At 37.5% G+C, this 223,011-nt stretch overlaps 19 protein-coding genes, 1 long non-coding RNA gene and 2 pseudogenes across 28 annotated transcripts; 10 read left to right on the top strand and 12 right to left on the bottom strand.

Annotated features, from left to right (window-relative positions):
- Nucleotides 1-3,786: 3,786 nt before the first annotated feature.
- LOC149017521 (heavy metal-associated isoprenylated plant protein 27-like) lies at nt 3,787-4,748 on the top strand (annotated as a pseudogene). Its single transcript, XR_016173161.1, has 2 exons — nt 3,787-3,951; nt 4,054-4,748. The product of XR_016173161.1 is annotated as a heavy metal-associated isoprenylated plant protein 27-like (transcript).
- Nucleotides 4,749-7,394: 2,646 nt separating this feature from the next.
- Nucleotides 7,395-7,958, top strand: LOC149017522 (heavy metal-associated isoprenylated plant protein 27-like). The gene is made up of 2 exons (XM_089154183.1): nt 7,395-7,484; nt 7,569-7,958. Exons 1-2 carry the CDS (start codon nt 7,395-7,397, stop codon nt 7,956-7,958), a joined length of 480 nt encoding a protein of 159 aa, XP_089010309.1.
- Nucleotides 7,959-13,307: 5,349 nt separating this feature from the next.
- Nucleotides 13,308-14,168, top strand: LOC149017523 (F-box protein CPR1-like). Its single transcript, XM_089153001.1, has one exon. It carries the CDS (start codon nt 13,308-13,310, stop codon nt 14,166-14,168), a length of 861 nt encoding a protein of 286 aa, XP_089009127.1.
- A 12,336-nt stretch (nt 14,169-26,504) lies between these two features.
- LOC149017524 (metal transporter Nramp7.2-like) lies at nt 26,505-30,185 on the bottom strand (annotated as a pseudogene). The gene is made up of 12 exons (XR_016173162.1): nt 30,056-30,185; nt 29,460-29,500; nt 29,285-29,363; nt 29,006-29,110; nt 28,506-28,615; nt 28,219-28,400; nt 27,969-28,039; nt 27,696-27,869; nt 27,497-27,601; nt 27,273-27,404; nt 27,074-27,169; nt 26,505-26,986 (listed from the first exon to the last, which is right to left on the bottom strand). The product of XR_016173162.1 is annotated as a metal transporter Nramp7.2-like (transcript).
- An 8,690-nt stretch (nt 30,186-38,875) lies between these two features.
- LOC149017525 (metal transporter Nramp7.2-like) lies at nt 38,876-42,520 on the bottom strand. The gene is made up of 12 exons (XM_089153004.1): nt 42,415-42,520; nt 41,745-41,785; nt 41,576-41,654; nt 41,308-41,412; nt 40,723-40,832; nt 40,436-40,617; nt 40,190-40,259; nt 39,917-40,090; nt 39,716-39,820; nt 39,492-39,623; nt 39,293-39,388; nt 38,876-39,205 (listed from the first exon to the last, which is right to left on the bottom strand). The coding sequence occupies exons 1-12, from the start codon at nt 42,518-42,520 to the stop codon at nt 38,876-38,878; spliced, it is 1,530 nt and encodes a 509-aa protein (XP_089009130.1).
- Nucleotides 42,521-46,549: 4,029 nt separating this feature from the next.
- LOC149017526 (Glutathione S-transferase family protein) lies at nt 46,550-64,550 on the bottom strand. Its single transcript, XM_089151850.1, has 6 exons — nt 64,053-64,550; nt 59,471-59,605; nt 59,250-59,337; nt 58,906-59,000; nt 48,342-48,509; nt 46,550-48,232 (listed from the first exon to the last, which is right to left on the bottom strand). The coding sequence occupies exons 1-6, from the start codon at nt 64,423-64,425 to the stop codon at nt 48,072-48,074; spliced, it is 1,020 nt and encodes a 339-aa protein (XP_089007976.1). The 5' UTR covers nt 64,426-64,550; the 3' UTR covers nt 46,550-48,071.
- Nucleotides 64,551-65,735: 1,185 nt separating this feature from the next.
- Nucleotides 65,736-71,286, bottom strand: LOC149017527 (uncharacterized). Of its 2 annotated transcripts, none has more exons than XM_089151852.1 (3): nt 71,107-71,286; nt 69,081-70,630; nt 65,736-67,102 (listed from the first exon to the last, which is right to left on the bottom strand). In XM_089151852.1, the coding sequence occupies exon 2, from the start codon at nt 70,507-70,509 to the stop codon at nt 69,088-69,090; it is 1,422 nt and encodes a 473-aa protein (XP_089007978.1). In that variant the 5' UTR covers nt 70,510-70,630; nt 71,107-71,286; the 3' UTR covers nt 65,736-67,102; nt 69,081-69,087. The 2 variants fall into 2 exon arrangements, with proteins under 2 accessions (XP_089007978.1, XP_089007977.1); XM_089151851.1 differs by having other exon boundaries at nt 69,069-70,630; nt 71,107-71,285.
- Nucleotides 71,287-77,521: 6,235 nt separating this feature from the next.
- LOC149017528 (uncharacterized) lies at nt 77,522-82,306 on the top strand. 3 transcript variants are annotated; one of them, XM_089151854.1, is made up of 4 exons: nt 77,522-77,573; nt 77,668-77,830; nt 80,798-81,104; nt 81,197-82,306. In XM_089151854.1, the coding sequence occupies exons 2-4, from the start codon at nt 77,747-77,749 to the stop codon at nt 81,949-81,951; spliced, it is 1,146 nt and encodes a 381-aa protein (XP_089007980.1). In that variant the 5' UTR covers nt 77,522-77,573; nt 77,668-77,746; the 3' UTR covers nt 81,952-82,306. The 3 variants fall into 3 exon arrangements, with proteins under 3 accessions (XP_089007980.1, XP_089007979.1, XP_089007981.1); XM_089151853.1 differs by having other exon boundaries at nt 77,524-77,830; XM_089151855.1 differs by having other exon boundaries at nt 77,524-77,830; nt 81,209-82,306.
- Nucleotides 82,307-83,460: 1,154 nt separating this feature from the next.
- On the top strand, nt 83,461-102,847 carry LOC149017529 (vacuolar protein sorting-associated protein 35B-like). Its single transcript, XM_089151856.1, has 22 exons — nt 83,461-83,812; nt 83,892-83,988; nt 84,136-84,259; nt 87,020-87,205; nt 88,559-88,646; nt 88,805-88,861; nt 88,962-89,051; nt 89,192-89,314; nt 89,905-89,979; nt 90,096-90,155; nt 92,544-92,660; nt 92,843-93,082; nt 93,183-93,248; nt 93,480-93,569; nt 93,711-93,800; nt 95,778-95,867; nt 96,207-96,275; nt 96,430-96,510; nt 96,668-96,775; nt 96,862-96,965; nt 101,638-101,751; nt 101,846-102,847. Exons 1-22 carry the CDS (start codon nt 83,720-83,722, stop codon nt 102,054-102,056), a joined length of 2,373 nt encoding a protein of 790 aa, XP_089007982.1. The 5' UTR covers nt 83,461-83,719; the 3' UTR covers nt 102,057-102,847.
- An 859-nt stretch (nt 102,848-103,706) lies between these two features.
- On the bottom strand, nt 103,707-105,763 carry LOC149017530 (ubiquitin-conjugating enzyme E2 28-like). The gene is made up of 4 exons (XM_089151864.1): nt 105,236-105,763; nt 105,021-105,148; nt 104,714-104,818; nt 103,707-104,601 (listed from the first exon to the last, which is right to left on the bottom strand). The coding sequence occupies exons 1-4, from the start codon at nt 105,303-105,305 to the stop codon at nt 104,458-104,460; spliced, it is 447 nt and encodes a 148-aa protein (XP_089007990.1). The 5' UTR covers nt 105,306-105,763; the 3' UTR covers nt 103,707-104,457.
- Nucleotides 105,764-107,076: 1,313 nt separating this feature from the next.
- Nucleotides 107,077-112,197, bottom strand: LOC149017531 (rac-like GTP-binding protein 5). The gene is made up of 8 exons (XM_089151863.1): nt 112,044-112,197; nt 111,563-111,766; nt 110,951-111,038; nt 110,745-110,854; nt 110,521-110,584; nt 107,895-107,959; nt 107,738-107,803; nt 107,077-107,639 (listed from the first exon to the last, which is right to left on the bottom strand). Exons 2-8 carry the CDS (start codon nt 111,659-111,661, stop codon nt 107,538-107,540), a joined length of 594 nt encoding a protein of 197 aa, XP_089007989.1. The 5' UTR covers nt 111,662-111,766; nt 112,044-112,197; the 3' UTR covers nt 107,077-107,537.
- Nucleotides 112,198-114,416: 2,219 nt separating this feature from the next.
- MCM10 (minichromosome maintenance 10) lies at nt 114,417-120,651 on the bottom strand. Its single transcript, XM_089154185.1, has 11 exons — nt 120,417-120,651; nt 120,142-120,322; nt 119,972-120,046; nt 119,647-119,884; nt 119,445-119,569; nt 117,990-118,023; nt 117,859-117,905; nt 117,562-117,702; nt 115,461-115,525; nt 115,297-115,369; nt 114,417-115,141 (listed from the first exon to the last, which is right to left on the bottom strand). Exons 1-11 carry the CDS (start codon nt 120,517-120,519, stop codon nt 115,015-115,017), a joined length of 1,209 nt encoding a protein of 402 aa, XP_089010311.1. The 5' UTR covers nt 120,520-120,651; the 3' UTR covers nt 114,417-115,014.
- Nucleotides 120,652-122,359: 1,708 nt separating this feature from the next.
- On the top strand, nt 122,360-126,805 carry LOC149017533 (beta-galactosidase 11-like). The gene is made up of 19 exons (XM_089151862.1): nt 122,360-122,452; nt 122,557-122,652; nt 122,759-122,871; nt 122,961-123,027; nt 123,107-123,199; nt 123,282-123,425; nt 123,542-123,636; nt 123,825-123,930; nt 124,038-124,122; nt 124,214-124,332; nt 124,511-124,678; nt 124,853-125,031; nt 125,192-125,301; nt 125,420-125,529; nt 125,640-125,747; nt 125,829-125,933; nt 126,027-126,172; nt 126,247-126,580; nt 126,671-126,805. The coding sequence occupies exons 2-19, from the start codon at nt 122,557-122,559 to the stop codon at nt 126,803-126,805; spliced, it is 2,313 nt and encodes a 770-aa protein (XP_089007988.1). The 5' UTR covers nt 122,360-122,452.
- Nucleotides 126,806-130,731: 3,926 nt separating this feature from the next.
- Nucleotides 130,732-146,344, bottom strand: LOC149017534 (E3 ubiquitin-protein ligase UPL3-like). Its single transcript, XM_089151857.1, has 17 exons — nt 144,912-146,344; nt 144,488-144,598; nt 144,262-144,378; nt 144,009-144,179; nt 143,763-143,924; nt 139,842-140,090; nt 139,627-139,748; nt 138,083-139,514; nt 136,741-136,836; nt 132,996-134,591; nt 132,629-132,859; nt 132,383-132,487; nt 132,058-132,138; nt 131,838-131,906; nt 131,612-131,740; nt 131,413-131,532; nt 130,732-131,285 (listed from the first exon to the last, which is right to left on the bottom strand). Exons 1-17 carry the CDS (start codon nt 145,803-145,805, stop codon nt 131,220-131,222), a joined length of 5,751 nt encoding a protein of 1,916 aa, XP_089007983.1. The 5' UTR covers nt 145,806-146,344; the 3' UTR covers nt 130,732-131,219.
- A 3,409-nt stretch (nt 146,345-149,753) lies between these two features.
- On the bottom strand, nt 149,754-154,198 carry LOC149017535 (uncharacterized). 3 transcript variants are annotated; one of them, XR_016172822.1, is made up of 4 exons: nt 153,659-154,198; nt 153,332-153,425; nt 151,694-151,799; nt 149,754-150,716 (listed from the first exon to the last, which is right to left on the bottom strand). It is a non-coding gene; the product is annotated as an uncharacterized LOC149017535 (long non-coding RNA). The 3 variants fall into 3 exon arrangements; XR_016172821.1 differs by lacking the exon at nt 153,332-153,425 and having other exon boundaries at nt 149,759-150,050; nt 150,298-150,716; XR_016172820.1 differs by lacking the exon at nt 153,332-153,425 and having other exon boundaries at nt 149,758-150,716.
- An 11,230-nt stretch (nt 154,199-165,428) lies between these two features.
- LOC149017536 (uncharacterized) lies at nt 165,429-167,058 on the top strand. The gene is made up of 2 exons (XM_089153005.1): nt 165,429-165,452; nt 165,613-167,058. The coding sequence occupies exons 1-2, from the start codon at nt 165,429-165,431 to the stop codon at nt 167,056-167,058; spliced, it is 1,470 nt and encodes a 489-aa protein (XP_089009131.1).
- A 3,393-nt stretch (nt 167,059-170,451) lies between these two features.
- On the top strand, nt 170,452-180,017 carry LOC149017537 (synaptotagmin-1-like). Its single transcript, XM_089151858.1, has 12 exons — nt 170,452-171,215; nt 173,268-173,366; nt 173,482-173,532; nt 173,625-173,748; nt 174,580-174,698; nt 174,863-174,964; nt 175,652-175,726; nt 177,501-177,577; nt 177,668-177,914; nt 177,993-178,343; nt 178,842-178,973; nt 179,265-180,017. The coding sequence occupies exons 1-12, from the start codon at nt 171,105-171,107 to the stop codon at nt 179,391-179,393; spliced, it is 1,617 nt and encodes a 538-aa protein (XP_089007984.1). The 5' UTR covers nt 170,452-171,104; the 3' UTR covers nt 179,394-180,017.
- Nucleotides 180,018-180,856: 839 nt separating this feature from the next.
- Nucleotides 180,857-184,918, bottom strand: LOC149017538 (pyridoxal-phosphate-dependent serine hydroxymethyltransferase, putative (DUF632)). 2 transcript variants are annotated; one of them, XM_089151861.1, is made up of 4 exons: nt 183,736-184,918; nt 183,437-183,633; nt 183,030-183,253; nt 180,857-182,047 (listed from the first exon to the last, which is right to left on the bottom strand). In XM_089151861.1, the coding sequence occupies exons 1-4, from the start codon at nt 184,418-184,420 to the stop codon at nt 181,255-181,257; spliced, it is 1,899 nt and encodes a 632-aa protein (XP_089007987.1). In that variant the 5' UTR covers nt 184,421-184,918; the 3' UTR covers nt 180,857-181,254. The 2 variants fall into 2 exon arrangements, with proteins under 2 accessions (XP_089007987.1, XP_089007986.1); XM_089151860.1 differs by having other exon boundaries at nt 183,437-184,918.
- A 6,422-nt stretch (nt 184,919-191,340) lies between these two features.
- Nucleotides 191,341-198,241, top strand: LOC149017539 (L-ascorbate peroxidase 3-like). The gene is made up of 10 exons (XM_089151866.1): nt 191,341-191,532; nt 191,630-191,773; nt 192,550-192,674; nt 193,531-193,580; nt 195,232-195,297; nt 195,378-195,426; nt 197,371-197,453; nt 197,555-197,634; nt 197,719-197,821; nt 198,042-198,241. The coding sequence occupies exons 2-10, from the start codon at nt 191,661-191,663 to the stop codon at nt 198,237-198,239; spliced, it is 867 nt and encodes a 288-aa protein (XP_089007992.1). The 5' UTR covers nt 191,341-191,532; nt 191,630-191,660; the 3' UTR covers nt 198,240-198,241.
- Nucleotides 198,242-198,352: 111 nt separating this feature from the next.
- On the bottom strand, nt 198,353-200,548 carry LOC149017540 (protein POLLENLESS 3-LIKE 2-like). Its single transcript, XM_089151865.1, has 4 exons — nt 200,213-200,548; nt 199,889-200,101; nt 199,639-199,794; nt 198,353-199,556 (listed from the first exon to the last, which is right to left on the bottom strand). Exons 1-4 carry the CDS (start codon nt 200,378-200,380, stop codon nt 198,666-198,668), a joined length of 1,428 nt encoding a protein of 475 aa, XP_089007991.1. The 5' UTR covers nt 200,381-200,548; the 3' UTR covers nt 198,353-198,665.
- A 4,699-nt stretch (nt 200,549-205,247) lies between these two features.
- Nucleotides 205,248-206,788, top strand: LOC149017541 (myb-related protein 308-like). The gene is made up of 2 exons (XM_089151868.1): nt 205,248-205,665; nt 205,754-206,788. Exons 1-2 carry the CDS (start codon nt 205,403-205,405, stop codon nt 206,223-206,225), a joined length of 735 nt encoding a protein of 244 aa, XP_089007994.1. The 5' UTR covers nt 205,248-205,402; the 3' UTR covers nt 206,226-206,788.
- Nucleotides 206,789-212,146: 5,358 nt separating this feature from the next.
- LOC149017542 (proteasome subunit alpha type-7) lies at nt 212,147-219,477 on the bottom strand. Its single transcript, XM_089151867.1, has 3 exons — nt 219,145-219,477; nt 217,563-217,977; nt 212,147-212,610 (listed from the first exon to the last, which is right to left on the bottom strand). Exons 1-3 carry the CDS (start codon nt 219,315-219,317, stop codon nt 212,449-212,451), a joined length of 750 nt encoding a protein of 249 aa, XP_089007993.1. The 5' UTR covers nt 219,318-219,477; the 3' UTR covers nt 212,147-212,448.
- Nucleotides 219,478-223,011: the final 3,534 nt, after the last annotated feature.

Raw genomic sequence — 223,011 nt, forward strand, 5'->3', positions numbered from 1 at the left:
AGAAACAAAGAGAGTGAGAGTGGGCCGCTTTTGAGGATAAGAAGTCACCTCTAATGATTAAGTCAAATTCAAGAAAACACAATCCTCGTATGGATGAGTAAATGCTCCAAGAAGGAATGTCTCATTTGGAACTTGCACGAGAATAAACTAGGCTTACCCTAATTTGTGCTAAGTATTGGGCTTATAAACCAGATTCATATCTCTGAGGTAACAAAAATGCATCACAACCCTTTGATCTTCCAACTCAGAATGAAGGGTTGTGATTACCCACGATGGATTAATTAATCACCGAGTTAAGATCTCAATCTTCCTGGAGAAGTTTCAGGACAGTTGAACCTTATCCTAGCTTAATCAAACGTTCGGAGTCATGTGGATGTGGAAGTGACATCAGTCCCTTACTGTGGCAGACAAAACATAAGGCACGACACTCGAAAAGGGGTGAGCGAATGAGAAGCGGTCTTTTAGGCACTAGACATTTAATGAGCCACAGAGCATTAAATGCTGGATTTATTAATGGTTTGATTGACATTTGGATAAAGACACGCCGAATCCCCTTATAACGTTACTTTTGCAGAGATATAGCTTCTCAGGTGCAAGACAAGGGTTATTCGAGAAACCTTTCACGCCACGTGTCACTCACAGAAAAATGTCTTCCAAAACCATCAATCCTTTGAAAAGCGCTACTCCCCGGGAGGGCTATCCTGAAAAGTGATAGATGAACCCCACGAACCGAACTTTAACCATGTGATGCTCTAACTTACATGGTTCGTTCGGATTTAACGGTTTGAACCATAACGTATATAATAAACAGTATTCATCATATAATCAAAAGTGATTTTTAATGAAATCCCACCACGGCAACATGTTTCTTAGAAAAGGAATTCGTATCTAATCTTAAACGAGATGCTTTCAAACCTGTTAAGCATGATAACATTTAAACAGAATATATATGAGTAAGAGATTCAAATGGATTTTTACATAGATAGCACATCAGATAAAAAGTACCCCCTTTATCAAATAGATTTTGTCCAGTTGGCAACATCATTATAACCTGCTTTCCAAAGGATAGAATTTATCTTTGGCAGAGAATTGACTTTTCTTATTTTCCTCTAAAACAATAATTGTTGAGATGGTGATGCTCTCTTTTCCTGCAAATCCATATTATTTAGTTCCATGAAGTAATTGGCAACAACATTCTTTATTAGATAAATTTGATTGCAAACACGTGTTTCCTCTCCATGTGTATTCTGATTGCATTTAGGATTGTTGAGATTTAGTGTTTTGTATTTTGTGGATGTATATAATTAGAATTGTGATTGTATGTGTAATTGTTGTAAATATGTTAGGGGCATATCAGTCATTTTTCTTCTATTTGGGACATGAATGTCTTAGTGATTTGTATGAGAGGTCATTTAGGTCCATTCAATGTTTTATATATATTCACAATATTTGGGGCTTAGGGTTAGAAGACGATTCATTCTCATTCTGTCATTCCTATTTCCTCGTGAGTGTGGTTGGAGTTCTACAGCTCTGGTTCTGGTATGTCCTAGTTTGCTATTGTTTCTTCTTGGCTTGATCTTGCATGGAGGTTTAGAAGCTTTGGTTTCTGATGCGTTGAAGGCACTGCTACTGCTGTTGGTGTTCTTGGTTTATGCTTGAAGAGAGGAGCTGATACACTTGGTTATAGGTGTTGTTGTTCTATACTGTTGTTTCTCTCTTGGTCCATGTATAGAATTCATGTATTAAAAAGCATTAGGGCTGTAACATTATCTCTGTTATTCGATAGTGCATGACTTGATGAGTTCCCTAACTCATCCTTGGATGTAGGTCCTAGTGATCGAACCAAGTAAAATCTTTGTGTCTTGTTTCTTATATTTCCTTTCTACTGTTATTCCGCTGCATTTTTAGGTATATTTTTTTAACAGTAATCAACATGTACTATATTAAAATTAAGATTTAGATTTTCTAATAAATAATCTCTGTAAAGTAACTTAGATGAAAAAACAAGCAAAGAGGAGGATTGTTTGCTTGAGTTGATCGATTGATTCAGTGGAGGAAAAGACTAATGGGAAATTTTTTTTATTATGTCCCATACAAGGTGTTTCAGGTTTTCACAAAATAAAAAAACTTATTTTCTTCTTGTGGATGTAGACAAAGTTTTGTCGAATCACGTTAAATTATTAATGTGTATTTTGATTAAGTTTCGTTTCTTCTTCATGCATCCATGTTATACATGCAACTACATTGATTATCTATGCAAGCATGTTTGACTCTTCTTAAACGTTCCCTACATTCCAAGACAGTTCTCACTAATGTCTTCCTTGGAAGAAATACGTTAAAGTCCCAAGCTACTAGAATCATGAAAGCTCCGAATGTCATAGGTTCTTGTGTTTTTTGTTTTTTGTTTTTTGTTTTTTTATACAAATACAGTATGTCATAGGTTCTTGGTTATCAAACTGGAATTTGCTGTTGTTGTTTCTTTTAATATTTTGGCAGAAAAACTGGAAGTTGTTAAGTTACTACGTTTGTCATTGATCCTTCCAAAAATCCTTTTGTGGATGGATATGTTAGCTACTTTTCATTTTCTGCCATAGTTGTCTTTGGATTCACGAATTAACCATTACAAATATAAGGTTCATAATCCTTTTTTATTCTTATGTAGCTCAATAGGTTGATCTCACACCATCAGACCCTAAACGCTTAGTACAGATCATCTCCTCCGATAGATGTTTACTATAAATTATAGGGGGCCACAAGATTAGAATAATTGAATTTATTTTTTTCTTGTCAGCTCCACATAATTTATGATTGTAAGGCTCAGAGGAGCACAGAGCACTCCACGTCAGGGAAAGTGATCTACAATCCTAAACTCTCACTGTCTGTGATGAATTATACAGACAACAAGCTTTATGCCTGTGCATTGTGCCTGTGTCTTAGCCCATCGAAGTGAATTTCAATATTGTGCTTGGGTGATTAAAAGCGTGCTATCATCTAGGCAATCAAACTATCAAAGTGAACTCCAGTATTGGGTTTTGGTTAAAGCCACAGGATCCAAATTCTGGAATGAAAGTCTAACAGTAATCTCACCGTTTACATTGAATGTAACCTTATTTCATAAAAATCCTGTGCATGCTAAGACGTTCGAAAGAGCTACCAATGAGATCAAGTGGTCCACCCTTTCTTGGAAAACTCTAGACACTTTCCGTCGCATTTGTCATTTGTGGTTGGTCCAGCCTCCACCCTATCACCAACCGCCATCGCCCTCCCGAAGGTTCCTTCCTCCCCAAGTTTACTTTACCCCGGGACCCACGGTGATTCTCGCTAGAATATTCTGATTTTTTTTCTTTACCCAGCGCAGAGTACCAGACCAGATCATGTTGGACCCGGTTCAGCCTTTCTTCCAAGCCGTATAGGACAAAACCGAAAGCCGCCCCCTCAGATATGGGCACCGACAACTCTGAGTTAACATTTTGACTCTTGACTCTACGGCAAATCGGCAATGCTGAACCAATCTCTTCTCTCCACCATTACTTAGTAAAGCAGATAAGCCGTTCCGTCAAGAGGTTATAACGAACCCACCTTCCAAGAAACATCCAACCTCGAAAATCAGCCCTAACGTGTCGCCACAGAAGGGTGACTCGTGTCCAGAGTAACACGCGTCAACTTGTGGTTAAACAGGAGACTCTACCAGTCTACCGTTACTTCGTATGGAATTACGCATTTGACCTCCGCCACCGTTCATAAATATGGGAGTGTGAGTTCCACCCTTAACACACAACACTATCTGCAGCCTTTTCAGCAACTCTTCGACTCTCAGATTTCCATCTTTCAGTTCAGTAAGCGAAGAAGTATCTCCCGATTAAAATGGGCGCTCTGGATCATATCTCTGAAATCTTTGCTTTCTCTCACAGGAGTAGTAGTAGGAAGCTCAGGAAGATCAAGCAATTGCAGGTAACTGAACTATTTTCTTGTGCTGGCTCTTCTTTCTTCCTTTTATTAACATTAACATTAACCTGATAGTTCTGAAAACTAACAACTCTGTTCTTGTGACAGACGGTAGAGATCAAAGTGAGGATAGACTGTGAAGGTTGTGAAAATAAGGTGAGAAAATCGGTGGAAGGGATGAAGGGAGTGACGCAAGTGGATGTGGAACGGAAGAAGAACAAGCTCACGGTGACTGGCTACGTCGATCCAAAGAAGGTATTGCGGCGGGTGCAACACCGGACAGGGGAAGAAAGCTGAGTTCTGGCCTTACATCCCATACGAGATGGTGGCTCACCCATACGCTCCCGGTGCGTACGATAAGAAAGCCCCATCTGGGTACGTGCGCAACGTTCTGTTGAACCCAGAAACTTCTAATCTCGCACGTGCCAGCTCTCTGGAGCAGAAATATGCCTCTGCTTTCAGCGACGACAACCCTAACGCCTGCTCCGTCATGTAGTCCATAGACACGCTTCTCTCTCTCTCTCTCTCTGTCTGTAATTGTTGCAGCTACAACTTGTTTTTATTGTGTTGTAGCTGTTCTTCTATTCTGTTCAGATTAGTTCTCCGTTAGATACTGATTGTTTTACTAGGTTAGAGAATTGTCTGATGTAAAGCTGCTCTTAGAAAAGTTAGAAGGATCGGAGGATTGTTTTTTGATTTCCTCTGTAAATCCAATCTGGGTTTATTTTATTGATTACAATACAATGTATGTAACTCAGTTCCTCTTCATCCGTGGATGTCAGGTTTGAGTCTTTGGATCTGAATTTTATTAAGAACTATAGCTCCCGGAGATTCATCCGGGATTACAAATGTTTACTTCTACCAAGAGAAAAAATATTTAGGGTAACGTGCAAAGTTGACATTTCCAAGAAAAAAAAAAAATGGGGGTGACGTCCTAGGTTTCCTATTTGCCGTATTTGCAAATGGCTAAGAATCTTGAGGTTTCCGCATTTTCCGGATCATAAAGGGAAAAGGAGTGGCAGTTTCTTTTTTTTGGGTTGTAAAATACTAAAAAAATATTAAATGATTGACCATGAAGGTGAAGATCTTTTCACCCAACCAATGGGGTTGGTCCAAGTTGGAAGCAGCTTGGTCCGCTTACACAAGGTTCCGGTATCAAATCATTGTGGATGCAAAAAATTTCGTTGGGAGACTCACCCACCAAAGCCAGGTGTGCAACGCGGGTCGAACACTGGTTTATAAACCGAAGTTGGCAAACCAAAAAAAAAAAAAACTTTTCACCCAATTTTGCTCACGTACCCATCCATTACACATAAATGTGCTCACCTACCATAGCCAGGTGTTCAACCCGCGTCGAACACTGGTTTATAAACTGAAGTTGGCAAACCAAAATAAATAAATAAATAAATAAATAAATAAAGCTTTTCACCCAATTTGCTCCCGTATCCATCCATCACACATAAATGTGCGACTTACATACACTGATCGAAAAATGTAAGGCCCATACTCATGTAAATGTAGGTAGATGGGCATAGGGGCAGATTGGGTTAAGAAGATCTGTATTGGTATATACTAAAACAACAAACTCTTGAGGGGAGGTACAAGTATAAATCCACTAAGAGGATTCTAGATCTACCAAAACCTACTTACTTGAAATCTATTAACACTTTTAATTCTTTCCTAATGAAAAAATATAACAGCCACAAATTCTTTTAGAGCTAAATAAGATGCAAAATCTAATCCTGATACAAATAAAATCCTTAGCTCACGATGGCACCCACATAATATATGTGCCAGCTCATAGTGACGTTCACCAAAACAGTAGGTTTCGAAGAAAAATCTCACTAGTTGGTACTTTTAGTTGAGACATCTTCATTTATTTTTGGATTCTTCATCTTCGACCCAGAAAAGAAAATTCTTGATTCTTCATCATCTGACTTTGGGAAGAACCCAAAATAGATCCTAGCGGTAAAGTTTCTGATTAATAGAATCTATCATAAACAAATGTTTATGTATGATTCATCAGAATGTAAAACTTTAGTGACACTCTAATAAATGTGAAAAAATCTTAAATTTAAGACTGAATTTTTATAATTAAAATATATTGGGTGAGTATGTCTCATCAAGAGAGTATAGATTGTGCTAGACTAGTCGTATGGTTCATAATTTTTCTTTTTTATGCATCATCAGTCCAATTCAAGGAGTGAACCAGAAAAGAGAGAAGAAAAGGAGGGAGGGGATGTTGAATGTTATAGAGGGATTGAGATTCAAATCTGATATATCTAAAAATTGATCAACTCCTAGATTTTTATAAAACAATGTCAAACGTGAGCAAACTTGGCAGTGGGAAGCCAACTCTGAAGGCTAAGTCAATAGGAACAACACCACAAAGCTCTAACGAGTTGTAAAACTTAATTAAAAGGTGAGATGAAGGGAAACGATTCAGTTACTCGTCTTTGTGTTTGCGCTTTGGTTTTTATAGGGTTTACCTTTTGCTGTTCATTGGATTGATTCACGAGTCTCATTTGTGATCGTCCGATCGTAGGATTTTTCTCCTTTAGTCTGATTTAGTTACAGTTTTCATATAGAATATAATCGCTTATCCCCAAGTTTAACAGTATCAAGTCTCTTTCTATAACTGTGAGTTCTTTAATGCTTACGATACCTCAATGTTTAATTCTCGAATAGATCTTAACCGGGTCAAACCGACCTGGTTCGACCTAGTCTGAGAATTATTTTCTACTTATCAAAATCTGAGACCTAAGTTTTATTGTCTTCACACAAAATGTGCTCACCCCGAAACATTCTTTATGATTCATAAATCAAGATACTATTATTGGAATATTCTGGTATCAGATCGAAAAATCATAATAAATTGGATAACTGAGGAAAACAGTAAAAAGTCGAGATATTTCCCCGTTCTTCCAGTAGCTTCTTCTTGGCAACGACATGCCCTATTAGATAAATTTCATTACAAACACTTGTTTCCTGTCCTTATTTGCGTACCAATAAAAAACCGTTAACTGTTCGGCAAATCATCATGGCGTTTCAGACCTACAGTTCAGACTTATCTGAATCCGTCACCCCCAATAACTCAGCTCCTCATGTCGGAATCAACAATACACATTCTAGCTAAAATATCCCATTCTCTTGTTTCTGATTGGTTTTACTGTCGTTAGCTATTTATCCAGTCTAGCTCCAATTAACACAGCCACACGTGTCCATATAAAAGAAAGACACATGTCACGAGTACACGCGTCAGCACAAGCAGTAGACAGATGAACGCTCCGTTGCTTTGGGAGATAAGTACGCGCTTTGGCGATTCAAAGAGATATAAATTAACACCGGAGTGCAAGGTTTTAGAGGCAAACAAGACACCAGGCCTTACCAAATTTCGTCATCAAATCTTAAACTTCCATTTTTTAGTGAAGCAAGCAAAGAAAGAATTAATGGGTGCTCTTGATCGAATCTCTGGCATTCTGGATTTTTCTAATTACAGGAGGAGTAGCAAGAAGCTGAAGAAGAAGAAGCAACTCCAGGTATACTAGTTAATTACTTAGCTGTTCTCCTCCTTCGTCTTTGGTTAATGTAAGTAGATTGCTTACATTTGGATTTTGTAACAGACGGTGGAGATAAAAGTAAAGATGGACTGCGAAGGATGTGAGAGGAGAGTTAAGAAATCAGTGAAAGGAATGAAGGGAGTGACCCAAGTGGAGGTGGATCCGAAGCACCACAAGTTGACGGTAGTCGGGTACGTGGATCCGAACAAGGTGTTGCACCGAGTTCGTTACCGGACGGGTAAGGTGGCGGAGTTCTGGCCTTACGTCCCTTACGAATTGGTGCCCCATCCATACGCTCCAGGTGCGTACGATAAGAAGGCTCCGAGTGGTTACGTCCGCAACGTTCTAGTGCAGCCGGATCCGGCTGCGAATCTAGCACGTGCCAGTTCTGTCGAAGAGAAATACGTCTCCGCCTTCAGCGACGACAACCCCAACGCCTGCGCCGTCATGTGAAGGACACGCGAAACCTCTTCTCTCCGTTCGCAGTGGCTGCTGTTTCTTCTTCGCTACATATACAGAAAACCTGAAAATTATTCTTTCTTTCTTTTTTCCCCATAATGTTTAGCTCTATACATATAGGCTCCAAGTGGTGATTAGTGAAAAGTGAACTGCGATAATTTTGCGTCTCTGTAAACACTGTCGCAGCAGTAGTGTAGTGTTACGTAGATCATCCGAAGAGAAGAAACAGTTTGTTTGTTTTTTTTTTTCGTTGTAACATAAGAGAAGATAATATCAAAGTTTTCATTTTTGTACAAGACGTAGGTTTTTCACTTTTACTTTTCTGCAGCTTGCAAATGGAAGGATTTTACGTGCGACGTGCGTATCTATCCTTAAATTTTCTGGGGAGTTATGATTCGCAAGAGCAGCTGGCCTGGTCTCATCTGGCTATGGTCATTGGAAGCTTCCACTTTCTCCTGGAAAGAACAGTGCAATGATTCTAGGTTTTCTTTGCCATTGTCCGCTTTAGTGATAGTGACCTTGGGGACCCACATTCCGTTTTAGCGCTGTTGTGGTCCTTGTGGCGTATGTTTTCTGTGTCCTTGGGGCCTGTGTTTTGTTTGCCTTGTGGCCGATAGAATGTAAGTCTTTGGGGCGTTTGGTTTGTCAGCCCTTGTGGCGTGTTCAGTTTTCGCCTTTAAGGCGTGTAGTATGTAAGTCCTTGGGGCGCGGTTATGTTTGCGTCTTCGCCTTTGTGGTGTGCCCCGCAGGAGGTGGTGGTTATGTTTATCATATCTATTTTGTTTTTTCTGGCTATGTAGTTGTCACAACCAGATTTCTGAGAGTTTTTTAGGCTCGGCCTATCCCTTAGTTCTTGTTCTTTTCTTTTTGTTCGGTGTTTGTGTATGTGTTTGTGTTTTATTTCAATTATAAATAAAATGTTTGATCTTTAGACAAAAAAATATCTTCTTATCCTTCATGCCTCTACGAGAGTGCTATCTGCTGTCCTAGTGCTCACTATAATTCACGGTTTTTGTGTTTAACATGAAATATAAATTGTGTGAAAACGTAGAAACAAATAATTTTACTGAAAGTTATTATTTAAAAATGAGAATTTATTACAATATAAAGAGTGATGCCTAATCAAGAAACTTAAAAAATATTTGAAAAAATAAAATAATTTAAAACATTATAAAATTAAAACTCTAAATTTAACCAAAAAAACAAATTAAATGTGGCCCAAAAGCCAATTAAAGGATGGAATCTGGCGATCAAAGCAACGCTGATAAATAAACCTAAAATATAGACATTGTAGTGCTTGAAAATTGTTTATCTTGATATGTCTTGGGTTCTATAGTTTTTCTCAGATCAAAAGTTAACACTCGTTTCAGGTATTATCGTTGTTATCAAATCAGTTTTGAGACTTTCAAATTGGTGTAGACTGTGTGCACTAGAGTCAATTGGATTCGGCTTAGTCCTCTGTCCAACCGCTTGACTCTTCTCAGAAATCAATCTTCGGACATGCCCTTTAGCTCTCTTCAAAATTTAAATTTCGGGTTGGCCTCTTGGCTCCAAACTAATCCATTGCCTTATGACCTTATGTGATGACTTATTACCAACCCATCTGGAATTTTTGAAATATTGTTTGTTTCTATTCAGGATAGTAGTGTAGAAGACCTGAGATCTTTTATGGACTCGATTACGGCGGATTAGCTAGGTCAATCCCCGTCTGGAAACCAAGGTTAAGGCATTTAAGATCAATTACTCAGGATATGACTTCTCTAATGACATTAACCACCAATGATTGTAGCTATAGGCTTTTGGTACATTGGGTAAGCGAGAACTCTCTTTATCTCAGGATTTAAAGATCCCTGCAAACAAACCAATTGCCTATCCTCAATTATTACTGTTAAATTCAGACCATTATTAATGGCATCTTGGAGCTGAGAAAGATAGAAGGAATCAGACTCATTCAGAGTTTGCTGCTGCTCTAAATGAAGAAAGAGAAATCTTAAACATCTAAGGTTGTGCTATATGATCACTTGGGCAAACTGAAATTATTTTTGAAGAAATATTGATCAACCTTTACGGAGACAGGAAAAAAAAATGTGGGATGAACAATGACTTTAATTATTGATTTATAAATACTTGCATCCATGCTGATTAGCTTTCAAGGGTGATTTTATTCAAATCTCTGACAAGTTATACTAGATCAAACCTGGAATTGGGAGTCTTATTGCTGCGTGAATTAATTTTGTCCTTCAGGCTTGGCCTTTCGCAGAATTCTTTTCAAATCCCCCCTCCCCCAATGAGATCCACAGCATGCCTTCGGAACTCCGTATATGATTTTCAATGCTGAAGGGCCACTATTACTTTGTCTATGCTGACCTCACCACCAATAATGAAGAAGAACCAGTGTCTTCGTCGCTTATCCAATTATCGTGACCAGCCCTTGTTTGCCATTGATGGCACCTTGTGAATGAATGCAACTGTTAGCTGCTTTACTTCAGAGATATCACATGTCTTACTATGTATCTTTTATTCTTCACATTATCAATTATTAGTGGCCAGGAATCTTTTCTAGTTATCAGTGGATAATTTGTCCAGCCCGTGAATCTGAACCGATTGAATGATCAATTTCAATTTATGTGAATTTGTGAATCTTTAGATTCCAGTGAAAAGAACACTTTCAAATCATTTTGGTTAACCAGGCCGATACACAAGAGTACTGTTATGGGTACTTCATTATTTTATCTGTAAATGAAGGAAAAAAATTAGAACCAACCCCCATATGACATTCCCAGTCATGAGACTTGTATTTATTTTCATCAATTCACATATGCTGTCACAGATGTGCTTCATGGAAGCCAGATTAAAGTGGAAAGGAAATCTCTAAAAGGGATGAAAAGGAATGAAATGAACACAGATACCTTACAACCCAACAGATATCTTATAACCCAGAAGAAGAACAGGTTCCTCTAATATTTTGGATGAATGATAAACAAATGGATTATGGATTTTATGCAGACACAATATCGTCCACCTCCACTGCTTCTTCTATCATTTTGGGGCTCATAGGACAGCTTTCTCTCCGTAATTCAGTTCCATTAGTCCTATCACTAAATGTTGCCCACCGTGGAGACTCCGCCGGAGCAGTCTAGGCCAACGTTGCCATATAAGCCATCATCATGGGGAACACCACAACCCCTTATAAGAAGGAACTCACTTATGCTCGTCTGGTTGCTCGCCAATCAGCTCATCAAACTTGAACCTAAGAAGTATAGATTGATCCCAATCAAAGACACCCCTAAGAGCCATGAAGCTAGGGTTGTCTGAAACCAAAATGCGTTTACGTTTCAATGTTCAAATTTTTTATAAGAAAAAACAAAAAATGGATAAGGTAAGGCTATTATAAGGGGAACCATTAGAGAGCTGTTCTGGTGACCCCTCTTAGTTTTGTTGCTAGTGAACCGAAGAAATGAAATCAACACGAATGGCAGTTCAAATGCAGCAGCAATGTTGGGCAATATATCAATAATGGCCTATGGGTTATAGATTATCTCAGATGAGCAAAGTTATCTTTATTTTCAAGGGCTTGTTTGTATAAGGAAGCAAAGATGACTAGACTTCCTCCTCCAGATGAGCCACCAATCATAAGGAAATATTCTAATCCTACAAACTACTTTTACCCTATCACTTTGGGGGGAAATTGGGAAAAATAAAGAGGAAGAAGAAAGAGAAGAACCAGAGGTAGAGGGAGACGAACTGCAAGAAGCAGACCTACTAGAGATAGGAAGCGTGAGCAGTGTGGAAGCATCTCTTAGTTTTTTAATTTTGGTTTTATAAATCTTAAAGCTTCATACTTTAGCTGAACTATGTTAATGACTATATATATTTCTCTGCTTATGAATTTTGATATGAGCTAAGCTCTTATTATGTTGGGATGATAAGAGTACCTGAACATGTGTTTTGAGCTGTAATTATCCTATTTTATTTATCTTTGCTTTAGGATCTATTATCAATGAATTCAACATATTAGTTTACGAGTAATTTCATTTATTGATTGAATATACATGAATGAATGATGTGATTATAGTTAACTGAAAAGTTAATTAAGTTTAGATAAATGTTGAATGACGTGAATTAGCTTAATCCCTATTTGGGTTTAGCTATTTAGTGGATAGAGTAGGAATACTCGTTACTTCACGTAACCATGATTGGAACTTGACATAATTTGCATTATCAGTTCACTTCCCCATAGGAATATGAAGATTTTGAATTAGGATGTTAGTGAATATATGGATTGGAAGATATCCGTATGTAATTTGTTCTAGGAAATTTGTTCTAGGTTCTTTGATATACTTCATGCTACAGTGTTGCTGTATCATCCACAGTATAACTCAAGGGAGGGGAAATTGATTCCCAACACTAATAGCACTTATTATAATTCATTCTATTGCATATTTTTTATTTAATATAGTTGCATAATTCACCTTTCTTTCATTCATTTAGTTTGTTAATCACAAAGTCATTTTGTCATTCTTGTTTAAATTAGTCTTCCTTTTACATTGATATTTGAAGATAAAATTCTCTGTGTGATCGATACTCTACTTACTAATTACTACTTGATTGCGACACGTGCACTTGTGTAGCATTTTTAAACACAAGCATTAGAGACTTGAACCCATGACCACGTGCTTTGATACCACTTGTAGGATCCCAAAATAACATTGCTGGGGAGATTCAAACCCATGACCATGTGCTCTGATACCCCTTGAAATCCCAAAATAATGTGGTTGGGGAGACTTGAACCCATGACCACGTGCTCTGATACCACTTGTAAAATTCCAAAATAATGTGGTTAGGGAGACTCAAACTCATGACCACGTGCTCTGTTACCACTTGTAAAATCCCAAAATAATGTGGTTGGAAAGACTTGAACCTCTGATCATGTGCTTTGATACCACTTGTAGAATCCCATGACCACGTGCTCTGCTCTGATACCACTTGTAGGCCCCCTTCTCCAGAATAACGTAGTTATAGAGATTTAAACTCTTGACCACATGCTCTACTTTGCTTCTATTCCTGCGGGATTTTTGCAGCAGTTGTCGACTTTGGCAACAAGTTGGGAAGATAAAAATTAAATATTAAACATCATTTTATTATTTACTGTACAAGATATTTCTATATCCTACCATGACCTTTAATAAAGTTATGGATTTCCCTGTTGTAGATGAAAAGAAATCCGATTAATCCTAGTGACAATAACAAGAGACTATAATGTAGTAAGTAATAATACAGATGAACGCAAAAGTTACAAATATTTCTGATTGGTTTAAATAAATAATTAGACATTTTGAAGTTATGCATCTTTGCTGTAGCCAATCGCTTAAACATCTTTGCATGGTTTATACCAATAGGTTATTCTACTCTCTTGATTTACAGGCTCCTCCACCGTTAGGGTTAATTGAGTTCGAAAATCAACCTGATTTTCTACCTGAATCTGCAAAAGTTAATTACTATTCCTGCAACGACGTTTTCTGTATTCGATATGAGTCTGAAATATTCATTTGGAACCCTTCCATGAGAAGCCATTACAGGATACCATTTGTTACTGGTAAAGTTCATTATGGATTCGGTTATGATAGTAGTAGTAGCAGTTTCAAGGTCATATGCATTTACAAACCTGAGGAAGAGGTTGAAGAGGATGCAGACATTGAAGAGGATGAAGAGGTTGAAGTGGATGTAGACATTGAAGAGGAAGAGGTAGAGGAAGTATGTCTTGAAATTGTGAATGTGGAAGTATCCTCATTTGACACTCGTGGATGGATAAACGTACAACAGATGAGATTTCCTCATTTTCCTATAAATATAGTAGTGGTCATTGCAGATTGTAGACTTCATTGGATTGGAGGCACAAATTTAGGAGAAACTGTTATGGTTTACTATGGCCTTGAGGATGAGGAGCATGGTGAGGTTCCTCTCTCTGACTCTCTAAACTGTGAATATGGCATATGGATTAGAGCTTTTGAAGGAAAATTGTGCATGGGCTGCGAGTTCTTTAGAGGGAGTTGTGATTTCTGGGTGATGGACAACTATGGAGTAAAGGATTCTTGTATAAGACAGTTTTCCATCCAACTTTCCTCTCTGAATTCTGAATGGTCATGGTGCCTTAGGCCTCTATGCTCTGCAAATGGAGAAATGGTATTTGAATATGACTGTTAATCCCTGATACTCTACAACCCTGAAACTTCAAGCATTAAGAATATGACTGTAGACTTCATTGGATTTGAGGCACAAATTTAGGAGAAACTGTTATGGTTTATTATGGCCTTGAGGATGAGGAGCATGGTGAGGTTCCTCTCTCTGACTCTGTAAACTGTGAATATGGCATCTGTATTAGAGCTTTTGAAGGAAAATTGTGCCTGGGCTGCGAGTTCCTTAGAGGGAGGTGTGATTTCTGGGTGATGGACAACTATGGAGTAAAGGATTCTTGAATAAGACAGTTTTCCATCCAACGTTCCTCTCTGAATTCTGAACGGTCATGGTGCCTCAGGCCTCTATGCTCTGCAAATGGGGAAATGATATTTGAATATGACTGTTAATCCCTGATACTCTACAACACTGAAACTTCAAGCATTAAGAATATGACTGTAGACTTCATTGGATTGGAGGCACAAATTTAGGAGAAACTGTTATGGTTTATTATGGCCTTGAGGATGAGGAGCATGGTGAGGTTCCTCTCTCTGACTTTATAAACTGTGAATATGGCATATGGATTAGTGCTTTTGAAGGAAAATTGTGCCTGAGCTGCGAGTTCCTTAGAGGGAGGTGTGATTTCTGGGTGATGGACAACTATGGAGTAAAGGATTATTGAATAAGACAGTTTTCCATCCAACGTTCCTCTCTGAATTCTGAATGGTCATGGTGCCTTAGGCCTCTATGCTCTGCAAATGGGGAAATGGTATTTGAATATGACTGTTAATCCCTGATACTCTACAACCCTGAAACTTCAAGCATTAAGAATATGACTGTAGACTTCATTGGATTGGAGGCACAAATTTAGGAGAAACTGTTATGGTTTATTATGGCCTTGATGGTGAGGAGCATGGTGAGGTTCCCCTCTCTGACTCTGTAAACTGTGAATATGACATATGGATTAGTGCTTTTGAAGGAAAATTGTGCCTGGGCTGCGAGTTCCTTAGAGGGAGGTGTGATTTCTGGGTGATGGACAACTATGGAGTAAAGGATTTTTGAATAAGACAGTTTTCCATCCAACGTTCCTCTCTGAATTCTGAACGGTCATGGTGCCTTATGCCTCTATGCTCTGCAAATGGGGAAATGGTGTTTGAATATGACTGTTAATCCCTGATACTCTACAACCCTGAAACTTCAAGCATTAAGAATATGACTCAGAGACTTCATTGGCCATTTGAGACACAAATTTAGGATTGAAAGCCTCATGGTCCACCATGGCGTTGAGGATGAGGAGCATGGTCAGGTTCCCTTCCTCTATGACTCTGCAAATGGGAATATGGCATTTGGATTAGTGCTTTTGAAGGAAAATTGTGCAACCCCGGGGCTTCGAGTTCCTTAGAGGGAGGTGTGATTTCAGCGTGATGGACAACTATGGAGTAAATGATTCTTGTATAAGAAGCCTTTTCCATCCAACGTTCCTCCCTCGAATTCCGAACGGTCATGGTGCCTTAGGCCTCTATGCTCTGCAAATGGGGAAATGGTGTTTGAATATGACTGTTAATCCCTGATACTCTACAACCCTGAAACTTCAAGCATTAAGAATATGACTGTTAATCAGTCTTCTGCCATTTAAACACTGATTTACATTGAAAGCCTCATTCCACCCTTGAATTCTGAACGGTCCTGTTGCCTTAGGCCTCTATGCTCTGCAAATGGGAAAATGGTATTTGAATATGACAGTTAATCCCTGATACTCTACAACCCTGAAACTTCAAGCATTAAGAATATGACTGTTAATCAGTCTTCTGCCATTTAAACACTAATTTACATTGAAAGCCTCCTTCCACCCCTGAATTCTGAACGGTCATTGTGCCTTAGGCCTCTATGCTCTGCAAATGGGGAAATGATATTTGAATATGACTGTTAATCCCTGATACTCTACAACTTTGAAACTTCAAGCATTAAGAATATGACTGTTAATCAGTCTTCTGCCATTTAAACACTGACTTACATTGAAAGCCTCCTTCCACCCCTGAATTCTGAACGGTCATTGTGCCTTAGGCCTCTATGCTCTGCAAATGGGGAAATGATATTTGAATATGACTGTTAATCCCTGATACTCTACAACTTTGAAACTTTAAGCATTAAGAATATGACTGTTAATCACTTCTCTGCCATTTAAACACTGACTTACATTGAAAGCCTCCTTCCACCCCTGAATTTTGAACGGTCATTGTGCCTTAGGCCTTTATGCTCTGCAAATGGAGAAATGATATTTGAATATGACTGTTAATCCCTGATACTCTACAACCTTGAAACTTCAAGCATTAAGAATATGACTGTTAATCAGTCTTCTGCCATTTAAACACTGATTTACATTGAAAGCCTCCTTCCACCCCATTCAAAGAATGTAATTGAGTCGTAGAAGAAGAATAAAAGATAAAGTGCAAAGGTAATATAATCATTCATTTTGTTTTATGCATAGAAGACTTCAAGTAATACATTTGTCTGTTATCAGCAGTTTGATCTAGTAAACTCAATAAATACATTGAATTTTGTAATATGCAGCAGAATCTCCTAGTGTTTTTCAATTAATATCCATATATGTTGACTTGATATTTTGTGTCAATTACTAGTTTAGTATGTTGATCATACAAAGTGGTGGAACATGCTTAGATTTCCCTTGTGTGTTTTGCTTGTGTTCTTCTCTTCTCTGTTCGTAGTTGTGCATCTATTATCCCTAACAAATGGTATCAAAAGTTGAACCTTCTCTTTGCCCAAACTCTTCCATGGTACTGAATTATTGGGCTGCTTCGCTCCACTCAAGGCCTTCATCCCCTGTAAATTCGGTCCCGAAATGCAGATTTTTCCACTCCATCTCTCCAAGCCCACTAGCAAGGAAATTAACAGTTCTCGGTTTCTTGTTAGGCAGCTGCACAATCAGATGGAACAGAGGGAGGAATAACCGAGGACCCTCATAGTTTCTCAGGTGATACATTATGTATCGGGTTTTGAAATTTTGTCTGTTATCTCTACGCTCCCTCTTGCATTTGCATTCACAATTACATTAATTGATGGATTGCCAAAATATGGAAACCCTTGTATATTTTGGCAGAAATAATGAATGCCAATTCAATCTTGCCAGACCAAATTAAATAGAATTGTTACGTCCTTGTTCTCTTCTCATGGCGTCAGATAGATTCGGTGAACATGGGGTTAGCCTAAATTCGTTCAGATGCATCTCTTCTTTCAACATGAATCAAAGGGCCTTTTTCACAACCCATGCATGATGATAAGAGAACATGGATGCTCATCACTGAAGACCTGCAAGTCCACAAGTGCCTCAACAAGGCAGATGGACAAACTTGAAGAAGAACTTCATTTCAATATTCTAGAGTTCTGACCACTTATTCAGGGTTTAGTTTGATAAACACTGACTAGCTAGTTATAAGTGTTAACAGAGAAGTCTACACTTATAAGTGTTGACAGAGAAGTCTAATCAATATTAAATAGGATCGGTTACCCAAATAAAAAACAAAATCAATATTGAAGAGAATGACATCAGAAATTTTTCGAGTTCTCTGAGAGTATTTCAGGGTGCTTCCAGCCACATAACCCCTTTAACTACATAAAAGTATTCAAAAATTAATATGTATCATAGAGAATCATTTTAGATGAATTTGGAATACATAACATTACAAACACCGCGTAGCAGAGGCAAATTTCCCTCATGCATCCAAAAGATTGTGCATGGAGTTTCAAAAATCTGCTGTCAAAATCCACCCGTATCACTCTGAAGCATCCTAATTTGATCATCTGGTCTAACAAAATGCATTTGTTTTTTAATTTGTTGCGTATGTATCTATACTATATGAACTCTTCGAAGCAGTAGCTTTCTTTCTTCCTAACACTTTTAAACAATCATATGCTAATAAAACATTACCTTGACAGGGAAACAGAGCATGCACTGGTCCAGCTTCAATTGCATGGAGAGTTAACAAGCTAGTGGAGGCCCAATTATATTCAACATTATTTTTAAGTGAGCCCACTGGAGTGTACCCACTACAGAAGCAACAGTTGATTGTCCAAATTTGAATCAGATTTTGTTGATGTGTTTGGCAAACCTATAGGCTTACGACCTTCCCAAGAGCATGATCATCCGATTCATCTCCAAATGGGAAGTCAACCAGTGAATGTTAGGCCTTACAGGTGTAAAGAATGAGTTAGAAAAACAAATGGCAGAGATGTTGAAAAGTTGAATAATTCGGTCAAGTTACAGTCCTTTTTCTTCTCCAGTCTTGTTAATTAAAAGAAAAAAATGGAACCTAGAGATTCTGTGAGGATCATAGAGTTCTTGTTGCCATCACAATTCGGGACCAATTTCCCATTCCAACCATTGATGCAGTGTTTGATAAGTTCCACGAGGCAAAAAAATTCCGGGCTTTTACGCACCTATAAACGCCTCTTTGCAAATCTGTTTTGGAAGGGTATGATAGAGGAGGTAAAACAATTTGTGGCCTGCTGTGAAGTCTTCCAGCAAACAAAGTACCTTGCTTCTACACCTGCGGGATTGTTGTCGCAGTTGCCGACTTCGGCAACAAGTTGGGAGGCGATATCAATGGATTTTGTGACTAGCCTTCTTTCCTTTCCAGGGCAAGTAATCTTTTCGGGTCAAACACAGCCCATTAGAAAAAGAACATTTTTTGACCAATTTCGGGTCTGTGTAGTTTGGGTTTGGACGGACTAAAGGTTTAAAATTGGATTTACAAATGGTTTGGGTTCAAGACTCAATGTATCATTTTGCATCCAGGACATATTTCTCATTCATTTTCCATTAACTAACAGCCAAAAAGAACATGTATGGTCCAATAATTATATACATGCATGTTATTGAAGCTAAAGGTTTATATTTTTCCTTCACTAACGATGAAATGAAATATAAAACATCATTTTCTTTCTTACTGTACAAAATCTTTCTGTATCCTTCCATGACCTCCATTAAAGTTATAGATTCCCTATTGGTTGTTGTGGATGAAAAGAAATCTGATTAATCCTAGTGATAATGACCAGAGACTGTAATGTAGTAAGTAATAATACAGATGTATGCAAAATTTACAAATATTTCTGATTGGTTTAAATAAATGTTAAATTAAATATTAAAGTTGCATATGTTTGATATTGTGTTTCAAATAGCAGGAAAAGTATTACTCTCTCAGGGCTCTAACCTTTGTACATTGTAACCTAAATGCACCTGTATGACTTTTTCGGTAAAAACCAAAGGCTGGTTCGGTTCAGGTCTATCAATTATTCCAAAAAATATTCAATAATGAGAGCATGTTTAGTCCAAAGCAGAATTGAACTTGTTCCAAGCTCAAAACTAGGATTTTTTTGGTTTTAAGAGAAACCAATTCAACCTTTCTGTTTTTTTGGGATAAAAGGAACTCTCTGTACATAATCTGTTCGATCTCAGATGTAGATCAAGTACAATGGGCACCTTTTGAACAGCCTACTTTGATTCTTTGTTGGGTCTATTATTTTACTTTGAGATCAAGTGTTTGAGGTTCCACGTATGCAGAAGATCCAAGAAATATCACTCTATGGTATCACAGTAGTCCTGGAAATTTATGAACACTTTGGCATTCATGTTGTTTAGCTTTTAAAGGTGAGTTTTATTCAAATCTCTGATGAGTATTACCAAATCAAACTTGGGATTGCGAGTCTTATCCATGTGTTAAGTTTTGTCTCTCAAGCTTGGCCCTTCTCATTCTTGACCTTTCGAGCGTCTCAGAGTCCTTCTCAATTCTTTTTTCTCCATCAGGTCCATGAATTACTTCGAACCTCTCTGGACGTACTTGTCAATGCTGAAGGGCCAACATTAGCTTTTGTCTTTTGATGACCTCACCACCAATAATGTAGAAGAACAAGAACCAGCGTCTTTGTTGCTTTTCCAATTATCATGAGTAGACCTTGTTTGCCATTGATGGCTCCTTGTAAATGAATGCGAGTCGCGACTGTTAATGTCTTACTACTATCTTTAGATCTTTTTCTTCTTCATATTATCCAGAAGTTTCATGGGAAATTAACTAATCTTTTTTCTAGCTATCAGTGGATAATATTTTCAACACGTCAGCAACCTGAATCGATTGAATGATTACAATCTAATGTGACAGTTTTGGTATGTAAATCTGGCAGCGAAGCATCTAGTAGAACTTCAGTAATGATTTGATCGAACAGCTCTGGTGGTCCGAGAAATGAAAAGAGATTGGATTAGATAATCGACGTTTTGCTTTCATCAAATTTCTTATTCGTGAAGGCTTTGTAATATGTGAGCAGGAGTTGGAGCCAAGATTGAACATGGGCCTGAATATACCTTGGTCAATGCGGGACCCACCATATGTCCCATCTCATAATATTTTATTACATTTTGACATGTGAGACTTACATTAAAAATTTAAGTAAATTAATCTGAAATTCTAAGCGAGATTTGAATTTTCATTAATAGAAATGAAATTTTAGGAAAAAGTTTAAGGATTAAGAAGAAGAAAAAATCAATGATTATGATTAGATAATTGATAAAATCAATGGTTTAATTTTAATGAAATTTAAATTGCTATTAGTATAATCAAATTTTAGGAGAAAGAAATAACAACTAAATAAAAAATTAAAATTACACTTTATGAAATGAATACTAGAAAAATTGTGGGTGTGAAAGAGAGAGAGGAATAAATTGAGAATTACCTGAGAGAGTAAACTTAACCTCGATAACTACTGTTAAAGAATATTTCACAAAATCTCAATGTCTGCACTCACTAATGGGGGGGGGGGGTAAAAGAGGGGAGGGGGGGAGGGGGGGGGAGGAGGGGGAGGGGGGGGGGGGGAAGGAGGGAAGGCGCCCCGCGCGCGCCGGGGGCGGGGGCGGCCCCCCGCCGCCCCCCCGGGGGGGGGGCCGGGGGGGGGGGGGGGGGAGGAAAAAGAAGGGGGGGGGGGGAGGCGAAACAATGAGGAGGATTTTGAAAACCCCAATGTCGCTTTATTCAAAATTTTGTGAGACGTGTGAGAAAGAAAAAAAAAAAAATAAAAGAGAAGATTCATGAGAGAATAAATAGGAATGAAAATATGAGAGAGAATATAGGGAGAAATTCATGGATTGTGAGTTAGTTCTTAAAACTAGGGGTTTAATGATAACTATTAGATTATGATTAATAATGATATTTATACCCATCATCTACATCTTAAATTTTTATTTTTAATTTTTGGAGGGGGCCAAATAGTGGTAGTTCACCGGTAAAGTGAGAAAAATTAGAAAAATATGGAAGCATTTTTTAAATTTCAAAAATCCGGGGGCCAGGCCATGGCCCCCGGTCCCTACGTCGCTCCACCATTGTTAATGTGAATATGTTTTTTTTCCCTCATTCGTATTAATATAAATCGAAACTTTTTAAATTGATAAGGAAGGGAGAGAAATTTAAACTGATCAGGTCAGATTAATGTTCTATCACCCGTTCAGGTTAGGTTGGATCAGATGATGTCTCGTTACCAACCCATCTGAAATTTTTGAAATATTTTTTTGGCATATCTATGGTAGTAATGTAGAAGAGTTGTAATCTCTAACTCATCGAGACTTGATTATGGTAAATTCAGCTTATTCAGCTTATGGATTTTTTTTTAGATCGATTTCACATAATCTGACTTCTCTAATGACATTTTAATCACTAGATTTTCCCTGGAATCTGATTCCATCTTTTTAAATCCTAATGGAGGAATGCATGAAATGCAAGGGAGACAACATGAACTGGATGGGTAAGCAGGTTTCTCTACCAGAGCTTTCTTTTATCTTTGGATCTAAAAATTTCCTACAAAGGAACCAACTGCCTCTTCTCAATTATTACTGTAAAATTCAGACCATTATTAATGGCATCTTAGAAAACCATTTCCATCCATACGTTGCCTACAATCAATAAAACAACAGAGGGCCCAAGAAAGAGCAGGAGAACATGGTTGCACTGCAGGGTGAAAGGATGGGCTAAATGGGGTGGGCAGTGGTGGTGGAAGAAGACGAAAATGAATAATCAAGACACCTTATGAGGAAGGGAAACAATGTTGGGCTTCGGTGTCTTGTATTCTGGGCAGTCATATAATTACATTTTGTCAGTTTTTATAATTGAAACTAAACTCTTAAGTCAATTACTTGTACATGAATAAAATTGTAATTGTACAGAGATTAAGGTTTTAGATTTTTCAATAAATAGTGTATGTGGGATACTTAATTAAGGAAAAATAACTCTTTGTTTGTAAGAGTAATGAGACTTTCAGAAAAAAATGGTAGGATCTCTTTTTTCTCTAGTGGATACAGACAGATGTGCATCCAGCCCCAACAAACAAAGACCACAAGAATGAATGGGTGGTGGATTTCGGTCCTTCAGATTAAGGTTGTCCCAGAAAACAACCCGCTCTTGGTGTCTTGATGAAGGTTAGCTCATATGCTGCTTCTAGACATGGCTGGTCCCTCAGGCTCAGTCCTTTATAATTGTGAGCAGCTAGCTCAACTTGTAATTGAAGGCTACTTTGAAATTTCTGAGAAACTTCCCTTTTCTTGTGGGACAACCATGCTGTATTCGTGTTAGAGAGACTACATTACAGGAGTTACACAAATCATAATCTGTTCTCAGATGTAGAAAAAGTACAATGAGTACCTTTTGAACTGTATACTTTCAAAAAAAATTTCCTCCATGAGATCCTAAGAATACCTTTGAACCGTACATATTTGTCAATAATGCTGAAAGGCCACCATTGCTTTCTCTTTCGATGACTTCACCACCAACAATGTAGAAGAGTCAGTGTCTTTGTCGCTTATCCAACTATCATGACCATACTTCGTTTGCAATCTGGCTTCTTGTGAATGAATGTGACTGTTACCTGCTTCACTTCTTAGAGGTCACTTGTCTTAGTTTCTTTTCTTCTTCATTTCATCAATTATCAGAAGTTTCTCCTCTTCTTCTTAGTGGCCAGGATTCTTTGTATAGCTATCAGTGGGTAAGAATCTGAATCGATTGATTGATTGACTGACTACAATTTATATAATTAATTTTGTGAATCTTTAGAGTGAAAAGAACATTTTCAAATCATTTTGGTTGACTAGTAGGTTGATACACAACAGCACTGTTACGTGTATTTATTACATTGTCTGAAAGTGATGGCAAAAGAAATCCAACAAAACCTAATCACATTCCTAGGAATGAAATGAAATGAACACACAGATATCTCACAACTCAGAAGATGACGGGTTCCTCTTCCATTTTGGATGAAAGATGACCGCATGGATTATGAATTTCATGCAGAGACAATATTGTAATGGATTTCATGAATCAGAGTAATACAGTTCCAATCAAACTTCACGATACTCTTAAAGAACATCACAACAATAATATAAAATTAATTTAAATTAGGAATAGTTAGGAAAAGGATGAAAAATCATCATTGTCACGCTTAAAAAACAAAGACTACAAGAATGAATGGATGGTGGATTATGGTTCTTCAAGTTCAAATTGTCCCAGAAAACAATCTGTTCTGGTGTACCTTGACGAAGGTTTCCTCATATGCCGCTTCTAGACATGGCTGGGTCCTTCAGCGTCGTTTGTTATTAGCCTCAAAATCCATTTCGGCATTTATACGTATTGGAGAACAGTTGAATATCCAATTATTATGTGTGAATCTCCTTGTAATTATTATGAGTAGTCTTTTTAGTATATCCAATTATTATGAGCAGATCACCTTGTAATGAAGGCTACTCTGAAACTTCTGAGAAACTTCCCTTCCCTTGCTGGACAACGGTGAGAGACTACATTACAGAAATTGACAAATCAGAATCTGTTCTCAGATGTTTTGGGTTCCACGCCAGCAAAATATCAAAATAATGTCATTGTACCGGGTTGGAAATATAGTTTTTTTTTTTTTTTTTTGTAAAAGGATCTATAATTAGAACGCCGGCAAAAAAAATGTCAAGACATCTGAATACAAACTTCAAGAAGCCAAGGACAGGGCCTTCTCACAATATATTTACTAAGCTTCTGCTAATCACATTCAAAAGATACTTTTTTGAAGCCTTCTCTCTCACACCTCAGAAGTGCCTCTCTTAAAGCCAATGCCTCGCCAATGAAGATGCTCACGCCCTCACACTGAATGGAAACAGCAGCAAGACAGATTCCACCTGAATCCAGGAATACGAACCCCACCCCAGCAAGATTTTCATTTTCAGGCAACGAGAAATCGAAGTTCATTTTAAAAGATCCTTTAGCCGGCGAACTCCAGACCCTGTTCCAACGTATTTCTGGCTCACTGATCTGCGTATAGCTAGTTGGAAATATGTTTAAAAGTTTATGTTTATTATTTTGTTGTTTTAATTTAAATATATGTTTTAATCATAATTTTTATCTTACGAAAACTTTAGTCTTACATCATGCAGAAAGGAACTAATTATCTTGTTTATATATAGTAAGGACCTATGTAATATATTTGTGAGATTAAAGATTGAACCCTGTGCGACGTGAATCAAGCCTGAACCCTGGTATGACCCATCCATGATTATATGGCTTTATATTAATTAATATCAATAATTCTATATGACGTGGGTTGTGGGTCATAGGCCTTGATCCCGAAGGCCCATTTTGTCATGGGCCCTAATCCAGAAAGCCCAATACTAGGTGGAAGTGTGGAGATGTCCATAGAGAAGCATTTTCCCGTCAAAATCAGCTAAATATGTATTTTTTTATAGGGAGTTGACTTGAATAGATACCCTCACAAAGGGAGGTTACCATACTCTTTCATCCACAACATGTAGGGCTCTATATAAATTCATTTTCAAGTTCATTTTTCAAATTGAATTTCCTAATCTCTCTCTCTAGCGTTGTTATTATTCTGTTAAACATTGAACATAACCTAATTACACCTTAAATAACATTTCTAGAGTTCAACCTTAAGGATTTGAGCTGATTGATCTTGGGGGTGAAGACATAACTGGTACCTATATTGCACAAATCGGGGTATCTATGTACTTAAAAGAAAATACATCTGGTACGTTTCAGCTCTGACGAAGTATTGTGATTACAATAACTTTTCAAATGTTCGTACAGATTCCTCAACAAATTCTATATCGTATCTCAACAGTCTTAGGAGATTTACAAATTCTTGCAATCCATGTTGATTAGCTTTTAACGGTGAGTTTTATTCAAATCTCTGACGAGTATTATCAGATCATACTTGGGATTGAGGGTCTTATCTGTCTCAATTCTGTCCCTCTGAGCCTTTCAGAGTCATCCTTTTCAAAGATATTTCTCCGTGAGATCCATAGAATACCTTCGATTCGTACTTGTCAATGCTGAAGGGCCACCATTGCTTTGTCTTTTGATGACCTCACCACCAATAATGTTGAAGAATCAGTGTCAAATTGTCGCTTATTCATTAATTATCATGACCAGACCTTGTTTTCCATTTGGCTCCTTGTGAATGATTGTGAATGTCACCAGCTGCTTCACTTCAGAGAGATCACTTGGTCTATCTTTCCTCGTTTCACCTCTTCCTCTTATTAGCCAGGGCTCTTTTTCCCCTCCAAACAGGTTAGGGTAAATCTTTCTTCTTCTTCTTTCTTTTATAAATTATTTCCTAAGATTGTTCTGCAAACAATTTCTCTACATTTCTAGTCTTTGATCTCTTGGTGTCTTGGGTTGCGATTCATTTGTTTCACATTACAAATGGTAAAGTTACAACTTTTATGTGATTCTTCCATTATTCCTTATACAAAAGATTTTTGCATGTTACTAGGCTCTGATCTCTTGGTGACTTGAACTTCGATTCATTTTGTTTGACATTACAAATGGTAAAGCTCTAGCCTTTATTTGATTCTTTCATTCTTCCTTCTACAAAAGATTTGATTCACATTACAAATGATAAAGCTCAAACCTTATGTGATTCTTCCGTTCTTCCTTCTACAAAAGATTTTTACACATTCCTCAGTAAGTCTTTCTTTGCCAATGAATTGAGATTTTCTAACGGTAAATGAAGCTAAGAGGCTAAGTTCTCTGTTCCTTCGCTACTTTTTAAACCTATAAAGTCCAAAACTCTTTTTGTGTGTTAATTTTTATATACAACTTTGCTCGACTTAAACATCCGAATTTTTTGTCCAAATTTTCCTTTTAGCAAATGAATAATTTTAAAATCCCAGTCAGAATTTAATTTCCTCACTCATTTGACCGTACTAATAAATTAATATTTCGAATTATTCCAAATAATTCTCCATGTGAAAATTTTTGAAATCCAAAAATAACTATGGTTATGAGACTTATATTTTCATCAATTCCCAGAGGCTGTGATAAATATGCTCCATGAAAACCAGATTACAGTGGAAAGGAAATCCCTGGAGGGAATGAAATGAACACACAGGTGTCTCACAACTCAGAAGAAGACAAGTATTCCTCTTCCACTTTGGATGAAAAAGGACCAAATATAATGGATTATGAATTTTATGCAGAGACAATATCTTCCACCTCCATTGCTTCTTCAATCATTTTGGGGCTCATAGGGCAGCTTCCTCTCCGTAATTCACTTCCATTAGTCTCATCACTATATGTCGCCCACCGTGGAGACTCCGCCGGAGTAGTCTCCTTTTTTAATATCAGGTAGGCCAACATTGCCATATAAGCCATCGTCATGGGGAAGACCAGAACGCCTGCTACGAAGGAACCCACTTTGCTTGTGTGCTTGCTCGCCAACCAACTCATCAAACTTGAACCTAAGAAGTATAGGTTGATCCCAATCAAAGACACCCCTAAGAGCCATGAAACTAGGGTTGCCTGAAACCAGCATCATTTACATTTCAATGTTAAGTTTTTTATAAGAATAACAACAACAAATGGATAAGGAAAGGCTATTGAGGGAACCATTAGAGAGCTCTTGTGGTGACCCATCTTTGTTTCACTGCTAGTGAACCGAAGAAGTGGAATCAACGCGAACGGCAGTTCAAATGATAAGATCAACTGCAGCAGCAATGAACAATATATCAATAATGGTGTATGGGTTGTAGAATATCACAAATCAGCTAAGTTATCTCTTTTTTCAAGGGCTTGTTTGTACAATTACCGAAGCAAAGATGATTAGATCTCCAGCTCCAGATGAGCCACCAACAATTGAAGCTACTAGGCTTGGCACAATTGCAATACATCGAGTAACCAGGTTTCTTAACCAGAGCTTCATCTTTAAATCCAAAAATCCCTGCATAAAGAACAAGAGGCTCTCCTTATAGTTGCAGCTATTTTAAGCCTATTGCTCTGAATTGATTAATTAAATTACCCATGAGAGCCCACCTCCATAACGTACTGTCCTGCATAAGTTCCTGTCACAGAGGAACTCTGTCCTGAAGCAAGCAAGGACAATGCATATAGTATTGAACTCCAATTTCCAAGTGCATCCTATATGATTTGCAGTAGTTAAAAAGGTTACTTTGCGAGAGATGAAAAATTAAAAATTAATGAAGCTTCAATGGTGGAGAAGATGATGTGAGACCTTGAGCAAGAAAGCTGCTGAATCGAGGGTGATGTTTTTGCAGTTGGCTTTGTTTTGAACAGAGAGATCCGGCTTTGAGCAAACCCTACCACTAACCGATACGATGGCGACATTGATCAGAAATGCTACGAACAAGGCTAACCCACTTTCTATCAAGAAGAACTTGCATGCACTCTGTGAGGTGGGACACAAACCAGCATCAACCATAATGAAATTGGTGTAATTCAACTGATCGAATCTAGATGGGAATGTGTGTGTTGATTTATTACTCACATTGATGCCATGAAAGGAGTGAGGGACTTTCCTTGAGATAACTAAGGCCGAATGAAGGAAAGAGGTTATGCCTGCAATTTGGTAATACAAATGGAAAATCTTATCAATGATCAAACTGTCTCTGTGTTCCATTTCTTGTGAATCACTTACTTCATTCATATATAGGCCTTCAAAACAATATGGATTTTGAGTATGGTCCACCATTAGAAAGAAAAATTTTGAAGTAAATTAAGCTGGGTTTGAGAATTACGGCATGATGAGAGCTCCCAACATTGCAACTGCATCTCGGGCTGCTTTGTCACCCATCAATTTGGGGACAAACATCCCAATGGCCATCTCTTTTGCAGAGGGTTTGGAGAGTACCATCACTGCTAGGAAGCAAGTGCCCACCACCAGCAGGAGAACTCCTATTGCCATCTCCAGCTTCCTTATCTACAAAATTTAGTTCAGAACCCATTAGATCTTAACAACCATGAAAACTGAAAGAACGACTAAATCGACAATCAGAGAGAGCCTGAGTAGCTTGAAATTACTCACACCATATTTTTGCAGACCCAGGAGAAGAAGAGTGTTTGATCCGGCAAGGAGAACTCCGGCCCAGATGGGTACTTTGAGAAGTATGTTGAGAGCAAAGGCTGTGCCAAGCACTGCAAATCAATCAAGTATTGTTTTAATTAAGTGAAACAAAAACATAGCTGGGTTGGTAGAGTGATAAAATTCATATTTTTCAATGGAGAGGTTGTGGATTCAAGTCTCTCCCCTTGGGGTTGTTAGGTATTTTGTCCCCCACGTGTTTTACACGGTGTTGGATATAAGGGCACTTAGGTCATCATACATTATACTAAGTCTTGTGTTATGTACAGTGTCTGTAAATATCGTAATCATTCATTACATTAATACATATGATTCAATACTATGTGAAATGACTCTAACATCCTCATTAAAAAAAAAAACTATAAGTATCATCGTGGAAAGAAGGTAAAAAAAATTTTGGATAGAAAATTAAGAGGTTTATAGGTTGATAATAAGAAAATAACCTTCAGGGATGTCAGCAGAGATGATAGCAATCTCAGCAAGGATCCAGAGGCAGTAATTGACATTCTTTGGGTATTCAGCCTTACAGTGCTCAGATAGATGCTTCCCTATTCATGAAAACAGTAGGTTCAATCATTTATGATTCATAGCCAAGTAAAATGGTATATGAGATAAATATGTGTATCTTGAATGCATGAAACATACATACGGTGATATATTGCACTGCGAAAATAAGTGATTGATAGAGTGATTTATAGAGAATTGAAAATTTTCACCATTACCTGTGACGACTCCTAAGTTTGCAGAATGAGATTGAATGATCAAGGCGAAGGTCAATCCAACAATAACGATCCACAACAACTGCACCACCAGTGACCCCTACTGGTTAGCACTCAAATATAGAGAGCTGCGACCAGATTAGCACTTTATTTGAGAGAAAGTGAGAGAGAGTATAACCTCGAATTTGTGGTCAGCTCCGGCTTGTAAGTCTGTCTGCACTGTTCACACCACATACCCACGCAAGCAAAATCAAGAAACTAATATATAGGTTATTTGCATATTTCAAAGCAATATATGTATAATGGTTGCACATAAGTATTAATATAGGTTTTGCTCTGATACTATGTGAGAATATAAGGCTGGAAAAAAAAATAGAACTATATATCTTACACTAAGTGAGATCAGTCCCCATATTTATAAACTCACTAAGGTACAACTAACTATACACAATATAATCACATATTTCTAAGAATCTCTTAACATTCTTTAACACTTTATGCATATATAAATATTTCTGTGCAATAAATATGTATAATGCCAAGAATTGAAACTATTCCACTCTTGTTTAAAATTATTTTCTGCTTGACTTTTGAACATTCCGGTGAGAATTAATTTCCACCTTCTACTTCTAAGAGTTTGGTTCCTGACCTTGATATAGTAATGGGTAGTGCTTAGAAATAGAAACAAATACAGAAATAAAAGATCTGCAAGACAAGGGACGCAAAAGAGAAAGAACAAGTAGAAGAAATAAGAGTGAGTATCTGTTTGATTACAGTTTCCAGGGTCGAGGTAAGCTACGGAAACTAGAAAACCAGGGCCTACATAACCTAAGAGCTTCTTCCATGTTGGAGTCTCTTGTATTTGAACTAGAGACGCCATTTCTTTCTCCTTCTCTTACTCTCTCTCTCTGGCTTCCACCTCTAATAGATGAAAGAGCCTAAGTTGTTAATAAACTAGTTGGTTGTAAGATGAATATATATAGAGAAAGGAGACTTGATGAGTTGATGATGTTGCAACCAAAAAGGTTAGGGGAACTGGGTCCATGCATGCATGGTATGTGGTTCAAGTTGTATCCAATTTGGGTTTGGTTCAGACAATAAATCGGGTGGTTGGCACTTAACAATCGTACTAGTGTTTCATATCTTTCAGGGGTGATCTGTAAGGGACCCTCTCCATTTGGCTTGTATAAAAAAATGATTCTCTTCTATTCCAAGCACTGTTGATTGATTGAATTGCTGTCACTAGATCAAATTGCCTCCCATGCATGATGAGAATTTGAGAATGAACCAAATCAACTTTCAATGCTTAAATGCTTATCTTTTCATGGTGGTAAATGACCCTTAATTTGTGTCTTTAAGTATTTTTTCTTTAAAGCAAGCTTTGTGGCAAAGCATCAAAGGCCTCTTATGGAAAATATGCAAGGACATTTTGTCATTAGAAAACAATATATTTGAAACTTCATATCCTATTGTTATCAACCATATAGATAGGTGAAGAGAGAATCTCCCCATCTTCTTATCTCATCTTGTCCAAAAAAACAAGACATGAGAGAGATGTGTGAAGGAATTTCTCCATCACCTGTCCATATGATTGATAACAATGAGGTACATGAATATTTTAATTATAACATAATTATTGAACAAATTAAGAGTGTTTTAATCCTTTTAAATTTAAATTTTGAATGAAATTACGGTCGAAGGGTGTTAATTAAGAATAGTTAACACATTTTTTTTCTTCTTTCCATGAAACCAACATCTCAATGATTCTTCCACAAAAAAAAAATCCTCAATGATTCCATTTTGCTACCCAAAAAAAAGATTCCATCTTAATGGTTTTTGACTCTACGAAATAAATGGCATTAATGAAGGCTGTTTCGTTCTGGAGTCCAGTTAGCTCCACTTTACTTATAAGGGTTCTGGGGGACCAAATCATCCAGAGACGATGGACTTGACTGTGGGCCCGATAGTACAAAGAAGTAACAAAAAACTGCTGAATGATGTAATAGCCCACGAATCAAGACAATATGGGCCCCAGCGGCCCAACCCAAATCCACCATCCAATTTAGTGAATCTTTTCTTGGTTTTGGACTGGTCCAATATGAGGTAAGGGAGCTAATCGCTACGGTTTCAATAATTCAGTACCAACTTTAAATACTGAAAACTATAACCATAATGTACCGAATTTACACGGTACAATACGGTTTTAGTATTTGCAAAAACAGTTCGTACAGTTTCGATATTAAATCGATGCAGGAAAACAGTTTAAACACGATGTCTAGTGCAGTACAATTTGGTACAATTAAACCCATGCCACTTTTTTTATTAGTTCATTAAGATTCTAATGAAATTACAATAAAAAATCGATAGAATCTGATATTAACAGAGACAAAGCAAGTAAATCTAAGAAGAGGAGTGAAGGACAAAACAAAAGACTAAAACAGGGAATTAGAGATAGGGTAAGGATAAAGTGTTTTAATTGTAAAATACTATTTATATCCCTTAATTAGGTACTGTACCAATTTAGTATTGTTTCAGTACATACGAACGATATGAGTACCTAAAACTTGTATTGTACTTTATCAAATTTTGAACAATGCAGTTCAGTACTGTTAAACGATTGCGGTACACAATTGACACCCTTAATCTGATGGACCCAATTCCGAATACAGATAATGATAGATTACACAAGTTGTGTAGGGAGATCACTACAACCTTTTTGTAGATTTTGTATCTGTATGATCTATATCTCTCAGCAAAACACTGATTTTCGTTTTCCACCATGGAATTTCTTCCTTTATGGTCTTCAAGCCCAAGCCCATGAGAGGTGGGACTCTACAAAGTCTGGTGTCCTTTAGTAAATGGGCCAGGGCCAATTTAAAAAGAAGCCACCAAGAGAAAATGCCATATTTTAATATTTTATACAAAAATAGAAAAAAGAGAAAATGCCAAATAAGAGATGACTTGTGACTTAAAGCCTTGTTATACGCCATGCAGTCCCCATCTACCTTGGATTGGGTAAAGACATAAAGTAGCAAGTTGAACATTGAATATATAGGCTATTATCATTTCTACCAGATATTTGAAGTTGACACGACTCAAGGATTTTGATGCTTCACTTAGGGATAGCCATAAAGATTTCCCCAAAGATCTCCCCCCAAATCTTTACCTAGTATATGAAACCTGCTCGGTGGGGGGAGGGATTGGGAGTCTAGATCGTCTTCTTTGATGGGAGCATTTTCTGTGCTTTCCTGACGATTGTTGACCACAAATTACAACAGACTCATTGGGTGAGGATAATGGACCTTTTTTTTTTAATATTCTATTATTTTTTACTTGTAAGTTTTATATAATTTGTGTTTGTAACACCTTCAGAGGAGCATAGACACCAAGGGCACATGATTCAAAGTCAGGGATTAGGGCTTGTTTGAAGTTGTATGAGAGAGAGAGAGCATCTACTTTCAGAGTCCGAATCATCACTCTGTCAGGGAAGCACACAACGACTTTACCACCACAAAATCATGTGGGGTCCACAGGTAAAAATAATAAAACATAAAAATAAAAAATAAAAAATAAAAATCATTACCAACCCCTGTGGACCCCACATAATTTGTGACCAAAACTGAGAGCATTATATTAGAGATTTTTCTTTTATTTTATGGGTTAATTTCCAGCTTAGGATGGGTGATTTGAGGACTGAAGTGTAGGTATATCTTTTTTTTTTTTTTTTTTTTTTTTTGAACTAAGGTTCATCCGAGCCAACTTGGGCGCACCAAAATTTTACTTCCTCAGGGGAGCTGAAGTGTAGATATATCTTATTTTCTTTAATATTGTTGATTGATCCTATATACAACTGGTACCAAAACTTAAACTTGAAATACTATTCCTACTTTGGCTTGTGTTTTGTATTTTCTGTAGGGTTCTATATACAGATTGAGTAGACCACAATAGAGAAATTGAATCTATCGTGGTTCAGATTCTCCTTCCTCCATCGTTTTCTTCCAGATCTTGTGCTTGCTGATTACTATCTTCTTTTCTACATTGTATCAGTGATGTGTACATGGATTGACCCCGTGGCCAAAACCTAATGGCCAACCGAAGTATGCTGGCCAAACTCTGTTAAAGGGGGTATTTAGGGTACTTCAAACCTTTTTTTTGGGAGTTGGGTTTTTTTTTTATTGAAATTTGTCTTCTTCGTTTTCTTCAAGATGGAAATTTGTGTTATGGAGAAATTTCTAGTTCATCGCAGCAGGACATTGATGGTCTGGATTCAACCTGTAATTTATGTTGTCGATTCTTGGTTTCCTTTGAAACTTGATCTTCTTCTCTTTTTTTTTGGCGAGTTATCTCCATTTATGCAGAGTTTTTAAAATATTAGAATATATATCTTTGTGCTTAAAAGTTTGATTTCGAGACTATTTTCAGCAGTTCATAACTCTTGACTTCAATCATTCGAAGTTTCTGAAAAGGTATTCTAGAGCTAGAGAGATTTCATCTAAAACATGTCTGGCAGATTTTTCAAGGGTATCATTCTTTTCTTTTTGTTCATTATACTTGTAATTTTGTTGTTTCTCTTTATGACTTTTGCTTGCTAAAATGGACTCTTCAGATTTTACTTTTGGTTACAGCTGAAAAATCTTATCTAGTTCAGATTCCATTAGAAGGCATGAACTTGAGTGTCTTGCAGGTAGAAATGAGACCTTCTCAACAGCAAAATTGAAAATTTCAGCTTAGCAACAGAGTTTTTACAACGAAAAAATAGTGGTTGCAGGGGTGAGGGAAAATTGTCAAGAGTTGTTAGAGAATAATTTTGATAGAGAAAGGTTAGTCAATTATATACAAGGGTATATATAATGGTGTTTACAATTGTAATACTAAATATTCTAATGGAAGTAGAGTCTTATGCTTTTTAAAAATAGAATAGAATGTCAATACTTAAATGCTTCTGTTTTAGGGTGCTGAAGCAATTTGCTCTTCATAATCGGATAAGGATTAAATTTTCTTTACCATAGAATGTTAAAAAAAGAAAATTTACAGATGGATAATACAAAAAAATAATGTATACCGATTTTTGAATTGAAGTATACCCCCAATATTGTAGGACTTGTAGAACAACTTAATAGTATTATCCTCGTAAATATTGTGAAGAATTGGAGACCACTAGGCTACCTACGCCTAAAAGCTGATCTCGATCCTCATACCATCTCAAGTTATTGGGCCTAGACATTGTAAAGGATAAGACTCTGATACCAAACTAAAATTTCGTTTAAGAGATAATTCTTCCACACTCAAATTAGTGAATGGGAGATGGGCCTAGACATTGTAAAGGATAAGACTCTGATACCAAACTAGAATTTCGTTTAAGAGATAATTCTTCCACACTCAAATTAGTGAGTGGGAGGTGGGCCTAGACGTTGTAAAAGATAAGACTCTGATACCAAATTAGAATTTCGTTTAAGAGAGAATTCTTCCACACTTAAATTAGTGAGTGGGAGGTGGGCCTAGACGTTGTAAAGAATAAGACTCTGATACCAAATTAGAATTTTGTTTAAGAAAGAATTCTTCCACACTCAAATTAGTGAGTGGGAAGTGTATATTAATATTATTTGAATTTGAATTATTCTTGATCGATTGGAGATAGATCAATCGAGGATAAAGTTAGTTACAGAAGACATTGGAGAAGAGTGGGTGGAAAGGAGAAATAAAACTGATGGAGACTGAAATAGAGGGTCATGTGTGTTTCATCTCCTCAATCCCACCTCTGAGAAGGCTGTGGCAACTGTTGTCTCGCTTAATTTCCTTCCTCAACTTGGATGGAACTCCCTAGCTGAAACTCAATAATCAGTGTCTGACACTAAAAATATTGTTAACAATAAGCATTATTTATGAATTAAGCATGGTATTCTGGTTTGGTGTTTTTCACCTTTTCTTGAAAAGTTATGCAAGAAATTCAAGAAGAAAAGAGAAGGAAACATGAAGAAATCAATAAGGGCCATAACCTAGAAACCCAGCAAAGATTTCAAAGAAAATTCAATCAAAGTTCATCTGAATAACTGGAAATTATTCAGCTTTAAGGCTAGATCTTAAACCCCCAGCTTTTAGAGAATTAGGGATGGCAAGATCAACCAAGAAAGAAGAAAAGCAAAAATAAATTGCAACAATCCCCTCTCGGCACTTTTGATTTCCATTAGCAGTGAGCTTACTTTGATTCAACTCAGAAATTGAACAACAAAATCTGCATATCACAGTCTGAATGGCTAAAAATCTAACATAAAAGAAGAGATTTTTATTGAACAACAATAATGCAAGATATTGTTTATAGGGTGCTTATTATACAATAGTATAAAGATGTTGAAACCAAAATTTTAGAGTTCGCCGGATCTTGGGTGTTCCAATTTCTCAAATCTCTCATGAGCTTTCTCATGCATTGATTCTAATATCTAGGAATTGCTTTAAAATCTGAACTTCTTTTGTTGATTTATTCTTTCTTGTCTTTTCTTTTCTTCTTGAATTTCTTGTACAACTTTACAATTTTTGAGAAGAGAAGGAGAAAGAGTGAGAGTCGGGTAAATTGAGAGATTTTATTTTATAAATTATTAAACCCTTATAATGTAAAAATAAAAAATTATATTTAAAAATACACTCGCTACTTGATTCTGCACCGTTCGATTTGAATTGATTACATGCAAAATTTCAACCTTCAGCTACTAGCAGCTGCAAGTAAAAATCTTTTTTAATGGTGAATTTTATTCAAATCTCTGAGCTCAAACCTGGGATTCCGATTTTTAGTATTAGTTTTGTCTCTCATGCTTGGCCCTTCTCATTCTTGGCCTTTCACGGAGTCCTTATCAATTCTTTTTCTCCATATCAGATCCACAGAATACCTTCGAACCTCTTCGTACATACGTATCAATGCTGAAGAGCCGCCATTACTTTTGTCTTTTGATGAGCTCACCACCAATAATGTAGAAGAACTAGTGTCTTTGTCGGTTATCCAATTATCATGACTAGTCCTTGTTTGCCATTGATCAATGCATGGCTCCTTGTAAATGAATGCAACCGTTACCTGTTTAAGTCACTTTAGAGGTATCACTTGTCTTACTATCTTTTCTTCTTCATGTCATCATCAATGATCAGAGGCTTCACGGGAAATTAACTAATCTTTTTCTAGCTATTGGTGGATAATTTGTTCAACCCGTCAACCTGAATCGATTGAATGATTTCAATTTATGTAATTTTATGATTTTTATAGACATGCTCCACGGCATATTAGTTTGTACCTATCTGGAATTGTAACACTTGATAGTTAGGGTTAGATTTAGAACTCAAGTAAGAATTGAATCTAATATATCTCTAAATTTTCTCTCAATTTCGTCAATTCTTTTTTCTTGAGGCTTCATTTTAGGGATTTATTAGGTTAAGTTCTTAAGTGGGTTCTAAACTTCTAATCTTGACCCTTGAATAATTAATTAATTGTCACGTGTTGCAATCCTAGATAAGAATTACTAGAAATTGCACAGGGTGAGAATTGAGATTCTAGATGCATATTTCATAAATTTTGTGAAAATTTATGATTAAAAGATAAAGAAATCATGGACGGTAGAGAGATGAAAAAATAAGTCTAGTTTTTGTTTGAGGTTATTCTTGTCTTTTAGAAAAAATTTAATTTATTTACATTAACATTTAAAAGGTGTTCTTAAGGTATACAACTCTAATGAGGGATTGATTTCGATAACACAAAGAGTGGCATTTTAAGGGATCCACATCCTCTATAATTCATTTACTTACAATTCCCTATAATCTGGTGTGCCCGTGGCATTTAAGTAACCAAAAGTCCTAACGAGCGATTTTGATGGGTTTAAATAAAATCAAATAGTTTATTGAACTTTGGATATGCCATGGACAAGGTAGGGGACAGTGGATCCCATTTTAGGGGGTTACATAGGGGTGGTGTCATCGAAAATGGCATTGAAAAATAATATAAACAGAATATTAAACTAAATAGTACAATATATTTTAGGGGGTTATAACTTAGGGGTGGTGTATAGAAATGGTATGAATATACACTGATTTAGTTTTGGTATGTAAATTCGGCAACAAAGCATCTAGTGTGAACTTCAGTAGTGATTTGACTGAAATTGTTTTTGTCCTGTGCATCTAATGCTCAGGGCAATCCAACACACCGTTGGATTAGAATTTTGGTGGCCCAAATTTTATCTCAGCCATTCGTTGCATGTATTGGTTTAAATCAACGAGTGATTGAGATGAAATCTGGAACAACAAAATTCCGATCCAAAGGATGCAGTGTCCTGTGTATTAATTGCACAAGACAAAAGGCAAGGTACTTGATTTGATCAGGTCAAATTATTGCAAAAAACGTCATTCTTTGAAAACACACCATTACCAGTAGGCTGATCGTTATTGACTCAGAATCCATTTCGGCTATCTAACTATTAAGAGCAGGTCACCTTGAAATTATCATGAGCTGTGCCTGTCATCGTAGTTTATCCAATTATTATGAGCTATGAGCAGGTCACGTCGTACTTGAAGGCTAGTCCGAAATTTCTGAAAAACTTGCCTTTCCTTGTGGGACAAGTGGACAACTGTGCTGAATTATGTCCAGACTACATTGTAGAAGTTGACAAATCATAATCTGTTCTCAGATATAGATCTGCAGGCACAATTGGTACCTTTTGAACCGGCTACTTTGCTTATTGGGGTCTCTTACTCTGATTTGAGATCAAGGTATTTTGCGTTCCACCAGTGCAAAGATCCAAGTAATATCTCAGAAGTCTTGAAAATTTGTAAGTACTTCCATCCATGCTTATTAGTTTTAAGGGTGAGTTTTATTCAAATCTCTGATGAGTATTATCAGATAAAACATGGGATCGCGAGTCGTATACCTTGGATCCGTACATATTTGTCAAAGGGCCACCATTGCTTCGTCTTTTGATGACCTCACCAATTAACAATAATGTAGAAGAATCAGTGTCTTTGTGCTTATCCAATTATCACGACCAGACCTTGTTTGCCATTTGGCTCCTTGTGAATGAAGGTGATTGTCGCCTGCTTCACTGGTGAGAGATCACTTGTCTTAAGATCTTTTCTTCTTCATATTTCATCAACTTCGGAAGTTTCACGGGAAACTTCTCTTCCTCCTCTTAGTGGCCAGGATTCCTTTTCTACCTGCTTTCAGTGGATAATTTGTCCAACCCGTGAATCAGAATTTGATTGAATGATCGACCTCAACTTATATAATTTTGTGAATCTTTAGATTCCAGTGAAATTAAAGAACATTTTCAAATCATTTTGGTTAACTAGGCTGATACACAACAGTACTGTTACGGGTATTTATTACATTGTCTGGAAGTGATCATGCAAGACAATTACAATAAAAACTATATGGCATTCCCAGTAATGAGACTATAATTTATTTTCATCAATTCCCAGATGCTGTTATGGATATGCTCCATGAAAATTAGACTACAGTGGAAAGGAAATTTCTAGAAGGAATGAAATAAACACATAGATATCTCACAACTCAGAAGAAGACAGGTTCGGAGGTTCCTCTTCCATTTTGGATGAAAGGTAACAATTTCATGCAGAGACAATATCGTCCATCTCCACTGCTTCTTCAATCATTTTGGGGTTCATAGGGCGACTTTCTCTCCGAAATTCATTTCCATTAGTCCCATCAGTATATGTCGCCCACCATGGAGATTCCACCGGAGCAGTCTCCTTTTTTAATGTCAGGTAGGCCAACATCGCCATATAAGCCATCATCATGGGGAAGACCAGAACCCCTGTTACCAAGGAACGCACTTTGCTTGTCCGCTTGCTCTCCAACCAACCCATAACACTTGAACCTAAGAAGTATAGGTTGATCCCAATCAAAGACACCCCTAAGAGCCATGAAACTACGGTTGCCTGAAACCAGCATGCATTTACATTTCAATGTTCAAGTTTTATAAGAATAACAACATCAAATGGAGAAGGTAAGGTTATTGAGGGAACCATTAGAGAGCTCTTGTGGTGACCCATCTTTGTTTCACTGCTAGTGAACCGAAGAAGTGGAATCAACGCGAACGGCAGTTCAAATGATAAGATCAACTGCAGCAGCAATGAACAATATATCAATAATGGTGTATGGGTTGTAGAATATCACAAATCAGCAAAGTTATCTATTTTTTCAGGGGCTTGTTTGTACAAGTACCGAAGCAAAGATGATTAGATCTCCAGCTCCAGAAGAGCCACCAACAATTGAAGCTACTAGGCTTGGCACAATTGCAATACATCGAGTAACCAGGTTTCTTAACCAGAGCTTCATCTTTAAATCCAAAAATCCCTGCATAAAGAACAAGAGGCTCTCCTTATAGTTTCAGCTATTTTAAGCCTATTGATCTGAACTAAATAATTAAACTACCCATGAGAGCTCACCTCCATAACATACTGTCCTGCATAAGTTCCTGTAACAGTGGAACTCTGTCCTGAAGCAAGCAAGGACACGGCATATAGTTTTGAACTCCAATTTCCAAGTGCATCCTATATGATTTGCAGTAGTTAAAAGGGTTACTTGCGAAAGATGAAAAATTCAAAATTTATGAAGCCTCCTCAATGGTGGATGAGATGATGTGAGACCTTGAGCAAGAAAGCTGCTGAATCTAAGGTGATGCTCTTGCAGTGGGCTTTGTTCTGGAAAGAGAGATCCGGCTTTGAGCAAACCGTACCACTAACCGATACAACTGCGACATTTATCAGAAATGCTAGGAACAAGGCCACCCCACTTTCTATCAAGAAGATCTTGCATGCACTCTGGGAGGTGGGTAACAATCCAGCGTCAACCATAATGAAATTCGAGCAATTAAACTGATCTAATTGATATGGGAATGTGTTTGTTTATTTATTACTCACATTGATGCCATGAAAGGAGTTAGGTACTTTCCTTGAGATAACTAAGGCCGAATGAAGAAAGAGGTTATGCCTGCAATTTGGTGACACAAATGGAAAGTCTTATCAATGATCAAACTGTCTCTGTGTTACGTTTCCTGTGAATCACTTACTTCATGTATAGCCCTTCAAAAGAATATGGATTTCGAGTATGGCCCTCCGTTAGAAAAAAAAAGTTTTGTAGTAAATTAAGCTGGGTTTGAGAATTACGGCATGATGAGAGCTCCCAACATTGCAACTGCATCTCGGGCTGCTTTGTCACCCATCAATTTGGGGACAAACATCCCAATAGCCATCTCTTTTACAGAGGGTTTGGAACGTACCATCACTGCTAGGAAGCAAGCTCCCATCCCCATCAGGAGAACTCCTATTGCCATCTCCAGCTTCCTTATCTACAACATTCAGCTCAGAAACCATTAGATCTTAACAACCATGAAAACTGAAAGAACGACCAAATTGACAATCACAGAAAGGATGAGGAAGTTGAAACTACTTACACCATATTTTTGCAGACCCAGGAGAAGAAGAGTGTTTAATCCGGCAACGAGAACTCCAGCCCATATGGGTACCTTGAGAAGTATGTTGAGAGCAAAGGCTATGCCAAGCACTGCAAATCAATCAAGCATTGTTTTAATTAAGTGAATCAGAAAACATAGCATGGCACTCTATACCATGGTTCTAATTATCGATATTGTATATGACTGTTTGGCCACATTTCGCTACCCGGTTGTTAGGTTTTTTGTTCCCCATGTGTTTTACAGTGTTAGAGATAAGGGCACTTAGGTCACTGTACACTATAGTAAGTATTGTGTTGTGTATAGTGTCTACAAATACTGTAATCATGCATTACATTAGTATATACGATTCATAATTCAACATGTTGACCCAAAGAAAATTACTTTTAATATGGTAGTATTCTATCAATATTGTATAGTTTGGTATAGGTATCTTCAAATCCAATACTGTGTGTGAAATGACTCTAACATCGTCAACAGAAAAATTATGTATCACAATGGAAAGAAGGTAAAACAAATTTTGGATTGAAAATTAAAGGGTTTATGGGGGTGTGAATAACAAAATACCTTCAGGGATATCGGCAGAGATGATAGCAATCTCAGCAAGGATCCAGAGGCAGTAATTGACCTTCTTTGGGTATTCAGCCTTACAGTGCTCAGATAGATGTTTCCCTGTTCATGAAAGCAATAGGTTCAATCATTTATCGCCAACTATAATGAGGGGATAAGTATCTATCTTGAATGCATGAGACAAAAACATGGGTAGTGATATATTATGCAATGAATATAAGTAGTCGACAGAGTGATATATAGAGAACAACAATTTCACTATTACCTGTGACAACTCCTAAGTTTGCAGACCGGGATTGAATTATCAAGGCGAAGGTCAATCCAACAATAACAATCCACAACAACTGCACCATCAGTGACCTCAACTAGTCAGTACTCACATAGAGAGAGATGTGACTAGATTAGCACTTTATTTGAGAGAGAGAGAGTATAACCTCGAATTTGTGGCAAGCTCCAGCTTGTAAATCCGTCTGCACTGTTCACACCATGTACCCACCCAAGTGGAATCAAAAAACAATTATATATAGATAAGTTTGTGTACTTCAAAGTGATGCATGTATGATGATTGTATATAAGTCTTTATATATTTCTTGCTCTAATACCATATGAGAATATAGAGTTGAAAAAATATGGACCATCTTCCATTATGTGAAATCAGTCCTCATATTTATAAACTCGCTAAGTTAGTTGAGGTACAGCTATACACAATATCACATGTTTTTAAGTATCTCTAACATTCCTAAGCTCTTTATAAATTTGAAAACACATAAATATTTGCATGCAATTGCCAAAAATGAAACTTTTATTTAAAATTATTTTCTGCTTGAGTTTTGAACACAGATGATGACTATAGTCACTACTTTCTTGTTGTACTGGCAAATGATATCACCAGTCAAGTACAAAATGTTGTGGTGAGAGTTAATTTCTTCTTTCTACTTCTAATTCACCGGGTTTGATTCGCAACAGTTTGGTTCCTGTCCTCGATATAGTAAGGGTAATGCTTCGAAACAGAAACAAATACAGAAAGAAAAGATCTGCAGGACAAGGAAACGGAAAAGAGAAAGAACAAGTAGAAGAAAGAAGAGTGAGTATCTGTTTGATTACAGTTTCCAGGATCGAGGTAAGCTGTGGAAACTAGAAAACCAGGGCCTACATAACCTAAGAGCTTCTTCCATGTTGGAGTCTCTTGTATTTGAACTAGAGAAGCCATTTCTCTCTTCTTCTCTTACTCTCTCTGTGGCTTCCACCTTAATAAATGAAAGAGCCTATATTGTAATAACTAGTTCATTGTAAGATGAATATATATAGAGTAATTCCAGAGAGAGAGGAGAGTTGAAGAGTCGATGATGTAGCAGACAAAGAGGTTAGGGGAACTGGGTCCATGCATGCATGGTATGTGGTTCAAGTTGGATGACATTTGGGTTTGTTTCAAACCATAACTGGAGTGGTTGGCACTTAACAATCGTACCCATACTTCGTACCTTTCAGGGATTTATCAGGACCCTCTCCATTTGGCTTGTGTAAATAAAAAGATTCTCTTCCATCACAAAGAAATTTTCTTACCGTTGATTGATTGAATTGCTGTCACTGGAGCTGGATCAAAGTACCTCTCATGCACGATGAGAATGGACCAAATCATCTTTCACTGCTTAAATGCCCATCGTTTCATGGTGATAAATGACCCTTAATTTGTTTTAAGTACTTTTTCAAGCAAGCTTAGCGGTAGAGCATCAAAGGCCTCTTATGAAAAATATAAGAGGACATTTTGTCCTAAGACAGTATTTTTGAATTGATAAAATATGGGTTGTTGATCTAGACTTGATGGATCATTTTGTGTCACAAACATATGTCCCATTCGTTTCCATTAAAGAGTCAACAAGAACATATAAATGCTTGTAATTGAAGTGAAGGGTTTAAAGTTTTCCTTCATTGACTTTAAGAATTGTTAAGAGATTTGAACTTCAAAATTCCTATTCGATTCCAAAACGAACTTTTCTGGTTGTGTTTGTAACAAACTCCAACTTACTTCTCCGTATAGGTGAGATCATTTGTAACAAACTCCAACTCTTCAAAATAATATATAGGGCATTCTATTCAATAGGTGAAAGCATTCAAATACATGAGCTTTACTGAACTATAGGGGTTCTGATTCTTCCGAAGAGGATATGTAAGCACTTCGGCTTCTAGCCGGATGCGACCCCGCCCACAAAAAAGAAGAGAGACTTTGGCTCTTAAGAAAAATCAATCTTTTTTTCTGTTATGTCTGAGGCTGCTAAATCCCCCCTCGGGGGAAGCAGGGGGGGAAAGGGACCGATCAAACTAATCGAGCTAATAGGGGGCACGGACGACCGGAACTACGGGGGTTCGGGGGTGTCCCCCCTGAAACCGTCAAGCCCTAATCGAAAGACAGCAAACGAAGAGGTGATAAGGCTGTCTGCTAGGAGGATGGAATCAAGGTACCCAACCGAGTGTCACAGGCCTGACGGATTGATTTTCGTAGTCCTATTGGCCATGGGGGTCACAGACACCCCCGCCGGACTGCTCTAAGGCCTAATCAGGGATCAAGTCCATTCTCTCTGTACCGATAATAGCGTAAGCTCTTAGCTGGGAATTAGGCAGAAGTTCGGTTAGCTGGACCGAAATCACTTAACAAACTTTATTTTGTTATTAGAAATTTTACTTCTGAATTTTTTGTGAGACCTAAACTATTGAAGTCCCCTTAGTACAAAAATTGACACCTAAATCCCAAATCAACTAACATTTCTCCTATAAGTAATCTCATTCAAATCTGGAAGACCAAAATACTAATAATTTATTAATAAATATGGTATGATTAAAAAATCCCGTAATTTGTATATGAGTGAAAGAGGCATATCCCTTCAACCATAATCTTCCTTCACCTTACTAGAAGAGATTATGAGTTAAAGAAAATGGGTCAAGGAACTTTCATTCACTACCTATATGTTCGATAATAATAGCACGTGGACGAATTTTAGTGATATTTTGATCATATTATATTTATTAAGCAAATTTGTGGTACTTTGATCTTTTCATATTTAAAATTTGAATAAGGTTAGTGTTGAAGACGGTATTAGTTAGTTATTGACCTAAACATAAGTTTTTGGAAAAATTACGTGATTAGCTGCTTTTAGGTTTCCCTTACAAAAATAACCACTTAATGTTTTACTTTACAAAATTAGTCAAAACTCAGCTTGTATTTATAAAACTAGCCAAAGTATTGATTTTTCACCTTTTTGGACATTTTTTACCCCTAAAACTGATCACTATTTTGTCCACAAGGGAAAAATCACTATGCCGGTATGGTCAATTTTAGGGTAAAAATGTCCAAACAAGAAGAAAAAAAACACTATTTTGACTAGTTTTGTAAATACAAGCTCAATTTTAACTAATTTTGTAAAATAAAATATTGAGTGGTTATTTTTGTAAGGAAAAACCTAAAAGCAGCTAATCACCTAATTTTCCCTGCTGCGTTTGTTTGCAAAGGTGGGGTGGGAAAAAAAGAGTGGAAAAAAAAAAACACGTGAGTCCCATGTGTAGCAGGGTGAGGGAAAAGAAAGAGTTTTGTGAAAAAGTGATAGTGGTGGGTCCCACTTTTTACTTTCTCCAACTTTTTCACAAAATTCCACCCAACCTTTATTCCAGCAAACAAACGCAACCAAAGTTTTTTGCCCATATATTTTTATTGGTTTCTGACCCTATAAATAAATGGCATCAATGAAAACGTAATTTTTTTTTTTTTTGGCCACGTCAAAAACGTGATTGACTTTGTTGGCTGCTAAGGCCTGATAGTAACAGCACAGAAGAAACGATGTCACAGCCCAAGAATCAAGAGAACGTGGACCCAGCGGCCCAATCCATATCGCGAGTCCAGATCAGCCCCCATGGCTTTCTGACCACAAACATCAGTGGGGCCCACGGTGAAAAACACCTTTTAAAAAAAAATTAATTTTTTTTACCAGTGAGACCTACTGGTTTTTGTAGTCAGGAAACCATGTGGGAACACACGATGGGGAGAAGATCCCGATTCCCATATCCCATCCACCATCCAATCTACTAGTGAATAGTTTCTTGGACTTGGATTGTCCCAATCTGAGGGAGCAAGTGACTCGTACTTTCTGACAGTCTAGCCCAATTCCCGATACGAGAAAGGATAGAATACACAAGCTGTGTAGGGAGATCCGTACAACCTCTTTGTAGATTTTGTATCTGTATGTTATATATCTCTCAAGTCTCAGCAAAACACAAATTTTCGTTCGATCAGAAAACGTGGCTCAAATCATGACGACTACCAACAACGGAATGCCTTCCTTTACGGTCTTCAAGCCCAAGCCCATGAGTGGTGGGAATCTACCAAGTCAGGGATCCTTTAGTTTATGGGCCAGGGCAAATAAAAGAAGAAGACACAGAAACACAAATAGGTAGGCCCGGTCACCATTATTGGTGTCAAAATTTTCTAGTACCAACCAACTACCAAGAGAAAATGCGAAATTTATACCAAAAGGGATAAGAGAGAAAATGCCAAATAAGAGATCACTCGTGAGTCGTGACCCACAGCTTTGCTTTGTCGCATACCATGCAGTCCCCACCTCCCTTAGACTGGGTGAGGTGCCACATGACCTGGCAAATTTCGTCTTATCAATGCCCAGCCTCTTAAACTAATAGAAAACTATTGCCTAATCTATTTGCCTAATAGATGCTCTGGTCAATAATAAAACAGTTTCTTTTTTGGTAATTAAAAGAGGATGCAATAGCAGCAATACGCCTCCCGCTACGCAATGTTTGGACTTTTTATCGAGTGCAACATATGCAAGCATTAGCCCTGTGCACTACCAACGCAAGCACTGGCCTGTTAGCGGAGCCCCACCAGAAGCCTAGTATAGTTCACAGAAGTCGGTAGCACTCATGCTCAAACCCAAGAGCACACAACTATCCAATGCAAGAAACAGAGGAGCAAAGGGGATTCGAACCTGAACATGAGATTTACCAAACCACTTGGGAGTGAGCTTAGGACCACTAGACCACCACCACCGGTCAATTGATCCAATATTCATCTTCTGCCAAAATAAATTTTGATTTTGATTAATACCTAATTAAGATGTTTAGCCATTACCAATTCGGGATTGATAGTTAAGGTGTGGGTCAATGGATTACAAATGTAACTTGAAGTCAAGGTATCAAAACAGTCTCATAGTTTTAAAAAAAAAAGTCACTGAGATAAAATAAAAAATTATCCCTCCAAACTAGTGCAGAAACAAGTTTCATTACCAGATTACTAAAAGCTTCACTTGATGAAAATAATGAATGCAAATTCTAAAGGAAAACCCAAGACTCCTTGGCTCCCTGCTTTTCAGGAATGTTACCTCCATCATCCCAAACAATTATAATCAACACCAAATCAACAAACATAGAACGTCAGACCACCAGCCAATTCCAGGCATCCTTAGTCGGTACAAATGGGTACTGGGCCCAATGATAATTTCCTGGAATGAACCGTCTGAGTCAATTCAAAAGGAGCACTCATCCCCTTCCCGTCAAGGATTCAAAATTCTTCTCCGAAATATTCACCATACAAATGTGCATAAAGGCATGGTTTTAGCATCGATATCATATCAATTTTACATCTTATTGATATCCACATTCACCAATGATGTGCATAAAGTTTCTTATTTGTAAAATCTTTAAATCCATCTTTTCATTAAGATACAAAAAGGAAAAACATATCCAACATCGGTAACACCCCCACTAATATCAAATTCAATATGATGACAGTGTGTCAATAGTACCCATCTGATACCATAAATGACATAAAGCAGCAAGTTGAACATTGAATAGGCATGGTATCATTTCTACCAGCTATTTGAAGTTGATAGGACTCAAGGATTTTGATGCTTCAGCTAAGGATAGCCATAAAGATTTTTCCCTAAAGAAACATATACGATGGGGAAGGGATTGGGGTTTGTTTGGGGTTGTAAGAGAGAGGAAGCATCTACTACCATGTAAGCACACACCTAAGTCAAATCAGTCTACTCCCCCCACCCCCTACTATTCCCATTCTGAAAGGTATTCAAGTCTCCATCCCCTACACTCCAGCAAGCCAGTAAATATCTAATTGTGAAGAACGGAGGAAGAAAACCATAAAAGAGAGAGCGGGGGAGAGTAAAGACTCAGGAAAACAAAAGTAGGCAAAAAGGGGAGAGAAAAACAACATTGAACTTCACCAATTGAACCCTAGGCAACAAAATTGCAGCAAAGACAGATGACATATCATCCTACACCTTTGCCTATCGTCAAAATTTGCTACCAAACAAAACATGATTGAACCCATGTGATTGACTGACCATACCAGTAGCAAAGTTTCAGCTATGAACAAATAAGGACCATGCAATCAAAATTTCAGGTCAAGCAGTTCAACAAGAAGCCTATGATATCTACTCCAAATCTCTTCTCAACTACATTGTTATCTCTAGGAACCACCATGTGACTTGAGTTCAATGGAACTCCACAACAATATCATAGTCATATTTTATTAGCATCCAAACCTCAAATTCACCAAGTACCAAATAATTTTGGTAGGAAAAACTTTATGTATAAACACCACCAGTTCTGCGACCAAAACTGAGACCATATATGCCCATAAACTTTTGCGCTTTTGTTTTTGGCGTACAATGCAAAGAGCAAACTGTTACCTCAACATTGAAGCATAAAGCACAACCATGGAATCAACCAGGAAAAGCTTCACCTTAGGCTTTGATCCTTGAAGATTGACCAACAACTCTTTCCATTCTTGCATACCAATCACCTATACGTGTGTTCTCCACCATGTCCCTACCAGATCTCAAATTTCTTATGGGTCTTAAGACACCAAATACAGCAAGATCAGCTAAATTGGGCTTGGAGCCCCCTACCAACACAAGCAATGCACAAGAAAAGCAAGTCAGTAGTTGAACCAGAAGAGACAGGTGTCTTGATCTCAACATTAACCATTTAACTAAAAGCTGACATGTATGCACCTAGAAAATCCCGGCCGTTTAGAGCATCCACCCAAGTCTCTGCAGACTTGTACAGTGCTGCACGTTCATCGGTGATATTGTATTTCTTCTTTAGATTCTTAGACACAAAATACATAGCTGCGGCTCCTGCATATTTTGCTGTTATTCTCTCCGTAAAGCTGAAGTTGCCTGCAGTTATGGAACAGCGATGAGAATATAAAAGAAATTAAGTTTCATATTAGGGATTTCTCTCTTATTTTATGGGTTCATTTCCAGCCTAGGAGTGGTAATTGAGGACTGGAATGTTGGTAATGACTTCAATGCAATGCAAGGGTTGTAATGCAAGGAAGACATTATTTGCCAATGTGCTATATAACCCATTCCTCTTAAGCAAATAGCAAATTGCTCCGGCACCCCAAAACAGATGCCTTTATTCACTGACGCTCCATTTTATTTTATCCTTGAAAAGCAAAGACAACATAAAGTTGGGACTTTTATTTAACAGTTAAGTCCAATCCAATATTGAATATAGTTAAGCTATATATATATATATATATATATATATATATATATATATATATATATATATATATATATATATGAGATTACCAGAAGAAAACCCCTCTTCAGAATTCAGATCTCAGTTCAGTGACATTTGCTGTTCAGAGACATTTATTCTCTTTATTTTTCGTTTTCAGAAGTTAAGAAATCGAGTTTTTGTTTAGATCTCACAGTTTCAAAAATCTTCTTCGTTTTCTTAAAGATGGAAGTTTGTGTTCTGGAGAGATTTCTAGTTCATCATAGCAGGACATTGATGGTCTGGATTCAACTCTGTAAGTCATGTCATCGATTCTTTGTTTCCTTTATAACTTGATCCTCTTCTCTTTCTTTTTGGTGAGTCTATATTATCTCCATTTATGAAGAGTTTTTTAAATATTAGAATCTCTTTTGTGCTTAAAAGTCTGATTCTGAGATTATTTTCAGCAGTTCATAACTTTGAATTCAATCATTCGAAGTTTCTAAAAAAGGTATTTTAGACCTAGAGGGACTTCATCTAGAACAGGTCTGGCAAATTTTTCAAGGATATCATTTGTTTCTTTTTGCTCATTATACTTGTAATTTTGTCATTTCTCTTTATGACTTCTGCTTGCTAAAGTTATTACTTGGGTAATCAAAATGGACTCTTCAGATTTTACTTTTGGTTACATTTGAAAAATCTTTTCTGGCTCAGATTACATTAGAAGGCATGAACTTGAGTATCTTTTGCAGGTAGAGAATAAGACCTTCTCAACAGCGAAAGTGAAAAATTCAGTTTAGCAACAGAGTTTTTACATCAAAAAGATAAGAGATTGCAAGGGTGAGAGGCAAATTGTCAAGCGTTATTGGAGAATAATTTTGATGGAGAAGGATAGGTAAAGTCTTTTTACCCTATTATACACAAAGGTATAATGGTCTTTACAATTGTAACACTAACCATTCTAATGGAAGTGGAGGAATCTGCTTTTCAAAGATAAAAGTGGAGTCAGTATTTAAAGGCCTATGTTTTGGGGTGCCGAAGCAATTTACTCTTCCTTCTAAATGTGACAACAATAACCATGTTTCAAGATCTTGCTCAAGAACAAGATCTCGCCCCTTCCAACAACCGAGATCTTGACCGAGTTTGTGAGATCTCGGCTGAGATATGGTATATTTTTTGGCCAACTTGATGGCCCATCTCGGTGGGTTTTAGGGTCCAAGTTGGGCCAACACTTGGTAGTTAACCTAAATTAGGCCTTCTGAACACATTAGTAGACTTGATTTATGAGAAAACAACCCTAAGTGTGATTTTTAAGTCTACCCATAGTGTGAAACCGAAATGTTGTAGCATTGGGAATGCAATGTTATCCAATATGTAATATAGAACCTTTAAGGCAAATAAATGAAAAGCAAGTGTATCAAATACATCAAATAACTTAAATGTCATCAAAATTTCATCCATATGAGTATCACAATCTCGACTCTCAAGAATAGAATTGTTGAAGTATACGCAAGTTTGGGATATTTTATTGTTCATGTGAACAGTACAAGCTGTTTTTACTGTTCACGTAAACAATATTATGCTAGTGATGCTACTCTACTCTCTATTTCTAATGTAGGAGTCTTGCTACATAATTTTTGGGAGTTTCTAGAAAGCATAGTTTCTATTTTGATGGTAGTTTCTATTTTCAGAACTCTCTATTTTAGGAGCTAGAAAGTTACTAAAGCTGTAATTTTTTGTTTCTTTTTTTTTTTCTAGAGGACAATTACTTGTCTCTCAAGTTGTATTAGATTCATAGAAGCTATAAATAAAAGGGCTCAGTGATTCTAGACTCTTTAGCTAGAATCACAGGCCTCTTCTGCTGGCTCTCATCTCTCATCTCTTCTTCTCCTTCTCTCTTTTCTCTGTTCAAGTTCAACTACTATTTTGATTATTTAAAGCTTGTTTTCTAACAAGAATAATAAAATTAAACAACCATTAGAAGTTCTATATAATTCATTAACTCATAAGTTCATAAGACAAGCAGAGAATGATTGATCTTCTTTAGTGTTGTAAATGTGCTAAGAGTAATTGCAAGTGAAAATTAAGCTAAAATCCGCCAAAAAATGGGTGAAAATTGAGAGTCCCAACGAGATATGGCTAGATCTAGGGCGAGATATGGCGAGATCTTGGGCGAGATATGGCAAGATATCCCATTTCGTAGAACTCGACTCCCATCTCATCTCAATTAACAAAAAAAGCGAGATATCTTTTGACTTGTGAGATCTCCCACCGTGACAATAACAGTTCATAAACGAACAAGGACTAAATTTTCCTTGCCATAGAATGTCAGGGGGAAAATTCGTAGATGGATAAGACAAAAAACAATATATACTGACTTTTTAAATTGAATTCAAGAATGTATGAATCAATCTCCATAATACATAGAATCAAAGCATATCTTTAACGAAGTGATTGCAAACTAAAGCAAAACAAGTTTTTATATGCATCTATGGCATGATCATATAGAGGTACATCTTTTAACATTATTTGTTTTGCTATATGCCTATATGGCGTAATAAGGTGGGGCCCGAATTCTCAAGACAAGTAACCCACTAAAGACCTTTTCTCACACACATCAAATTTTGGCCCAAAAAGAGTTCGCTAAGTGCTAAATAGGAATCTAGGAAAGGAGGAAGACTACCGAGTTCTAGCTAAGTACAGTCCATTGTCGACATACACGGCAAATGCATACCAATACATAGAGCTATATGGTAGAACAAGTTTGATAATTAGCCTACCCAAATCATTCACCATTCGAGATGTCAGAATTATCATATCATCCTGTGACACCGCAAAATTGGGGGTCCCATGGAGACAAGTTTCTCTACATTGGACTTAGGAGTGTAAAGGCACAACCGCCTATACATAGCAGCAAATCAATTTCAAAGCTTCATGAGATAGATTGACGGGCATCGGATATACGCGTGAACATGCAAGGGTGGTCTGGAAAACCCCGGCTGTGGACACTCTTGTTAGGTCCTTGGATCGGATCCTACCTATTCTTTTCTTTTTTTATACGATGCCACGAGCGGAACTCTTAACGAAAGAATGGTTAGCTAAGCCATTATCACGAAAGAGAGGGACCAAGAGAGACTGCCTAACTGAGAATCGGGCTCCGGTAAAAGAAAAAGGAGAGATATGGTAGTGAGACAATCGTATGCATAAATGGTTGCTGATATGATTACTGCATTAACGCATACGATTGTCAAGCATCGCAAGATTGAACCTCTAAATGTAGATGTTTGGAAGATGAGAATGCAACAGAATTGCGCAATACACCAATAGACATGTTTCTACCTGATGAGGACATCAGTGGACAGTTTCAAGTTTACCAGTGACATCGGCGTAGAGATCATCCCACTACAACATCTATGTGAATGGATGACGAATTCGGAGGCTATCGGATTGCAAGGATCCTATAATCCAATGAGGAGCACTGCCCATAGGCAGTTTGTTATTTTATTTTCTTGAGTTTTTAGTGGGTTGGGTTCTAATTTGCTATTGATTTTTTTTATTTTGTTATGTTTGAGTCCTTGTGGGCTGGGCCTAGAGTATTTTTTGCCCAATTTTGGATTTGGGTTAGATTTACTACTTTATTTCAGGTTATTTTGGAATTCAGCATGTAGGGTTGGGAGGGATATTTAAATCTTGTATTAGAATCGATGGCAGCATGAATGAATGAAAATAAATAAATAAAAAAGGACTTACTCTCTCTTGCACAAATCTATCCTGGCATGACTTTCATCCTCTCTCAAGTAAGTTCTCTTCTCTTCTCCTACTCTCTTGTGTGAATCGTGTTTCTCTCTTCTTCTTTTCTTCCTTGTCCAGCATATTTGCTTTATTCTCTCTTGTTTCTTTCTATCAATTCTTTCTATTCTTCTCTCAGTTTTCTTTTCTTTTTTCTTTCTTCTCTTTCCCTGCTATTTTGTCCACCAGAATTTTCTTCTTTCTCTACCTTACCCTTTCTTTATTTCTTCTTTTCTTTTTCTCCTTCTCTGTTCTCACTTCTTGTACAGCAGCCTTATTGTATTTCTCCTTTCTAACCCTACTGTCCATTCTAGTGTTTCATCATTGCCCAGAAATTCTTTTTTTTCTATTATTTATATTCCTCGGTATTCTCTAAACCCTGATTGCAGCCAAAACCAGCAGGTAACTTATTAAATCATTCCTTAAGTATACGTCTGAATATTTAAGAATTAGAATCTCTTTTGTGCTCAAAAGTCTGATTCTGAGATTATTTCAGCAGTTCATAACTCTAAACTCAATCATTCGAAGTTTCCGAAAAAAGGTATTTTAGACCTAGAGGGACTTCATCTAGAACAGGTCTGGCAGATTTTTTGAGGATATCATTGGTTTCTTTTTGCTCATTATACTTGTAATTTTGTCATTTCTCTATGACTTATGCTTGCTAAAGTTATTACTTGGGTAATCAGAATGGACTCTTCAGATTTTACTTTGGTTACATTTGAAAAATCTTTTCTTGCTCAGATTCCATTAGAAGGCATGAACCTGAGTATCTTTTGCAGGTAGAGAATAAGACCTTCTCAACAGCAAAAGTGAAAATTTCAGTTTAGCAACAGAGTTTTTACATAAAAAAGATAGAGATTGCAGGGGTGAGAGGGAAATTGTCAAGCGCTACTGGAGAATAATTTTGATGGAGGTAAAGTCTTTTTATTCTATTATACACAAAGGTATAATGGTCTTTACAATTGTAACACTAACCATTCTAATGGAAGTGGAGGAATCTGCTTTTCAAAGATAAAGTGGAGTGTCAGTATTTGAAGGCCTATGTTTTGGGGTGCCAAAGCAATTTACTCTTCCTTTTAAATGTGACAACAATAACCATGGTTCAAGATCTCGCTCGAGATCTCGCCCCTTCCAAAAACGGAGATCTCAACCGAGTTGGCGAGATCTCGGTCGAGATATGGTATTTTTTTGCCAACTCGATGGTCCATCTCGGTGGGTTTTAAGGTCCAAGTTGGGCCAAAACTTGGTAGTTAACCTAATTTAGGCCTTCTGAACACATTGGTAGGCTTGGATTTGTGAGAAAACAACCCTAAGTGTGATTTTTAAGTCTACCCATAGTGTGAAACCAAAATGCTATAGCATTGGGGAATGCAAGGTTATACAATATGTAATATAGAACATTTAAGGGAAATAAATGAAAAACAAGTGTATCAAATACATCAAATAACTTAAATGTCATCAAAATTCCATCCATATGAGTATCACAATCTCGACTCTCAAGAATAATAATAAATTATACAACCATTAGAAGTTCTATAAAAGTCATTAACTCATAAGTTCATAAGACAAGCAAAGAATGATTGATCTTCCTTTGGTGTTGTAGAGATGCTAAGAATAGTTGCAAGTGAAAATCCAGCTAAAATTCGCAAAAAAGGGCAAAATTTGGGAGTCCCAGCGAGATATGGCGAGATCTGGGGCAAAATATGGCAAGATGTCCCATTTCGCAAAACTCGACTCCCATCTCACCTCGATTAAGCAAAAAAGCGAGATATCTCACGAGATCTCCCACCATGACAATTCATAGACGGATAAGGACTAAATTTTCCTTACCACATAATGTTACGAAAAAAATCGTAAATGGATAAGACAAACAACAATGTATACTAACTTTTTATATTGAAGTTAGGAATGTATGAATCAATCTCCATAATATATAGAATCAAAGCATATTTTTAAGAAAGTAGTTGCAAACTAAAGCAAAACAGGTTTTCATATGCATTTATGGCATTATCATATATAGAGGAACATCTTTTAACATCATTTGTTTTGCCATATGGCGTAATAAGATGGGGCCCGAATTCTCAAGACAGGTAACCCACTAAAGACCTTTGCTCACACACATCAATTTTTGGCCCAAAAGGAGTTCGCTAAGTGCTAAATAGGAATCCAAGAAAGGAGGGAGACTACCCAGTTCTGGCTGAGTACAATCCATTGTCCACATACATGGCAAATACATATCAATACATGGAGCTATATGGTTGAACAAGTTTGATAATTAGCCTACCCAAATCATTCACCGTTCCAGCTGTCAGAATTATCACATCATTCTGCCACACTGCAGAATTGGGGGTCCCATGGAGACAAGTTTCTCTACACTGGACTTAGAGTGTAAAGGCACAACCCCCTATACATAGCAGCAAATCCAAGCAAATCAATTTCATATATACCGATAGACATGTCTCTACCTGATGAGGACATCAATGGACAGTTCCAAATTTACTAGTGACGTCGGCGTAGAGATTATCCCACTACAACATCTATATGAATGGATGACGAATTCAGAGGCTATCGAATTGCAAGGATCATATGGTTCAATGAGGAGCACTACCCATAGGCCATTTGTTATTTTATTTTCTTGAGTTTTAGTGGGTTAGGTATTAGTTTGCTATTGATTTTTTTATTTTGTTATGTTTGAGTCCTTGTGGGCTGGGCCTAGAGTATTTTTGGCCCAATTTTTTATTATTTTGGGTTTGGGTTAGATTTACTACATTATTTGGGGTTATTTAAGAATTCAGCATGTAGGGTTGGGAGGGATTAATTTCTATTATTTAAATGTTGCATTAGAATAGATTGGTAGCATGAATGAATGAAAACAAAAAACAAAAACAAAAAAACCAAAAAAAAAAAACTTACTCTCTCTTGGGCAAATCTATCCTGGCGTGACCTTCTTCCTCTCTCAAGTAAGTTCTCTTCTCTTCTCCTACTTTCTCTCTTGTGTGAATCATGTTTCTCTCTTCTTCTTTTCTTCCCTGTCCAGCATATTTGCTTTCTTCTCTCTTGTTTCTTCTATCGATTCTTTCCATTCTTCTCTCAGTTTTCTTTCTTCCTCTTTCCTTGCTATTCTGTCTACCGTGCCCTTTCTTTATTTCTTCTTTTCTTTTTCTCCTCCTCTGTTCTCACTTCTTGTACAGCAGCCTTGCTGTATTTCTCCTTTCTAACCCTACTGTCTATTCTACTGTTTCATCATTGCTCAGAAATTCTTTCTTTTCTATTATTTCTATTCCTTGGTATTGTCTAACCCCTGATTGCAGCCAAGACTAGCAGGTAACTTATAAACTCATTCCTTAAATATTTCTCCTTTTATATTTCTTTCTTTTTTTGCAGTAGTTTCTTTAAAACAAAACTTCCAATGTATTGCATTGTTAATTGTTGAATCCTTTGTTAGAAATCTGATATTGACTAGGACAGCTTTATTTTTCTTTAGGTTTCTTGATACTCTTCCATTCGATTTAGTGTTACGGTAGCCAAGATCCCCATCCCCTTGTTTCCCTATTGCTTCTTGCTTTGTTGTGTTCACTAGTTAGGACTAATTGTTTTTATTTCTCTGCTTTAACAGTTTAACTGTCTTTATTTGCATCCTTAATCAGGTTTCAATTGCTTCAATTTCTTCTTCTTCTTGTGTCTCACTCTAAGAGTCTAGTAGCCCACTTTGTAGGTCCCCTCTTTTCTAGGGTTTCCCCTGCATCACTACCTTTGCTGAGTTTCTCAATGGATAAGAACACACATATCAGCAACTTAAACTTTGTTGAACCCACCAAATGATTTAATGAAATAAAATTTCAAAGCTCTGCAACCATAGTTCTCTGGGAAGAAACAATAGTTTGCTATAGGGCTCTTATTCAGATCAAATTCAACAACAAAGAATGAGATCAAAAGATTCAAGTCAAAAAAAACCCCCAACCAATTGCAAATAATGGGCTGTTGGTATTCAAGATGTAGAGGTGATGCTGCTGCAGCATAGGCAAATCTCCAGATCTTGGCACCGAGTAAGCACCCAGATTCCAGGAATATATTTGACAGACGTGAACAGTAAAACAGCTCATTGTTCTTGCGTATACTTCAACAAATAGGAACCGGACTGGGTTGGTCAGACTGAATAACTCATCATCAGGCATTTCTCTTATTACCCATAAACTTCCACTACCTAACAGAAATGGATAGTGGAAAGCAGAAATGTCCCACTAGGCCTATTGGCTTTAAAACAAATCCACAGGGCTTTGCTTTCTGAACTTATGAAATCGTAACTAACAATAGAGTACTTTTTCCACCCTATTTTACATAGTTCTAGTCATAAATTCTGGGGCTTCAAATACATTATGTTGAGACAAACCAGTGTCAAATCAAGCAGAAACAAGATCGAGTGGGGGGGGGGGCAAAAAATAAAGGAAGTTTCAATAATGAACGGGTTGAGATTGCTCCTTTTTACTACCACATCATGTACTAGGGAGACCAATAATCTATATCTCAGTTATCTTTGCTGTACTGGAAACAGATGTGCAACAAACCTACTCGTTTGCCGACGGCTCTAAGGGTAATGCCTTCCATTTCAAGTCATCAGGCTATCGGTTGACACTGTTAGGTGTTAACGATTGTACAATTTGTTGGGGGAGGGGGGGTACAACAATTTTATTGGCAGCTAACCCTGATAGGGGGAGTGTACCTATCATGCTATATCTTATTTCCTCTAACGTCATTTGTTCATCCTATGACTGGTAGCAAAACTTGAACTTGAAGTAGTACTACTACTCGGCGTCTATTTTGTATTTTCTGTCAGGTTATATTATATACAGATTAAGAAGACCACAATAGACAAATTGAACCTATCGTGGTTTTGTTTCTCCTTCCTCCATTGTCTCCTTCAAGATCTTGTGCTTGCTGGTTACTACCTTCTTTTTCTACATTATATCAGAGCTCTTATTAATTAGTCATGTTTTGGGTGTTTTATTGACTGGTTTTGCTGGTTTGAACTAGTGGTTCAATCTAAATTATTTAAGGATATCCAATTTAGGCATAATATATGTTCCTTTTAGCTGTCTTAAAGGATAGGGTAGGCTTCACTTGCTTCCCCACCCCCAGCAGCTGAATTGTTGTTACCTGGGGCCTTTCCTCTTCTTTGCAGCCTCCTAGTTAAAGGCTGTCTCTCCCCCCCCCCACACACACACACACCCCCCCAGGGGGCGCTTTTTCTCTTCCCTCTTTGTATATTCTTTTTTCTGCCCCTCCAATGTTTTTGGTAATGATAGTTTATTCATCCCAAAAAAAAAAAAGAAGGATTGGGTTAGGCCTTCTCCAGGATGCTGGTTATATTCTTCATACCACAAGGTTGAAGATGATCTCACAGTGACAGTAATCTGAATGTCACCATATCCCCTCCTTTCCCTAAATACCCTTACTTTTTACCTCAATTTTGTTACTCCTTTTGGTAGGGTGGGTTGTAATGCCTCCACTTCTCTTATCCTCTAATTGCCAATTCCTATCTTATCCCTTCCCTCTTCACCTTCCTAAGCATAGATTAAAAACTCCAGTTAATTACAGAACCGCAATCAGCCTCATTTTTTGATTGTTTAGGCCCATAAATGATCCAAAATTTTCAAAATCCAAAATGTGTCAAAGCCTAATCTGCTTTGACTGTATACCAGTGGCAATTGAATATTAGTGGGAATCACAACATCAAATGTTTCCCAAAACTAATATTCCTTTCAAACAGCAATCACCGCAAGTACTTTTTCATAATGCAACACCAAAATATCAGGACCTTTGGTAGATTCCCAACAAAACATTGATTTCCTGTCCAACATGCATGCTCGGTGGATTTAAATGCAGATTCGACATCTCATATACTAGCACCCATACACAAGACCTACAGAGAGAAAAACTTATGAGACAACTGGCTTTTAACGTAGTTGCTAGCTTTTACAACACAATACCGTTTGTGGCTTTTTCTGAAAAAAATACAGTAGCATATTAATGTATTATTAACACGTAAGGACTATATTAGTATCTACAATACAATTAATGAAGGCTACATTTTGACTGTGTTGTTGCAGCTTTCTGAACTAGGAAACAATGGATGACCTGAACAAAATCCCTAAAACTTATACCACGCACTTGCTTACAGAAAGTATAATAATCTTAATTGGGAAAGAAAGGTACGTTGTACACTAGCTCAGGAAAAAAAACTTTTATGGGCGAACTGCTATCAAAAAGAACATATCTTACCGTTGCTTGTAATATAGTCAAAAGACTCGAGAGCCTCTGAAGTAGTTCGGTATATGTTTGGGGATAGAACATGCACCAACTCACTATCAACCCACCTACAAGGTGAAAAGAAACATTACAGCTCACTGATTATTTCAGATCATAAATGGTTGTTAAAAGGTTGAGATGTATTCATGAACAAAATTTTGACGTTATTACTCAAAAGCAGCCAAAAGCATGCATGAAACATCAGGATGGACAATATTCAGAAAATTCAATTAAATGATAACTTTCTTTATGAATTTCTAAAATTATGAAACACAAACTGTCAGAACTGGTACCCTGGAAGAAAAGTGAATGCATACCTACGCCATTTCTTCTCTTCATTGTCATCGGAAACAGAATCAACTGATTTTTCAGGATGAATCTTGCGATTAAACTTATCGATTATATCTACAAAATCAAAACATCTTAGCCTTAAATAAATTAATACAAATTTCAAAGAGTCAAGATCAGGCATACAAGATACAACTGACCACATAATAGATTCCTTGGACAAAACAGGCAGGGGGTTGGGGGGACTGACCTGATGAATCAACCAGCTGTTCACCATCCACAGTTAAGATAGGAACCTTCTTATAATCAGACCACTTGATTTCCTTCTTACTGATGGGGTTAACCTCCACGACTGTGTATGGTATATCATAATAGTCTAGGAATGCTGGGGGGAGAAAAGAAAGAAAGAGACGTAAAACACAATGTCATTTGTGGACACACACAAAAAAAGGGTTAAACAGTTAATCAGTTTTCAAAAGATTGAGACTGATTTCTATGTCAAGTGCTTGAATGCCTGGCCACAGGTTCATGTCCTGGAAACAGTCCCTATGGATACAGGGGCAAGGATGTGTGTACATTTGAACCTCCGTAGACCTTGCTTAATGTGGGAGCCTTGCACCCTGAGTGCAATTTTTGTTAAAGAATTACTTGTTGGTTACTCTTTCCTTTTTGGAAGTCAAGTGATATTTATTTAAGAGAAACAGGGCAGCTGCAGTTTTCTTCACATAACCATGATGAAAATTTTACAAAATATTTACAAAATTTAAATTGAGACCAAGTACTAAGAAAATAATATCCAGCTTTTCAAATCATTACTGCATTCCAGAGTTATTAATATCCAGTGTTTCTTCAGTCTATGCTCAATTTGCACAAACCAAACTGTATTTTTGTACCTTCGCTTGCATCACCTAGTGATGGTGTTAACAATCACATTCAGATAGATACAACTCAGCCTTAAATGTGTGTGTGGGGGGGGGGGGGGGGGGGGGGGGGGGCAACATAGATCTTTGCCACTAAATTAGCTCTGCTCTATTTGAGCTCATCCTTGATATAAGCCTAAGCTATGTATGCCTTCTTCCCACCACTTCAACTAGAGTCATTTTACGTCTACTGTTGAGGGGTCTAAATAGGTACCTAGGAAGAGAAAACCCAATAAGATTTCAAAAATGCATGGAAGGGGAAAGAATTCAAATAATCACACTCCCATACAAAGCAACATCCAATAAACCTCTATTTAATTCACTGCCCCTGATGTTACATGCAACTATTCAAAAAGAGAGATAGCAACACTCTTAGTTAGCTATGAAACTAATCCTATTTATGTAACTCAAACAAATAAAGAATAGAAATAAATAACGAGGTCGGGCAGATATAGGAAACCACATTAACCACAAGCCAGTCCCATTCCAGCGACAAGATTATTGGGATTTACGGGCTGTTATACTTAAAAGAACAGAAGGAATGATCTTTGGAAATGAAAATGGCGGTGGGTGAAATCTGAAGGAATAAACAGCCTGGGCTCGGGAAATCAAATAGGAAAAATTGCTGTAGGTATAAAATTTGAACTGGAGGAGTGGATAGAAGAAGATCCCCTTGGCTTCAAATCATCTTGGCTTCAATCCATCTTCGACTTACAGCTTACTCCAACAACTGCATAGGATCACTCATACTTTCACTCTTCCCTAGGTTGCTTACTCGCTTTGCTTATCTTCTATCTCCAAATACAGTCATTTTAAATACAAAACAAAGCTTGGGGGAATAGAAGAGGGGGGAAAAAAAGAAGAAGAAGAAAAAGGAGGAAATAACTACCAAATAACTACTTCACCAGCAATAACTCCTTACAACATTAGTAAAAACAGTTCTGTCCCTAAATAAAAATTGGGAAATTTCTTATATCCACGAGATTTAAATAATACTAATAATAATAGTTACAAGTATATTTAAATTTGTTTTACATCCACAAACATAGATTTTGAGATGATTAATGATACAGCAAGGCCTGGGACTAACTCAAATCTGTTTTGGAACCCAAAACAAAAACTGGGTCCAAACATAAATTTTAGTCTAGTAGATAAACATGTTACTTACTTTGTTGGGTTAAATATGTAAGTAGATTTTTGTTTGGTAGTTTTAGTTATCATAAAATGTCAGAGAGTCCCAGCATAATTGTAATTTTATTGAAGCCTCTTTCTATCATTGTTTATATGTTTGTAATCAATGTATTGAATATGGATTAGAAAGAATGAATTGAGTCGCATGCATAAGCCTTCGTCCCCCCCCCCCCAAAAAAAAACCCTTTTTTTTCTTATATAATTTCTACTCACCCCCGGAAACTCTGTTACTTCTCTGGTTTCCACCCTCTTGTCCCCTTTGTCCTCCTCTTTCTTTCTTCTTCATTTTTTTATGGCAGGAATCTTGCAGAAACTAGAAAAACTCATGCCGGCCAGGTGCTTCTCTCCATCTCGTTATCTTTCTCTCACTTGTTAAGTAGTTATGATAATAAACTCACATCAAGAGCCATTATACGTACTAGCTTTGTTATTGTAGAGGAAAGAGAAGGGAAAAATGCAAAAGAAATCTCCCAGTTGAAACTTAACAACAGGGAGCAATTGAAGTCCTGGAACACAGTCTGCATGGTTTATAATAATACATCAGACGCTAAGCAAAAGCTTAGGTTTAGTCTTCTTAAAAGTAAGATCTTGAATTTATCCTACTCCAAGACTTGTTAAAGCTTTGATGATGATGCTGACAATGCCTAAAGTAGAAAAAAGTCAGCAAAGAGAAAACCAAAGGAGAAGTGTACCCAACAAAGAATGAAAGAAGAACATACAAAAGGGAACCCAACAGCGGTCTAACTGATAAGAGTTCATTGTTTGATTTAACATGCCTTATCTTTAGCCTATGGGAAAAAGCGATGTTAAATGATAGTTTGGGATTTTTTCTTATTGAGCAAGATGAACACTAACCAATTTGGGGTTATGTAAATCTTCCAATAACCTTTGTTTGTGGATGTAAAACAAATATTAGAGAAACTTAATTTGTAATCATTTTTTTAACCCAGTGGTTCTAAAAAACTTCCCCATTTAAAATGCACCCTCCCCCCTTCTTCCCCCCTACCCCCGCCCACCCAAAAAAAAAAAAAAAACAAACAAACAAAAAGAGTGAAGGGAATACAAATATTACTGGTCATCTAGCAATCATGAATACCAGTAGCTGCATAAATCCTAGAGTGATTCATCATCAAATAAACTACTGGATAACTAAACTAAACCACTTCCAATCCTCAATAGGCCGAAAACCGTTGTATCAATTATGTCTATGTCTGGCTCTCCACAGCCTATCACACTGGTTCCACCCAAATGATACTCCTTCATCTACCCCTAAATCAGCTCACTTCTTTATACTAGAAAATCTGAAGACCTCCATTGAACATGACAGTGTCACCTCAAACAACTTTCCCATAGCTTATCATGCATCAAAGCTACTCCCAAATCAACCTACTTTGATCCTTCCACACTTTGTCCTTCCTAGTTTTCCGCACATCCATCTCAACATCTTCATCTCAACTGTTCTATAAAATTTCCTTCATTTCCATCATCAAACAAGGGTAGCTGAGAAGAAGAAAGACAAAGAACGGAAGAGGAAGATGCAACAAATATATAAGGAACTTGCTTATTGGTACTGGAAATATTACATTTTATAGTTAAAAGGAACTCTCTATTTCATCCATGAAACATCATCCTCCATAACGCCTACCTTAATTTGTGACAGCAATACCAACTGCTTCCTACTGAAATATCTATTCCTACATCATCAATTGATCATTAATTGGTCAAATTAATCAGGAAAAATAAATCACCTGGATAATTCTTCCTTTTAAATACATTAAACTAAGCACGAACCTGTCCCGGGGTTACAAAGCAACAAGAAAGCAGGAACCTCCAGATGTCATAGAAAGAGCTGATCTGTGAAGTAGTTGGAAATAGCTTAACAATAGCGTTCTGTCAGATACAACTCAGACTAATCCATTCAATAAGTGAAGGAACTAGGTGAAATTCAATTTGCTAATGGGGACACAACTAGCATATAAGTGGCATTCTTGTTGCTTCCTACCAATAAGCATCAGTCCTCACTGAACTCTCCTATTCAAGACACCATTTAAAAAAACCAACGCTTGCTGGCTTACTCTCTCAGGGAAAATCTAAGACCTCAGCCACAAGGAATTGTTCTGGAGCGTAGGGATTTAGATATAACCTACACTTGACCAGTTTAAATCCTATAGGAAACGCAATGCTAAAGAACTGATGATTAGAAGAGTCAGAATTGTCGCACTTTACAGACTTAGACCTTGATGGCTGAAAGTAAATAACTAACTCTTCATCCATGGCCAAAAGTATAGCTAACGGGATTCCCGACTCACCAGCCAGTAGGCAGTCTATCAGGCAATGAAAAATCAGGATTTTTGCAGGATCAATTCACTACTATCATTATGACTATTTTTGTTTTGTTTTCTCCTGGGCTCTAGATATCCGTATCCCTTTCCTTCGTATTGCAATTCATCAATCAGAATTACCCTTCAGATTTAAACTGTACTGTCATTCAAATCACGGACTTAACTTGACAAAAGAGAAAAAATTAAGCAAAAGACGCTTGAATTTTACCGATGACCGTCGCTCATAGCAAATACATAAAATTCCACGATTCAAGCGGTACCATTAAGGAACGGGAGATATCCAATGCAAGAAGAATTAAAAACACGAGAATGAAATAAAAAACTAAACACCAATTCAAGTAATATAAACTGCAGAAGCAATCGGTGGGGATGTGAGCACCTTTAACCTTGTTGCAAAAGGGGCATGCTTCGTACTGGTAAAGGACGGTATCCTTAGGAAGCAACTCCGGAGCCAATGGCTCCTTAGCATACACCTCAGGAGCAACAGACGAAGCGGCGACGGAGAAGGAAATGACTCCGGCGACCCCAAGAGAGACGACTCTAGTAGATCGTCCATTGTAGGCAGAGAACAACCGCCTCCCAACCGACGAGCGGCTACTACTAGTATTGTATAACGCGACCTGGAGAAGCCTACGCTGAACACCAATTGCAGACGCAGAGGAGGAAGATGAAGATGAAGCGGCGAAGCCTTCAAGGACTGGGACCAGAGCTCTTCCCAGCAATGAAGAGGTCAGATTCTGAGCCCTCCTCATTGTCCCCTAAGACTCAATATGCAAACGAAAACAACCAAACGTTCTCACGATTTTTCTCTTTCTGTTATTTGCAAGTGTCTCTCCATCTCAACGAGTCTCGAATATTTCAAAGACGGTTCCGGATCCTTGTATCTTGGCATTCCGAGCTCCAATTCTAATGACTATCGACGCTCCACATAGACCTCTGCAGGTTTTGTATGCAAAACTGTCAGATTGGCATCATGTAATTCAACGAATGAGATGACGCCTTACAACACCACCAATCACCGATTAGAACCGGGGGCGGTAGCCCCATGGAACATGGAGCGGGTTAAACGACGCCCAGTAACCCGGAATAGTATCCCATAGGTCCAATGCTTCATACCGGTATTCCAACTTCTAACTATTTCGGATGTCTCAATCTATCTTGAAGATTGATCTCTGCAACCCTCTTTCACTAATATAGAACAATTGTTGCAGCATGAGCTCAACAGCTACATTAAATAGTTGTTGGTAGGTCATTCCATATTAATTTTGTATTATATTTTGACTTTGATACATGGATTTTTACATTAAAAGAAGCAAGGAAGAAACAGAATTCAAGGAATCTGATCAGATTTGTGAAGGGCACTACAGATGCCATATTAAATATTAAAGATTTATATTTTCTTTTGGCCAAAAAAAATATTAAAGATTTAAATGGATCCCATTTAAGTGGCTGCCATGAGAATCAGACGTATGGCAAATCCACCTTTCCAAACTTTCAGATTCAAAAATAAAATAATTATGCCAATGGTGGGTTAGTTAGGCGGATAATTACTTATCGAATCAAATAATATATCCGGATAAAAACCAGTAATCGTAATTTGGAAATCAAAAATTAAAAAAATAACAATCACCAATCAATAAGGATAGTTTATCGGATCAGATTATTATCGGATATCCGGATTCGAATTCGAATGCTTTCTCTAAATTTGCCGGATTCAAATTCGGATTCGGATAACGGTTTTGCTAATCAGATTCTGATATTGGTGTATCCAGCCGAATCCGATCTGTCTATATCCCAAGCTCCTATTCCAATAGTGAAATAAAATAATTCAATACTCGTATTCTCACATCAACACCAACACATTACATCATACTACTTTACTTTGATATCAAATATTAGGTAGTCGGTCAATATGCCCAAAAAAAAACCCCAAAACTAATAGGAAAAATTAGAAGAGCCTTTAACTTGTATCATATGATTGATCAAATCAAGCACTCAGCCTCTCTAGATCAAACCATATTAGGTACATAACACCCCCATCATGCCAATGGTTGATTTGAGTATGCACAAACCAAAGATCTCTTCTCAAAAGAATCATACGGAATCCAAAAACATCAAATAAAACTCCAAGATCTGAGCAAGGATTAGCTACATGTATCCATGCCCAAAATCATTAAATATTGATTGTAAGACCAAGTTTCTTCATCATGTACATTGTGCAATGAGAATAGTTCAACTTGACCAATATCGTAAAATTGTAATGGTGACCCAAGACTAAGAGTCCATTCAAGCTGTCCAATGGAGAAGGAATCAAGGAATTCTTCCTGCTGTAAGGCAACAAGGATGACTTGGTTATTTCCAACTCTGGAAACAAATAGAGCATAAAAACATGAGTAAGGCAGATTTCCAAGATCAGTCTAGGCTGTTTGGTATGAAATTCTCAGATGAGATTCTGACCCTAAAATGTGTTCGAAGTAATCTATTTCGAGAAAGAATACCAACCAAAGCATTATTATCTCCCTACCAAGAGAAAAAGCATGAGAATCCAATAATGATTAACAAAACCCACATAAAGGTCGCTCCCTTCCAAGGATTCTTAGCCAATGTTGGCCGAGGCATCAGTAATTTAAGCCACTTCATCCATTCTTCATTGATGAAGAACTACCGGCCATCTTGTGGTTGCCTGATACCTATAGAGTAGATGAACCAGTTAAATGAATGATGTGCAATTCATGCTTACATACGGTGAGGTGAATCAAGGTTCCATTTTCTTTTCATTTTCTTTTCATTGGAGCAAAAAAATTTACATAAATAAATAAAAATGAGGAAATGTCAGTTATCTTTGAAAATCTACAAAATCAGACATTACTGCCCAACTTCAAAGTCATAACAGTTTATCAAAAAACATAAAACAAAATCTCAAATGACAAGCCTGAGTCCAGAGTGATGATGCTAACCCGTAGAACATAGAGAGGTAGAGACATTGCATCATCTCCTTTTCTCAATCCATAGATGCAGTTACTCGGAGTTCATTTGGCTTGGAAGGAAATAATTCAAATGAGTGAATATAAAAGAGCAAGAGCATAATATCACCATCCACGAAATAAGACTAGATTGAGAACTAGACGGAAGTGGGCTAATTTTACTGAACTCATGTTGGTAAGGAAGCAAAAGAATCAGTAATCTGTAGACTATTCTATAAGACCCAGTGACAGTATCAACTACTATGGATAGTTCTATAAGACCAAGCCAAGGATTATACAGGATAGGGCAATTCCAGCACCGAGTATTTAAAATTAGAGAATACAAATATAAATGTGACTTGAAAGATAGAGGGAACAAGTAGCTGGAGCTACACTAGACAATATGTACCCTCAAGCCAGTATCATATCAATTCTCAATCTCTGGTGGCTGCACGAGCTCCTCCTCCTGACAAAGAAACAAGATAATCAAATTATGAGTACAAAAAAAGTTCAACTAAAGCTTCTGAATCAGGATGTCAATTAATAAGACCAATCATCAGCTAGTTAAAATAGCAACTGCTAAACAAGAAAAAGAGTGATGTTCTTATTATTATAAAGAGATCTCCACTATCCCTTACTACAACTGCTAAACAAGAAAAAGAGTGATGTTCTTATTATTATAAAGAGATCTCCACTATCCCTCACTACAAATATCAAATGAAAATGCAAAACTAGTTTCAACTACAACCTTGCATTCATCAACCCCCACTACCACCACCACACACCCCCCCCAAAAAAAAAAAAAGCCTACAACCTTGCGAACACTGAATCGAACGCCAATTCCAACTCTGATAAATGGGCAAAAAAGAAGAAGATATATTGAGGACTTTTTTCTCCTGTCCATTTTCTGCCCTATGTAGGAGTGTATAGGGCAGACGGACAGAAACTTTGCATATTCTACCAGTAGTATAAATTCAGAACCGGGAACAGCATACATTATCACCCGTCCTAGACCCCACAGTATGGGAACCCCATGCACTTTGGTACACCCTTTACAAGTATTGTTAGACTGCATCATAATCAGGTCAAAGAGAAGAAGAAGACAGGAGAGAAAGAAAAATGAAGAAGAAATAAGTCTCCAGGAGAAGGAGAACAGTGGCCAGAGTTACTAGAAACTCTAGCAGAGGAACTCCTCTTATATTATTGACTTCTTAAAATAATAGGTATATGACCATAATGCCTCTATACTCACAATATTACAGTCGCAGGATCCACCTATACGTTATTGACTTCTTTAAAATAAAAGGTACATGAGAATAATGCATGTGTACTTGTGATACTACAAAACAGCCCCCAGACAATAACAAGTATTATCCCAGAAGTACAAAATCTTCTTGTTTTCCCTTTCTTTATAACAGATTACCAGAATGCAATAAGATTTCCAGGACTAGTGCATGAAACACAAGTGTATGAAATAAATTGCAGAATTCCCCTCAGCAGAAAAGAAAAAAAAATTCCAAGATTGGTTGAAACAACTTATTTGCAAAAGTAGCATAGTGACACTAACAACATATCTGATGACATTTGAGCTCCAAAAGGAGAGCAAGTATATATAATCAAAACTAAAATACAGTGATAAGAGTTGCATCAGATCCTGAGGAAAATACATACTATTGCTACAGCCACCCCATAGAGACAGTCTAATGACAAGATGATAGTATGCTGAACTCAAAAAGATCACGTTTGATATTTGTTTAACCACCAACCCCTAAAAAGGAATAAGTGTTGAAGAAACCCTCAAACTCCCATGGACCTTCAAATTGATGAATCCGAAAAGCTCCAAACCATTAACCAAACAACAAATGTCAAACATTGAAACATCCCCTTCTCTTTTCCAAGGAGGAAGGGGAAGTAAGAAACAGTAAAACGTGAAAACAATCAGGACAAAATGCTTAAAACAATAAAGATGTGATCAAGCAAGAAAATGATGAAGGAATTATAAGTGTTATGCAAGCAAAACAATCACAAAAAGGCAATAACCAAATTGCAGAAGACAGCCTTGCAACCACTCAGTCAGTCACAAGTTAAAACCCAAAAATAAAAAAAATGAACAATGAAGGAAACTTGGTTTTAAAATCCCAAAAAGAAAACAAAACTTTAACAATCAAGGTTGTTTAACCTACTTAAAAGCCTTAGTGATGATTATACTTTTTCACATCTGATTTCCATTTAACTTCCAAGTCAAGAGCAAAGTAAAGTTATGATTTGAAATTAGCTTCTCTTAAATGTTAGATGACTATAATAAAAATTCTGTTTCACTTTGATCAAATTTAACTTTTCTTCACACAAAATAACCAAAACTCAACCCTAAGAAACATTCAGTAAAGCAACATACAAGAAACTGCAAAGTACAAAATTGTGTCAGATCTTACCCCTTCTCTTACTTGATTTTCAAGAATTTGCAACATTTCCTATGCTCTCAGCTATACAACCTGGAAGCTCCTTCAATCCCAGGTCTGGATTCCCCATACACTGTATGCTTCCAATTTCACAAGCATTATTAAATCCTTGGCTATTCAATCCCATATCATCCACACCACCCTTGCCTTCCATTCCAGGGTGTAGGCAATAGACCTGATCATTGCACCGCAAATCACAGGGGTTCATGACATAGGCACTAGACAAGTTCGAATGAGGCAAGTTCAGCAACCCATCACCACTCTTTGCAGATTTCTGGTAAGGGAAAGATCCAATCTCTCCTTCAATCCTCCCTCTGAAGTCCACAAGCAAGCATTTAAGTCTGGCTATCTCTGCCTCCAGTGCAGCTTTATATTTCAGCAACTGCTGAGCCAGAGCTCTCAACCTAGGAACTTCATCTTCTAACGAAGTAGTTTGTGCCTTCTTCTTCTCACGGTACTTTCGAACAGCTTCACGATTACCCAAGGGATTTTTCTTTGATTTCTTCTCTGACGACTGTGTCGTGTCATCGGTAACTACCTTATCCGCAACAGGGGCGGGTAGAATTTTGGTGTGGACATGAAAACAAGTGTGTGAATGAGAATAATCGGGACCAAGGGAATTGCAGGTGTGCGCATGGGTACACGAATGGGTGTCGGTGAGGAACTCATCAAACAAGCCTTTGTGGTAGCTGTTTGGAAGTTGATCACCCAAGCTTGGACCTGAGAAAACATCTTGGTTAGGATTCCCCATACACTGTATGTTTCCAATTTCACAAGCATTATTCAATCCTATACCATCCACACCACCCTTGCCTTCCATTCCAGGGTGTAGGCAACAGACCTGATCAACACACTGCAAATCACATGGTTTCACGACATAAGCCCTAGACAAGTTCGAATGGGGCAAGCTTTGGACCACATCACCACTCTTTGCGGATTTCTGGTAAGGGAAAGATCCAATCGCTCCTTGAATCCTTCCTCTGATGTCCACAAGAAAGCATTTACGTCTAGTTAACTCTGCCTCCAGTGCAGATATATCATTCGGCAACTGCTGAGTCAGAGTTCTCAACCCAGCAACTTCATCCTCAAACGAAGCAGTCCGTGCCTTCTTCTTCTCACGGTACTTTCGAACAGCTTCACGATTACACAAGTGACGTTTCTTCGATTTCTTCTCTAATGACCCCGTTGTGTCATCGGTAACTACCTTGTCTTCAGCAGGGGCAGGTAGAATTTTGGTGTGGACATGAAAACAAGTGTGTGAATGAGAAGAATCAGGTCCAGGAGGATTGCAGGTGTGCATATGGGTACACGCATTGGTGTCGGTGAGGAACTCATCGAATAAGCCCTCGAAATCATCCAAGTTTAGACATGAGAAGACATCTTGATTCGAGTAATCGAGCTCTCCATCGTCCATAGCAGAGGTTTAAGAAACAAGGAGAACAGAACCCAATAAACGAACCGAAAGTAGCGTACGAAGTGTCCAACATATAATTTAAGCCATGAAACGATTTAATACTGTCGCTCCAGTGAGACCTCTGTTATTAAGATTCAGAATCGAGTGAGAATTTCTGCTAAAAGCAGCAGGGGAGCAATTTGAAAGTATTATGAATGTAATTTGCTAGAGAAGGGGAGTCATATTAATGAAACCTCGCCCTCGATAAATTTAGGATTCAAAATGAAAAAACGAAAAATAGAAGCAGTTTACAAGCAGGGAAAAGATATACAGTCAAACCAAATAATCTCACGAACCAATTTCATACAAGCAAGACGATTAAACGGAACAGATGCCCTAAAACGAACTAAAGAAATGCGAAAAAGAGAAATAATCAAATTCGTCGATAACCCAATTGTCGTTTTATAATTTGAAACGCCACAAACTCGATAATGATCATCACTTGTTCCTTCTTACCGACAAATTCCAGTGCTACAAATAATCTACGCATTTTAAACCCAAATTTAAATTTTCTTCCCGCCATATAATCAACAAGAATCATCCGTAATGCGTTCTTACCGGAAAACTCCAGAGCAAGAAACAGTCAAAGAGAGAAGAGATAATCCCAGCGAACACGTAACAGCACTTAGCGCAGAATGAACTTGGTTACGACTGGAAACAACTGAACCGATAGAAGATCAACGAATTGAGTAGGAGTCCCAACTTCGAACAAGCAGTTGAACATGCAGCAGAATCCTTATATGCCTTGGGCTCAACTCAATGGGCTGTGATTGGTTCAGCAATTCTTTGGAATCACCGGAATCATGATTTCACTTTAAATAAATCGTTTGGTTCGAAAGTGATTCATAATACATATGATTTCATGAAATCGGGTGATTCTATGTTTAACCGGAAAATAAGTGATTTAGGCTCTTTTTGGTATCAATTATCATTGTCAATTATGAGAAATTTTCATTATTTTAAATTGTTTGGCATCTATTCTGAATTTTATTTTCATTTAAAATAATAGAAAAACCTCCAAAATCCATAATGAACTTTTTGTCCATTATGGATTATGATGAGAATTTCATTATCTTCATTTGTGTAAGTTTACTTAAAGTTCTATAAGTAAGATGAGGGTAAAATAGTCAATACACATTCTTTTATAACAACCATACTTTTTCCTTCTTTTCTCACTTGTTTACTATCATTTTTAACAATTTTTTATCTTGACACCAAACTTATTTTCCATTTCATAATTTATTTTCGATAAAATTCACCAAATAATTTTTCATTCTTGACCAAAAATGAATTCTTGTACTTATTTATTTTAAATAGGCATAATAGAGAATGAGAATTGATACCAAAAAGAGCCCTAGTTTTCAAATAGAATCACCAAATTGAGTTCGAGTACAGATACATACGACAATTAATCAGTCAAATATGGCAACTAGTACGTTTTTAGGGCCTGTTTGGTTACATGAGTCTGGAGATTTCAAATATCTAGAGATTTCAAATCTATAGAGTTATAATTTATAAAATTAGATGTTTGGTTGTGGAATGAAATTTGTGGATTCATCCTAATAAATTATTTGATCGACGTGATTTTTGTGAATGTACAAATGTATAGCTTTTTTGAAATCTCTGGATTTCACCCCTTACCCATAAATCTACAGATTCACGTTTTTAGTGTAAAAATGTGAATCTCTAGATTTATGAAATCTAGAGATTTTTACAACCAAACAGGTAAAATTCTCAGATTCATGAATCCAAAGATTTGAAATCTCTAGATTCATGTAACCAAACAGGCCCTTAAGTAATCATCTCAACTGTACACCAATCATACTTATGAGAATAAATTGATATTTAATACGACTAATTTAAATAAATACGAAAGAAAAATACAGAGAATGAAGGGGTTTTGTCTTTATAAATCAATAGCAACTTACTTTTTACAGTTAATTCAAAATTTGTATGTTTCCGTTAAAAAAAGAATTCCACGCTAAAAATAATAGACAAAAACCCTTTTTCATTCTTGTGGATATCTACATCTAAGATAAACAATAAAAATAAATAAATGAAAACAACCATTTATATTAAAAATAATAAACAAAAATGTAATTTCTCATATAACTCACCAAAACCAATCAGCATTCTTTAAATAAAAACATCAAAACATAAAATTAATTTGTCTCATAATGACATAACCCTTTTTATGCACAAAATATTGTATTTACCAATAAAAAAATAATTATTTATGTCATATGGTACTTGTGTCTCAAAATCATGCATGAAAGTAATAATGGAAATAATAGGTAGTTGATTTAAAGTACCACTATAGATTAGAGTATCAAATATCAATTACGTTAAGATGTGGTTTCCAGTTTACATGGTGCTTCTAGTACTTTGGATTGGAATTGTTCAAACTTAGTTCAACTCATTAGAACTTTTGTGGGTTTGCCTTGTATAAAGTGATAACATTTGGTATGTCTAGTTTGGTGGTGCGCCCCCGATGTCTTGATCCTTTGTACTACGGGAGGATTTCCCGGACTTATTTCTGTGAGTGAATTTCTTTTTCGTGTTTGGCAAAAAAAATCGTGTGTGTAACATGTGTTTTTAATCTTCTTTTATTTTAACTATTAAAAAAAAAGCTAAATATTTATGAAGATGTATGTTATTAAAAAATAAAGCAAGTTATCTCTTTCAAGTCCAATTTTCTCATTGATATTGCTCAGTCTATTGAATTGTACTCTTCCATTGCACTATGAATTAATGCTATTGAAAATAATATCATCAAGTCAAACATGTTTATAAGATATACAATGTGTGGTATTTCTATGTTATTTAACCGTTAAATTTGATCTCCATGTCTGATTTAATTATAATTTATCTTAATGTTTTGAATAATTTATCTACAACGGAGGCTATTTACTTAATTAGGAGACTTATAGAAAAGTATAGAGAACGTAGGAAATACCTTCATATGGTATTGATCTAGAAAAAGCTTATGATATAGTCCCTAGAGCATTAATTTGACAAGTACTAGAGAAGAGAAGTATTGCAAATAAATATGTAGATATAGTTAAGGATATGTATGACGGTTCGGTGACTATTGTTAGAAAGTAATGAATTTCCGATAACAATTGGGCTACATCAAGGGTCAATTTTAAGCCCATATCTATTTGCATCGGTAATGGATTAATTAACCAAAGACATTCAATATGAGGTCCCTTGGTGTATGCTTTTTGCGAATGATATTATGTTAATTGATGAGACCCAAGTGGGGATTAATACCAAATTATAATCATGGAGAGTAGTTTTGGAATCAAAAGGCTTTAAACTCAGTAAATCGAAGACAAAATATCTAGTTTGTAACTTTAGTCATAATCGGGCAGATGATGAGGTGGTGATACTTGACGATAAAGAGATTCCTCAGAGTGATTGTTTTAGGTACCTAGGTTCAATCATAAGTAAAATAGGTGATTTAGAGGATGAGGTTTCCCAAATAATTAAAATAGGGTTGATGAAGTGGAGAGGTGCGTCCGGGATCTTATGTGATCAGCGTATTCTATTAAAGCTTAAAGGAAAATTTGACTGGACCATTGTTCGACCAGCTATGATGTACGATGCAGACTGTTGGACTGTTAAAAAGAATCATATAGATAAACTCAATGTAGCATAAATGATGATGCTAAGATAGATAAGTGACAAAACTAAGATGAATAAGATAAAAAATGATCATATTAGAGTTGGTTTGGGAGATGCTCCCATAAGTGATAAGCTTAGAGAAAGTCGTTTGAGGTGACACAGCCAAGTTCAACGGAGACCTATAGATGTTCCTGTTCGTATAAGTGATATAATCCATATTGAAGGAACAAAAGAGCTAGGGGTAGACCTAAGATAATCTTAGGAGAAGTGGTGAGAAATGATATGTATAGCTTAGGTTTTGTATATAGCATGACATCGAACAGAACTGATTGGAGGGCAAGAATCCATGTAGCCGACCCCATTTAGTTGGGACAAGGCTTATTATTGTTGTTGTTGTTGTTGTAATGTTTTGAATTATTTATGTTAGAATAATTTTCATGGTGCAAAGTTGCAAACACTAAAAATAGTTATGAATAACTTGTTTATGGTATACAATGAAATATCAAGACATTATATATTAAATAGTTTATAAAAAACGAAGTAAATTTTTTTTGTTGGTAAGAAGAAAAAAAAACGAAGTAAATTACTTACTAACAAATGCAACAATTAAGGAGCATTTGTGGGTTTTGAGTATTATGACTTGTTAGCAAAGAAAAGTAAAAAAAAAAAAAATAAATAAAAATGAAGTGAGTTGAATGAGTGAACGAGGGTTCCATAGTATATATGTAAATAATAGGAATTCATGATTTTTCATAATCTTCTTGAATTTTTAATTTTTATTATTTATATTTATATATATTTGTTTAAGATAAACAAAATTAATTAGTATGCTAATTAAAATTACAATTAGTAAATCAATACAACTACATTAGAAGTTAGGTATAACATTAAGAATATTTTTGGTATCAATGGGCATTTATTATCAGTTATGTTTTTATTTAAAATAATAGAAAAGCATCCAAAACCCATTATAGAAAAAATGTTATAGATTATAGTGAGAATTTCATTATCTTCATTTATGCAAATATTTATTTAAAAATTTATAGTTAAAATGAGGATTAAATATTCAATACACTCTTTACCAAAAAAATAAAAATCAATATACATTATTTTATAAAAGCCATATGTATTTTTTTTCTCTTTTCTCACTTGCTCATAGGGGTGTCAACGGTGCGGTTTCGGTTCGGGTTGACTAACGGTTTGGAAATGAAACGGTGAAAATGAAATTTGAAACCCTGATGCTTGATTTCACAAAAGCGAAAATGTTAAAGACTGAAAGTCTGAAACTGAAACAACGTTAACGATTAAGATTAAGACTTAAGATTTAAGAGTTATCAATTAAGACTTTTAAATTTTAAAATAATAAAACTAAATGAAATTTGAAAATTAAAAAGTTAACGATTAATATTAAGACTTAAGAGTTAAGAGTTATCAATTAAGACTTTTAAATTTTAAAATAATAAAACTAAATGAAATTTGAAAATTAAAAAGTTAACGATTAAGATTAAGATTAAGACTTAAGAGTTATGAGTTATCAATTAAGACTTTTAAATTTTAAAATAATAAAACTAAATGAAATTTGAAAATTAAAAAGTTAAAACTTAAAACTTAAGCAACTCTCAACTACTCAAACTCGAGTCTCAACGTCTCAAACACCGAAATTCATGGATCATTAATTACATTTAAACAATTTCAAACAAAATTTAATTACATTTTATATTTTAATTTTATTTATGTAAAGACTAACGGGCTGACGCACACGGGCTGGGCCAGGCCAACCCGAAACCGTTCGGGCTGAGGACCCTCAGCCCAATTACGGCCCATTAAGGATCGGTTCGGGCCGGTTCGGGCTATAACAAGCTGGTTCGGTCCAGTTTTAACGGTTTGGGTTGAAAATTGACACCCCTACTTGCTCACTATCATTTTCTAACCATTTTTTTTTTAACATATCAAATTTTTTTTTGATAAAATTCACCAAATCATTTGTCATTCTTGACCAATTGTATTTTTCTTTTTAAATGAACACAATAAGAAATGAGAATTAATACCAAAAAGAGCCTAAGGCACTGTTTGGTTAGTTCATGAATCTGAGATTTATACCCGTTTGGTTGTAAAAATCTCTAGATTCATGAAATTTAGAGATTCATTGTTTTACATTAAAAACGTGAAATGAATCTATAGATTTATGGGTATGGGGTGAAATCCAAAAACTTCATTGCTACTATAAAAGCGCTAAACATTTGTGCATTCACAAAAATTTCGTCGATCAAATAGCATTTTAGGATGAATCCACAGATTTTATTTCACCAAACAATTACTTTTATGAATTATTATTATATAGATTTAAAATTTATAAATATTTGAAATTTCTAGACTCATGTGACCAAACATGCCCAAAATGCATGATTGATTTATAGGTAAAGTTGATTTTATTAATTATGGGTTCGAATTTGCGTATTATTGACTATGGTCCAGACTCCACAAATTGACACCTCTACTTGCTCACTATCATTTTCTAACCATTTTTTTTTTAACATATCAAATTTTTTTTTGATAAAATTCACCAAATCATTTGTCATTCTTGACCAATTGTATTTTTCTTTTTAAATGAACACAATAAGAAATGAGAATTAATACAAAAAAGAGCCTAAGGCACTGTTTGGTTAGTTCATGAATCTGAGATTTATACCCGTTTGGTTGTAAAAATCTCTAGATTCATGAAATTTAGAAATTCATTGTTTTACATTAAAAACGTGAAATGAATCTATAGATTTATGGGTATGGGGTGAAATCCAGAAACTTCATTGCTACTATAAAAGCGCTAAACATTTGTGCATTCACAAAAATTTCGTCGATCAAATAGCATTTTAGGATGAATCCACAGATTTTATTTCACCAAACAATTACTTTTATGAATTATTATTATATAGATTTAAAATTTATAAATATTTGAAATTTCTAGACTCATGTGACCAAACATGCCCAAAATGCATGATTGATTTATAGGTAAAGTTGATTTTATTAATTATGGGTTCGAATTTGCGTATTATTGACTATGGTCCAGACTCCACACTCGCTTTCCGAAACAGCAAGTTTTTTCGCACAAAAAAAATGAAAAGAAACAGAAAGTTTTTAAAGAATGTTATTGATAGAATCCCAGCCGTCAATGACAGTGAATCAGCCAATAGGACGGCCGGTGCAATCCTATCCGTACAATTTGCCGTGTCAGATTCAGCTGACGTAACTAAACGCGTTGATCTGTCGTAGAAGTTCAAATTTGCGGGCCAGTGTTTGCGTTGTTGTCTATATATGACCTAGGGGTCCAGTCTTTTAAAACGCTATCGGAGTGCACTTTCGTCTTGGAAGTTGCAAGAACTAGGGTTCTTCTTCGGCGACAGGTATCGTTGGGGGCATTTTTTTCTCGTACTAGATTTGGTGATCACGAGTGATACCTGATTAATCTGGAGATTCTTCTTCTACAATCTTGAACAGTGTAGCAGAAGAGTTGCTGATCTCTGTCTCTTGGTTTCTGCCGTAAGGAATCGTTTAAGTTCGGATTGCATTGTTCAGGATGTCTAGGTGTTTTCCTTATCCTCCTACGGGTTATGAGAGTAAAAGTGCTGCCATAGACGAGCCTCTGATCAATTCGATTAAGGTTTGTTGAGCATTCATGCCATGTGTATTTTTGCGCTTATGCTCGACTAATTTGTGCGGTTCGCGTAACAGTTTGGAACTGGATTTGTTCTCTTTCTAAGTGAATACATATTTAATTTAAACAACAAATAAGGGAAAGAACGAAGACATTAAAGGGGTTACTATTGTATATATATGTGAATGTAGAGAATAACTTTGGCTGAAAGGTTTCATGAGTCTCTGGTGCCTGGAGCGTAAGTTTTGCGGGTAAAAGACTTTACTATTAAGAATATTCATGGTTACCTGACTGATGGCTCCTGGGTATGGGGGGGGGGGTCAAAGCTTGGACTGGAAAAAAATACTAGATGCGCTAGTCCACGTTATGATTTACTGTGCTTATCCAGCTTAATGATGTAATGGTTATAGTGTAATAGGAATCACATGGTGGGATTTACTCTAAAGAATCAAACCACTTCTAAATCCCAGAATTGATTCCCTATTTTCGTGATGGCTGAAGGTTTGGGAGTAAGATAATAATTGCACTTGATACTGTTAAATGTATAACAGGTGGTATTGTTTAATGGAAATAATAACCTTCAGGTGGGTTTTGGAGTTTCTCCAAGAATATGTCTGGCCCCGCGTAAGATCATGCATATAATACTCAATAACTTTCAGAGTAGCTTTAATTACAGTTGGCTTTTGCATGGGCATGTCTGGGATAAGATTCAGTTCACCAAAAAAAGAAATGTATTGGAACATAAGTTGTTAGGGCATCTAGCTGGCACTGCATGGGCAGCTTGATAACTACCATTGAAGCCCATAATATTACCTATATATTATCATCACAATCTTAAAAGTTAGAAGGCATTGAACTCTGGAAAGTAAAAGCAGCAAATATGGTGCATTTGTTTGTTGCATGGTGTAGTGGTTGTATAGAAAAGGGTTTTAAAATGTGGAATTGGAGCCTTAAGAATCCTAGAATCAGTATTCAGATCCTAAGACATGGAATTTATACAGATTTTTTTTTGTTGGGTGTGAACCAGTCGTATTGTGTCAGTCAGAATCAGGTTCAGTCGGCCAATTCAACTGTTCGATTCCCATTTATGAAATCCTGTATAAGCACATTGTGCTTTTGTAGATATTCATGATGATCTTAGTTTTGTTTGTAGGCACTTCTATTTCTAAGTTATTTTTTTCACTGTTTAGATCACAGTTTGATGGTTCCAACGATTTTTATTGCCTCAGTGCTTATTATTTTCCTGAACTTTATCATATCTCCCTCTATTTTGCTTATTTGAAGTTGGAGTGGGGTGTTATAGGCTGCAGCCATGTGGCTCAATCCTTCAGGTTTGTTGTACATTATTTATGGTGTCCTTGAGGAGCTTGAGTTAGAATTGATCTTAGTGCAGCAAGTTGTCTTCCTACCCTTATGATAAGTCAAGATGCAGTTTCAATGATCATGATGATCATGATGTGTGAATGATTCTAGTGTGGTGAATTCGATTGCTTGATTGAGCATCATCGTCTTATGACCTCACTATCTAAAACTAGGGATGTAGTGGCATTTTGGCAGTTATGAAAACATTATCTATGTTGTGGCTTGCTGAACTAGTTTATGCAGTTTTTAGTTTTAATTGAAATTATATGATCATTATTTGGAATACCATTAGTATGAAGAAGAATGAGCTAATTCTGGGTTCAAAGATCATCTTATTTAGTAATGGAGCCTAACTCCCTTGGGTAGAGAAGAAAAGAAATATTAGGATTCTGTTTCAAAGAACTGACATGGTAGGAGGGCTTGATCAATTGAGGAGAGCGTAAGTAGTGATTGTATCAAGAACAGCTGTTAAAATTGTTTGCCGGCAATATAAAGCAAGATCAGTAAAAAATTTCAGTGTTTCCTTGAGTTTGTCTTTATTTGATCATTGGTTTTGGTCACTGACTTAAATGGATAGTGTGAAGCCTCTGTAGAGGTGGGAAAAATCTCCCTTCGAATTTCTTGAAGGTTTAGGTTGGCCTTTTGACCGGCATGCAAGGACATAATATAATTTTTATATGGTTAAGATTCTTCCTGTGTTTTGCCAAAGGGATCTGGGTATATTGTGCAGGTTAATTATTCATTGAAACAGTGGTGATTTTGGAGCTTGTGCTAAAAACCAGTGTTTGAATGTCTTTAAATAATGTGAGAATGGGTGGAGTGAGTTTGGTTTATATATATATGTAATTTTTTATTTTATAACCAAAAAGGAATACGTTTGGGTTGGATCTGTCAGTAGTGGAATTCTTCAGTTATTGCAATGATGCAGAAGGTATTGATCTTGAGTGGATTCAAAATTAGTATAGAAGAAGTGGGCTAAGGAAATATTGAGTAATACTTTGAAAAATCAAATCTATATAATTTATGTATGTATCCATCCTGGTCTGCTTTGTTTTAGGTCTCATACTAAGTACTTTCTAATGGTATTTGTTGCATCAATTAGGCCAGCTTCTTTTCCCATTGGGTCTCCTCAATGGGCAAGAGATCCACAATGGTGAAGGTTGTGTGGTAGGTTAAGAGTCTTAGAAAGGTTGCAATTTGATTTTAATGTGATTCATTCCCTAGTCACATGGAAAGTCAGTTTTCTCAAATAGTAGTAAAATTGTTAGGTTGCAATGTTGCATATAGTAGCTTTGCTAATGCTGTGTAATTAGTTACAGAAGTAGTAGTATTTTTGTTGCTCACATCAGTTATCCATTAGTTGTCCATAAATTTGTGCTCTGTTGCTTGTTTCATTGACTGAACCCTTATATTTTTGGCCATGTACAAGAGGTCCTAAGTAGAAAACTTGGTCTGATCTGAGGTATTTAATGTCTACTTATTGGAATGCATTTTGATTTGATAGGGACCATTCTAAATGCACTCTTCTGTGAGGTTTACCTTTCTTGTTTCTTGGGGTTTACCTCCTTTGGTTGATTTGTTCACTAATTTACCTTCGTCTGGTGCCCTCAGCTCCAGAAAGAAAAGAAGAAGGGCAAAAAGGAAAGGAACAATGAGAAAAAGATGGAGAAGAAACAGAGAAGCGGTGTTGAAGAGAAAAAACTGAAACATGAGAAGAGGCACATGAATGAAAGGAACAAGATAGCACATGCTGGAGGAGATCATCAAAGAAGATACGAAGCTGAACAATTTGAGAAGAGTGACCTTACTGAAGAACATGAGCATTCCCAAAACTTATTAGATGATTCTTCTGACAGCACTCAGAACAACCACAAGAGGAAAGGGCACTGCTCGCCATCTAGTAGCAACCATAAACATGGTGAGTTTGTAACCCTCTGTATGTCCTCTTCTGAGGATATTTGCTGCTGAGGTGCTTAGCTTCTTATGGGTACTGACATTTTTATCTCTAAGCATTAATTATAGGAGGGAGCATACTTCGCATTCGTTTTAAACACAGGGACCATGAAATTCTCCCCACCAAAACATTTCCGTGTTCAAATTCTGGTAAGGCTGATTATGCTTTGCAAGAGAATTATGAAATTCCTCCGAGACTCTGTCAAGAGCAACTCAATTCTTCCTCTGGAAGGCAGCAGCAATGTTCCATGTCTGGAAGGGCCTATTGTGGGGATCAAGAGAGGTTGAAACAGGATAATCAAGAAATGTTTTGCAGCAGAGACCCAACCCATTTGGAATTGTTGAATGCTGCTTCGACTTTGGAAGCAAAGCCTGAAATTTCTCCTAGACTCAGCAAGGTGCAGACCTGTTCCACATCGGAAAGGGCGAGTGTTGTTCCAAAAGGGAGGTGTGAAAATGATCCTAGGCCCATTGAAGGACAAACTTGTTCAATGTCTGGAAGAATAGGTGTGCAACCTCCAGACTTAGATGAGAGTGCTCAGAGGTCCAGCAGCAAGCTGAAGAAAAGAGCGTCTAAATATAGGGATTTAATTGAAAACTGGGTTCCTTCTATTATTGAGGATTCTCTAACTGATGCTGCTGCTGCTGATGATGATGAATGGCTCTTTGGGACGCAATCTAAATCAGGGCGTGAGGCAAAAAGATTGAAGCCAAGCAATGGAGTGTTCCAAGGAAGCTGTGGTCTTTGGCAACGAGCTTGTTATTTGCCTGATTCAGATATGCATGTGTTGCCTTACACGGTTCCTTTTTGACGCTGGATCCTCACAAACTCTCCATCAAGGTCATTGTGGATCGTTTCCAAGTGCGTGGGAGTATTGCGAGAAGAGTACAGGAAGTGTCCTGCGGGCACAACAGAGATGGCGTGATCATATTTTCTCCTGCGGGCTCTCCAGACCTGAATGTGAAGCCATATTGTTACATTTTTTTGGGGGGTAAAAAAACCAGATTTTTCTTCAATACAAAGCAAAAGAGGAAGGAAAATACAAAGCAATTCGCCTCTTTAAATTTTGAATGCTATTATTGTAGACAACCCATTCTTGTAACAGGGATGATGAATAAAAAGTTTTAAGAGCATTATCAGAAATTGAAGTCTGAATGATGACACACCGGTTGTACATTATAGTCTGGTATTATTGTGCCTCTTCGTCCCCCACTAATCCCCCCTCTCCCTTTTGATGTCCATTTACCACGGTAACGGCGATAGACATTGGAACTTCTATACATGGGAGATAGGCATAAGCTCAATCAATTATTCATAGTCAATTGGTCAAATTATGAAAAAAATCACTCGATTAAATATTATTTTGGCTCTAAAAAGGCTGATAATCAGATTCGAAAACTGGTAATCGGCAATTGGAAACTAAAATCAAGAAATTACAATCGATAATTAATAATCTTAGAGTTTATCAAATATCCAATTAAGTTATCGGTTTCAAATTCAAATATCTTTTGTAAGTTTTCGGTAGATATTGGATCGAATTTAGATAGCAGCTCTAGCATCTGAGTCAAACCCGATCAGTTTATAGGTCTACCAAACAATAGTTATCTTTTAGGTATGGTTTGCGCTAAAAAAAGTAACTTGTACTAATGCATACACCAAGAGCACATAAATAGTCCAACACTCATGTGGCGCAGCATTACCAAAATTATAGATCCAATGACAGAAAGAGTGGATTGTTCTTATATATTCATGGGGTTAGTCTATATTGGGATTTTTTTTGGTTCAAACATATAGGGACACAGAGATATAGTGCAAGCTCTAAAGCTCATATGACAAAATTCTCTCTCCCTTCCTCTGCCCCCGGGGTAAAATCTGATATCAAAAGTCATTAACTAATTATTGTTATCTCTATGTTTTTTATTTGTTTTTAAATAATTTTAACTAATCTGTCAAATTTAAAGTGGAAAAAAGTCGTTACATTCTCTGATTGTCACCCTTAATTATTATTTTTATTGTGTTCTTTCTCCTCTAGCATAGGAATGAATTGGAATGATATGGCGATTCTACCTGACACTGCGTTGGATGTGAGGCTCCATAAATTTGACTTCATTTTGCAACGTTTAACTATGTGAAAGACATAATTAAATTAAACATTTTAGGCAGTGATTGTAATTTTTCATAGTTTTTAATTATTTTTTCTTCAGGTAATACTGTCAATAGACAATTTAGGTCGTCATTTTCCAGACATTTTAAATTTAAATACATTTTTCCTTTCCTTCGAGAAAAAGAAAAATATTCACCAAAATTTTTGGTGAAGTCTTCCCCTCCGAGCAAGTGCGTGAGACCACGCCAGGAAGTGCATGGCGTCAGATTAGAATCTATTTTTCACAGCAAGTTGGATGCCGAACGGTCAGTTTGAAAACTTCGCAACCAGCTTCGTTTTTCCTTCGATCGCCACTGGGAACTACATACCAAGAGAAGCATTGACAGGCAGTTGAAGCCTGAAAAAACTTGCAGAAGAGAGCTGTTAAGAAAAGAAAAATAGGAAGGAGAGAGAGAGAGAGAGAGGAAAATAAAGAATGATAGCAGACGGAGTTGAAGACGAAGAGAAATGGCTGGCGGAAGGGATCGCTGGCTTTCAACACAACGCCTTCTACATGCATCGAGCTTTGGTAAACGAAATTCTAACGCTATGCATCTGTACTGAACCCTAATTGCATTAAAATCCATGACTTTTTGTTATTTGATCAGGATTCGAACAATCTCAAAGACGCTCTCAAGTATTGCGCTCAGATGCTCTCCGAACTTCGGACTTCCCGGCTCTCCCCGCACAAATACTACGACCTCTGTAAACTCTCGTTTTCTGAGATCGAACTTCTGATTTCTGGATCAAGAGATCCAAATTTGTTTGAATTAGATTAACTTGGATTGATTTCAGAACACGGAATGCAATTTTTTCTCTTTTGAGTTTGAATTTGTGTATCCGTTGTATCAGACATGCGGGCGTTTGATGAGTTGAGGAAATTGGAGATGTTCCTAAAGGAGGAGACAAGGCGTGGTTGTTCTGTAATTGATCTCTACGAGCTTGTACAACATGCTGGAAACATACTACCTAGACTGTAAGTTAGACAAATTCTATAATTTCGTATGTTAGTGTTTGCAAAGCTTCTGTTTCTTTCTGTTCCAATTTCTTTCTCCTCCTTTTTTTTTTTTTGGCTATTAATGATTAATAGCTCTCATACGATCCATTTTCGGTAGAGTTAAAGAGATTTCCCCTAATTATATCAAGTTGCAAAAGTTGTCGAGAACGTAAATGAGTACACTAATAATTTGAAAGCCTGAGGATATTGATCATTCCTTGGTCCCTTTGAAGGCTAATTTTACAATTATTGACTACAAACATTGTAGCTTTCGGAAGTATGTGAACACGAAGTCCACGTAGTCTCATTGTTAAGCTAAGAATATTTATTTCCTTTGAATTCAGGTGAAGGATGGTTTTCTAACTTGTATATTTTATTGTTTAGTCGGCAACATTTCCATTTTCCTGCACAAACAGATTATTCTAGAGGCGTCCTGCTTGGGTGCTGCGTAATTAATGCGCAGCACCTGGAGCCTACGGTCGAGATCGAAATCTCTGTTTTGCAAAAAGGTGAAAACCCACTTGTGCGAAACGGGTTGAGATTGTCGAGATTTCAATCTTGACCATAGGCAGCACAATGATGTGCATTAAATGTGCTACATTGACGCACGACCTAAATGCGCAGGCACTAAACCACAACCCATTCTAGAGAGGATCACTTTTTTCAAGGCTGTTGTGAGGCTCTTTTGACGACTTAGTGGTATCCTGTTTTTTGTATGAAGACCTTTAATAGTATTCATTCATAGGATAACGTTCTTCCAATTAATTTCATATGTTTTTGAATGATTTATTTTTTATATTATTTGCAAGATAGCTACTCTTCAGATGTGTCCCCAGCTCAGTTGTGAAGTACCATCGCCTTAATTTTTTAAGATTGTCTTTGACCAAGAAAATATTTTTTTTGAGGTAATAGTGACTGTTCTTGCAATTGTAGAGAAGGCTGAGCAAGCTTGTTCTACCAAACATTTTTTTGAAACTAAGTAGATCCCATTCACATGTCCCCCTTTTGTGTCCCCTCCCCAAACTTAGTAATATTGACGTTCATATTGATCAAACAACTTTGGCACCCTTGGCCCTAGGAACTTCCTTCACACCAAGATTTGAGATTTCTATTTCCATTCAACCTAGGTTGCGATTGCTGGATTTAATAGGACCTTTCAGTAGTGTTGTGTGGCCAGGTTTTTGTCTGAACCTTCAGGAAAACTCTTAACTTAAGCATTTCAAACCATAATGCATCCTTTAGGTTATTGAAAAACACACAACTGCTAGTTTACAATATACCTTGTTGTCTGTGATCTCAAATATTATGTAATGCAGAACTTGGTACTTAAACACATGAGGAGCAATTAGAAAAACTAGAATATGTGTTACGGATTAAGAAAAACCATTCAATGTTACAAAAATAAAGTCTGTAGTACTAGTTGTACCACCAAGTGAAACTCAAAGATCCTTATGAAGTTGTTCCTCCACAATATCTGGCGAGTACCACTTAGAGTTCTCAGAATGCTTGGTAGATGATGAGGATTGTTGACTGCATATGTAACTGTTTCTCCGACTCTATAACAAGTAAAGGCTATGTAATGCTATGTTTGAAGAAATGCTTAAAAGTCCACGACAACTGGATTTGTCTCATCATCAACATACTTTAAGTAACCCAACATATGATATGATCATTGAACCGGGAAGATGATCGTATGTGGGTCGTTGCTTGGTATCTGGCTGATATGTTTGTTGAGGGTGCTGGGTAATGGAAAGATGCTATCCACAAAAGATGGCCCGCCCTGTGTCTGACTATCATCTAGGGGGAATGAAGATGATGAAGGGATGCACTCCCACATCTCTAGGGGAATCCACAGCATTGTCTAACCTCCCTTACTTTTCTCCAGACTAAGGCCTTTAAGCATGCTAGACAAGAAAAAACATCCATCTCCAATGCTGCCATCTCCTCATCGTATATTGATTTGTAGTGAAGCTTCTTTTTATTTATTTATTTAATTATTCTTTTTGTTTTAAGAGGGGGGGGATTGCAATTTGTGCAATCACTTGGCTGGTTGGACTGACGTGCCAGGGTTTAATGACCCGACCCAAAAAGAACTGGTCCAATGGTTTTTGGTCCAACAAGGATTGGAATTGATTTTATTTATATAATGTTTTTTATTTCGGTATTTTATTTGTTTTGAGTTACCTTTGTAGGATTGAGATTGATTTTAATTTGAGTTGCAATTAATTTCCAGTACAATTGTCCAACTAGGATTTGTGTTATTTTCTCCTTTAAATTCATACTTGTATCCCAGCCTTATATACAGTGAATTGAATTGAATCTGAAGTTTCTGTGAGAGTGTGTGCTTGTGTGATAGCTTTCCCCTTGTCCCTACATTACTGCCCGTAACTTAAAAACCTATCATCATTCCAAGTCATTGAGGGTACTCTTACATGAAAGATTGTTGATACTTCCAATTACACATTATGTTCCACATCATTTTTAACAAGTTCAAACTTCAGTTTGGATACTGCAGCCTATGAAAAATGTTTCTTGTATATAAAGTAACTTTTTTTTCCCTGTTACAGAAGTCCCTTCCCAGTTTAGACTTTTCTCTTTGCACTTCAGGTTGTACTTGTTTTTTTAGTTCCCTTGCTAATTATGCCTTGGTGGTAGCATATGGAAAGCTTCCCTTAGCCTCTTCCCCATTTTCCTTTTGTATTTCTTCTTTGATGACATGTAACCTCCCTATTGTTTCAGGTATCTCCTGTGCACGGTAGGGTCTGTATACATCAAATCAAAGGAGGCTCCTGCCAAGGATATTCTTAAGGACCTTGTGGAAATGTGTCGTGGTGTTCAACATCCTGTACGTGGCCTTTTTCTCAGGAGTTACCTTTCTCAAGTCAGTAGGGATAAGTTGCCTGATATAGGCTCTGAGTACGAGGGGTAAGGATATTGCTTCTTCCTTTTTGGACCAGTAAAACCCTCTTCAGAAGTGGGTAGCATTCGTTTCTGCATTGTTCTGTCTACACAATATTTTAGCATTTAATTTTCTTTTGTTATATCTTTTAGTTCATCCATGGCAAAAATATGGTATCATTTTTAAGGAAAGGTGCATATAGAATAACTATACTGTGTCTCTGATTGTGCTTCTATGAATGTGTCTGACTGAGACCATTTCCAGAGTGATTTTCCTTAACCCTCACCAAACTTGATTACTTGAACTCTGGAACTGAAAATTTTCGAACCTTTCTCTTTAAAGGGGTCTGCATCAGCCCATGTTATGGTTATGGTTATGTCTCGAGGAATTTTTCATGAACTTGAGATGGCTCTTCAAGATTCAAGAACTATCAACTTTTAAATTCTACCTAGGATGGGGGTGAACAAAGGGCCAAATTGTCATGGATAAGTTTTGAATGGAATCTTCAAGTGAAGTGATGACTGGCACCTATATAAGCTTTTATGAAAATTTCACAAATTTTGTTTTGATGATGGGGAGTGCTTCTGCAGAAAATCCTTGGATTGGGGGGGAATTTATAACTTGAGTCTTCAGATGAAGGAGCAATGGGAACTGTAAATGGTGTTTATATACTTTTATTAAATATGTTTCATTAGCTTCTGTTGTGGGAGGATAGTGAGATAGTATGCATAATTTTGGCTGCTTGGAAGTTTCTTTCTCTCAAAGACTTTTTCCTTTTGTGGTTTGGTGGGTTACTTCTTATGGTATTACCAATCAAACCAGGACGTGGAAATGTCTTTTCTTTCTTCAGTATCTGAAGTTGGGTTGTCTGGGGAGCCTCTCTGTTGTATATGGAAGTAGCAAGTGAAACATGCAGATGTGTAGCAGGCCAAGGGACATTCTTAGATGTCAATGGGCAAACAAGAACACTTTTGGCTTTTCATTTTGCTCTGGTTTGTGTGAATTAAAAGTTGCTTCTTTTTCTACCTTTTTTTAGTACTTTGTTCTCTATTCTTGGTTGGGCATTAGAATGTCTTAACATGTGTGGTCTAGTTATATTTATATTGTTTTGGCTGGTAACTTGTTGATCAGATCTACCAAGCACTGTGTGAGGTATGAAATGGCATGGGATATCATCTGCTCCTTCTGGAGTTTTACCAACCAGACAATCTGCTGGTTTTTCTCGGTTTGCTGATCAGTTTTAACAACTGAGCTCATTTTGTTGAATGAATTCCTTCTCTTGTATCTTCTATATAGTTTTTATTACGCTGTTCAATGAGGTTGGAGCCACATTATCTTTTTTGTTGGCTTCTTGTTAATCCTTCAATTACCTTCTCCAGTGATGCTGACACTGTCATGGATGCTGTTGAGTTCGTACTTCAAAACTTTACAGAGATGAATAAGCTCTGGGTCCGCATGCAGCACCAGGTTAGTTGAAACATCTTACCTGCTGTCATGTTTGGACATGCATGACCACAAACCTTGCATGTCCTTGGTGGTCATACAAGTGTTAATAGTGCTTGTGAATCATTCATACACTTCGGTGATTTTGAGTTGAGAGTAAAATCAACATTTCTGGACTGCAGGGACCTGCTAGGGAAAAAGAGAAACGGGAAAAGGAAAGGAGTGAGCTTCGTGATCTTGTAATATCAATGGCCTGAACTGGTTGTTATCCACTAAAAGCACATATGGATATTAATATTTATGTGAATTACTTGGCTGCATTCTGAATTCTCTTATTAGGTTGGCAAAAATCTACATGTCCTCAGTCAGATAGAGGGTGTTGACCTTGATATGTACAAAGAGACTGTGCTTCCAAGAATATTGGAGCAGGTTAAATCATCTAGTGCTCTCTCTCTGTCTCTCCCCCACCCCTTTCTCTTTCCTTTTTCTTCCCCTCTATTCTTACTTTCTAGTACTGAAGTTGCATGGGATATTCAACATGGTGGTATTTGCTGACTTGGTTGCAACAGGTTGTGAATTGTAAGGATGAGCTTGCTCAATATTACTTGATGGATTGTGTAATTCAAGTCTTTCCGGATGAATATCATTTGCAGACTCTAGAAACATTGTTGGGTGCTTGCCCCCAGCTTCAGGTGGTTAATATGTGCATTTAATTGTATTCCTTCAATTTTAATTCAATTTTTTTAATCTCCCAAACAATAATTCAGTTCTATTTTTTCCTTCTGGTTTGGATGAATAGGGACAGATTGGCACTAAAAATATTTCCAATGCAATTCTCCTTGTGATTAGTGGGAAATTATATATTTCACTTGAACATCACCTTTGTATGTGTTACATGTCAACCTTTCCCCGGGATGTGATTTGGTCACATTAAATAAATAGTGTGTAAAAAGTTGTTCTGTTCTAATAATTTAGCCATGCAGCAGATTCTCATGTGAACAGGAAATTATATATGTACACTTAAAAAGAAAATCCTTTCTGGACTTGAATAACATTTTCATAGTAGTTAGAAATCCAAGTGTTGGGTATTTAATGTGATCCATTGATGGACATAAATTGAATTCATGTTTGGCTGCTATAATTGTGGAAACCTACCTTAGTTGTTGAAAATAACTGCAAAAGATTTGGCATTTCTGGGGAATTTTTTACCAATATTTTTAAGACATTAAAGCAACTTGATTTTTTTTCCTCTGCTTTCTCATCTTGCTTTTCTTTTTCTCAGCCAAATGTTGATATCAAGACAGTGTTATCAGGTCTGATGGACAGACTATCAAATTATGCTGTTTCTAGTGCTGAGGTGAGCTATCTACATGGTGCATCTTAAGCTATTTGTATGCACAAACATCTGGACATCCAACATGATTTTTTTAATGTCTAGAATTCTGAGATATTCTCTGTTGGTCTGTCCTGCAGGTATTGCCTGAGTTCTTGCAGGTAGAGGCTTTCGCTAAATTGAACAATGCCATAGCAAAGGTGACATTTGCAGATACCTAGATTCTCCCCCCTATTATAGTTCTATCTTTTTTTATTTTTATAATGTCTTTTGTTTGTAACGTAAGATTAACATGTTTGTGCTAAAGGTGTGCATGAAACAGGGGCCAAAAATGGAACTCTACAATTTATTCAATGTTGTTATAATGCCGTGAGTGGGATATATATATGTATGTATGTATATATATTTTTTGAAATACGTTTAAAAGCTAGGGAACTGGGGAAGCTTGGATGGGAAACCTGACACTTTTTACTTAATAGAATGGAAATTAGCATTTGAGTTCTCATGGGTTATACTGAAGTTCTGAAGTTGAGTCCAGCCATTGTTGATTGTGTGTTTGCTAATGCTTCCTTGGAGTTATTCAGTTTCTAGAGCAATTTTCTGCAGAAGAACTTGTGGCACAGAATTGATTCTCAAGAGTATTTCTTGATTAGTCAATCTTCTGGATGGATATTTTTGAAGTCTTTTGTTTGGAGTGCGTGTGTGTGTGTGTGTGTTGTGGGGGGTGGGGGTTGGGTACCCTTTTCAATCCTGTAAATCACTTCTTCATTGTTATGGAACCATTTAGTTCGAAAGTCTGTTTATTGTGAGAAGTACTTGTAAACGTTGAAGAACTACCTCCAGGAAGAATCACTTCGGAAAATTGAATCTAATACCAGACTTGTATTAGAAAGTGAATACAGTTTGAAGTTGACCAACATTGAAAAGTCTAAGCGCCTTGTTTGTGAAGCTTTAAATATCTGGAGCATGCATTTCTGTTATTGTCAACATTATTTTGCAAGAAAATTTTTATAAATACAAAAATAATTTATACAGCAATCTTGTTGTTTAGTAACTTCAAAAATAGATTGAGGGGATTGTTGTCAATTGAAGCTAAGCTACATAAGCTTTTTGATGATTGCCAAATAGTCTGGAATGGTATGAGGTTCAGCTAGGATGGTTAGATAGTTGTGCTGCAAGGTAAGAGCAATATGCATATTTGGAAGGAATTGTTTGGATGTGATACTCACCATGACTGTGATATAGTTTCATGACTAGAGCTAGGAACTTATATGGGCTTGATCCCATGTGGTGCAGTGTAGGGGTTCCAGCTTCACCTGGCAATGACAAGTAAAGAAATGGAATAAATGCAAATGTATAAATATAATGCACCCATGCAGCCTGTAAGAACGATTGATTAGCCCAAGCGGATACTCGCATTTCCATGTGCCAATCAACCAACACATCTGACCGGGCACCACAATTCCCTTCTAGGTAAGTGAAGTGACTTCCTCGGCCATTGCTAAGATGTCTTGGATCCTAGGTGTTATAGATGGTGGCCCTTATTGAATCCTAAAAAGCATCTTACTGCGTTGACCTTAGGTTTCTGCCTCAAGCCTAGGCGACACCTTGATAATTATGATTGCAATGGGGATTGGTCAGTGGAACCATTCAAATCTGACTGGAAACAATCAAACTTGTTGTTGCTTTATATTCAAATATCATATCATTACCCACCATTGGGACTTGAATTCACAAGTCACAGGCACCCAAAAAACAAAGAGCGAACATGGTGAAAAGGCTTCCACACAAGCAGAGTCATTTTCTTCTTCTTCTTCTTTTTTTTTTTTTTTTTTTTTTTGGGGGGGGGGAAGGAGGCAGTTTGCCCATGCAGCATTTCCCCATCAGTTTTTGCTGAGAGGCTGTTTCCAGGCCTTGACCTCATGCTACAACTGTGTTCCATTGACCATTGTGCCAAGCCCCACCCCTCAAGCACAACATGCTTAATATTTCTGGACTGTTACTAGACATTGTGACGTGTATTAGAAGTTACAACTAATATCTATTCATAATATTACTGTATAGATGGTTCAACTTCTGAACTGGATCCATAAATGGTTTGAAATTAATGTTGTCCTAAAAGTCTAAAACTACTCTTCGAGTTGAAGTAACTTACTGATCTTGCAATCGTTTATGACCTGAATTGCTTCATGAGTTTGGGCATAATCTTATTGTGTTCACTATGCATTTGTTTCTCTCCATGGTTCTCATTTCAAACACTGGAATCTTAGTCTTTTTTGAAACAGTTCTTAGTGTTGTTGTCGTAGGCTCATTTATTTCTCCTAGTTCTGATAGTTGTTAGTCTGCTCACCCTCCCATCACTATTGTAGCTCATTGACTGCGAGATATTTTTACTCAGTACAAGTGAATGCTTTTATATCATGTACATTTAATGGGCATATTGTTTAACATGATGTCACTCAAAGATGCTAACCGTTTGTTTTCTATTCTTTTGGGTTTGTCCTTCCTTTCTCCTTCATTCTCTTGCATGTAACCATGAGTTTTTAATGATCATTTTTGAACTTCAGCTGACTGTATTTCTATTGTAGGTAATAGAAGCACAGGCTGATATGCCTATTGTTGGAGCTATAACTTTGTATGCATCACTTTTGACATTTACTCTTCGTGTCCATCCGGATCGACTTGATTATGTGGATCAAGTGCTGGTATGGTCCCTCTTTAACTTGCATTTACAATATTATAGTAGAATTGGCAATCCTGTACCCTCAAGATCAATGGGAGTGACTATCTGTGGGCTCTGAAGTTAATCCATGAACTTTCATAGTTTGGAATGGATCAGTTTACCATTTACACAATAACGAAGATTCTCTCGGTTATTTTCCTGCAGGGAGCTTGCGTTAAGAAACTGTCTGGAAAACCAAGACTTGAAGATAGCAAAGCAACAAAGCAAGTTGTTGCACTTCTTAGTGCTCCTTTGGAGAAATACAATGATATCGTGACTGCCTTGAAGCTTTCAAATTATCCTCGAGTGATGGATCACCTTGACAATGCTACAAACAAAGTCATGGCAGTGGTTATTATTCAAAGCATTATGAAAAATAAAACTTGTATTTCAACGTCAGATAAGGTGTGCTTCTATTTGCTGTTATGTTCCCCCTCCCCTCTGGGAAAAAAATTTAAGAAATAAAAAATGCCTCTTTTTAACATCAGATCTGTGGTTCTTATAGGTTGAGGCATTGTTTGATTTAATAAAGGGGCTTATAAAGGATTTGGATGGCTCTCCTGTCGAAGAGGTGCATATATAGAGTTCTAATCACAGTGTCCATGTGTCATTATAGATGATATAGAGATCTGCATTTAATTTTCGCATGTTCTTTCAGTTTTGGCTGATGTTTTCCTTGTTGATTAGTGTTAGTTCTAGTTATTTTTCCTACTATTTCCTTCTAAACTAAACCTTGTAATCTCCCAGTGGCTTATAAGATGTTGAATAACATTCTATGTATTGCTTCTCGTTCTTGCTATAGGTTGATGAAGAGGATTTCAATGAGGAGCAAAGTTCTGTGGCTCGTCTTATTCCCATGCTCTATAATGATGATCCTGAGGAGATGTTAAAGGTTGTAGATGCACTGAAAGTTCTTTTATCTATGTTTTACTGTTGCTTAATTCTTGATGTTCCTCTCCTTATTCTGTTGACCGGAAACTTCTGTCATTACTCGTTAATGATAGTTTTAACAATAATGTCTGTTGAATTCCAGATTATATGTACCGTGAGGAAGCATATTATGGCTGGAGGACCAAAACGATTGCCTTTCACTGTTCCTGCTCTAATTTTTTCTGCCCTTAAGGTTTGGTTCTTCTGCTTCCACTTTGGCCAAATGTTACTCTTACTGTCAAAAATATTTTGATGGTTTGAAATTTGTTGGAGTTAAATGGAGCAAAATTATTATGTGCCGCTGAAAGATGAAAAATAAAGCAGTATCACATGGGAAGTGCCATACTTATTTTGTTTTTTTCCTGCATGGTATTCCATCAGTCATAATCATTAGATGCGGAAATACAAAAGCCAATATAGAATGAGCCAGCTAGAGTAAATTAACATGCTTTCCCTCAATTCTGGAGTCTCAATATGCTTCTAGTATATTGTATTCATCACTTCCCCTTGATGGGTAATTTATGAGCCTAATCAGTGTTTATTTTTGTTTCCTAGTAAGCTGCACAAAGAACTAATGCTTTTGATGACTTCTTGAGTGTAGTTAATTTTTGCCCCATTTTTTGATAATGCTTCAGTGGTTACGAATTCTCATCTAATTTGTCAGTTTTGGTGTAGGCTAGTTAGTGAACCTATGTTTGGTACTGTTGTTAGATAGTCAACTATTGAAGGACATTTTCCCATTTAATTTTTGTTTATGGAGTTGTTTCTGTTTAAACTTATATAAAAAGTTTCTTTTGAAGGATTCAATGGTAGATCTTTTTAGATTTCTAAATGTGTCCTCATACATATTTTAATGGTTGTATGTTTCATAATTTTGAGCCAATATATGTAGATCTTTTTTCTGTATGCTTGTATCATGACAAATTTTGCAAGTACAGAAAACTGAGAAGGGGTTACAGAACTGTAACTGAAAATCATCATTTGGGAGAGAAACAGTAATCTTTTCCTAATTGGATTGAGAAATGAGGTAGTTAAAAAAAACTGATGAATTCTTGTCTGAGAGTGAAGTCAGTCTGTAGTGCTTGTATTCTTTTCACTTGTGTGCACATGTGCATGTCCGTGTATCTTGTAAACACTGTTATTGTGGATATTGCATTCAAGATGTAGTCAATTTTAAGTAGGATGGAGGCTCTCGGTATGTCTAGTAATGTATGCCCTTTATTATTTCTAAACATATGGAAGAGTCTGTTATGTTACCCATTCTCCCAACACCCACGTTTGGGGTGGGGTGGGGAGCAGGAAAATTAATCATTTTAAATGCTTGTCTTCAAGCATGAATGGGGTCTTCTGTGCCAAGACTTCAGGTTAGGGGTCTGGTATGGGAAAGTAAACTATGCCCACAATATGAAGGAAAACAGAAGAAGGGTAAGAGAGATCAAACCAAATTTCTCACAGTTCAGGGGGAGGAATGGAGGGAGAGGGACAAGTCTTTAATGGAGAGTCTTCTTTACCAAGACTTCAGGTTAGGGTCAGCTTTGCGAAAGTAAACTATGCCCACAATATGAAGGAGGGCAGAAGAGGGGAAGAGAGATTAAATAAATCTGTCACAGTTCGGCTAGTTCAATCACAGCAGGGAGGAAATAAAAGAACATATTTGATTATGAGCAGAGAAGAATAATAAAGAAGGAAATAAATCGTACTTGGTAGAGCCGGGGGGGGGCACTAGGGAAATAAGAAATCAGAAAACGGAAGGAGCATGCCCATTCAACACTGCAATTGTGAGATGCAAAAATCAATTCCCTTAATTGTTGATTAGATCCACATAAAAGAGAAAGTAAACTCTAAAACTGAAAATAGCATTTAAATTTAACTTGGACAATTTGTCTTATGGTATCTAAACTAGCGTCTACTTATAACTTTGAAATTACAATATAAACACCCAAACTATCCCTACTGGATGCAACTGCATCTGAGAGGGCACTTGAACCTCTATGTTGTTTTAGGAAAATCATTAATTTGTATTTTAAGGTTTTCTCAGTATTGGGTGTCGCTATGGCGTCCTGAAAATTGAAGTCCTAAAAGCTCATTATGCTCTTACTTACCAGGATCAGTTGTTATTTTCTTTCTTCAAGAAATTTGCAATATCATTTGATGTGTCTCTTCTTTGCAGTTGGTCAGAAGATTGCAAGGTCAGGAGGGTGAGGTAGCTGGAGAAGATGAACCTGCAACGCCTAAGAAAATTTTTCAGCTTTTGCATCAGGTACTTCTACTTAAGATGCTTACGACATTCATTATGTCGTGAACCAAATTTGTTGAGCATTCGAGTATTTAACTTTGCTTGATCTCGTGATGGTCCAAAGTTTCTTGCAAGGCCTTTCGTTTTTCTAGGGTTTGAGATGGAAAATATATAATAAAAAACTAGAGCACATTTCTATGGTTCCTCATCTTCCTTTTTTCTTTACTTTGTGGGCGTATTCTGTGCATGAAAAGCAAATGTCTCATCTGTTGTTTGTATCAGTTTAGCAGTTGAATGTGCTGTCCAGTTGTCTATCTTTAATGATTTAATCGGTTTACTGAAAATCATCAAATCTTGTTTCAGACTATTGAGGCTTTGTTATCTGTTCCAGCACCTGAGCTTTCCCTGAGATTGTACTTACAGTGTGCTGAGGTATGTCTAAATGTGATTCTTACAAGATTTTGACGCACCTGCATCTTTTTTTTTTGGTTAAGCATGCATTATGTTTTCAGAGTTCAGGAGAACAGTACCATACAGTATATTTTCAGAGTGCTAACTTTTGTGGGCTTTTCATTTCTGGATGCAGGCTGCCAATGATTGTGATCTTGAACCCATTGCATATGAGTTTTTCACCCAAGCATTTATTTTGTATGAAGAAGAAGTTTCGGTAATTGATCTGGAGCATTTTTGCTGTTGTGTGTGCTTGTATCTGTTTTAGTTGTTCTTTTAGGGGAAATTTGTTGTTTCATAAGATTACTTATCGAGTTGCACACTTGCACGATAATTATTGTGGCTCGCTCATGAGGCTGTCTAAATTGTTGTAGGATTCAAGAGCTCAGGTAACTGCTATTCACCTAATAATAGGGACTCTTCAGAGGATGAATGTTTTTGGTGTGGAGAACAGGGATACACTCACACATAAAGCTACAGGGGTAATAGTTCTATCATATCTAATTATTGAACCATTTTAGCCGATTAATGCTGTAACCCTAATGGCATATTTCTTTTAATTGATCAGTATTCAGCCAAACTTTTAAAGAAACCTGATCAGTGCAAAGCAGTTTATGCATGTTCTCATCTCTTCTGGGTCGACGAACATGATGGTGTGAAAGATGGAGAAAGGTGCATTTCTATACACTTGACACATGCATTTATACACCTGTACCACTATGTTCTTTCATGGCTTTGGTTTATATTTGTAAACGGTTTTCTGGGGTAAGGTGCACTAACAAACAGTACCTTCACCAGCTTGCTCATGGCTCAAATGATCTTGCCCAGTACTATATGATTGAATGTAGCCAATAAAGTTAATTAGATCTATGTTTTTTAGGGAAAATTTCAGGGACACCCCAAGATAATTGGCAAAAAGCATAGACACCCCAAAAGTATGCCAAATTGGCCATCACCCCCTTTTTTGTTGGAACCCTTAATTAGCTAGAGGAAATAATGAATATGCCATTGGTTGCAAGGTTTAAAGTATCCCACGATACCATACGATACTAGTCGATACGTATCCATATTTGACCCAACCGATACGATACATCTCGATACGTCTCTCCGTTGAATTACACTAAAATACATTAGATAGAGCGATACAATACTTGATACAGGACGATACGTCTCTTAAAATTACCTGACCGATACGATACTCGATACCGATACTTTAAACGTTGATTGGTTGTATTGTTCTATATCTTTTATAATATAAAATAACGAAGGAGGAAGAGGAAGGAACTCATAGAGGAAGAAAGAAGGTGAAACTTAGGATTCTGTTTTACTATGGGCAACATTGTAAAGTCACAAGAGATTAATGGCAATATAGGAGTTATGGAATTATCTGACCATGACTTAATGGAGTTTGTTAACAGGGTATACTATTGTGCAAATTAAGAGACTTTTTTTTGGGGGGGGGGGTTGGGGAGCCAATTATCTTGGGGTGTCCTAGAAATTTTCTCTTTTCTATTTTCTATTGTGATAATAATTAATTTCCTGGCCAATTCCTTTGTAGGTAAATTTGCTTTCCTTTTGCTGCATCTCTTTTTGCACTTAGTTTCATTACACTTAGTGTAGCTGGAAGGAGGTCATTGAGATCAGTGTTCGATTAAAAGATAAAATAATGAATGAACAAAATAGAGTGAATTTAGAAGTAGCTACAATATATGTTAAGTTACAAGAAAGTGATTTGAGGTGGCATGGACATGTGCAAATGGAGGCCTTTTGAATATTCTATTAGAGGGGTGATTCATTTCAGATTTTTTTTTTTTGGGAGGGGGGGGGAAGGTTTCAAGAATTGGTTCAGATTGATGTAGCTAAAAGAGCTGGGGCACGCCTGAAACGATCTTATAAGAGTAAGGGAAAACATGCACGGATTAGGATGGAATTTTCGAAATTGACTGCCAAAGTTTTGTAACAGACTTAGCGAAGTTTAACAGACTTAAGTATCTAATACGTGGGTGTCCGGACGCCTCCCTAACAACAACAACAACAACAACAATAAGCCTTTTCCCAACTAAATGGGGTCGGCTACATGGATTCTTGCCCTCCAATCGGTTCTGTTCAAGGCCATGCTAGATACAAGGCCTAAGCTATACATATCCTTTCTCACCACTTCTCCTAAGGTTATCTTAGGTCTACCCCTAGCTCTTCTAGTTCCTTCAATATGGATTATATCACTTCTCCGAACAGGAGCATTTATAGGTCTCCGTTGAACGTGGCCGTGCCACCTCAAACGACTTTCTCTAAGCTTATCACTTATAGGAGCAACTCCCAGACCAACTCTAATATGATCGTTTCTTATCTTATCCATCCTAGTTTTGCCACTCATCCATCTTAGCATCCTCATTTCTACTACACTGAGTTTATCTATATGATTCTTCTTAACAGCCCAACACTCTGCACCGTACATCATAGCTGGTCGGACAATAGTCCTATAAAATTTTCCTTTAAGCTTTAATGGAATACGCCGATCACATAAGACCCCGGATGCACCTCTCCACTTCATCCACCCTATTTTAATTCTTTGGGAAACCTCATCTTCTAAATCACCTCTTTTACTTATGATTGAACCTAGGTACCTAAAACAATCACTCTGAGGAATCTCTTTATCGTCAAGTATCACCACTTCATCATCTGCCCGATCATGACTAAAGTTACAAACTAGATATTCTATCTTCGATCTACTAAGTTTAAAGCCTTTTGATTCCAAAGCTACTCTCCATGATTCTAATTTGGTATTAATCCCCACTTGGGTTTCATCAATCAAAACAATATCATCCGCCTCCCTAACACCTCTTCGCAAAAGAGAGAAAATGTAAAAATGTCAACATGTGTACTTTATGATTCATGGTTGAACTATAATGACAGTTTAGGTTATGCCAGTTTATTTTCGGGTTGATGGTTGGAGTGTCCGTTTTAATATAGCATTTCTTGTAAAGCTAAGATGTCCTTGTTGGCACTAAAAGTGTAGAGAAGAACGAAAATAGCCCCGTCTTTATATTCACAAATGGAGCTGACCTGAACAGATTTATTATCCTACTACTCCAAGTTTTTTACATGCTGATAATCATAGTCGTCAAGGAGCAGCCTAGGGGACGAGGTGAATTTTTTGGGGGCCTAGGTGATGTGCAGGTGCAGCCTTGGTGGTTCTGAACACCGTCGTGTTATTGGGGCTTGTTTATGCTCAATATCATTTAGTAAATGTTTTTTTTTTCATTTACTGATGTGAACACAGAGCCCCCCCCCCCTTCAGTGGGACCCCCTTGAGCTGACAGAACCCTTTAGTATGGGTATTCAGGGCATTTTAGCCCTCTTCTCAGTGCTGGAATTATTTCCAGATTTATTTCTAAAGTTTTATTTGAGTTTAATTTCTTAAATTGAGTTGTGTTTGAATTGGCTTTAGGATTAGAGTTTGTCTTGAATCAGTTGTTGAGTCCTGGGTTATCTTAAATTTGGCACATGTGCCTTAGAGCTTTAATTAAAAAAATTTCACGCATGTGCTTATTTAACTCAACTCAAAGTCTTATTTCAGCATGTGTCTTCAGTTATTTAGATCCCAAATCAAGAGTCCAGGTCAGGTGGTGGATCCTTGTCTGTTAAAGATTCCCACTTAGTGTTAGAGTCTCTGAGTAGGCTATATATAAGCCTATTATATTTTTGTAAGCTCAGTTTTGATTATTGAATGAAGTTGATAAGTTTGAGGATCATGGTTCCTAGTTGAGGGGAACATGGTTGAGTAAAAGTTTTGTTCATAGAGCAATCTACCATCGATTTCAGCCTTCTTTTTCATTCCAGCAATCTTCAAGCAATCAAGCAGCCTCCAAGAGATACAACAGTACACAAGCAAGTCCAGCAGCCCCACCCCCTTGCAGCGCAGACCCTCTCAGCCCCTTCCCCACCCCCAACAGCACCCTTATTCCCCTCCCCTACTTCCTGCAACAGCTCCCTGCCCCTTCCCCACCTTTCCCCTAAACCCATGACTCCCCCACCCTTTCTTCTACCCCTTGGCAGCCTTAGAACCCCAGCCCCTTAATCCCCTTTTTTGCTTCCCTTAGGATCGCACCACCCCTTAGAGATCAGTCCTACTGATATTCCCCCAATTAAACCCTATATCCCTAGCCTTAAGAATTTCCTGCACTTCATCTTCTTCCTCTGAATTTTCTGCAACTTTTTTTAGACTTCTGAAAACCTAAAACCACTGCGACTCAGACCTTTCCTAAGTTCCAGAATCATTAAAACAGGTCTGAACATTCAGGATAGCAAGTTTAGCCTCTCTCCCTCCCTAACTGAACCCACCCCCAAAGAAGAAAAAAACCCCTAGTTTTTTGAATTTTAGTTAAAATTTAGATTTTAGCAAGCATTACAGCAGGGCTTAGAGTTGTAGAAACATCCTTTATACTCTAGAATAACCTTCCTCTTTGCTGGAATTCCTGGACAGCCCTTCATTTCAGGGAAATTCCACTACTACCCCTAACCATTTTTATTTAACATTGTCATGGATAAGCAAATAACTCTATTTGAATCTAATAAAAATAGTTATAAATAAGACTCTGAGAGGATAAAAAGTCAGCCACCAGTTTAAAAACAGAAACTAGATTTTTGGTGGTAGGTGAAATTCTCAACATTCTTATGCGGGAGTTCTCTCAAATCTAAAAGTTTCACAAATCTTAATATGATCAAAACATTGCTAAAAACGAGAAGTGGGGTGAAATATTAATTTGTTTTGATATGCAAAAATAATTTTATTGAGTGCTATCATGATAGCAGTTGTGCACATCAAATAAGGTTTAGCCAAAACATAATTCCTTTAGTATTTAAATATAAATATTGTTTGATCAAATTGTGATTCTTGGCAAGCTGTTTTTCTGTTTTCCTAAGAGGGGAAAAATACATTTAAAAATAAAAATAATTTGACCAGTCAACCTTCTCCGTAATTTTCTTCTTTATTTTTTATGTTTTCATTTTTGTCTTTTGGGTTGGATTTTTTTTTTTGGGGTTGGGGGTGTGGGGTTGTAAGGGAAGACTGGGTATGGTTGCATGTTTTTGTGATTTCCTTTCTAGTAGTTGGCTAAAACACCAAATTGAGCTATAGTGTATGATATGTGTCTTGGGTATGTAGGTCCGACTACTTGACCTTGCATGACACCACTTTGAAGCCATTTTGTTGGAAACTTCTCATTCTGGCTTTATTTTGTATGTAATCAATGTAGGCCATAGGATTTACCTGGTGCTTGTAGTTTCTCATATGTTTGCAATTAGGAAATAAATCATGCCAATTCATTTTCTCTCTTTTCACCAGGGTCCTGCTGTGCCTGAAGCGTGCATTAAGGATTGCAAATGCTGCCCAACAGATGGCCAACGTGACAAGGGGTAGCAGTGGATTAGCCACACTCTACATTGAAATACTAAACAAGTAGATTCAACCAGAACTGAAACTTTTGTTCTTTGTTAGCTCCTTTGTGTTTGGTGCTGAAGGGTCTGACAAATCTTCTCTGATCTAATTCCAGGTATCTTTATTTCTTTGAGAAAGGGAACCCTCAGATCACGGGTGAAGCAATTCAGGGCCTGATTGAATTAATCAGAACAGAGATGCAAGGTGATACAGTGACACCAGATCCATCTGCAGAAGCATTTATGGCCAGCACATTGCGCTACATTCAGTTCCAGAAACAGAAAGGTGGTGCAATGGGTGAAAAATATGAGTCCATCAAGGTCTGATTTACATGGAGGTAGACACGTCCAAGATATAAAGCTGCGGCAAGTTCTGTTGAGGGGTTCAGAATCTTTTTTAGGCTTGGTTTCCGTTCCACCCAATGATTTGAAGGAGCTGTTTTTTATTTTGGGTTTTCTCCATTTTCTGTACAAGTCGAACGGTGAGCAAGGCTGAATAGAAGGGCTGAGGACACCAGAGTGAAAAGGAAGGGTGTTCCTTGTATTGATCCATTGCAGTTGGCGCTGTTGTCAGCATTCTCAGTCTTTGATAGGGAACTGTGTCCTTCCTCTGCTGTTGCCACTCACACTGAGTTTTGTGACTTTTGTTGGGAACTATGTGTCCTCCTGCTGTTGCTACGCCAACAGAGTCATGCAGGTCGAAGCATTGTTTTCTTCTCCTTCGTTACTCCCCTCTCTCTAACTTGATTTTTACCTTCTTCTGAAGGGTTGCCATGGTAGGTTGATGTTGTAAAGTGACTTCTTATACTAGGTTCGGTGTATAACAAAGGACAGTTTTTTTTTTTTACATGATTTCTTCCCCCCCTCCCCCGGTCTTTCCTACCATCGTTTAGGTGTATTTGGACCTGTAATCTTCTGTACTTTGCACATAGTTGTCATCTTTTACATTTCATTTCATTTTTTTACTGATGTGCTACACACAAACACAGTTTAAAGTCTCATGGCTGAAATTAATACGATATGAAAACGTTTTTTAATCTAAATCCTTTCTTTTTCCTCTTTTCCTATTATACACTTCCTTCTCTACCTTTCGATTTCGAATCTCCTGGGGAAGTGTAGGCTTCCAGCTTCCATGCCTCTTAAGAATGGAGATGCTTCTCATCCCCCAGACACAGAGCTGTTATTATATACAGCGTCTCTCTTGCAGTCTTGGTTCTGAAATGATTTTGGTTTTTGCTTCAAGTTGTGAAAGAGGATATTTATGAGTGTCAATCAGGTGACTCTGTTGATTGATTACAGCGATGTGCTGCTGGCCAGCACTAGGGAAGTGCTGACCTTGGAATCGAGACTTTCAGTTGAAAACTCCGGAAATCTAAATTTTGGGGCTTGGCTGGGTGGGAGGTTGCAGTGCAGGCCGCATTCCCTAAGGGCCTGTTTGGTTACTTGAGTCTGTAGATTTCAAAATTTTAGAGATTTCAAATCTACAGACTTCAAATCTCTAGAGTCATGGTTTGTAAAATTAACTGTTTGGTTAGTTTGAATTTTTGGAATGAAATTTCTAGATTTATCTTAAAAAAATATTTATTGAATTATGGTTCAAATTTTTAACGCTTTGATAGTATGGGTGAAATCTCTGGATTTCACCTTATACCCATAAATCTACAGATTCACGTTTTTAGTGTAAAAATGTGAATCTCTAGATTTCATGAATCTAGAGATTCACACAACCAAACAGGTAAAAATCTCCCATTTGTGAATCCAAAGATTTCAAATCTCTGGATTCACGTAACCAAACAGGCCCTAAACTTAAACCACCAATCTAAAATGTTAAATAACAGGTTGGATGAGATTTAAGAAGGCATGGGATTTTTATCGGTGACATTTAAACTTCGTCGACCCTTTCCCGGCCTCTCCATTGTAGAGAAAGAGAAGAATAAGAGAGAAATGATTTAGGATTAAATTTTTTTTTTATATCATTTATCAGTCGTTGGATTTTAACTCGGATAAGTTTAGCACATCTGTAAAGAAATGGATGATAATGGGAAATTCTTCCCGGGTAAATAAGCTCTTCTTTGCTTAAAGAAAGGACAGAGAACAACTATTCATTACAAGAGGATGGATGCAGATTCGAGCTCAAGCAAGGATTTGACAAAAACCCATCCGCATAATCCTTCCAGAGATCTTATCATCTTCTGCTCATAATAGGTAGCAAATGCAACAAATGCGCAAATTGCTCCACCAAGGGGGAAATAGAAAAGCGCAAATTCGACCATAGGCCTCCATGGTTCTTCTTAAACAGATTTGGTAGTGGATTTGCTACAACGCTACATCCACCAGAACCAACAGAGCAGCACTGGTGCAATGATTATCAAGAAAGAAAAATAATTGGTTCTGAACTAGATCTTAGAAAGTACTTGTTTCTGGGATCTTCACTGGTAAGTAATTTCTCAAACTGATCTTGAATAAACACTCAGAAACTACACTGATATTTTTACCATCAAAATCGTAGAAGTTACATTTTTGTATTAGGAAATGCAATCATATGAGGGGCAATTGGGCTAACAGTCCTTTAAAAAGGGTCAATTATTCGTAAAGAGATAGACAAGTAATCCAACAAGTGCCGATCTTGTACACAAGTTTTCTCAATTAATTTGAATTGCGATAGGGGAACTGAGAGAACGGGGAATAAGCAAAGTAAAAGGAAGAGAGAATGATCCTTAAGAGACTTTCAACCCATGGCATACTTTTGGGTCCAGTTGCGAGCTGTGTTCTCGTACTTGACTTTGTCTGTCTTGCACATATGGGCAATCTCAGGAACCAGAGGGTCGTCTGGGTTTGGATCGGTGAGCAGTGAACAAATAGAAAGTAAAACCTGCATGCAGCAAAACCCATCAGATATCAAACGGACACACTATCAAAGCAGCACAATCTTGCTGCACATATATATATTTCGTGAGCCCTGAATCTAGTTGGTTATACACTACCTTCGAAATTGTAAGAGCAGGGCTCCATTGCTCCTTGAGAATGTCCAAGCATATGTTCCCATTACTGTTTATATTTGGATGGAAGACTTTGGTCCTGAACGCTATCTGCCCAAGAAATCAACACACCTGTCAATATTTTCTTTTGGAGTGGAGGATTCCTATCGTATCTATCAAATTCCACAACCAGTTTTGGCGGGTGGAAGTGGGATCAAAATTCTATGAAAAACCCATTATGATGATGTTTACTTTTCCCCAATCGGTTCAGGTACATAGAAACTAGGGAGGTTTTTATTAGTTAGTTGTATACCTTAGGAGGCTTGAAAGGATAGTCTGGTGGGAAGTGGATGGTTACGAGGAAAACACCCCCAGAGTAAGGACTGTCATTTGGACCAATGATGGTTGCCTGCCAATGGAACATATCATCTGCAACTGGACCTGAACATCCAAATAATCACATAAAAGCCTGAACCTGTCAATACCCACAAGTTTAATTTCTGAGAAAGCCAGTTTACAACTCCATACCTGCGCTGCATGAAGTTGGTGGGTCTCTCTGCAAGTCCTTGAGCTCCTTGAAGATTCTCCTGGATGCCATTCAAGCAATATGTGGAGTCTGAATTATTTCTCTCACGCGTAGAGACCAAAGAAACCTGAGGAAAGGTTATACAGAACAGGGGAAAGCACACGACTGCAGGAATGTCCTGAGAGGTTAGATGAGGTGTATATAATAAATACATCTCTGGAGGAGGAGACGGAGGATCAGGAGGGAGGAAAGTGATTGATTGGTCTTCTGTTCTTTTTGGAGCAGAAGGAAGGTGGCCACCAGAGTATAGATTCTTGGTGCACGGAATACAGCAAGTCACGAATCATAGAAAAAATGAACAGAGAGAGAGACGGGTTTCCAATGTGAAACCTTTTACAACTGTTCAAGGCAATGAGTGGGAAAAGAATTCCCGTTAACACAACCATGGTGGAATTGTTCTTATCAACAAGAAATGTGAAAAGAATTCCCATCGTGGGTGATGTACGAGCTATTATCTCGGTCCTACTTCCTCTTCTCAATGATGAAACGAGGACAAATAGAATCTCCATCACCGCCCAAAAATCAAGTTCTAGTTTTTTTAATGTTGCTCAACCAAACCTGATGAATTGAAACTGTGGAAGCAAAGTCAAAGCTGAAAAGAATCTAACCAAGCTTCACCACCGGCCATCCACAATAATATATAAAACCTTGTGCTTCAAAAAAGTACATATATTCCTTCTTAGCACAAACGGTTCCGATGTCAACATATGTAATATACATTTCTGGGAGAGATTTCTTTGAGCAAGTTGCCTAGTCTATGTTCATTCATATGCTTTTGCTAACTTTATAATTTGAAGACGTAGTTGACTACACTGCTTGCCTACAGAATATTTTTCTCTATTTATATTCTGCACCAAACCCAACACCATCAGTGGCGGCAGTTGAGAGAATCAGGCAACCCTCACTGTCAACAAGCCTGTCATGAACCTGTCATCTTATTTTCTGGAAAAGATGAACCTGTCCTTCAACGTTTACCCCCAGGCCCCAACCTTATCCTTTGAATTTCTGGGATTATTGTATTCATAGTTTTTTTCTAATCATATGAAACCACATCTGGCGAAGCTGGATCCTTGATTGAGCCTGCAAGACGTGGGAGTTTTGTAAGACAAGCACGGTTTAGCAGAACCAACAACCAAAAGCGGGATATGTAAGGGTTTTCAATCAAAAACCTCACCCAGCTGGCATTTTGCCTAATGCATATTCATTTGGCATCTCTAGATTCTGATGTTCTGATCGACTGGTGGTAGTTTTTACTAATAGGCTGGTTAGTTCTGCTTATATTGTATCAAACGAGCCTATTGTTGTCGTCATGATCCTTTAACCACTCATGGAAGAAAGGATCATTCCTTGGTGAGGTTTTCTAGCCATTTTTCACAAGAAGCTAGGAAAAGATTGAAAGCTCTAACGTATAACAGTATTATATGTTCTTGCAACATAAGTTAAGCATCTCTGTGAGGTTTACCGTCAAGAAGTTTTTCCCGGTACTACCATGCTTCTCTGTGATCTCCCAGATAATTATCTGGGTCCAATCCTTCATGACACAACATTGCACATCAAAGCCAGCAACAATACAAAGCGCATATTGTCCATGAACCTACTTCTCTGAAAACGGGGGTAACAGTAATAAACACGCACTGGATATGTCATTTTTTAACAATTTATAGCAAGCAATTGGGATTGGGAATAAAAATCCAAAGACAATGGGTTAGTATGCGCATCCAAAAAACACCATGTCTGAGAGAGGCTTTGAACACACTAAAAGCAGATGCAACAGCATTCCAAATGAAGCCAACCTGGGGAAGTACTTTTTATAGCAATACAGAATATGAATATAATCCATGTTCATGCAATGAAACAGCTGTTCCTTCAAATTGACAGTCTTCCGCCCATCTGGTTAATATATGAGATGAATCCTAAATCCATAAACAAAAACCCAAAAAAAAGAAGAAAAAAAAAAATGAATGCTCTGCCAGATGAGGATCCTCCTCCCATCTGGTTAATATACGGATATGTTACCACGTAATGCTGAGCCATCCACTGCAGACCACAAAGACAAAGAAAGCAAGACACTAACCACCTGATTCTTTTCAGAGAAGAAGCTCCCTAATAACTGTCAGTTGGAAGACTATACACCAAGGCCTGCACCTTCCTCGAGAGAACAAGTAAAGGAACAGCGTGGAAGAAAATTCAGGAAGGATTGACTAGTAGGGGTTATCTTTCCTTTCACACCTATTGTTTCCTTGATTACAAAATGGAGCAACTCTTCTGTGCCTTTTTCTTCTTTTTCTTAGACTTGGGTGGCTGGAGCACCACTTTTATGGCCGCATCAAAGACTGCTTTAACATTCTGCATTGACAACAAAGTGTTCACAAACACATGAATACACTAATAAAGTCCTGCACCCCTCTGTCCAAGCCCCACATTAACAAACCAAAGGTCTATACCTGCTGTGTTTTTGAACTGCATTCTATATAGGCAGGTGCTCCTATCAACTTCTTCAGCTCTTCTCCCTACAATAGAGACGAAGACCCATTAAGGGATCACAAAAGAACCGCGTACAAAATATCCCATCAGCTTAAACACAACTGCAAATGTATCTACCTGAGCCGTAGTAATAGCCACTGCACCGGGGTGGTCAATAAAAAATTGTTTGTCATCCCTAAGATCTGACAAACATAAGTAATGGAAGTCAAACCAAAAACATTTTCTTCAAAGATTTAACAATCATGCAACAAACTTGAAAAAGATTACATGGGTGAAAAATAGACAAGCAAGCAATGCATTTCAAACTTAATGGACAAACGCATGGAAATAATTTTTCCAACTTCTCATAGACAAACGCATGGAAATTTGGGAAGGTCAAACAATGCATCAACATAAGGAGAACAAATATGTAGAGAACAACACACCACCCAATCAAGAATGACAACATTCTTGTGGCAGAAATTTCAAACTTATTCCAAAAGCATCAAAAAGGAAAAGGAGCACAAACAGTGAATTAATGTCTTAAACATTATGTTTCTATCCCACATCTGCACAAGTACTTAAGTAGGACAAGTCAAACAGCATAAGCAAACAGATGCAACTACCAAACAACCCTACAAAAGAAGTTAATATAACGCATAAGTTTCAAACCCAGAAGGATGAACAAACCAAGCAACAACATCTGCAAATACTTGCATACTCCAGAATTCAATTAAAAAAAAAAAAGCAGGTTCACTCTTTCTAGCAGCTACGATGTAGTAGTAATGAAAAGACACCACCAAGGACTTCCAGGGAAATTGATCTTCAAGAAAGTAAGTGTGCTGCAGAAAAGAAAAGTGAAGACAATTGACTACTGTCCTGGGAAGAAACGACAACACATGAATAAGTAGGATGATTGCCTTTGACCACAACAACAAACTTAAAAGCCAAGGGCAACCAAATGGGCAAAGAGAAACATAAAGAGGCCAAAACTAGGTCTGAGGATGGAAAGAGAAAGAGGATGTCATTTAACATAAAATACGTCCCCACATGAGATGGGATAGCTTCCAAATCCAGGAGATCATTACAGATGCCCAATAAAAAAAACATTGTGGCAAGTTGCAGCCCTACTGCAGGCCACACAGCCCACAAATCCTCCCTACTTTCTCTTGCCAGTTCCCACCAAGGACTGGATAACATGTGACCATTGAAAGCAAACAGAAAACACAATTAAATGCTAGAACTTCAACAGAAAAGGTGTGAACAAACAAATTTATTATAAGATGTCACATCACATTAAGTACAATAAAATTACATTGCCATGATAATGAAAGAAATGTCCAAATACAAAGGATCAAATCCTGAATCAAGATGTTTTGCAGCACCAGTAACTAAAGAAACCTAAAATCAGGTTTGATTCTGAACCAACATGAACTTAAATTTATACAAGTATTAAAGATGTTAGCCCATAGCTAAAACAATGACACCCCATACAGTGAAAATCCATATCATATTGTGTACCATATGCCAATAACAAAGTTAATTCATCAGATATTTCTGGTTTCATCCCAATGATTATGTATCATTTGCAAAATTTTTCTTAGATATAATCATTCTACATTCACCCTATCTTAACAAATAACAATGTAAACTGACATATGTAAAATTTATTCATGATTTTGAATAAAAAATAACTAATCATTCGCATTGCAGCCTTGCAAATCATGTCAAGCACTTCATACCAGTAACTGACAACCCTCATATGACAAATACTTTAATGCAAAAGCTTAAGTTGTTTTGTTGATACTTGATACTAACTACTAAGTTGCAAGAATCAAGCTGTATAACCAAAACGATGCCACAGCCCACAAATAAGGAGTAGCCACTAATGATAACAAATGCTAAATATAGCCATTATTTTATTGCACAATTCAAAAAATCTTAAAAAGTAGTAAATATAAAACAATGAGAAGAAGATGTGCTGAATTTACTCCCCAAAAAGAAAAAAGATGTGCTGTTTCTGGAGCACAATAGTCAGAGCACCTGCTATCCTATTCTCATGAAAACAAAACTGTACTGACAACAAAGTACCTCAATAAGATGACAATATTAAACCTCTTTATCCATCTATCCCTTTTACTCCTATTAGAGCATCAATGCAGCACATGGAACTCAGGGATCAGTGAACCACAAAATCCTCAAAAACCTTTCCATTTTACACACACTCGCACAAATACTGTAACTCCTTACTTGATCCAGGCAAGAAAGCATAAAGACCCTACCCCAAGACACTTCTACTCATGTGCATTACTATCATCAAGCAGGCAGACTCCCCAGAAAACATGTGGAACCAATCCCAATCCAGGAGATCATCCATTAGATCAGACAACTCTCATGTCTCACCTTACAACCACAATGGGAAAATATAAATAATTTTAACAATCCTAAAATGAAGAAAGAAAATACAAATAGGCAGAGAGATTATCTGAACTCTGAAGACAGTGAGCCATACAGTCAAGACAAGTAAAATTCCCACTAAAGATTAGCTGGACATGCAGATATATCAATTTATAAATTGTTCAGGATCTTAAGACCCATTTCCATAGAAGTATTATGCTTGTTTAAATTATCAAGCACCACACATCTGTTGTCATCCAAAACAAAAAGAAGAAGTCATCAACATCACAAGAAAGAAAGGTAATTATGGAAAAGAAAAACCACAAGAAATACAAGAAATTTAATAAGATGGGTACTGATGTCTAACCAAGCTTTGTTCCAACAAGAATTATTGGAACCCCAGGTGCATAATGCCTCAGTTCAGGAATCCACTGAAAATTGAAACCACAAACAGAAAAAGTTACCACCAAACCTTGTGGTTTAGATGTTAACTAAAAAGATAAATACACATAAACTAACTACAAAGTCAGTCTTCTATTATTCTTTTCATATTTTTCCCTTTTAACCGCAAGGAGAAAATCGATCCCTTACCTTCTTTGCAACATTTTCATAGCTAGCCTTGCTAATGAGAGAGAAGGCCAAAAGGAACACATCAGCACCACGATAGCTTAAAGGTCTTAATCTATTGTAATCCTCTTGTCCTGTTACATAATTAACAAACTCAGGGCCAAGAATAAACCAATATTACCATGGTGGAAGGGAAAGGGGGGGGGGGGGGCAAAGAGGCAATAGCTCACCAGCAGTATCCCACAACCCTAGATTGACAGTGTTCCCATCCACAACAACATTTGCACTGAAATTGTCAAAAACAGTTGGCACGTAATCCTGTTTTCCATTACAATGCAAAAGAAATAAGGTTTCACCCACCAATAACAATACAATGATCTCAGTAACTAATGAACTCAACATTTCAGGAATCAAGAGGACACTTTATGAGCAATTTGGAACGTGAACATGACCGTACATCACAACGATAATCCAAATTAAACTCAACACCACAAAATTCAAACCAAGATACAGAATATTCCAAGGCAATCGCTAGAAACCGGAAATTAAAATTTGAAAGCAAAGGGAAAATTATTAAACATCAAGCGCTCCTCCACCCTTAGAAGGATTATCTTTCAAGCCACAAAAATTAGAAAATTTGTTTTCCCCTCCCATAAGCATTTTCGAAATCAAGCATCACTTAGAATCTGCTACCCGAAGATGGGTATCCTCCAAGGGGACAAAAAAGGAGAAATACACGAAACCATGAAAATTTAGCATCTTGTTTGTGATAGGATAATTCAACTTCTCCGAGAGTCAACTCAAAACCTTAACTTGCTCGAAATTCAAAAGTTATGACTCACCGTGGGAAATGTGTTACTGGTGTAGGAAATCAGCATACAAGTTTTACCAACGGCACCATCCCCGACCGTGACACATTTGATGAAGCGAGACGCGCTCATTTCCGCCGGTGAAGCTCCAGATCTTCTCCCGACGACGACCAGCTAACCAGATAACACCCTAGCCTTCGTTATCTCCTCTGTGGCCGTCTCCTTTCAACTAAACATCTGCCCACGAAGACAGCCCAACAGAAAACCCCATTTCTCAACAAACTCCTGCCAAATCAATTATTTCCGAACCCTAAAACAGAGACGCCGAAACCCAAAAACAACAAAAGGAAAATAGGCAGCGATATCTTCCGAACGCCAGAAGAAACCGTAACCCTAACCCCAGAAGGAATGAAAATGAAAGCAAAAAAATGTGGGTTTGAGAGAAGACCCAATTACAACAGTGACAGTGTCATTGATTGATTGACAGAGAGAGAAAGAGGAAGAAAAAACTCACCTTGAAGAAACCGTGAAACAATGCGGTGGAAGCGTTCGCTGACCCAAACCCCTCACCCCCGAAAACTCACACCAGCAACAAATTCCACCACAAAAATAAACAAAACCCCTTTCTTCTCTTCTCTCTCTTACCTTCTTCACCCACTTCCCTCCATTACAGATCAGACAACCTGATCGTAAATTAAGTATACGCGGGTCAAGTTAATATACACTGATAGCTATCGTGAATCTTTACGCGCGACACTCTCGTGCGTTCCACGTGTCACAAGCACTTCATACCGACCCTACGATTAGGATTTCTTCTCTCACCGTCCGATCATCCTCATCTAAACCTCCTTACATGATAGAGGAGTGCGCGTCACGCATCTTATTTTATTATATACAATAATGGGACCTACCTAAAATTTTCAAAATAAAAAAGAAAAATGAAAACACAGAGAAATTTTGCTGTGCGACAGTTAATACACAGCCCTACGATGTCGGATTCTTTGTGAACCTAGTTTTTTTTTTGGCAAAAAAAAAAAAAAACCTGATCCCCAAGGGGTATTTATGTAAATGTGAATGACACCTGTCTGATCACCACTTATTGTACTTGAAACTTTCACACTTTCTATCATTGCATTACTTAATGGGTTAATGTGAATAGGGAAAAGGAATTCCCAGAAAGCTTGAAGCTAATAATGGCAACTTTGAATGCAATTTTTATGTGAAAAGATGGAATTAGAGCTTTGTTTATGACATTAATGGTGCAGTTGCAGTTGATTGATTGGAAAGGGATATGAAAGATAATGTGAGTTTGTAAGGAGGCAGCATGAAGAGACAGTAACTCTCACATCCATGTACCCATTTCACTAACATGTGAAACGACAGTGTTCCCACGAACCAATGCCATGATCCCTTGTTCATTTATTAAACATTTGCTTCATTTCCTTCATCATGCATTAATGGGTATTGGCTCTATCTACTCAGAATCAGTCAGGGAAAGAGTAAAAGGATTTGTCATCTTGTTCTTGGAGGAACCCCAAAGTTTTGTTTTGTTGAGGACAAACCCTAATCCACCTTAAGAGAAAAGATGGTAAGCTGCATTTGGAACATGCCTTGTTCTTTAAGTAATTATTTTGAGAGAGATTAATGGGTATCTTAGCTTTCAAGGCGAAATTTAATATAAGAAGAGAACTATGAGTTGGTCAGCACAGCTAGGGTCAAGGATGGCTATGGCCCAATAAAGAAACCTTGCTCACTGGCCGATTAAAACCATCTGCTATGCTATACATGGTTGACCTTTGTAAGAAGAAGAGCATCTATGGAACAATCTCAAGCTTCAATCTAAAGCCAACCAGAAAAAACTGCAAAGAAAGGATTATGTGTGTGTTTGGATAGAGTTGGTGGTGGTTGATTAGGTTATGTAGTTGGTAAACAGTCCATAGCTGATGGGCCCACACAAAACCCATCTTTTCTGCAATGTCCAACAAGGTCCAACCTCTCCCTACCCTCACTAAACTCTCAACCCTCCCTTCTGTCCTTTTCTACTGAAAATTTTATCCAAGCAAGACGTGGACACCAACAATACTAGTTCACCCAATATTTCAAAACAAGACAAGACCGTTGACTACCTCTAGCCCGATTCCCACGTCCACGCCATGGCTGATGGCCCCTCCCATCATCATGTTGTGAAAATCCTCATCTTTAGTATTGCAATATGTGCCTTTTGTTAAAATGCAGCCATCAAAGCCATCTTAAAAACCATTTCATCTTCTCACTTGTAAGTGTCAGCCATCAGGTCTTGTCTATTTCCTCATGACCCTTTTCAATGCTCAGTGTTGCTTTCGAGAGTTTCACTTATTAAGTGTGTGATGGCAACTTGCAGACACCCTGGCCCGGAGGGCAGTTTCCCTTAAAGCGTAGGACATTTTGGCTCATATTCACACCATGGTTAGTCTGCAGGATAATAAGACCCGACAATGAATTTAACCATGTAAACTCATGGTTTTACTTAATACATGGCAAACTACTTGTGAGGTTTCATGTCGGACCTTCATGCGATTCAACTCACAATAAGGAATAATTTTCATATTACTACGAAATGAATGAAAGAAAAAGGGGAATTTTCTGTTGGGTAGGTTGGGTGGTGGATGAGATGATATACTGGCTGAGTCATGATGAATTAAATAACACACAACCTAAATGTAGAGCCAAATGGGCAATGCTACAAAATTCCTGAACCGCTAATCAAGGGAGAAAATCCAAGCGCCAAACCCATGTGCTCGAAACCAACCTCTCCTACCACCCATGTAGGCACCTACTAAAATAAACTCTTTCATTCATTGTTTATTATATGGCTATAAGCTTCAGAAAATAGATTTCTTGACTCGTGTACATGAGAATGGAAACTAGAAGAATCTACCATTTTTCAATTCTCTGTTTTCATACGGACCCACACAGAGGCTGTGTTAACTGCTATACTGGATGAAATTGCATCTTTTCCTTGCCTACTGGACTCCCACCTCAGGAGTCTGTAACACACCAAAGAGATATAGATAGAAAGTGAGTCAACTGCTGGAAGAAACTTCCCCACCACAACCCCACACCCACAATTGAAAGTAATGTGTCTACAACAATGACTTTCCTTGAGAAGACTTGCAAATGTGCATTTTCACTATACATGTAAAAGTTACAAGTATTTCAATAGAAAGATTTTCTCAACAGTAAAGTTTAGTCAGAATATTAGCAGATGTCTAAAATAATGTCAAATACATAAAAAAAAGACGCAAATAATCCTCGCCTAGGAAAATTCTGGGGGTGAGAACCACTTTGAGCAATAAGTTAGATTCCTTGGAAGGAACTGGCATTTGTTTCCTGCCCTTTGAATCTAGTCGTAGAAATGTTGTCCAATGAAAGGCATGCCATGAAGGATGCACGCAAGGACCAGTTTTCGCACTATTGTGAGTGGCTGATAAGAACAGATTTGCCAATCAATCTTCATCTGAACTAACAATATCTAATTCAATCATCTTTTCTGAAGCCTGATCAGCTTTCTTTCTCTTTGCCTCTGGTTCACTATTTACACCGATAGCTGGAGCCAACTTTGATGACGATAACCTGAATGTAAATACCAAATCTTTGAAGAAACAAACCCACAACATCACAAGGTACAAGGATGTTCAACATGTACCTAACTACAGTAGAAAATTCACCTAACATGCAAACAATACATATACAATCGAATACATAATACAGGAAATAGAATGATTGACCTTTTCTCTGCACAACTTTTTAAATGATTTGGAATTGCAGATTCTTTACTTAAATTTTTTGGGTGCATTTTCCCTGTGAAAAAAAGAATAGCAGAAGATTAAGCCACAAAATTTGGATAAGATTGCCATGAAGATGATCAGCAGATAGAAAAAGATCAACATACCTGTGACTTCTGCTAGGAATCTTATTCCTTGTGAGTGAGTATTAGTTGTCACTTTACCTGCATTACTGTCCATTTGTATACGACAATCAGATATCATTATTTTCACTAATAAAAAAGAAAATAAATTCTATCTTTCCAGTGCATATCCATCACATGACAAGAAGAAAAAAAAATCATTTAAGAATCCTAACAAGAGTGAGAAATTTTACAGACTAAGAACTTCTCGAGCTTTAACAAAATTAAAAATCAAAACAAAGTTTCTGAGCACCTATCAGAATCAAAAAGCAATTTAATCAGATCTCAATGATATAACAGACCCAGGAGCAGTCAAAGCCATAGAACCCAACAGAAAATACATAACAGAATTTTTAACTAAGAAAACTAATTAAATCTTTGCATTGATGATAACATTGAGGTTACTGAGGTCATCAAGATCAAAAAGTATAATACTAAAATAGTGAACCAATCGTATCAATAGCATTACTAAAGAGCAGAGACATCAAATACTAAATTCGGCAGAAATTAATTCACTCAATTGCCTTAGCTGCATAACTTGGTCCCTTCCATCAGGACTTATTCCATATATTCTGGTTCAAAACCCACCATGGAACTAAATCTCAATCAGAACTGTCCAAGATTTACAAGTTCTCTAGATTTTGGGCATGTCCAAAATGAAACTCGGGGGATCCTGATGTGGGACAACTGATGGAGGGGGGAAAAAAAGAATGCTAATACACAGTTAATATAACATGACACTATCACACTCCCTTATTCTGCCTCGGTCTGAATGCTGCTAGAAGATTTTGTGGATCCACAATCAGATCACACGAATATTTTTAATTTGTCAAGTGGGAATTCAGAATTTTAATTGAGTTTATATTTTTAGAATCATTCTGATGCAGCGCTGCTTTGGACATTCCGAAATCTGTTGGGGAACAGCGATCAAGATGAATTGGATCAATTAAAGTTTGGATTTTAGAAGGGGGTGCAACGGTTGATGGAGCACAGTTGTAGCCCCGAGGTCAAGGCATCGAAACAATCTCCCAGCAAAAATTCTTGGGGTAAGACATAGCTGCAGAGTTGCCCATAAATACGTAATGCCCTAAGAAGCCCCCATCCAACAATATAGTAAATGAATGAAATTGTTTTTAAGCACTGAATATTCTCCTCAAATTGACTGACAATGAATGACTGAACAGGCTACGCTGGTGAGAGCAGAAACCCTTGGGCCAAACTTCCTAACTCCCTACCTTCTTCTATTCTCTATTATTTTCCTTTCCTTGGCATTCAAGTTCTTCTACTGCTGTTATTGTTTAAGTGCTTGAAGCCTTGACATCATCCAAAGTGCATTTGTTCACTGGATTCTCCCAACACCAAGGCTGCTGCTGCTACTACTGCTTCCTCGATCCAACTATCCTGCTTTGTTCCCTCCAGAACTACAGATCTGATTATCTCCATCCTCCATCATCAAACCCTGCAGGGTATTGAAGCATACATTTGCAACTCCAATCTCTCCATTCAGTCCGCACTTGCACCCTATACTATATCACCATACTTTCCATTTTCATTCTCACTCCATATCTTATTTTTCAACCATCAAAACCTCTTTGCATCAGATACTTCATCACTACCAAATCCAAACTTGGCTAGATTCCACTGCTAGATTGGCCTGAAGAAACATTGTTTTGATCTTGGAAGGTTTCGTTATGTTTCTTGATTGAACCATCAGAATTCAAAGAAAAAGCATATCTTCACCATCATAGAAGCTGTGCTCAATCAGGATTGGGAGCCATTCTACCCACTGTTTTGGTTCTTATTCTCTAAGTTACTTCTGATTTTGTGTCCTGCCAATCACCAATCCTACTATAGACTGGTTCTTAGCTGAATTTCTTGTACATAAGATCTAGTGTCAAAACCTCAAAAGGATACCATGCATGTCCCAGTTTTGGGCCCAACTGAACCAGCCTAGAATTCAAGATGTACAACCTTGGGTCACACCAAATAACAACAATTAAAAACATATATATAAATATTGAAAGTAAAGAAGAAAAAAAGGTCAAAGGCAATTAGGATAGTGTAAGCACAAAATTCCAGAATAAACCTTAAGGCCTTCTTTAATCCCTCCACAGACAATAGCTTCACTGGTTGCTTGGACTTTTGAGAGTTTGTCTTGTCAGCAAGGGGATCCACCAAGTAAATCCCTTCTGACTTTAGGGGACCTCTGAAGGCTGTTCTCAAATTCCTGCCAAAACAACAAATGTGAAACACCCATGCAAGGTATATAAAATAAATAGAGGATTTCTGACAAAGGAAAGTTACTGAAATTTCTGCTTCATTCAAAAGATAAGGTAACAGCATAAAACCAAAATTGCTCAACATGATTCAACATCAGACTTACCCTCCCTTTAGTTCAGAACGCACAACTGAATATTTATCAGATGTTTTCTGGCAATAAAGAGTACAGAGGATGTATTTAGTTGCTTGGTCGATCAAGTTCAATAAAAGAGAGTATTGAGCATCCATTCTTACCGACTTATGGTATTTGCAATATATTCCACCACGCCTGAAAGCATAGAATGACTACGTAAGAAATCTTTGGCTTCGGATCACTTGTTTACAACACAAATGAGAATTTCACTTTCCTTCATTGCACCAAAAAAATATGTAACATATTTCTCACAATAAGATGGAAAGGAAGCGTCTAGAATATCATTAATCAAATGAATTAAAAAAAGGTGACTATAAGCTTGAATTTAAAAGAATGATATTCACCCCACACACACAACCCCCCCCCACAAAAAAAAATTAAAAGAATGAGGGCAGCAAAGAGAAATCATTCAGGGTTCTTAACAACCATATGAATTTCCTTTCAAAAGCACCCTACTTTTTATCTAATGAAGTCTCCTTGAACTTTTCACTGTTACAATTTTATCTCAGTAGTACTTTTGGCTAGGCAACAAAAATGAAAACTTTGAACCAAAGTGAAATTTCTGAAAGACCAAAGCTTCCATTTTGGAATTCACTAACATAGTGGCTACAAAAGTAAATATAATATATATGCTAATGGCTACCTAGAACATGCCCAATTCAAGTTCACTCTTTCTTTTATCATTTAATAATTAATCCATAATTGAAATGGACCAGCCAGGCAGGAAATGATTGAAATTCAATGCATGGACCAGAGGAAAAATATAAGGTTTTGGGTTACCAAATGAATAAAGATTGCACTGGAGCCAATTTTGAAAAAATTTGCTAAAAGGAAGATAACTATTATTCTAACGTTTAGAATATCAATCTCTTTTCTAGTTCCATTCCTTCTTCCTTTCATCCTTCTTGAAAGAAGTATGCCAGCATCATATTTCACTAGGACTCATATATGTCCTACATTGGTCTCCCACCCGGCCAAAACATCTAAAACAGAAGAAATTCCACAACTGGCACAGCACAAAGAAAGAAGCAGACAGTTCGTGGTAAAAGAGGATTCCTTGTATTATTCCTCAGCCTGGCAGATATCCTTCAAGGCAACTGAGCTAAGCAAACTATAACGCGTTAGAAGAATGATTTGTATCACCTCACACAGCAAGATGACAGGATGCAAAGTAAAGGCTTGATAGTCCATGAAAACAATAAAATCCACATCTCAAATTGATAGTCTTATGCAAAATATGGGAGTCTTATGTATTACATCTAATAGTCCAATAGTCAAATGATAAATGCAATGGACTGCTTCAGATTGAGCTTAACTGGAGATGCAACTACTGGTAACACTCAACCAAATAAAGGCAAATTATATTCATTCCCGTGCCTTCTCCCCCCCCCCCCCCCCCCCAAAAAAAAAAAAAAGGAAAAGAAACAAAAGCAAATTCTGATACAGAGATGTTTTAATAGTTAACATTAAAATAAGAAACTTACATCAAAGTGATAAATTTATAGTAAGACTAAAAGACGGGGGAAAGAAAGGCGAGGACGACAACAACTACATACTTATTTACTACAGCTGTGCAAGCCATCCCATCCTTTCTCTTTCCTTTGCAAACTCCATAATCCACAGAGGTTCCCATCTTCAAGATTTGGTTAGCTGAAAATACACTGAGTGAAAATCCAGGTTCCTTCAAAACACGGCTAGAGTTAGGTAAGCCCACAATCTAAAATGAACACAGAACTATCATAACTTTTAAGTTTATACCTTAGTATCCTTACGTACACCAGCATTGAAAAATGCAAACACAGTTCCTGCTATCTCATTACAGTTCTTCGTGTAAGCATCCCCAAACAAGAAAACAGGAGTTGTTTTTTCATCCAAATTCCCAATTCTCCATATACAGAAGTTCTTCCCAGTGGAGCTTACTCTCCGATCCCCCTTCTCAACCAGAACACCGACAGTTGCCCAACAACCAGAAATGCTATCACCGACAAGCAAATTCCTGATGACCCTCAAATGTTAGATCACCAATTCATAACAAGAGTATTTCTTCGTTCCATAAGAAATCAAATCAATAATTTTTATGCACCTTATTGCTGGCAACTGAACAAAACGAATGTCAGAGAACTGGTTGCTTAGCTCCGTAGCTGATAATAAGGGTTTCCTGAACAAGAGGAAAGAAAACATGTAGAATTAGCCAGTGGGGAAAGAAAAGCCGCTTGGACGACTATCTTGGATTTTAGTTGACCTAAAACGTACCGGAATCGTATGCCCGAGAATTTGTCGACAACAATATCATTAGAGTTCTTGGGTTTGCTCAACCTGGAAGCTTTCTCAACGTTGTTAATCTCATCCGTGAGGTATTCTCCAACGGAATCTCTGAAGACAGACATGTCAGCCTTCCTGACCCGCTTGGGAGACCCATCGTCGGACTGGTAACCTGCAATCGAAAGACACGAATATGCAGTCTTATTACAGTGTAATAAGGGCAGAGTAGGTAGGGATGAAGGGGAGGGTTAAGAAGAGAGACATGCCTGGTTCCTCCGAGTGAAGGTTGGAAGGAGAGCCAGGTGGGGTTTCCAAAACCCTATCTTGGAGAGAGAGGAGGAGATCGAGATCGTCTTGGTGTGTCGACATGGAATTCCTCTCCCTGACGGTCTCTGCGGCTAATTAGAAATTTAGAACCACAAATCTAAGAATCGCTGACACTAGGCGGTGAAAATCCTTCTGAAAGGAAACCAGAGCGAGAAATGAGGCATTTTCCTTCATTCGCCGTGTATAAGGTGGAGGGAGTTTTGAAATTCTCGCGGGAACTGAAATTGTAGAATTCTTATCATGAAACAAAGAATGGGCTCCAAAAATATCCTGCCTTTTTTAACCCCAACAGGCTTACCACAACTCCAAGGCCCATAATAAAAGCCCATTAATATTTTGGGCCAGTGAAATGGTATCCAACCAAAAATAAATAAACAAGGGCAAGTTACAGATAGACCCCATGTTTGTAATCAATTACATCTACTACTTCTAGAAAAAAAAATTTACAAATGGCTCCTCCTGTTAAGAATTAAAAACAATAAATAGACAGATTACTAAGGGGGCATTTATAATTGATTTTTCTCAAGGGTAGTTGACGTAATTGATTGTGAATATAAGGGATTTATCTATAATTTGCCCAATAAACAAAGGAAAAGAGAAAAGGATTTTCTATTCAGTCACCATCTTTTCGACTATAAAAAGTTCAATAAATTATCCTCTTACAAGTGAAGGAGAGCACAAATCTCCTCCCTCTCCCCTTGAAATATATATTCTTATGTAAATAACATAATTTCGTGGAACACGGTATCTATGGAACACATCATTTCAAAGGGAGGCGGAGAAACAAATATAAAAATAAGAATATGGGTCCTTTACTTGTCTAGGTAGAGGTCTGTACTTTCCTCACATTATTTCATTATACATTGGGAGGTGTGGTCCATATGAGGCCAATTGTAGGTCCCATCTTGATTCAGTTTGATAGCACTCAAAGGTGGGCCCCACACTGTTATGTGATGGAGAATTATGACAGAGCATAACCTCTTTCTTGGCGGGTGGAGAATCGAAACTACAAACCTAAAGTTCTAATGACTGCCAGTCTGTGCTTTGATACAGTTTGACACAAATACGGTGTTTGGTTTAGTGGTAAGATTCTTGCTTTGGGTGTAACGGTCGTGAGTTTAATTCTCGCAATTTTTTTTATTTTTTTTTGGTTAAGATTACCAAAAACAAATTTCCTATATTTTATTAATTTTTTAACTAAAAATTAAAATTAAATGAAAACGGTTTTGCATTTTTCTACCTCGTGTTTAATGTTCTTATATAATTTTTCCCTATGGATTTTGTGCCATGTGGCAGATTGACGCGTCACCAAGTTTTGAGTTACCCGCCAATTTCGAATCCTCAGAATTGTTAAAATTTAGAGACTGGGTCAGCAACCAAATCCAATGGATAGCTCTGGTTCAAAATTCTCTGAAAATGGGAAAGAAGCAGACATAGATAGAGAAACAGAGAGGAGAGAGAAAGTCAAGAAATAAAAATGAGAGGAGGAGCTGTAAGAAGAAACAAGAGCCAAGAGCTTAAAACAGCCAAGCAACATTCTAGACACAACACAAATAGCTTCCGATCTTTGCTCCAGAAGACATTCTTATTAATCTTATACTTACATATTAAACTTCAGCTTTTTAACACCATAAAAGGCTAATGAGCTCTCAGCACAACCTGCTTGCTTCCTCCATCTGAGGAACAAGACCCACAGTTGGTGCATATTCATACAAGCTTCATTTCTTTGATCGTCTCTCATTTTTTTAAACCTTCGTGGGAATAAAAAATCAACCATTGCTGAGAGCTCACAATGACGATATCAGACAGGACCTTTGTCCTCCTGCTACTGTGTTTGCTGGCCCTCTCTTCTGTTGCCCATGCCCATGACAAGGATAAAAAGGAAGTGACTTATGACGGGAGATCCTTAATTATTGATGGAAAGAGAGAGTTTATCTTCTCTGGTTCAATCCATTACCCACGTCTTCCTCAAGAGGTAAATTGCAAATTTTCAATTGGGTTTCTGTGTTGTTCTCAATCCACATGTTAATCTGCTATAACTGACGACCCAAAAATTTTGGTGGGTTGAATCGTTCTCAGATGTGGCCCCATGTACTCAATCTATCTAAGCATGGTGGGTTGAATGCAATCTCGACATACGTCTTTTGGAATATTCATGAGCCTGAACAGGGCAAGGTAAAGTAAAAAGAGACAGGAAAAATCTGCATTCTCATCTTCTTTTATTGCTTTCAGTTAGCTTAAGGTATTGTTTTTTGAGTTTTTCTTTGTTTCAAAACTGCAGTTCAATTTTGAAGGAAATTATGATTTAGTTAAATTCATCAGAATGATCCAAGAAAGCGGTATGTATGCAATCCTCAGGATTGGACCCTTTATCCAGGCTGAATGGAACTTCGGGTACTGTTCAAACTTTGTGTTGTTCTTCTGTTTTCAACCATCTTTCTTTTGTGAACCAGTGAACTAAATTGCAGTGCTTAAATTTGTAGAGGGTTTCCATATTGGATGAGGGAAGTCAACAATATTACCTTCCGAACTCATAATAAACCATTCAAGGTGATGATTTCATTCATCCCTCCTCGACCAAACATGCTAACAGGTATGGCCTATCTAACTGAATCTTTTTGGCCTGCAGCATCACATGAAGACATTCACAAAGATGATAATAAATAAGATGAAGGATGAAAAGTTATTTGCCCCTCAAGGAGGTCCTATCATTCTATCACAGGTAGAATTATGCCATCACTGGTCACTTTCCTTGATTTGGATGATCATGCCATTAGTATCAATCTAATCCTTGATCACTGCAGATTGAGAATGAATATAATACCATCCAAATCGCATTCAAAGAGTCAGGTAGTGAATACGTTCAATGGGCAGGAAATATGGCTGTGGCAACCAATACAGGAGTCCCATGGGTGATGTGCAAGCAAAAGGATGCTCCAGATCCAGTGGTAAGTGTATACTGACCACTGCCTTTTTGTGTTTGTGATGAAAATCAGTAATGCTAAAAGGTTTTCCTCAGGAAAAATGTTGAGATTAATGAACCAAAGACGTGTCTATATTGCAGATCAATGCATGCAATGGAAGAAACTGTGGGGATACTTTCATGGGTCCAAACAAACCCTACAAACCATCTCTATGGACTGAGAACTGGACTGCTCAGTAAGTATACTCTGAAGGACATTAAATCATTACCATGGATTTACTGCCTCATGTTATTATCTGCAGGGACTAGTTTATACATACAGAACAGATATACTGAGTTTGTTGAAGTGGGATTTCAATCTTTGAAGCCTGTCATTTGGCAAGGAGGAGTTGAAAGTATTAACAAGTCTCTTTGGCAATTGCAGATTCCGTGTATTTGGGGATCCACCATCGCAGAGGTCAGCAGAAGATCTTGCATACGGTGTTGCTCGTTGGTTCTCTAAGCATGGCACTCTTGTCAACTATTATATGGTATAGATGTGCTAGTCACTTTTTAATAATATGTAGAGCAATCTGGGAAGACAATGGCTCTTGACAGAACTTCCCCCTTTTTCTTTTCTTTTCCCCTTCTGACTTAGTATTACGGAGGAACCAATTTTGGTAGAACAGCTTCCTCATTTGTCACAACCCGCTACTATGATGAAGCCCCTCTTGATGAATATGGTGAGACATGGAATCACTGTCTTCTAATGGTTTTCTCTGAAACTTGATCTTCCCACTTCTTCCATTTCACACATTTTAATTTTGTCTTCAGGTTTGCAGAAGGAACCTAAATGGGGTCATCTCAGGGACTTACACAGTGCTCTTAGAATGTGCCAAAAACCTGTGCTTGAAGGTGTCTCCTCTACTGAAAAACTGGGTCATCAACTGGAGGTAGGTAACTTCCTTGAGCAAAAAACAAGGTAAAAAGAGGGAGGAAAAAGAACCCCCCCCCCCCCCCCCCAAAAAAAAAAAAAAAAAGAAGATGTTTCCAATGGTATATCTTCACTGTAGAGTTTAATTCCATTATCATATATACTAAAATAGTGGAATTAATTGTCCTGAAATGCAGGCCATTGTTCACCAAATTCCAGGAACTGGCCACTGTGCAGCTTTCTTGACCAACACTGATGTTAGGATCCCTGCAACTGCAGTCTTCAAGGGAAAAGAATATTACTTACCTGCACATTCCATTAGCATCCTCCCTGATTGCAAGTCTGTGGCCTACAATACTCAAACGGTACTCCCTGGTCACCTCTTTCAGTAGAATGAAAATGCTTGAATGGTTCAAACCAGAGAAAACTGTTCCATGAAGTAGAAGTGAATCTCCTGAAGAAGTCTATCACCAATTTTTTGAATTGGTGCAGTTTAAAACAAAAATGTATGATTAAACTTTCTATCTATGTTAAAACAGGTGATCGCCCAGCACAATTCAAGAACTTTCAAGAAATCAGAAAGAGCTAACAATTTTCGCTGGGAAATGACCCCAGATAAGATCATTACTGTAACTGATGCAACCTTAAGATCTCAGGTCCCATTGGAACTCATGAACCAGACAAAGGATACCACGGACTACCTATGGTACACCACAAGGTAAGACAATTCACTATGATTGCAATTGAAATTCAATAATCTAACCAGAACTTTTTGTTGGTTTGTTGTAGCAGTTACTGAAATTCATACTTCAAGAAGTCAGATTAATACATAAAAATAATTTTGCTTGATGTTTCTAACAATGTAATTCTGTTGTCAGCCTTCACCTTCGCAACTATGACTTACCAAGGCGTGTTGACATTGTCCCTGTCATCCAAGTTGCAAATCTTGGTCATGCAATGCATGCATTTGTGAATGGCGAATACATTGGTAAGATCTCAATTTCATTTCTAAAAATCATGAATGTACTTCCTGTATAACCTTTCACCTGGTTTTAAGACTGTTGTTTTAATCCTTCAAAGCTAACATAAGCTATGGTTGTTTCCAGGATCCGGACGTGGTAGCCACCTAGAAAAGACCTTCACATTCAGGAACGCAATAAACCTAAAGCCTGGACTCAACAATATATCACTATTGGGCATGACAGTAGGATTCCCAGTAAGGAATACAGACATTTTCCAGCTCTTCCTCCCTTTATGTGTTAACCCCCTTGGCATTTCTAATTTATATGTGTGACTGAATGTCTTTGTGATTTTTTATGATTGAAGGATAGTGGAGTCTATTTGGAGCACAGGATGGCTGGTGTTCGCAGTGTTTTCATCCAAGGTTTGAACACTGGAACAATTGACCTGACACAGAATGGATGGGGACATAAGGTAACCATGTTCTTCTTACATAAATAGAACGAGTTGCCTGTGAAGAGAAAACAAGCAATTAAGCACTATTGTGTGGCACAGAATGGCGTGGAAGGAGAAAAGCACAGATACTATACCGAAAAGGGATCACAGAAAGCAGAATGGACTGAAGCTAAGGGCAAGGGACCTGCTCTCGCATGGTACAAGGTACTTAAGGAAAAACACAAGCAGGGCCATTTTTAGATTTGAAGTAAAAATGACCTGTGAGATCTCACAATGGCATCAATTGCTTTGTTGCAGACTTACTTTGATGCCCCAGAAGGACGCTCTCCTGTTGCTCTCAATCTAACAAGTATGTCCAAAGGCATGACCTGGGTCAATGGTATAAGCATTGGGCGTTACTGGGTCTCCTATCTGTCGCCTCTTGGGAAGCCTACCCAGTCAGAGTAAGTCTCTCTTTTTAGTTCACATATAATCTCTGCCTCTGGTTATCTAATCTGACCATTTTTGGCTATTTCAGGTACCACATCCCAAGATCTTTCTTGAAGCCAACTAATAACCTTCTGGTTATCTTTGAGGAAATTGGAGGAAACCCAGAAGACATCAAAGTCTTGACTGTCCACAGAGACACTGTGTGCAGCTACCTCACAGAGTCTCACCTAGCACATGTTAAAACATGGAAAGTAAAAAGTAACGATAACGACGACAGGGTACCACATGCTACCTTGAAGTGCTCCAACTACAAGGTGATTTCCAACATTGATTTTGCTGACTTCGGTGATACTTTCGGAGCCTGTGGAAACTTCACCTCTGGAACTTGCAGTTCGCCCGACACCAAACAAGTCGTAGAACAGGTATTTCTTACTCTTTCAAGCTCTCTTTTTCACCATGTTTACACAGAGACTTATGTAGGGCACTAACTTGTGTGTGGTGGATTGGAATAGGCCTGCTTGGGAAAGACTACCTGCACCATACCAGTGGAGTGGAAGAAGTTAACCAAGAAGAATGAAGAACCCTGTCCAGGAATGGTGAAGACATTAGCCATTCAAGTGCAATGCGATATTAAGAAAAAGGATTAGAGAAAGACACAGAGCATCTGTAGGTGATCAATTAAGATTTCACCGGGTGGACTTTCTAGATGGGAACGTTGTTGTTGACATGTATATGACTGCATTTTCAATTCATGTGTGCGATATTATTATAAGGAGAATCGTTATGGCTTTCCATTTACATGAACTGATTCAATTCCTTCATTCCTCCATTGGTTTTCAATTTCCACTTCTGTTAAACACTTAGATGCTGCAACGTAGGAGTCTTTCACTGGCAAGAAACGATGAGAAGGCCAGGAAAATCAATTGTTATTAAATTCTATTTTATATTAAGTTTCAAAATTAGTTTTTACATTTCTTTTATTTTAATTTATTTGTACATGGGACCCTTGAGTAAAGGAAGCCCTTCATAACTTTGATTATGAGACTCTTCACGCCATTGGTCATCCGATCTGAAGGATTATGAATATCAAATTGTAATTGATGTGAGAATCTCAAAAGTCTTAACCATGGTTTGCGCCTACATAAACCCAATCTCTTCATTGCATATTGTGGGCAATAAATACACTCCTTACACTTGCATTATTTGTTGCTTATTATTTTATAAAATTTATTTTTCTCTTTGAGTTTGTCTTTGTGTTGTATTGTAACTTTTGGCTCCTTGAAGAAACTAGAAGAACTATCTCATTTTCTAGTTAGATATTGATTTATCTTGGAGGTGATGGTGCGACAAACCCTTGGTAGTAAGGTGCATCAATTACCTTAAGACAACACTTAAGGTGTCATTTGTTAGTAGTTTATTTGATTGCAACATCAAGTTCTCTGCTTTGGTAAGGATTTTCAATTTTCAATCCTATTGCAATTCTATTATTGTATTTTTAAAATTTATAATACTATACTCAACAATTTTATTAAAGTTCAATCAATATTTCAATTAACAAAACTAGCTAAAATCAACTTTATGTTTAAAAACCAACTAAAATATTGATTTTTCCTCTCCTTTGGACATTTTTACCCCTACGCATAGCATACCAACACTAAGCAACCACCATCCTTTTCCGACAATTCCAACCCAAGAAACCCTTCCATCTACGTGTTCTTCTATTTTTTTTCTTTTTCTTTTTCTTTTTTTCATTGCTTTTATGGTTACTTAATATGATTCTAAGGGTAAAAATGTTCAACGGAGCGAAACAATTACGAGTTTTGTTAGTTTTGTAAACTCAAAGTTGGTTTTGACTAGTTTTGTTAATTGAAATATTGAATGACTAAAGGAAAATGTCTAAGCAAATCCCACTATGTTTATATTTAGAGAACTTTGTTTTAGGCTCAAGAAAATTTAGTATGGATGTTTATTAAATTTCTAGGTCGGTTTAAATATTAAAATGATATTGAAAAGAAAGAGAAAAAACAGAAAAAATAAATTAGCTGAATACCAAGTAAGAATCGGAGAAAAATTTTGGGAACAAAAAGATTTTTTTTTTGTTGCCAATCCCGGTTTCAAAGTTGGTTTTGCCCTGACTAATCAGGTGTTCAATCCGGGTCGCTGACCTAGCTGTGGTGGGTGAGTCTCCTAGCGGGAATTTTTTGCATCCACAAGGTTTGATACCGGAACCTTGCTTAAGCGGACCAAGCTGCTTACCACTTGGACCAACTCCGTTGGTGGGAACAAAAAGTTTTAAATTAAGTAAAAGACATAATATCTAACAAAATGTTTTAAACTAAGTAAAAGACATAATATCTAATGTATAACTTTGGTTATGTTTGGAAGGATGATGAGGTGGTCAAAATTGATGAGTAAGAGATTCTTCAGTGTGGTTCTTTTAGGTATGTTGGGTCACTCATAAATAAAACAAATGATATACAAGATGATGTTTCCTAAAAAATTAAAATCAGATAAACGAAATGAAGAGGTGCATTCAAGGTTTTTGTGTGATTAATGTATTTCTAGTAAGTTCCAAAGAAGGTTCTATAAGACCGTTGTAAAACCAATTATGCCGAACAATGCATAGGATTGGGCTATTAATAAATATTATATATATAACTCAATGTAACAAAAATAAGGGTGCTAAGATGGACGTATGGAAAAACTATGAAAAATAAGGTAAGAATCATAACATTATAGTTGGTTTGAGAGTAACTCCAATAAATGATAAACTACAAGAAAGTTGACTCAGGTGGCATATGACCACATTTGGTGAAAGCTCCTAAATATCCTTATACTGGAGAACTAGTTTAATCCAAATTACAGGAATTAGAAGAACTAGCCACGAACCTCACATAGCCTTAAAAGAAATGGTCCAAAAGGGTAAACATAGCTTAAACCTTGTACCTAGTAGACTAGTGTCACCTCAAACAACGTCAATTGCAAGGTAAGGACCAAGTAGTCAAACCCATTGAGTAGGAAAAGGACTTATTTGTTTAATTTATACTACTTTTAACCGACTAAATTACAATTCTGAAAAAAATCTGGAGACTATTGAAAAATAGTATGAGAAAATAAACCGTCCAAACAGAGGGTGGTTCATAGGGTTGGCGCAGTGTCTAAGCTGGTATAGATTTCTTGGTTCATAGACTACAAAAACAAATTGCGAATGGCCAAAACTCCTCAATTTACAAAGACCCGTGGATCCCCACACTACCTTATAGGAGAGGAAGAGCACCCCATCCCCTCTATGCTTCACATGTCTTGTTGCACCTGAATCTGTTTGCCATGCATTATTCCATTGTGACCATGCAAAATAACGTTGGAAGCAATGTCCACTCAGGCTGGACTCCTCTTCTTTCCTTGACAACCCTATACCCGAGTGGATTCAGTTCATAAATACAGAGTTTAAGTATTGTGCATGCCAAAGTCTTGTTGATATCACCTAAGAGTACGATGTGTTGGTGCATTTGGCTTGCCCGTAATGCAGCCACTTTTCAAGGCATTCCAAATTTTCAATTTATATCTCCCAAATTATCTCTAGATGTGCATATCAGGTCGTTGAACTACAGGCTCTCGGTTTTGAGTCTTTTAAGTGTTTTCAGGTTGAATCTTTGCTAGCAAAAATGGGCTTTGTGGAGAGGATGACGCTTTTCATTTATATTCTGATGGTGCATCAGACAAGGCTGACTACAGAGGGGTACAGGGTTGCATTCTAAGGAATCCACACGGAGGTTTTGTGGCTGCTCAAGCTATCAGAGACGACATCCACAATAGAATTAGAAGCCATCAGAGACAGCATCATTTTGACTATCTTGCTGGACATACTCAAGCTCTTGGTCTTCTCAGATTGCAAGGCAGCAATTTGGCCCTCAATGGCCACTCACAAACCATTGACTGGGCAAGTTGCAGATTGGTTACAGAGATCCATCGGTTAGGTATGAACTAATAAATGCAATATCCAAGAGGCTGAAATTCCAATATGAGCGCGAGAACGAAAATCCTCAAGACTATTTGGCTCCATTTGCAAATACGAAGTGATAGTTGCCGACTTAAGCATGTAAGATTTGAAAAAACTTTGACAGAGTTGTGCACCAAACCTCCTGATCGGCGCACTGAGCGTATACATGTTGACAAAAAATTGCAGCAGAATCAACTAAGAGTCCCAAGTCTAATCTCAATCATACATGGTTCTGAACATGGCATTCCAGCAAGGTCCAATCAGCTCTAAAAAATTCTGATCTGAATAAGATGGCCAGGATCTCGATGTGGAGTTACCCTCTTCAAAATGCTCAATCATGGGAAAGGGATTGTAGCTGCAACATCATTTGGGTTCCGTCTAATATTTGGTGCCTGTTTCGACCAACAGTTGAATATAATCCTTTGGAGTACCCAAGAATAGAACCAACTGATAATTTGAGAGAACATCAAGGCAACTGGTAATGCACAGGAAAGAAACAATGTAACTTTCTTAAGCCTGTCTGTCCATACATTTTTATGCTAGAAACAGAATCTATTAACGAAGGAGAAAATCTTAAATAAACAACATATTTCCACCTTATTTACAGGTACTAGAAGCATACAGAAACTCTGCAATTTTCCCTCTCTGTGATTGGCAAGAGCTCAACCGGGTTCATTCCATGGGTACCGAAAATCTATTTTATATTATTTAAAAATGGGGTGAACTGGTGTAAAGAGATGAAGAATTTTGGCTTGGTCACTGTGCAAGATGGATTGGAATATATACAAGGATATGGGGTGGGAAAGTAAAAAAGGGGGAGAAGTGCAGGGAACAGTCCCACCCTTGACACCCCTACCAGAAGATGCAAAGTAGCATGGTTTCCAAAAGGAAACAAAAAACTCTCTGCGAGGTACAGATGATGGAAACAACCTTGAGCAGAAAAAGGTGCTGAAACTTCTAACCAATAGACCTAGATAATGAGTAGACCTATGCTTTGACCCCAAAAAGTGTCGCGACGGGGGAGATATGCTAATCAATCAACTGGTTAGTCTCAAGTATCATCAGGACAAGTCAAATGATCCCTGCCCTTCACTGATGGCATATAGTAGTTTCTTATACATAATTTCCTGTGGTCAAGGAGAAAAGCATTGTCAACACAATATCCAAGAAAAATGAAAAGAGCAGCAAATATAACTACCACTCTTGGAAGTCTGATCCAACTACTCGTCTATATTATTAGAGTGACAGTGGTACCTTGCTAGAATAGGGAGGAAGCTTGAGATAATTAGCACAAGTCATGACACTTGGAAGGTCATCATCCACTGATTCAGAAACAGCCCCATTTGGCGCAGAGTTCGTAGTGGTTGAAGAATGCTGTAGTCAAATAGACAAATGAAACTTAGAAGCAAGTCATACGAACCAAACATCAACAGATAAGGTACTTGTAACAAACCTTTCTCACGATCGTCAACTTTGGATTCAGCACAGCCAGACCACCAGGTGGAAGCCTTGGAGCACCAGTTACGAACTGGCAGAATGCCCGTTGCTGCTCAGGTGTGAACTCTCCCATAATCTCAAGCAACTAAAGACATTCAGAAAAAAAGAGTTAGGGTAGAAAAACAGGGAGCAAAGCAAATCAAATTTTTTTCTTTTTCTGCAGGGCCAGAGAAGATACATACATAAATGATAGCAGGACTCTTAGCAGTGTATCCATGATCGAATTTTAGATGATCAACCAGTGTAGATGCCTGCATCCAACAGGAAGTCCCTTAAAGTTCACAATGGGCAACAAAAATTACCAGCATAACTAATTGGAGAAGAACCCAAAAAAATAAATATATAAATAAAAAATAGAAGGTAACACTTTTTTGGGTAGGAAAAAAAGAAGGCAAAAATTACCTCCCATAATTCTCTCCGCCCACAGAGTAAGTAGTCCAATTCACTAGGAGAAAATATTTGCAATGATGAGATGTCAAAGACCTGATTCTCATACAACACAAGAGTTAACTTCAGTTCATTATGCAAAACATAACACAGAAAGCAGAACCAAACAAGAGATGAGTATACAACAGCGGGGGAGGAAGAACATGACATAGGACGCCACTGAGTAATCATTGGAATGTCATAACTTCATAGAAACAAGAAATAGAATGCTGAGTAAAGCAACAAATCAAGGATTGTAAAGAGGGGAGAGAGAGAGAGAGAGAGAGAGAGAGAAGCTTGCCTGACTAAATCCTGCTCTAAATGCCTCTATTTGCCGTATAATTCCTGTCTTGACAGTTGCATCAGTGACTAAAGAAATGTATTCCTCCAAGTTATTGATATCAACCTGACGTTTCATTTAACCCAAAAAACAGGTAAATGAGCAGCACAATATCCGAGGAAAAGAAATACAACATAAATGAGTAACACAGTATCCAAGAAAAAACATCTGTACTGATTAAGCCAAAGAAACACTCAAAGAAACTACCATTTCATTTTCTGCTCCAGGTTTTAAAACATAATCAGGATAGCCAGGAAGTGTGAAATCCAAACAGAGATCTTCTATAGGCGCACCGCGGAAGCGTAAAGCAGCTACTGCATTGTGATTACTACCACCCATTGCATCCAGATAGTTTTTACGGCAAACAATAACTTGTAATTCTTGCAGGATCTTTCCAAATTCAGCATCAAATGAAAGAATATCATGCAAATCAAGCTCCTGTAATATGTGTAGTATGAGTTAAAACAACTTGAGAACAAATTTAATATTACGAACATCCAAGAAAAAACAAATAAAGAAAGACTTGGACCATCATTAATCAAGAAACAGTGAAAATCTGAAGTATTGGACATACCTGACCAAGTACAAGCTTATAAAAGGCAGTCGACAATGGAAGATCTAAAAGTCGACCATCCTGTAGAGCTTTCGCCATCACTCGTCCACCAAGCCGGAAATACTCAATCACTTTAGAAAACTGGCTACCATCGGAAGCATCTGCACTTGGTGGCCAAGGGCGAGGGAACAACCCAAGAGGAGCTTGCACAACATCTCTGCCATCCACTGTAGAATCCAGCCCAGGTTTCTTTGCATCTGAAGTATCTTCAGTTTTACTGGCTTTCTGGTTGTCTCCATCAACTTCCATTGTGGCTTTCTCCGACAAGGAATTTGACCTCCACATTCCCAAACTAACCTTCTGAAGGTCATGACTCAAAAGGGTGTAGAACTCCAGTGTAGGACCTAATCCTGTCCCAACCTCACCAAAATACTCTACTTCTAGAACGGCTTTTTGACTGGAATACATCTCCATAACTTTTGCAGCAGAATCCAAAATCCGATTTCTGGAAACACGAACCTTTTGACGCTGTAGTCTCCCAACACGAACCTCTCTTTCACTAGTTGAGCCAGGGCCATCAGCACCCTGTTGCTGTTGCAATCGATGCAATGCCCGAGACAATCCAAAGGCGGTTGAATAGAAATACTGTCTCCTAGTCTCAAAAGGAAACAAAAATGGGCATGCCTTTGTTAATTGGTAACACCATGAAGGGAGACTCCCACTGCACAACGCAAGGGCATCCTGGATCTGCCTAGCCAATTTTGGAGTGAGTTTGTTATTAATAAATTCTTCAGGTGGTACCTTTGCACCAGTTGTTTTCAGCTCATCCAGACTTGAAATTTTCCCCTCTGAGAAATCATCTGAAATAGACATGACTCGCAAACGGGGAGCAAGCTGATTCAGACCCTCCAAAACACGCAACAATGCCAATATGCTATAAGTAGGGTTACTTTTTTCAAGGTCACATGGAAGGTCATCTTTTAAGATGCTATCAAGAAGGGAAATTTGATGCCCCGAAGTTTCAGAGTTTGAGTTGGAAGCTGAACTTGCTTTGGCAGATTTTGGTGTAGTTGCAGTGGAACCTCCTGTCGTGGTCCTATCAATCTGGCTGTCTGCTTTCTGGTATGTGATGGTATATATATCATTCCACAACCTGCTTCCGTCACTAGGGAAAAAATCAGTCCCAGTATACCTCTCATCATCATCTTCATCAAGCACAAGTTGGCGTTGGACTGCCTGATATATGGTCAAGTGCCTGTTAAGTTGCTTTCCGCCTGCTATAAATACTAATTTGGCCGGATCATTCGAACCACCACTTACGGAAAATCCTCGGCGATCTCTGCCACCCCTGATACCTCTACCACCTGCTGATGCAAGCCCAGCCATAGCAGCTGCAGCAAATGACATTCCACCCTTCGAACTGAAGGAGCTGCCACTCCTAAACTCAGCTGGGTCCATGCCTCGTACTGTTGCAGCTCTATTGCTAGAACCAGAGGAAGGATTAGTTTGGCCATCACTAGTTGCAGGGGCAGCATTACCATCCTCAGCTGAATCTCCCAATTTCACATCATGAACCTTATCGGGCATGCACAAGGGAAGAGAATCATCTCTCAGCACCTGATGATGAATTGGTAATCTATCAGATAATCAATATCATTGAATCCATTTCAAATTTTTTACACAAACACCCCCATAGCAACAGTTAGATTCCCTTCAGAGAAACCAGTCTCAAAATTCACTTAGTAAGGGAACAGTTTTAAAATTCTCAAAGTAAGGAACTCCTATACATGACAGGTAACAGCTCAAAGCTTCTCCACATTTCTTAAACAAGGAACTCCTAAACATGGTACTACATCCATGACTCAAGCTGGACTCTTCATCATGGTCTGGAAACCTAATTGGATTCAGGTCAGTCTAAGGCAGTGTATCTACATCAGCCTTTGCATTACTGCCTTATGAAATGCAGCATTCTTGGCATATCAAAGTACCTCAAAATATTACCCAAAAAAAGTACCTTCAAATTCTCATTAGAAACAGTCGCACTAGAATTAAGCTGGCTTGATTAACTGATAAGTGCCACTCTACATGTAGGTGCAGACAAAAAGAAGGGAAGACAAGCCTAGTGACCCATTTTTCCTTACCTCCTTAGAAGTTTAAACAGGTTACAGTGTACTACTATTTAGTCTTCAGTTTTATTGTGTAGATATGGTTTCAGTTCTGGTTCTAAGTTTTCATAAGATTAAGATACTTGCCAGGATTTATTTTTCTACAAGTATGTAGCTAAATCGAGTACTACTTTCATGGTTGTCAAGGCAGCAAAGCAACCAAAGCGATTTGAACTCCACCTAGGCGATTAGGTGATCAAAGCAGAGCCTAAGCGGCAATAAGGTGATCAAAGCGGTTGGGTCAAAATTTTCAATTCAACTACTTTTACACTACTTTTCAATACAACTCTTTCTATAATAAGCTAAACAAATGTTGAATAGTCACATTCATCCAAAAAAACAAGCATTCAAAAATCATAATTATGAAAAATTATTCAAAAAAAGAACATAAACATAAGTTCATCTCATCAAACCATGGTTGTCAAAGCGTCCGCCTAGGCATTTACTGATTCATTGATTCTTGATGTTGAGTACGGCTCATACTTTACATTCTGTTGCTGACGGGCACGGGATCCCTGGCGGGGGTGTGGGGTCAGCGCCCCCGGAGCAAAAATAGGTTCTATGTCACTTTGGGCCTTGGAGTTCCTTTGCAGATTAGGCGTCAATTAAGCGGTTAAAAATAAAGCGGTTGGAAAACCGCTTAGGCACGCCTAGGCGGACGGTTTGACAACTATGCTACTTTGCATAGAGAGTCAAATAGAGACTTTAGTCTCCCTTTTCCAAGTATCAGCTTGAATACCTATTTCCTAATCAGTTGACGGTTACTCAACATGTTTAGAAATATAAATACAGCTGTAAAAACCAAAGGTATAAGCCACATATCAATAAAGCTATGCTTTAAAAAATTCTGACTTTGATAGATTCCAACTTCCACTTCAGATTCCTACTTATATTCCTTGTGCTCCAATTTCAGGTTTTTTATATTCATAGGTTTTATTGTCAACATAGTCCAGAATTCTGCTATAATTACATGCGCCCACTTTCTTTGCTTCTCAGGAACAGTCCAGTCATGCCTACTTGACCAGATTTCTACGCCATCCGCTCAATGCTTTTGAGTTATTCATTTTAATCAATAATCTCCTACTTATAAATATCATTTTTTATATTCAGAAGCTTGCTTCCTAATTTATTCTAGTTATTTACTACTACATTCCAATTATTCCTGTTAGCTGGAGATCCATTTTGCGCATCCTTTCTGAAGTCCTAACTATTGGATTTAGATGTAAAGTTTGCTAGTGCAACGTCTTTTGCTCATTGTTTCCCCAATAACTTCCAGCAACCCAAGGGAAGTAAAAGCCAAATGTAAAACCACCCTGCCTTTCAACAACTTGTTTCACTCCACAAGTAGATCATCCTTCATTATTATACTTCCCATGAGGTGCCATTTCATTTTCTCTTATTTTTGTGCATTATCCACTGGCAGCAGGGCATCAGTACTTTGTTCCAAAGCTAACAAAAGCTCCATTAGGGGCAAACAAGATAGATGGTGTAATAAGACTTCTCTTCAAGATTGTGAATCAAGCCCTGCCTCAATTTTAGAGGCATAGTTCAACAATAATAATAATATATCATTGCAAGAACAACCAATCGTTGCATCTTACCTCCTCATGTTCATCATCATCATCATCTGAGAGGTCATCCTCTTCAATCACCAATGCATCATCAATCTCAACTGGAGATACATCTAACTCTTCATCCTACACAAACACAAACTTATTACATGCAGAGCTACACTGGACACAATCTTTATGGTCAAAAACATAATAAATTCCAAAAGTCAGATATAATCACAGAATAAGCAATTAATACAAGGAACAAGCAACACAATGAATATGAATAACATGAATGCACCTAAAGGTAGTTCAGTCAATTTTCTTTTCAGGAGAAAAAATATATCATCTATTTCCAGCATATACCACCTTCACATGCTGCCAATAAAAATTAAAGAAAAACAACTGCCCTAAATTCTGCAAAGCTGCCTTTTTTCTTCTTGTGCTGTCACAGGGCAAAGAAGCAATGACTCAGAAAACACTAGAGATGCTCATGCTGTCCAAAATAGAAATATTTGAGACGGAAAACAGACATTTGCATAGGATAATGATCTGAAGCATTCCTTTTTTTGTGATATCAGTCCCTCTCCTCTCTCACCATCCCAGGTTATAGGACAAAGAATACTAATACAAGCACCTGGAATGTTTGCGTATAATCAAGTGCAAATATTTGAAAAGGAAGCAAGGGGTTATGTCTAATCAAAATAACTAAAAATTTTGAAGCAAGATGGCATGTGCCAACTTAAAGCATGACAGCGTGAAATAGGCTTGCAGATTTGTGAGGACAAAAATAAATCAAAAATCTGCACCCGGCAGGCGGGCACAACTGTTCCATCATATAAACTGGCAATCACAGAAAAGAATTGATGGGTGATCCTGTCAGCTTTTGGAAAGAACTTTGACCCATCTGGTGCCAACAGTGGTAATAGCATCCTTAAAATATTGGGCATATGAAAGAATACATTATATACAACATATACAATAACTTGTTGTGAATTTTATATTAATAATGTTTCGTCTATGATTCCTAACACATGAATTAACACACACACACACACACACACGGAGTGAGCAAAAAATTGTTTCGTCCTATGCATATTATATCCCACACCTCTAATTGAGACCCAAAATGCAGAAATCACAGTGAAGCTTATGTCAATTCAGATTAATAGAAGTTCTCCATCAAAAAAATAGAACAAATTACCTAGTAAGAGGAAAATGAAGAAGGGATCAATAAGACAATATTAAAATTAGAAAATCAATTGACCACAACACATTCACACAAAACCCACACAGTAAAGAACCCAAACATACACTTGTATCATGTTGCATCCATTTGTCATATCCCTAGAACTTCCAAGCACATGAACAAAAATTCAGAAAACAAACATACCTCAGAGCTAGAATCACCCCCTTGTGCTGGTTTCATCTGTGCATCTTTATATGAAGCCGCCCTTCTCCGAGCAGCGTTTCTTGTCTGAGGTCCTTTTGCCTCATCAAGGGCTGATTTAAGAACAGCTTTTCCCTTCCCTTTTGAAGAGGTAGCATTTCCCTCTTGTGGAGAATCCTTTCCAGCTGCACCTCCTATAGTCATGGAAGATCTAGATCGAGTAGAATGACGACGAGCAGAAGCAGGGCTAGACATGGATGGTGATGACACACCAGTCCCAGTGGGTGTGTTCCCTGGCTCAGGGTTCCCTGAAGAAGCTGAAGGTTTCTGACCAGATTCACCTCGCTGAACTCTCGGCCAAAGAAATTCTTCAATAGCTGCTAAACTTGCCAAAGGATCAATAAGTACAATGTTTGAAGAATAATCACGAAGAGATTTTTCTCCTTGAGCTCTGCACAGGCGCAGCTTAAATGGCTGAGACAATGCACTCAGTCCTGAGGAGAGACGTGAGCTTCCACAAGATGACCTCGATGAATGGCTAAGAACAACTGGAAACCGCTCCAAGGAGGATAAAGCATTTTGCAGCTTCTGTATCAAGACAGCAAGGGGAGCACCTTTTGCGTCATCATTGCCAACAGGAAGTGCAACTGCAACGAATGACTTAAATCTCCTAAGCGCTTGTTGCCGAAGCTTCTGTAAGTTAGCCTTTGATCCCCTCTCCTTAGAAGATGCCCCACAAGAAAAGAAACTCAGCAAAGCTGCAACAGCCCCGCTGCCAATGAACTCAAATGTGGATACGCCATCTCCTTTTCCCAGTTCAGTCAGCATTTCAGATATCAATTCAATTAGGTAATCTTCATTGTTGACAGAGATATCACTGAGATGAGTACCAGAAGCTTTTGTTTTGCCCTTGGCTTTCGTTTTCTGATCGTCAATGCCAGTATTTAACTTCATGCAAAGATTCTTCAACCGTAGAAGGTCATCCATCACTCCAACTTCAGCTGCTTCAGGGTTTGAAGGGAAATATTTATCCTTAAATGTTTTCGCACAAGCACTGACAGTCATGCGAAGACTAGAATTAACAGTAGGAATTTCTACTGAAGTTGGGGGAGAACCAACACCTCCAGGTACAACACTTTTTGACTCTTCCAACGGATTTCCATCTGCATTTGAGCCGCCACTGCGCCTTCGATAACGCCTGGAACGAGATGATGTACCAGGTGCAGGATCATTATCCTTGTCAACTGGAGATGCTTCGGCAGCAACCAGTCTTGATGAGTCAGTGATTATAAGTGTGTCTACAGCATGTACTACCCCTTCTCTGACAAACATCTTTGAGAAGGTCCCAGGAAGCTTTTCCATGAGAATCTCTGCTATCTGGAGGGCTGGAATCAGAACTTGTGGATCTTTCCAAGCTAAAACACCAGCTAAGAAACTAATAGGTTTGAACCGCAGTTTTTCATAATTAGTTGAACAGTTGGACATGAAAAAATCATGGAAGCGGATAACAGAAAATGCATTAACCAGAGTCATAGAAAACCAAATACCTTGATAAGTTGGTTACACTTAGTAAAGACTGAATCATGTCTGCTGTGCTGAAATACATCAATTTACCAATGACTGAAAGACATTTGTGGCGAACCGGACCATTGACACTGGATCCATATATCTGCTTCACAATAAAAAGATGGAGTGTCATCACTAATCAATCAATTGGATAAAGTAAGAGGATATACCAGCCAAGAGAACTTAAAAAACTAACCTGTATTAGAACAGGCAGAAGATCCATTCCAAATTGCTGCAGAAGTTCAGGTTGATCTTGCAATAACTTCTCACGAGCAGATATCTCAGGAACAGTTCCATTAGCATCTTCCTGCTTCCCGGAGCTGCTACCCATAGACTTCTTCCCAAGTGAACCTTTAACTAGAAAATTAGAGCAGATTGGAAGGGAAATGCTCCCCTGAGGCAGTGGCGGAAGAAGCTCATCCGCAAGGTTGACAATCTCAAAAATCTACAGCAAAATCAAAGCAAAAACATCAGACCATATGAGTCGATGCTCTTTTGGTTTCTTATCCTAAATTAAACCATAAATCCTATGCTTCTAACACTAAATTACAGCTTCCTTAAAATATAATTCTAAACTAAATCAAATAAATTTAAAATTATGAATTATTATAACAAAGAAAGTGTACCAAGAAGGAAATTCCTTGAAAGCAAAACATGTGATCGCTATAAGGTGAAGACCATGACCATCAATACTCAATAAGCATATTAAGAACACTGCAGCGACCACTAGATGACAAGACAAGAAAATAAGGATATCCAAGATATCAGTTCCGGCTGCATATTTTGTGGCCCAACATTCTCGGTGCCATCGGCATTGAAGCCAGGAAAAAGATAGGCATTACCCTTTCTAAGAGAGGTCCCCGATAAGGCTTACTTTGCATAAATAAGAAAAAGGACTTCTTATTTTAGATCTGAGTCCAATTTATTAATAGTTAATGTGTACATGACACCTCTACAGGCCCCTCTATCGGTTGCAACCTATCCTATTACCTCTTTAAGTTAGAGGTAAACAAGATTTTTTTTAAATATTTAGAACTGAATTGTCATCATGTCAACATCAGAAGCTGTTGGGGGTCTTCCATTATCAATCACAAATGTGATACGAAGCATTTATCTTCAACAGGAAAATAATGTGTTTTACTATTAAGGACAAAAAAATGTAAGGCTAAATTACTTGACACCAAGAGGGATATCAACAAGAACATTCCATATTTAAAAATTAAAAGGACCATGTTCTTCCCCTATCTATTCTGATCTAGGTATGTTAGAAATGCAAGAGAAAAGAAGAAAAAAGGGGGGGGGGGGGGGCAAAACATATCATTACTCTTGTATTATTATGTTCTTTATCCATTTCTTGCTGATGCAAGTCTGGCACCAAATTGGCCTTCTTCCCTTTGAATCAGCTTAGGATTGATAGATATGGGAATTGGGCCTTTGTTCAGCAGGTTTATACGTCATGGGGAAATTCTATGGGCCCATAAGTTCAGTGTTCAGGCCAAGTACGAAATAGCTTCTTATTTTAGTTTAATATGTCTAACCCAACTTAAGTTATAAGGGCAGATAATTCTTTTTATGTTTTATTTTAATTTAAGTTATGCTTGATTCAGTTTAGGATATGATAAGGAGTCCTTTTAAGTTTAGTTTTAAGAGTCCTATTTGAATTTGGACTAATATGTTGAGTACAACTAGGAAAGTCTGTTTCTACTTTCTAAGTCCTAATTTCAAGGCTATAAAAGCCCTGGGCATGTAACAGATGAGTGCTATGAAAACATAATTAATAAAGGGTGTGTTGCTGCCAAAGAGAAAGGTTAGTAGAGCTACTCTCAATATTAATCGACCTCCATGTAATTGAGTAGGCAACCTAGGCTTTATAGCTGAAGGATTCTCCTCCTGCAGTGCTTGTAGCCTGCCTCCACTTCTTTCCATATCCATCACACCCTATTGCAAGGCTTGTGGTTTAGGTAAGTAAACGGTTAGCACTTAACTCCATTCCCCTTCTCATATCACCCTCTTTACTTGTCTTGAATTTTAGCGCTATTCTAGAGACCCAAAATTCAACGTCAGACTTGCACCAATCTAACCATTAGATCTGTCCCAAACTTTAGGAATCTCATCCCCCCCCCCCAACCCTAGTGACCTTCCATCCCAATTTCACCCCCATCGGATGAAGGAAACCCTAAATTTTGATATTATCACCTTATTTTCCCTCCGACATCTCCTAAACCACCCATCCAACATCATTGAAACTTGAAAAGATTATTCTAAGGACCAAAATATAAGGTCCTTTAAAGTTTTATTCCATTCCCCTAAGTTCTCATCCAATCTCAAATCTACCCCACATCAATGAATTTATCAAACTCCCATGGGAAGTGTCAAAGTATCCTTCACAACCTAAATATCTTTTTACCGCTGTCCATCTATATCCCATCAAACAAATCAAACCGCAAGCAGGGAATCAGAACATAATTGTTAGGAACCAATTAGGGGACAACTACCCATACACCCTAACCCCAAAATTTCAAGGAACCCTTTCTTGGTCCCATATAACTTGGTTCTCTTAAAAGAACTTGGAAGAACTGGCCCTCATTCACTTGAGACTACATCACTTGCATTTCCAAATTGTCCAAAGAAAGCTCATAACCTTTTAGATGTACACCATGAGCATCAGTTAGCAGACATGGTGTAGCCTAGGTGCCAAGCCATAACTTTTATCATGTACCTTATCTACAAATGGTTATCAGAGTGAGTAGCAAAACATTCTCAATCCCACAAGGCTGGGAATAAACCTGTATCTCCAAATGGAACCTGAATGGATTCTTACAAAATCCCACTCTACTTACTTAGCCTAGCTAGGTAAGCTGGTTCTGTTGTCGTCTGAAGTCTACTGAGCCCTCCCTATATGCTATCCAATCAAATTAACACAGTGATATTAGCAGCAAACGCCAGTTGCCTTCCCTGCATCACAATCAACAGGTAGCATGCACTAACAGGTGACTTCAGTCCAAAGTGAGCTTTCTTTCTATACCCATAGTTGAACCTATTATATATGTGTATGATACTGGTATGCTACCTTCTTTGCTCACCACTATATCCCACATACCTCAGCTTGAAATTTTTCATATTTTAAATACTTGAAAAATTAACAAGATTCATGGGCAGCCCACCAACCAGATTTTGTAGATACTGCTCTCTTTCTAGGGATACACAAACAATAAGAGTGATTACTCTTTACTCCCAGTTCTTCGTAGAAATTTAAATAAGGCCCATAGCTATCGATGATGCCATCAGAACACCTAGGCATCTTATCTCCTTGGTTGCCTTAGACACATGGCCAACATCTTGTTTTTTTTTGAAACCAAAGAGAATATATAAACATATATAAAAGGAATAATACAATGATATTACAAAGCAAATTATAGTCTCATAAAAACTTTCCCACCAGCCTCCTCAGCCACAATGGCTTTGAGGCGTTCAGGGAACCCTCCCGGATCAAAAATCACCTCCTTACTATCATTTATCAGCCACCAGCCTCCTCAGCCACAATGGCCAACATCTTGTTGTTGCTTGCTTATTGACCTCTCCAATGCAATCATCTTGTTGCCTTGCCAACTATAAATTAGATTACTAGAAAAGGATTGCACTTCCTTCATAGTCTGGTAAGCAAAGCTTCACTATACTCTCTTCTAAATAGTTTCCACATTACAAGCTTGGTATTAACACTACAGTCTAATCATACACTGCCCATTCAACTGCAATATGGTCAACCACGCATTGCAAGCATATATTTCTTCTTAAAGTAAATAAATTCCAAAGATATTTACATAAACAAGAAGTCCCACTTAAAGGCAAGCCAGCTTCATGCATTTTGAAGGAAGTTATGAACTTCAATCATATAACAGTGGTTCATTTGATTAATAATATAAATATATGAATGTCAGAATGATCAACAAAAAGAAAACCAATTGGAACTTCAGAACATTACTTTTGTCCCATAAAAAGCATCATTAAAAATAATAGGTATGATGTATGTCACAGTGCTAAATATGTACAAATACATATGCAGAAACCAAGAAAAGATCTGCAGCAAACTATGACTTGCAAAACAAACACAGCATACCTGCTCTGGAGGTCTAGTCAATGCAGGTGAAATAGAAATGCTGGAAACTAAGCCCGAACCCGATAGGATATCTTTAAGTGTACTGCTGATCCCCAGGAGGAGGAGTGTTTTAGCTCCTAAAGGGGATCCACTTGCACATGTTGAAAGAAGACGAATTAAGCCCTGCAAGTGCATGACTTAGAGACTCAAATCCTTGGACTCGACAACTGTCAGCATATAGCTCAAAAAACATAAAGTTGTTAATACCGTGTAAGTAGATGTGCTCAGAGAAGCCTGACCACCTCCAGAGTTGCTGCTGGAAATAAGAGAGGCAGCTTGGGCAACCAGTCCATGGTTGCAAAGTTCATCTAATTTCTCAGGAGAAGATGCGAATGCCTCAGCAATTCGGGTTAAGCAAACAGAAGCATGTTCTAAAACCTGCAAATAAAATACAAAATCATGTAAGAAAGGTTAAATGAGACCAAGACAAACAGAGAATGGTGAAAGACAAAAATGTCACCTTTGAATCATGATATTGAAGAAGGTTAGTGAGCAGAGGAACTGCTTCCATTACATAATCAGCTGCATCTGAAGGGAGTTTCTTGCACATATTGGCAGCAGTTGACAATGCCACACGCTGAACCATTAAAATAAGTAGAACGGATTACACGTTAAGTGACAACAAAACTAACTTCCTATATCACTAACCAAACTAACTAGACAGAAAGTTATACTTAACAATTTACCTGGACTCCAGTGGAGAAAAAGTCAAGATATGATAACACTGCCATAAGTGCACCAGCTCGTAAACAGGCAGTTGGATGTTCTTGAGATATCTTTTTAAGGGCTTGCAGAGACTGCACATGTTATGATAGAAACAAGATAAGAACGTGAGCTTGAACAAAAAATACTCGCTAATGGCCCAGTCACATCACAAGGAACTGAAGAACTTAACCATGAATACTTGTAAAACCAAGTTTCATTTGGAACTTGGTCAAATTGATGCTCCTACTTTCAATTCCCTTCCTTTGTTTAATGGGCTAATTTTCTGGATAAGTTCGTGACCAAGCATGTATAGTAAGAAAAAAAAGTCTCAGAAGCGAAGTAAGCTATATAGGGCGAGGAAAGAATAATCACAACAGCAAACGAAAGAATGCAATGAGAATTAACCTGTTCTGCCAAGTCCATGTACTCGATGGTGAGCAGCCGTGCGCAGAAGCAGGAGACAGCGCCATAATGAACAACAGCAGCACAGGACGACGGAAGCACATCACAGAGATGGGTAAGAGCCCTGGCAGCAAGCAGCATGATGTCAGCATTGGTCTCGTGATTAAGCAGTCCCACAAGTACGGGCACAAACGAGTCAACGGAGAATGTGCTAAGCGATTCCTCGGTTCCAATAGAAAGCATTTCGCAGAGCTGAGTCAGGGCCTCAACCTGACGCCCTTCTTCCCCATCCGCTCGCAACCCAGATAATATCTTTTTCAATCGCCCACTCTGGTGAGAAGAGGATGTCGCCCCGACTGCGGACGAAGGCAATAAATCATCTAGCCCAGCACCGAGTTTCCGGAGCAGCCCTTGGAGAGCGCTGCTTGCAGACGTCAGATTCTGATGCAGAATCCCCACGCCGCCTTCACTGTCATCATCGTCAACCCCGCCACCACCATCGATACTCAAACCCAAGCTCCTCTCGAGGTCCCTCTCTCTATCCCTGTCCCTCTCTCTGTCCCTATCCCTATCCCTATCTCTATCCCTAACCCTAACTTCGGGCTCCTTCTCTTTACCTTTATCGGATTCTTTATCTCTATCCAAGCCCTGATTTTTTCCACGACGGCCACCAGATTCACGACGAGCAGCAGACCCAGACGATTCGGTGGTGGAATCCATACCTACAACTGATTCTTGAGACCGTGAATTCTGACGGGAACGGGTGGAAACTGTCGAAACGGATGGAACTGAAGATGATGATGCAGAAACACGAGCTCTCTTACTCGCACGGGTAGTTAGCTGAGATGAAGGGGCTGCTGAGGAGGCCTCCGCCCGCTTCCGACTCCGCGTTTCCATACAAAACTGCCTCAAAACGAAGAAGCCGCTCGCCGAAAGCGGCGATCAAACTTTCCAGGATCTACAAATTTCAGGCATATTTTGATTACCAGTTCCAAAATCCCCTTAATTCAAACAATGAATAAGAAAGAAGCTAGCTTTATCGAATCAAACCAATCAGGCAGTAACCAAAAAAACCCCCAAGAAAACAATAACGAAAACCCTAGAACCCCTGCAATGCACTATGAATCAATCCGCAGCTTTGCAAATTAAAAATTTTTGGTCTATGTCGCCTACAACCAACCATAACTATCACTGATACCAATAGAGTAGTAACAGAGCTTAAGCTTTCCTATTTAATTTATCAGATTTCGAGAGTGATCTCGTCGATGAATTCGGACAACCAATGTCCTCCTGTAAAGAACAGTTACCAGAATGGTTGGGAAACCCTAATAAAAAGGCTCGACCAGATTCTCTCCCTCGTTTCCACGGCGGTGAAGCCTTCTCCTCTCAGCCCCGTCACTTTCGGCGTATGCACTTGTGTGCCTTTCCATACAGCAGCATCTTCACCGTACAACCTCTTCACTATTGTATTGTAATAGAATAAAACCATTTATCAATAAACCATGTTTTTAATTGCAATTTGATGCCATCAAAAATAATTTAATCTGAAATGTTTAGGATGTAATATTCATAATAGTTTCTTATTGATGATTTTTTTAAATACAAAATTGCCATTAAATTATTTTTAAATAAGAAACGTTTCGAAAACCATTTAAATCATAAAGCAAATGCAGGTATGGATCACATATACGGTTATGTATAGTATACCAAACATCACGGAATGAAACATGGCAACACTATCTTCCATGTCAGTGGGGATACTACCTTTCGGTGTATGGGTTGGTTAAACAAAATGTTTCTTACAACTATTGTTTTTTTTTTTTTTTGGCAAACACATAAAAATAAATTCATTCATAGAAACAAGTCTGGGGAAATTCTCCCAGTAGGAACATAGTACAAATGATCAAGACACCGTGTTGGCTGCATCCACCAAACTTTAGACATACCCAAATAACGAACACCTCTAGCTAATAAATCGGGAAATATGTAATACTACACCTCTAGCACCTCTGCTCGCGAAATATGTAATACTACACAAGTTTCAAATCCCAACAAAAAGTTCTTAACAATTCCAATCCAAAGTACTAGAAGCACTATGTAAACTGGAAACCACAGCTTGACAATCAGAAAATAACTTGATATTCTTACAACCATTGTTATAAACGCAAGATTCCAATATCAAGCACAAAATAGTAAATACAAAAGAGTTGATGACATAAAAATATATCCAACGATACAGGACAACTAATGGGGGCATGGCTAACATAACATGCTTCTATCAATTCTGGAACCCAACAGTCTAACAGAGTTGCTATGTGAGTGAGATCTTGTTAATCCTTTTTTGGTGAGTATGGTTACACTAGTGATATCAAAAATACATTGGGCACCACTTCCACAACTTAAATGGTTAAGAAACAATTGCAAAGAACAAGACTTGGAGTCCTTAGCTTGTGCTCCAAAGTCATGGTAAGAAAACATGTTTCAGCAAGTTGGCAATGATGCAAAAGGCAGGATCACCGAGTACATGGAGATGTACCTTTAGATTCGACAGCATGGTTGCGGTACCTCAAGATTTTCAGACTAGTTCGCCATCAAACTATCGCAGATCTCCATAGTAGTCACGAAGAAGGCATTGAAGTGTTTTGATTAGGTCAGCAATGAAAAGCACATTATTGGAGAAGATCTTCAAGCCATTAAGGGTCAAGGAGATGGCAACAGTGAGAAGGCACAATGCCATTGAGAAAACATCTACATGGCAAATCGGAAGTGGTGAGTCATGGAGGTTGTGTGAAGAAGTAAAGATGCACTAAAAGATGGAAGGAAGAAAGAAAGAAATAAAGAAAGAAAAAGGAATATGCCACAAGGGAGGTAGGATCACACCACTGAGATAACTTTCATGCCACAAAAACAAAGGTAGTGCTATATCATGAAGAAGAGAGGGCATGTTGTTCATCTAATTGGAGATTGAAGGTCAATTCGGCGATGGGTTTTCCTCACAAGAATGAGAAAGCCTAGGGATTTCAGCCTATCTTACATCCTTTTCTAATCAATTCTATCTCAAAACATTTGACACCTTAAATCATATAAAGTCACACGATGGTTGTATAAAACATTTGTGAGAGCAAAATGCCTCTTTATCCAAATAAAACAAAAAAAAACAAAAAAAGAATATGTTCATCACACATGCCTTTCCACTTTAAAAAGAGAATGTAAAGGATTACCATGTTAAAGGATTTTACTTTTTCCCCAAAGAAAAGGATGATGAAATTTATTCAATAAAAGCATTCAGTACACATCATGAACCAAACTCTGATGGAATTAAAATAAGGGGTGGAGGTTGTAACCACCAGACCCTACAAATATGCAAAGAAGGAGCACCACATGCAGGATATTATGCCTCCTTATTCTCCAAGCGAGGAATTTAGCTAATTGAGTAGCCTGCAAATGAAGATTACACAAGGGTTGTCACCTTAAATCTCAAGAGCCATATGATTAAGCAGACCCAGATGGTTATTAAAGCTTTGCACTGCTCCTAAGCAATCAGAGAACACTTTCAGCCACTCAAACCCAGCACCTACCCAACATGATGCCATCTCAAATCACTTTCATCATCCCAAAGCATCGCCGATAGGGATCTCGCCCATCTACATTTAGGAGCCAAAAAGGAACCATTTGGGGGTAGATTTGATTCATTATGGAGTACATTTTAATTGTTTGAGTTGGCCTGGTTGTTCTCGATAGAGGTATTGGGATGCTCCAATTAGGAAGAACAATCCAACTCTATTGAAAGACTATGAAGACTAAGTATCAAGCTTAAAATCACCTTAAGAGAGGAGGCAAGGAAAGACATCCGTTGCAAAGGCCTTGTAGCATGCATGACTTTAAATAGACTCGCTGGATAGTGAGTATCAATATAGTTGATCCCATCTAGTTGGATTTAAGGTTATGGGGTAGTTGGTGTTGAATAACATTTAATGGACTTGGATTTCCTTAGATGGTGCTTATATGCAATTTCAGGGGAAGTATGAGATATCATAAGAAACTCTCAAATGTAGGGGATATCAAAGGGATTTCCAAGAGGAGGAACAATAACATTGTGGTAGTAAAACGTGCAAATTTTATTTGTTGTGCTAAGGATCTTTTCCCCTATTTTAATATTTGATTTCTTTGGTGTCCACTCTTTCTCTTGTGTTTTGGCCAACAAGATGTACAAATTTACTAGGTTACCCAATACTTTTTTTGGCCTTTAGGCTAAGATCAAGTGTAGTACCCACTACCCAATACTACCAAGCTGGATCTAGACTGTATAACCAAGTTCAAGAAGGCTTCCAAATCTGGCTCTCTTTTTTTTTGTCAAAAAATTTGGCTATCTCAGTTGATATGACTCTTCTCAGTTAATGCAGAAGGCCTGACCATCACGCATTTTTCTTCAGTTAATGCACAAGGCTATTCGGCAGACCGTTGGATCAGGAAATTTGGTCAAGATTGAGATTGAGATTTTGATCTTCCGAGATTGAAATTTCTTGCTGAATGTGTCATGCGCATTAAATGCTGATACGACTTACTTAACCCATACTTAACCCACATCGCTTCATATAAATGGAGTGCTGACAGATCCACAATGACTTTCTGCACCATTTTGCTGAATAGTTAGAAGCACACAACTAATGAAACCAAGACTGATGCAACTCCAACTCTCAAAGTCATAGTGGGTCTGCCATGCATACATTTGACGAAGGGGAAAATGATTTTAAGCATAGAACATGCCCGACAAACCAGCATGTAAGATCCAAAGCAGCTGGGCTTGGATAAACCATGTATCACATGAGCCGAAGAAGAGCATCCGACAACTTATCGGTGCCGCACGCATGAAAGAAAAGCAATTGAGATTATATTTATCCAAGTGTGATAAAACATACACAACAAATCTGGTTCCCAGGCCACTATATATTCTGCCCCATATTAATAGTAATACAGAATACCTTTCATTGCCCATGAAAAAAATCTGATGTCTCCTGAAGAAAGTAGATGTCCAGATTGGCTTTTCATCGCATGCTTTTTTGTTCTCTCATTAATGTCAATATTCTGATGTAGCCCCACAAGAATACTTCCAAAGAATCTTTCTTTAACAAAAGTACAAAACTAAACAAATAAATGTCAAGTGTCAACCATATTAAAGAAACAAAAAATGGAAAGAAGCAACTATAGGAGCTTTTAGCCTGGAGACAAATCCGTCACTAAAATATGTTGCCATGCCTATTATTCCATACAAATAAATGCAAAATCTTTGTAGACTTTGTAAAGGCTTCTCCCAGGTGTACTGTTTTAGGGCAAAGGTGGAAACCATCATGAATGCTGGCAATGGCAAATAACAACCAGTGTAACAGACCTGAAGCAAATGTCGTCGGGGATATTTTCGCCGGTTTGATATCAAGGCTTGCAAAATGCATGTGAAGTGTCATGTAGGGCCTCACTCTCATAATTTCAACTGAAAAAAGAAGAAGAAGAAGACAGAGAATAAGCCTAAGTAGTCCATCAGCAACTTTCTGATCAACCTACACTGTCCAAAGAATAGAAATACATTAGACATCAGATCCTGACTCGTTCAGCATCAAGGAAGGAAATTCTGCAGATTTAAATATAACCACCATTTAAAATTTGACCATCTCGACAGTCATAACTTCAGGTGGAGCAGTGGAAGCTTCACCCGCAGCAAAATAATATTGGCTGCCGTTACTATTGATTCATCATCAGAACATCCAAGGCAACACATACGGCACGTCCAGAGACCAAACCAGTTTCTATTGCCTGTAGGAAAAGAAAATCAGTACAATGAGGTTCAGAGAAAATAGTCTTCCAAAAGGGACCTTAAGCTGTATTCCTCTAATTATGAATAGAGATTAATACATTACTTCTTAGGAAGGCTTCTTCTCATTAGTATGTGAACTACTGAAGCAAAGATCATGAACAGCACCAGTGCACCTATGATATCAGAGCAGAGGAAGCGGCCAAAAATTGGGAGCCAGGCTAATTCGGAATGAACCGGGGAACAAAACAAGTAACTATTAATATCCACAAAATGACGATGTGGGATCTTTGTCCTACAAGGTTGACATGGGCGCTTAGAGTAGTAGGAGAAAAAGCAAACCAGAAACTAGATCAATCCACTTAAAATGATCCCGTGGTGCCAAAAAAACATAACCCACTGTTAACTGGTGATTTGACTTATGTTTTTGGTTGCTATGAAGGGTGCGGTACCTTGGTCTTGCCAAGTTCCGGTAAGAATCTCACAGTTTCAGTGGAATTACAACAATGATTCAGACACCGTTTCAGCATCAGCTTGGTCAGATCTCTTATAGAATAGAAGTTACGACCATATTTTAGGTTTTGCTACCTTTCACTGGTTTAGACTCCAAAGAAGGTAGCAAAACATTTGTGTAAGAATACATTACATTTGGTAAGTATGAAACAGTTTATAATTTAATGTTCAATTTATTTCCTGATGTATTTAGTTCTTTTGATGAATTATACAATGATTCTTTGATTACAACAATTATTGTATTATATTTTTGTAATTCATAGAAATAAGTAAGAAGAATTTTACTTAATTAGTCAGCTTCTGTAAAGAGGCTTTCTAGACCAGCATGCATACAGGTGTTGAGCAACGTAAAAGAAGTAATCAACTGACAAATTGGATCTTCCTACCCCCCAAAAAAAAAATTGGTTCTAAAATAAAAGAGAAAAATATATAATTATATGATCATCAATTAGAGCATGACACTCACAAAACCAAATGTATGATCCAAGTCCACTTTCCTTCTCATCTTAGGAGAACTTTCTGCCTTGTTTTGACACGATCATCTGATGCCATAAGCAAGTGCAATTAGGTACCTGCAACAAACACGTTGTAATATTAACAAGGAAAGATAATTGACTAAGATAACTCGTTATGTAAAAAGAAATTACAGATGTTTAGCATCAGTCAAGAGGAGTTCAATAATGCAATCGGTAAATTGCGATACAACTCACTGCGTATTTTAATTGAGGAAGGAAGAATCAGATCAATTTTAAAAGTTTCATTGTAAGTCTGATACTTTCCTTTTCCAATCCCAAATAATTTTGTTTTGTCCATTCAATAATATATTTTGCATATTGTACACGTAATTACGCTGTATTCATGGATGAAATATGTGATTGTGAATTATTAAAAACAGTATGTATAAATAGGATACCAGACTGGATGCGGATGTCATGTATGCAAAATGAATTATAATTTGGGATCTGTTGTGTGCACTATAAATTTAAACTAATAGAGCCACTATGAGATAAAAGAGGCATTCTATATCTCAGATCACTAAAATGTAATTTCCTGGGAATTATGGATATCTATGGAAGCTCCAGTGAGTAAAATTCCTTGCTATAAATGCCTTTATATTCTTGTCTTGCCATTGAAAAAATTCGGCATCCCTAATAGGCCCATACTGAAGCTCATTCTCTATCAGGTAATGTGCTTAATATGTCTGTATCTAAAAACACACACTGAGGCTGCCTATTAAGTCTCTCAATATTATATTTTGCATCTTGTAAATAAATACATAATTAAGCTGTACTCAGGGATTAAATATGTGATTGTGAATTCTTAAAAACAAGATCAATAGGATACCAGACTGGATGCAGATATCATGTATGCAGAATGAATTATAATTTGGGATTTGTTGTGTTTTCTAAAATTCAAACTAATAGATCCACTATGAGATAAAACAGGCATTCTATATTTCAGATCACTAAAACACAATTTCCTGAAAAGATTTGGCTATCTAGAGAAGCTTCAGTGAGTACAATTCTTTGCTATTAATGCCTTCATATTCTTGTCTTGCCATTGAATAAGATCTACATCTTTAATAGGCCAATATAGAAGCAGATTGCTTATCAGGTTATCTGTTTTATATGTCTGTATTTAAAAACACACACTGAGGCTAATAGAAAGCACCGATTAAGTCTTTCCCGGATCTATGGTTAATTCCAGTTATGCCACCAACTGAAGAATCCACTTTTAAAAAGACATTTATAGCATTAACTAGATAGAAGTTACTCAGTGCAATGAAAATGGGAACACAGAAACTCCAGCAGATCTCTGCCTCTACACTTGCTGGGATCTGAGTGAAATTTACCCCACACATAAAAGCAGCAGCAGGAAACCCTATCACTTATCACACCACCTCAAAGATCAACAAATGTACAGCGCCGATCAAATCATGATTCAATGGCCTTGTCATGAAGATTTTCACAAATAAAACAGTTAAAAACAACACAGAGTTCTCCCATGCAAAAAGAAGAAGTTCAAAGACACTCAATGTCCTTGTACTTCTCACCATATGCTAAGATCACACTATCAACAGAGATATTTGAGCTTCTAGTCAAACCTTAGTCGACGTACAATGGAGCAATTGCAGTGTCAGTAACCACAAGAAATCTCTTGCCATGAACATGCTGAGAATATAGAAGCTTGCATTGAAACTAAAGCCAAGTTAATTCCATATAATTGTAAATAGGAATTCGACACAACTAATTGCTAGCAGTAACCAGTTAACTTTGTGACCTAGACCAGAGTTAGGTCAAAGTCATGTCATACGGTATGTCGACAAAATAGTCACTGGGATAAGAAGATAATAATGATACAATAAATTGACGAAGATTTTAGGTGAAAACTGATCAGGCAATACAGAGAAAAGGAAAAATGATGAAATTACCTTAGAAGAAGTTCGGTTCCATCAAGAAATCCGGCTCCCATATATATTGAACATCTTCGATCCCTTAAATTGACAACCACAATCGTTCTCATTTCAGAACAGGATAGATGATTCGATTCGTACCCACCAAAACCATAGGAAAGCGAGGAATGTCTCAGACTGTGATTCCGCCACCGAAGAAACAGATGAGCCGTATCGAGAGAAATGGAAGTCCGTGGAGGATTGACAACGAAGCGATGAAATATCAAATATAAGTAAGTATGATAACCCATCAAAAACTGGAATCGTTAAAAACGATTTCTGGCGTCTTTTTGCTTCCATAACGTATAAAAAGAAATCGAACTCGAAAAAAACTCGTTTGGCACAATATATGTCGAAATTTATTTGAAATTTTTGTTTCTCAATAATACATTTCAGATATGATTGTTGTTGGTGTAAAATGTTGATCTTAGCTCCATGATTTGTGCTCGATCTACATCCGATTCACCTCCGACTATTGAATTAGTACAAGGGAACAAACCAAAGACTTCATAGAGGAGTGAAAATCCAAGAGATGATGAAAATCTTACCTAATCGGGGCTTAACAAGTGATTATATTATTGACTCATAGCTCCAAAGATAACAAGCTTCTCAACCTTTGGATGCTCATGTGATGACATGGAGGGTGGAGATGGCTTCTGCATGCTAAGGATCCAAGGTACTGCTAAAGAGTTGCTTTAGCTGTCAGGAGTCCCGTCAACAGAAAACGAGTCTGTCACACTCTTTTGTTGATGTGACAAAAGCCCAAAAGAGAGATGAAGCAAGCCGCCGTCCCAGGGCTCAAAAAGATCGTTAAGAGTGCGAAGCTCTTGCTGCCTACAGCGGATGCCAGGAATCCTGGGCTTATTTCACATGACTTTATCACGTGGAGTCCGCTCGCCAAATTACGGATCAACGCCATGCTTGGTCCTTCAAGCCACTTCTCAGCTAGTGGGTCCTTGGCGAGGCTTCCATCAGAGAGACGTCTAGGTTCATCATGACATTTAGGGCTGGTCCAAAGACCAGTTCTTTGGGCCATGAATATAATATGCAAATGTTGATAACAATTGTGAACAGCACTGTTTGAAGCAGTGGACATCTGGGTTGTTTATATGTGATTCACTTAATTTGAAACATTTATATGCACGTTAATTGCATGATCCGCTATTTAGAGCAGCACTACCCTTAAGCAAAATCTATAATTTTGATGCAACAACAGAATACAACTAGCAACGGCATTGAGCGAGACCTGACTCACAAGAGCCATGGAAGGATTGTGAGAGAAGCCGTGAAGTACAAGTAAATATGATAACCCATTGAAAATTAGCAATCGTTAAAGCACTTTTTGGTAATTGTTTGCTTCCATGGAAAAAATTGAACTCTAAAGAAAACTCGTTTGATAAAATGTTTTATTTTTGAATATTTTAATAATATAGATTGAAATTTATGAGCATTTTTTGTGTAACAATAAATCATGTGAAATCCAATGTTAAAGAGGGTATTTAACATTAAATCCATGGAAAGGATTCTTTATCTCCATGTTATTTTATTTTAAATTTTCCTGTTTTGAAGTCTTTGATTCTAACGTTGATTCCGTTCCTACTTTTAAGCAAATAATAGTAAAATTTATTTTTAAAAATTGCATGATTTGGATTGACGAAGGCAGTGATATGGATCTCATGATGATCTGTCATGAATTGGAACACAGAATCCACATAAAATCTTGGATTGGGCTCCACATCATGGTCATATAGATGCCTTGTGTTTTGTCTGATGTTAAAAAGACAATTCTCCAGTAAATGTCTTCCAAGTAACAACACAACAATTAGTAGAAAATGCAAGGAGAGAAACTGGTCGTCCAATTAAGAAATGACCATCACTCCATCACCATCGATGGGAGAAGTTGGTGCCCCTGCTCTGCCGTGGTGGGCTACGAGCTCGGAGCAACCATTAACTCCTACCTGATATTTTACAAGTATTGTGTTTCAAGTTGGATGCTTGAGATATAGTTTATATATCCACCAAACACTTGTTTATTTCTCAGCTCCTATTCCACCACTATACGACAGCATGTGTATCAGTGTATGCCTCCCCACCTGTCCAGGAGACTCCAAATTAAAAAAAAAAATTACAAAAAAAACAAAAAATATAGTAATTATTATAAATTGAGTTTTTTAGGTGTGGGTTTCTTTAGTAAATTATAAATTAGTGTTGAGTTTTCTTACTTACAATATATTACATGTAGGTCTAATCAAATTAACGGTCTAACATGATAGCTATAATAATGTTGGGTTTTCTTCCTAGTATTAGCTGACTTTAGAAGGTTGAGGTCACTGCAACAAGGTATTAAAAGGGTATTTTGGTCCCTCCAACTTTAAAATTTGAATACAGTTAACAACGACTAACCGTGTTTATTTGATTGAACCCACATGTAATATATTGTAGTAACAGGACTCAACATTAGTTTACAGTCTACTTAGAGACTCCCATGTAAAAAAATGTTATAAATTTAATATTTAAATATTAAATAAATAAACAAAGATTAACAAAATTCTAACTAAACCAATAGGTGTCTCATTTAATTGTGTAATTAGACACAGACATGTTCCTATGAGTAGTTGGTGAAGGATTTGAATCATGGCGCATATGATGAGCAAGTTTGGCGACAGGTTTGAGCGCTCCAAGTACCGACGAGAATTGGGTGTTTCCTTTGGTTGGTTTTACATGAGAAGCTTCTCACCAAAACTCGACTGAAACATTTGGGTCTTGTCTCGCATGATCACTGTAGTTTTTGCATGTCCGAAGGAGAGGGTTGTCTACATGTGCTTCAAGACTGTGGATTCGCCAAGGGGGTTTGGTGGAGATTGGTTGACGTCTCGCTAAGGGGAGACTTTTTCAATTCAAATCTGGGGGACTGGATGAGGCTTAATTTGGTGGGATCCTTTGCTAAGAGTAAGCCAGGTTGGGCGGTACAGTTTGCTTGCACGACTTATCTTCTATGGTTTTGGAGGACTCATGATGTGCATGAGTGTTATTTTATGCGACCTCATAATGGAAGATAGTTAGCTTTAAAATATGGGAAATCGGTGGTAGATGCCTGGATTTCCTGTGCTCGTTTCAAGCAGTCGGTAGGTTCTTGAGTGTCTTTGAGGTGGAGGTTTCCTCCTGGTGGTTGGATTAAAGGAAATATGGATGCTGCCTTTTGACGTAGGGGTGCGGATGTTCGTATTGGTGGTTTATTTCGCGATTCTGCAGGTCGTTTTATTGGTGGTTTTGTTAGAAGGGTTCGGTCAAGTTGTGTCATTGAAGCAGAACTTGAAGCCATTTGCCAAGGTTTGGAGCTGGCGATGAGTAGTCATTTCCAGCCGCTACAGCTGGAGTCGGATTCCGGAAAGCAATAGAGCTTTTGGATCCATGTTGTGTGGATCGTGGGAGGTTTGGTTGTTTAGTTGAGCGAATTGGTGTTTTGCTGCATGAGATGGTGAGTACGCGATGCGTATATGTTGGACGTGTTGCTAATAAGGCTGCTGATTAGATATCTAAGTTTCCACTTGATTTGGAGTGCTCTTGGATGTTATTTCAGGATGTTCCCCACGGGTTGGAGGAGATCCTTCAGGCGGATTGTGATGCTGCTTCCTTGTAGTTTCTCTTTGAGTCATTGCCTCCGTTGTTTTATTATCGGAAAAAAAAATATTAATAAATCTTAAAAATGTAGATCCATGACAAATAAATAGGATATATCCTACCAACGAGTTGGTCTAAGTGGTAAGTAACTTGGTCCGCTTAAGCGAGGTTCCGATATCGAAACCTTGTGAATTCAAAAAATCCTTGCTGGGAGACTCACCCACTACAGCCAGGTGTACTACCCCGATCAAACACCGGATTAGTAGGGCAAAGCCTTGAAAACCGGTGTTGGCAACCCAAAAACATATATATATATATATATATATATATATATATATATATATATATATATATATATATATATATATATATATATATATCCGAAATAAATACAATTTATTTTTATATAGCCATAAGTACAACTTTTCCCCATAATAATGAAAATTTATCATAAGATATAAATAATTCACACACAACCGTAACTTAAAAAGAGGATGATGTCCTTTCTCCTTTACTTTTCCAATTTACTTTTCCAAAGCTTCGTGTTACCCAACTTTAAACATTACTTTCAAAGAATCCAAAGAAAACTAGAGTACATACAACAACTTCCCCCACCCAAAATCCAAAAAAAAAAAAACACCCGCACACACACGGCAGAGTATACAAGACGCGGATATCACGATAGAAAACTAAACCCTGCAACCACTTCTTTTTCTTTTTTCGTTTTTCTCTACAAAGGATCGGATCAACAGTTCAACACTACTTTGTGCACCTCTTCTAAAAAACAAGGTTACACATTCTCCTTCCAAACGAACCCTAACGTCCAGTTTGGTTTATTTACAGAAAAAACCCTATTACGTCTCATCCCATGGCGGAGAAGGACAAACCTAACTCGAATCACTGCAGGCGTAAAAGTCGCCGGAGATTGTCAGTCGCCCCAGCATCAATCCCTCCGGCTTCGGCATTGCAGCTGAGCTTGGGCCTGAGAGAGAACTTGGGTAAAGGCAAGCTACTGGGAGGAGGAGACATATAGAAAACCGATCCTGAAAATTTCTCCTCTTTGTTGTCCTCAGAAGTCACTGATGCTTTCATGACTTTAAAGATTTCATCCGGAATATCACTCGGCTCCGGTCCCATCCGATCTGTCGACGTGATCACTAAACATTCCGTCGGTACAGATCTAGATTCCTGCTGCTTCTTTGGAGTATTTCCTGAAGTACGCTTTGGTTTCTTTGATGTCGGATCTTGGTCTTTGGTCCTGTTGGTCTTTCCGTTAGTCGGAGAGCACGAAAGGCCTCTGTTTGGTGAGAAAGTTTGGTATTTTATGGGAAGTGGGAGGAGAGGTGGCTGTGTTTGTTGTTTCTGTCCATTGGAAACAGAAAACGAAAGCGAGGAAGACGTGAAGGGAGGATATCTCGAAAGCAGACCTCTACTCTCGAAGTTTAAGAGTAGATTTGCAGGCAAGAAGTTTCCAGAAGGCCGGGGATAATTGCTCTGAAGGTTTCTCTTGGAGTTTCGTCGGATTTGTTTGTAAGGGGAAATGGTTGACTGATCTGGAGAATAAGCCAAGGGAACAACCTCCATTTTCGTTTGAGAATATGGAAGAATCTGGTGCCGATCGAGGACGATGAACTTGAAAATCAGATTTGCGAGGTCTTTCAAGTCTCAACTGCAGAGATCAAAATACAAGTGCAGCAGAATATACAAGTAGTAAAAACAGGCGATGATCTCAAATAATACGATCAATAACCAGGAAAATTTGAAGCTAACTCTACGCGGAAATCAAAGAAATGAAAAAAGTATACACAAACATAGACAAAGAGTATATAGACTTTCTATCTTTTCAAACTAAACAGCCAGGTGAAGAAACGGAAATTTGAGAGAGAAAAAAGGGGATTACTTCTCCAGAGTAAGAAAACGTTTACAGAAAGAAAAGAAATATGCAATCACAGAATCAAGGATCTGTCAGGGGAAATTAATCGTCAAAACCTGAGAAGAAGAAGAAGAAGAAAACTCATTCTCGTCAGCAAAATGCCTGGATATGCAAAATGAACTATAAAAGAGATGCGATCTGAGCTACTATAACATCAAACTGAAAATTAATGATCTTCGTTTCTCAAAAAATTCGACTACGAAGAGGAGAGCCTCAGCTCTTTCGTCTTGTTCACCTTCTGTGAGATAATAATAATAAAGGTGTTATAAAACTACAGGTTACAGCTGCAGCGACTCTGCGAAACTTATATGGGTCTCTATCTCGAGGAAATCCAATTTATAGTTGAAGTTCCAACGGCTACTTCTTTTAATGTTTGTTAAAAATTAATCTAATTTTTTAAATGACCTGCTAGATTACCGACAACCACGAAGGATGGGTAATCGGAAAGCGAGAATTCCGAAAAACATTACTGTAGGCCGGCACCGCCAATTTAATTTGTGTCGTCAGATAAGGATATCAACGTTACCGTTATGGCGTTATGTAGATTCAAGCCGTAGATTTATATCGTAGATCCTCGGGTTCCTGTCTTTGCTTTTTCCACAAATGTCCGGCAGCCTCGAGCTTTGTCTGGACGTAAAGGAGTTGATGAATCTTAGCCATACACGTTTTACCAATGTGGTCCCCCGCCTAAACCGTGGGACCCTCTAAATTATTGGGGGTCACACGGAGCCAACCACGTGGATGGGATGTGGAATGCAAATAATTTTATAATCTGTTTTGTTTCTAGAAGATTCCCAGAGATGTCCTGGTTTTGCTAAATAGTTTCTGAAGACCATGAAGATTTTTCGATACGTGGAAATCTTATCCAAGAAAACCACGTTAGACGAGTGATACAGGAATCTTCGCCCCCCCCCCCCCCAGTGATAAAGGACCCCCATTTTTGCTTATAAGTCCTATTCTTTATAATGTTATTATATTATCCAAGCTATTATCCCTTCAAATCTTTTTCTTATTTATCGAAAAAAAAAACTTATTCTTTTAGATCAATACTATCGTTCCGTCGCGCACATGACCTAGCCCAGTGTTTTCCCAAGGTTTTGCGGTTCTTGCCTCTCGCCTTTCTCCTCCGTTGCACCATTATGCACCGGATGTTCTAAATGTCTCTCCTTGCACCGGCTTTATACATTTATACTCTTCAAATCTTTTTCTATTTCCCAAAAATACATTAATTTTCTTTTCCTTAGATCAATGACTGTCGTTCCATGGACGGCAACAATGACCCCTGTGTTTCCCCGGGATTTTGCGCGTTTCTCCTCCCGTTGCCCTTGCCCGTCTTCTAAAGTACTCTCACTTGTCTCGGTTCTTGCTGCCCTTGGTTGCGCTTTTTTATTCTTGGTCTCTTGTGTTCGCTTCCTTTCCGTTGGTGCGGGTGTCCTTGTGCTCCGGTGAGTTTGGTGCATTTGGGTGAGTTCTGCATTCGAGAGACATTCCGGTTGAGATGAGTGTAGATGCTGAGGTGTGGCGCTTTGGTCCCCCGCCCTTTTGGCTGGGTCCCGGCGAGGTGCCCGTCGGTCGTTGGTTGCCCAGGGCGGGACTTTCTTTGTGGGAGTATTTTAGATTTTTTATTTTTTATTTTTTATTTTGGTAGGGCATTTTGGGAATTAAGAAAATAACGTGGGTTACCGTTTTACTACGATGGCTGTGTGTTTTGTTGGGGTGTTTGTGTTTTTACATGTGGAGTGTCGTGCTTGCTTTTTTTTGGGGTGCCTGCTTTGCTCTTTTTGTTTTCTTTGGAAACCAGCAATCTTTTTTTTTTTTGTGAAAAGAAACCAGCAATCTTATTCGACAGAATACGAGCAGCACATAAGTCTACTAACTACGGATTGAAAATTGACAAATTTTTTGAGTTTGAGACCAATAGGGCCATTTAAGCTAAAAATCCACTAGTTAGCAGTCCTAAGAACATTAAAAAATAATATAATTTTCACAAAAAAAATACAAAAAACTTTTTTCTATATATATTTGACAAAATAGAAAATTATATTAGATTATCTGGTGTAATGTTAGAGACATAAAATGGGATCTTTACAATGAAACGGTTAGAGACAGCCGACTCTATATAGAGAAAACTTCTTTTGATATATATAAACTTCAAAGAGAAAAATGAGTCTAAAGGAATGAATGAGATCATTCATATGTTGTTTCTAAATTTGTTGCCTCCAATTTGATCATATTCTAGAGCTCTCGTTTGACAAATCTGGTGGTTATCCGTAATAAATAAAGTAAGAGCAGGTTGATTCAGCAGTCATGCAGCCGCCTTCAAAGGTCAAATTAGACTAGAAAAACACGCTGATCCTTTCGAGAGGATTAAATACTTGATCTCAAAGACTTGCTGGGTAGGTTTGGGAGATTAATGAGCCTTACTAGTATCATGGAAGTGTTGGGTATTTATGTTATCGCCTAACAAAATGTGGACCATTATATGAATGAGGGGTAACCCCTCTTATTTCAATGAGGTTGGCTCATTGGAAACGTTTTCATACCTAGGATCAATAAAGTTGACATGTGATGTGATGTGGCTTCTCCTAAACTCCTGGAAAGTCGACTGAAAGTATTATCTAGACGGAAGTTCTCGTGATGCATAGATCTCCTAACATGTACAATGTATTTATACGTACTAAGAATTTGATACGCCTATTGCATTTCATTGAATGCCATAACAAATGCTCTAACGTGTTTATTGTTGCATGAGATAAAAAGCCTAACTAAGAATAGAAACTCTTTGGGAAGATTCTTTTGAGGTGGTACACCTCGGCACTAAAGTGGATGGACATACTCCGCACACACGCGGTCGGAGAGATGGTTCATCAAGCGAACTGGGTCCGCTAGGGTTGAACCTTGGGGAAAGAAAATGTAAAACACAAATTATAATTATTTATATGTTAATATCGCAATATGTTTTTTTTTTTTTTTTGGTGGAGCTGACATTTAAGGCCCGGCGTGCCAATCATCAAAATGCAAAGCCAAGAATAAGGTGGGGAAGAAGAAGAGCCGCGTGGCTCTCGGTTGCCTTCTCTTGGTGTTTCTTCTCGGGCGTGTGCTGTCTTCCGGTGGTCCTCTTGTTGTTTCGCCGCTCTTGTCCTTCTTTCTTTCTTGTGGATGCTCTTATAATTGCGCGCTTCATGCACTTTCAATAATCGCAATATTATATTTTTTTTTTTTTTTATGAAGCTTAATGGAGGATGCCAGGTTCTATAGACCTAATCAAATGATACCCATCCGATGATTGAAGTTGCGACCTTAAATCTAACAGGGTCCTTTTTTGGTAGAAATCTAACAGGGTTTTTAGTATCTGATATGTACCGTTGAACCCTATAGATCCAAGCTTGAAGTCGCCATTCCGACCGTGCATCAGGTGATTCCGACTTGCGAGTCCAACTCCGATTTTCGGGTCAGCGACTGGGGACAGATGTAAGGTAGTGGAATCATGATGGAAGGTAAGAAATCTGGGTCCCATGCGTTTGGATGGGAACCATGTGACGATAATGACGCGTAAACGCTTGGATTCAGATTTGTTACCGACTTTGGACACTAGAAAAGAAAAGGAGAAAAAAAAAAAAGAAGAAGTTTTGTTTCCGACAAAGAACTGTTGCGCCTACGAAAGGAATCTTTATGAACCGGTTTAAAAGGAAGCGTTTTCCGAAATTTGCGGCTCAGGAAGTATATCGGACCGATATTGGGTGGGAGTCATGTATGATTCTTTTCTTTTCCTTTGGCAAGATGTATTACATGGAATCCGGATCTTCTCCCCGTCGCCGGCTTCCGATTACAAATCGTGGGCCCATTGGTGAAAAAATATATTTTTTCCGTGGGCCCCCTATATTTGTGGTCGAGGAAGGTCAGTTGGGGATTTCTATTTGCATGCATGTTTGAGGAACTCAAATTGCGGATTTTTATTTTGCGACAGCGGGATTGGCGGTCCTGATTTCACCACAATTGCAAAAAAATATCCAACGGTTGGGATTAAAAGAGCGGGGTATGAATGTGAATAAATTTTATTTTCTCACCTTAAAAGGTTTTCTATTTTAGAAATTTACAAACTCAAACCCTCATTCTTTTCTCCCCATCTGTCGACTACTTCACCATTGATAACCTACAGAACCAAAGATTAGGTTTCGCAGAAAAGAGACCACAGCTTGTTTGGGATGTCTCACAGGCACCGAAGGTTAATCATGTTTCGCTCAGATCTTTTGTGATTTTTGGCCCCTCTATATTTTACGCTTGCTTTATTTTATTGATTTGTTTGATATTGTAAAGTTCATGTATCTTTTATTCAGATTTGCCTTCTCTGTATGTTTCAGAAAGTTCTAATGGATTAATTTCTTCATATTTTAAAGTTTTGAGTTGTTTGAATTTTGTACTTCGTTAACCATTGGAAGTTCTGCTACATTTGCTCATGTTTTTACCCCTTTCCCCACCAACATACCTCAACTTTATTTTGGATCTAATAATCTAATAGCTTCCATCACTTTTCTATGTCTAGGATTTAATAATCAAATAATTATATCTTGTCTCTCGAATCACTAATGTGATTACCATGGATAAAATCTCCATATCGAATTCCATCACACAACTCTAGCTTTTTGCTTGTTCTTTATTCAAAGACATTCAAAATTTATGCAAAGAAGACCTAAAACCAAAACCCAACAAAAATCCAACATCTTCCATCGGGTTCGCATGGCCACTGCAGTTCTTTCCTTCATTATCTTGTCCTACTATCAAATCACTCCCTTCAATCCCTCCATAGCCATCGACTCCCTCACAATCAAATCCGGCTCCGAGAAGCTAATTGTCATCTACGACACAAGTCTCGAAGAGTTGAAGAGGTTAGTTGTGATTATAGTGTGATTCGTTTGTAATCACTTGTATATCTGATTCACTTGTCAAAAGCTCAAATAAACAGAGGTTAAAATCAGAATTATCGAAAGTGAAGCAATCCTACAAATGGAGAAAAACAAATGAGGGTTTTGAGTTTGTAAATTTATAAAATATAAAACCTTTTAAAGTAAAAAAAGAAGAAAAAAAATTTACATTCATACCCCACACTTTTAATCCCAACCGTTTGATCTCCTATTGCAATCGGTGAAATCAGGACTGTTGGTGGCAACCAACTCCTACCGCAAATAAAAATCCCTCAAATTGCACATGCCAAAAATTTAATGGGATAACGAGATAAATAAGTAAAAATTTTGGTCAATATTGAATAGGTTGCTTGCACCGACCATCTATATCAATTATTTATTTTACCAAAAATTAAAGTCCCTATGATATTGGGCTGCGGGCACACGTCGTTTCATATCATAAGAGTGATTTCCTTTACATAGGTAAATGCATCATTAGGTACTTTTATTTCGGAGATTTAAATTTTCTTACCTTTTTTTCTCAAATGGTAATTAGGTTCGTAACTTTCAAGGTCACGTTCAGACATGTAATGCTTAGGCTAATGTAGGGCTAATATGAACACTTGACTAAATGGTTGCAAGGACCAAATTTTTGTATATATATATATATTGGCGAATAATATTTGTTTTGTAAACCAAGTTGATTCCTTAAAATTAATATTATTATTATTATTATATGATTAATTATGAGTAACTATCTTATAATGTCACTTAATTTTAAAGTTTCACTTTAATACGTCTCATTCAAACAACATAGCAGAGTGGTCTCTGTCATATTTTATTATCTATTGCAAAACGATGCCCAAAATGACAAGGCAAGTCCTTTATTTTTGCTTTATGGATTTATTTAGCGAAGATGATAAGGTAAATCTTCACCACATGCTGGGGAAATTATGGGTCAGTGGTCTGATCTCAATCAAATGATAAGATTGAAATGTAAGGTAACAATTTGTTAGGAGTATAGAGATCAATTACATACAATCGAATAGAAAACATTAAAGAAAGAGACAAAGATTTTACCTTGGTTCACCTAGCTACATTCAACATTAGATTTTTCACTATATTTTTATTAAAACAACTCATCAAATGTTCTGTTACAGAAGAATATATATTTGCGTTTAAAAACCCTAAGTCATAGCTATTTATAAACCCAAGCCCAAATTGTAAAGAAACTTAGAAGCCCAAAGAAATTTATGGATGATGTCTTAACCCAGCCCAATTAATAGTTAATACGATGGGCCTAATCGCAGGCCCACAAGTTATTAAGAATCGGAGTAAGATTGGTGAATGGATTGGTTGCATTGAAATTTCCTTACCATAATTATTTCATTGAAATTTCCTTACCATAAACATTCACCCTGTGGGCTCAGTTTATCAAAAGTATTTACTTCCCAACTTCTGATTTTTTACATGCACAGATAGGTTACAACCCAAGCTGGGCATGGAGAAGTCTAATAGAAGGTCAACAGATCCTAGAAGAAAATTTGAGATGGAAAGTTGGTCAGGGCTCCCAAATAAAGATCTGGGAGGATAGATGGCTTCCTAATACACCGGGGGGGAAATTGAGATATGGTAAACAGGGTGAATGTTCTCTGATATGGGTGGCCAATCTCATCGATGAACAACAAAGATCTTGGAAAGAGGAGCTGTTAACCTTATATCTACACCCGCAAGATGCCGCTGCTGTACGCTGCATCCACCTTGGTCTTTTTCCCACTGCTGATACACTGGTTTGGGGAACTGCAAACACAGGTAGATTCTCTGTTAAATCTACTTACCATGCTTTAACTAATAGCATGATTCAGGAAGGAACACAACAGCCTTCTACCTCTCGTATCCCATATTGGAAAACCATCACACATTTTACCTGGAATATGATTTGGAAAGCACATTCTCTTCCAAAAATCAGAACTTTAATGTGGAGAGCTTGTGCTGAAGGTTTGGCCACTGGTGAAAATTTGAAGAAGAGACAGATGGTTGGAGATTTTTTATGCTCAAGAGGCTGTCAGCAGCTAGAATCAACAGCACATATTTTTCTAGAATGTGCCTTTGCACGCAAGGTATGGTTTGCTAGCACTTTCTCCTATAAACCACCAGACAACCAGCAACTTCAAATGGCTACATGGCTGGAAGCTGTGCAGAGAGTTCTTCCACGTGATAAACTAGAAGCCAGAAAAGTATTGAGTCTGCTTTTCTTTATTTGTTGGGAAATCTGGATTGCTAGAAATGAGTATATCTTCAACTTGGTGACAACATCTCCAACTGAGGTGGTTTCTAGAGCAGAGGATCTGCATCGACAATTCTGGAAAGTGAAAGAGGGTGCTGTTGGCAGGACATCTGTGCAAAGAGCTAATGAAGTTCAAATGTCAAGGACCACTTCTGATCCAGCCATACCCATGGACTACTATATAATCCAAAGTGATGCATCTCTTCTTAAAGCCCATCATCGTATGGGCTTGGGCTATGTGTTTTACAACAGCATTGGAGTCATGATAAAAGCTGTCTCAGCACACACTCAATTTGATACTCCCTTACTTGGTGAAGCATTAGCACTCAGATCAGCTATGATAGATGCTATTGGAGAAGGTTTCGAGCGTGTGGTGTTTCAATCTGATTGCACTCAGCTCATTAGACTTATTCAGAATCCGGTGAGTGAGATACCTTGGATCCTTGATCCTATCCTTATGGATATTCGGAAAATTCAAACTGATTTCCTTGACTGTAGGTTTGATGTTATCTCTAGGTTGAACAATGTAATTGCTCATGTCCTAGCAAGGAAGGCCCTGTCGATTGCGGGCTCGACAGTTTGGCCGCTTTCCACTCCTTGGCTATTTCCTTCAGCCTTGGCTTCTGCCCAGCCTTAATGAAAGTATTTACCAAAAAAAAAAAAAAATTGATTGTAACGGTAGGTAGGTCCACAATCCACATTATCCAACGAAGCCCCATGAAAGGTGTTTACATGTCGGCTCATTTGTTTCCTTTTGGTCATTTCATGAAAGGTGTTGTTAAAGGAGTGGATCTGGGAGACTCGTTCGCCTTCACCATGTTTTGCTTTCAAGATTTGAAGGTGACGCTGTCATCGGTTCTCAATGAGGTCCACATATGTTTGAAAGGTGTCCATGTAAAGAGAGAAAAGATTCAACTGTTAGATTAATGGAGGCGCTGTAGAAGCCAAATTTGGAAAAAAGTAGACTTGACTCCAATCTCCAGTTCTGTTACTCAATCTTGCTGCCACTGCTAGGTGTCTTCATTGTGTTACAGTGAAAATGACTGTCGGCAGGAGTAGGATAAAGTCTTCTCTTCTGAAGCCATTGATCGTCCGTAGTTATCTGAGATGAACAAAGCCAGGGTCAGAATGTTACTATGGCTCATCTCATTATCATATCAGTGCTTTCAATTAGTATTTATAAATATCAATAGGTTCTATGCCAATTGTATTTTTTTTTTTTTTAATAAAACCCATAAGCTACTAGATCATAACCAATCTAATAGTTGATATGACTTAAATACCCACTTGTCAATTTGTCATGTTTCCACAATCTCAACCTCTAAAACTTACTACCGAAGAAAAATAGAAGGGCAACTGCTTTTCTTAAATTATATTACAATCCTCAGACAAAAGTAGTTAAGATTTTATTTTTGAACTTTACTCAAAGTAAAACTTCCCCCTTAATTAATGTGTTTTTTCTGCCGGAGAAAATTTAAGCCCATTGTAGCAGTTATGGAGGATTTATTAGTAATGAGTAGTAATTCATTTTATGTACTTTCCAACATTTTTCAAGGAAGCAAAGTAACATTGCCGACTTCTTGGCACAAAAGGTTAGATTAGTGTCCTGTCTCGTTTAACCCTCACTTTTCGATCCGTAATTAATTGGGTTGTCGTTCTATCCATAGAAAAATAATCCGTCGAAGTCGCCGATTTATCGCGATAAATCACCGATTTTTTTTCTTCTTTTGTAATCTAAATCACCGAAAATTAACCGATATCTCGAATTTTCACAGTATTTTTCTCACAATTCTATAACGAAATCTTCAAGGTCAATATACAATTTTACCAATTATGCCCGAATGATGCAAGCCTCAAAATAAAATGTGTCAAATGTGAAGGAGAATCTACATAGAATAATTTATATAAATAATTCAAATTATTAAGACATTTTGTAACAAAATCTTCAAAATTAATGGACAATCTTCTCAATTATATATTTGTGATTTAGGTCTAATGTGTCTAAAAATTGCTTAATCCTCAATGCGTGCTTGTAAAATAAGATTAAAAGCAGGCTTACTCAGTGGTCGAGAAACCACCTCCAAAGGTTAAGTCAATAATGGATCACCATAGAGCTTTGGCTAATTGTAGAGCTTAATTGAATAACGATAATGGAGTGTTGTAAATATGTTTAAAACTTTATATAAATATTTATTTTAATTGTGTCTTTTATCCATGGTTTTATTTAGTCCCACATCGGGTTGAGAGGATCTGATTATATGGTTTATATATAGTAAGAGCCCACGTATTATTAATTTGCCTGAACCCTATATATATGACTTGGGACTTGGGCCGTGGGCTTTGATCCGGAAGACCCAATTTGTCATGCATGGCCCTATTCTGGAAAACCCACTACTGGTGAATACGTGGAGATGCCATTTGAGTGTCATGAATACGTGGAGATGCCATTTGAGTGTCATGAATACGTGGAGATGCCATTTGAGTGTCATGAATACGTGGAGATGCCATTTGAGTGTCATGCATGGCCCTATTTTGGAAAGCCCACCACTGGTGAATACGTGGAGATGCCATTTGAGTGTCATGCATGGCCCTATTTTGGAAAGCCCACCACTGGTGAATACGTGGAGATGCCATTTGAGTGTCATGCATGGCCCTATTTTAGAAAGCCCACTACTGGTGAATACGTGGAGATGCCATTTGAGTGGCACTTTCCTGTAGGGAGGTCAACTGGAGGTACCTTGCTGAAGAGAGTTGAGCTGCACAATTTGGGGTGTCTAAATACCTTAAAGAAAATACTTCATATACGTCTCAGCTCTAAAAGAAAACAATTACGTTTCAGCGTGCAGAGATATTTCCCCCTTCTTTCGAAATCAGTTGCAGTTTCCATGTATAACATCAAGTTCCTCACACTTACGCCATTTATTGATTCATCCCTTAAATTAGCCTAGACCAAGATCCTTGACCTGATCGTGGCTGAACCCAGTGTGCTATTATTTTATCCTTATTAATGTCTCAAAAGTTATTGCGCCAAATGTGGTTATGGAATAGTATATACATGAAATAATTTATAGAAACAACTTAAATTATGAAAGGATTCTATAGTGAAATCTTCAAAGTCTAATGGGTAATCTTTTCAATTATCTCTCAATGATTTAAGCCTCATAAGATAATATGCTAAATGTGGTTAGAGAGGAGAATTTGCATAGAATAATGTAGATGAAATAATTCAAATTTACAATTTATAGTGTGTTTTTTTTTTTTTTGGTACAAATGTGCTATATTAAGCCGGGGGATGGGGATATTAATATGCTCTCTTGAGATGACCTCTTCACCCTAGCTAACGACTTTGTTGGTTTCAACTACTAGGAAGCGAATATGCGTTAGGCGAGTATAATGGGTTTATTAACATCAAATTATGTTATATACCAAATTTAGACTCAAAATGACCTAAAATATCATTGAAATTAGTGGTCGAAATCTAGACAAAACTAACCAATATTTTGGCCAAAATATCTGCAAAATTCACCGATTTTCCAGCTTCACCCCCTTGTGAACTCAACGAATTTTGCCCAAACATTGCACCTTGATTCTACCACGAGTTTTCATACTGTTGGTTAAATTAGTGTATTTCTACAGAAAAAAAAAAAATTTCAAGCGGGATGAAATACTACGTCTCAGTATGGATGGTGAGATCTTAAAACTTTACCGAAAAAAAAAAATCTAAACTTGATAACCGTTGAAGCATAAATAAATGCCAGGAAGATTTGAACTGTGCGCAGTGAAGTTTCACACTTCACTATGACAGTTAGTCTGCTAATCTATCCGTCAACGGTACGTGAGTGGAGCCACCTGGCATATCATAATGCCCGGGACGATCTCATCCGTACGTTGAAAAAGACTTTTAACGGCAAGAACGAAAAACATTAAAAAAAAAAGAAAAAATCCAAAAAAACTAGGGCAAGGCCGCAAGTGGTACACTTGGAAACTTCCAAATTAGCTTAAATTAATAAAAACGGATTAAGCGGATAAGGGCACGTTCGTGAGAACCAATTAAGCAGAGCGACGGTCTCGTTTCCTTGATCCGAAAACAACAAATGCGTGATTTCAACGTCTCAGAAGCATTTCAATATTCGTCAGCACAGATATGATACTGGTTGCGGTTTTTGATGGAAGCCGAAACGTTAAATCTGGAATTGGTAATTGCTGTGGAGACAAGTAGGGTTAAAATATCCAAGAAAGGTGACAAAATGGTAGCGGAAGAAGGAGATCAGTATAGGGGGAAATAAATCGAACATTAAACGGTTCTGGTACAAATCTTGTCTTTCCCATTACTGCGTTACCGACATATCTTATTCCCGGGTTGCGCGTTTGGGTTTTCTTTTTACAACTTACCGGATCACATGGGACGTTGAAGGGAAGATTTGAGTTTGAATAAATGCTCTTTTATGAGACGATAATACAGATCGAAACGGATCAAGCTTGTCGTTTCCTTTTCTTTCTGTTCTCTATTTTCATCAGTTTTGAAGGTTTCTGTTGCTGATCTGAGAGAGTACTGCAGATGGGTTTTAGTCCTTTTTTTTGCGGTTTTGGTTTTCTTGGGAGATGTTAGGTGATGCACATTTCGAGAAAAGGAAAAGTGGGTTTCTGTTTGATTATACTCTTTTTTCCTGAAGGAGATTACAGATGGGTTTCTTCAGTACTATATTTGGGTTTTTCGGCTTAGGTTTGGGAATTGCCATTGGACTCGTAATTGGCTATTTTCTCTTCATCTACTTCGAACCTACTGATGTGAAGGTCAGTTTCTATCTATTCTCTTCATCTTCTACTTGTATCACCGTTTTGAATGATAAAGACAATATTTTGTTCTCTGGATGTTTTTGTTATTGTTTCTGTTTTGGTTTGTTTGATCTGTTTCAGACTTCAGAATACTTTATTTTGAAAATTTTGTGTTTACATGCACTTAAATTAAAACAGGGTTAAAAGTTTCAAGGAAATAAACACTTGGTATTATTTCTGAAAGTTTGTGGGTTAATCTCGAAGGATTGTTTGTCTTTCTTCGGTCATAGTTGGGGTCTGGAGAAGCTCTGGCCAGTTGGCTTTCGCAGGTTCCACAAAATGATTTTTGACTTTATTAGGCACGACATGTTTTCTCCTTAGTGTACTGATGAATAACAAGAACATATTAGTTAAGGGCTATATGGACTAGGGAGTACTGCAGATGTAATTGTACAGGATGTGGGAAGAAGAAACAAACTATAGCTTTGATATACAAAAAATCACTCTCTATATTCTTGGGCTTTTTGATCCAATTTGTTGCTCTTTTCTGCTTTGGGGTTCTTGGCAGTGGAGAGGAAGTCAGATTTAGCCAGTTAGTCGTTTCTAGTTCATCAGTGTGTAGTCCAGTTGCTCATTTCTTCTCACGCTTGAGTGTGTCATCACTTTGCTGCTGATAAAATCTGAGGAGAGAGGCTTGTATTGAAATAAACTGAGGGCAAGATTTTTAACCATGGTTCACTTGAATGTCTTTACTCTTGTGTATAGGAAATTATTAAAAGGTAAATAGTTTAGTTTTTATGTTTTGGCAATTATGCTATGAAATCGTACACAAATTTTACCTAGCCAATTCAGTCTGCACTCATCAAATTTCATTAGCCCTGGATTTAATAAAAAAAACTCTCTGAACTAGTGGTGAAAGATAAATTGTGTATTGCCAGCATTTTGTACCTTTCTAGAGAAAAAGAGAAGTTTAAGGTTCATCCTGGTTGGTGATGTTTCAAAAAGGAACCTGAAAGCAAATGCGTCTATTTTCAGGATGCTGCTGCTGCCCATTGCAACTGTTGGACAGAGAAGCTAATATCTGGATTGCCCATATGTCAATTTTAAGCCCCAATTCATTCGCTATCCGTCCTATCTATGATCCAGTCGCATATCCATACAGCCCTTCATAGTCATTTTATGCATTGTTTTGCTTCCTAGCCAATTCAGTATGGGCTGAAAATTCTCACATGGGAGGGACCTCGGGGTCAAACTGTCAAAAAAGAATTGGGCCCTATGGGGTTTGCAATGTGGAAAAGAATAGGTGTTAGTTGTAATCTAGTATTATCACCATTTGGGGGTTCCATAACAAGAGCCTTATAGATGCAGCATTAGTGGAAAGGTATAAGTGTATAACACCGTGAAGAATGGAGGCTCCAGAAGGACAATGGAAAGAAGACAGTAAAGAATTCGTGTTAATTAGTGAGATAAGGCATGGGGCCTGAATTAATGCCAATAATTGCCATACATAGAGTGAATTGCAGGGTAGGATTCATCTAAGCCATGTAATTAATTAGTTTGGATGGTGTTTTATTTTGTCAAAGATGGTATGGCTTCCTTCTCAAGGATTTCTGCTTGTGTATTGAATGGAATTTCTTTTTTATTTTGTTATTTGGGCTAACTGCCACCTGATGCTATGAAACATAGAGGAACATTGCCTCAGGTATAGCATGCTTATTGTTTTGGGGTTTAATACTTGACCTGGGCACTTGGAGAAATAATTTTAACTTTTAATTTTAAAATTCCACATTCCCATCTGGGGTGGCTAACAAAGAAGAGAAAAGCCTGGCTCTTATGCTTACTATAAAGGTTTGATGATGATGATGATGATGATGAGAGTCCTGGTTTTCATTATTTTAAAACTACGGATCTTCCTGTCCTGTGTCCCCCTTTGTGCATTTGGTTCTCCTTGCTTCAGTTGAAGTTTACCTATGTATAACAAAGGGAAAAGAATAATGAAGTTTGGTTAGTTTCTTGGGAGCATTTTTTTATGGCTTACTCTAGCTGTATTTTGAATCTTGAATTAATCAGGATCCTGTAATTCGTCCGCTGGTGGAGCAAGACTCAGAAACTTTGCAGCGATTGCTTCCAGAAATACCTCTTTGGGTGAAAAATCCAGATTATGATCGTGTATGTTGCATTTTACCTACTTTATTACTCAAAGTGTGTTTTTTTTTTATGAGAACTGCCTGAATAGTGTAGTTTCTAATTATCACTTCTATTTTATTTTTGATTTCATCTGAAGGTTGACTGGCTAAATAAGTTCATTGGAATTATGTGGCCTTATTTGGACAAGGTAATTGCATGTTTAAATGTTTAAATTTTTGGTGCCAAGATGTTTCTCTTTTACTGTTTTTGAGTTATTAATTGCATGTACTCTTTATTTAGGCTATCTGCAAGACTGTAAAGAATATTGCCAAGCCCATAATTGCTGAACAAATTCCAAAATACAAAATTGACTCAGTCGAATTCGAAGCACTTACATTAGGCTCTCTGCCACCAACTTTTCAAGGTACGTTGGTTGCATGCTGCTCTGAAGTAGATTATATATAAGCTGTTCTTATAGCTCGTATCAAAAGCACACTCATTTATATAGATTATAGATTTATTGCAAACTCTATCAAAGATCACAACTACTATTGGTTCTCGTCCACCAGATTGATACTTCAAGGAGGAAACCAAGTTTTAAGCCTTTAACCAGGTGATACTTAGATGGTTAAGTTGTTTTTCACTCATTAGTCATTCCACTTCTGGTCAATTTGCATCAAACCCAATACCAGAGTGGAGATCGGTGTTTGCAGCTTGAGGAAACCTAAATAATTCGGTGGAGGGGAAAGGGAAAGTAAATATCTTTCACAAGGCTAAGCTCTACTTGGAATAACAATTCTATTCATCAATTTGTTTTTAATACTTTCATCCATTTTTTCTCCCTCAGTAAGATGAATCTCTGAACAGAGTCCTGCCCTTGAGAGAGATGACTATGTTTACTGTTGTTTTTATATAAAATTGGAAATCCTTCTCTTTAAGGTAGCTTGAAACTCTGAAAGCATAATGTCAAAAAGTGCAATGCTTAAAGGAGTTTATATGTAAACAAGTCCTTATGGTTGTAAAAATTGTGACTTAGACTTTAGCAAAAAGAATTTTGATTCAAATTTTAAAGCTTTAGATGCATAAATTGTGCATTTGAAAAGACAGAGATCGTTTTACTTGTGAAAAAACTCATATTTTGGAGACATTGGTTTGCGTATTTTTGCTTGTGTGGTATTACCTTTCTATCTTTTTCTATATTTCATTCAATTTTCAATGAAATTGCATTCATATCCTGTGAATTGTTTCTCTTCAGGTATGAAGGTCTACATTACCGAGGAGAAGGAGTTAATTATGGAACCATCCCTAAAATTTGCTGCAAATCCTAATGTCACTGTTGCTGTTAAAGCATTTGGACTGAAAGCAACTGTGCAGGTAGTGAGGATGGTTTGTCTATGTAAGCAATTTAGCTAAAATTTTCAAAGAGAACTGAATGGAACTGGAAGAGTTCAGTTAACGTTTTCAAGTCTTCCCCTCGTAAGCAAACTTGGTTTTCTATGTTATTGTTATTGATTGTAGGCTTTGCTCATGGGTTTCAGGTGGTAGATCTACAAGTATTTGCTTCACCACGTATTACTTTGAAGCCATTGGTTCCAAGCTTTCCTTGTTTTGCCAAAATTTTAGTGTCACTCATGGAGAAGGTTTGTTGTATTATTCAAGCAATTATACTACTTTGGGAGTACTCAAAATTGGTTACCAACCCCCCCCCCAACAAAAAAAAAAAAAAAAAAGAAAAAAGAGGATTTCTGTACTTGTCACCAGAAGTTTCAACCTGGGATCTTCATCAAAGATGAGTTTCCAGCAGGAAACTGAAATAAGGAATCTACCTGATTGCACATACAAAATCTAAAAGAAGCACATACAAATATAGAGATGAAATACTGAATGAATCCACTGAGGCAGCCTAAAATCCACAGATTGAGCAGAAAAAGTTTCTACTGATTACCATGCTTGTTTACAGGGCCATAATCCCTCGCATAAAAGGCCCAACAACTAGACAAATAACAATAACAATTAAGGGCAAAACCAATCCTGAATATATACGGTGTAACATATACTGACTAGGAAACTGTTCCATGTGCAGACTAACTTAACTAAAATGATAAAGTAAATGCTATACTACACCCTCCCCATATTTTAGGCCACCACAAAAGAATTTTTTTCTTTCTTGATGGCTTGACTGATTGAGTTTCACTTAATTTACCCTATCTGGATTTTGAATTTCTTTTTGAGGAAACACCCATCTCTTGGACTGACTAAATGCTAGGTTTGGCCACCTGATTTGATTGCCTTTTCTTGACTCTATAATTATTGGTATTTCCTTGCAGCCACATGTTGATTTTGGACTGAAGTTACTGGGTGCAGATCTTATGTCAATTCCTGGTTTGTACAGATTTGTCCAGGTATACGCTGCCTCCATTTTAACTGAATATTGTTTTCTTTTCTTGTTGTAGTACTGCATTTTTTTCCATCCGATTAATTTTTGTTGATGAAAGGTATATGTTATCTCCTTCCCTCTTCAAATTTGCATTAGCAACACTGGTGAGGTTGGCTGGCTAAAACCAGTCACAGTTGTAGGGACTCTCCCCGACAAAGTACTAGGGTAGGTTAGGTAAAAGAATTCCACCCCCCCCCCCCCCAACCAGCACCAACATTGTGGCATACACTAAGTTATCTAAATTTCACTTTGTATTTTATTTTGAGTTGTAATTTAATTGGGGATTTGATACTGAATCCAGTATGATTTTGAGTCTTAGCTTCTAATTTGACTCCTGGTACTCTCAGGAATGCTAAGGAATGCTAATTAAACTTTGAATTCATACTTGTCTATCCACGCACTAGGCTAGACATATATGCAGCAGCTCTTGAATAGCCAACCATGATTTGATGAATAAGAGTTTTTACTCTGGTTATTGCTGCAGCTTGTATTAGACTGTCTCCCATTTCCCAACCCCCCCCCCGGGACAAACAAATTTTTTTCTTCTTTTTCTTTAAGCAAGCACAAAGTTTCTACTTGTGATCATCTTGAATTGTCATTCAAATTGCTGGAAATTCTTGCCAGATAAAGACAATCTTCAACTATTCAAATCCAAACCCTGGTTATCTTCTTCTAATCCTTTGATTTAATACCCCATCCAATCAATAATTCAGCCCCAAATTCCCTTTTCAAAAACCCAGAAGCCTTGGCCTAATTTTCTGTTTCTTCTTCATTTCCAGCACTATTCCACCAGTAAAACTTCAAGAAATCTTAACTGTTGGTTTCTCCTCCACTCAGCATAACTCTGTCATCAAACCCTAACCCACCCTAGTTTTAGCCTAAAACGCTTTGTTGACCTAACCAAATTTACCAGTTCATCTTCTTTCTTTTTTTTTTTTTTTTTGGGGGGGGGTTGTGAATATTACCAGTTCATCGTAGATCCTGGATATTGGCTTCTGGTTGGTTCCATACCAATCTAGGAGCACATTATGCCCAGAAGACCAATTATGCTGCCATCATCTTTAGTTTCAGCTCTATAACGAGCTGAGCTAAGCTCAAATAAGTGTTTAAATTTCAACATAATTGTAGCGCCTGAGAATCTAGGAATATCTCCAGCTTCAACTTTGTGTTTGATATTGTTGTCTTCTTGATCATTTGGTATACTTCACCTGGTGAAGAAAAGCCAAAAAGAATGATTTTATAACCTTTAACATACTGATAATTAATATTGCAAGATGAGATTTTTTGTCCATGTTACGGAGTGTTAAGTTTAGTACTGTTTCATGTGAGTTCCGGGGGGGGGATCCATGGACAAAAATCAGATGTTTAAAATCTGAAAAATCTTCTTGTTCAGATAATTTTCATTTTAGGAGCAAGAATGAAGATAACTTCACTATGAATGTGGTTTGACAGTCTGATCTAGAGAACTCACATTGTGTTACTGGGAATACCAATGGGTCATTAATGAATCAGCTGATCTTGTAGGTAAACCCAGAGATATGCAGCATGTCATTGTGTCATATAACTTGAAAACTCCTCATCACAAGCAAGAATGTTTTTTTTCCTAAATATATTTAATTTAATTATCATGTTCTTTTATTTTTCTTTTTTTCTAAATATATTTAATTTAATTTTCATGTTCTTTTTTTTTTTCATTTCTTGGTTTCTCATATGACCATTTAGAATGCATTTTCCTGCAGGAGCTAATCAAGGATCAGGCTGCGAATATGTATCTATGGCCCAAAACGTTGGAAGTCCCAATTTTGGATCCGACAAAGTAAACCCTGTATTTATTTAATATAAATGATGTTTTATATCTGTAGCAGGCTAAAACCTTGACATAGTATTCTTGTAATGAATTTTGCAGAGCAATGAAGAGGCCTGTTGGGATTCTCCATGTGAAGGTTCTACGGGCGATGAAGCTGAGAAAGAAAGACCTTCTTGGGGCATCAGATCCATATGTTAAACTGAAACTCACTGAGAATAAGCTTCCATCAAAGAAGACAACTGTAAAACATAAGAACTTGAATCCTGAATGGAATGAGGAATTTAATATGGTTATCAAAGACCCAGAGTCCCAAATTTTGGAGATCAGTGTTTATGACTGGGAACAGGTATATATTCCATATATCTGTTTTTTATTATTGAATTTTGTGCTTTCTTGCATTGCTGAAGCTATTACTTTTCCCTAGGTTGGCAAACATGACAAGATGGGTATGAATGCTATCCCTGTAAAAGATCTGACTCCTGATGAGCAGAAAGTTCTGACTCTTGATCTTCTTAAAACTATGGAACCTAATGATGTTCAAAATGAAAAGTCACGCGGGCAGATTGTTGTTGAAGTTACATACAAACCTTTCAAAGAAGAGGATATCCCAAAAGATTTTGAAGATTCAAATACAGTGCAGAAGGCCCCTGAAGGAACACCAGCTGGTGGGGGTGTGCTTGTGGTTATTATTCATGAAGCTCAGGATGTTGAAGGAAAGCACCACACAAATCCTTACGCAAGGATCCTTTTTAGGGGAGAAGAGAGAAAAACAAAGGCAAGTTTATTGTGAATTTATTGTGAATGTACCACTGGCATAGTAGCAGTAAATGGGAACTACTGGTCTGAGAGGTCTGCCCTGAAAGAAAAATTAAGAAAAGAAAAAGTGAAAAAAAAAAAATCTAGACTATTCCTATTCCCACTTTTGCAGTGCTGCTTCCTTTTCATCAGTTGCTTTGGTTTTTGAATATATATCAATGTTCTTTTATGTTTTCCTTCGTTGCTTTTGGTTTTTGAATAAGTATTAATGTTCTTTTATGTTTTCTTTCATCTACCTTATTCCTTTTTGAATATCTATGGTTGTGACTTGTTGATTAGTTCGGTTATGATGCTTTTTCACCCATTTTAAGTTGATGACTCCTGAGTTTTCTGTCCTTGCAATTCTCAAGTCAGTTTTGCTTATTTGAGATGTTATTAAGTTAAACAAATTTGAGTCAGCTTTGGTAGTTATAGTCATATTGTCTTAGTTTAATATTCCTTTCATGTATTGCCACAGCATATGAAGAAGAACAGAGATCCAAGATGGGACGAAGAGTTTACATTTACACTGGAGGAACCACCAACTAATGATAAATTACATGTGGAAGTAATCAGCACCTCATCAAGGATGGGTTTACTTCACCCCAAGGTACAAAACTATCACTTTTTGGCTTCTCAGTTACAGAGGACATTACAAAGATCCCTAGTGGAATTGATATGTGTTTTGCTTCTGGTGGAAAGGTTTATATTAAAGCTACTGATCACATATTTGTTTTCTATTTTTGAGCTAGGACTATTTCAAGAGGTTTCTCATTTGTTAAAATCCTCCACCTACTGTATCTAGTGGTGTGGGATGTAGCTCTGCCTTCTATTCCTTTTTATTTTTATTTTTTCTTACTGATTGATTGATTTCAATGGAAAATTTTCCATGTCCAATCAGGAAACTCTTGGCTACATCAACATTGGCCTTGCTGATGTTGTCAACAACAAGAGAATCAATGAGAAATATCATCTCATTGAGTCGAAGAATGGAAAAATCCAAATTGAGCTGCAGTGGAGGACATCGTGATGGTGAGTTTGGTTGGAAAGTCACTGGCATCAATGGCATTTCATTAGTGTTTTTTTCCTTTTCCCAAGACTGAATCAGATTGTTTGTGCATTCCAACAGTAGTAATAATGAAATCCAGAATTGTCTTTCCCCACATTTGTAACTAAAGTTGTAGAGAATTTTTCCAATTGGGCTGTTGAGTGCGATTTTCAGCTTCTCTCCATCTAACAATATATTAATTTGATGATCTGCTAAAAATACACACTGAACTTGAACTTGAACTAGAATTAGAGACTTGTGACACCCAGGTCAAGAAGTTGGTGCTGAAACTTCAAAGACGCTGAGATGTTTAGGTGGATCCAGAAGCTGTCTTTTCTATGAGGAACAAAAGTTAAGCTGTCAATGTAAAAGACATTGTCATATTTGGGCCTTGAGTAGTGTAAACCAAGATTTTTCTGTGGGTAGCCTTTTGGTTGAAAAAAGAATGAAAAGCTTTCAATCATGTTCTTGTACGGGTACTATCCAGTGGTTGGAAAAGATAAAAAGAATACAAGAGTACCATGGACAGGCTCTGCACAACATTATAGTTCGGTATAGACAGATATGAAATGATTGAATTTGTGATTGAAAATGGATAAATTGATCATTCATACCGGAATTTGGTTTTATGGTTTTATTCAGAATGTTTCATGATAAGGTTTCTCTAAACAGAAAAGTTAAAAACAAATGAATGATAAGTACACTTGGATCCTCATGCATGCTACCAAGTGGACAGCTCACTCGTTGATTGGACAGACAATCTTTCTTGGGATTTGAAGTCCACAAATAATAACCCCTTGAATCGAGTCCGGATTGACTACCCGTTTTGTGTTCACCGGTCAGCTTTACCATCATAAATACAGGGACCAGGAGTTGGGTGATGGGTTTATTTTTTTATTTTTTACCTGTGGGACTACAAGATTTGTGGTGGTAAAGCCATCGGGAGCACAGACCTGACGGGGTGAATCCCAAATCAACTCCCTGTGATTCTATCCACTGTTTCATGCTGCATATTCCATCCAAATTCACTAACATTTGTACTAAAAGAATATTTTAATTTAAAGTATTAAGGGCCTGTTTGGTTACATGAATCTAGAGATTTCAAATCCCTGGATTCATGAATCTGAGAATTATACCCGTTGGTGTAAAAATCTCTAGATCAGAAATCTCCGTTTTAGTGTGTGGTCAAAAAAGCTATACAATTGTACATTCAAAAATCATGTCGATCAAATAAATTTTGGATGAATTCACTTATTCTACAACAAACACTTAATTTTATAAATTATAACTCCATAGATTTGAAGTCTATAGATTTGAAATCTCTAGATATTTGAAATCTCCCGACTCATGTAACCAAACAGGCCCTAAACAAGCTGAGGGACATTTTATTCTATTCAAGTTTGAAATTTGAAAAATACACTTTACTGTAGTTAATGGTGTTAATTTGGTTGGAATCCGGTTGTACCTACATGTAAACGTAATATCTTGCAGGGCCTGCAACAGCTTGTATCATATACCATTTTTCCCATAGTTAATAACCATAAACTACACCTCCAGGAAGAGAGAAACCTCACTTGAAATATAAAATCCACCCCATCACATGGATGAAAGGATAGCTATTTACTTAAAGAAAACAAAACAAAACCAAACACAAAACTTCACTTCTGCTAGACCTTTAATTACAACTCAAACCCACTCAATCATCTCCATTCTGTCATACCACTCTTAAGGGTAAGCCTCCTCTTCATCCCTTTCAGGTTGGGGAATGCCTCATGATGCTGTTAGTATCTTGGTTTCACTTCCACCTCGCTGTACACACAGACCCATTCCTTCAAACTTGTCATCAACCAGAGCAAGGTAATAACATCTTCAGGTCACTTCCTAGCTGATTAGTCTTCGGGTTGGACACAGATTCGAATGCATGTATGCATACATTAGAGAAACCAGTCATTGCCTGAAACACATTTGGTAACCCCATTTGCAGGTTATTCAGTGTCATTGCCCTAGTAACAGTGACCAACTTCTCATGCTTTGTCTTCTCTTCTTCTGCTTTCGTTTTCAATATTTCCACCTTCACTCGCTTCTCTGCCACTGGGTCACGTCGTCTACTGTGAACTTCACTTTCAGATATTGAAAATGGGCCATACTTGCATTCTAAAGACTTCAGTTCCCCGCCTTTCTTCTCAAGCTCCTTGGATACAGCCTCCGATTTCTTCTTCTGCTTCTGTTCTTCAGCCTGTTTAACCACAACAGCATGGATAACAGTTAAGAGGCTTTTGATTCCCTCAGAGGCCACATTATCTGGAATCCTATCCACTGCTAGCTGCCATTCTTCGCAGAGAGAGTAGATCCCTGAGTTCTGTTTTGGATTAGTCAGTGGATCATGGCTGAATTGGAATAGACTGAGACGGAGCCACCCTGTAAGCGAGTGGATGTACTCTCGTTGGGAGTGGACAACATTGCAGAAGGCTTGGTGCCATTGCTGGACCTCAAGCTCCAGCTGAAGAGTGGATTGCCGCAGAATCTCCGAAGTTGGGTCTGTAGTTACCATGGTTGTGTTGAGGAACTTCAGCTGCTCCACGATATGCGTTTGGACCTGGTGACATTCATACATGCTTCTCCACATGGACATTAATCTGCAAATCCGATAATTGCATCAACATATGTCTTTGGTTCATGCAAACATCAATTTATGTAAAATAAAGTTATCAACAGAAACAGCCATCAAAACAACAAGGTTGAATAGAAGATTCAAAGCCACAAAGTAGTACCATAACTAAGAAGTATACAACAGAGTGTTGTTCGAATCCCAAATCCCAGCTATGGGGTACACACACAGAGAGGGGACAGAAGCAACAATACACAGGCAGGTGCAAGTAGATTTAGTTACAAGCTTTATTTAAATATTTTGGGATCCAATCTACCCTGAATCTCAACTAAATTCACACAACTGTCCTGTCCTATTTTTATATCGTTGGCAGTTTTTATTATTACAGAGTGCTCTTGTTGTGCATGTATAGGTTTTATGATGTAAGAAACAAATAGCAGAGATGCTATGATTATAAGACCTCCATCCAAGGATTTTACTATCTCTAATTTTCAACCCACCACAACTTCTTACTAATCCTGCAGTTCCTACGGGATAGGATTGGGCCATTTGACTCTTTAGAGCCCCTCTTTTTCTTCTGTTTTTCTTTTATGATTATTTTTAATCACTTGAACAAGGTGGCAAGAGAAAAAGCAGCAAGAGCAAGCTTCAAACAACCAGTCACCTCCATCCATGTCTTTTACTATCTCTAATTTTCTACCCACCACAACTTCTTACTAATCCTGCAGTTCCTACGGTTGGGCCACTTGACTCTTCAGAGCCACTCTTTTTCTTCTGTTTTTCTTTTATGATTATTTTTTAATAACTTGAACAAGGTGGCAAATGAAACAGAAGCAACAGCAAGCTTCAAACAACCAGTCAAAGTCAAATTTGTTCTCAGGTGGGTCAACACAAAAACATTAGAGTTGACTTTGACAAGTCTGATTTCTATGGCCTACTTTTTTGCAGGATAAATCAGTAAGGTCAACTACATAGTCAAACAGAATGTGAACAAGGTCAAGAACACTGACCCATTCACAAGTTGGAGGAGTTGCGGATAGAGCTCTGTTTCCCTCAATCTTACGATTTCAGCAGCCGTAGTCTCTATGGCCTGAGCAGCTACAATCAATCTAGACTCCAATTTTTCGATCTCTTTCTTGTTCTTCTCAGTTTTCAAATAGTCAGAACCATTCACCTCTTGCTTCCTCAACTGGGCCACCCTCTTTTTGTGCTCTATCTTCATATTCTCAGCATCCTGTAATGCCAAAAAGAAAAAGAAAAAGAAAAAGTGAACTCTGTATCAGTTCTTGTACAAAATCAGTAAAATAGTGTTCGAAAAAAGTGGGGAAAAGCGCAATAAAGATGGGCCCTTTATTCCAAAGGGGATACAAATTTGGAGTTCCCACCAGGAAAATAAAGGGAACGCAGGAAGAACTACCTTGACCTCCTCAAATAGTTTCTTCTCCCAAGCGTAGAGTCGCTCAATGGTGGAAGAGTGACTGCTGGTATGAAGACCTCCACCACCGCCATCAACTCGAATCACCTCTTCTTCCAATCTACCTAAACCGCTTGATTTTGAATTCGAACCCCAGGTCCACAAAGGACTCAGATTCTTTCCACAGTTATACACTTTACCTGCAAATTCCATAAAAAAAGAAGAAGAAGCAATTAGGTTTAGAAGGGTATTAAAGCAATAATAACTGCAGAGATCCAATAAAGACAAAAAGGACCACCAACCAGTTGTTTTCTGGGTAGAAAGATTAAAATTTGAAGCTTCTAAGATCAATGAGACATGAGACCCTGCATCCGCAGCCTTGAGAAAATACTCATCAAGCTCCTTGATAATCTCAAAAAGATCCTTGCTGTTCCTTGAAACCACCATAGCGAGCTCGCTTGTGGAGTCCTTTGAAAACCCACTAACAACAGAAGGCGGAGCCGCAACACTGGCTGAAACATGAGCGGTGGCGACTTCGGATCCGGTGGTCACAGTAGTGGCTTCCCATTCTTCTTCTGTAACGGACCTAGACGATGAAGGTTGAAATGGGTCCCAGAAATCCCAGCTTGAGGAATGAGGTGGTGGAGGCGGAGGAGGCAGAGCAGGAGATGCGGTGACAGATGTCCAGTTGTCGGAGCTGGGACTCATCGAAGGAGGTGGAGGCGGTAGCGGCGTTGGCCGTGGTAGAGGTGGTGAAGGGAGCAGTGGAAGCCGGTTCTGGAGATCGTATTTGCTTTGGTGAAGATTAGTTTCAACGCTGGCGAATTGAAGCAGAGCCGAACCAGTACCTCTGAGTGACCGCACATACAGGCTGTGTGCTACAGAGAATGCCTGACGAGCCTTCACAAGCTCCTTCATGTATCTTCTTCGTGCCTTGCAACGCGAAACTATCTCTTCTTTCTCTACTCTTGAATAACAGCAACCCATCCTTTTGTTTTCTTCTCCTCTGTGTTATTTCCTCCCTCTCAGAATAGTAAAATGGCTCCTGATCACCGTGATCTGTTTCTACCAAGAACTGGTTTTCTCATCTTCTTCTTGTTTAACACTGATCTCTGTTTTTGTTTTCCTCCTCAAACTTCCATTGGTACTATCTACTTTCTATTGCAAATGCATGTCTACTCTGTTTTTCTGTTTCTTTCCAAAGCTGCATCAACAAACGAAATGGGCTTGGATTTCTTCTCGCATGACTTTCCCTTCTCTTCCACCTAGAAAGCCTCTCTCTCTCTCTCTCTCTCGTCTCTTTTTCTTCTTCGCCCAAGAAACTCTTAAAAAAACTACAAACCCATCAACAGTTTTCACCCTTTTCTTTTCATCTAAATAAAAGCCTTAAAAGCTATTTTGATGAATCTTGAGAATCCTTGTCTTTTTAGTTGTATCTGTCTATCTGGGGCTCTGAGACAACACTGGCTTCTACCATTTTCTGCTACTAAACGTAGTTGGACCGCATGTGGTGGTGTGAGAGGGAGAGAGCGACCGAAGAACAGAACAAGAGTGAAGATTCGTATCGGGCAGGGTGCAAAACATTAGTTTATATGGAAAGCTTCACGTACTATAATACCCCTAACATCTATCTAATTCCCCGAAAGACCATTCATGATTCTTACAGATTCACCCCTGTATAGGGGCTAGTAACGTCTGATCCACTTTTCAACGGGAATACGAGATAAATTCGGTATATATCACTTCTATTCTGGAATGTCATTTAAACGAGGAATATTTTCTGGGTCATTTTAGTTGAGGACTCAAATGGACGTTATAGTGTTGCCAACTGGGTGGTTTTTTCGGTACTTTCTTCCGTTTTTTAATAAAAATTTTATTTAAAAAAAAAAAACCGTTATGGTAATAAAATTCTACCAAAACAAAACAAAACAAATTTATGGGTAATTAAAATGATAATTAATTTAATTTTCTTTTTGATAACTGTAAAACTAATGCGGTTTACATCTTGGAAATTGGGTTAGAAGCTTAGAGCGGCGAACCTTAGATATTTACATCTCAACCTTTCGGGGGAAAAATGGTACGGTTTCGGTAATTTGGTACGTATCATTGTATCAACTTTGAATTCGGAAAATCAGAATCGTACCATCCAATTTTATATGGTATGGTTTCAGTATTTGTAAAAAGGTTTGATAGAGTTTCGGTATTAAATAAGTGCAGAAAAACGGTTTAAATTCGGTAGCTAGTGTGGTATAATTTTGGTACAAATGAACCCATGCCACTTTTGTTATTAGTTCATTAAGATCATAATGAAATTGCAATCAAACAATCGATAGAATATGATATTAATAGAGACAAAGCAAATAAATCTAATAAAAGGAATGAAGGACGAAAAATTGAAACATAGAATTAGGGATATGGTAGATGTAAAGTGTTTTAATTGTAAAATTATATTTATATCCCTTAGTTTGGTACGGTACCAATTCGGTACGGTTTCAATACATACCGACGATATGAGTACCTGAAACCGGAACCGTATTGAAGAAATTTGATTTTGGTACATATTGTACCGAATTTTGAACCGTGTGGTATGGTTCAGTTTTAGATGGCGCAGTCAAAGGGTTTCAGTACGCAATTGGACCCTTAGGGTGAGGGCTCGACTTCAATGCGTAGTTGCGCAGCATTGTGTTTCTAACGGTCGAGTTGAGATCTCGATCTCAATCTCAACCTTTTCGCTGCAAGTGTTGCACATTAATTGCGCAACAGCCAAGCAATTTCCAAGGGATGAACCATATTCTAGAATAGAGTGTCTTGCTGATAGAGATGTGCTAAGCGTGGTCTCTGGAATAATTTTCAATGTAATTGGCCATTAATTAGATCACTCTTCTCTAACATGAAGGCATCAACCATCACTTCTCTCCTCATTTTATCCCCATCAACAAGTGAGACTTGGATATGGAAATTTCACTATGAAATCAGCTACTACACACTAATACAGTCTTCCTTGTAGGGATTTTTGTTCGCGGTAGAGCGGATATCCTCAGCATACTGCCGCAAACGCGACATGTGTCCTTTTAATATCGGACGGTCAGAAATAAAAAGTGTTATAAACGTAAATATAAATTTTTATTTTACACTTTAGGTTTTAAAGTTTTTAAATTTACAATCAAAATCCACCCTCATCGGACTCTTCGACTTATCCTACTCGTCCTTTGATTCTTCGTCAAGCAAACTGATTTTGATCTTCGAGATGTCCCTGATGTTGAGAAATTATGACGATTGGATTTTTGAGAGATATTCTGAAATTTCCATTATTGATTTACCACAGATGCCAAGCAACCGAAAACCTGAATTTGAGCAACCTGGAAAGCTTGGTCTAGCTTTGTCAGTCTAAGGTCAGATTTCAAAGCTTTGGCCTTCTTTCTTCTTTCTGGCTGATTTATTTTTTCAGTTCTTATCTCGCCTTTGAGATCTAAGTCTTCTGATGATTCTTTCCTAACGGTGACGCATTTGGATTGATTTGTATAAGAAGATGAAGAACGAGTTAATGGAGCCTGAGGTAGAGTGTTGAATATGTTTGTGCATGCTAAATGATGTTAACGATAAATGATGTTAACGATCTCGTTTGTTTCTCTTAATGTTAATTGATGCCATCGGTATGCAGATTGCGTGATATCAAAACTCTAGGTCTTCCAATAAAAATTAGGTGAAATTTGGGAATATCTTTGCTAGTAATGGATTTTTACTCGCCAATGGTTCCTATGGTTCTTGTTTGTTGTGACCACGATTCGATTAAAACAAATGACAAAGAGATTAAAAGGCTGCAAAGAAATCCTTCTTTGTTGTCTTCTGCTGGGTCAGCTACTATTCCTTCTCTTTTATCTCCTCTTCCCCTGTACCCAAAAATCCTTCTCGGTTGTTGGCTATTGGGTTTCTTCTCTTTGTTTCCCAGGTGAAGATACAGGGTATGGAAAAATCTGCTGCGTATCCATGGCTTCGAACCCTGCTGTTGATCATCGTCTTCATCTTTGATCTATTCGCCTTTGGTCTTGCCGTTGCTGCCGAGCAGCGTAGAAGTAAGGTATGTAAAAACCTAAAGTGTTTGATTGTAAATTTAAAAACTTTAAAACCTAAAGTGTAAAACAAAATTTATATTTATGTTTATCTCAGTTTTCATTTCTGACAGTCTGATATTAGAAGGACACGTGTGGTGTTCGCAGCAGTGCACAGAGGATACCCGCTCTGCCTTGAACAAAAATCCATGTTTATATCACTTTTCATTTCTGACCGTCTGATATTAGAAGGACATGTGTCGCGTTCGCGACAATACACGGAGGATACCCGGCTCTGCCGCAAACAAAAATCCTCCTTGTAGGTACTAGCTAGAGCTTTCTCTTCCTCCCAACAGCAGCTCTGGCCATCAATAGGAAGCAGCCAACCGATAAAAAAAACGATATGATTCAAACGATAAATCAAATAAATCAGGAAATTTCATACCCTCAATTGAATTGTGGAGGTTTTTTTTCTTTCTTAGTAATTACGGAAGAAACTTCTCTCATCAGCTCGACAGCTCTTCTTTCTCTAGGAACCCATTTGGGTGTTCTTAACGTCAATTGTTTCTCCAAACAGCATGAAATTGTTTTCTGTCAATAGAAATTTGAAGTTCTACTTAAAATCTGGGGAGGATTTTATCACATAGATGGAATACAATTCGATACATTCAAGAAGGGTTATTATTTGAAAAAAAAAAGAGGTAGTAGAAGTTGATTTTTATCAGTAATTAATAATTTAAACCCTTAGAGAGACCCTAGCATGAAAATTAGCCAACAAAGGCTAGTTAGTGTTCTGCTATCTGTTGGTCTAGATGTTTATATGTTAAAAATATTCAAATATATTTTTAATCCAAAAAACATTGAAACACTTTTTTTACATATAAAATTCAACATCTTCAAAATAAAATTTCAAATTTACTTCAAAACAAATGGACCAAAAGAACACAAATACAAAATAGCTATTTAACAAAATTCACATACCAATATGAAGAACTATGATAATTTTTATTATAGGAATCATTATTATTATTATTATTATTGCCCTCTATATTATAGCTTAATTGCTAATCAAATCCTCCAACGTTTCGTGCCAAGAAACTGGCAAGATTACCTTCATTTGAAAAAACCAAATGTAATATCAATTTTTTGCTCTTATATTCTTATCATTTTGAATTTCAAATAAATGAATCCTAATGAAAAAATAAAAACAAAATTTTTAAGACTGCTTTAAAACTTTTGAAACATTATAAAAATGCAATAACATCAGTTAATTAAGACAGCGGCAAGGGCATCAAATTTTTTTGGAATAAGAAGCTTGTATTAAAAGGGTAACTAAATAAGAGAAGCTTGTATTAAGGGGCATCAAATTTAAGATTGAATTAGCAATTTAGAAAAGCAGTAGATTGAGATAATAATTAAAATCTAAATATTATGGTTAGTAATTATCTCTTTAGTATCACAGGTTAAAGTATCAGTTCGTATCATATCATATCGGCTGATACGTATCGATATCGCAAGTCTGTGATATGATGTAGACCGACACGTATCTAAACTTTTTCCAAATTTTCTCTTGCTTATTTCAATGTATAAGCCGATACATGCCGATACAATGCGATACACAATGATACATACCCATAACTATAAAATCAGTTTAAAAAAGGGGAAAGGTCTGGTCTTATGATGAGCTACAGACTTTTGCATTTTTTACTATTTGTGACTAACTTGCCAATTGATATTGAATCTTGTAAATGGACAGAAATTTAATGAATTTGCACATTCCAGAACTTATGAGAACTTAATACTCAGACTGAAGAATGTATTATGTCAAAAAATAACTTCCAGACCCCTTAGGCCTTGAACATACACTAGAAGATGCATTTGATATTAATTTGAGCAAACATGTGAGGTGAAACCTTGAATCTTTGAAGGCATGATCTTCTTCAGGACAATCTGCAAGCCATACAACTAGTAGTTGCAAGATAATGGGTTAGGCATATGAAATTAAAAGATGATTTTTTGTTGTTATGGTCACTTCTCTGTTCGAAGCTGTTATCATCTTCTTAAAGCCCGCAAGGATTCCTCCATCTCTCAACATCCTAGTACAGCAAGAGTAAGTTCCTTAAATACCTCTTCTTCTATATTGTGGAAAACAATTTGGCGGTGTAAGACTGTACCCAAGATCTCTAGATTCTTGTGGCGTGGAAGTGTTGGAGCTTTGGCGACGGGTTACTCACTTCACTATCGGCATATACCAGTAGACCCATATTGTCCTCGTTGTGGAGATTTGGAAACTATAAATCATATTCTTCTTGGGTGTCCCTTTGCACGTGCAGTTTGGCATGGATCAAATCTTGATTTCTCCCCACCTCCTGGTACATCACTTAGTTTGAAGGATTTCATTATAAGATGGAAAGATCTTGAATGCAGAACTAAGGAGCAATTTTGAACTTTCTGTTCTTTTGCGTTGTTTATTCTTTGGCATCTTTAGTTGGCTCGATGTCATTTGGTAGACGCTCATGGAAATTTACCTCTGTTAGTTCTTATTACTAATATTAACAGAACATTCTCAGAATTTCAGCAGCATACAATTTCATCATCTTCCATTTAGCAAGGAGCGTATTCTCCTTTGCAGAACCATCCTAGATCTTAAGCAATTTTACATCCATCATCTACTATGTTGTCCAATTGTTTCACTATTGTTGGGGATCAAGATTTTTTTGTTGCTTTGTGATACAAGTCTATCTCGGGATGGTAATACAGGAGGCATTGGTTATGCTCTAGTCTCTTCAACAAAGGAGGTTCTTTTGGCAGTCTCTCAACCTCTACAATGATGTGATTTCTGGTGAAGCATTAGCAATACGTTAAGTCTTGATGGACGTTATTGATCGAGGTTTTCGTCGACTCTGTTTCTTTACTGATAAACAATCTCTTGGCAAAAGGTTTGGGAATTTCAAAGATGCATATTAGCTCGGATTTTAAACCGCCATTCAAGCTCTTCAAGGTCTTAGTACCTCTCTTGATTGGCAATGTTTAAGGCTTTAAGCCTTGTTTATGAAATTAGGACAATTGCGTTGGATTTCACCTTTATTAGATTTGCTTACATATCTAGGTCTAGAAATAGTTTTGCTGACTATCTAGCTCGGGGAGCTAATCTTTTTAAACTGTCTAGACATTGGTGGGGTTTGCCACCTTTCTTTGTTGTTTCCCCAAGCTTGTTCCTCTCCAAGCCTTTGTCTTTAGATGCTTTTAATTAATGAAATTTTCATGTTGTTGACAAAAAAAAAATAATAATAATAAATAAATAAAATTTGTGGCTTATTTTTTAATTTCTCAGAGTGGAAATATTCCTATTGAGGTCGAGGTTATTTTAGAGGATACATTACTTCTATTCTCCACTTGTGTAGCTTGTAATTTCTTTCATGTTTGTCGGGACGCCAATGATTTGGCAGATTCCCTAGCTAGGAAAGCTCTGTCTATTTTGAGTAAGGCAGTATGGCCGTTATTCGATCCGTGGTTGTGTAGTGTGTCACCAACTGGGTGGTTTTCTCGGTAGTTCTTCTGTAATCTAATAAAAAATCTATTTACCAAAAAAAAAATAGAGTCTACATTTTATTTAAATTAGATTACTTTCATATGTATTTTGATAATTTTTATTCTATTATTCAATCATCGATACGTATCTTACATACAATACGATCCCAAACGTCTCTTAAAATCAGCGGACCGATACAAAATTGAAAATCTAATAACGGATATCTGGTCGAACCAATACTGATACATCAAAATTCAAAACACAGTGAGGTGAATGACAAAATATCGGTGTGGACGATAAACTTGGATCGAGAAGAACGTGGATGATGAATTTGTCTGGTTACATCCATCCAGAAGGTCCGAAACCCAATAAAAAAACTACTTCCCATGGAAATTCCAAGCTTTAAAAAGTCGAACCTTCTCCCTGTATCTCATAGCTTTGAGTGGCTGTTGGTTTTAGAAGTTGCTTCATTCTCTTCCTTCCTTTTCTTCCAGTGCTCTACCTTCCAAATTCTCAAGGCAATACATCCTTTCCTTCGTCCTAAGTCCTTGTTCTGTCTCTCAATTCTTGCTTTCAAGTGTTATTTAAGCATTCTTCTCTGCTTTTCAAGTACAGTTGCAGTGACGGTAAAGCGTGAACTAAAACAATGGCGGCGCCTGTAGTTGATGCCGAGTACCTCAAGGAAATCGAGAAAGCTCGCCGAGATCTTCGTGGGCTCATCTCCAGAAAGAACTGCGCCCCTATCATGCTTCGTTTGGCGTAATTCATATTACTTTTCTCCTTTTTCTTGTTTCCTTTTCTACATGTCTTGCACACATTTAGTGGTGGTTGTATCATTTTGGTGATGCATGTCGTTGTTTATCTTGTCTGGATTTTCATTCATTGATCCTGATGTTCTCTTATTCCGTTCTCAGACTTTTCTTTTGCACTTTCTTGGCGACTCACTGGTTTTTCCATTTTCTTTGGCCCAATTGCCTCTTTAAGTCTGCCAGCATATATGCATGTATCAACTTCTTTGCTTGCGTTCGGATTTCAACCGTGAAAAATGTATTTTTCTGATGATTCGAGTTCAGTTAACGTTTTTCAGAGATGGAGCGAACTCTGTTCTGTTCTGACCATTTTGATATATGAACTTTCACCATCGAATAATTCGATACCAATTTGAACGTTTATATGTCTGCAAGGGAGGATGGTAATTAAGGGTAACTGTAACTACTGCTGATTTGTTCCAGGGAAATGATATAGGGGTTAACTTTGATTTCCATTCAAACGTTCAGGATTTGGCTTTATTTTCATGGCCACTGTTAGCTTCTTTGCCAGTATGTAATCCTATAACATGTCGTATATTCACAAATGGATTTAATTTAATTTCCACACGACGTATGTATCGATTCCATTTGATCTGAATTTTTTTTTTCTTTCTACTGGACATGTTGTTAGTGAGCTTTTAGGCCAGAGTTATGGACTTATGGGTGAGGTGTGCAGGGGACCAGCTAGAAATAAGAAAATAAATTGTGCTATCTTTTTTTTGGCAGATGGCATGATGCTGGCACTTATGATGTTAGCACAAATACGGGTGGTCCAAATGGTTCAATCAGGAACCAAGAAGAGTACATGCATGGCTCCAATAATGGATTGAAAATAGCAATAGATTTGTGTGGTGAGCCTTTTCTTCAATGCTTTTATTTGTTTGACGAATTTAATACCCTTCTTGGTGTCTTAATGTAATCAAAGAACTTCGCTTTCAAGTTGATTTAGCTTTCTTCTTATCATCTGCATGAAGTTGCCTCTCTAAGATATGTTAGTTCTTTTGTATAACTGTTTAGTGAATGCCTTGATAATGCCTATAACATCTTTAGGCACTCATTATATTCTTGGTGGTCTGCGTGATCCATTCAGAAATAGGGATAATGCAGTTCTGTAGTAATGGATGCAGGATACTGATGTTGATTTTCAAAATTTAGATATATTGTGGTAGTCGAACAGAATTTTCAATCGCATAATGAAAGATAGATGGCAAAGATACTTTTCCATGGTGACCTAGAAAGCACTATAAGTGTAAGCAAGCAGAGTTAGGTTTGTGTGGGATGAAATGAGGTCAGCATCCATTGTGCCTTCTTAGTCCTTTATTTCCATATTCCCCTTGTTTTTTTTCTCTCCCCCATTGCAAAGTCACCTTTAACTATGCATTCCATTCCATTGTTTGTGCATTAGACCAATTGGTAGTTCTGCCTGTTCATAAGGATCCTTTTATAGCATCTAATTATTGTCTGAAATGCTTGAATTATCTTCTCTATTAGAAACTATGCCTCTCTCCTCCAGCATCCTGTTCATAAAATATTATGTTAAGTGGGTTCAATTTGAAGACCTAACTCAGAGGAACTTGCTTTTCAATTTTAATTTTAATGTCTGGAACTTTGAATGAATTATTAAAATTCAAATACTGCTATGAGAATCTCTCTTTAATGTTTTCCTTCTAATAGCTTGTTCATTTTTAATCTTTTTTGCTGGGCCAGAAGAAGTGAAGGCAAAACACCCAAAGATTACGTACGCAGACCTTTACCAGGTATTCTGTTGCATGACTGTTCTCCCCCCCCCCCCCCACCCCCGGGTTTTTCCTTTTCCATTAAATCTAGAGATTATGTTGTGTGATTTCAAAATTCGAGATGCATTGATATTTACATCCATTTAGTCATTCTTCTTCGTCTTGTTGTTCTTCCTTTGGGTGGGATACGAATGCTAATATTTTTGTGCGAATGTGTATAACTGCTCTGTGAAAATTACAATTATTCCTAGTACCCAAGGGATTCAGTGTTTTCCACTTTTTGCTTCTATACATACTGATGCCTCTGTGTGTATGTGGATGGTTGGGTACGTTGTTGTAAAAAAAGGTTTTTTTTTGTGTGTGTGTGTGTGTGTGTGTGTGTGTTCAGCTTGCATGTGTATGCATGTGTGTTTGCATACTTTTAATCATGTGTTTGCATGGCAGTGTATGTGCATGTCCAAAACCCTAGTTTTAGGATGAAAATACATGTTAATTTATAATATGAGTAAACTCAGTAAAGCCTTTTCCCAACTAAACAGGGTCAATAACATGAATCCTGTCTTTGCTGGTCAATCTTTTCTATTAGTTGTTGACTCAAGCACCATATCTCTTTTCACTACTATTCTGAAAGTGAGTGATTTCAACCCTGCCTACTGTTCTTTCTTAATTCCCCTCTATTCACTGTATCTTACAAAAATGGTGCATCAAATTAAAATTAGAAATTCTGTAGATAGAAATTGATACTAGATAATAACTTCAAAATGGTTCAGAGGAGAATAAAGAATCATAAGTTAACAAATATTCTGTAACAGAAACAACCCATTTTCAGAATTCATCTCTTAAATACCTTCCTAAACACTGTTTTGCATCTTCTTTAAGATGCATTATTACATTTTGCCTTTTGCCATGTACTGGGTAATAGAAGGGAATACTAACCCTTCCCCCCCCCCCCCCCCAAAAAAAAAAAAAAAAAAAAAGAAGTGTAATAGAAGGGAATGGAGAAATAGTGGAGGATAAGACCCTTCATTGAAGTTTATTGACAGATTTTTTTAGTTCTATATGTTGGCTGTTGGTTTCCCTTTCCTGCAATACAAATTACTTTTATAGCTCATCCAAATTTATTTTTTTTTCAAAGCTCTAAAGTATGAGGTTTCTCTGCTCACATTTCCTGAAGAAGAAAGGGGGAAAAACATTTTACATTGATTAAGGGGTCTGTTAGGAAATGTAATGCTAGTTCCTCAACAATAGGTTGAATTCATATTATGTGCTCTATAATGGAAGTTACCCATTTGGGAAGGGCTTCCTTAAATATCTACCTTTGAGCCTATGTGGAAAGATGATGTGGAAATTCAGACCGTTGGATAGAGGGGACATGATCTGGATTAGCTATGTGTCAATAAATTTTAATTCAATCTACCACCAAATGCATTTGCATGCATACCTATGGTACTCTGACCACTGTTATGCACTCTATCAAAGCCCTTATATGCCACTTTGAGAACTCCAACTGGAATGATCTTGACATCTGAGAAGAGGCCCCTAAAGACCCTGCCTGTCTACTGTTTAGGAAACCCTTACAGATAAAATAAGACATATAACAGCTAGTGGTTCGGTTCATGCATGAACCAGTTTCAACTTTACGCATCCATAATTGAACTGATTCCTTTCACAGCTTGCTGGAGTAGTTGCTGTTGAGGTCACTGGAGGTCCTACCATTGATTTTGTTCCTGGCAGAAAGGTATCTTAGTGTGATATGTCAATAAAAAATAGTTGGTAAACCTCTTTTTTCTTCGGTAACAAGTTTTATGTCTGCATCAGGATTCATTGGCTTCGCCCAAAGAAGGACGACTTCCAGATGCTAAGAAAGGTCTGTTGATAACACTTTGATATGGTTACATTCACATGAAACCAGCTTTTTAGCAATTTTTTAATGAACAGAAAGATTTGTCACAACTGTAGGAGTGCATAGAAAATTGGCAAGTTTGACAATTTAGGTATGCACGTTTGCAGCAGTTTGAGGCCTAAATGCATTGATGATTTTTGGGATTCTCATCTAATGTAATAATAGCTCAGTTTATATTCATGTTTGCAAGTGATGAAAATCATGGTGACCCGACATGTTTAGTGTCAGCGTCTCTAGTGATATCTCAACAAAGACACCAAAAAGAAAAGGAGGTGGGGGGTTTTGGTTAGTAATTAAAGGCTTAAAATTTTGTTCAATTAACCTTGTAAAAATTGTGTATATTGTTCAAGTACATTTTGAAATTGCTTCATGCGCAGTCTTGTCAAATTCTAGTAAGGAAGGATATCAGTTTTGATTTTCATCCTTTTTGTAGAGCAGATGTAGACACCAACTACTTGATAACAAAAAGTGTCACTTGACGTTGAAACCAGTATTATGGAATTTTGTTGGTTGTCTTCAACCATAATATCATCTTGGCATGTAAAGTGAATCACAGAGGGAACTAGCAATGGTAGGTTTACCTCCTATTAGGAGTCTGCTATAAGTTAGCAAAGTTCTGTGAGCCTCTTGATGCCAGATGTTTAATGAGATTGAGTGTACAAGTAATCAGTAATGGGTTGGTACCTGTCACCAGATTGTGTTGGATGGGTGTGATCTCCCAATTTTGAGGAGTTCTATCTATGTATCTTCTCGTGAAAGAACAGTAAAAAGGGGCGTCAAAAGACAGTTGAAAGGAAATTGAGTACAAAGATGGAAACGACTCAGGTCCTTGTAAAAGGTTTTTGTTGTTGTTCAAAATTAGATCTTTCTTTAAAGAGATCCAAACTTCCATTGAGAGTAATTGTCTTTCTGACTGAACGTTGAGGAGGATTGAATGGAGAGCAATTGATCAGTCAGTTATTTACTAGCCTCAAATTGCTGTGCTGATTATTTTTACTTGCTTGAATGTGTGAAATGCTGAGACTATATATTGCTTTTCTTACTTATGACATTAATTGATAAAACTTTTTGTTTCATATATAAAATCTATTGAAAGTGCTGATACTATTTGTCAAAAGAGACAACTAAGCTTGGGCTAAGAACGGGTTTCTTTATGAAAATTTAATGGCTTAGAAAAACCTGGTATACAGGTCCACCCCCCAAAATTTTGATATCGTAGGCTCCAGACTACTATAAGCTGCTACCAAACACTTCTCAATCATCTCAATTTTAGTTGATTTGGCTAGCTGATATCCTGGATGACTTTAGTAAGTGTGTTCCAGTGCACAAGGCTATCACTACTGTAGGGTCCAGGTGAAGCAAATGCACATGACCTTACCTCTTGCTTTGTGGGAGAAGCTTTTTCCCAACTTTTTAATATCCAAGAGGTTGCAAGGACAATTTCTCCATTTGTGTGGCCCGCTGTTATTTCCAAATTTTGATCTTGGAAAACTGCAAACATCTTAAGCCAGGTTCCTATGCTTGGTATTTAGTTGGCGTTACTGTTATTGGAAAATTTAAGCGGCAACAGGAAGAGGGAGAGCATTAAAGCTCTCAATGGTCTCTGTTTAATGAATACGTTTTTTCAAGTTCATGGTCCTTCTTCCTGGGAACTCCCATCCTGATTGGTGATTGTGTCATTTTATTTTCACAATGATTTTCTTTCCGTTGTTCATTTTAAATCTTGTTCAATCTGATAATTTTTCTGTTGCATATTCTGCTGAGGCCATTGACTATAATTGTTCCTCACTGTCACCATTGTCATCATTATGATCACTATTAGGTGTTGTTTATTATGTGTAATGGGGTTTTGTAGAACACTCAAGAGAAAATTGATCCACCATCTTCTTTTTCTATTATTGCTTGCAGGAGTACAGCATCTAAGGGATGTGTTTTATAGGATGGGTTTGAATGACAAGGATATTGTTGCATTATCTGGGGGTCACACATTGGTAATCGATATCTGCATAATTCTCATTTCTACTAAATGTAATATATTTCTTTTATATATATACATATAAGAAGGCAATTTGTTTGGCTTTTGTTGCTGTAGGGAAGGGCACATCCGGAGAGATCAGGCTTTGAGGGACCTTGGACCATCGAACCTTTGAAGTTTGACAATTCCTATTTTGTGTAAGATTTAGAGCTTGCTTTCATTTTTCTATTTGGAGGTACAAACTAGCCACAGTATGTCTTAACAATTGAAATTGTAATCAGAGAGCTGCTAAAAGGGGAAACAGATGGGCTATTGAAACTCCCAACAGACAAGGCCCTGTTGGAGGATCCTGCGTTCCGTCGCTATGTTGAGCTGTATGCAAAGGTATAGTGGATGTTGTGTCTACCGACCAACAGTTATATATCAAATGACAAAGTGATGATGGATGTTTAGTTTTTCTTCCTTCCTGAGATTGAAACTCTCCAAGGCTTCCTTCTTGATAATCTTTTTGTTACTTAGCATGGGTGCCAGATTTTGCTTCCACAAATTTTCAATATCTTTTTGTACCAATTCATAAAAGTTTCGTTCTTGCTTTCTGCACCAGGATGAGGATGCATTTTTTAGAGATTATGCAGAATCACACAAGAAGCTCTCAGAACTGGGTTTTAGTCCCAAGGCCTCTGGTTCCAAAGTAGAGTCAAAGAGCAGGACCATATTGGCTCAAAGTGCAGTGGGAGTTGCTGTTGCGGCAGCTGTGGTGATCCTGAGTTACTTATATGAAGTTGGCAAACGAGTCAAGTAGAACTATTACCCCTGTACCTGGTGATGAATGATCACCCCTGTTAGGCTGAGTGAATCTCATGTCTGCAAAACGGTTCTATATAATTCTGTTCTCACACATGACGTAATTAATTTGTGAGGTGTATTGTTGGCTCAAGAACTGTTTCAGTATATTGGATTGAATAATATCGCTTATTTCCAATTAAATCTGTCTCATACATGGGAAATAGATGATTAAACAAAAGGTTAGCTGAAGGACCATTCAAATGTTATTGTTCTGCCCTCTATCAGAAGCAACTACTAAGTAATTATTGCCCATCCTCTAGTAATGAATAGAGCTCAGGAGAATTAGTTCATCTCCGACCTAAAAACGTAAGCTACGGAAAAATGTGAAATGGGAATCTCTCTGATGCTAATTTGCGTCATCAGGCTAATATTCCCACCCAGGTTAGGCTCTGGGGCTTAGTGAGAGGGTAATGTCCTGGAAAACTTTTAGCCTCTTGTCTTTCTCTCTCTGGCATATTCCAGCAATGTTAGTGTCCTCAGTCTTGGGTTTTGGGTCAGTTGAACCAAGAATTGCAGCTACGATGGCTTCTTCGAAGTCCATGTTGTCCGGCAACAATTCTTCAATCAGAGGAGAGCGCCTCCTGGCCTTCTGTTCTGGTTGCTCTGTTCCAGTCAATGCAGCATGTCCTGGGTAGTTCTCTCGTTCGAGTCCTCTGACCAGAGAAGGGGCATCATGACCCGATCTAGTCCTCTTTAGTCGACACAGAGGATCACGAAGTTGATTCTCACAAGGGTCTTTGTTCAACTTAGATGAATAGAACGGTGGTGCATCAATCTTCAATGAATTCCCAGATGGAACTCCAGGTTTCAAGCTTCTCTGGGTAGTTATTCTGTTGGAATCTACATTCTCGTCAGCAAAGGTGTCTTGTTTTATTGTGGCTGTCATGTTTGCAGTGGAGCAGCTAAGGACATTTGCTTCCTTGCAAGGCTGAGGCTGCCAAATTGAAGAAGAACCCAAGAGGTTGTCAAAAAGCCGGCTCTGTTCAACCCGGTCTACTCCCTTATTCATCATTTCTGATTCAAGGTCACGAAGCATTTGTTGGGCCCTTTCAAAAGCTTTCAGATGGGAATCAACGCCTCTTGGACCGTCTATAGTAGCAGGTTTTACTCGTCTGAGAGTCTCTTTTGCTTCTGCAATCCTTCCTTGCTTCATCAAGCAGATGCCCAAATTGCACATTTTGTTATTATCCTGTGAAATCGAAAGGGCCTGCCGGTAGACCTCTTCTGCTTCAATATAGTTGTTCTGCTGCATAAGGGCCCATCCTAAGTTCCCCTGCATCATGGGTACAGCTTCAATGTCATTCCAAATAAGGAGTTCCGTGAAAATGAAGTTTAGATAGGAAAGAAATGTTTACCAGCAATCGAGTTGCTTCCTGCTCCACAGATACTTGAAACTTTTTCCCTTGTGACCGGGCAGTTTTAGTACGCTTCCCATTAAATGCCATCCCTTGTAGAATCAAAAACAACTTGTGCTTCAAAAGTGTAATTTGATCATCTAATCTTCCACATCTCTGCAAAGAACAGGCACCATTCTCTTATCAAAACACAGCTTACCTTACTGTCGAACTGGAAATTTATCCAAGGAAAAGGAAGAAACTGACAAACCTTGTAAAGATCCAAGAGAATATTATCCAGAGATTCTTGGGCTTGGTCTGAACACCGGTTTCTTAATGATTTAATGGCTTCAATGGCTTCTTCGGCCCTGTTCTGCTGTTTCATCACAATAGCCATGTCTTTCAGAGCACTGTCAACCCTATCTCCAGCATTGATTGCAGCCCAGAATAGAGGAATGGCCCTGTCTGGATCTTTGTCCACCAACTGATCCACAAAAAACAGAAACAAATTGGTTTTCGATTGACTAACGCAAAGAAACGCGGGAGAAAAAAACAATTTTGAACCGTTTCGGGACCATGAAAATTTGCTGCGTACCTGAACGTGTTTGGCTTTCACATAGGGAGTGTCGCCGACTGGGACCTTATGTGTGACATGAAAAGACTCGGAGTTAGTTCTGGAGATCCCGATAGGCTTCAACGGTGAACAAGGAGCAGATTTGGAAGGTCTGAAACCTGTAGGTGCGTTCCATAGATCTTGCATCATCTTTACTAAACTGATTATACAGCAGTTCAATCAGATGAAGGAGATCAATGGAAGCTAAAGAAGATTTACGTCTTCCAGAGGTGAACTTCGAACTTGCAGAAACAGAGAATGAAGGTAAAACGGGAGAGATTAGGAAGACAATCGATGAAAATGTCAGTCTTCCTGACAGGAGTGTGAGCGAGAACGAACAAGTGCTGATATCGGAGGGTTTTTGAATCGTTGGACCGTTACATTGTTACCGTTACAAAAACTAGCCGTTGCCTTGTTTTCTTATTTGGCCCTTCCGATGGTATGGATTCTTTTCCCCTTTTACCCCCAAAACAAGATCTTTTCCCCTATAATGGCAGAATGTAGGATTCTATTTCTAAGTTCTACCTATATATTAAAAATAATATATATATATAGGAAAGTTTTTTATGTTGAAAATTCAGCAGATCATCTTAAGTTACATCCATCCACCATGGATGAAATCTTAAACTATGTAATTCAAATCCCTAACACTCAGTCTTGCCACCGCTCTTGTCGAACACAATCATGTGTGTAATTAGGCTCATTTAAACCATCCATCCACTACGGTCATGTATCCATCATGGATGAAGGTAAGCAATAACATATACATGCATTTAAAAATAAGTGGAATTGGAGGACAAGAATCCATATAGCCGACCCCATTTAGTTGAACAAGGCTTATTGTTATTGTTGTTGTTGTTGTTGTTAAGTAAACATATCTTTCTTTCTTTTTGTCAAAAAACATGTATTTCTTTAATTTGTTATGGCATGAATTTGCCCAAGATGGTGAACTCTACAACATGTGAGATATTGTCTATCATTTAGATTATTTTTTTTTTTTTTTGTAGTTTTATATCTATTTAAGTATATAGAGGGGCTTCGACCCTAGTTTCAAGAGGATTCAAATTTTAACTTTATACTGTATGGGACATTGATATTTGCTAACTAAACCAACCCCTTGAGATTTACTTGGAAATTTTGATTAATAACAAATCAATTTAAAGACTAAATCAATTCTGTCCAGAAAAAACAATAAGGGAAGAAAGGCACTTATACCAACAAGGACCTGAATTAACAATTGAAGAGTAAATTTCTTTCAAAATACACTTTTAAATAAGTCATACGACATGTAATTGATGAGGTTGTTTTTTTATAATTAAAAGAACAATTTATGATTAAAAAAAAATCAGGCCTTAGAAATATAGATAAATATATAATTAAATTTAGAGCAAATTGCACTAGCACCCCAAAATGGAAGCCATAAAGCACTGACACCCCACTTTATGTTTAAAAAGTACAGAGATCTCAAAATTGAATTTTTATTGGATAATCAATACTTTAAGACCTCCATTTTGGGGTGCCAATGCAATTTGCTCTTAAATTTAACTCTTAAGTGCATCCTAATAGATTATCCAATGAGCAACTTCCATGCAGCCAACTAGCAAGACCACAAAGAGATTTCTTCGTCAACCATCTAATGGGATTTTCTTTTGAATACATCAAAGAAAAAATATATAATTGAATTAAATTTTAAATTTGATATGAAATTAATCCTAATTTTTCCATTCAATAATCAAAATAGCTACTACTACATGAGTACACTATATTAAAAAAACCTATAAAAAAAATGAAAGAATTTATTTTCCTTTTTATAAAGCAAAAACTAATAGAATATCCTTGATCTCAGATACTCAAATCTTTCCATCATCAAATTTAAATGGCCAAATAAAATATACATCGAAAAGATATAAAATATGGTAACAATACAACAAAACCATAGGTATACAATATATACTTATCATGACAAGTACAGAAGAAAATTAATTAGATGAACCTAACTGGCCAAGCAGGTTGCCGGTCAGTCCCAAGAAGATAGTCACTTAGCCAGTGACCATCCATACCTAATCCATGCATTCAAGCACTCCCCAAAGTAGCAAGACACTGCAGAAACCTACACACCAACCATTTCATGTGGATGGATCCTTCCTTGCCATGCTATATCTCATGCTCATCTTGATGTTAAAAGCTTGAATGCAACATTTAAAGACAATCCACAAAACCCAAATCTCACAGATGGAACAAACTAAAATAAGACATTTAAGCGGGGGGAAATGGGATCAAGGGTCCTATTCTGTCTAATAATGCCTAGACCAGTAAGGAATTAATAATTATTGGAAACTTATCTGAAGGTGAATTCCTGATTGAGTCTCTCCAGTTACTGTTTGCAGCTCCTCTTCCATGTCACTTTGTAAATATTGGTGAAGCATAATAGAGAGGGTTTGGTCTAGAGGGTCCTACACCCCACACCACCCACACCTAGCTTGTTTCCCAGTTACTGGAGAAAAAGATCCTGCCATGGCTCCACTTCTTTAGAATTACCCACCTAACCCAGCTTCCTTGGCTGATAAATGGAGTAAAGCATTACAGTAGCGTTTAAGTTGGGTATCTAAATTCCTGTTTCTGTATAGAACCCATACAAGATTTCCACTAAATTTTGCCAAACACCCCTTTTAACGTGGAGATGATAATAATGATCACTAATAAGTAGAGCTACCTAGATAGGTTTGTCTCATCAACTAATTCAAAGGGTCCACAACTAATTATTTAGGTTTGGTAAGGTAGAAGCAGTGACATGAGAGGTCAAACTTTTCTTATCTCAACCTTCTCGAATGCCCTTCTCTCTCTATCTTCATCACAAAGATCTTGATTAATCGAGCGGGTTTTGTGGCCCTTGGGAACGGCAAAGATAATAAATTAAGGAAGATGAAAAGAAGTTGGTGTGGATCTCTTTTTATCTGGTAGCATCTGGCATTAGGAAAAGCTGGTAACTCAAAATTATTGAAATGGGAAAATTGTAGCCATTTCTCCAGAGCTAATCTTCCATGTGGGTCATTGCGAACGAACGCTACTAGACATAAGGTCTTATGTAAGTTCCACATGGAAGGAAAACCAAACAAAAGATGGTGGGTGATAAAGGCTTTTCGTACAATCTCATAAGTCATCTTCATTACCTAAACACATTATGATATCCACATGCCAGCCGTTCTGCTGTTCTGGTGATCAAGAAGATTTTATCTCATCGTCGTTTATCATCAAATCATCACTTCTGTAAATCTGTATCTGTGTGAGCTAAGTGCATCTACAATGCACATTATCAATGAAGAATAAGGTATTAATGGAGACTATAATCCTACCTAGATTCAGGTAAACCAAGAAATGAAAGCAGATTAGTTTTCTACGAATTTGCGTGAACTATAAAGTCAATTTGGTGCCCAACAACCAAGAACCAGTTCAAGATGGCTGCTCCAAATGAGAGACTGGCCATCTGAAACTTAATTGTGATGCATTCATAGTTATGTTCTTAAAAGTATTCAGATGGGAAAGCAGTGGTCCATAATTTGGTGAGGTATCATCCAAACTATTGAAGATGGTTGGGATCATTTAATTCTTGAAAATGACAAGAAGATACTAATCTCTATCTTCATATATAGATAAACACACCAAACCACCAAGCTTAGAATCATGTAAAGCTTTTGTTACCTAAAGAAAGAAAAACCAAGGATATTGTTGATACTTGAGTACTTAATAGGGTCTGGTTTCTGTTAACTTACTGCGATGAAAAATCTTTTCATCCACAGGATTTGATATCCTATATATGATTGGACCGAAGATTAAAATTGGGGATTGAGGAAGGTAAATGAGAGAGAGAGAGATGATTCCATAATTTACCAAGATTACAATGGCTCTTGAGCTGTTGGAGTGATGATTCTATAGTTAATACTACAATAGAAGATAAAAGGTGAACCAACTTCTCATTCCCAACCCCACAATCATTGTCCAAACTTGCACCACAAGATTAATAAAGGAAAAAGAAAAAGAGAAGTGGAAGGTGAACTGAAGCCCACACACAACTACAACCACAACCACAACCACAAGCTCAACCACATCTGTTCCTATCTCTCCTTTTTCTTTTTCTGTCTTACGTTCCCTAACCTCTTTTCTTCTAGAAGCTCTCTCTCTCTCTCTCTCTCTCCCTCCATGCTTTTTTCAGATGAATATAGAACATTACCATCTCCAGAGGCCCGCTACAGCCAACTTAAATAAATAAAAAAAAAGTAAAACTCTTATTCTAATCTTTGCATGACTTGATGGAGCCCATATTCACTCACAACCCCATCAAGGAACTTTATTCAAACCTACCCATCCATCATTTCGACATATATACTCTCCCTGAAGAAAGGCCAAATTTAGTTTGTACTATTTACGGTCATGTATCCGAGTTGATCTTCTATACATAGTGAGTCAATGCTGAGTCAACAGAGATACTACATGATTAGCTTTACAGCCAAGAAGGAATAAATAAATTAAGGTAATTGAACATTTGAAGACAAAGATGTACTGCGTAGGAAATCGGATCTCTATGTAGAGGCAGACTAACCCATTCGGAAATTTGGTGGTGGGAGTTTTCTCCAAGTAACTTATATACCAGACACCACCATTTTAAGACATTTGTATGTTTTGAGTACAATAAATATATGTTTACCTGGCTCTGTGTTGGGGGAGACTTTGATGGTTAATTTAATTTGTTTATCCTTAGTAGTCTAGACATAAAATAAAGGCAGGAATCACGCCTTGTCATGCTATACTTTAATACCTTACTTTACACCTACCTGAATGGTAGTTTATATCATCACAAGAAGAGAGAGAGACAGAGAGAGAGAAGCAACCGGGCATAGCCAGTCTCTCAGGAACCTTTCTCACCAACTCACATCTAGAAGCAATAAGGCCCATATTGCCTCTCTCTCTCTCTCTGTCTCTCTCTCTCTCTCTCTAGTCAAACGCCTATAAATCTCCTTCTCTAGTTTCCAAAAGGGCCGGCCTTGATGATGCAACACCACAACCTGCCTACCACTAACACCTTCTGCTAGCTGCCTGCCTTCTTCTCGTCTACCTCTTCCATCTACCACAAACAAGAAGAGCAACTTCTACTGTTATTATTACTAGTTGTGTTTGATGGGTAGATCTCCTTGTTGTGAGAAAGCTCACACAAACAAAGGGGCATGGACCAAAGAGGAAGATGATCGGCTTGTAGCCCACATCAGGGCACACGGCGAGGGCTGCTGGCGTTCTCTCCCCAAGGCAGCAGGCCTTCTCCGGTGTGGTAAAAGCTGTAGACTTCGCTGGATCAATTATCTCCGGCCAGACCTTAAGCGTGGCAACTTTACAGAAGAAGAAGATGAACTCATCATTAAACTTCATAGTCTCCTTGGTAACAAGTATGCTAATAAGCCCATTTCAGTTTCTTCACAAATATGAAGTTTTAATTGGTCATTATTCAGTTATTTGTTTCTTTGGTTGTTTCAGGTGGTCTCTTATAGCTGGCAGATTGCCAGGAAGAACAGATAATGAGATAAAGAATTATTGGAACACTCATATAAAGAGAAAGCTATTGAGCCGAGGGATTGACCCCACAACTCACAGGCCACTTCATGAACCGGCTGGGAATGTCACAACCATCTCTTTTGCTGCTGTTGCTAAGGAGGAGAATATAGTTGAAGGGCTTTTGGGGTTCAAAGAAGAGATTCTCCAGAGGGAAGAAAGATGCCCAGACCTCAATCTTGAACTTAGAATTAGCCCTCCTTGTCACGTACCTCTTGAGCCATTCAGAAGTGAAGAAAGGAAGACTTTTTGTCTCTCTTGCAGCTTGGGTTTGCAGGGCAAGGATTGCAGCTGTAGAAGTAACAGTAGAAGTAGCAGTAGCAGCAGCAGTGGTAGTGATTTCCTAGGCTTGAAGAGTACTGGTAGCTTAGATTATAGAAGCTTGGATATGAAATAAGACTTTAAATTTCAACTTGTTTTTTTCTTGATAGACTAGAATGAAGAGAAGAGAGGAAAAGGCTCTTGTTGATGAAAATCTCTACTGCTTTCTCTTAAATCTAATTTATTCTGTGCAAGTATATCACCATATAGTACAACCAAACACTGATCAATTATGAATTAACTTCTCAGTGGTTCTTGTTTCATTTCAAAGCTCAGGTGAAATGTTTGTCTAATTAGGTTGAAATAATAAACTCCTTCCCTTAATCTCCTCCTACATTTGTTAGTAAATATATGTTCTTTCTCAGAAAATTCTCTATCCGTTTCCTTAATTTCCTCCTACATTATATTCAACTTAAATTTAAAAAATAAGAACAACTCTCTTTTTTATGAAAAGTGGGTTCGGTTATTTTCTTCGACCTGGTACCCAATTTCCATTATTAGGGCATGAATCTTGGGGATTTTGTCATCTATGAGAATTGGGCAAGGTTTCTTTCTTTTGGCGATGGATAAGTTGTGAGAGGAGGAGAAACGAGGAAAATGGGTAGGTAACCCATCTTGTCACAACGTTTACCAAAACAACTTTAATGAGTGAAAGTTGAAAGAAATACGTATTTGAACAGCGTATATGTATATGGAGAACCTCAGAGAAAGGGAAGGGCTTCATGCATGCTTTGCACGTACTAATACATAGTATACCTGTTAGGTCTAATTAAATGCAGCGCCAATGATAAAGATAATTAGAATTAACAAACCTGTTTTATGCATGCTTGCATGTACTAATATCTAATACTCATGATCATGATCCCCAGTTAGTTGAATGACAGATGAAGATCATTGAAGAAAGATGGGTTTCTTTAATGATAGATGTCTATTTGGGTGATGTATCCAAACTATATGCCTATCGTCACACTGAGTTTTCCAATGGACCTTATAGTTTTAATGGTTAATTTAGTATAGCATTGACGTAAGAAAGTTTTGACGTTTTCTAATTCTGGGTTTACAAACATTTTGGTTAAATATTTGGTTGAAATAGCAGAGAATTGAATGTTATCTTCTCATATCACTATAATTAATGAAAATATTACTTCAGATGATCTCGTATACTCTCGACATTCTTTGTTAGCTATATTGAATCTAATCTCCTAATCACCATGACAAGCAAGTCTTTTTTTAATTTTTATTAAATATTTGGGTTATATTCTTGTAGAATGTTAGACAATTAGGGCATGAGAGTGGGCATTAAGATGTAAAGAACATAGTTCTTCGAAATCAAAGAAGAGAGGTATAGAGGCTGATTCAAGATAAATTTTGAGAGATATATTTATTAAAAACTAGTCATGTCAAACAAACACGTCAATTTCATTATCTAAATTACAGATAGCGAAAACGATGAAGAAACCAAGAATTCATGTAATTGACCTCATTTAATTAAGATAAAATATATCGTTATATTTTTCCTTTTTCTCTTGCTCTGAATTTTAGAATCTGAGGTTCAACCGGACCATCATGTTGTTGTTATTGTTAAACTTCAAAATCAAAACAAGTGTGATAATAAAATAAAGAATTAATATATTTAAATATAATAGAAATATAATAACGACAATGCATGTACACCAACTTTCATGAAATGGACATCAGCAGACCTAGAACCAAAGCAGGTATCTTCAGGCATATTTTCAAATATGTATATATCTAAGAAGGAAAAGGAAAACGACCTAAATATAAACTTAATATTAGAAATTTGAATATGTGCCATATATAAAAGTGTCTGTTTCATACATTGGAAGCTCCCTATTGTGATGTATGAATGTACTTTTGCATTGTATCGATTAATCCAAACAAATAAAACAAAAACTAATGCTTTATCATCTAAGAAATATGTTTCTTACTTTGAGTTAGCACACATTGTGCAATATGATCAGTATTTTTGTATTGATTGTTAGTTTTTTGTTACTTTTGTATATGTTTGCTTTACTCATCATCAAGCGAAAATATCATAAATGAAAATTAAAATATGTGACGGATGTATTTCTGGCACAATGGTGATAACTCCATATATAGCCCTGTCTCTCAACCACCCTCCCTTCCCAGCGTCCTACCTTCTGAACCCTACGTGCATGGCCCCCAAAAAATTTAATAAAATTTATGTATATTATTTACTTAGAAACGTATTCTCTCAAATTAAAGGTTTCAAAAGGAGTGCTTTAGTGCAAATTCAACACCACCTAATTTTCAAAAGGTAAGTAGGCTAACAAAATGGCCTAAAACCCATAACCCTTGACCCGACCCATTTCCCTCCCTATCTAAAAAGGGGTTAGGTTATGGGTTATCACTTTAAGTTCCCTTAATGTTGTCTTTCTTTGAATCAAAATTGAAAACTCTATAAAATCCTAAGTTGTCCCTTTGTGATGCTCATTTAGATATAAGGACAGGTAAGTGGGGACCCTATATAATGACCAGTGACCCTTGAAATTTTAAATAAAGGAATGCAATGTCTCTTTCAACATTTCACCCACTTCTCTAACGTGTTAGGTAGAGACATTAGAAGCTTCCATAGAATTTTCCTCTTTTCTTTTTCTCTCCTCCTTCACTCACAAAGAAAATTGTGAAACAAGGGAAGTGAGTTATTTTTCTATAACTCTATCCTACCTTCTGGGTAGGACTATTGCTTTTTATTAACAACCAGAGTTATTGTTGACACCTAAATTCTAATTAATATTTCACCAAAAAATAATCTAATTAATATTTCAACTCCCACCAACAACATGCGTGAACCTAAATACCTGATTGTGGGTCCTCCTTGTTCTATGAATATTTACAGATCCTAATTCCAATTAAGCTTTATTTTATTACTTTTGAGTAGTTAACAAAATGTCTCTGTTCCTTTTTAGAATCTTATCTTTGCCCATTTCTTTAATTTCAGGTGCTAGTTGTTCATATAAAAGAATTTTGCAGAGAAGATCAATAAAAGAAATTATGATTTTACTTGATAATTTTCCTCTTAACAATTTTTACAGGGGATCTTTTTGTTTTTTATTTCTAGGATAGATATTTATATGTTAAATATCTATCTTAACTTATAATTAGTCTTCTTTTGATGAAATGAGGACTCTTACACCCTGAATTTATAGTTAATGCAGTGGATAAGATTTCTCAACTCTCACATTAGCGGTGCGAAAGCTCTCTAGATTAGTCTTTCTCTTTTATTATTTAAACTTCTTAAGATGCGAATTAATTATTAGCTTAAGCTATTTGGTTGGAATATCTGTTTCAAAAATCTGTTTTGTGAACAGTGCTTGAGGCATAAGTTGTGGGAAACTTGCCTCAAAGTAGTTCTTTAATCATGTTTAATATTTATAGATTTGACTTTTGGGATTAACTGTTGTCTAAAACATGGATTAGTTGGTGTGTTAGGTGGACACTATAACAAGTGTCTCATCCATGGAGACATTTGGGTCCCTACAATAAGGGATTAGTTAATTAAACATCAAATTTTGTTTTATCTTTATATAATTTTTTTAATTGAAAAAAAAGAGGTGGGTGAGCGTGTTAAACTCCAATCATCATTCTTAACCGTTTTCTTAGTTGGTGATGGAGTGATAATAATCAAGTTTTATCAAAATCTTCTTTCATGTTGAAAGAGTGAGTTTAGATTCTCTGTTGATATATATGTTCTTCCTTCATATTCTTTCCAACATAGTTAGGAGGGAAATTCACTATTGAGAACAGGCAAAATGAACCAGAAATGAATTCCCCTATTGTCAAAAAACTGAGAAGAACTGAAGAACAGAATCTTTTGCCTTGACAAATAAAAGATATCAACTCAAAAATATCTTTTTTATCTTTATCAGAGATGATTTGACATTTTTATTTAACTCTAGTACTCACAAGCTCAGAAATATTTCAATTTTCATGTAAGAACCCTTTACTCTGTGTCACGGATTACCTGAGCGACCTGTGAGCTCTAATGTCTGACTAAGCTTCTAGAAGATCAGGTAAAGCTCACAAATTATCTTCTTCTTCTGAAGATCCTGGCTTCTAGAAGACCGAACAGAGATTGTGAATGAATCATAGTTTAGTGAGGTTGGGTTAATCACAAAAGGGGTTTGGTAAGATATGATAGGGAAACAGAGGAAAACGACTCACAGAGCATATACATCCATGATCCATCCACTTTTCTTTCTTCTTTTTTAAAAGGTTGTCACCGTTGAAGTGCCTCTCACCCTTTTCCCCACCCTCTTCCCTCTTGTGTTTTCATAATGTAATTAGTTTACTCCATCTTTCTTCTTACATGACAAAATCTAATGGGTAGAGAATCCATACTAGCTTCAGAACTTCAAAACCATAATATAATTTTAGTTCAATCTGTCTAGATTTCTCTATGCATGGTTCGTGTGTTTTTCCTACTGGGTCTTCTGACTTCTTGTTCTACTTCTTGTTCGCAGAGTGTACACTTTTCTTTCACTGGTTTTGCAATTTCCAAGTGTTAGGTTGTTCAGAGAACTCCTGGGTTTGTAGATTTTCAACCTTCTCAAATTGTAGAATTTCACCAAAATCAGCTAGACCTCATGCTGGGATGTATTAGTACATTTCCCTCCCTGCAGACTTTCTCACCAAACACAGGACTTCATCCCTGATGGCGTGACAAGTAATAAAAATCCATAAACATTGACTGACTGACTCGTGCCATAAAGAACCTGAAGTTTCACAGGGTGAACCAGCAACGACTAAGTGTTGGAACCAAACCCAACTAGCATAAGATAAAATAGCTTCCATCTGTGGTCCCAAGTCAGCTGGTCCAACTTCCCTGGACCCTACAACTCTCCTACTTTTTTCAATGCATGTTGGTTAGGTAAGACCAGCGCAGCACCAACCACTGTGTCAGTGTCCATAGACTATTCTGATCGTGGATCCCACTAGTAAAAAGCCCAAACCCAGAAACCTGAGAGGAGAGGAAGACTAGTGTTTCACGGGATGGGGAGAGATAGGGTTGTGGGGTCAAATTATAAGTGCTTATCTCATCCAATTATAAGAATTTGTGGGGCTGGGAGATCTTTCACTGCAGTACAGACACATCAAAGGGTATGGACCCCCTAAGATAACAAAGATGGGAAATCGAGTGACCATGATCACTGTGGTACCCACCCACATCAAAGGGAATGGACCCCCTAAGATAACAAAGCATGGTTGACAATTCTATTGGCCAAGGGCCAACCTATTATTTCCAGTCAATGTGACACATGACATCTTGACGGAGAAACCCTAAACAATCTTCGTTACTGGCATGGTCTATAAGAGGGAGCCACATACAGACAAGGAAACACACTTCCAAGCACCTTCATGGCTTCGGACACCTGTGTAGTGGGATTATGCCTGAGGTTACTAGTCTAGATATCAGTAACATCACTTTACTGGGAAAAAATTTAAGTTACGTTTATTGATTATTATTTCCTATGCATGTATTGTCTAAAATTTTTCTAACAAAATTTAAGCCATGTAGAATTGCTTCCTAACAATCCAACGGATATTTGAAGGAAATGCATGGATTTGGTGCTTTTGGCTATCTATGATTTTGAATGTTTGAGATGGCAAGCAGAGAGCCAGGAATTGCTGCTAAGCGCAAGCCTTAGCCACTTGACTCTATTCGTCCATTCCTCTCAGACAAACTAATTTCTGACTTCCAGGACGCTGCACCGGCAAGTGAGATATCAAGTGCAAATTAAGCAGTAAACAACCAGGATCTCAACCCCCAGACACTTCCTGCAGTTTTCTACCTTCACGAAGAGCAACGCTACTTGAGAATCTCGACTGGCACATAATATTGGCTCCCAACAAGAGGTAAAAGCCACATAGCTCTAATACTTAGTGACCTCTAAACTAAGCTATTTGTCATACCCTATAGTTTTTGTTTTTTTTCCCGGGTAAACATACCATATAGTTCTAATCTTTAAGTACTGTGACCTGGCAAACTATTTTAAAACTACCAGCAATTTACTGGAGCATGGTCTCAATAAACAACTCAATTTACGAAAATAAAAACTCACAAAGCTCTAATACCAGAACATGATAGATATAGCTTTGGGTGCTCCCTAGAATTCGGAAGGTATGAGACATAAGAGAAGTTTTATCTTGAGATTCAAAAACCAAAAAAAAAAAAGATCATCCACAATAAAAAATACCTATCTCAATCCCAACTTCCCAGAAACTCCCAAGTGAAAAACACAGAAGATGAGCAAGAATTAGGTTTCTTTTGGAGGCCCCTTCTTTGCTGCCTCTGCCGCTGCTTTCTCTGCTTCTATCTCGGCAACGATAGCATCAATTTCAGCTTCATCAAATTGCCGTAAACCATCTTCTTTTGTCATCACAGCAATCTCTATGTTCTTTCCACCACTCTCAACAACCTAAAATTCGAGGGGGAAAAACAACATTTAGAACTGCAGATCAAGTATCATCAATCATCAAACTAAGAAAAGGAAGACAAAGCGAAAAACTAATGTTAGCATGGGTTGAGAACTCAGTTTCAGTGGCCAACTTGGTGGTCCAAAGAATCAACTCCCAAATCATTTTGGTGTTCTATGCTTTGCTATGGTAAAGAAGAGCCCACTAGTAACTCATAATGACAAAGGCATAGCTAGTCAAAGTCATTTTCACATGAAGCCATTCACCATAAATTTTATTGTCCCAGTTGACTGCCTCCATATTTACATACCCCATTTAAGGGATCACTGCATAAAAACCAAAACTCTAGATCTCATTTAAGAACTACAAGATGAATGAAACCTTAAATTATCAACTTGCACTTGCATGACCTCAACTCTAATCATCACAAACTTGCAAGAACTCTCAAGTTTCAACGCGTCAGCTAAGCAATCAAATGCAAGTCAAGTTTGCTCGAGTTGTTAATCATAGCATCAACTGTTCTGCTGCTTGTGAATAAGTTTTCTCTCTTTTGCTGTGTTCCATAAAGCAAGAAGGGAGGAGAGGTTTAATTTTAAACCATGAATAAGGAACCAATAATAAGAAGCAGGCATATCTACACATCCCAGATTCTTCCAGAGCATAACAGCCAAGATCTTCAATCACAAGACGAAACCATGAATGCACTTCAAATCTTGCTCTATAACACATAAAAGTATTTAACCCTTTCCAGTCCATGAAACTACCCCACACTCACCCCCCCCCCCCAAAGGGGCAAAAAAGAAAAGAAGAAAGAGAGATGTCTGGGCTTAAGGTGGACTGGTTAGGAGATTGAACCATGTGTTCTCTAGAAAAAAGTAATTAAAAAACATTTTTGAACAACTTGTTTGGGGCAAGAAAATGAATTCCCAACAGAGTTAGGTTACATCAAGGATCAGCTTTAAGCCTTATTTATTTTGTTCATACTTATCATGGATGATTTAGCAACAAGTATTCAAGAGGATGTTCTTCTTCTTCATTTTTTTTATTTTTTTTTAGGTTTATGCTTTTTGCTGATGCCATTTTGATTGATGGGATAAAAGCAGAGAGCAACAGTAAGTTAGGCTTACTGAGATCAAGCTTAGAAACAAAACGTTTTAAGATAGGCAGGACAAAGAATGAATCTATGGTGCATAACTTTAATTGTAGTAGAACAGATAATGAGGTGGTCAAAATTGATGAGAGCAGATTTTAATAAGTGATTATTTCCGGTACATAGACTCCACAACACAACAAGTTCACAGGGCTCTGCTACTGCAGGGTTGGGGCGAGCAACTGTAGCCTTACCCCCTGCTTCATAAGAGAGGTTGTTTCCAAGTTTGAACCCACAACCAACAAGCTACAATAGACCAATAGTGCAACTTAACCCAACATGTTGCAATAGTGCAACATAACTGTTTCATCAAGGTAGGCCCATTATTAAGATGGGCAACAGAGAGGATGGTGGTTAGAAAAAAAATTGAAAAGAGAGTTCGTTTACAAGTCACCCACTAAAAAGGGGTGAAACTCTGGGTTCCCTGCTATAGTGACTTAAATTACAAGTTACCCACAGTTAGGTTTTGAACCAAGATTTTGTTAAGTGATTTGAGAGATGACCCTATTGCCCTCAGGAAAGTAAAATGACTAATTACCCCTCATATCACTCATTTAAATTTTGAAAGTCAAATTACTCAAATGTCCTTTGAGCAGTAAATTATGTAACTACCCCCAGGTAATTGACTCACCCTCTTTCACTCAACATCTTCTTCATCTCCGCGATTCTGTCTCCCTCACTCTCTCCACCGAAACTCCTCCTGCTGCAAGTCATCATCTCCGGCGACGACCGCAACTCAAATATGCATTCATTAATGTCCAGATATTGACCCTTTTCCCCCAAAAAAAGATAAAATTAAATTAATGCCTGAATGAACACAAGTACCGTTTGCTGCAGCACGAAACAATCGGCATAAAAAAATTGGTATCCTAGAGAGAAGTTTTAAAAAATTCAGAGTGCATAGGTTGATATGAAATCAGTTTTGGAGGTTGCCAAGCTTACAAAACAAAAACAGAACATGATTTCTGTCCAGTTGCTTCCTTCGCGTAAACCCTAGTTCCCAAAACCCAAATATACTTTCATCAATGGTCCATATATTTACCACTTTCCCCCAAGAGAAAAGTAAAATTAAATCACTGCTTGAAAGAACAAAAGTGGATGCAAACAATTAGGTTTCAGATTCGGTTTCCTTTTTGGTTCTATTTTTCATGGGAAAGCCAAGTCTTTTATGTATAAATGACTTCAGTATGATCGGACAGACAAACTGTTTGTTTTTAGGGATAAAAAAACGCTACTCATGACATCTCTCATAACTTCCGCCGGGGTTTGCCTCTTTCGTTCCTCGTTTTAGTATCTTTTCTCATTGTTTATTTGGGGAAAGATCTCTTTACCATCTGAACATAGGACACGAATTGGAAAAACAAACAGCTATTTGCTTAGGTTTCAGGTGGAAATTTTGCTTTGTTGCATAAACACCAGATGTTGATGATTGTTCTCTGTTAGGTTTTGCCATCTACATCCACTCCATTGTCATCGAGAAAGGTGAGTGTTGCAGTGTTGCAGCAGGAGGAGTCTCAGTGGAGAGAGTGAGGGAGACAGAATCGTGGAGATGAAGAAGACGTTGAATGAAGAGGGGGAGTCAATTACCCGGGGGTAGTTACGTAATTTACTGCCCAAAGGACATTCGAGTAATTTGACTTTCAAATTTTAAATGAGTGAAATGGGGGTAATTAGGTTGTTTTACTTTCCAGAGGGCAATATGGTCATTTTCCAAGTCACTTAACAGAATATTGGTTCAAAACTTAACTATGGGTAACTTGGAATTTAGCAAAGTGGGTGCCATGTAATTTAAGCCACTATAGTGGGAAATCCAGAGTTTCACCCCATTATAGTGGGTGACATGTAAAAAACTCTTAAGAAAATGGTAAGGAAAGACATGCATAATTTAGGTCTTCTATCAAGTATTGACTTAAATAGGGTTGACCTGAGGGCAACAAATCAAGTAGCCAGTCATATGTAGTTGGGATAGGGCTGAGAGAAAGGAGGAGATGTGACTAAGCATCCCAACAGCCATTGAAGGCATCCCACCACATAACATACATCTTAGAGCAAATTTGAATTGTACAAAGTAAAGAAATGGCCCAAGCCCAAATCTCATCACTCAAATTTGTGCACAAGGCTGGACACCCATACAAACTTCTCTAGAAGCCCAACCGCTAAAAGGAAAGGCTTAACCCCATCCTTCACTCATAGGCTGGCTGCTATAAACTGACAGGGAACTGACTCAAAACATGACTGCACTTGTGGAATCCTAAAACAGTTTAACTAAAACACTAAATAACACATAAATAAAGAAAGAAACACTTAGCTAACCCCATAGATCTACCCTCTTCCAATATTAAAGGCCCACACAAAAAAATGGCTTGTCAGAATGAAAGCTCATTAAAGCAAAGGCCTAACACGTACATAACCTAACTTAAACCACACTTCTAATAAAACAAGCTCAGTTAGATGACTGCATCAATATGTCATCTTGAGAATAGTGAAAGCAGTAAAGTCTCTGAAGCTCAGATCACTCAGGTCATCATATCCGCGTCAGTTTAGGATAAGAATAATTCTCACCAATCAATAACAACCCAAAGGAAGATTCAGTATTTAGTCTGGACCCTGAAACCATCCATCTTTGAGAAATCTTTGAATTCTAAGCAAACAAAGCATTCAGGCAATGTGGTCAATGGAAACTAAATTGGCAATGAATGTTGAACAGTCCTTAAGTATAATCAGTACCAAGCTACGAATATTATTCATAAGAATAACAATAAGTGAGAGAAGAAGAAGTGGCTGACTACAAAACTTGAGGATAATACTGCTGAATTTGAAAAAAAAAATATTGGATTCTACGAAGAACCAGACGATATCCCCTTTCATTTAAGACATTATATTTCATTTGAAAGCCCAAATAAAATAGACAAAGCAAAGTACCAAATAGAAAGAAAAAGAAAAAAACAGCATAACAATGCTTCAATACATGCATGTCGAAATACACACACGTCCCAGACTTGATAGATAAGAAATAACAGATTCCATCCCATGACACATAACCTACTGACAGTATAATAAAGGTAGCAGTGGATGGGTCACACATGATCCATGGCAAAACAAAAACTATTAAACTTTCTAGAATTTAACATGAGAGATCTTCTAGGGTATATATTGATTGCATTTATAATGCATATAAAAGTCGCATACTTCAATGAATGAATATAAGTTGAAGATGGTAGTGGGATTTCTTCGGCCAAGGCACTGTCTTCTAGATTTTAAAGCTAGTATTCTAATCCCACTGGTGAATGGTCGACTTCAGGCAGAGCACACCTTAACCATCCTGGCCGTATACAAACACGAAGTCTAAATAGGAGAAAGCTCCTAGAGGGCATTAACTGTTCTATCTAGTCACCTAGTCATTATTCATTCTCCAGGCTTCATATGTTTCCAACTTTCCAAGGTGTAAGACCCCAATATTAAACATGGCAAGATGCTTCAGGAATCCACAGATGTTCACTGCAACACCTCATACCTAGACTCCACATTTTTTTGGCAAGTCATATCCAGTACAAATCAAATACATAAATATATGGGGGCTGAACTAGCACCAATTATAAGCTCCTGTAACTGACACCATTCTATTTAATCCAGCTTAAATTGAAATAGCCTGTGCATCCAAAAAAGACTATGAGCTTTCTATGACGTGTCAGCAAAGAAGTGGGGTCTTCAAAATAAGAATAAGACAGAAGCTATCTGCAATGGAGAACACTTATTTAAAAAAAGAGATTTGCAGAAATAGAAATCCACAAAATAACCACTTACTTCTAGCAATGCTCGGATTGCAAGTTTTACGGTCTCTTGTCCAGAAGTTTCCTTGTAATTTTTCTCTAAAAATTCACGCATAGAGTTTGAGTTTCTCCCAGTTGCATTAGCTTTCCAAGCTGAAAAAGTCCCAGATGGATCTGTTTGATAGAGTGATGGAACACCCGTATATGGATCAAAGCCAACTATCAAGGTTGACAGACCAAACGGCCTCACACCACCACTCTGTGTATACTTCTGCTGAAGACCAGCAATATAGCGGGTTATGTATTCAACTGTGACAGGATCCTCAACCGTAAGCCTGTGGCTTTGACATTCAATCCTTGCCTTGTTTATCAGGACCCTTGCATCTGCTTTTAGCCCGGCACAGGCTAAAGCAATGTGGTTATCAAGATTTACAATCTTTCTAACTGATCTGGTGGGGGGGGGGGGGAATGGAAATGAATAAGCAACCTTAGGAAGATTGTGGCGTGAAGAAAATATAAAACCAAAGAAAAATAAAGCAACACTAACGTAACACAAAAGAACAGGTAATGGAGACAATACATCCTAGTAAGAAATAAATTAAAATAACTAATCTAATTTTTACTGGTGGACACAAGGTTTTATTAGGACAAAAGAGCATGACCTTATGGAAACATCTAAGGCCAAGCAGTCCTACCTCCTACACTGTCATAAGCTGAAACAGACTGAGGCAGACCCGGTGGATTTCAAACTCAAAGGCCAGACCAAGCTCAACCTAGCTGATAGTACCCCAAATAAGCAGAAAGTGAGAGACAGAAAAGTACAACCACCAGAGTCATCGCAAATACTTGAAGAAACCTTGAACTCAAACTCCATAGGAACTCTACAGACCAGCATACAGACTGCACAAGGTTAAATGAAGAGTCAACTTTCCATTTCTAGCTATCTGACTTCAAGTCAGAATGCACAAGTATAATTGTGGTAGCAATAATCAAGTCAAAATGCATTTCTGTCTCTCCCCTTCACTCTCTTGGCAGTGATTGTGGAAGTTAGTTGATATTACATCTTAGTATACTAAATCACTCCTCCAGAAATCAACAACAAAACCTACACGCCTTAAAAATCAGTGCCAAAAGACACACCTCTTGAGAAATAAATAAAAAACAAATATCTTTTCCACCAAAAAAGAAGAAATAATAAAGCGAGAGAAAAAGAACACCAATGGGAAGTTTTTACGGTGGGGAAACTTGAACAACTTCACGAACAAAGACGGTCCCCTTAAATCAAGGATTTTGCATCTTCAACATAATTCCCAGACAGTAATGCTGCTTCGTCACGGCCACAATTTTACACACGTAGATGACCCAATCCTTAAACTTGTTAAAAAAATATCCACGAACACCTAAACCACTAACAAGGAAGATTTTTCTATTTCAAATTGAGCATGAAACCAAGCCATGTGGACAGCAATTGTACTAATAGCTTGATTTCAATAGCAACAGCCATAGAACCCTAACAGTTGTGTTCGTACATAATCAGGATCAGTCTGAAATTATAATCGATATCTGGAAAAGAAAAAAGGTAACATAAAACAGACGAACGTACAGAAAGGACAGACCTTGAGTCTTGGAGTTTAGCGGTGGATTTCTTCTCCACACCAAGAACAATGGTGTCAGTGCCTCGAACTCCGACGGCGGCGTTACCCTTGCGCACAGCCTCCAGGGCGTACTCGACTTGAAACAGGTGACCGTCGGGAGAGAAAACTGTGATGGCGCGATCATATCGAGCCATTTTCTGTCTGCGATTTTGTTATGGCTTCGGCGGGAGATGGGAATCTGAGTAAACTGGTAAGCGAGTGTTTCGAACGGAAAATTTATGAGAAATTAGCCTCGCCTGCTTGGTCGACAAGGCACTTGCAAGCTGCTACACAAAACACTCCGCCATGGTCTCACTTTACTTAGTATAATGGTTTTCATTTTTAAATATCGGTGGACCCCATCTTAAGCCCTTGCATTTTCCGTGCATACGCCTCTCCTGACATGTGGCAAAGGTAAATCCAACGGTTGCTTATAAGGGTACAAATGTAAATTAAAAACATCATCAAAAATTCAACTTATTAAATTTACAATCTCAACCCCCATAATCTATTATAATCATTTGTTCGCGGCTGCACGTATATCCTCCACGCAGGCCCTAGAGTGCTCCACGTGTTCTCAAAACTAAAGAGCGGTTGAGATGTCTTGAATGGAATTTTATATTTTAAAAATCTTTAAAAAATTATGATTTGTTGCCCTTGTATTTCCTTAATTTACAAACTTCAACCCATAATTCTTTGGATCAAACGAAATCCTAAACTTTGCTTCAAATGAAACCCTATCTTCTTCAAAGTACTCTTTTGCTTTGCAATGCGATCTCTCTTTCGCTTTGTACCATGAAGTGGTCCAAAATTCTTCAAAGTCGTCCTTCTTTGAGTACTTTCAATCCTTGCCTTCCCAACATCCGAACTAAAAATCCTAATTGCGTCCAAATCCTGAATAAAACCAAAAGCAAACATCAATAAATACGTCTTGGTTGAGATGAAATCAACTTCAATACATCATAAATAAAACTAAAAGCAACGATCTGAAATAGGGTTTCATTTCTATTGGGAAATGTCATGTTAGCATTGTCACATCAGCCTCCATTAATTTTGATGATAACAAACATAAATTACTAATGTCTACATTAAGTTGTAATTGTCCATTTCATTACTAAAACAAGTGGAATGAATTTGACTCATTTGACCAAACTCACCGGATGGTCAAGCCCAAGTCAATATTAAGTAAATATCCATATTTCTCAGTTGAGAGGTATTGGGTTCCACCCTTGCACGTCATTACATTTCCAGTATTAAAAAAACACCAGTACCAAAAAAAAAAAAAGATGCGAATATCAAGTCAAATTCAAGACTTAGATGAATTTATGACTTATGACACCTGTATATGCATTTACATGTGATTGTATTAATTCATGAGCATATCACGTCACTATACTGACTTATTACATATTAAGAGAGTGTATGAAACTTATGGTTGGCTAGAAATACAAAAAACTCAATCAAGTCCCAACTTGATTATGCACTATGTGTCGTATATGTTCGTCGGTCTGACTAAGGCAAGCTAGACGGACGTCCGTCTAGTCCCAAATTTGCCCAACGGCTATTTTTTAACCACTATAAAAATTAAGACGGATCTCTGTCTAGTCAAACAGACTTCTGTCTAAACTAAAATTTCACAAAAAATTTATATTTGTTGGAATGAACGCATTCCTTTCTAAACTCAACCACCCCCATTTAATAGTCTCTACCTATCATTTTGATAATTTATTACCTCACAATTCTCAAAGCTCTCAAATTGGTGAACTAACATTGATCAATTGCCTTTCAACTCCATTCAACTTTGAATGACATTCAAAAGTTGTAAAACAAGCTCATTGGAGTAAAGCTTAAAGTTATTGAAGACCATTGGAACTTCATTAGCGATGCATATCATTTATTGAGCATTATTTTTTCCATTGCATCACATTCATATAAGGGTTAAAGTGTCACACCCCTTGTTATGTAATATCTTCGAACTCTTCAAATTATATTGATTGTTCAATTATAGTATAGGTTTATTATAATTGGTAGAGGGTGCTTTTGGCCTACTTATAACAAATATTGTAAAGGGTGCTATTGTCCTATTAAACATAGATTGTAAATGGTTTGATCTCTATCTATTGTATTTAAAGAAAATCGCATGTGAAATACTCTATTGAGAGGCCAAGAGATGAGTAGATATAGACTTGCAAAGTCGAACCACCATCAAATATTTGTCTTGTGGATTAATTGCATTTCTTAATTATCATTGAAATCTACAATTTACTTTGTATTTGTAATTAAACTGAAAAATTAGGCAAGTCCACAAATTGCAACCTATTCACCCCCTCTAAGTTACTTTAATAGTTTAAAAATGGAAACAACAATGAATTTCCTGAAATTAGTTAGATTTTCTCAAACAATGATGGATTTGTAGCAAGAGAATTTGAAAAGTGTCTAAATTTGATATACTTTTAGAGAAATAGTTATCATTATAGGAAGAGGAAGGTTTGTCAGGCAGAGATGAAGAGGAAGGGAGAACCCATTAATTGCAAAAGATTATTGTGAGAGGAACACCCCTAACTATAACCCCTACCTAAAACCCATTAATGTAAAGCATAATACGATATATCAAATTTCAACATTAACCAGTATTGCTCGCGGAAGTAGACACCGAAAATTGAAGATGTTGTTGCCAGAGAGGAATGTTGCAATTAATGGGTTCTCCATTCCTCTTCATCTTTGCTTGATAAACCCTCCTCTTCCTCAAATGATAATCATTTCTCAAAGGTACATCAAATTTGGATACTTTTCAAGTTCTCCTGTTACAAATCCATCTCAATTAATTTCAGGAAATTCGTAGCTGTTTTCATTTTGAAACGAAACCTATTTAAGATCGTTGTTTTTAGTTTTATTCACGATGCATTAAAGTCGATTTCATCTCAACCAATACGTATTTCCTGATGTTTGCTTTTGGTTTTATTCAGGATTTGGACGCAATTAGAGTTTATAGTTTGGATGTTGGGAAGACAAGGATTGGGAGTACTCAAAGGACAACTTTGAAGAATTTTGGACCACTTCATAGTGCAAAGCAAAAAGGAGAAGGACGATCGCATTGCAAAGCAAAAGAGTACTTTGAAAAAAGATAGGGTTTCATTTGAAGCGAAGTGTAGGATTTCGTTTGATCAGAAGAATTATGGGTTGAAGTTTGTAAATTAAGGAAATACAAGGGCAACAAATTGTAATTATTTAAGACCTTTTAAATATAAAATCCCATTCAAAACATCTCAATTGCTCCTCAATTTTGAGAACATGTGGAGCACTCTAGGGCCTACACAGAAGATATCCGCGCAGCCATGAACAAAAATGGGGGGAGTTGTTTTATGAATTAAGCTATTCTTTACCACACACCAAGGTGGATCCAAGTTTGAGGGGGGGGGGGGAAGAAGAAAAAGAAGAAGAAAAGAGAGTTGGATCCATATCGTGTCCTCCCAAACTGCCCATGCCCCCCCCCCCCCATCCATCACATTCATATAATGCTGACACGGGCCCGGTAGTGTTAGTCAAGGCTTGACCATATCAACTATGTGTGAGTATAGAGGGATGGGTGCACAGGTAGTTTAGGTGGAAAGGATCTCCAAACAACCAAGGTGTTTTTTCTACTAATATATTAAGAAGTGAGAGGGGGTAGACCTTGTTGTCACCATTCATAGGTTGGGAGTTGAAGAATGGGCCAAAACATTGCTCATCCTTGGAATATAAGAGACAGATACAAAGACCGGCTTTGTAGCCTTCCTTTTTGAATAAAGTCAAGTTTCACACAAAAAAAAAAAAAGGAGTTGAAGAACCCCACGTGGAGAATCATACACA

Source organism: Hakea prostrata, chromosome 4, assembly GCF_041222555.1.
Source record: "Hakea prostrata isolate BN-2017 chromosome 4, UWA_Hpros_2, whole genome shotgun sequence".
Classification (NCBI taxonomy): Eukaryota; Viridiplantae; Streptophyta; class Magnoliopsida; order Proteales; family Proteaceae; genus Hakea; species Hakea prostrata.

Excerpts from the sequence above, each read along its gene's own strand:
- LOC149017542 (XM_089151867.1), bottom strand. The coding sequence starts at position 219,317 with ATGGCTCGATATGATCGCGCCATCACAGTTTTCTCTCCCGACGGTCAC. Across the intron at positions 217,978-219,144 it reads GCTAAACTCCAAGACTCAAG|ATCAGTTAGAAAGATTGTAA; the intron begins GTCTGTCCTTTC and ends CCCCCCCACCAG. Across the intron at positions 212,611-217,562 it reads CAATCCGAGCATTGCTAGAA|GTTGTTGAGAGTGGTGGAAA; the intron begins GTAAGTGGTTAT and ends CTCGAATTTTAG.
- LOC149017538 (XM_089151860.1), bottom strand. The coding sequence starts at position 184,420 with ATGGGTTGCTGTTATTCAAGAGTAGAGAAAGAAGAGATAGTTTCGCGT. Across the intron at positions 183,254-183,436 it reads AACTATTTGAGGAGGTCAAG|GATGCTGAGAATATGAAGAT; the intron begins GTAGTTCTTCCT and ends TTGGCATTACAG. Across the intron at positions 182,048-183,029 it reads CTCCTCCAACTTGTGAATGG|ATTAATGTCCATGTGGAGAA; the intron begins GTCAGTGTTCTT and ends TCGGATTTGCAG.
- LOC149017528 (XM_089151854.1), top strand. The coding sequence starts at position 77,747 with ATGTCTAGGTGTTTTCCTTATCCTCCTACGGGTTATGAGAGTAAAAGT. Across the intron at positions 77,831-80,797 it reads CTCTGATCAATTCGATTAAG|CTCCAGAAAGAAAAGAAGAA; the intron begins GTTTGTTGAGCA and ends TGGTGCCCTCAG. Across the intron at positions 81,105-81,196 it reads TAGTAGCAACCATAAACATG|CATTAATTATAGGAGGGAGC; the intron begins GTGAGTTTGTAA and ends TTTATCTCTAAG.
- LOC149017534 (XM_089151857.1), bottom strand. The coding sequence starts at position 145,805 with ATGGAAACGCGGAGTCGGAAGCGGGCGGAGGCCTCCTCAGCAGCCCCT. Across the intron at positions 144,599-144,911 it reads ACATGGACTTGGCAGAACAG|TCTCTGCAAGCCCTTAAAAA; the intron begins GTTAATTCTCAT and ends TAACATGTGCAG. Across the intron at positions 134,592-136,740 it reads ATGATGATGAACATGAGGAG|GTGCTGAGAGATGATTCTCT; the intron begins GTAAGATGCAAC and ends ATTCATCATCAG.
- LOC149017530 (XM_089151864.1), bottom strand. The coding sequence starts at position 105,305 with ATGGCATCCAGGAGAATCTTCAAGGAGCTCAAGGACTTGCAGAGAGAC. Across the intron at positions 105,149-105,235 it reads ACCAACTTCATGCAGCGCAG|GTCCAGTTGCAGATGATATG; the intron begins GTATGGAGTTGT and ends TTGGATGTTCAG. Across the intron at positions 104,602-104,713 it reads CTGCTCTTACAATTTCGAAG|GTTTTACTTTCTATTTGTTC; the intron begins GTAGTGTATAAC and ends TGCTGCATGCAG.
- LOC149017522 (XM_089154183.1), top strand. The coding sequence starts at position 7,395 with ATGGGTGCTCTTGATCGAATCTCTGGCATTCTGGATTTTTCTAATTAC. Across the intron at positions 7,485-7,568 it reads AGAAGAAGAAGCAACTCCAG|ACGGTGGAGATAAAAGTAAA; the intron begins GTATACTAGTTA and ends ATTTTGTAACAG.
- LOC149017523 (XM_089153001.1), top strand. The coding sequence starts at position 13,308 with ATGCATCTTTGCTGTAGCCAATCGCTTAAACATCTTTGCATGGTTTAT.
- LOC149017531 (XM_089151863.1), bottom strand. The coding sequence starts at position 111,661 with ATGAGCGCGTCTCGCTTCATCAAATGTGTCACGGTCGGGGATGGTGCC. Across the intron at positions 111,039-111,562 it reads CCAGTAACACATTTCCCACG|GATTACGTGCCAACTGTTTT; the intron begins GTGAGTCATAAC and ends AATGGAAAACAG. Across the intron at positions 110,585-110,744 it reads ATGAAAATGTTGCAAAGAAG|TGGATTCCTGAACTGAGGCA; the intron begins GTAAGGGATCGA and ends TTCAATTTTCAG.
- LOC149017537 (XM_089151858.1), top strand. The coding sequence starts at position 171,105 with ATGGGTTTCTTCAGTACTATATTTGGGTTTTTCGGCTTAGGTTTGGGA. Across the intron at positions 175,727-177,500 it reads GTTTGTACAGATTTGTCCAG|GAGCTAATCAAGGATCAGGC; the intron begins GTATACGCTGCC and ends ATTTTCCTGCAG. Across the intron at positions 178,974-179,264 it reads TGGGTTTACTTCACCCCAAG|GAAACTCTTGGCTACATCAA; the intron begins GTACAAAACTAT and ends ATGTCCAATCAG.
- LOC149017529 (XM_089151856.1), top strand. The coding sequence starts at position 83,720 with ATGATAGCAGACGGAGTTGAAGACGAAGAGAAATGGCTGGCGGAAGGG. Across the intron at positions 87,206-88,558 it reads ATAGGCTCTGAGTACGAGGG|TGATGCTGACACTGTCATGG; the intron begins GTAAGGATATTG and ends TACCTTCTCCAG. Across the intron at positions 89,980-90,095 it reads ATGCTGTTTCTAGTGCTGAG|GTATTGCCTGAGTTCTTGCA; the intron begins GTGAGCTATCTA and ends TCTGTCCTGCAG.
- LOC149017539 (XM_089151866.1), top strand. The coding sequence starts at position 191,661 with ATGGCGGCGCCTGTAGTTGATGCCGAGTACCTCAAGGAAATCGAGAAA. Across the intron at positions 192,675-193,530 it reads AATAGCAATAGATTTGTGTG|AAGAAGTGAAGGCAAAACAC; the intron begins GTGAGCCTTTTC and ends TTGCTGGGCCAG. Across the intron at positions 197,454-197,554 it reads TATCTGGGGGTCACACATTG|GGAAGGGCACATCCGGAGAG; the intron begins GTAATCGATATC and ends TTGTTGCTGTAG.
- LOC149017533 (XM_089151862.1), top strand. The coding sequence starts at position 122,557 with ATGTGGCCCCATGTACTCAATCTATCTAAGCATGGTGGGTTGAATGCA. Across the intron at positions 123,637-123,824 it reads ACTGAGAACTGGACTGCTCA|ATTCCGTGTATTTGGGGATC; the intron begins GTAAGTATACTC and ends TGGCAATTGCAG. Across the intron at positions 125,748-125,828 it reads AGAATGGATGGGGACATAAG|AATGGCGTGGAAGGAGAAAA; the intron begins GTAACCATGTTC and ends TGTGTGGCACAG.
- LOC149017526 (XM_089151850.1), bottom strand. The coding sequence starts at position 64,425 with ATGAGGAGGGCTCAGAATCTGACCTCTTCATTGCTGGGAAGAGCTCTG. Across the intron at positions 59,338-59,470 it reads ACAGCTGGTTGATTCATCAG|ATATAATCGATAAGTTTAAT; the intron begins GTCAGTCCCCCC and ends TTGATTTTGTAG. Across the intron at positions 59,001-59,249 it reads GAAGAGAAGAAATGGCGTAG|GTGGGTTGATAGTGAGTTGG; the intron begins GTATGCATTCAC and ends TTCACCTTGTAG.
- LOC149017527 (XM_089151852.1), bottom strand. The coding sequence starts at position 70,509 with ATGGACGATGGAGAGCTCGATTACTCGAATCAAGATGTCTTCTCATGT.
- LOC149017525 (XM_089153004.1), bottom strand. The coding sequence starts at position 42,520 with ATGGCTTCTCTAGTTCAAATACAAGAGACTCCAACATGGAAGAAGCTC. Across the intron at positions 40,618-40,722 it reads TGGGTCTGCAAAAATATGGT|ATAAGGAAGCTGGAGATGGC; the intron begins GTAAGTAGTTTC and ends TGAATGTTGTAG. Across the intron at positions 40,260-40,435 it reads TTGGGAGCTCTCATCATGCC|GCATAACCTCTTTCTTCATT; the intron begins GTAATTCTCAAA and ends ACCAAATTGCAG.
- LOC149017541 (XM_089151868.1), top strand. The coding sequence starts at position 205,403 with ATGGGTAGATCTCCTTGTTGTGAGAAAGCTCACACAAACAAAGGGGCA. Across the intron at positions 205,666-205,753 it reads CATAGTCTCCTTGGTAACAA|GTGGTCTCTTATAGCTGGCA; the intron begins GTATGCTAATAA and ends TGGTTGTTTCAG.
- MCM10 (XM_089154185.1), bottom strand. The coding sequence starts at position 120,519 with ATGTCGACACACCAAGACGATCTCGATCTCCTCCTCTCTCTCCAAGAT. Across the intron at positions 119,885-119,971 it reads GTTCAGTTGCCAGCAATAAG|GAATTTGCTTGTCGGTGATA; the intron begins GTGCATAAAAAT and ends GAGGGTCATCAG. Across the intron at positions 119,570-119,646 it reads GTGTACGTAAGGATACTAAG|GAACCTGGATTTTCACTCAG; the intron begins GTATAAACTTAA and ends CGTGTTTTGAAG.
- LOC149017540 (XM_089151865.1), bottom strand. The coding sequence starts at position 200,380 with ATGATGCAAGATCTATGGAACGCACCTACAGGTTTCAGACCTTCCAAA. Across the intron at positions 199,795-199,888 it reads TTCTCTTGGATCTTTACAAG|AGATGTGGAAGATTAGATGA; the intron begins GTTTGTCAGTTT and ends TGTTCTTTGCAG. Across the intron at positions 199,557-199,638 it reads AGGAAGCAACTCGATTGCTG|GGGAACTTAGGATGGGCCCT; the intron begins GTAAACATTTCT and ends CCCATGATGCAG.
- LOC149017536 (XM_089153005.1), top strand. The coding sequence starts at position 165,429 with ATGGGCCTAATCGCAGGCCCACAA. Across the intron at positions 165,453-165,612 it reads GCCTAATCGCAGGCCCACAA|ATAGGTTACAACCCAAGCTG; the intron begins GTTATTAAGAAT and ends TTACATGCACAG.